The sequence below is a fragment of the Astatotilapia calliptera genome, chromosome 7 (genome assembly GCF_900246225.1).
Source record: "Astatotilapia calliptera chromosome 7, fAstCal1.2, whole genome shotgun sequence".
NCBI classification, from domain to species: Eukaryota; Metazoa; Chordata; class Actinopteri; order Cichliformes; family Cichlidae; genus Astatotilapia; species Astatotilapia calliptera.
The window spans coordinates 52,699,493-52,985,555 of NC_039308.1; the positions used below are offsets into that span (position 1 = coordinate 52,699,493).

Below are 286,063 nucleotides of genomic sequence, written 5' to 3' on the forward strand. Positions count from 1 at the left end.
ATGATGTCACATGAAAAACCTCGATTAAAATGCCCAATTTCAGCTGTGAAAACATGTCTTTTTTGGTGCATAAACACTTTCGTCTGGATCGATGGTTCTCCTTTTATAACATAATATGCGTGACAATTTTTAGAAGTTCATTTGGATACCGTAGAGGTCTGACAGGAAGGGACTCGGCAGCTTTGATTAGCAGATGTCTCGACACTAGCCGCTGTAGCCAGTAGCTGTCTCCAAGGCCTCATCTCCGCTAATTGGTGACACTGAACTGGACCTTTTTACCATGTTGGAGCCTTTTCATGGAATTATCTATTATGTCAAATGTAGTTGAACCCACTGCTTCACTTTTGGTGAATATAATTCTAGTGTTGTTAACAGTCTATTACTGAGCACTGAATAGTGAGAGTTTGTGCTTCTGCCCTGCACCCATACATGTTATGAATGTTGCTTTGTATCAAGGCTTGATAGCATTAGCTGATAACACGTCAACCTCAGGCCACAGTGGCTACATCCATCTTTATAGAATTTCTATGGCCATGCGCCAGTCTCTTTTCTTTGAGTTAGAACTATGGAATCACAACCAGCATGACTGGCCAGTTGCACTGATGGTCCAGGATCAAAGTGCTTATATTGAAGGGACAACACTAACAGTAATTCCTGAAAACAAAGCAAATATACTAATTTTACCACAATGTCAAAGCAATCTGCACATGAAACAGGCTCAGAATGCTGTCATGGGATGCCAGTGGTTCTGTCATGTGAAAAAAATACCACTGGTAATCCAACAGAATCATGAATTATTCATCAGATCTCTTGTGAATAGTTTGTTTCAGTTTCCCATGTGGGTGACAGAAATCTTGTGGCTGCAGAAAAAGGGAAAGGTAAAAAAAAGAGGCTGTTACATCATGCACTGCTAACTGTTTTGTCTCCTGTACCTTCTCCTCCACACTCTTTCTTCTTCCCCTTGTGTTTCTCTTGTCATCCACCTACCTTCAGCTCACAGCAGAGGGTACAATATGTAAAGACTTCAAGGCTTCAATCAGCAGCAAGTTTCAGGGAGTAGAAAAAAGAAAATTTTCTCTATCAATTTATCATTTTCCAAGTCTTCCCGTGACTACTCGTCTCTTACAGAACACATCTAAGATGCTAAGTTAATAAAACCAGACGAGAGCGTGGTGAGCCAGGAGAATAGGCTCAGGATTGCACAATAACACACTCGGCAGTGAGCCCCACATGAATCAAAATGACAAAGCCAATCTGGCGACAAATTCTCTCTTGCTGGCTGTAAACTGCTCAGCTCTCGGGAAGACCGGATACAGGAGTACAAGCTAGGGAAATTTAAAAAGTGAAATTCAGTTAGATGTACCGTCTATATTACCCCCCCACCCCACCAATTCCCTGTGGAGGAGTTAATCAAATCCTGGTTTACTAGACTAGTCTTCTTCCCAGTCCTTTCACTTTATGTGAGGGCACACGTGTATCGTAAAGACCAAGAAACAGAGACGAGGAAGATCTCTAAAACTCAAGTGTGTTCATTTATCGCTGCAGATGCCTGAAGAGTTCAATCTAATGAGAACCTCAAGTGTACACAGCATGCTCTATGCAGAACTATTTCTCAGTTTTACTGTTTGTGCTGCGACTAGAAAAAAACAACAAAATAAAACTATATGCATGTGGTCCATAGGTCATCTGACAAGATGAACTGATTGTGTCTCGCTTCAGATACACCACATAGTTACTGGTGTTTTCTCAGGTTACTTCAGATACGTTAAGGTTCATGCTCTGAGGGGGGAAATCCCAGAGTTTAAAACACATTGTTTTCCACTGTGTGCTATTTCCTCAGTGGCACTGTGTTTGAGATCATTGAGATGCTGTTGTCAATCAGACGCTTTCCAGATGGTGTAGCATGATGTATGAAAATCAGATGGTGCTTTCCTGCATTCATAATCCATCAGTTTTACAAAGATCCCCAACACCACTGACGTATATGCAGCCCCAAAACAGGACTAAGCCTCCATCGTGTTTTAGAGATGGCTGCAGTTGTACCTCTCTCCTAACCAACTCCATATATACAACCAAAAATTTCAAATTAGGATTCATCACACCACAAGACCCACTAACACAGATTTTCAGTGCAGTTCTTGTGTAATGTGGCATAGCTCTGCCTTTTCTACCGTTTCCCTTTGTAAATATGGAGAGTGCGCATGCCGAGCTCTTTATTAATAACCTTGAGATGGAAGCGCACTATCCCCCAGTAACCCTTAAAAGACAGCGTTTCTCCATCCCATTCCCCCCTGTCTGGTAGGGCCTCGTAAAAGAGTTAACTGGTCTCACATGACCCCCCTGTCCACTGGTGCAGTGATTGGCTGAAACCTTAAAAACAAGGGGTGTGATTTGTTGGTTTTTGAAGTGGTTCACAGCCTCACAGATGAGCTCATCCTGTCCTCCTTCCTGGTCATCAGAGATCAAAGAAAAAACATTAGGGAAATATTGTTCACGGTCACAAAAAAATTGTAATGCCACAAGAAAGTTGCAAAAGAGCCAGTCATACCCAATCAAACCGCAGCCAAGTCTTTTTGTAGCATTTTCCATTAGTGTTTAGTTTTCCCTTTTAGCTAGGGTTTTGGTATTCTTGCAGTTTTTATATTTGGAGCATATTTTCCTTGGTGTTTGTATGGGGTTTTTTTTTTTGACATTCTCTTGCATTTCCACTTTGGTCAATTGTGTCTACTTTACAGCTTTTCCTTGACCAAAGAGGGATATTTAGCTTACAGGACAGCAAAACAGGCATATCTAAATAGACATCAGGCACTGGGCACAAATAAATCGATCATAACTTACAGAAAAGTTCACACATAGACTGACCTGATGATAATCTAGGTGTGTGGTTTGCTGAAAAAAGTTGAATTGAGGAGAACTCTAGTGAGAGATCAAAGTGAATCAGCTGTGTATGACCAAGCACCCCCCAGAGCTGAACAGTGTGTCAAAAACTGCAGTTCCTGTTGAGCCAGTGAGGCAGACTCAAGAAGCAAGTCAGTTCCCATGAAGTTCCACGTTAGAGTGCCTAACTTAACTTCGTTTAAAAAGGATGCCAAGGCTTGTGGATGGATTTTGCTGTCATATCCGAAACTGTTATGGCCTCTTGTTTGGTGCAGCTCAGTCAGGTTTGTGCTCCAGATTTGATGAATGAAACTTACACCCTCTTGTGTAAATACGGTCGTTTTTGGCTCCTAAAAAAAGAAAAAAGACAAAATAATGGGGGCCAAAAATGCTAATGCTAAGGGGTCAAAATTCAGAGACCGTAGTCATTGTGACTGTGTCCATCTTTTAAATACAGGCATTGAGGTTGACCACAGACTCTGCAGCAGTACAGTGTGTGTGTGTGTGTGTGTGTGTGTGTGTGTGTGTGTGTGTGTGTGTGTGTGTGTGTGTGTGTGTGTGTGTGGTGGGGGGGTCTTTGGGTGTTTGCTTGTGGTTTAGAGAATTTGTTTTTCCTCAGCTGGGGGAAGGTAAGCGATGCGACCAGAGGGCACTCGCACCCTGCGAGCCATCCCTCCATCTGACCTCTGCTAAATTCTCTCCCTGTTTGTCACAACACTGAGGCTGCAGCTGCTGGGCCAACAGAAAAGGGGAATCGTGAGATGCGAGGAAGGCCATTAACTCCAGCTTGACTTTTTTTGTAGTGAAAGCTGTTAGCCTGCGCACACAGACACGCTTCTGCTTAATAGGGAACACTTTTGTCTGGCACAATCACACTCTCAACTATTTCCTTAAGACCCCGTTTCACCCTCTCTATCGGACTCTCTCACACACAGCCACAGGCATTACCAACGCATTTGTTTCCACATCTGGCTTATTATTTTTGTTTTGAAGTATCATTATGGCAAAATGGCAATTAGATCACAGTTTATTGGACCCAAAGCACCTGAACAATAGTTTCATCTTCAGTGTTCACTGTACACATATGCACACAAAATGTCTGGATTAAGACTTTCTTCGGGGGTCAACAGAGCTGAAAGCCTCAGATGTTCTCCCCATGAACTCATCTTTCAGCTTACTGAGCTAAAACAGCTGGCTCTCCCTCCTCCTCTGCACAGTTTTCCACTGAGCCCTGAGATGGACCTCTTAGCATGTGGCTGCATATGAAGTGTACACAAGCACATACATCTAAAAGACACATACTGGGTTACTCCTTTGAGTGACAGTACCTGAGAGCTGCAGTTTACTGTTTATATATGAGAAAACCAACAGCAATCGCCCGTTTGTCATTACTCCTGCTAATATGACCCAGCTGCCTTCTGCCTGCCTTTCATATGGCTCCACCCGTACCCAAATCCCAAGGTACTTTGTGCGTAAGCGTGCATGTGTGTGTGTGGTGGGCTGCTAAGAACAGTCCTCCTGTCTCTCCTTCCTGAAGAAGACAGGAGGACTGTGAGAATCGTGTGCTGTTAAAAGTAGAACTCCTCAACTGGGATCATTAAAGAACTTGGTGGTAAACAGACGGATCCCCTGCTGTCCCAGTCCAGTGAAAACACGATTCCCTCTGTGAGGACGTGACAAGCAAAGAGGAAGAAACTGAGAAAAAGAGCAAAATACGAGCCGAAGATGGGGAGTGAGAGAAAGGGACGACACAGACAGCCGCAGCAGGGGGCATGCTGTTCTCCGTATTAGTCTGTCAGTGAATCTCATTAACAGGGCTTCTCTAATCAGCAGCCGAGAATATTCCACTGAAGGCCATCCGCTCTGCTCCCAACCTCCTTCCTCTCATTTTGATTACTCTGATGCATAAATTTACCATTACCTTTTTCTTCTTTTTTAAAAAAAAAAAATAAAGGGTTCTAATTTAAACTCCTCGAGAAAGCAGCGTCTGTTCTCAGCTTCAATTATGTCCAGCGTGGACTCCCTCTTTTTTACATGTTAAACACAGCAGGCTGCCATGTTAAAGATATCCACTTTGCTCTCGTCACATTAAGAGAGGCTTGCTTTCCAGTACTTTTTGCTCCACTCGGTAAGCAGTGGAAATAAATGAGCACTTGTGCTGAAAATGTGCATTTTCCAAATGACAGCTTGCTGGGCAAATACAGCCAAATAACTTCAAAAAGGTACTCGCGTCACTGCTGACAATTTGAAACGTGTGAATTCATTTGTAAGTGATTGTGGGTTCTGTTACATCTCGATGATCCGCTTATAGATGAAAAGCAAAAAGACGGCAGGATATTTATGCCAGTTTAACCGCGGGGAGTCAAAGGACAAAAAGAACACACACAAAAAAAAAAACCAAGACAGAGACCACAACGGGAAGCTGAATGGTTGTTAAACAGGAAGGTCCGAGTCAAAGCAGGGGTGTTCCTCTTTTTTTATTATCCCTGTGCTTTTCCTTAATGAGCGCAGCTGGTATCCAACGCAAACAAACTCAGGCTATTGTCCAGAGACATTAACAGTTCAAGCAATGTTTGATTGTCCTTGGAGAAATGAGTGTGGCATAAGATGAAACAGAGGAGATTAGAGGTTGGAAGCAAAGAGTCATGCCAGAGACATTCCCAGCACCACACATGCTCATTCTTTAATCATGATCAAGTCCTGCCAATATTGGGAAATCTGAATTCCAAAGGACGCTCGGCATCAAAAGGTCTCTCTAGCCTATGACTGTGCCTTATGGGAGCCGCTGAAGCTTCTCTTTGCCGAAAAGACCCAAACCTAAACATGCTCAACAAATTCATAGACCGAGAATCTCCATTTATGTCCTTGTGAAACAGCCGTGACTCAACACGCAACGGTTCTGACACACGTCTTTACTGATTTACAGCCTGTCCTCTGAAGTCCTCCCTTTCTCGACACTCCCCAGCAGCTCGAGAGAGTGTGTTCACGCAGCCCTGCGAGCTCTCTGGGCGTGTTCCTGGCTCTAACTAAATGTGCAGATATGATAAATAAATCACACACAGGCCCTCTGGAGAAAAGAGAAACCGAGTGGAACGGGCTACAGGGAATAAAGAAGACATCTGGTGGAGGAACTGGAGCCTGTCTGCTGAGGAGAAAATGACTTATAGAGACACATTATTATAAGACACTGACTACTGGAGATGATTGTGCCAGCTCGCCTTGAGTTCAGATGTAATGGAAGTGCTAATTAAAACAATATTTACACATCACAAAATTAACACAAGCCGCATCGTGGGTAGAGATGTTGTTTACCAAGTGTCAGGTGCACATAGCTAACTTGTGTGTGAAAATGATAATATACGGTAAGCACATCTGACCCAATATAAAACTGTATATGTTTAACATTTTGGCATTTTTATGAATTTTTGAGAATTCTGATGTTCACCCCTCAAAGGAGGCAGGCCTGTGTTGACTTCATGTTGATTGCTACATATGTCTCTGTGCACCCTATCTCCTCCTTAACAGGTGGGACAATCTGAACAAAACTTTGCATGAACATCACACATACAGTGATTCTTAACATTGATGTCTTTGAAGAAGACTTATTATAAATCACAACTCTTTTAATTTTCATACCTATTTTATGTTCATTTCATCATCCCTTTAATGTAACGTTCTCATTTTTCATTTACTTCATGTGTCAAGTTCAGTGTGTCATCCGTATGTGGTTTAGTGGTCACAAAAATCTGTATGTGTGAAGGAACTTTATTCGAGTCTCCACTAAATACAAAATGAAGACTTTAAACAAACCGCGTGTAGAGTGGGTTTTTTGCTAGCCTACGTAAAAGATATACTTCGCCACTGATTCATCACCTTCCAGTTCATCAAGTGCCGTCTTTAGGGCTTTGAATTTTGCCTTATCGCTGTTGCTATCATATTCCAGAGTCTGTCTTTTGATGAGACAGGTGGACCACTATCAGGTAATGGTAGCAAACATAAACGCTAGCAAATGCTTAGCAACTTAGCCACAGATTGTGTGGGTGCATTGCACAGACATCTGCTTATTAGTGTTAATGTAGAAATCAAATGCATGATTTCTCCCCAAAAAACTGAAGTAGCGATTTCACAGATGGGGTGAAATTGAAAGTGACTTGAAATCAAACCATATTATTTATCAGGTTTGTTTCTTAAGTGGTCGCCACACTACATGCTCTTTCTGATGCACCCCTCCTGTTTATCCAGGTTTTGGGCCAGCGCTATGAGTACATTAGCTTGTGACCCTGTTATGCTAGATTTGTGTCTCAGGGTATTTTTGTGTGTAAGCTGAACGTGTTGACCACTGCACCTTAAGCTACTTTTATTTGGCAGGTAATTGCATCAGAAATGCTTAAATAGATCCCAACACCACAGGTGCACTTGATAGGTCCAGTTCAGTGACCTGAATTAGCTGAGGAGGAGCCTAGCTAGGGCAGCTAGCAGCCTAGCTGGGACCTACCTTTTCTTAAAACACCTGATTTTAAACCTTAATAAAATGGAAATAAGTCAGTTATATATACAGTGCTTGACACTTTTATTAAATCACCTGTCATAAAAACTAGTAAACAAAAATATTTTAGAAATTAGAGGTGTGGATCAATCGATAGTATCGATAGCAATCCTGGTATTGGTATCAGCTTAATACTAGCGCGATAGGACTGATAGTTTGATGCTATCTTCCAAGCTCAGTACATAGACTATTGAAATGTGTTAAATGAAATATTATTATTATAATTTTTTTTTTTTAATGAAAAAGTATATCTCAAGCAAAACCTTAACCCTATCATGACACAATAAATTAGGTACAGAGACTTCTTTTTTGTTGTTAGTTTCTTGCCTTTGTAGTCAGAACTGTAGTTATTTGTTACTCCAAACTTACCACTTATTTGTAGACTTTAGATACAAATTTGGATTAAAATGTACATCCCTGGCATAACCAAATGTGTTTGAATTGAAAGAAAAGTTATCTCATTCAGAGTTCAAATTCACCAGAAGGAGAGATCACGTCTCTACCAGCCAGAAAATAAGTCAACTCGGATGGCTTATGTTGTGTGAAAGCACATACTGCTGCACATACTTGCTGCCACATTTGTAGTCCATACACAAAAGCTGGAACGGTTGATCTCGTATCAGCCCCTGTCCCGATAGGTTAGTGAGCACAGATCCTATTAAATACTGTAGCTGCTGCTCTATTCAGTAGAGAAGGGGAGGGTGCTAACCTCCATCTGCTGTGGTCAATTTTGGCAAGGAGTCAACAAGGCTCTCCAAAGGTAGAGCTTACTTTGTGTGTGTGTGTGCGTGTGTGTGTGTGTGTGTGTGTGTGTGTGTGTGTGTGTGTGTGTGTGTGTGTGTCTGTGTGTGTGTGTGTGTGTGTGTGTTAACATGAATGTAGAAGAAAGTGAGAAAGAAAGGACAGGCAGAAGGAGATGGATGAAGCAGGGAGGGAAACCGGGCAAAGAAACAAAAAAAAAAAGGGGGGGGGGGGGGGGTAAAGAAGAAGAAGCGAGAACAGTCATCCGCAGCAAATGTGCTGCAAGGCTTTCGTATCAGGGTGACAGGTGCATTATCATAGGTTAATGAGAAGTCTAGTGCTGCCTGTAGCTGCAATCAGGGGGAGTGCTGCCTCAACTGCAGCCTCCATCAATCAGATCAGACATGAACTCCCACTCAAGCACCAAATACTCACGCACACAGACACACACTCACAAATACATAGATGTTTAAAGTATACCAACACATCAGGCACGTACACAAACACCCTCAAACATTCAATTCAGAGTTATCTCATTACAGCTGGAGGGAAACAGTGATGAAGAATGCAATCTGATGCAGAAGATTGCAGTGTTATTATGAGGTATTTATGGACACAATGAACAATAATTAGTACCTCAAGCACAACTGTCAGGTGTGATCATGAAGATGTGTTAGCTACAGGTGCTACCGCAGTCTGCAGTTTCTTTGTAGATGATAGATTCAATATTCAGATCCTCCAATTACATTTTCTTGCACAATCAAATTTTGATTATGAGTTAGAGTGACTGCATTAATGTAGTGTAATATTCTCTTTCAGTTTTTGCACTGGCCCTCCAGGGTATCGCACAGACGACTATGCAGTCTATTTAGAATCACCATTTAACCTAACATGTGTGTCTTTGGACTGTCGGAGGAAGCCAGAGTCCCCAGAGAGAAACTGGACAGAAAGGCCTGAGGATTTAAACTCTTGCTGAGGATTTGTACCTTCTTGCTGGGAGGTGACAGTGTTAACCACCATACTTCCTAATCCTAAGCGCCAGAGCTGATGTTGCATGAGACATAGCACTCCGAGTGAAAATACATAAACAGTATGTAAAAGATGGTTGTTTCCTCTAGGTCTGAAAAGGGAAACCAACAAGTGGAATGTCTTAAACCTGTGTTCTTTCAAAGGATGAACACCGTTTTGCCTGCACAAACAGTAATCCTGAGTAGGTTTCAGGGCATGGGGAGAGACAAGCGAACACCTCATCTGTGACATCTGGTTTCCAAAACCAAACTCCAGATTTCACAATGGGACATCGCAAACCCAACAAGCGATGTCACTGTGGCTACATCTAGCTTTTATATAAAGTTGCTGTCAACCACATGTGCACGGTTAGCACATTTATACTAGCTTTCAAATAGGAAGATGCAAGCTATCTTGATTATTTCTCTACAACCCTACAAAATCGTGTTTCAAAGCAGTCAAAGCTTTGCATGAAACCTAATTAATAAGGAGTGTGTTGGTGGTCTCAGATGAAAATAAGTCACCATCTGATTCTAAATTATTGCTGACTCAGGTTGGATGAGAGCAGATTTTTTTAAACCTCCATATTGAAAAAAAAAAAAGTATAAAATACTGTATTTATGAGTCCAGCGCCTCTATCTAATGCTGTAGCCATGGTAAAAAAGAAAATGAACTCTATTAGTTCCAAAGTTTGTATTTATTGTACATGTATCATGTGTAATAAATATAACACGGTCATTAATAGGCCTTAAAATCAGGCAAATACAACCTCAAATTAACAACCACACATGACTGAATACACCGTGTAATTATTATTCTTTTTTTAACAAAACTAAGAAAAAATGCAGAGGAAGTGTACAGAAAAACTAAGTACAATGTTACTGCTTCTATAGGAAGAATGAGGGTAGAAAGAGGATAGTGGTGGGGTATCCCCCCAACCACTCCCCCTGCCAGTGGCAGACGCCCTCAGACATGGGTGCATTGGTGGTTCTTGGTGTCCGGGGATGGGCGTTCAGGTACGCACCGGCTCACTCCTGGTGTCTGCTTGTTGAGGCCTGGAGCCTGGGGCTCGCTCAGGCCCCTTCGGGGGGGGGGGTGCCCTCGGCCTCTGGGCCTGGGGCTCGGTCACTCTGGCACAGCTCGCTGCCAGCGGAGCTCACGGGCACATCACTGCTACCCCCCCTGCCTTCTGCTCCGCAGCTGCTGAGTGACCCCTCATCTGGGGCTCTCCTCAGCTCTTTCCGAGACAGTGGCACGGCTGCCCCTCCGTTGGTCTTCCTTGGTCTCTTGTGCTCTGAGGGTCTCTGGATGTCTGGAGTTTTGATCTCCTCCATACCTGCTTCATGCCCTATGGCTCCCCACACCCTCTAGCAGATCATTACATGAAGGAACCTTTTAAATACAAGCGCGCTCATGCTCACAGGTGTACACACGGGTGCTCACACACACAAACTGCACCCTTTTTGGCTCCTACCTCAAAGCACACTGTGCGCTGACGTGCTGCACAATAATATTCAAAGTTTAGTATTTACTGTTATATTCACATAGATCATCGCGATGATGTTGTTTATTAAATTGCTCTCTTTTTTTTGCTTGTTTTCTCTTTTTTCTTTCTCAACAGGTGATCCAGGTGAGTGATATATGTATTTTTTGTCTGTTTGTTTTTGTTTTTTGCCCTTCATCACCGTTCCTCTTCCCCGCTTTTTTTCTTTCCTTACCTCTTTCTTTCTCCCTTTTCTTTCCCCCAGTCATGTCTGTCCCGTGTGTAGCAAGTGAAAATAAAATAAAATAAACAATAAAAACAAAGGTCAATCAAATGGACCAATACGGCAAGGCCGGGATGGTCCATTTGGTAAAGTAAATCCGTTGGGCATCTTTCTTGGCCTTTAGACAATAGTTCTGATTGCAAAAGAACCAAACGGGACAGGCGGGGGGGCGGGGGGAGAGAGAAAGAGGGTAACAAGGAACCAGGAGCTGACGAGTGGGAGAACTTTCAAAGTAGTTTTGCAGTAGTAGTTTCCATCAGTCTGGAAAGGGTTTAAAAGACATTTCTAAACAATTTGAAAACCATCCTTCTACGGTGAGAAGGATGATGAAAACCATCTTTCTACAGGTGAAACACTTTCAAGAGAGTTACCAATCTTCTCAGGAGTGGACGTCCCAGCAAACTGACTCAAGGTCAGACCGTGCAAAAAAACAAACACAGCATATGAGTAAAAACACCTCATACCAGCTGTAAAACACAATGACTGAGGGCCACAGGACCTGGGTATCTTGCAGTCATTGAGTCGATGAATCAGTGACTCTGTATACGAAAGCAGCCTTGAGTCAAATGTGAGGCCATCTGCCTGACGGCTAATGCTTGGCCCAAATTAGGTCATGCAAAAGAACAAATATCCCAAGCACAGCATTAAATCTACATCAGAGTGAAAATAATCAAAGTGTTGCAATGGTCCAAAGTCCAGACCTCAACACCACTGAAGTTCTGTGGTGAAGAGTGGGCCAAAATTCCTCCACAGCGATGTAAAAGACTGATAAAGTCATACAGAAAACAATTACTCCAAGTTATTTCTGATACACGTGGTTCTACAATCTGCTAAATCACAGGGTTTATTTAATGTTTCACACTTTTAGGTAAGATTTAGGTTTTGGGTGAGGTCATTTCACTCCCTGGACAATTTGCCAGTCTATCATAGACTAACACAGAGAGACAGACAGTCACTGACACCTGCTGCCAATTAAGAATCACCACTTAACCTAAAGTCCATTTTCTAGACCGTCAGAGGCAGAGTAATCCAGCCTGTGAGGACGTTCTTGCAGGATTTTGTTGCAGTGAACTGATAATTTTTCAAAAATTGGGGACAAAAACAAAATGCATTCACAGTGGCATAATTCTTAATATATATATAAATTTCACATTTATTATATTATCCACTCATATGCTCAATATATAAAGTAACAGATCTAACATAGCATCAACTCCCAACATCTGTTTAATCTCTTCTTGAACATCTTATCAATAAATGAGGCTAATTGCAAATTCCCGATCTAGCCACAACCCCTCCAACAAAGTTCAGATGAGTTATTATATTTTGAAGTAATAATTGGTACGTCTCATTTTGATTTTGATTTTCCATCTTGGGCTATTTGGGAATTTACGTCCACCTTTAGACGTTTCCTCCCATTTTTCATCTGCTATAATTGGGCTTAAATCAGGTTTCCATTTACCTTTAAACTTTTTTTTTTGTTCACATCAACATGAAATGTTGAAAATAAGATATTTTTTTAAGTACTTATGGACAGGCTGCTGCTTCACAGCTAAACAATTCTGGGTTTGAGCCATCTGGTCAGCTGAGGCCTTTCTCTGTGGTTTTTATATCTGTTTTGTTTCTGCATGGGGGATTTTTCCCCTCCAAAGTCCAAAGAAATGCTTGTTAGGCTCAGTGGTTGTGAGAGTGTGCTGTTATACGTCTCTGGTTGTTTGCCCTGTGATGGGCTGGCAACCTGTCCGCTGTACACCCTCTATCTCACCCTGTGTCAGCTGGTAATCCCCTCAAATGTAGTGGTTTAAAATATAAAGTGTCAGGTAAAAATAAGTGCTTAAGAGTTGTACTTTTTCAAAAATTTCACCAGCGGAAGTAAAGTTTATGTGGTGCTTTTCTGGAAAATATTAGACAGGGCAGCTGACCGCAGAGTCCAGCTGTAGTTTCTTATTTCTCTCTCTTCCTCCACACTTGGTGCCAAGATTTTTCTCTCCGTGCCAGTTTCCCTTTCCTCTATCTCACTGGACTTTAATAAGTTTTCACAGGCTCCCGATGGTTAGCGGAGTGCCAGAGTGATTTCAGCAGTCTTAACTCTCCACAGGCCAAAGAGGCCACATGAAGAGGAGAGCTTGCCCTTATCATGCTGGATTTGCCCGCAGAGGTGGGGGAGAGACAGAGGTATAAAGAGCTGAGGAGAGAGGAAGGAAGGTGGCTCAGAGTGTGAGTCAGAGTATCATTCTTCTGATTCCTGCCAAGCTGCTGGGCAGGAAATGAGGCAGAGGACACCCGCTGACCTGCCGCCACTTGCCGCCTATCAGCCTATCACAGAAACAATTTAAACAGCTAATGGAACTGGGCCGAACCTCTTTCGATCCCATACAGGGGGCACCGTGACTCATGCTCCTCATTTCTGATTAGAGCTCCTCGGGCTTCAAGTGCTCTGCACCAGACAGGGGATGGACCCAGCTAGTTATTTTATTAAACATATCTTTCAGGCGGACGTGTGCAACAGACTGAGTGCACACAGTTTGTTTACGTATGATCGCTTAGAGAGATTAAAAACAGGAAAGACAGTCACGGCCTGTGCAGGAGGAAGGGAGTTGGCGAGGGGGGTCAGTGTGCAGGTGGAGGTGGGGTCCGGCGTCGGGTGACTAAGGGGCGATTAGGGATTTTTGCCTGAGCATGTCCCTGACCCAGTCAGAACAGGATGAGGGGGAAACAGGCAGAGGGGCGGCTGCAGAGAGACCCCAGCAATTGACCGTGTTCCTTTTTCAGACCTTGTGTGTGTTGACTGCAGAGAACACACATTTGATATGACAAATATATTCAATCATCTTTTTATATGTAAACATATTTAACATCCTGTGGGATGAATGAAGTGGCAAGATTTTACAAAAGTAGGTATTCACCAAAATGCCTCCTAATCAAATATTCTCAACAAAGAGATGGATTTAAAGTCCTTCATCAATCATTCTGTCATTTCATGCAGTCTCAGTGGCATCATCATCTTTCCCACTTCCTTTGACCTCCGCTCGCTGATTGACAGCTATGTGGAAAAAAACAGAGGAACGTTTCCTTCCTCGTTGTGTTCGACCAGAACAATGCGAGTGTGGGTGTGTGATCTGATGAACCAGCAGCAGCAGCGCACCACCCTGCTCTACAGGGGTCTGTAGACCTGTTTCTCACAGCCTGTAGCAGAGAAAATGAAATGTATGTAACTGTACATGTGAATAACATGTAGGGCTTCTGTCAGTAGTTGTTTATTTTATAGAATCGTGTGGGAATAGATGAGCCTGGAATAATCAGTTTGTTATTTGGTGTATTAGATAACGTTGAAAAGCACCTTCATGTTAAAGAGTTTAAATGACTCGTGAAATAATTATGAAATAGTTACCAAATATTTGTTGCAGCCCTATAATCAACAACAAAACGATTTAAGAAGGCTGGGATCATCACCTCGTCCGATTGTACCAGCGATCCAGTCTGCTAGGTAAACCCCATTCCTCATAACTTTTATCATTTTATTCCGACATAAAAAAGCAAAATGATGAAATTCCTCAGCCTCTGAAAACTGCAAACATTTAAATAATTGATAAACGTGCTGGATAGATTGCTTTCTGATTTATGATCTTCTGCGATGCAAAACTGTTAATGTTAGGACAAATGTAATTATATGACTTTCAAGCAAAAAAAGTATTTTGTTTCGAGCTGAACGACTCCGTCGGTGTGACTAATTGTCAGCATGGTTATCGTTTTGTTCCTTTGTGATTTCTCTGCCTTTCTTGTAACTACACTCATATCTGAGCACACCTGACGGGCTCATATTATATATGTTTTTTTTACCGTGATTTAATAGTGTTGCCCAAATGATGTAATCAGCTTTACACCTACACCTATTAACCTCTTCAACGGTTACGCCTTGCTTAAACTCCTTTTTTGCCTTCAGAACTCATGTAATTCTTCATAGCACAGCTTCAACAAGGAGCTGGAAACATCCACCACATCACAAAGGATACTGGATTGAGATCTGGTGACTGTGGATGCCATTTGAGTACAGTGAATAGTGTTGAGTACATGTTTAAGAAAGCAGTTTGAAATTATTTGAGCTTTGTAACATGATGTGAAATCCTGCTGGAAGCAGCAATCAGAAGATGGGTACACTGATGGTCATAGATGGATGGACATGGCTGTGGGGTTTCATCAAGCCTAATTACACTTAATTATCGTATTATACCACCAGCAGCAGCATGAAGGATTAATAGAAGGCAGGACAGATCCATGCTTTCTTGCCTCAATCTCAGATCCTACCATCGGGATGCTGAGGCAGATATCAAGACTCAACAGACCAGGCAACATTTTTCCAGTCCTCCGTTTGAATTGTGGTCTCAGATTCCTGTTATCAGCTGACAGGAGTGAAATACTCTGAAATACTCAGACCAACCATGCCACATTCAAAGTCTCTTTTCTTCTCAGTTCTAATGCTCAGTTTGCGCTTCAGCAGGTCATCTTGTCCATGTCTTTATGTCTAAATGCATGGAGTTGTTGCCATGACATTCGCTGATTATATATTTGCAGTTGAACAGGCGTACCTAACAAACTAGGATGAGTGAGTTTTTGCCAGCATGAAAATCTTAGAAAAGTTTTGGAAGTTTTAATTCTCGCTCCTTTTGGTCTGCCCTCTCAGCAGCCACAGTTGTTTAAGTTCAGTGTTGTGCTTTAAATGATAAGGTGATGTTTGCCTCTTGAAGCTCACTGATGAGATGTAAAAGCAGCCTCCTGAGAGGACACTAAGCTGTACTCATTACACTGAGGTTAAGTGCCTTAGACAATAGTGGATTAGAGCAGCAAGGTCTGTGCTGTAATTGTCATGTTTCCTTTAAAAGCAGCAAAGGCAGTGGTGAGGTATTAGCTTGTGGTATGACATTACATCATGGGGCTCGCTTTCCTTGATAAGAGTCACTGCATTTAGATCTCATGAGACAATCTTACAGGGGAAAAATCCTGTTGAAGCAGCGAAATTTCTGCGTGTGGAGCTTTTTGTTGTATTGAGCCACGGGGTAGTGAGACTAAATTAACATAATTTTTTTTTTAAAAAAACGAAGAAAAGAAACGATAAAAAAAAAAGAAATTAATTAGCTTAGAGGTGCAAAACTGGAAAGGTAGTGAAATAACCAATTTCATAAGAATCTGGATGAATCCCATTAATTAAACCTGTAGCTTTTATAAATCAGGGTTTTAGAGCATAATTAATCCAGTGATGAGAAGTCTTTCATTTTACACATAAAAGGCCATAACAGGGAAATTTACTCATTTTAGCCAAGTGCAAATGTTAGGTGTACACTGCCATCTTCTGGTTGCTTTGAGTAAAACACAAAACAAACAAACGTGACATCTGAACACACAAATAACAAGCAGCCTGCGAAAGATTGACTCCAGTCTGTGCGTGAAGTCGTACCAACTTCGAACTGGAGTTTTAAATAAAATGAAATCAGCAGTCAACAGTTTCTAGTGGGTTCATGTTTATTAATAATTCTCAGTAATAAAAAGAAACAATTAATTACTAACATGGCTTAAAAGTTCCACAAAGGAAAAAGTGTACAAAGTATTCTAAACATTAAGGAAACCTTCATTTTTCTTCAACTTAAATTAATGTTTTCAATTTGGCAGCTCACGCAGTAGAAGCTGACTGTAACAGCTTTTAATCCTCTGTAATTACAGCGTGTTGAACACGCTTTCGAAGGCTCATGAAAGTGCTCATTAACCATAAATTGAGCTATAATAGTGTATTGAAGTGAAAAGATGGGATTTTATGGAGAAGACGGCTAAAAAAACAAATGAGGAAGAGAAGAGGTTTTGTAAAAAGTATTTTTAGAGAAGAAAGTATAAGTGGGAGAAGAGTCAGTTTCTGAATATGTAATAACTTACAACTTTTTTTGTCTTTCCTTTTTCTCACGGACTGATACTATAAACTAACTTCTTGGAAAACAGTCACGCTCTGAAAGAAATCCACTGTGGTCACACAGCTGCTAAAAGACACACGAAAAAATGACTTTTCAAAATAAAAGCCAAGAGCTGTGTGTAAGTTCAAAAACAACCATGCCATGTTAAGGAAATGAAAATATAGCTTTAAGACTGATGACAATTTACCAAGGGATCCAATTTCTCCGATTCAGACCAAAATAGTGCTGACAGGCAGCCGTGCTCTGCTCTTCATCAAGAACCGAAGGAACCGAAGAACAATAGGACGTCTTAAAACAGGAACATGTGGGTGAAAGCTTTCCCATATAAAACGCTGACCGAGCACTCAACATGCCACGATCACTATCTAAAGTCATATATACAGCTGTTTAAAAACAACAAAAAAGAACAGATAACATGAAAATACTAAAAAAGAACATAAAGAAATAAAATATTCACTCAACACATCATACGCATACGTACTTCAAACAGAAAAGTTCATTTCGAAGAGCCGCTCATTACGAATCATGCGTACCCGAAAGGAAGACAGACATGAGATGATGGGTAGGCATGAGGTGGAGCCGGTGGTGGGTGTCAACAGAGGGCTACTAGGTACGAGGAGTTGACGACAGAAGCCAAAACCTCCACCGCAGCAGCCATGCCCTGCATCCATCCTCCACCCACTGCACCAAAAATACCTTGAGATAGTAGCATGCGCCCTCCCATTTTCCTCTCATCTCCGTGCCTTGAAGTCAGAATAACTGGCTCTCAGCTAACTCAATATCACTAAAGTGCTCTCTTTCTCTCACCAGTTAACCCTGTAGCGCCAGGTGTACATTTGATACATGAGTTTTTGAGACTTCTACATCATCAATGCATTGCACTTTTTTTTTAAAGCAACAGAACATTTTTAAACATAAAAAATGGCTGTGGCAAAGATGATACCAATTTAAATGCTTACACGCAAATTAATACTTCCTTTTATTTAAAAAAAATGTGTCTGAATTTTCAATTAAGACACAATAAATGAAGAATTTTCTGGCAGTTTTCTTATGACTTTACAGGGTTAAGCGCATCACTGAGGTCAGCCAAGGGGACACAAAAAAAAGAAAAAAGACGACGACATACAAATGAACACTTGCATAGTATCAAACGCCAGAAGCTTCCATCAAAAATAAAAACAAATAAAATGAGGAAAATTAAGTAACTTTTCAACTTACGGTCCACAAATATATCACACTTGAGAAGTGTGTGTGTGTTTGTGTACATGTGGGCGTGAGAAATCTGTACAGCTGTGCAGACATGAGAAGCTCAAATGGTGGAGACAGCGGTCATTTGTCTGTGTGTGTGTGTGTGTGTGTGTGTGTGTGTGTGTGTGTGTGTGTGTGTGTGTGTGTAAGACTGGGCTGTGAGGAGAGAGAGAGGGAGAGTCCGTCCATCTGTGTGTGTGATGTGAAGCTGGCTCCAGCATCAGCTCAGTACTTCGGCACTTTGCTGTAATCTTCCCGGCCAACGTTCTTGCAGAGACACATGGAGAGGATCATCCCGAGGAGCTGGAGGAAAGAGGAGTTGTCGGCTTAGATATTGCATTTGAAACTGATGAGCAGAGTGTGCACTCAAACATGCAGGTGATAAAACCAAAGAATTTCTGTGTATTTACAACAGGCTACAATTATTGAACCACAGGCTTTGTTTTTTTCTCCAAGTCTGTCTTGAAACAATATTCACATACTTTAGTTATGTCCACTGCAGAGCTTCAACCGCACATGTCCATTTACGCTGGCATGAGAAACGTGTTTCCCCAAATTCTGCTTTAATGTAATGTACCCTTAACCCTAGTTTAGCTTCAAAAAAAGGGTATTTTTTAAAAATATTGTACACTGTCTTTTAATTTAAAATTTTTTAATCTGCTGTCCGATTTATTTTCTTTTTAAAATTTTGCATTGTGTCAGCACTTTGTGATTCCTGTCTGTGAGACGTTTTGGAAACACTACATATCCAGTCTTAGTTTGAAAACGACAGCACCGTGTTTTAGTCTAAAACGGCAGAAACTGAGACTACTGGAAACATTATTATATAGAAAAAGCAGGGACAGATACTACATAAATAAACACTGCTTGCTTTCTGTTCTGAGGACCTCAGGCCTCTCGCTTTTGAGCCATGATTCACAACCTCAGATGTCAGGATCGTACTTCAATACCTCCCAGTTTTTTTAACGTAAAGAGCCAGATTCTAATTTCACCTTCAATTTTACTGCAAATTCTAAAGGTTCAAACACTCTCCTCCACCTACATTTATATATTATTCAAAAAAGGTAAGCTATATAAATAAGTTTTTGGTTTTCCTAAAACTTTGGAGGTTTTGTTTTCTAAAGGCTTCTTCACTTTCCTTTTAGTGCCTCTGACATTCAGTTAAAGAGGAAGGAGAAGCTTTTCTTTTTAACCAAACTAGATTCTGCCTACAAGAGTTATGTACACATGCTGGCCAGCTGTTTCACTCTGCTTCCAGCTAAGCTAACTGGCTGAAGCCAGAGGTGTGGTAATGAAGACCAAACTTTTAAAGGAACAGTACATGTGGCACCTGGGTGTAGGATTAAGCTGCTGTTGTCGGTGTAGTTACACATTCACCTAACAAAACAAGCAAAAGATCCATAAAGGAAAGACCTCGAGAGAAGGCACAGATCTTCAACTTGAACTCAAACCCACTTTGGTGACCTTTTGTGAATGAGGAAGGAGTTAAAAGTAGCCTATAGCAGTATATATGGAGGATTATAAAGTCTATCTACTACGATAATCTAAACACATATGTTTGCTTTCTGCCATCGTTGTAATGAACAAATATAATTTAATGCATTTATTTATCTTGTGTCTGCCTGACCTAACTTGAAACTGTATACCAGCTACGATCCAAGCAAACGCAGACATGGTGCAGTTAAAAACAAATATACTGGCAGCCTTAAGGCACTCTTGATAAAAATCAGAACAGGAAGAGGCGGATACTGTACCTCCACGACTGCCACGGCAGCACAGATCCCCAGAATAACTCCCAAGTTATCCTTTAGCCATGTTTCTATGGTGGTTTTACAGCCCTACAGGAGAGAACAAGAGAGGGGGGGGGGACATGCAGAGAGATGAATGATTACAGGATCACAGCCGGACATGAACTGAGCCTTTTGAAAGCACAACTGTTAGCTCTGGGTTGAGCCTGTGAGGGGAAGAATAACAGGTTTAGCTTAGCCGAGGAAGGGAGCGACTGGGGAGTGTAAAGTTTCTCAAACACGCAGACCAAACAACAGAACGGTGGAGTTGTACTGCTGTTTGGATAAATCAGAGCAGTATGAACAATTTGCCTCGGCTGCCACCGATCACGGCGCTGATTGAGTTTAACCACAGTCGCACACTGAGCTGCCAGTCTTAGTCAAACAGTTCTGTAAAGATTAAAGGTGTGACGTCTGTGTCATCTCCCTAACCATGGCCTAGACTTAAAAACAAAACAAAAATCCAAACTGGTGGGTTTTCATTTTGAAACGTGTAACTTTTGCTCTGTTTATGTCTACTGTCCATTCTGCTCCACAGTTTTAGGACCCTTAAAACAGAGTTGTGTTTTAAGATCTCCACCCAGTCTTAGTCTGAAAGCTTCAGTAATCTGTTTGCTAAGACTACTGGAAAATTCAACTCCGACATCTACTTTACCTTAATGCTGATTGGGCCTTATCAGACACAAACATTAAGTGTTAAAAATCGTTAAATTCCCTAAAACAAAGAATCATAAATTAAAAATCATTCCTATGCTTACGTGCAGCTGCAAAGTACTTCAAATAAGTCTATACTTCTTGTAGTACACATCCAATCAGTAAGTAAGATACTTTTTAAATGCAGTGATAATAACTGTAGTAAAACTCTGATGACAGCAGATCATCTGCCTCCATTTCATCCCATCCCCAACATTCGCCTATGTCACAGCAACCGTCTACACGTCCTCCTTCACTACATCCATGAATCTTCTTTGTGTCCTTCCTCTTTTCCTTTGTCCAGTGTATCCACTAACCCTCCTCTGCACATGTCCAAACCATCTCAGCCCTGCCTCTCTAACGTATAAAGGCCGAATCAAACATGCAGATCATCAATTCCTTTTTTTTTTTAAATACTGTGATATTATTAATTTTACTACAGTATTTTGGGGCTGTCCCACTGCCTGGAGAAAACATTAAAGAAAATACCAAAAAAAAAAAAAAAAATAATAATAATAATAATAATAATAATTTGTATAAGCAGCAATATCATGGTATGGAAATAAAACAATTTCAGTCTAGGTTGTATAATTTAACAGTTGCTCGCCTAATTTTCAACTCTTAGCGCACAGACAGGAGGCTGCAGACTTTACATTGTGTTATTTACCGTTTCATAAACAGGTGGATCCGAGGACAAGGTTGAACACAGGCCTGCTAGCGCCTTATCCACTCCAGGCAAGGAATCATTACGACAGGAGCAGGAATACTGCACCTGGGTGCTGTTCTTGACCACAGGGTTCTCAGACCAGTTGCCCGGCCCAGTAAAACCACAGCATTTCATCTGGTAATATGGGAGAAAGTAAGGATGTGAGACAAGTTAGAAACACAAAAACCTCCACAGAGGATGGATTGAAAAGATTTTGCTGCATTTTATTTCTTTAAAAGAGACAAAAATGAATTGGAAATGAAACTGGATCCAAAATTAGCAAATCCCTTGGCTCTGTGAATGAGTACTTGTATTATGATATTTGAGAACAATGTATTCTTGGCTGCTGCTTTCAGAAAGACCAGGAGGAAAGAGGCTTGGCAAGAAAGAGGGAAAGGTGGAAGAAGAGAGGGAAGAAACTGGGTACAGGCTGATTAGTTTAATGAGTTAGTTCATCCAAAGTGCAAAGCATACACATATTTTCACGTATCCCTCAGATCAGTTTTATTTGTATAGTTCTGAAAAGGCTGTCTCCAGAAAACGGTGGATGTGATGGAACTTAGGGAGCCCACCGGATTGGATGAAAGTTAAGTTAGACGAAGGCTGCAGGTTACAGACCTACAACTATTCAGCACAATTAGTCTCTCCTGATGTATGGAAAGCTGCAATCACACCGTTAGCTGCTTGCATGATAATTGTTGATTGAGTTACGCATTAAAAGGGATAGAAAAGCTGCTTATAATGTATTGTAATGTGATTCTTGAAGAATTATTTAGAGTAATCACGCCTGCCACCAAAACAATCCAAACTGAAATCTAAACAAATGTTGTTGTTTTTTTTTTTTGGGGGGGGGGGGGGGTCGACAAGGCGTGGAAACACACTGAAGCGTCAACTCACCGTCCTCTGAATGTAGTCCAAGGGGTGCTCTGTGGTCCTGTTATTGGGGTAGGTGATGATCACAGTCTTAATAATGCTGTCCATCTCATATGCCAACTGGAATTGAATACGAGTATATTATTATCAGTGTCTAAGAATCAGAAAACACACCATGGCTGTACGTAAATAAAAGTGCTTTTTATTTTAGGCATTAAAAAAAAGGTTGAACACCAGCCAGAGAGGGGAAGTGAAACAGTGGTGATGAAGGAAAGCAAATAAACAAGCAACAACCCCCCACAAATCCCACAGATGATCGTTCTTTTCCAAATTTTTAATTTATGCTTCTTCGAGCACCGCCGCAGTCGGTTCTTCTATGTGACGTCTCTTGCTGGGCTCAAACATTGTTCAAATACAGCTTAGCAAGAGAACGACTCCGTGTTTATGTGTGTACGACCACAGAGCGGTGGCAGAGATGCAGCTTCTGAGGCTCTACAGCGAGAGCCTCACCCTATTCTGGGAATGGGCACCACCCTGCCCTGTGGTGAGCCTTAAACACAGGGAGGGTGTCTTGGGCTACAGATACGCAGATACACATGTACGTACACATACATGCATATAAATGCTGGAGGGCTGAAATAGCCACCACCTATCCTGAGCGCAGTGGTGAGGTTTATCAAGGGAAAGGCTTTTTATGTCTTGGAAAAGAAAGGCCATGTTTAGAGAACAAAACCGGTTTTAGATGTTTATGTGCTCCAACTTAACACTCCCTTTAGAACAACACAAAGGTGGTGCTATTACTGGTTTGACCTGTATAAGAAAGGTTTTAAGGGGGGAAAACATTAAAACATCAGGAGTTCAGAAAAACACATTTACAGCTACGCAACAGCTTTTTAAAATTTAATCCAATACGTTTTGAAAATCTTAAGCTGTTTTTTGGTGTTGTTTGTCATGGTTTTTATTTTAGCCAGCTTGTGTTTTAATTCAAGCCCCCCTGCCGAGCTAATAACATCTATCAAAGGATTAAACTTTGCCACAGTTTGGTTGCTGTTGTTTAAAACTTTTTTTTCACCCAGAAATGGGTGACATGATAGTTAATACGATGACAATTTCTGCCTCTGGGGTGAAAAGTACTAACGTATAGAAGATGAAGACAGACTTATTTCATATGATTAAAGCTTTAAAAACATCATTTAATGCGATTCTCCAGCACACTCGCTCCACATCACTAATATGATGACGAAAGCCTTCGATTACAGCAACCTACAAACTACTTCCGGTACTGTTATCACATGTCTCCTGTCCTCCTTCTTTATCTCACTTTTCACAATCCAATCACATGACACAAACTCAAACTGAAACTTTCCATTTGTTGAACTTTGGATTCCTTACAGGTTAATGTACACACAGCCAGCGAAAGCTGTGAAGGGGAAACAAGTACCCAGTGGGCCCAAACTGTACTAGTGGGTGGAGGAGTGGTAGGTGGTAGAATGCACGAGAAGCGGGGGAAACAGGTTAAATTAGGAAATATGGTAAAAATAAAAAAGGAAACAAATATAACACAAAAAGAAAGAAGATGTGAAAAAAAATATAGGGGAAGAGAGTAAAGCAGGATCAACTAAACTAGCTTCTTACCCGATCTCTCTGGAAGTAAATGAGAACTCCAGCAGTGATCTGGGCAACGAGGATGAGGAGGAGGCAGGTGAAGTACTGTGAGGGGACAAAGACGTATGTCAGTTTTACATAACCACTGATAAGAGATGAAAAACACCGATGCAAATCTTAAAGCAGATAAAATAATTATTTTTTTAACAGGAGTGAATGAAGTAAGAAAGCTTGTATTGGTGAACATATATCTGTAGTTCCCATCAGCTTTGCACAGTTTCACAGCAAGTTTCAGGTAATTATAGGCTGCTGGTTTAGTTTAGGTTTTTTAATTAGTAGCAGCAGGAAGACTTTCAACGAACACTAACATATCCAGCCACACGCAGCTGATAGATAGAAAATAGATTATTAAGTCCTGAATATCATGAAACTCGGTTATTTTTGGGCAGCCAAAACACCAAAACAAGTGTTGACACTTTTTCTGAATGAAAAAAAACCCCCCTCTAAAAACAGATTCAGAAGAATTTAATGAGGCCAATCTCACGTTAAAGCTTATCTTCTCAGACATGGCTGCTTTGGTCCCGACAAGTTCCAGCATGAATGCTGTTTTTAGATCTTATTCCGTGCTCTATGATTAAACCACAGACCTCAAACTTGCACAGAGGTCAAACTTTAACTTGTCTTTTCAAATCAACCTGAAGTTTGTGTCAGACTCCACAGTTTCCAAGCCCTAAGGCAAGTGTGTGGGGAGAGGTGCGAGACCGAGGGCATACTAGTCACTTTAGTTTCCAACATGGTGCACAGTGAATTCATTCCCTGCGGTGAAACTGTCAACGTGGAGCTCTATTCGAACTTTCTGGGGCTTCTGAAGAAGAACATTCAGCAGAAGTGATGTGAATTATGGTGCATGTCAGCCAGCCATCTCCTGTCAGCTCAGAGCACACTCAAAACGCAGAAGTTTCTGGACCGCTCACCAGTTTTGCTTCCCTACATTTTCATCCTTTTCACGAAAATGACAATCAAGTTGCAGGTCCACTGTTATGACACACAGGAGGTGATCCAATGAATATTGCAGAGGCATAAATGTAGAGTCATAACAGGACTTCGACTAAGATAGCAGCCGTGCTGAAAACAGTGTAGGAGACGATTGTGAGATCAGCCAACAGTAAAGCTTATAATGTTTATAATCTGGACCTGTTCTCTTAACTTTTTTTATTGCATCTCATCCTCACACAGTTAATGTACTGAATAGATAGAAAGTAAACAAATTATCAACTCTAATAAATGGAAATTTATTCACATGTAACAAATAGAAACAAAACAGAATAAGAGAAAAACACTTTTTGGGCAGACACATCCAGCTTTTCCAGTCTTCCCTCAGTGTGTGTGTGTGTGTGTGTGTGTGTGTGTGTGTGTGTGTGTGTGTGTGTGTGTGTGTGTGTGTGTGTGTGTGAGTGAGAGAGAGAGAGAGAGAGAGGCTCTACTGCCAGCTGGTCACTGTCACTGGAAGAAGTAGGTCACAGCAGTTATTCAGTTAACCCCTTGCAGGTTTAACACTGTAGGTCACGCACCCATCCCCACTCTTGTTGTATCCCCTACATTTTACTGGCTTTATCCCCATCCCCCCCACCCCACCACCTGTAAATCCACACATGCTGTGATAGCCTGGCAGCACACATTTAGCAGAAATGCTGAAGGGTTTTAATGTCAGCAGGAATATACCACATGTTCTTAGCCTTGAGAGCTCAAGCAGGTAGGTGAATGTTTCATTAAATAAAATTAAGCTTCTGTGTGTTTAAAACGATAAGAGAATAAATATAAATAAGTAGGAAACAATACCTCGAACAGTATTTACTGTTTTAATTATGCACTCGATTGCAGATAGAGGCAAAAGAGATTAAAAAGAGTTTAAAGTCAGTGTAGCTTCTCACCAGACCCAGAAGACAACGGACTTCGTAGATGGATCCAATGCAGCCAAAGAAGCCCATGGCCATCGTCAGGGAACCCACTCCGATGAGGATGTATGAGGCCACTTTCACAGTATCTGATGATTCCTCTGGAGAAGATGGAAACAATCAGGGGCACAGAAAGAGATCAACATATAGAATTCCTGAGATCTAAAAGGGTGGCACAAACATGATTTTTATGGTGACAGGCCCCTGACTTCTGTTCTTTTTCTCCACTAACTGTAATACAAATGCAACTGTGTCTAGCAGGCCAAATGAGACAGACTTTTGCACCACATATGTGGGGGCCTTTTTACTTCTGCAAACACATTTTTACACACACAGGTTACGGTTAGCCAAACCTCGTTCACCGAGCAAATTTTCTATGTTGAAATCATGCAAGCTTTTGTGTGAGAACACATTCTTTTCTCACACAAAAGGTTTTTCTCTCAGAGTAGACTGAGACAAGTCAGTGTGTGGCGAGATAAATTGATTTCCCTTTCTGGTATGTAGAGTGGGAGGGATTCTGCAGGAGGAGGGGGCCGGCACTGGGAAGGTTGGAGAGGAGATAAATTGGAGCCATTATGTGACTCTGTGTGTTATCTGCTTTGGAAGAGCTCCAAAGACTCCAAGCTCAATCCACAGATGAGGCTAGATTTTGAGCTCTGTCAAATGGCTCCATCTTATCAAGGATTCCTGGGCCAAGCAAACAAAACAGCAAATCAGATAACTCACTCGCGACAGTTTGGTAAAAGAGCTGACAGACAGAAAGGCTCTGACACCTCACCTCTAATATCTGTGAATATATTTCTGTGTTGCTTTTCTTTATATGTGCTCTGTCAGATGCACAGTCAATATTAATATCTCTGAAGATTGTTAAAATCAAGCTAAACTTTATTACTCTACTTTATGACTGCAAAGAAGGAACATTAGCTCTTCTTGAACTAGCACCATGTTACTTTGAAAACCTCCATGATACACTTTATCATCTGCACTTATCGGAACAGGATGCATCATTAAACAAAAATAAATAGAAAATCTTTATGGCTGCAGCACATTTTCATATCCTGTCTTAACTATAAATAATATTTTATAGCTCACGCAACTTGTCAGAACACTAAATGGAAGCCTTTACAGCATTTACAGTAATTTCTTGTTAGTACTGAAACACCTTTAAATACGTGATATAAACTTACCAAAACTATGAACAAGATGTGACTGAATGCATGTACACTGCTGATTCGACATGGGCTACCATAACAGTGTATGCTGTGGTGGTTTAAGAATACTTTCTGAAAGTGATGAGGTCACCGTGTATCGAGTGTTTATGAGGTAACATTAAAAGGGAGGCAGACAACCATGTTGTATGTTCTATATCCGGTATTCAGCTGGGGCATGTTATTTCTGTCTTTCTCATAACCGCACGCCCAACCCTCCCCTCACACACACACACGCAACCAACTAGTAGCTGCAAAAGCAACAGATGTCCACGGGTTTCAGTAATTAACCTGAGGGATTTAGGGACATGCATAAAAGTATACAGTAGGTACAGTTAGGAGCCGGAGCGAGAACATTTAGCAACACTAAATATATTAATGCAAGTAAGAGATTTCTAAGGCTCTAGTTAGAGGTGCAACAAATCAACATTTACATAGTCAGACGAGAGAGAAAAGCAAAGAAAAAGTTACATGACACAGCAAGATATGTGCCGACATTTTGCTTCCTATATTGTCATCATTACATTTATTAGTGTAATTCAACGCACTGAAGGTTCACTTGAAGAGTATGCAGCTACAGTGGACCGCAAACATGTATTTTCCATGTAGATGGTAAACCGGTGTGCTATGATTATTAACTACAGAGTTTAAATTAGATGTTCTGTGTGTGGTTTTCATGCAGCCCGGTGTTTACGCAAACTAATAACATACACCCAGAAGTTTGAGGAAGTGCAGTGCAACTCTAATGCAATAACATGGGTATTTGTAAGAAGCAACATTTTAGTTCACAAACAGAATTATACAATCATGTAGACATCCAAGCCTCTGTATGAAAAATGTCACCAAACAGAATTAAAGCTGTATATTTTAATTAGCCTGCATAATATAAAATGCAGGCTAATTTCAGTTAACGGAAATGTTTCAACACACTTAGTTTTAGATTGTTAACATAACTCACTACAAAAACCTTGGCAGCAGCTAACTGAAAAACACAATCGGGGTACTGAGTCTGCTTAGTTCTTCTTTCCATCTTTTCATCACACATTTAGAAAAATGAAGCCTTTTTAAATAAAAAACAAAACAACAGTTTCCTTGTACTCCTAAGACCAGTTGCAGGTGTTTCAAAGGTTGCAGCAGCAGAACAGAAACTGTTCTTTACAAGCTTCCTGCATCTGTGTGCTTCTGGAGTAATACCAAAAACATAGCATCCTCCTGCAGTCAGCATGTATTAGCCTGGTTACTGTGCTATTCTGTCATCTACTCTGGCAAGTTTCTATGTAGGTCTCTGTTAGATATTCTAAAATAGTTACTTCAGTGGTTTCCATGGAACTTTCCATTTAAAGAAGGAAAACTCATGGTGCCCTTCAAGACGGCTGGCAAGGGAGAGCAGGAGTTAGGATTGTTTGGTGCTGCAGGTCCTTCTGTAAACATGACCGAAGCCACACACTGAGCTTCCATACAGATGGCGAAAAGTCATACTTGACTATACGCACAGGTTTAAAAATTAAACACAGGCAGATCAAGTTTTTTTTCCTTTACTTTGCTGAATTCTGAGTTGAAAGAGTCCAAAGAAAATCTTTTTCCAGCATGTTCTCTTTTTCTCTCCCTGTGCCTCTGTAAAAGTTTCGGAATTAATATGAAGCACATTTCCAAACAGTGCTTTGGCGCGCTCTCCGTCTCACATACCGCTTCTCCCTGACTCCCAGGCTGACTTGTCTAAATAATATGCACGCTGTATTTTAGCAAACGCCAGCAAGATAAACTGAAGGCATCATGTTACAGTAAACTATTAACATCAGTGCTCTGATATAGGCGAGTATATAGTGAGGGGAAGATGTCTTTTTTAACTTAAAAAGAGGGGGGGCAGGGGCGCCTGAAACCACAACATCCTCATAGTTTCCCTGCCTGAAGTCACTGGGACAGCTGCAAAGGCCTTTGCTAATATAACTCATAAAGAATGGAAACTAAAAACACAAAGATCCTGTTTATAGGCAGACCAAGCTTCTGAGGGGAATGCACAAGAGTCAATAAACAGAGCTGGCTGGAGCTTTTGTTCTTCTGCAGAGTGATACGATATTTTCTGTGAGGTTAGACATCCAAGGCGGAGCAGAGTTTGACCAGTCCATGGTATAGGGAACATAAATACAAGTAGGGGGGGCGGTCATTAGACTCCTCCTAGCACAAATAAGGTATGAATGAATCATGCTATCTCTTGGGGAACAGCTGGATTATCACAACAATAGGCCTGAGGCTGAAAAGGATGATGCACACTCTACTGCCTTTATTTCCTGAAGGCCTAATTTGAGATAACCAAACTCAGCTGAACAACAACCTTGGACTCACTAAGTTTTAGGACAATAAAGGTCAATTCTAGAGATTGTTTTGATCAAACTCTACTCTTTTCACAAACAACCGATCAAGATAGCAAATGAAAAAATAACCCCAAACTTCCAACAAAAATACAGATGACTTCTGCTCTACTTGACCTAGAATTTTCTCATCTCATTATCAAAGAACTCAACTTTTATTTTTGATCATTCAGACTTCTATTTAGTCCATTAATCGTACTTGTTAAAAATCACTGGAAAGTTCAGCCGATGCCGTAAAACCAAACAATGCAAGGCGCCGAAACAATTAACAAAACAGTAATTAATCTAATTTGACTGATTCAAACTGAGTCTGTCTAAGAGCAGTAAATCTCACAGCCCTTCTAGCCTGGCACAGTGAATCAGGTCACAACCACTCATCAGAGGTTGAGTTAAATGGAACATTAGACCCTGCTTTGGCAAACACGACATATGCAGATCTCCTATAGGAAAGAGGTATCAGAGTCACGTAGAAGAAAGTGCTGCATCTGACTTCCAACATGTACCAAGTTGCCAGACAATAAAAAGAAGGAATTTCTCTTTACAAACTGAGAAAAAAACTTGACTGCTGCTCTTGGAAATGCTCCACTTGGGATGAATACACTGAAAGCATTTATAAAAGAGATTTATGGCAACTAAGAGTTTCCATCCGTGGTTCTCTGCTTTTTCAGGCAAATCTGGACATGGGCTTCATTATGCTTTCTCCAGTCTTCTTCACAGTAGTTGAAGACGTTTCTATCTTTAAGAAAGCTGATAACTGCAATAATAACGTATTTCTTACTATGCAGTGTCTACAAGTAGATATGTGAGAACATCTGTACAAGTGGGAAATGTTATCTAGCACCTCTGCCATCTGTAGGACTAAGAAAACGGGCAAGTTCAAAGTGTGGAAAGTGGAGGAGGGGGATACAACTGCCATTTTCCACCCTAAGATGAAACCTTTTAAGATGCCCTAGTAATCAAGAGCCCGTCATCCCCCCTGAGTAACCCACTTCTCACAGATGTGCCTGTCAGTGTGTGTCTGTATCTCTACAGGGTGCACAGGAAGTCATCAACATTCATATGTGAGTCACACTTTTAGTAAGGTGTGAGCAGACCCTCGTGACCTTTTAGGAATGCGCCTCAGGGGATAAAATTTGCATTAGTTGTAGAGAGGAGGTACTTACGTAGGACAGCAATGAAGCTCTTGTTATCAAGCAGAACCCACAGTCCAAAGCCCAGGATAAGGGCTCCAAACACCTGTGGAGGTGACAGAGAAAAATCAGGCACAATATGTGCTCTAATGTCTTACACACGGTTTGTAGTTGGTTTGTTTTTTTCTTTTTTGCTCTCTTGGTCTGTCACATGTGGGATACATCTGATTGCATCTTGTCCCTTGTGTTTCTGTCTGCCTTTCTCTTTCTCTCATAACAACATTTGGAAAGAAACAGGATGTGGAGGCAGTCATTCCACAGGCTTTTCTCACAATTAACATCAGTATTCATAACAGAACTGGAAACTGGAACATAGTGTAATTGGTTCCTTAAAGCCTCCAAAAATTATCAGATTTACTTTATATACCCTTGTAATGAGGCTATGAAGCTGAGACTATCAATGTAATTAAGCGGGGCCTTGTTTGGAAATTGTGGGGCACTGTAGAGGGGGCAAAATTCTCAAATAAGAGGCTCTGTTGATTCCCCAGCTATCCACTTGTATCGTTGCCCCTCCCCAACCTCCCAGCAGTAATTAAAGCCTTCGTTAAGAGCCGTTCATTTAGAGAGACTCTTGTGCTCCCGGCAGCCATCATTAGCCCTCCACTTCCTGGCTTCCCCTAACCTCCCCTAGACTAATCTGTCCACATGGACAAACACTGACACAGACACACACGCTTCCTATTAGACACCAGTGGCGCATTCACATCAAAAGGTCTGCATCAGGTTTACAGCCACAGACCCACTAGAAAGGTCTGGACATCCCCACAGAGTTAGTTTTAGGAGTCTGGGGTTGTATGAACCTCTGGACTTTATGTTGTGACCAGCCCAAGCGACTAGGAAACAAACAGAAACCATCTGTTGTAATTTAGACCTGACCGAACTTCATATCTCCTATCACAGAGAGAGTCACAGCGACATTTCCCTGTGTATCTCTACCATCCCCTGGCAGCATCTGACAGTTATTCAAATATAACCCTGAAAGACATCATGCAACTCTAAGTGCGTCATAAGTGTAGGATGCAGCATACTCGTCTGTCTAGCTTAGCTAAACAAAACTGCTGACAAGGTGAAAGTTGGGTTACTCTAACAGTGTGTGCAATGCATGTGCAGATACTTACAAAGAAGAGGAGGTTGAAGAGAAATAGAAAGTATTTGGTGACTGCAACGCATCCTTTCCCCATGGCTGTGTTTCTGGGAGACAAAAGAGAATTTATTGGCTATTAACGTCAGAGAGTTATATCACAGTAAAGCGTGGGCAAGACATTAAAAAAAAAGAAAAAAAAGAGAGAGAGATCACAAACCGACTCAAGATGAAGAAAAGACAACAAGGAAAGTTAGCTTTGAGTCAAGGACGTCGAGAAATCTGCACAGCTGGATTCCTGATTAAACACAGCTTCAAATCTTCAAAGCAGCGTCAGCCTAGTTCATTTTTAAACAGTCACATTTCTCCAGGCTTAAATAGCTCAACCGACCAACTTATTCCCTCTTTTGTGCGACAACTGCTGCCCTGTTGTTGGAAAATATCGTGTTTTTGCAGTAACACTTGTTAATGAATGCAGTTGCGTTCTTGACAAACAAGAAGAACCACCCTGGTTGGAAAGAGCAGCAGGAGGACCACCACAAAGTGACGAGTGGTGAAGTCACGACGGCTATGTGGAGAGGATGACGGCTCGTGTGGTTACGTGTACTACTATCTCAAATCGAGAGAGACTAGACCAACCTACCAACTGCTATAACACAACACGGAAACAACGAGTTTGGTTAGCAACAGTTTTTTTGCAGTGAATTTTATGAAGGAGCCTATATGGTATAAAACTACAACCAATAAACACACGACCGAACACTGCTGTGATCACATCCTCGAGGAAAGGCCTTCACTGTCTGATATTCTTGGTTTTAGAATAGAATATCATCAGCTGCACTGTTTTACAGTAGTTTACCTCATGCTCACATGCAGCCTGTTTGGGTTTCATACATACACAGAGTGCACTTGGTGACTTTTCTCAAAGTAATTTTTTCCCTTTAAAAAAAAAAAAAGAAAGAAAAGAAAAAAAAAAAGTAGGCCAGGCCAGCACCACACACTCGGTACACTTCATGAAGCCTCCCTGGTAACATGATTCAGCCTGAGCAGAACCAGTCCAACGGCAATATTCACCACAGCTTTCTCATACTAAGGAAAAACAGGAAATATAACCAGCTATTGTGGTTATTCGAGGAGTCTGAGATACAACATGGAGGCACTTGTATATCTCATGACAAGCTCTCTCTTCCTGTGTCACTTATTTCATCTAAACCTTCTTCCAGTATCTGTAACAAGTAATCATGTATTTAGTTCTTTTTTCTTTTGCCTATGTTAACCAACAGTTCAAATTAACAATATGTATCTTGTAAATCCACTCAAATGACTTGCAAATGAAGACTATTTACTTTGCTGACATCTCTTAATCACATCTCGTTTCCTCTTCACTTGATAAGAAGTCTGTCTACAGATTATGCCTAAAGGAAGCTGCCGTGTTTTTCCAGACACTGTGTATGTCAAAGAAGAGAACATGAAAATTAATTATAGCCTAAAGATAATATGAAAAATAGGTTCTGCTCAACAATACTCGTTGTTAGTTAAACTTAGCCGGGTCAGATCTATGATACGTGTCACTGCCTCGCTCTCTCCTCCTCCCCCATTTCCTGTCTATCTCCTTCACTGTACAAATAAAGCCAAAAGCTACAAAACAGACTTAAAAAAAAAAAAAAAAAAAAACCCAGCAAAAAACAACCAAACCCCAAAGCTTTGATGCTGTTCAGTGTAGTTCAAACTGGTTTTACCATCAAATTTCATTTGAACTGCTGGTAACTATCACATGAGTGAGTTACTTAGACTACACAAACATAAACACAGACAAACAAATACTTCAGATTGCTTTCTGAAGAATACTTTCAGATTCAACATGCTTTCGTGGTTTTAAGTTGTTTGTCAGATACACAGTCTGTAGAGCAGCTCTATCAAAAGCCTTTCAATATTATTACTTATTAAATGTAGCATAAAAATACTGATAGAAATACCAACACAATTTCATATTTACAAAGCTACACACAATGCAAAGCCCAAACCACACAGCAGATACCCTTGCAAAGTAGATAATCCTTAAAGGAGATTGTTGGTCTTTATGTCTAGATGGTGAGCAGCAGCGGGGATTAAAAAAAGGCTTAGTTATGACAACCATTGTTTGCTGACTGAGCCCCCAGTCCATCTTAAAACAGTTCCCAACAATGCCTCAATGCTACTTATTATATTTCTGAAACAACAAACATAAATAAGATAACGTGCTAGCTAGGGCTGCCACGATTTGTCGACTAGTCACGATTACGTCGACTATCAAAATCGTCGACGACTGATTTAATAGTCGACGTGTCGTTTGAAGCTTTGTAAGATCGCAAAAGACGCAGGAATAATAGCAGGATTTAAGAGTGTAATAACGGACTGAAACAGAAGATGGCAGCACAGCATGTACAAGGATGCCAGCTGCCGTTAAACCCCGAAGAAGAAGAAGCAGCTGTGTCCCAGAATTCATAGCGCGGCCCAGTTTAGTTTCCAACAATGGCGGTAGCTAGTTAGTTTTAATATTACTCTTATTATTCTTTCTGGGTCACAAAATAAACGTTTAACATATTTTCAGGCGAGAATGTAGCTGTGTAAACCTCAAATATCGGCTCAGTTTATCAGGACACCACATATTTTCAAAAGCGCTCCGACGTTTTCGGAGACGTCTGTTACCCACTAGCTCGATAGCTAGCCGGGGGCTAGGTCACTAGCGCCGTGAGAACACCGGACTCCCGGCAAATTGTTTTCAAACCCACCGCCATCTTTCGAGACTCAGGTTAAATATATATGAGTCACTTAGATAAATTAAAAATGTTGTTGTTTGGCTTTTTTTTTTTTTTTTGTATTTTATTTGTTCCTGAGTAAATCGGTTTGTCTGAGATTAAAGTTATAGTTTTTACACAGCTGAATAAACGTCAAGCAGACAGCTGATTATCAGAAGTGTGAGATGCTGGAGAATATACTCCGGTGTCCTGTTATATTTTAGATAGCAAGGAGTTTATTAAACTTTACCGAAACAATCTGCAAATTTCATTAAAATTGAATTGAATAAACTATCATCTTGTCTTTATTTTTAGTTAGCACCTTAAAAGCTTAAAGCTGTAAGCTAATGATAGTTATATAAGAGCAGATGCTGCTGGTGCAATAAGCTGTAGTTTTACGTCCAGTGGATGATGATCTGATTAGTCGACTAATCGCATATATGATCGGTGACTAGTCGACTATCAAAATAATCGTTTGTGGCAGCCCTAGTGCTAGCCTAATTTATTACGAGGCAGTAACTGAGGTTATACTCTTTTGGGAGTATAGCTTTCATAGAAGCTCGCACACTGACAAGATCAAGTTGAAAATGCATTTAGAGAATTCTTATTGCGTAGCTTACACAGTCAAAGCCAATCACAGTTAACTTCCTGGAAGCATGTGAAAATAAAGGCTCGGCAGTGGAATGGGAAGTGGAGCTAAACAGCCACCCAGGAGTGGGATTTTAACCATTCATTACAAGTAGAAAATATATATATGCTGCTGCTGATGTCAAAAGGCAGTTTACTTGAAAGGTTATTTTTCATCTCTCCAATTTGAACTAGGTGAAGGCTCAGCTTGGTGTAAAAACAATGTGCAGGATAGAAAAAAGAAAAATTCCCCTGAATAAAACCGCGACAGAATTACCTGAACTTCCCGGCCCCGTGATCTCACACATTTTTTCCCCCCTCTTTACATCCTCCATCTCCCTCCCTGTGGTTTGGCGTAAGGTGCGAACACCTACTAACAGTATTTTGGGTGCAATAAAAGGTTAAAAGCATTACGCTGAAATAAGTGTTTGTACAAAGGGTCAGTTCACAAGCATGGGTTACAGAGACGAGACAGCACGAATGGCAGATGGCAGCAACTGTGTCTGAAATGGACCCAGCATTGATCAGCTATGGTCGTGTTGAACACAAAACGTCAGGCAGTGTGCCAAGCTCCCTCTACTACCTCCTCCTAACATGGGTCATATTCCCATTTAATATGACCCACTTACGCATCTGTGAGGCCACAGTGTTGGAACGAATGAACCAGACACCATCCTGGTACTACTAAAGCTCTCAATATCGTGCCAGAATCCTGCTTTAACATTTCAAAAACTGTTGATCACCATGCACGAACAGGTTGTAGGTTGTTTACTGCTGCATTTCAGTGACAAAAGAAAACATCTTCAAAATGCATGCATTCCTAGAAACAGCCCCTGGAGTAAAATCCGCCTCTGCGGTCTGCTGGTCAGAGAATCAGGGCTGCTAGTATTGATAGCTTTCGTCAACATGTTATTTTTTATGTCTATGAAAGTTTTTAATTCGCCTGAGTCATGGGGTGTCGGTAATATAGACGATGTTTTATCAGTTCAGTTGCTTTATTAGTTGATACACCTCAGTGGGTTTTCAGGGATGGAGGGGATTTCCCATTTTGCATCTATGTAATGACAAGCTGTATGGCAAAAGAAATCAGTAAACTCCCCATCTGTGGTTGGGTGCCTGGTACCTACCCACGTAAATGAAAATGATGACACATCTGTGGCAACAAGACTAAACACAGATTTGGTCTACAGTCACTATATCATGTAATTGACAATGTTTTTATCCACCCATCCAACCATATCAAGTCACATCATTGCCAATAAATCAGAGAGATTTGTTCCCATTTCTCGGTTTCTAAGAACAGCCAAGGGGTTGAGGTTATCAGATGTGTGATCACAGAATTACGTCTTTGTTTTCTGGGGTGGGGTTCTACTGTTTCTGGTTTTCTATTCAAAGCTGAGTGTGAAGTGGTGTGGGTGAGATGTGCACCTCTAATTGTGATGTCATGGTTTTTGGCCGGAAAAGTGGTCAAATCCCTGCTCCGGTTTGAAAGTAAGCTCCTCTACTTGAGGTAGCAACTTTTAAGTATTTATACAAGTGGTGAAACAGTGGAGTCCAGCATTGTCAAATAAATGTCGATATACTGGTCAAGATTCCTACAATCTACGGGCTGTGAGCTATGAGAGAAAGGACAAAATCATAGATACAAGCAGTAGAAAGGACTTAAAGTGTCTGAGCTCCCCCTTAGAAATAGCGTGATGACTCCAGTCACTCGGGAGAGGACAGAGTATGACCAACGTTCCTCTACATCAGAAAAGACAAAAGGGGGGAGGGGGGGGGGGGGGGGGGGGGTTCGGACATCTGACTAGGATGCCTCCTTGTCCCATCCTAGTCAAGGTGTTTGAGAGATTTTCTAGGGCAGATACAGGACATTCAGCAGAGATGTCGTCTCTCAGCTGGCTTAGGAACACCAAGAAGAGCTGAAGACAGTGAGGATGGACAGGAAGAGCTATATTTACACTGCTGTCCTCATGACACGGACCCTTACAGGTCATAGAAAATGGATGAATGGAATTTTGTGAGATGACAGATTTCAAATTTCCACTTATGTGACATTTAAACTGTCAGAAACCAAAAAAAAAAAAAAATCCCCCACTATTCAGTAGAAAAGATGAGGCATTTATGGCAACGAGACAATCATTTTGTGTATAAACGAAACAAAACAGAGTAGCAAAAAACCCCACCAAACTCTAAATTCAATGATAAATAACAGCAGCCAAATGAAAAATAATGAATGGGAAGAAAGGAATCTAATTTTAACAGAATTAAATATCAAAGTTTAATACCAGCAGAAATTCTTTTGACATCCTTAGACCAAGAAGAGTCAAAGAAAAAAAAAACAAGAACAAAAACAAAACTGTAATTACTAATCTATTAACACAATGATTTGTGGTGCAACAGCAGTGGGAGAGGGGTTTTTTTTTAGAGAGACTTCTGTCTGGGAGGTATTTTGCCAGAAAGTTCTCTTTTCTAATACATCATTTTTTAGTTTTCATTGGTAGTTTGGTCCACTTTTTAGAAAGCCCTGCTGGCATATATTCTTAGTTGCTGATGACCTTTACAGCAAGTCATCAATACCTGTTATGGTGCTTCCAAAATTAGATTTTATTCTGTATAGGCTCTATAGGTCCAACAAAACCACTGAGTAACTCGATTACGTCAATCTACAACTGTTCTCCAAACCCTGAAGTACAGTTTAACAAATTTAACAATTTGTCCAATCACAAATACTTCCAGAATAAGCAAACACTCAAAATAGTCCCTTACTCTACTCTACATTAAACTTTAGAGAGAGGCGTTTGAGCCCAGGCAGGCACTGAGAATTCATTTGCCTACTCAGACTTCAACTTCTTCTCGTACACCACAAAATTGCTTAAAGGCATACCACAAATGCAGAAAGACTGCAAGACTGTATTAACTGGATGTTACCTAGAATTTCAGTAGCTTACTCATTGCTTCCACTTCAAACTATCTCAGCTTACAATTAGGGCTGTTGCACTGAGAGAAATAAAACAGTTACTAGGCCCCTAACATGTGGAAGGACCACCCAAACCCTGGAATTACAGCACCATTTTTTGGATGTGTTTTTTTTTTTTTTTTCCCCCCAGTGCTCCCACAGAGCCTCCACGGTGAAAAGTGCAAAAGGTTTAGGCCACTCCTGCTGGAGAATGGCCAAAAATGTTTCTGGTTCTTCTTGTTCTTCTTGTTCCATAGACAAGTATCAGAGCACTTAACTAGCTGGATTAATGAAGAGAAATGTATAAAATTCGAAAAACAGCCCCATCTTCTCAGATTACAGACAATATCAGACACAGACTCAATAAGTGGGTAATTAAAAGTTATTTTATATCCACCACGAATACTGGCTACTGTGTAAATAATACGTTTTAGTGTCAGTGCGTCACCTGTTTTGTTTTTTTTACTTTGAATATTCAGACCACAAGTTTATTGGGATTTATTAAGATCAACATGGGAGAAGATTTTGATAGGAATTGTTGGAAACTAATTTACTTTAATTACAATTCATTTTATTTAGGGATTTATTTTCTGTAATCTTTCTGTGTATGTGCCAGATGTAGAAGGCTTCCACCTGTATGTTTTGTGCTCACAGTATAACAAAGACGTGAAAACTTTGAACTCTTTTACCCTGAAGCTTCACACTGTAATTACTGCATTAAGGGGATGAACTGTGCTCAAATTTCATATTTAAAAAGACTTTGATGCTGATAATCTTGATAACTAATAACCACTTCACATCAGTTATTATAATTTTCTGATTAGTATGTGTTTTATGTGCACTTTGCTTTCAATTCAGTTTAGTTTCAGTTTAATTCTTGTTTTTTGGCAATTTGTTTACTTTTCGTTTCAATACTAGCTTTTCTCAATTTTTAAACTGTATTAATGGAAAATGTCAGAGGCAGGATTTAGCCACTACTGATCTATTAATATTTAGGGGTGGCTGTAGTTCAGAATGTAGAGCAGGTCATCTACTAATTGGAAGACTGGTGGTTCGATCTCTGGCTGCTCCAGTCTGCATGCCAAATATCCTTAGGCAAGATACTAACCCAAAGCTGATCCCCTTTTTAAATGCAGTTGAGCCTCAATAAACACATCTATCAATGTCTTTGCCAAATTTAAATAAAAACTAAACTAAAAATATTTTCCCTGTAATTCTATTTTAGTTCATTTTTGTTTTGTGTTATATTTCAGTTAACTAAAACTAGATGTGAAAATATATTTGAGTGAACTATAATAGCTTTACTTCACATGCTTTCACGTGTTTATTATACCGATCTGGCATGTGAGACCACATACGTTTGGGCCCCAGATTTCATAGGTACGTCACTGGTCTTAAACGCTTTAAACTTTGCATTACGTTGCCTCATGTAAAAAAAAAAAAAAGAAAAAAAGGGGGAGTTGTTTTATTAGTTTTTTTTTTCATTTGCTCAAGTGTAAAGTCTAAAAAAATAATCACAAAATACCAATCATAGCAATTATCCACACTCAGCCATTTTTTCAGTGTCCAGGAAGGTCGAAATAATGTAATTACACCATGTCGAAAGCAGAACCTTGAACATCTGTTTTAACGTTTGCCCAACAAACACGTACAGCTCTCACACAACATATTAAAGTCAATACACCAGCATTAAACGTGCACAAACGACAAAAAGCGAGGACTTGAATCTGGCTGAAAAAGTATTTTTACATCTGAATGACTCCTGGGACTGAAACTCTGGCTCTGCCTGACACTGAACACAGCATCTCGTGTCTTTCACGGCTAGCTGACCGTCCACTGACCAGCTCCTCAAATTTCCCCGACAAAATTAACTACTCACTCTATTAACAAGTTTCCAGCAACTTTAACAGAAAATAAACGGCCCATAAAGACCGTTGTAAACTAAACAAAAGGTCTCCAAACAAAGTACAAAAAAAAGGGGGCATTCCAACGGCGTGTTTTCACAAGCTAGCGCGGGTAACTCTGGGGTTATTACTAGCTAGATACACAAAAACATCGCAAACACTTACTTTGCGTCTCTGGAGGTGCTCAGAGCTGACAGAGGAGTCTACCGTTGAAACAGAGTCTGGTCTCGGAGTGTGAGAGAAACAAATGATGGTGTCTGTCTGACTGGTTTGTGTGTGGTTTATGTGCGTGAGGGGGCAAATTCGTTACACCCACATTTTTAACCCTCTCCTGCCTTCCTGGTGCAACACAACTGCAGGTGTGTTTTTTAGTTCTTTTATTACAATTTCACAACCTCAACCTTGTGAGTTTTTCTTTTGTGGGTGTCTCATTTACACAACGGGCACATTGTTTTCTTTTCTTCATCAGGAGAAAACAAAAAAACAACAAAAAAAACCCAAAAACCAAACCGCATTCAACTTCCTGTCAGACATTGCATTTGCGCAGTTTACAACGGCATCTAAGAAAACAGTGTAACACCTGTAACACCTTAGCAATCAGTAAAGGATTTTCGTGGCTTTTTCTGCGGTTGCAACTGCAGTTTCATTCGCAGCGGATGCCAAATGTGGGGCCCAGCATTAGACGAAGCACCGTCTTCTGATTATCATCAATCTTATTACCCTGATAGCGTCAAGACTGTGCGTTTTGCAGACATTTTGCAACTTCTCTTAAACTCTCACGAGAGAAAAAGACTTAAGCCCCAACAGAAAATATCAGTCTAGATATTTTCTCGTTTAGAGAATTGTCTGTATACAAAGACTTTATAAAGTAATGCAGATTATACCAGCACACGTGCTGATGGTTAAACTTGACGAAACATTTCACACAGCTTCTAAATGAGTCATTGTATGTCACCCCCAAGCAGTAAACCAGGGTTCAATAAATGAAATGGGAAAATGTGGGGCGAATGCATACAAAACCGGGGCACATGGGAGCCTTTTGCCTATAAACAACCCTAACTACGCACACGTTTCCACAGCCACACAATCCCTCTTTTCAACCTTTGCACGCTGTGCGTGTGTGTAAAGAGGTAAGAAGAGCCCGGGGAAAAGGTGAGACCTGGAATAGTATGTAGTCGAGCTGGAATTCACCGAATTATATTTGTGCAGATGATCGTGTTGTGACACGCTCGACAGAAAACACCAAACAAAGCGCGGGCTTGCGCAGCTCCTCTTAAGTTTCTTGGTTAAACACGTTAAAACAAACGCGTGGAGCTCGTCTTTTGCTGGGTGATGCGTTTGGCCAAGTTGAACGGGATGTTTTGCTGAAGGGTCTAAAAGGCGGTGTCAGACAAGTGAATGGGATGTGTAGAGACTGCACCCTAGCATTACCTGTGCGCAGAAGTCGCTCCCTATCTGCTGGGCGTTAGGTAGGCAGGTATATTTGAAGTTGATCTGCCATTAGATTTAATAACAGGAAATGTGAGGATACTTTTGTTAAATAACTGCAATAGTCCATTGCTAAGAAAACCCCCCAAACCTTTCCCTTTGTGATTTAAGACATACGGTATATTTACAGCCCTATACATATATTGCAAGGACAGCAAAAAACAAGGTGACTGGATACATTGTCAAGTCTTCAAAATAAACAATGGTGTTCTTTATTTCACACTTTGTAATGCAAAATCAATAGCAATGCATTTTTGAGGTACAATATACCACATAAATACATATAAAACAATGCTACAACTTGAAACAGAGTAAGGAATGCTATTCACAACAGTATAACGCATGATGGGTGAAGGAGGGAATAAATAGCTCAACTTGCCATGTCTTCAAACTCAAAGAACACTGGCTGCTTGTGAATGTTTTGGCTAATTTATGTCAGAGAACCAGAAGATGAAAGAGCCATGTCTTTGCCGTCCTCCTCCTGCCTGCCCATCACTTCAAAAATAACCTGCTTTGTAGAGCTTTGAACATTTTCGTAAGGCTGATGATTTGAGGCCTCGCAGTATTGAGGGAAATGGAATGGCATTTCTCTTACACGCCATAATTATCGTGCTAGCCAGGACAGAGCATTTCAGGTTGAGGAACAGAACGTCACGCGGGAGAGCTACATCTAATTAAACCCTGGCAAAAAGGATAATTACTACTTTTCAGGGGTACAGGAGACCTCACCCGTGTTTCGCGTTCCCTATCTGAACTAAAAGTTCGCCCCAAGTAACGAGCACATGTGCCTTCAGCACTGGACTGCAAACCCACAATCACGGGTCACTCCCTTCTAGGGCAGGACTCAGTGTGGTCTTTTGTAACAATACAGACCACCTTTGAAGACCTACAGTATGCTCCCTTTTTTTAAAATTCGAGCTTACAAATGAGTCGCCTGTATTTGGGAGTGTCTCTATCAGGTTTTAGGTGCTGCTGAGTCAACAAACTGGATTGCTGGCACCGCTTCAAAACCAAGCTGAGTTATGATGTACCTGAGGGCATGCTGAGGATTTGGAAGTAGAAATGTACTCAGCAACGGGTGAAAACTGTCAAATATATGATATATTTGTTTTAAAGCACATACAGTATAACTGTCTTATCAATCAGCTTTTCATTTTTAGGGTTTGTTTTTTTTGCCATTTTGGTTCATTCAGCCATTTACTGCTTTGCTGTCTTCTGTTTGTGGAAACTTGCTACAAAGTTTTATGGATTATAGATCTTTCGGTGGATTACATCGCATGCATGATGTCAAAACACAAATGTCACTTAAATAGGTACAAAATAAGACACGCCATAATTAGGTGGAGGATTAGAATTGAAAATCATTTTACCCAATACTGAAAAAGTTCCCTGTTTGGTTCACAAGAACAGCACAGAATAGTAAATAATTTTATTTACATATGTACAGGGAGCAGGATGCAGTGTAGATGACTGTTCTTTTAAGTAGTTTTAAGGCAAGACTAACGATATGGTGTATATAAAAAAAGAAAACTGTGCTACATCACCAAAGTACAGCCAGCTCAGATTTGTTTACCTGCACACTGATGTGGTTGTCTTGTAACACTAGCTTTAAGGTAGTCTGAATGTTACTTGGGATAAAGAGTCCCATCTTGTAGTGCACACACAGCAAAGAGAGAACTACTCTGCTCCTCTTGTATGAGTAACTTCACGTGTTCATCAACATTGCATGTATTAATGTCAGTAGTGAAAATATAGTCCAAAATAGTCCACTCAAGGAATAATAATAAGTCCCTGAAAAGTATTTAGATCTGAATATTATTAATGGCCATAACTGAGAGTAAACACTGAACTTTAACTGTTTTTTTCAGTGTGAAAGCTATCAGTTTAGAACAGATTTCATCGTCACTCATTTGGCTTTTTCCGAATCTTAAACCTTGGATTGTGTATTTTGAGTGTTCACTGGAAAGCCGTCAGAAAGCATGCACAAGCTCAGTTATTAGAGTACATAGTGTGATTTAACGTCAACAGCATCAAAACAACAAACAAATGACAGCACAAACTTTTGGTCCTCGAGTGTGATTCAGAAACGGCGTCGATGCAACTTCTTATCAGACACAAAATACTGAGTCGGGAAATCATGAGCTGTACATGAACAATAGATTCAGGTGTTTAGAACTACTCTGTAATGTTAATTAATATTACAAATCAAAGGAATACAGGATTGGACCTCACAGCCCCAGTGAAAGTAGTTTACTTTCACTATGAGGTTTCTTGTTCTTGTTGCAGAGTCTGGAATATGAGACTGTACCCATCTGTTAAATACTGGGGGTTACATTAGGCTAGGTCCTGTGGAAGGGGGCAGGGGGCATTGATTGGCAAAGTAATGCTCCGAGCCCCAATCAAATCATAATCCAAACCTTCTGGCCCCGCATTTGTGATCTGTGCTTAACTGTCCCCACCCTGGAAGTTATCACACAGTCAGCTCAGATCTTCTTTGGCTTACGGCCCAGGTGGTAGTAGTAAGCCATGGTGACCAGCAAGAAGAGTACTCGACTGAGGAGAAGCAGCATGGCGGCATTGGGAAGGATGCCGATCTCCACTAAAGTGATGGACGTCACTGAAACCACAAATAGAAATTTACTTAAATTAGATATTAAATGATAATAAACAACAATAGCCTCTGAAAAAAAGCATGATCAGCACAATTATCAGTAAATTTTTGATAAAGACAGTGCGTATATGCAAACTCCCTGCTTGTTTTTCATAAAGTATTAATTACCTGAGCAGCTATGAAAGAGAGCAACATGAAAATTGACACTTATGCCAACTATGAAAAAACACACACACAAAAACAGCACCATTTATACCCATACACACAATGCTTCATTGTACATAAGAGCTTAAAAGTACCGTTTTAAGATTTAAATAAAAATGTGTCTAAATTTGAAATACAAGGATGTGACACCTCACACTGAACACAAGAGGGCACTACCTGCACATTTTTCTTTCTGCAAACACTCCCACATGGACAAAAGTAGCCATCCTTTTTCTGCATGAGGCAGAAAAGGATGAAACAAAACAAGATGAAGATAACTTGTAATCTGTGTTGGAAAACTCACCTAAAAACTGCACAGCAAAGTAGCAAGCCTCACTGAGTAGAGTCCACTGGATGATGACCTTTTCTGCTGTGTAGAGTCCGTTCCACATGATGAGGGACAGGCCTGGAAAAGAATGAAAAAATAGGGAATTTATAGGTTCAGGGGCATGGGAATGAAAACAGAAAATAAGAGCAAGCTCGGGAAGGAAGACTCCTACATGTCCGAGAGAATTTCCACTAATAAAACTACAAGAATCTTGACACCATGTGCACATGTTGCTAACGGGGCCTGTTGATTCAGCTCTGACTCTCTGTCTGTGATGACGGGCTTGCGTGCAATCATTTCAGTGCCTGCTCTTCTTCCTGTTCATTTTCCTGAATTTCACTCCCACCTGCAGAGAACAGTGAGGCTATGGAAACAAGAAGGGGTAGGCTGAAAGGTGGGAGGGCTGATGGACTGTATCCTCTCCCTGCCTGGTTCCATCTGTGCAGCAGATGAGACCCCATCATCCGCCCCCTTACTGCACCTAGTCTGATAGGCCATCACCCTCTTTTGCTAATCCCCACAGTGTGAATGACATTTATAATGAAGAAGCCAGTTCAAGGTCAAGCTGGTTCATTCATGTGTTCTTGTAGTGGTTTAGCTGGGATTTGTTCAGATTTTACATTTTTGATTTATCAAGATATGCATAAAACATAGTATTAAGTCTTTCCCTTAGTATTCATGTTATTGAATGCCTATATGAAGTTTAGGTGCTAGCATTTTGACTGATTTAGTAAACTAAATTAAAATGACAACCTCACAAATTGTACTTAAACATTAAGCCTTCTCACTCTCTCTGTCTGTCCTTTGCATATTCTCCCATCTCCCATTACAAACCCTGTGATCACCCGACTGACAGCTCTGTCTCAAGTCAAAACCCATTAAAATAATTGCTCGCATCTCAGACACGTTGTATGCTATGCGTGAGGTGGGAGCTGAGCAAAAATGGCACTTTGTCTCGTTGATGAAGTGACATTAAAAAAAACAAACATTTTTAAGTCACTGCAAAAGAGAAAACTGCAAAATATGAATGTAGAGTAATACACTGCCTCCTCTTTTAGTTCCAGGGCACCTCATTCGCACACACAAACTTACTGTTCTGCCACCGTGTACCAACTGGATCCAAATCTTATATATAAAGCTGCAAAAAGGAGGTGACTGTGGCCGTTCTGGAGAACTAGCCTTTTACCTCATAGAGAAACAGAACTTGAATTATAGAGCCACCATTTGCAGCCTGAAGGAAGGATTTTGGAGGAAGAAGAGATCCCTTTATACAGTATCTGAATGCAAGAAGAGAGCTCTTTCTACAGTATCTGAATGAGTGCTTGAAGTGTTTGACTCAAAATGAATACATTAGAAGCTGTAAACACAAGAGGCAGTGCAGTGCAGTGAGGCAGTGTATATTTTTAGCATGTAAATAAATAAATATTAAAGCATCGTGTCTGCATCAGTGCTGCACGGTCAATGCACTTGTTCATGCAAGTATATTCACACTCAGTAGCATAAATACCTTTATGAATGAATTAGCTGCACAGCTTTCATAAAACTTTGGACTTACTGAGCAATGCTCCTCCATAAAGGCGAACAGAGATGTTAGTAGTGGAGAGCTCCTCCTCAAAAACGACCTCATATAGTTGGTTGGGAAACACCAGAGCCTGTGTAGGGTAAAAAAAGGAAAAAGCACAACATAGCTTTGTCATATCAGCAAAACAGCACTGTGTGCTTCCCAAAGTCTCCCTATTTTTGAGCTAGTATCACAGGGAATGCCCTGGAGGATAATGTGAATGTAGATGGTGAGGTTAACAAAGGCGGAGCTGTTTCCCCAGATGTCCCTCACTGATATCTTGGAACAGAACCTACAGTAACTCAGCGCTGCGTTTGCATAACGTGGTTTTCACACTTCTAAAAAGATACATTTCTTTCTGCCTTACATTTGAAAATGAAAAGACTTTGAAATTTATCAGTGCAAAACATCTTACCATCAGAGCCATAGCTGTGAAACCCACTGCAGAGATGAGTATCCACACCCTAAAAAGAGAGAAATATGAAATGCTACACCCATCCTGTGAAAATTACAGATTGTAGACTTTGCAAGACTAGCAATGATGCACGGATGACCTTACACAGTCTGCTGTGTTAACTGTGACTGTTGTGATGTTGAGTAACTGAGCAGCTGAAATCTCACCTCAGCCCGAAAGGCTCTCGCACTGCAAACTTCATCTCATTTCCGAGCATCTGACTGATCTATCAGCAAACGAGGCAAGACAAAAGAAACAGGAAATGAGTGATGAGAAGGTAAATGCAATCACAATCATGTCATCATAACAAATACATGTTATGATCACCTTCAGCAAAACCCCACATAACCAGGAAGAAAGAGCACTCTGGAGGTGTATTTAAAGTAGTTAATGGAGAGAAGCACACAAAACAGAGTGTTCAAGAGAAAGGAACAGAGCGGCTGAGTGTTAGAGAAGCATCTCTTAATGTTAATTAGAGACTGTAAATGTTCTCGCCTTTTTAATCGCCTCCTTAAGACTCACTGTATGTCATAATATCTTTTAGGGAATTCTAGACGAATAACTGACTACCATGTCAATGCCACAAGAAAAGCATCATCTGCAACAAATGACTGCTGGCAACAGTAGCAGCACATAATAATCAATTTATAATCCTGGAAGCCTGAAATCGTTAGTGGGAAAAATGTCTGACAAACTGAAAACTAAGTGTGACGTGCCATTTCTTAATGACCAAGTGTTCATTCAAGCCGACTACAAGGACAGATAGCAGTAAATATTTCATGAAATGCCATGCAAACTGATCTTATCACACAGCAATATTCAGAAGATATACAATATCTGATAGGATAAGCATCTCTTATTACAGATGAGAGTAGACCCTGGAATCCTAATAAGCAGCAACTATATTTTCAAACTCAAAGGACCCAAGAGTTATTGGAATTTAAAACTAATTCATTAGCATGCTACACACATCTGACAATCAATTAATCACTTAAAAGGGACCCATTATGCTCATGTCCGACTTCATTTATTTTAAATTGCTGTAGTGCTGTTTTAAGAAGGCCTATTTATCTATACGGCAACATCTCTGTTCACCCACCCCTTCTTCTGATGGGGTGTTGTATGTGCTTCTGCTCGTATGTGCCTCACAAGATCATTTTTATCATAAAGAGATCACAAAAATCTTAGAGCATAAAAAACACATCTGAAAGCATTTACAGCAGGCTGAAGCCTCATCTCATGGCTCAGAGGGATTACTTGCACATATGCTGACCTTATTATCTGAAGGCCTGACCACATTTAATATTAGCATACACCTTTGGAACAGTAACTATATGAAAAAATATGAAAGGAAGCTAATAGTTCAAATTTAATCAAAGAAAAAAGTGAAAACATGTATTTCTTTCAGGATTCATTGTAATTCTATACTGCATTGTTCAGACTGTTGGTTAGATTGAAATAAATAATTTGTGCTTTTACAAACCAAGGTAATTGCTTTTCAATGCACTACATTAGTGTTATGTGTTTACAGAATGTGGATTCGTAGTAATTTTTTTCCTGTAAGAATAAACAGGAGAAACAAGCCCAGAAATGTTGTTAACAGATTCAGGGTCAGGCTCATGAGCAGGAAGGAAAACAAACTGTCCCAGATAACCACAGAGAGTGAAAATAAATTAATAAACAAACCAAGTTTTCTGCCTGAATGGACAGGAACCCACAGAGAAATTACAACTGTTGGCTGGCTGTGAAGTTGAATTCCTTCATCTAAAACCCTTCAGGTTCCATCATATCCTTAACATGAATGATTTCCCTTCATCATAAAACATTCTCTTCCCTCAAAGGGTTCCGGTGCTGGAGCCAGATGTAGCATCACACAGAACTAAAAATACACAGAAGCAAAAGAGCTCTAAAGAAGAGAAGATGAATCATTTTCTGGCTACGAGTGTTTACAAGGAACACGGAATAGCTTTCTGTTTGATAAGCCTGTGAAAACTTAATGTGAACGAAACAATGATCGATGTCATATCAAAAAATGGGTTTTCACTGGCTTTTACCTTCTGCCATCTCCCACAAGGTGCATGGTAATAAGTGCAATATCTGGACCATTTTCAAAAGAAAGTGTATTTCAAAGAGTTGATGCATTACATCATACTTATTATGTAATATAACAATATCAGCAAGACCCAATTTCACTGCAGCTGGAGAGAGCTTTTTCCAGGATATCATTAAACATGACTTTTCCTTTTTGCCCTCGGGGCCGAGATGCAACTATAAACGTGTCTGTTGACTTTCTGTGAAATTCACATCATGACGTGAATTTCAAATGTCACCATTTTGAGCACTTCTGTCAAAAAACTATACCTGTTGTGTTTGTTTGAAGAGTTTCCTAAGTTAAATATGTAATTTGCAACCAGACATTTATTTGTAATACACAGTAATTTGGCATATAAAAATAACCTCATCATGGCAATGACTTTAGATGCAGATAAAAAAAACACACCACGTTTAAACAAAATATATAAGGGTAGTGATTCATGTGTGTGCATTTGCATCAATCTTTGATGTATACACAAACAGAAGGACTGATGGCCCTGAACTTGTTAAGTAGCTTTAGAGAACCCGTGTTCAAAAGCAGCAGAAAGGAAAACAAAGACTTCATGTGCTTGAAGTAAGATGGGGGAAGGGGATTTTTCTTTTTAAGATTCTTAAATTCCCAATGTCTGCTGCAGTCTTTAATTTAGGGGTAGACATGTACATCCCTCATTGCAGTGCAACTGAAGCACCTGTACACGAATCCATCTGTGCCAGCTGTGGTCACATAACCAGGTGAATCACCCTTCCTGTGCCTTTGGTTTTAGGGGCCGTTTTTGACAAGAACACATAAATATTCATGACTGGCATGAGAAATATTCATACTCTGAAAACTGAGCATCAATTGATGGTACCATGGTGGCTTAGGGCAGAATATTGCAGAAGGCAGTTGAGTGGAAAGAGGGAGAAACAGGAAAAGAAATACACAATGTTGTTTGTGCAGAGAGAAGCTATAGTGCAGCTGTTGTGGCCTTGAGTTGTCATCAATCACTCCTTCAGCTATTTAGTAAACAATGAGCAGCTTTTCAGCCATAGAGGATGAAAAATATTCAGCTAATACCAACTAGAGTAGCAGTGCTCTGAAATATCAGTATCTGTCAGTTGCAACATCCCATTACCACTTAAATACAGGATCACTGAATTAAACAAGCTGTCAGTAATGGTGCAGCCAGGTGAGGCATTATCTTTTTGCACAGTAGCACCTAGATAAAGCATTGCAGTAATGCACTACTGTCTTTCTGTCCCTTAAAGAGGAAGAGTATTCTTATCTCTAAGTAGTAGAAGAAGCAGGAAGGCACAGTGAACAGAGTGCAGGAGCACTTCCTTCCATTGTTTACTTAAACCACCGGGATGGAGTCAACTGTTTCCTCTATATATAAAAAAAAAAAAAAAACTATGTATGGCAAGGATAAATGGAACAACAAGAGTAAGCACAATGGAGTAGAATAAGTGAACAATTATACTGTCACAGTAACAATTAAATTCTAATTTAGTTCAATGTCGAAGTTAAACAGGGAAACACATTTTTTCAAAACAGCACGTACAGTAGATTCCATTAACCAAACTGTTGTTTTACTGTGGTTTGTATACCCTGTTGTTGGTTCAGCCATTACAGTGAATATGCAACCCCAAGACTCAAGAGAGAGGAGCAACTGCCACATTCGTTTCTGTCTTTATCATACCGTCCTGGAAAGGTTTCTGAGTGGCAGATGTCAGGGTTAGGCTCCGTGCTAAAACATTGAGAGAGAAAACAAACACTCAGGAGAGCTGAGAAAAAGGGGGCTGACATCACATCACGAACTATCAGCCACCACCGTATGCCTGCTCCCTTCTGTTCTGTCCCTTTTTCACACTTGCATGTTAATGAATATTTCAGTGAGGAACAATCTGCTATGCCTATGCTCACTGTAATGAGGTCTGATAATGACAAAAATGTATAATAATAATCTGAAATCTTGAAATCTGAGCTCAGTGAAATGGAATAAATTATTGTCAGTGTGCAACTGTGGAACTTGATATTCAAATATGATACTCTGTCTCCTAACATATATCTGATTGTGTGCTGTTGTGTTTTGGTATGCACCGTCTATACTGATGTGCTAATGCATGGGAGGCAGAAAGAGAATACATATGAGATGCAAGAGGCAGGAAGTCTCTCAAGGGACCAAGCCACATCTCAGTGGAGCTGCCAGAGCTTGTTGGATTACGTGATCTAGATTTACTGATCCATAAAGAGCAAATGCAGACAATGGGACACGAAGAGAGTGATGAGCCAATTAGCAGCCCACTGTGGCTTTTAAAAAGAATCCATAGCTCTTCTCAGGGCTAGTAAACACATTTGTGGTGGAAAGTCATTTTGCTTTTCCAGTAGTTTAACTGGTGATAGTTAACTAATGCACTCATTTCTAACCAAGCTGCTTGTTGCACTAATGCACAAGCCATTTGACTGTACATTAGCGCTTAGATTGAGTCAAACTCGCTGGAATATGTTTATATGATGTAATCTGACCTTTGAGCGGTGCACTTCGCCATCGTCGTCCTCGCCACCGACTCCAAGGATCTTCCGGCTCTTCAGACGGCTTATCAAGTCCGTCTGACTGTGCTTCTTCATTAGAGGAGCAGGAGGTTTAGATGCCATGGTGCACACCTGACACGAAAATAAAAAAGGAGACACATGGATGGTGTCGTTAGAGGAGATAAAATAATATGAATTACTACTTAATAAGTAGGACTGAAAGAGGAATGAAAGAGGATGGATTTAATTTTGTTTTTCCCTAGACCATTTATATAATAAACATCAGTGGAGTTCTCCCGTCATCATTTTACGCCTCTGTCTGAAGACGACATCGCTATCACATGGGGCAGGAATAGGCATCAACCAATCTACAAATAATTCCCTTGAGGATGTGACTTATGCAACACAATTACGTAATCCGGGTGTAACAAATACAGGCAAGCCATAAAACCTTCCTCTTAAGTCAGACTGGAAGCAGGAGCCAGCTGCCCCCTGTATCTGCTGAGAGCCCAACAGACGCAGGTGGCTGCTTAGAGAATCACAGCATCTAATAGTGACACACATATAGACTCACACGCGCGCACACAGGGGCGTAGCACAGAACTCTGGGCCCTGCACATAAGCAGTCTATGTGAACCCCCTTTCTTTCTCCTTGTTTTATTTTTATTTTTTTTACATTTTAATTAATTAAGCCAACCACTGTATGCAGTAATCTGTAGGGTTCATTAGGGTAGCCCCCAATGAACTGTTCATATACGGTATATGAACAACCTATGATGCGTCCTTAGAATTCAACCTTAATATCTGGATATACTGTAGTCTTTATCACATCGTCACTGCATGTATGCTTCATCACAGAGTAAAGCATACAGGATTGATACAGGTTAATATATTAACCTGCTTTATAGCCCAATACAGTTTTCAATGTTTTTGGCACTAAAGCAAGTCACAGGCCACAGGTCAAGGCAATCGACCTATAATTAATAAATGTGAAAGTTCAATTAAATCTCCAAAAATATATGTTTATGAAGCTATAACAGTAAAATTACAGCTCTTGGTGGGAGTAGGCAGAATAACAGTATTTTAAAAAGCACTGGATTGAATTAGTTTTATAAATAGGACATAAAATGGAGATTTCGTGTTAGTGTTCCTTTGAGCTCATAAAACACAAAAGATGTCATATATGTCGGTCTGATATTCTTGCAGATACTAGATGATTAAGTATTACATAAAATTATGGTATTAAGTTGTGCTGGACCATTTTGAGAACTATATTGTTACATCTGGCAGTGGCTCAATGTTTAACACGTGCTTTTTTTTTTTTTTTTTTTAAATGTTAACAGTCTCCTCTCTTTAGTTTCTTTTTGGACACGGAGCGCATTAGCAGTCACCTAGATAGAATAAATTAGCTATGGTGTAAAGGAGAGTCAAGTGGGGGTCAATCTGTAATTTGTAACAGGTGAAAGTGGAATGAAAGCTTTTTTTTTGTCTCAATTTATTCAGGCAGTTTAGTTATTGCTAATTGTGTAGAAATAACAAAACAAAAAAATCAAACACAATCAAACTCTTCATTGCAACTCCACTTCAGCTGAAATTAACCCTTGGTAGTTAAAGTCACCACTTCCCCCACGACGCCCCTGCACACATACATGTGTTAATTATCTTGCAGACATCACTTACTGTCCACAAGAGTGGATGTAAATGCCAGTGGCAAAAAACAAACAAACATGTAATTCATTTCTTGCCCTTGCTGGCTATGGACTGTGACAGGAGGTTACACTGCAGCAGTCCTATTGATCAGCATTAATGAGAAGTGGCTGCAGACTCGATGGGCAACCAGTAGGCAAATCAAAAGTCATCATCACGGACTCAATAACGTAACCTCCACAGTGATTAAACTGGAAGCAAAGAGATATGCACACATGTACACGATGGAACGGCCCGTCCGAAAATTGATGGCTTCTCTACAGGGCAGCTCTCTGGAGAAGTCCGATGAGAGCAATTACAAAGACAGAATCTTTAACAGAGAGCCTTGTCCACAGGAAAGGAAAACAATTTGTACCAACAGGAGACAGCTCAAAGTATTCAGCTTTCCACCCACTGGGAAGTATATCATCACAGTTAAGCTGACAAGGCAGAATCTGAGTTATAAAACTACTACAGTTGGTTTTTTCAAGGTCACACTGGCAAGCTAAGCTGCACAGAACCACTTACAACGTACAAACACATTGTTAACACTCACACATGCCAAAGCACTTCAACACACCTCAGCAATAAAATATAGAACAACTGTATGACACAAATCAGGAAGCATACCAACCTTTTAATTTATGAAGCTTTGTAGTTTTGTAAACAACTTGTGTCTTAGACAGACACATAATAGCAATAAATGTATCTAATATATATTTTAGGCAAAGGAGAAAACTTTAATTTACCAGTAGCTGCAGTGTGTGACTAAAGAATCAGTTTTTCCACATTTCTACCATGAGAAATTTTTGTTCCGCTTCCCAAATTGTCATCTTAAAAATAATACTTTTTATTCAGTTTTACTTTCCTTTCCATCATCTCAAAAATGAAATAAAATAAAAAAAGCAACACGGCAAATCACACATGTAATCACTTTAACTTGTCTTGATTCATTACATGCAATTCGTATTCCTTTGTATTTTGTCAATTCATATAATTCTGATATTTAGTTTTGTGTGGCATACCCAGAACAGTTATATGCTAAGGTGTTGGTCTAAGTGCATTCCTGTGTCAGATATGTGTAGTAGGGCATGGCAGCAATCCCTTGTATTGGTATGCACACACAGAATAGGATTGCAAAGGTCAGTAAAGGTTACACAGCATGTTTACAGGCTTCTGTTGTCCATTTTATCCCCCACACAGTGAGCGAAGTACAAGACTTTCCCCTTTTTCTGTAACAATCAACAGGAGGCGGCGCAAGAAAGAAAGAACGGGGAATGGAAAGTAATCAGTGCAGGTAAATCTATTTTCACAATGGAGAGGGGTAATCTTTCTGATAAAAGGGCCTCCCCAAACCCTGTATACAATGGCTGGAACTTGAAGCAAAAGAAGTATGCAGGCTTTAATTCCAGCCGTTCCACACACCGATAATTACAACACTTCACGAGAACAGAGGAATATTTTTTCCTCAGTTCTCTTTCAAATCTTTCCTTTTTGCCAGTTGTAAAGTCTGATGCAAAAATCCATTAGTGCTTTCACACATTTGCTTTTTATGCTTAAAGGAACTGGTGCCCACTCAGAATAATTGCAGTGAGACATTTGCCTCAGGCTTAATTATATTTTCTGGGGAAATACACAATTAGATTACTTACACCCCCCCTGAAAAAAACAAAACAACTTTTCTACTTTCCAAGTAGCAAAGTTAAACTGTTGGTGTATGATGATGGTCCCAGTGTGCCAAATTACAGTGCAGCTACTGTAACATGATTACTAGATTACTGCACAGCCACAAGTTGTTAAATTATAGTTTAGTTAATATATTGTTCAGGCTATTCTACCCTTATGCCCTATTCTCATTCAGTACAGAAATACGACCACTTCTGTTGTGTACTTCTCACTCACAGAAAAAGTAACCGGGCAAATCATTTGCTCAACTTTCATGTGGACTCGACTGAGCCACAAAGAGAAAGCAGACCTTGCATCATGTCCCTGTAAATGATGGAAAACCTAAGCAATGGCTCTAAAGCCCCTCGACTGTTGATTTGCTCCACTATCGTGACCCTATCAATATCTGTAATAAAGCAGTAAATGAAGCGCATTTCACTGCATACATTAGTAAATCCCACATTTCTCCCACATGCAATAATGTCCCTGCATGTCTCTCCCTTTGGATCTCCCTACAGGCGCTCCTTGACTTACAAGTGTAATGCCGATGCAGTTGCTTAGCAACTGCCAATGGACCAATTGCTTCTTCATTATTGAAAGCACCTTTCATGACTGAAGACACCTTTGATGACAACGTCTCTGCTGTCATTCTCCTTGATGTAGGAAGTGACATTTTAGGAATTTTTAAAGAGACTTTGATCCGAATCCCATTAACTGCATTGGAGGCATGATGTCCTGATGAGTGGCTTCTTGTGACAACCAAAAACCTTAAAGTGGAAATACTTGCTCTTTAAATCTCAAAAGTTGAAACAAGACTGAATAAATTAGGTACTTTGTAACAGCTAAAATTAAATATAATATTTAACAGTTCACATGTAATCTCAGTTACTCAGCAGGACACCAAGATAAGAGAAGTATGAAAAGTAAAGACGAAGGAAGGGTCATGTAAAAATAATCAATTATTAAGCAAGCTGGGAAGCACAAATAAAGAAAACAGATACAAGTTTATTATTTTGGCACCTAACAGTGAAACAATGGACCCAAACACAAGAAGAGCTCATGAAACTGTGATATTATATTTTTACAATACTTATAGGCATGTGAATTTAATACACAACAGGTGTGTGTCAGGAGAAAGACCAGATTAGTCTACCAGAAGTCAAGAATGAACCAAATCTCCCATAGTTTGGGACTAGCAATATTAGAAACAAACAAAACCCTCTCAGTTCATTTGCAGGCTTTGTGACAGAACATGTGCCGTAGAAACGAAAAGCTGCTAAACACACGGAGGAAGATATTGTGGAAAAGGTGTGAACTCCGGACAAATCTCTGGTTAGCAACTAAAAAGATGCTCTGTAAAATATAATTGTATCATAGGAACAAAGCAATGTGTGGGTGTGAAGGAGCAACTGTGAACAAATGTGCTACTCAAAATAAGAAAGCAGATCTTACAGCCTGCTCTTCTTCTCTTTTTCCACCAATAACAGAAGATACAGTTGCTCAGTAGCCTCCAAATCCCCTCACCACCACATTTTGAATATCGACAGCACCATATAGTGCCAACAGCAGACAGCACACAAATTAAAGCCTCCACTAAACAGACTCTAGAAACAAGAGTGAGTAGTTTTTCCCCTCAATGAAATGTCCATCTCTTATAACCACCAATAATCATTTACAGATCTTCATAAACATATTACTGCATTGATTTCTCATTGCTCTGATGAAAACTGCTGCTTCCACAAAGGTAAGGACAGTCTTTTTCTCGCCAACTAAGATAAAGCTTCCTAGACCCTTATTGGACTTCAAATCTTCTAAGCCTAGAGTTACATGTCTTTTTTTGAATTTGGAGCCGCAAAGTGGTGACTAAAATCAGAAGCGGGGGTTGTAACAGTGGAACGCAAAGATTTGAAAGTAGGATACTGCTTCAGCCCTAATCGGTGTATGTCAGTCGCATGGTTCACACTTTAGGACGACTGCTATTAGTTACCAGAAGATGAACAACAGATATTCAGAAATTTTTTCCAGACTAAGAATGTCACAGTCACAACTTTATTGTGCTATTTTTCTTTTGTTAGTGAAATATCACGATGACTCCTGAATGAACTGGCAGATAATTTGTCAGAGATATTCAAACCTGGAACGTGTTAATTCTGAGACATTTTTGCAAATGAACTCCAGACCATTTATGGAGAATTAGATCCAGAACAAAGCATAGTTCATTTTAGCGCTGTTCGATATCGGATGACAATATAAAAACATCTATCGTTTCATTTTCTGCTAACGTTTGTTTCGTGGTGTCGCAAAATAAACTGTTTACAGCAATATTTTTTCATCATTTTGATGGTCACTGTAGTGGTTACATTAATTTCTTAAAGTTCTCTCTTTCTCTTATATTTAATATAACCACACTACCAACGGACAAGCGCCTGTTTTTATGCGTTGTGTTAGCAACAAAGACGGTAAAACCACCGCGTGTCCGCTTGTTTATGTTCCACATAAACCTTTCACAATAAAGCTCAAGATCCTGTTGAGACTTTTCAAAATAAAATGAATCACGTGAAAGATTATGCAGAATATTTACCGATGAATAGCAAAAAAGAGCCGTCAGGTGCTAAAAAATAAACCTTAGACTCAAAGGTTAGAACAGGCTTTTCCCCGCAGCACCCTGTGTAATAAATACAAAGAAACGGCGGCCTTTACAACGTGTGTCTAAAAATGTTTCGTTTCATGCATCGGTTAAAACACTTGACTCCAGGTACACGACGCCCAGCTGGAAACATTTCACGCAAGTCGAGCTGCCCGAGATTCACAGAATTTACAGAAAATGTAAAATTTTGGTGATTTATATCATTATCGGGACGATAGAAGTCTTATATCGGGATATGAGATTTTGGTCATATCGCACAGCCCTAGTTCATTTTTCATACTTAGTAACAGGTGGAAATCCTCTGGTTTAGGCTATAGGAGTGACATTAGGAAGCAGAAGACATAACTCCCGCTCACTCACTAGACCTTTTACTATAGCACTGACTATTTTATCAGTTGGTTCTCACATACAGCTCTGTCAAGAAAGAGCCGACACTGAAAATAACGGCACCGACTTTCTCTGGTAGCATCGGCAGGTCAAAGTTGTCATGTAATCGGCACCATTACACCATTACAAAACTTTATACAAATTCAGGTATCAGGTATCCCCTAGTGACTTGTCATTCACTGACATTTGTGCAGACGTTAATGTTTTTGAACTTTAGAGCCTGATCCACAGTCCTAGTTTTATTTATTCTACTTCCTTGCAAAAAAGACTCAAAAGGCCAACTTAAAAGCCACAGGCAACACACAATATGCTTGAATATGGGAATAACTCATATTTTGAGACAGATTCAGAATCCATTTATATTACTTACATAAGAAGAGATAGACTGTGTCAGGAATCAAAGAAAGCCTCTCTCTCCTCACTTGTGTACATCACACAGATGGCCCTGAGGGATTCAAAGCTATTCCACTATCTGACCCTCATTTCTGTCAGAGTATAGTGGCTCCTTTCTTCTTACATTTTTTTTTATATTTTACAGTGAGCATTATAACCTCACAGAGCCTCACTCTTCATCTTGCCCACTCATTGATGAAATAGTTTACATCAAAATGACATCTGGCGCTTTCATGTCTTACTATTAACATGCATTATCACCTCTTAGTGACTAAAAAGACAAATTAAAAATGTGCTGATTTGCTTGTTGAAGGACAAAGTAAGTGGAAAATTATTCTGACAACAATTTGTAACTGCATTACCGCATCATGGTATCTCTGATTATGTGTGACCACATCCAATTTCTGGGGAAGACAAAGGGCAAAAAGGTTTTCCTTCATGCAGACTAGTGCTCCAGTCTCTCGTCTTTAAGTGTTCAGTATTTCCCAAACACTCTCAGATAGTTACTTAATGGTAATGAGATAATTCACTCCAGCAAACTCCCAGAAACATTCACAAGATCTGTGGACAGATCTACTTATGGTTTGACTACGAGTTGGATATTCAAGGTTTATTCCAGGGAGACTAGCTCTACTGGCTTTTGTGTTTTGACATAACCCATAGCTGAACTGCAAACTGCCTTCAGAGTACATTAATCCAGGGTTCAGTAAACGCCTGCAGTTTGGTTCCAACTATTCATACAAAGCAGATAAAAGCCTTACTGTTTTCTGATCTGCTCCCTTTTTAGCTGATCTCTATCAGAGAAGCTATTTAGTCAATTTCTCCCTTGTAAAGATTTATTTTTGGGGAAAAAATAACTAAGGAATATAATACACTTACTTTTAAGTACTGGCTTTCTGTGATATAAAACAAAAAAAAAGTGGTGAAAAACTCAGTAATTCTGAGTTTTAACTGCTTTAAAAACACTCCATTTAATTTTGTTGATACATCAACACAATCCTGACACATTCAGAACTAAAATGGATCTAGTTGGATTTACTAATACTATTTACACATTATCAGTACTCTTACCTGTAACCATTTTCTTAGGATGGTAGCTTCCTGTTAGCAGTCACTCAGTTTTATAGCTAGCTCCTTTAGCATTTTTAACTGCTCAATAAAACTATACCTGACTACAATTAATTACAGCACACTAATGATTCCATCATCAGTGGTAGAGCTAAGTGATTTCAAAAAAATTTGCGATTACAATATTTCTGTTGATATTGAGGAAAAAATTACAGACTCACCGTTTCATTGACGCGTGCAGCCAACAGCATTTATAAGTTCAAAGAAAATAAGGGAATTTTCTATCACCTCCCCATCCAATGAGCTATCATCACTGATGACACTACCAGATAAACTCTTAGGTTGATAAGTGGAGGGACATGGATCCCAACTATATGTCTATAATATCCAGCGGTAAGGGTTGGAAAATAAGGACCAGTTCCAGTTAAGAGCCGCCACCAAATTGCCCAATTCCTTGAATCCGTGCTGACATGTTTTCCTGAAAGTTAAGCACTGCTATACAATGACGTCAAACTCATGTGAGTGGAGCCACTGCACACCTGACTCTCTCTCTCACACACACACACACACACACACACACACACACACACACACACACACACCTGTCTGCTCTTTTTCCTACAACATGTTCGCACAGTTGAGTTAAACCAGAAATCTTTGAGGGACTACTCCCCAATATCCACCAAACACAAACCGGTAACCAGAATCTATAATCTATAATGACAAAGGTATGAAGAAAAGCTTCAACATCCAAGTACATTAAAACTCAGACTTCTTCAAAGTAATTATTCCCTTTCTTGACCAATGCTGGCTCTGATGTAGATGAAATTGCAAATGAGATTCAGTTGTGTGGCAAAAGGGCAGAGAAAAGAAGATGGGCAAGGAAGCAACAAAACTGATAGCTGGTGATACACAAAGGACAATCGAGAAGTCCAAAAATTCCTGTCTTGAGTCGAAACAGACCACCAACACAGGCCCTGGATACTTTACTCTTTATAGCACAGGCAAGATCTGTACACAGTTGGTCTGAGAACAGAAAAGCTCCTCGGTTACTATCAATGGATTATTGTGCTGACTCAAACAGATGATTACTGTCAGATCATCTGAGGACAGTTACCATGGAATGAACTTGCCCTAATGATTTCTGGGATTTGGAGTTTCCCTGTCCAATATTCAGTTATTACATAACCTAGCGGAGGGGGGAGTATATTCTTTTATAGGATGACCTACTCCATCCCAATTACATAAGGGAAGCTTATTGTCCCAGTCATCATTGTTATTGTAAGATGTTACCACAAAATCTTTTTTTAAACAGTATAAATCTGTTGTAAAACCTGGTCTCACATATTGTGATATATCAAAGAGTGCATCAATAAATTTTGGCTTCCAGTGGTTATGAAACCAAAATATTTGGGACAAAAATAATTATTGTTCAAACTCTCGCTCTGTTTTCAGTTTGAGCTAATATGACCCCCCTGGTCATAAAAAAAAAGTAAAAGTCTTTGATCAAGAAGATCCATCTAAAGGAAATAAAACTAAAGATTGTAACAATGAACCATTAGAAAGTTCATTAAGAGTTCCCTGTAGCTGCCTTTGTCTCTGGAGCATTCAATCTCTCAGTCCATTTTTGGTGGCACGAAACAGTCGGTTGTGATCTTTGTCTCTTATGTGGCTACTGTGCAGGTCTCCTGAAGTAAACAGGTCTGATGGTGCCTGAGGCTCTCTTCGCTCCCATCTGCATCCATGGATATCCCGCAGTGAAGGCAGGGACTGAACTTGGCCTTGATAGGTTGGTTATATTTTAAGAAACACCCCTTAGCCAAAGCCTAATTTTTTTTTTTTAAACCCCCAAATGTATGTATTTGCATGTCATTCACATGATCTCTAAAGTTAAAGAAAATCCCCTATAAAAATATGTTAATACGTTAATGAATACCTGATTTAAACCAATAACATCTGTTGCTACATTTGCTGTTTGATTCAATTGGTCTTGCTGTTACTCTCCTCACCACTGGCTCATGCCCATGTATACGGCAGATAATGCATGCATATTATTTAATAAATGTGGCAATCAATTTTGAACATTCTGCCTCATCAGCCCTGGACTTGAGAGCACAGGCTGTAAACACAAAGCAATATCAAATGTGATCTCTCAACACCAGCAGCTTCATTACTGGGAGAAGAACATCAGCTATGTTAGAATAAATTTACTTTGCATTAATTCTAATTGCGGCACAGTTTGTCAAGGCCCTTATTTATACTCCAGTACTGAACAGTCTGGAACCAGTACCAAATTAATGCCTGCTCTCAAATGATAGGAGATGCACCGACTACAATTTGTGTTTTGTTTTTTAATAAAGGCTAACCTGCAACTTTCACCATGATTTTCTAAGAACCATTACTGTCAGCGTGCACTCAAAATTTTTAAACTTCTTCTCTAATTTGATTCTCTAATTAGAATAACACATTGCTCAGTTAATATTTTCTGTACAGTGACTTAGAGTAACCTCTACCTCTTTTACTCAAACAAGTTGCAATGTTACATAGTTAAACACTTTTTTAACAAATAAAATCCAACTGAGAATGCACTATTTTACACTTAAGGTTTGTGAAGCAGCTCAGCACCTACAGCCCTAGCATGAAGTGGAGCTTATACTTAGAGACACCATCAGTCCATGCTTCTTTGAAGTTTGATTGAAGTCCAACTAAAGGGTTCATGCATAGCTTGTGTACTATAATGTTTTCTCTCCATGTATGACAAATAAATGCAGACATCACAAAAGTGAGGATTCACATCACTCAGAGCCAAGCAGACTCATCAATCTGTAACATATGCATTTGCATTATGAGTAAAATAGATATATTTATCATATTATGTATTCTATTTAGCCCCCCCCCCCCTTAGACAGGGACACAGGTAAACACAGTTAACCAAAGTTACACTACCATGAAAAATGCCGTGAATAGGGATGGGTATCGAAAACCGGTTCTTGTTGAGAACCGGTTCCCACTGTTTCAATTCCTTGGAATTGTTTGCCATTTTTGCAAACAATTCCCTTATCGATTCCAGTCACCCCGAATGACGTCACCACGTTGCGGAGCGTCAACTTGCAATACTTGCAAAGTAGATATTTCATTTAAGGGAGGAAACACTACGAATATGCAAAAGCATTTGCTCACAAAACACGTGATAACCTTAAATGAATGTCGTGTTTTTAATTCCGCTCCGGACTCGTGAATCTCAACCCAGCAGCAGCGGTAACGTTTGCACGTCCTCTCCCGTTAATGCGGCAGGTAACTAATCAACTAACAGTGCATATTATGTTAGCGCGATCTGCCTTATTACAAAACCTGCCATTGCTGTGCATTTAGGTGACCATGATGAGAGAGACAGAGTCTGGCTGGCTCTGATGCTGGCAGTTCTCGCTGCAGTCTACCGGTAGCGTCTCCTTTCAGGCCAGGATAGACGAATGTCACCGAGCAGTGACTAAGTTTGTGGTAAAAGGCTTGCACCTGTTTGCCACAGCAGATGCCCCGATTTTCGGTAAGTGAATGTGTTTAATTGTAGGCAGGGACATTACTGAATATTCTTGTGTAATTGCTACAGAATAATTTATGTTATACTTTGTTATTGCTACAGAAGAATATTTATTTTATTATTTTACATTTACAATTTCTTTGCCCGGGGACCCTGTGACACCCCATTGAAGAGCCATAGGCTGTGGATCTCTTAAGATCTCACTGCTGGGTTTGTAAGGCCATGTTACTCCGAAATTTCTATCTTGTTCAAAGAGAAGATATAAAACAAAATTCTAAGCTAATCGACCTTAGTGTTCTCTTTTTTAAAAAGAATTGATAAAGAATCGAATCGTTAAACAGAATCAAAAATGGAATCGGAATCGTGAAAATCTTATCAATACCCATCCCTAGCCATGAAGCTATTCTTCCTTTTCTCTCTGTCTTATGACTAGGGCTGCCACAAACGATTATTTTGATAGTCGACTAGTCACCGATTATTTTTGCGAATATTCGACTAATCAGATCATGCGTCCATTGGACGTAAAACGTACAGCTTATTGCACCACCACCCGAGCATCTCACACTTCTGATAATCAGTTGTCTGCTTGACGTTTATTCAGCTGTGTAAAAACTATAACTTTAATCTCAGCCAAACCGATTTACTCAGGAACAAATAAAATACTGAAAAAAGCCAAACAATAACAGTTTTAAGTTATCTAAGTGACTTATACATCACGTTTAACCTGAGTAGCGAAAGATGGCGGTGGGTTTGAAAATGATTTGCCGGGAGTCCGGTGTTCTCGCCGGCTCTAGTGAGCCTTGAACCCCGGCTCACTATCGAGCTGGTGGGTAACAGACGTCTCAGAAAGCGTTGGAGCGCTTTTGAAAATATGTGGTGTCTTGATAAACTGAGCAGATATTTGAGGTTTACACAGCTACATTCTCGCCTGAAAACATGTTAAACGTTTATTTTGTGACCCAGAAAGAATAATAAGAGTAATATTAAACCTAACTAGTTGCCGCCGTTGTTGGAATCTGAGCAGGGCCACGCTATGAATTCTGGGATAGGTTGGGCCACGAAGCGACCCATCCTTCAAATCTGAGGAAATGAAGGGCGCGTTTGTCGGCCGCATTTGTCGGAGTCTTCGAATTTGTCGTGTCGCTGTAAAGTAATCTGCCTGCGGGCACACGAGTTTGCGGTTCCTGAATTTGGACACAGCTACGATACCGGACACAGCTTCTTCTTCTTCGAGGTTTAACGGCCGCTTGCATCCTCGTACATGCAGTGCTGCCATCTTCTGTTTCAGTCCGTTATTACACTCTTAAATCCTACTACTTATTCCTGCGTCTTTTGGGATCTTACAAAGCTTCAAACGACGCTTCGACTATTAAATTAGTCGTCAAAGATTTTAATAGTCGACGTAATCGTGACTAGTCGACGTGGCAGCCCTACTTATGACGCACATGAATCTGTGTTTACATTCACGCACAGAGTTGCTGTAGTTTGCTTTTGCAACATCCATATGCATAAATAGATAGATGTATAATATATGAATGTATCACAGTTGAATATTACACACCCGCTCTTTTTTCAAAAATAATTTCTGCCAGATATTTTCATCTAATCAGCCCAATTTACTAGTTGCATGCCGCAAAAAAAAGAACAGTGAGGGACAGCAGTACAAGTGAAAAAGCTTTGTTATTTATCAAATAATGTGCAACACAGCGGTGTGCAAGTAAGGTAGGTGGCTTATGTTTACCATCTGTTACACTGGGGCAATGTGGGGGATGAAATTGAGAGGGAGAGACTCTTCTAATATGAAGCCACAGAGGGCTGCCAGGCATTGTTGGGGTTTCTATCTCTGGAATCACTCTTTACACAGCAGGCTAACTGTGAAGCTATCGCAGAAGCTGCAGAATAGAGTGCCGACACTTGGCGTACACGCACACCTGGGAGAGGGGGGGGGGGGGGGGGGGGGGGTGTTCAGCACACACGGAAAAAGGATGAAATGAACGAGCTCCCGCCTTTAAATGTACACACGACAAAAATAACACAATGCTCTATGACGCCGTCTCTGCTGTAAGACACCAACCAGTAATTATTACTACTTACACATAATTATTATTTTTGCTGTTTAATTTGCTCATCTGTGCAGCAGCAGCATATTATTACACTGACACTATGATTTTTGGACTGTACTACATTAGTTTTAAACAGGCGTACCAAATAAACAGGCAACTCTGAAATCTGGAGAGTTTACTCAGGAGAACTGAAGGCCCTGGTGGTGTAGCACAACCACAGGTAGCTTGAAATACCAGATGTCAAATGCTTGTTGTCCAGAGTAACTGTTAGCCAACCATAATTAAACGAGCTAATGAGGCAAGCTTTAATGACGCACTACAAATGGTTATTAGTGGCTAAAACTCTGCATGCCCAATTTTCCCCAAGAGACTACTGCCACATTACAGGAGAATTTTGAGTATTTCATGGGAAACTCCAAATGATTCAGCATTAAAGCACTAAAGTAAAAAAAGGGTTGAGTTAAATCACTTCATCCATAATGATAACAGTTTACTAACTACAATCCTGTACGCTTTACTTTTTTTCTTTCGCTTGTTTGAAGACAGCTTAAGATAAGATAGAACTTTATTAATCCCTCGGGTGGGTTCCTCTGGGAAATTCGATTTCCAAAAAAGCACAGCACCGACAGAAGTTACAGTTACAGAATGTTATTTTATTTATTTATATATATATATATATATATATATATATATATATATATATATATATATATATATATATATATACACACACACACACACACATATACATACATACACACACACAGACAAATATAAATAAAATATACAAAGGGGATAAATAGAATAAATAGGAATAAAAAATAAAAATACAAGTGAATTGTACATTTCAAGTATTGAGTCTATTGCACTGTTGACTATTTACAAAAAGTATTGCACAAGGTATTGTACAGTGAGGTGCAGAGGCACTACAGCTTAGTTGTTCCCTCCTTTGTCCTCCTGTTTCCCCTCCCTCTCCCCTCCAGAGAGGAGTTAAACAGTCTGATGGCGTGTGGGACAAAGGAGTTTTTAAGTCTGTTAGTTCTTGTCTTGGGGAGAAGCAACCTGTCACTGAACAGACTCTTCTGGTTGTTTATGGCCGTGTGCAGAGGATGCCCAGCATTGTTCATAATGTCCAGCAGTTTTTTTTAGTGTCCTTTTCTCTGCCACTGTCACCAGAGTGTCCAGCTTCATGCTGACCACAGAGCTAGCCCTCCTGATCAGTTTCTCCAGCCTGGATGAGTCCTCCTTTGCTGTGCTGCTCCCCCAGCACACCACAGCATAGAAAAGTACTCCAGCAACCACCGACTGGTAAAACATCCTCAGGAGCTTCCTGCAGATGTTAAAAGACCTCAGCCTCCTGAGGAAGTACAGTCGGCTTTGGGCTTTTTTATACAGGTGCTCTGTGTTGCATGACCAGTCCAGTTTATTGTCCACCCACAGCCCGAGGTACTTGTACTTGTTGACCACCTCCTCCCCCTCTATCTGAACCGGCAGTGGACCTTCTCTGGACCTCCCGAAGTCCACAACCAGTTCCTTAGTCTTTGAGGTGTTGAGTTGCAGGTGGTTTGTGTGACTCCATGCGACAAAGTTCCTCACCAGACTTCTGCACTCCTCTTCCTGATCATCCCAGATACACCCCATGATGGTCGTGTCATCTGCAAACTTCTGAATATGGCATAATTCAGAGTTGTAGCAGAAGTCAGAGGTGTACAGGGTGAAGAGAAGAGGGGACAGCACAGTTCCCTGTGGTGCTCCTGTGCTGCTGACCACAGTGTCAGACGTGATGTCCTTCAGCCTGACGTACTGTGGTCTGTCGGTGAGGTAGTCGGAGATCCAAGCCACCAGGCAGGGGTCCACCTCCATCCTGTTCAGTTTTTCCTGAAGCATACAGGGCCGGATGGTATTAAAGGCACTGGAAAAGTCAAGAAACAGTATCCTGACCGTGCCTTTTCCCCCATCCAGGTGTGAGTGGGCTCTGTGTAGGAGGTACAGGATGGCATCCTCCACTCCGACACCCGCCTTGTATGCAAACTGTAGTGGGTCCTGGGCATGTTGTACCTGTGGTCGGAGGAGGTTGAGGAAGAGCCGCTCTAGAGTCTTCATAAGATGTGACGTCAGTGCCACCGGTCGGAAGTCATTCAGCTTGGGGAGGGAGCAGGCTAAATAGGGTATTAAAGACTCTCTCCCCCCCCCAAACAACACGTTATAGTTCCTCCTGGAGGATTTTAAAACACTCCCAGGCCAGACAAGATATCTAATCTCTACAGTGAGTTCTGGGTCATCCACTGGGTCTCCTGTGAGCTGGGTGTGGCAGGAAACTGCCAAAGGGTCAAATACCTGAACCAGCTCAGCTGGCTGCTTTCAATGCCGTGTCCTACATTGGTGTCCCTATGGCACAACTGAATATTGCAGCCCCTTCTTTTAGCCACTACTCAGAGTTCATGACCTCCGAGTGGTAAGTGGTGGAGAGTAGGTTGGCTGGTTAAGCAGAAACATCGCCTTCTAGCTCCGTTCTCTCGTCTCCACAGAGTTAAAGGAAGCACCAATCAGATGGCCAATCTCTAGCTCCATCTCCATCACTTGAGAAAAAGATCCTGGGATACTTTATTGAACTCCTTTATTAAAACTTTGTGTTACCAGTGAAACATAAGCAGTAAGTAAACTGGAAGTTCTTTCATTTTATTCTCCACCACTGAGAGAAACAAACTAAAGAAAACAAACCACACAGGTCCAGGGGACACAGCAGATATTTTAGTAGTTTGATGTGGAACAATGTATGATCTACATTGATACTCCAATATTATACTTGCACAGCATATTTAGGAAACCTAAGGAAGACCCACACAGGCTGTCTAACAATTTAATCTTAAATAAAGTCCTGCTAGTCCAACTTTCCTGTTGACATTTTCTGCGTTTCTTTGATCTTGCTTTTGTGCAGAGAAGCTAAAAATGGAGTATGATAATCTGCAGTTTCTAGAAGTGAAGCAGATGTTACCGCCCTCACAGGAAAAACACAGGGTTGAGAACATTTACTTTGTCCAGATGAGAACAAGGTCCAAAATCAACACCTGGTAAATGCCAAATGTGGGTAGAATTTTCATTTGGTATGTAAATGTGCCACACTGGCTATTAAATATTAACAAAATTAATATTCAAGGTTTAAAGCACAACGTACAAAAATCTATCACATTTTGGCATTCTCCTTTTCTCAGTCATCCTCAAGTTCAACAAACAACGAGCAAATACTCACCAATCAGACGCGGAGTAAACTAAGAGGTTGATTTCTATAGACGAAGAGTTTAAGCCGATTAAAACATCAAAAAATTTAAAACCTTACTATTCCCTTTTGTACTGACCACTGATAAATAAACGGTATGTCAAAGTTTTAGTTTTAAAGTATTTCAGTTAATCAATTGTTCTGAGGACAGATCCCTCAGCTGGCACAGTATTTCAAGACTTCGACTTGATCCTTGCTTTCTCAGCACGTCTTGCTTTCTGAAGCGTTACCTGGTTGCTAAGCAGCACTGCTGGATGACGAAGTGTACTCATTTGAGGTTTCAACTTGCGTCACTAAAACCATGTCCACGTGGAATTAATGGCTCAATAAAGATAAAAATAGAAATTCTTTAAGTACCCAACACGTTGGTGTTATTTCAACATCTATTAATATGTATTTTAGTACATCAAAGGTGTGCATTTATGTTCTCTGTGGTCTCATTTAGCATCCTGAGCGAAAGCAGTAGTTCTAGTAATGACTGTAAACACACATAAGCTGGTTTCCACAGAAATGTGTCCACTTTTATCGGCTATAAAGGTAAATCAGGATTTACCAAGCTATTAAGGTTCCCATGATAATTTTGTTATGATGATAGTGATTCTATCACACTTAATACACTGCAAGGCAATTATCAGTGATACCTCACGATATCTGTAAAGTGACTAAGGAAAAATAGGCCTAGAAAAGCCAACAAGCACTGCATTTTATATGCATTACATTCGTGCATCATTATTATTCCATTTTGATAATAGTTTGATAAGAGTTTCCTCTTCACAACAACAAGGTGGATACCTTTCATTTAGTTTAGCTTCACTTAACTGACATGCATGAGTGATGCAGGGCGCCATAAAGCAGCAGCTCTAAGACAAGTGGCTGCAAAATATCTATTCAGTGTACAGCCATACTGAAAGAGGAAGTCAGAATGTATTGCCATATCAATATTTTGTTCCATCTCTAAGTACTACCCTGCAACACATTCGAGTATGTATAGGTGAGTGAAACCAAGCACAACTTCCTTGTTGTGCCATAAACTGGGAAGCAGTCTTTTGAAGCACAAGATGATGTTGACGTTACCATTATTACCTGGCAGCATGACAATCACCATGTTCTGGGGCTCACACTAAACAAGCAATGAAGAAAATGTCAAACAAAACAAGTGAAATGGTCTGCAGTTATACAGCACATTTAAATCTTAGCAGACTCATCTTAGGTGTTATCCAAACTATTCAAGCAAGAAAGCATTACTTTGGCTGGCTCACAAAAAAAAAATAAAAAATAAAAAAATACAAATACATAAATAAAATCACACAGTATTTAAAAATGTCTTTAGAGACATAAGAGTTCAGAACACAGAGAAACAACCCTGAAACTGAAAAGCTGACTACCATTTTGTTCCATATGGGAGAGCAGCGTCACACACTGCTACCTTTCTCACGTTCACATCTTTTGTTAATCCTGGTTCTAACGTCATATACTGGGCTTAAAGGGCACATCAACCAGGTAGGTCCACTAATTGATGGAATGGACTGGGATCCTTGCCAATCTCAGCGAGTGCAACCAGAAAGCAGAGTGACTGGCACTATTGTCACAGATGAGGGACTGTACAGCATGCCCACATGTGCTTAACTAAATCAAGTTAAGCGCATGTGGACAACAATGGTCACGGCTGTAACAAACCATTTCATTATTTTGAGCTGCTTGTCTTATTCTTTTATGTATGCTGACAATCTTCTGCAGCTTTCTTTAGTCTGAAGAACTGCTATGATTATTGCTTCTACAGTGATCATCAAAATTAACCGTTTCACACTATAAACACTATAAACCACTGTGTATTATTAGCAAACCTAAAATGTCGAAAGTAAAGTACGTCCTGCAGAGAAGTGATCCATGGCAGTTTCATAAAGATTAATGTTGCTGATAAAAATCTTAAAGGTTAATTTTAAATACACTGCTGTTTAATCTACAGTAGGGCCAGTGACCGTAACGATGCTCATTAAAACAGGGTTTAATGAGCACAGAAAGAGGCCTACACCCTGATTATTAAAATACACCGACATAAACAACCAGAATGTCATTGATGCAGTGGTTCATCCACCTAAAGATCCATCACATGTCACAAGTTACTTCCCATTAATTAACAAACACGACCTTGGATTAACACAATTTGGATGAATCCCCTGAGGTAATCACTGTGTCCAACTTTCACTCAAATCTGACCATTATTCTAAGACGAGGAGTGATTCTTCTGAAAACGGGGAGAAAAGTGCCCATGAAGCAACACATGACCCTGAGCACAATTTGGATGAAGTAAATAGACTAAATTCCATTCATTATGTGATAATTTTGTATATGTTTGCCTAAATTCTGCACTGCTGAAAACTGCTTGTCCCACAAGCATGGCTAATGTATACTACTGTTCTTTTTGTATGGGCTATATGAATAAATTACTTTTTACTAAACCTGCTTGATAAATCTGACAGAAATAATACTTGTGAAATGTCTGTTTTTACGCTGATAATGAAAATTTTTCCGAACCCAAATTTCACTATTACATGGATGTTTCTTTACTTACAGTGTGCTTTTCAGTACTCTTGTGCTTTCACAAGCAGGTTTTCAGCTACTTTTGTCTTACTGTTCCTGCCCACAGCTCCTCTTCAGCCCTGGCGGCTACTAAAACAGGGAAGGCACAATTAGTAAGGCTTTCCAGCTGTGATGACCAGCCTCCCTCGACTGCTGCTCTTCCCCTCCCTTGCAGCTGAGCCACCAACCACACCTCACCGCATTAATAACAACAACAATAATAATAATTTAAACATTTCATCAAATTATGAATGGTTCTACATAACCAAGCTCTGACTCATTGTCAGAAATACTTGAATCAATTTCCCCTGTCAGTAAGAAAGCCATCTTCCAATGATAGAGCAATACACATTAGCGGTCCATGCCAACAGACTCACACACCATTCTTGTTAATATTCAGACTCTGCGACTGGTTTGTCGATCTTGCTCCCACACAGCAGACTCAGTGCAAATGATAAAGGTTCTCTGTGGCAGAAAATCAATACTTCGAACAATGCATTTTACAAATGGCCTTCAACTTTCCTCTCAATTCTATGCAGAAAGTACAAATCAGTCTTTACAAATGCAGTGATAAGGCGAACATTACTCTAACTTCTTAATTACACAGACAACTATATAAATAAACTTTGTTAGCAGACAGCAATAAATTGGACATAAATGGTAAATGGCCTGTATTTATATAGCGCTTTACTAGTCACTAAGGACCCCAAAGCGCTTTACATATCCAGTCATCCACCCATTCACACACTGGTGATGGCAGCTACATTGTAGCCACAGCCACCCTGGGGCGCACTGACAGAGGCGAGGCTGCCGGACACTGGCGCCACCGGGCCCTCTGACCACCACCAGTAGGCAACAGGTGAAGTGTCTTGCCCAAGGACACAACGACCGAGACTGTCCAAGCCGGGGCTCGAACCGGCAACCTTCCGATTACAAGGCGAACTCCCAACTCTTGAGCCACGATCGCCATAATTATGAGATGACAGATCAGAGATTATAATTTTGAGAAATCTAAAGCAGCCTACAGTCAAAATGACTATATGCTGCCAATTTAACAAATGGCACTAACAGGAATTAACTTTTTTCTCAAAGGCTACTGGTTTCATCTGACTGAAGCTTTGCTCTAAGTCGTCAGAATGTCCCCAAACTCAGTGTGTGTGAGGCCTTTGATGTGTGGATATCACCCTTTTATCCCAGATGCTTTTAAGCTTTATTAAAGTGCCAGAAAAATCAAAGCCACTTACTTAAATCGTGTTCAATAAACTTCACCAGTAGCAGAAATCTGTGTAGACCAACAGCTAATTAAATTGATTTTTACTTTCAGGTTGGGGGGAATATAAACAGTAAAACCAATGGGCAATGAACAATGCTGTCACTGTCTATGCTCAGGTATATGATGTTGGCACTTAATGGCAAGACCATGCAGCCAAATGTTTAGCACATGTGGAAGCAACAAGTGGCTCTATACCCTTTGCCATAGCCTACACTGTAGCTTAAGGTACACTTTCCCAGAGAAGTAAACAATGTATAGTGACTAGCAAGCAATACAAATCAAAAGGGATTTCAGTAAAAGCAACTGTTGTTTAACATTTATAAGCTCCAAGTCCAAGATGAACATTTCACTGCAGAGTAGGTATGTCACTAGAAGAGATGCTTACGATACTTTTCTATACAAAAATTATATTAAAGAAAAAAGTGACTGTACTTGTTTTTTTCCTTCTTCCAGAACTGAGAGGGGCACTGTAAGCCTATGACTTTTGTTTCTTTACATGCTGAAGATGGACAACCACAACAAGAGGAAATACTACACACAGAGATAGCAAGTAGTGCAACTGCCACCCTGACTCACTGATAAAGAAGGCAGTAAGTAGAACATAAAAGTACTTTCTGTTATTATTCCTTACTTGTCAGTGTAATATCAATTACGCTCCATAAGAATTTATATAATGCTTATGTATTATAAATGCTTAAGCTAATGTAATGCAACGTTGTAACTCGTAGTAACATTAGTAGGCTACCTAGCAACAATCCTAATATTTCAGTCTTTATTCCATTAGGCCTAAAACATTACATTTTAACTTTCTTCTCTGTCAGTAAATTCCTACACATAAAACTTCTGATCCAATTTCTGTATAGTAAGCCATTTATACAGTTTTTCCAGAGTTTTTTTGTCCCCATTCCTATCTCTACATTGCAATCTTTGTATACACCAAAACCACTTCCTAATAAATGTAAGCACATCTGAGCAACTCGCTAATCAGGTTTTTACTGAACACCACAAAGACCATGTGGGCTCAGCTGAGTTTACGCAGAAACAAATGAGGGAATCAACCTTAGCCAGTGGCAAATCAATGCTTGCATAAGATGGTTGATGTCCAAGCACAATAAGGTAGACATCTAATCATGAAGAAGGTTGCATTTATCTCCTAGTCCTTACTTCAATTATTCCCCTGGCAAAAGTCTAGTTGTGACTGCACTGCCTTAAACCATTTAGAAGAAAATTAAACCTTTCAATAGAAAGAAGAGTCTTGTCATTTTGCCTCACCAATGTCAGCAAACCACATCAGGTATAGTGCAGACAGAAGTATAACACCATTATAGCTGGACAACATGATTAAGAAATGTTTATGATACCCTTTAGATTTAATCACAGCAGGTCAAATAGTGAAAGAAATTCAAAATGATGAATGTACATTTTGGTAATACAAAAATAATATCTGATGGCCCATACAATCACCAAAAAAAAAAAAAAAAAAAAAAAAAAAAAAAACAACAACTCTTCCCCGTCACATCATGTCACGCTGCACTGATTGCATAATTTGTAATGTAATCAACCAATAACCATCCTGTAGAGCTTAATCACACAAATTGGAGACATATCTCACTCAATTTGGATTCTCATTTTCAACTGTGTTTCTACTTTTTACTTTAACATACAGAAGAATTATTCCTGGTGATTTCATCTCTAAACAAACTTATGAAGTGCTATTCAAAGTAAGCACTTTAAATTGGGTGATTTTATGCAACTTCGTGCACACATCAGGGTTTTAATGGCTGCTATCAAAACGATCGATGATATTTAAACGAAATCAACATGAACTCAAAAATATCTGAGAACAAGTGAAAAAAACCCAAAAACTGTGGTTGTCCTACTGCTTTGCAACGGTGCCTTGCTCTCCTTCTTTCTCTACTGTGCTTCTTGGGTGAGGATTCAGAGGGAAAAGAAATGAGAGGTCTAACTTTCTCTCTGAGCAATCACAAGCAATTTACAAGTAAATACAGCCAAAATCACAGCACAGTCATTGTCTGAACTGTCACACTCAGACCCTAACAGAATGGAGTTATTTGCCTATTTTAGACAAAATAGGGGAATGACATCAATAAGCAGGGTGACAAGCCTGAGCTTTAATATGCAGGATGACAAAGACTACCCTCAGCTTGACATTTTATCAGCAGTCATCTGAGAAGAATTCTTAATAGAGCCACTAGCCAGACCAAATGAGCAATGTCGATCTGAGGAGCGAGACACAACAAGTGTCAGTAGAAAAAGAAACTGGAACAAGGTGGTAAGGATGAATTGGGAACATGGTACTAAAACTAGCCATGCATGCCCTGACATAGAACACCCCCAAGCCATGAGCAGGGCCAGCCATCCAAGAAGCACGTGGTAAAGACACCTTTGGCAGGGATAGCTCAGTAGGTAGAGTGGTTGCCCCATGATCGGAAGGTCGGGGATTTGACTCCACTGTACGGCTACCCTGCAGTACCCCTGAGCAAGGTACCGACCCTACACACTGCTCCCCGGGTGCTGCATTGGTGGCTGCCCACTGCTTCACTGGGCGAATAGGTTAAATGCAGAGTAGCACATGGGGTATGTTAGTCCACTACAGGGACTAACACATTTACATTATTCTTATTATTATTATTTAGCAGACACCAAGAAAATAGATCTTCCTTGGAGCCAGCTAGAGGCAAAGGCACAAAGGCCTCTTGCTGATGGCGCCTACTTCCACAGGCACAAATGGCTAAAGAAGAAGAAAATGAGCCTTCGTCTTTAACCAATTTAAATAGTGACCTGCTGTGACCACTGTGATATGAGCTGCATGTGCATTATGCAGTCGAAAAACAAAGTGGTCAATGCTCACTTGATACTTGTCTTTATGCTTGTGCTCTGATCTAATTAATAAAAATAACAATAATCTAAATATGATATGCTAGCTCATTACACATTTAAAGTTTAAGGCAGAATTAATAATCAAGTAACTAATAAATGTATTTAGACTGGTCAAGAGAGCACTGGCTGTAGCCTGGACAGTTACAGTGGGGCAAAAAAGTATTTAGTCAGCCACCGATTGTGCAAGTTCCCCCACCTAAAATGATGACAGAGGTCAGTAATTTGCACCAGAGGTACACTTCAACTGTGAGAGACAGAATGTGAAAAAAAAAAATCCATGAATCCACATGGTAGGATTTGTAAAGAATTTATTCGTAAATCAGGGTGGAAAATAAGTATTTGGTCAATAACAAAAATACAACTCAATACTTTGTAACATAACCTTTGTTGGCAATAACAGAGGTCAAACGTTTACTATAGGTCTTTACCAGGTTTGCACACACAGTAGCTGGTATTTTGGCCCATTCCTCCATGCAGATCTTCTCGAGAGCAGTGATGTTTTGGGGCTGTCGCCGAGCAACACGGACTTTCAACTCCCGCCACAGATTTTCTATGGGGTTGAGGTCTGGAGACTGGCTAGGCCACTCCAGGACTTTCAAATGCTTCTTACGGAGCCACTCCTTTGTTGCCCGGGCGGTGTGTTTTGGATCATTGTCATGTTGGAAGACCCAGCCTCGTTTCATCTTCAAAGTTCTCACTGATGGAAGGAGGTTTTGGCTCAAAATCTCACGATACATGGCCCCATTCATTCTGTCCTTAACACGGATCAGTCGTCCTGTCCCCTTGGCAGAAAAACAGCCCCATAGCATGATGTTTCCACCCCCATGCTTCACAGTAGGTATGGTGTTCTTGGGATGCAACTCAGTATTCTTCTTCCTCCAAACACGACGAGTTGAGTTTATACCAAAAAGTTCTACTTTGGTTTCATCTGACCACATGACATTCTCCCAATCCTCTGCTGTATCATCCATGTGCTCTCTGGCAAACTTCAGACGGGCCTGGACATGCACTGGCTTCAGCAGCGGAACACGTCTGGCACTGCGGGATTTGATTCCCTGCCGTTGTAGTGTGTTACTGATGGTGACCTTTGTTACTTTGGTCCCAGCTCTCTGCAGGTCATTCACCAGGTCCCCCCGTGTGGTTCTGGGATCTTTGCTCACCGTTCTCATGATCATTTTGACCCCACGGGATGAGATCTTGCGTGGAGCCCCAGATCGAGGGAGATTATCATTGGTCTTGTATGTCTTCCATTTTCTGATGATTGCGCCCACAGTTGATTTTTTCACACCAAGCTGCTTGCCTATTGTAGATTCACTCTTCCCAGTCTGGTGCAGGTCTACAATACTTTTCCTGGTGTCCTTCGAAAGCTCTTTGGTCTTGGCCATGGCGGAGTTTGGAGTCTGACTGTTTGAGGCTGTGGACAGGTGTCTTTTATACAGATGATGAGTTCAAACAGGTGCCATTCATACAGGTAACGAGTGGGGGACAGAAAAGCTTCTTACAGAAGACGTTACAGGTCTGTGAGAGCCAGAGATTTTCCTTGTTTGAGGTGACCAAATACTTATTTTCCACCCTAATTTACGAATAAATTCTTTACAAATCCTACCATGTGGATTCATGGATTTTTTTTCCATATAAACACACAATTTGCGTTTGAAAGAGTCTGTGTGATTACACCAACTTGCAAACTCAAAGTTTGTGAATCACGTCATAGGAAATGAGACTCCCATCCTTATCTAAACCATCACAGCAGGAAAAGTCACTCACTGCTGAACAAAGGTTGGCCAACTTGGACCAGGGACATCTTTTCTGCTGACAAACACAGTCGCTACCAGATGTGTTTGCCTAAAAGTAATAGGCAGCTTAGGAAAACTGGATGATAAACATTTTTATAAGCAATAATTCCAGCCTTTTAGGCTTACTTTGTCCCTTTTAATTAACAACTGCTTAATTATTTGTAACAATTATTTGAAACAATATAAACATAACAACTTTGAAAAAAGGTATAAAGACATGTTTTACTCTTTGGCTACTGTCCAGAAAAATCAAGTAAACAAGAAAAGAAGCAATTGATTAATGAAAACTTTATCTTAAATGTTGCTCAACAATACTTAAATTAATCATCCAAGTTTGCTATTGGAATAGAAATCTAGTGACTTTGGTAGAAGACCTGTTTCAGTGAAAAGACCTTTAGATGAACCTGGAACGTGAAAGTAATGCATAATGAAGTAAAAGAGTAACAGTTGTGAGTTTAGCAGAATCCAAATGTTCAGTGGTGAACTTATGATGAGGAATCTGTGAGTGAATAAAGAAACCAAACCATACCATAGGGATTACTGAACCTCCACAGGGGTGGCATGGATGTGACACTGATCCTACAGGGAGATGAAGCTGCTGCCTTAATTCTCAACATTTAGCAGAGGAGAGCCTTTCTTTTATTTCATCACACTGTAGGTTTGAATCCTAGCAGTAAAAGGGTGCCAGGAAGTCAGCTAACCAGCCATACAGTGGGGCAAAAAAGTATTTAGTCAGCCACCGATTGTGCAAGTTCCCCCACCTAAAATGATGACAGAGGTCAGTAATTTGCACCAGAGGTACACTTCAACTGTGAGAGACAGAATGTGAAAAAAGAAAAATCCATGAATCCACATGGTAGGATTTGTAAAGAATTTATTCGTAAATTAGGGTGGAAAATAAGTATTTGGTCACCTCAAACAAGGAAAATCTCTGGCTCTCACAGACCTGTAACGTCTTCTGTAAGAAGCTTTTCTGTCCCCCACTCGTTACCTGTATGAATGGCACCTGTTTGAACTCATCATCTGTATAAAAGACACCTGTCCACAGCCTCAAACAGTCAGATTCCAAACTCCGCCATGGCCAAGACCAAAGAGCTTTCGAAGGACACCAGGAAAAGTATTGTAGACCTGCACCAGACTGGGAAGAGTGAATCTACAATAGGCAAGCAGCTTGGTGTGAAAAAATCAACTGTGGAAGCAATCATCAGAAAATGGAAGACATACAAGACCAATGATAATCTCCCACGATCTGGGGCTCCACGCAAGATCTCATCCCGTGGGGTCAAAATGATCATGAGAACGGTGAGCAAAGATCCCAGAACCACACGGGGGACCTGGTGAATGACCTGCAGAGAGCTGGGACCAAAGTAACAAAGGTCACCATCAGTAACACACTACAACGGCAGGGAATCAAATCCCGCAGTGCCAGACGTGTTCCGCTGCTGAAGCCAGTGCATGTCCAGGCCCGTCTGAAGTTTGCCAGAGAGCACATGGATGATACAGCAGAGGATTGGGAGAATGTCATGTGGTCAGATGAAACCAAAGTAGAACTTTTTGGTATAAACTCAACTCGTCGTGTTTGGAGGAAGAAGAATACTGAGTTGCATCCCAAGAACACCATACCTACTGTGAAGCATGGGGGTGGAAACATCATGCTATGGGGCTGTTTTTCTGCCAAGGGGACAGGACGACTGATCCGTGTTAAGGACAGAATGAATGGGGCCATGTATCGTGAGATTTTGAGCCAAAACCTCCTTCCATCAGTGAGAACTTTGAAGATGAAACGAGGCTGGGTCTTCCAACATGACAATGATCCAAAACACACCGCCCGGGCAACAAAGGAGTGGCTCCGTAAGAAGCATTTGAAAGTCCTGGAGTGGCCTAGCCAGTCTCCAGACCTCAACCCCATAGAAAATCTGTGGCGGGAGTTGAAAGTCCGTGTTGCTCGGCGACAGCCCCAAAACATCACTGCTCTCGAGAAGATCTGCATGGAGGAATGGGCCAAAATACCAGCTACTGTGTGTGCAAACCTGGTAAAGACCTATAGTAAACGTTTGACCTCTGTTATTGCCAACAAAGGTTATGTTACAAAGTATTGAGTTGTATTTTTGTTATTGGCCAAATACTTATTTTCCACCCTAATTTACGAATAAATTCTTTACAAATCCTACCATGTGGATTCATGGATTTTTTTTTTCACATTCTGTCTCTCACAGTTGAAGTGTACCTCTGGTGCAAATTACTGACCTCTGTCATCATTTTAGGTGGGGGAACTTGCACAATCGGTGGCTGACTAAATACTTTTTTGCCCCACTGTACGAGGGTGTTGAAAACGTCAGACGTAATGTCTGTGTGCTCCTGAGGATAAATGAATGGAGACTTTGTTTAAATGGCAAAGGTGAAACCATGGGGGGGAATGTCTCAATGCAGGAGCACATACGAGCAGCCAAAACAATCACAATGTTCCACTGTGAGCACAAATACGCACAGACTCAATTAACCCAACTCCACAGCATAGCTCTGTGAGCAGCTAACCAGCACAGCATGAATTATTTCTTATTGTGAAAGGCAGCAGGTCTTTTACCAGACATACTCATTTCTGTTTCATTTCACTGCTGACTTCTTTCACTCCTGTGCTATTGTACAGGAGTGAAACAAACCAGCTGTAGTGCTTAACACAGATTTAGATTCTATTGGTTATTTATTCTATGAGCATATGCACACCCATGGGTGCATACTGTTCTGTTACAGCTGTGCATGCTTGCACGTGTACACTTGCTCACTGTTTATCACAGATTCAACCAAGATGACTAAAAGAGAAATCTCAGTCAACAAGCTATTTCAGATAAGATAAGATAAGATAAGATAAGATAAGATAAGATAAGATAAGATAAGATAAGATAAGATAAGATAAGACTTTATTAATCCCTCGGGTGGGTTCCTCTGGGAAATTCGATTTCCAAAAAAAGCACAGCACCGACAGAAGTTACAGAGTTATACACACACACATATATATAAATACAGAGACAATATAAATAAAATATACGAAGGGATAAATAGAATAAATAGGAATAAAAATAAAAATACAGTGAATTGCACATTTCAAGTATTGAGTCTATTGCACCGTTGACTATTTACAAAAGTATTGCACAAAAGGTATTGCACAGTGAGGTGAAGAGGCACTACAGCTTAGTTGTTCCCTCCTTTGTCCTCCTGTTTCCCCTCCCTCTCCCCTCCAGAGAGGAGTTAAACAGTCTGATGGCGTGTGGGACAAAGGAGTTTTTAAGTCTGTTAGTTCTTGTCTTGGGGAGAAGCAACCTGTCACTGAACAGACTCTTCTGGTTGTTAATGGCCGTGTGCAGAGGATGCCCAGCATTGTCCATAATGTCCATCAGTTTCTTTAATGTCCTTTTCTCTGCCACTGTCACCAGAGTGTCCAGCTTCATGCCGACCACAGAGCTAGCCTTCCTGATCAGTTTCTCCAGCCTGGATGAGTCCTTCTTTGCTGTGCTGCTCCCCCAGCACACCACAGCATAGAAAAGTACTCCAGCAACCACCGACTGGTAAAACATCCTCAGGAGCTTCCTGCAAATGTTAAAAGACCTCAGCCTCCTGAGGAAGTACAGTCGGCTTTGGGCTTTTTTATACAGGTACTCTGTGTTGCATGACCAGTCCAGTTTATTGTCCACCCACAGCCCGAGGTACTTGTACTTGTTGACCACCTCCACCTCCTCCCCCTCTATCTGAACCGGCAGTGGACCTGCTCTAGACCTCTTCTAAAGGAAGTAAAACTCACAAGGTTTCCATTATTAACTTGTTGTCCCCAGATCGCTCAGGGTCTCTCACATGGTCTGCTTTCTGTACTCTGTCGCTCACCCCTGCGCTGCTATGCAAGCCAGTCTGCTGCTGCAGGGGGCCCTTTATAACCACATTTGTACCCTAGGGATTCCCACAGTGGAGGCTGTGGACCGACAGGCACCACTGGTTGGGGTGAAGGGGCTTTAGAGTCAGAAGTCCCAGTCAGATAACCCTGTGTCCCCTGGAGCCCACATGTGTTTTGTTTTTTCTGGGGGGTTTTTCACATACGAATTATATTTAAAGTATAAGGAAATCCCCCATATATAGGGATGGGTACCGGTATCCGGTGCCATCATGGCACTGGTTCTGACATAAACGGTAGTAACCAGACCGAAAAGCAGCGCACATTTCGGTGCTTTTTTTTCGGTGCTTTTTTTTCCTGAGCTGTGATACACTTTAGATTCTAGCCAATCATTTTACATTTCCAAGGATAGTAGGCGGGTCCAGGTACGTACGTTCTTTTAGAGCAGAGCTACAGATTAAAAACGCCCAGGGCAAAGTGGTCAAAAGTCTGACTGTACTTCACAGCAAAAGATGCAAACTCAACAGCCTGCAACAAGTGCTTTAAGCTGATACTGTGATACTGTCAAAGGAGGTAACACCTCAAATCTGATGAAACACCTGGCGACGCATAGCGTTTTTTTTTTTAAAAGCCGAGAAATGTGCCGTATTTGATAGCTTGCTGCGAGACATCACACCGAGCACATCTACTGCGGGTGTGGTGCCTGTTATCAGACCCGGAGTTTGCAACATCCCCAAAAACCCGAAAAGGAGAGTCCTGGCCCCTAGCCCTGCCAGTGTAGCAGAAATGATGACGGATGATGATGGCAGCAGCAGCCGTTCTTCTCTGCGTGAGTAGCTTAATGTTGTTCGTGTGTAATTTACGTTGAGTAGGCTAACCACGTTAATAAATTAATGCATGTAAGGTGAACTAGCAAACGTCATCATAGTTACATGTGGCTGTCTTCTTGTTTGATGGCAGATACTCCCTTCACCCTGGCCAAAACAAAAAGGCTAAAATGACCAAAGAAAGAGTGGAAAACAGTTAAACATGAGAGGTTTTTGGACAAAGTTTGTGTTTTTTCCATTGTTTAAGCAGTGCTTCCAGCCAAGAGTGATACCATATATGCCCTATAGCTGCAGAAAAGGCTAACATTGTTATCTTTTTACAAAAAAAATAAACAGCTGAACATGAGAGGTTTTTGGACCAATTTTGTGTTCTCCATTCTTTAAGCACCGGTTTGAGCACCGTTTGAGCACCGGCACCGTTTCAAAAGTACCGGTATCGGATAAAACCTAAACGATACCCATCCCTACCCATATATAGTGCAAAACTTTTAAGTTTATGAATAATCAAGATGACTGACCAAAATAGTTGTGATTATGATTTTTGCTGTAATCAAACAGGCTTAAAGCTTTTAAAAAAACAAAAAAACAAAAACAGAGCAATATAATCAAGGGTCTCTTCTGTAAGCCTCTAATCTTGCTGATGAATTCAATCTTCACCGTCTCTGACTGCAGTTGCCGATGGCAGTCTTTGTTCTGCTCAGCAGTCTTGCTAAGCTTGGCATAGCAGCACACGAACCAGCTCTCCACCTGCTGCCAGTTCTGATTAGAGTGGCCTCCTAGCTCCCTGTGGAGCTCCGAGCAGAACAAGGACTACCATCACCAGCTGCAGTCCAAGATAATAGATAGATGAGATCCTCTCTTAAAACGCCTAAAGGATAACTGCAGGTGTTTGAATCAAACTGTCCAGTAAGCCACTCCGTAGGCATAACAAAGGGCAGAGGAGAGCAGGTTAGCAGCAAAAATGAGACAAGAGTTGTGGACAATTAAACTGATAATGAATGGCATCGCTGTTTCAGAAAAAACAAAAAAACAAACAAACAAACAAACCAAAAAAGAAAAAAAAAAACGTAGCCTGTGTGTAAGAGGCTTTACTCTACTTCCTGATTATAAATACTATTAGCTGTGGTCACACCTTGAGCATAAGGATGCAAGTGAGTCTGACAAAAGATTACAGTAATATTGCAGAAGGAATTACAGTGCTCATCAAGGAAATGGACCCAGGATGAGATTTTGTAGAGTCTGTGTGGAATTCTCAAAATGAAAGGCCTTGCCAAATATTCACTAAAATTGTCCAGTCTTTTGCCAACATTCAACCACAGAACCACTTTTCTGCATTTCCTAGATCAATAAGTCTACAACCTCCATAAAACGACAAAATCTAAAAAGCAACATGGAGTCTTAGCTTCTCTAATCTTGTCCACTAGGAATAAACAGGGACTCATCTGCTGAGTCTGCTAACCCAGAGTCACAGCAGACAGAAGGAAATTAAAAGCAAAGACACCAGGAAGAAAGCCATCTTCACTGGCATGACAATATTGCTGGTGCACAGTAAGCCCTGGAGACAGACCAGAAGTCAGTAGAAAAAGATTAAACTAAATATAGCTTACCACAGTTTCGCTCAAGTAAATCATATTTGTTGCTATTTTGAGGATAGCCTACATCTAAAGAGACGATTATGAAAGGAGCACAGTAGAAGATGCCTTTATTCAGGGATGTGGTTTGAACAAAATTCTTACTCTAACCATTTACATAACACTTAAAAACAAGGCTTAAGGCAAAACTCTGATTTTTCCCCTACAGCAACAACGTGTGCTACATTTTCATTTTTAAAGGATAATGCAATAGAAACAAATGTTCTCTGTGTTAAAAATGGAATAGCTAGTTTGGGTCCATGCTGGTGCACAGTGTTGTGAACTGAAATATTTTTAAAATCACTGAGAGGTTAATACAAAAAAATGTTACCATGTGCTTTTCTTACCCATCAGACAGTAAAACAAGAATGTTTATGTGCCTGTGGGACTGCCCAGAGCTGTACTCTGTGCTGCTGCTTGTCTCAGTGCGCTCTGATATAAGACTACACAGACACATAAACATATCTACATATGCTTCTGCTTAACTCTCACAGGATGATGTTGGCCTCGCAGCCCAACTCCACTGAGACCAGCCCAACTCCCTATCCAGCCTGGTGGAGTGCACAGGGACACAATCAAAACCTGCAGTTCTGCACTGCAGGCACCCCTCTCAGGATTTCATTGGTCAGACAGATAATAAGCACAGTTGCATGACAGTGTGTGCTACTTCTGTGTGACACAGTGAACCGTGATATTGTTCTGCATGAGAGCCATTAGTGAGAAGGGCTTGCAACAAAAGCCAAAACAGTCTTTGAGGGTTAGCTAAGGTGACGGTATCCTGCAGGCAGAAGCGTTCACAGGAAAGGCAAATTGCCCAAAAGGTCAACATCGAGCCACATCTGACCTCTTTACTAGAGCCACTACTTCATTCAGAGTGCTACTATGTTAACAATAAAAATACCTGATGGTTAGATTATCCTCACTTAGCTTAAAAGATTGGCTAATTCTGAGCAAGTACCTCAGCTGGAAAACATGTTTACATCAATACAGCCACAGTATCACAAAAAGGCATCCAGTGCTGCCCACTCAACATCAGGTTTTTGTTGCGGGTTTTTTTGTTTGTTTTTTTAAATTTCACAAAGGTGGGAACTTTGTCGCCATGACCACTAAGAATAAAGATCGAAGCGCAGTTTACCATTTCCCATTTCCTTGACCAATAAGAAACCACTGCCCACACAGAGAGCCTGGATGAGATGTCCAAGTGCAAGATGATTAGGGGGAAAACAGTGCGACTCAAATGCATGCAAAAAGGGATGGGGGGGGGGGAGCTCCATTCATGAGAACAGCAATCCAGTGATGCAATTTTAAAGGCTTCAAGCTGAGAGGAAAAGCCCTCATTTGTCTCCTCGTGTGACATTTTGAAATATTAGATTTTTTGCAAAAGCTTCTGAGGCGCTTTCATCATGCTGCTTTTTGTCTGACTCATACCAGCATCATGAGTTAGGTGTTCAATCGCTTGTTGCCTTGCAAACAAGGGCGTGTCAATAAGCACGCATGAACCGAGTAGCGGTATCACTGAGGGAGGGGAAGGGGGAAAAAAAAAAAAAAAAACAAACAAACAAAAGAAACCCCACCCACACACACACACACACACACACACACACACACACACACACACACACACAACTCTTCACCATCTACCCTTCCAGCTCAACATGTTCAGCAAATTCAGCAGGCAGAAAGTGGAAAACGCACTTTTAGTTTAGATTTCAATCAGCAACTCTCAGGAGAAAAAGAAGCGAGACTTTCCCCTCAGACAACTAAACACTCACAGCATGACTGTTTATTCAGCATCTACTGAGGGATTGCTGAACTCTGCTTGGGACAAGTCTTGACACACCAATTACTAATGTGACCCGCAGGCGTTAAGCAGGCTCCCACACACTGAGGGATTTTTAATTTCCTACAATGAGGGGCAGCTCTTTAAACACACGTCAAATCAGTAGCCATGCTTCATCTTAATTCATCTTAATTACAATTTCAAAAGAAAGCATAAATGTGGACAGTGTACACTTGCAGAAATTCCTTTCATTTTTATATTACAAACACTGCAGCACACTGAGGCATGCATGCATGTGTCCTCTCTTCTCTTTATAATAAACACAGCTGCTTCTGAGGCATTTCTCAAGAAAACACATTTAGATGTCATTCTAATCTGCCAGTATAGGAAGATATTAGTTTGTTGTGGCTTTCAATGCCCAACCACTCTAGTTAAAATGAGTTTCCACCTCTGTCATTAAGCCAATGCCTTAACTTGTTTAAAAATAATAATAAATGTATAACGAAATCCATAAACTTGGAAGACTGCTATTTAAAACCAAGCCAAAAGAAATACAGTATAGACTGTGTCGTGTTGAATAACGACAGTAAAATGCTTTTAAGCCGGATAATCAAACAATTATTAGCTGCTCCCAAACATGTACTGGGTGGGGTGCAGCAGCTCAGACGTTGCCACAGATAGTTAGGAAGCTAATGTATAGCTAAAAATTAAATACTAACACAGCCTTTTATCCTTATAGCTTCAACGCTACGCTAGGAATAGCGTTAAACTTAATGAGGTGGGGTTTGACAGAACTGTTCACCACTTTCAACTTCATTGTCCCCCGGCTGTGGTAGCATACTATTAAAGCTTTTAAGAAAGTTGAAATAAACGACTCATACAACAGGGGGAAAAAAACTAACGGGTGCGAACAAAATTTTAAAAAAAAAATAAAAAAATAAACCTCTTTCAGGAAGGAAAAAAAAGCTTTCCGAGTCATGCAGCGCATAATGACTTCTATTTTATCTGACAGTTAACAATTAACTCTCCGAGACGAAAACAAAGCGTGAAGCATCTTAAAGTAAAACTGTAGTTCGTTAAAAAGGAAGAGGAAAGACGGGAAATGTGCCCAAAACACGAGGACGTGTGTGTAACTTACAGCTGGAAGCGGAGCGGTATCCAAAGTTTGCCTCAGAGGGAGACGTAAGCTGCGGTTACAGCGGGAGAGCAGAGCGGGCTTTGTGGAGGTTCATCGCAGCGCTCGGCGCTTTCACAGACCCCGGAGCAGCAAACAATCGTCAACCGCGCTACCGTAATAACCGGCGCTCACACCAGGGCGCACACGCACATTCTTCTACCGTAATACACAGAGTAGCAAAAGCCCGCCAGAGTGATCCACAGGCCAAAAATTTTAAAAGCAAAATAAAGAATGGTTTAATGAGTGTGCTGATCTGTTATTCGCGGTAAGTAAAAACATAAAAAAACCTTGAAAGTATTTTTACTTCATTTGTTTGTGTTTCTTTCCTAAGTTAGTCTTTAACTTAGAAAAGTTAAGTCTAGTAGATGACCAGTGGCTCCCTGTGACTTTGGGGAAAAAAGAGAAATGTGGCATTAACGTAGTTAAAGTACAAAAAAATCACATAAAACCCACTGCAGGGTAGTCATATGCGATTAAAGATTATAAGTGCCACCTACAAGTAATTCTGTAAGGCTAAATGTGCTTATAAGACATTTAGCAGCCTTAATTCTGTAAGGCTAAGCAGCTTGAAAAGAAAGCTGCTGGACTTCAGTTTTTTGAAGACATTTCCACCTCCCATCAAAGAAACTTCTCAAGTTCAAGGTCATTGAACTACCATGGCGAGTACACAAACACATGCTTAATAGACTGCTTCAACTTCATTATAAGGCTCATATATTTTGAAGCTCCATAAAAATCTTGGGGATGGAGGAAAATCTCCCAAAAGGCCTATTATGTATAGAAATAAAAAATAAAATTAAAGTCATTACAGGCCTTAAATCTTTCACAGTAAGAGGTAAAGTGTCAGGTAAACGCACATCAGAGCTGTTGCCATTTTAATATTACTGTTTTTCAGAATCACAGAGCAATAGCAAATGCTATAAACTAACTATGCAGCCCTTCACTTTCATGCTGTTTACTGGAATTAAGCTAAACTGCCTCATCGCCAAAATAGATACCCAAGTAGAGAAAATAGAGTAAAAATGAATGCATGCTCCAGAATAAATTACGCACAAAAACTAGGCACATAGAGAGAAAGCATATATGGAGATAAACTATTATTATTATTAGCTCGTCTGAATAAACAGTTTGCACAACTATTTGATCAGAGAACCTTCCTCTCAAAGAAAGGCTCACATTGATTAGCCTGCCCAAAGAATATGCTAGATAAATGGGTTTTTTCCAGTTGCTGAAGACTTTGTGTAAACTCCGAATGTTATTTAAGTGAAAAAAAAATCAACACTAAGAAACATAAATAGGCTATACTGTATAGAGCCTATGATACGAAAGAAATCAGAGAGAAAGCGAGTTGCTTCCTTTGCCTCAAAGTTTTCCCCCATATTTATGTTGTGATTCAAAGCTTTTCCCCTAGGTTGGGAAATAAAGTAAACACCCCAATCCCAAAAAACACCCTGCGCACTCACTGATGGCATGCTTCTGCAGAACTATGAACACTTTCATTTTGGTAATAACATTTCTCTGCTCGTACTTTACTCATACTTTACAAGCTATATGTGTACACATATGTACAATTTTGCAACCTCCTATTTCCTCATACTATTTTCACAGCTTACAAGGAAAAGGGCAGGTTTATTTGTTTTTATCTTCTGCCTTTGTAACAGCTTCAACAATACTCATCCAGGTGCTAATAAAACACGCTACGAGCTTTGAGGTGCTGAATTAGTGTTGGAGGAAGTATCTCTGAGGATTTGCCTGATGTAGCTGCCAGAAGTGAAGTAGCACACATTAATCAGAGCGGCTTCACGTTGCAACGTAGCCCACACAGATTTCTCTCACATACAGCACAGGAAACACAGGTTTCTGTACATTTTATTGCAACACCACAGAAAGACGAAATTAACTGGATGTGTTACTTTTGGTGCATATTCCCCCCCTTCATGTTTCCATGAAAAATGCCAAGCATCACATTTCTGATTTGTGACTGCTCGCGTAAACTCCAGTTAAACACTGAAAACAGACTCGAAGCCGACGTGAGACAGATATCGTCTTCCATTAATAGCAAAAAATGTTCGCTTAAACACAGCAGGGTGTTTACGTTAACTAGTAATCGCAGTCATGGAAAACATCTCTGCAGATCAGATTTATTTCTGTGGCATTTTTGCTCGCCTGATTATTGCACACACACACACACACACACACATGCAGTTCCACGGTTCAGCCGGATATTGGTTACTCAAGGGAAACAGTCACATTTGACACTGAGCAGTGACAGGACTGATTGTTACAGGTAAATGGAAGAAGATGGTAGGTGTTGGAGTGAGCAGATTGGTGTGAGAGGACTGAAGATATGGGCACATAATGAGGGAGAAGACACTGATGGAAAGCCACAATGGATTGAAATAGAGATTTTTCTCTTTTATCCTGTCCATTTTTCAGTGCGTGCCTTTTTTAGCCTGCAGACACAGGAATGCAAGCATGTTCTGTGTGCAATTTGAGCAATGAACAAGAGAATATGGGCTCTAAGAAAAGGGGCTGGTATGGGGGAGGCATGTGTGCTTTGTCTTCACCCACACTCAAACCTGTCAAACAAACAACACTCTTCTTACACCCCCAATGTGTAGCGAACCAATCAGGTTCCAGTATCACAAAACTCAATGTTTCTGCCTCCTGCCAACTCTTTTCCATATGGGATTGACTGGAACAAGGTGTTTGATGAATGTGGATAAAGGCACGGGGCTTTAAAACCTATCTTGTTTTCTCTCACTGATTTTAAAAGGTAGGGTTCACGTCAACAAAGCAATTGGGATGGCAACGGGAAGAGAAACAGTTTTCTGTTTTCACTGAAGATAAAAAGATTAAAATAAAACATATATCATGTAATCCTGGAAAATCAGGGTTTGTAGCCAAGACAGCTCGATTTCTTTACTAAACAAGAGGATACAAGGCTAACAAGATTCATTAACAATGATGGGGCACACATGGTCCAGATAACAAATCCTTAAAGACTAGACTTAGGCCATAAGCATCATATACTAAACACCTCAACAGCCCCAGGTAACATTGGGGTCTTGTTATCAGCTCTCTTCCAGGCACCCTACGTCCTCATCTAATCAAGTCTGACAGCCTCTCAGGCATTAGTCCTAAATTCTCCTGCTGTGCTTCATCTCACTTCATGTCCTACGATTCCAGGGTGTTTTAAAAAGCACGATGACTCCTCGCATATGGTAATCCTGTTCCCTTAAAAATGTATGAAGAGATTCCAAAAAAATAAAAAAAATCTTCCTTTTCCCTTAATCCTTCCCTTTTTCTATAGCGAGCAGGATATGCTGTTAAGGAGCAATGCTGTGATGGGCTATTTGCTTTATTTTGAGGCAAGGATCGCAACAGGAAAACTGTGCAAAATCGATGAGAACAGTGACTTCCTGAAAAGGAGCCAATACTGTCCACAGCCAATAATGAAAGCTGAAAGATATGATGAAGAAGACAATGAAAAAAGGAAGAGGTGATTTGATATGTGAACTTTTTGAGCAAATGTACTGGAAGTTATTGATTCTGGTGGATAAACCTCCTTGTTTTTAGAAGCAATACCCGATATTTCTAATTATTAATACAACTGTCCCGGTCTCCTCTTTCTTGTATAACAAATAAGAGGGTTGGAGAGGTTTCTGCTGGTTTGGATGTTTATCAGAGAGACTCGCTCACGAGGCTCGACTTCGGTCCAATAGCTGCTCAAAAGTGAAAAGAGGCAAAGGTCAAGTATTAGTTAAATGCAGTTTTGAGCTACAGTGCCTCTTCCCCACCCATTCTCTCTGCTTACAAGCTTGTTGACCCCTCTCCCACCAGGTTGGACCAGCGCACAGCGAGTTAATCATTTCCTTGGCTCATTCTTTGCTTTCAGATTAATCATTATTTTCTCTATCTGATCCTGGCGTGAATTGGAAGAACCTATAAATTCAATAATAATCAGGTCATAAGCTGAATTACTGCTCCACTGAATAGTGTCCACACAAAAGGTGACAGAGAAGAAAAAGAGAAATGCTGGAGCAGTTATCATTGGAGTACACAGATGAGGTATTCCAAAAAGCCAGAGATCTGCAGCCAATGAGATTACACAACAGAGTTCATTTAAAAAGACTTCAAGCACATGGAAATAATGTTTCGATACAAAAATGAACGCTCGGTGTGCCGTATTGTGCTGCTGCTGGGGGGGAATCCAACTAAATATTTAAGCTTCACTTCTTATGGAAACAATAGGGTTCCCTCTTTCAAGTGTAATTAAATTTCCTCTTTACTCCAGCCAAGAGCTATTTTGAGACTCGTGTGCCTATTTGTTCCAAGAAGGATAAAATATTAGCAAAAACATAGGTCTACTTTAGATTTAATGTGATGATGAATCACATTTTATATGATGTATGAAACGAGCTGAGCAATTTCCCAAGAGCGTTAGGAAAAAAATTGAAAATAACAAACAAACAAGAAAAATGGGTTCTTTCATTTTAGGTGCCTACACATCTCACCGGTAAGAAATGCTAACAACTTAATTAAAAACAGATTAATTCTAATTAATTCCAGTTTGAAATGAAAAGACTGTGCCAGCTGAATGGCTGGACTCAAAGCTTACAAAAACCAACAGTGTTCGAACCTTTTTAAAGCAATGAATGCAGGTATAAAAGATATTTTTAAGTCTTAAAATACCAATATTTGTTCAGTTTAGGGGGAATAAAGCCAGGGCTGTGCAGTGTTTTCTAATGGATCAACACGCTCATCGCCTTCTAGGATGAGTATATGACTTCCTGCACACAGCTACATGCGTTGTTTACTTAATATTTCATCATTAAGGTAGAAAACTGCTTGGTGGATCATTTCACAGGCAATGTCGGTAAATTTCTCCACTCCTTCCAAAAGCACAGAGGATAAATGAACACCAATGCAGCATGCACGGAAACGGAGAGCCGTTTAAATATTTTATTAGGCCACTTTTGTTTTGCTGGTAAGCTACAACACAGTGTTTAACGAGATACCACTTTGTTGAGACTAGACCAAAATACTTTGGAAAATACTGCACGGATAGACAGGCAAGCCACCCCCTTTCTGCTCACTTTGATGACTGCTTCACGTTTCATGTCAGCCCACCACGATAACTCCGCTGTTTAGAAAAATGTCTCCACAGCTCTTAGCCACCTACGTGCTTGTCCTAAAGTTTACACATAGCCAAAGTTGAGCAACATATTTTAGGAATATTTAATTTTTTCTAAAAAAGCATAACAAAAACTAACAATGTTTAGTGTCAAGTAAGATCAGGTATTTAAATATACCTGTTGAAAATGTGCATCTTTCAGCAAAACATTAAAACTGACAGGTCATTCGATAACCTGGGTTATCTCCTCTCAGTGCAATGTTCTGTTGGGAAACCTTGGATCCTGGCACTCATATGGATGTGACCACCCATGGAAGGGAAAACTACACAAAAACAGTTTGAAAACTTCAGTGGTTCATGGATGTAGTGAAGGAAGATGCTACGGATCAGGTGAGATGAAGGCAGAGGATCTGCCTGATGACCCCCCTAAAGAAATCAGCCAAAATAAGAGAAGGGGACCAAGTTGTTGACTTTGCCTCAGAACTACCTGACCTGTCTACAGAGGTCACATCCAGCTCAGAGGATCAGCTACCAATGTCAGGCTATTCCAACAGGGGTTATAAGTGCTTTGAGGACATGTGAGCTACTTGGGTAATATGACAAAATGAATGGTTTTAATGTTATCGCCGATTGGTGCATGGTCACCGCATAATCCATGTATTATTTCACCAATATCACTGGGAGATGGTTAATGGTTCATGTTATTATTTAGTTCAAAGCACCGCGGAGCCACTAATGTAGCCATAGAGTAACTCGCCTGCATGAGCACACACAACATTAATGTGTCATTTCAATATCAAACAGCTGTTAGCAGCTAATAGGTTGAATTGTCAACAAGTGAAAGTGCTTGGATGATAAATGTATGCAGGAAAGAAGGAAATAATGTAGCCCTCCATCAGCAATCAGTGAGCATTTGATTAAGACCAAATAAAAGTATAAAATATGTGTCAGTGAGACACCAGTGAGGCAAGAAGATAAGAGCGAGCAGCAGAATATAGCAGATTTAAAACATTTTTTTTTTTTAAAAAGTCCAGCCTGGCGCCCACGATGAACTTTTAAAGTTGGGGGGATGAATAGGAACAGACCTGCAAGCTTCGATCTGGTGCCGTGAGTGTCTGAACAAGGTTTTCTTTGTCAGAGTTCACACCTCAGCAAACACTTCACAGTTCAGTTCAGTCCTGTTTGCATCAGTAGGAAAGTGGCATTTTGCCTCGGTCCACAAACAAACGTGTAAAGTTGCATTTCATCTTACTTAAGCTCAGAAAGTAAACGCTTTCAAAAAAATCTGCATTTCAGGAACACAATAGTCAGTAGAACCTTTAAGTCTCCACCAGGCCCAAATTGGGCCTTGAAATACAGCTGAGCAGGGTTCAGACAACCTCTACTCATCAAAGATGTTCTCATGTAAAGGCACACATTGATTTGTTCTGTACCCTGCTGACGGGGCGGGCGTTTTATTGATGAGGATACGAAGACTCGGGGAACTGTATCTTTCTTTCCTCTCCAACAGGAGGTGAAATAAGATCCAGGCTGACACTCTGCAGGTCCCTTTGCTTCCTGGTGGAATATATGACAGCTCTACAAGGATAAAGAGGGACAGGAGTCTTATCATATACTTCAGTTCGCTCCCTGCAGTTCTTTATGCGCAGGTCAAGATGCTCCTTTGAAGCAGAGTAAAAACTAAAGGCAAAGTCCATGCAGGCTGCTGCTGCTGGGTCGAACCATATTTGGAAATAGTTCTGAGTCTGTATAAACCTCAACAGAATGGAATATTTTTCATTTTTTTCCCCAGTAAAAGCATGTCAAATCAAATTTCGAGCGCTTTAAAACTACAGAAGCTGGCAGGGAAACAATAACTGTCTTGATATCAAGAAACAATGCTGCATGAATAATAGAAAAATACACAAAAACATGAATGTTTACTCGTGGCTTGGTTCTGTGGGTTGTAGTGTAAATATGTGCTTTGTCCTTCAGAGTGAAATATCTCAGCAAATATTGCACAGACATTTGTGGTGTCTCCCTCTCTAGGTTTAGATCCACACATAAAAAACATCCCACTGTGATCAGCCTGAGCACTTTATGTTTTACTACAACCGTCCAATGTCTTCATGCTAACGTGCTAAACTTAGATGGTGCTTGGAACAAAAAAAGGACTAGCTGCAGAACATCAACACGTTCAGATTATGACCGTGAGCTTTTTAAGCTTAGAATCTTATCCTCCAGGAGCAGCTATTGAGACTTTCTTATATGCAGAAACATTAAATGTGAAAATACTGAGTCAAATCAACAAAATACTTCACTGCTCTACCTTTCTGACAGCATCCATATCTACGTCTGCAACCCGATGCTCCAACACTTGCCTCTTTCACTGCCCTACTTTGTGATTTAGGTTGTTAAGATGAGTGCTGTTTGAGTGCTTTGTTAAGTATATTACTTTTACATAAAATCTGTCGCCTAATGCATTGGTAAGGCACTCAGGGCACTCCAATGTGCCATACTGTGTGGCAAACACCACCTACACATTTGTGATAAAGTCAGTTGAAATAAAAAGATATTTTGTGCAGCTGCTGAAGTGCAATAAAATCTACCCATGCAGTTTGATGCTGCCACGCTGGTCCTGGCCAGCTCGTTCTCCTTTGTAGAGGTGATTTTTATTCATTCTCAGGTATATAAATGACAGGCAGGGATGGAAGAACGTGGGCTAAGAATGTATTCAGCTGTGACCAGCCAGCTGCCCTCGGGGACACAGACATTATTCACATTTCACCAAGAGGCTAAATTTGAGATGTGAATAAATCACTCAAGTCAGCAAAAGCTCGGAGGAGATAAATGAGAGTGTGAAGAGGAAGCAAGAGCGAGCGAACTGTGAGAATTCATAATGGGCCAAAAGATATTTGAAGGGGGAGAAATAGCAGGAGAGGTGAAGATTTCATTCTAATGAGCTTGCTTCATTTTAAGAATTGATTATACATCTGCGTATTACAAAGACAAATACTCCACAGTCCACTGAATGGTAGCTGTTGAAAGGCCGGACTTAACGTGATCTGTTTGCAATATGTGAATTATTGCTTTTCATATAGACAGCCATAATGTCATGATTCATATCGAATATTTCCATCTGCAGGCTCACTAAGCAACATGCCAATTACCTAGAAAACTGGAAGCTGTTCGCCTCCATCAGCAATAGAAAAACATCCCGGCTAGTTGAAAGAAGGCTCCGGAGGCAGGCAGGAGGAAATAAAAATGGTGATTGAGGATGTATTGCTTTTACACCTCCCAAAAAAAAGAGGCCTGATTGCAATGGGCAGAGCTGATGGCTTCATCTCCCAGTCACAATGCTGCTGTGTGTAGAAATGTCAAACATTTTTTCATCCACAGCATCTCTTACCGCTTGTCAATCTGCTTCGAGTGAAGAGGTCTCATCACTGACATTTTGATGGTGTAGGTGTGAGATAAATGTGATAATACTTCTCCCAGATTTCCCATTAAGAGTTATGTTCGTGTAATCAACGAGCGTTTGCGTGTATTGATTGTTTCGTTTACTGTAATTGATTTATCATAGCTGATATAACCCTGCATGTTGGTCCCCAAAGTACTTTAAAACATTATTAGACCAAATGCAAAGCATCCAGCGGGTGAGCGCCAGACTGCAGAAACCAGTACCTAAAATGTCTACAGACACACTGGCCTGTCTGCCTTTTAATAACATGCTTTTGTCCAGCTGTAACATGTTTGGAATATGCTGAATTCCTCGCCAGGAGTTAGAGGGGATTCAGACTGAAATAGCCCTGCAAGGATGGTTTGTTGCTTAAAGATGATTTGTGTGGTAGTAGAGTCAAAGTAATGTGCTTAATAGCTTGAAATGAGCATAATAAGGGATCTTTTATGCTCAGTTCAGCCTTCACATTTTAATTCTTGAACTCTACAGCTGTAACTTTTCTTGTGTCGCAGTTCAACATCATCTGTACCATGTTTCACTGGATCTTGGTGAAAGCGCACAGTTTAATCACTCTCAGAAACACGCAGGATTTTTCTGTTTGTTTGTTTTATTCTTCTCCCTTTAAGTCAATTTTCCCCTAATTGGTTGCCTCTGGGAAATAGGAGGTTTGTACAGAGGGTGGGTGGAGCTTAGCTGTGTGACAGAGATTACTTTTTCTGCTCTGTTTGACATCAAAAAGAACCGAGAGCTACATCTCAAACTCTAAACGCCTCTGTTGGCATATTAAATGTTAAAGTTCAGAACCGTACAATATCTTTTTCTTTAGAAAAATATTGAATAAGTATAGTTTGTTTTGAATGGCTACCAGGAAAAAGCCTCTTCTCTCTATAACAAAAAAAAAAGATGGCAGCATGACTTAGGTTTGCAAAGCTGCGTCTAAACAAACCACTAGACCTCTCACACAATGTCCTTTGGACAGACGAGACAGAGTGGAGATGTTTGGATATAATGCACAGCACCATGTTTGGCAAAAACCAAGCATAGCACAAAGATTTCATACCATCTGTTGAACACTGTGGTAGAGGGGTGATGATTTGGGCTTGTTTTGCAGTGACTGGACTTGGGTACCATGCAGTCTTTGAGCTGACCATGAACTCCTTTGTATGCCAAAGTATCCTAGAGCCAATGTGAGGCCACCTGCCCGGCAGCTAAAGCTTGGTAGAATTTGGATCCTGCAACAAGACAATGATCCTGAGGACGGCAGCAGAATGACTAAAAAAAGAGAAAAGAATCAAACTGTTACAATGGCACAAAATCCAAACATCAACCTGAGCTGTGCATAAAGGAATGCCTGCAAATCTCACGAAACATAATCATCAAAAAATACCTCCACATGTAAGATACTGATAACATTTTCCAGTTTTAAGTCCTGTGAAAACTTTCTGCAATGATCTGAAAGTCTGGCCTATGTCTAATATCAGCATGTACCACTACATAGCTGTACAATACAAAGGCGTAATCAGTCCAGTAGGTTTTTGCAGCTCTGGAAAGTGACTCCTGTTGTATTGTTCATCACAAAAGTTGTCACGTAAAGAATAGAAACACGACATTCCAGGAGGTATGAATGGGCACAGGTATAATCCAAGCACCTGGAAGCACATTGCTGCACAGCCCACATTGCAATTAGCTGCAGCAAAAGTTAGCAAAGTTACACTTGTTGCCTGATGACGCTGCATTATTTCATCAAAGGCTTTCGTACACTGCTGTGTCAACAGACTGGGTCCTATTCTAATGAATAAATGCATTTTTATGCAGGGCTTGAGTCAGTCTGCAAATCAATGCAGTCTCATTTGTTCACTACAGCCAGTGACCAGACTGCTTAGCAAAGCAAATAAACTGGAAGTAGTGGGCTGCAGCTTGCCTCTTCCACAAAATAGCAAAATACACAAATGTATACAATCTCTGAAGTATGAATTTTATAAATTTGTTATAAAGTTCTTTTTAAAGTTGAAAGCAGTCAATGCCAATACCTTCCAGGCCCTCTTCCTTCTAAAGTTATATACTCAAACACATCATTGCCAGATTTTAAATGTTAAAAATCAATCACATGGAAATATCCATAAAGTTAGAATAAGATTAGGTGCCAAAGGTTAGACTCATGAAGTGAAATCTGCCTTTTAAACTCTCTTATATCCAGGGTCTGGTTTTCTGTTTGCTCTGAAGTATGTGGTGCCATCACGCCAAGATCTAAAGAGCTCTCCAAGGATACTTGAGTCTAGCAAAGACTTTTAAAAGATCGCCAAATTATTTCAAATAAATCAATATGGATTTCAGTCATCATGCAAAATTAGCCCAAGACCAGACTGATGGAAAAAGAAGTTTCCAGGAACCTCAAAATTTCACAAGACTAGAGGTAACTCTTACAATGTTTGGTGTCAAAGTGCATTTTTGTTTAACAAGAAAGAAACTGGATGAGTCTAAACTGTTTTGGAGGTGCGCCAGGGCAAAAAATAACTGCTGTCCAAACATGAAGATTAGAAGAAAAAGAAGAAAAATATGTTAAAAACCCAACGTTTTAGAAAACTTCTTTGGACAGACAAATTTTAAAAGTGTTTAGGCACAGTGACAGGAAATAAACTAATATAATTTGAGGCCAGTTTGGTGCTGCTTCTTTGCCTCAGGGACTGGACAGCCTGCAGTCATTTATTCATCTGTGAATTTTGTCATATCAAGTCGTGCTTAAAAATAACGAGGCTGTCTGTCTGAAAGATGAAGCTGAAGCAGAAGTGGAGCTTTCAACAGGATTATAAGCACACTAGAAAATCCACCAAGAAAAGCATCAAAAAGAATAAATGGAGGGTCATGAAATTGTGTTGAAATGTTTTGTTGGGAATTAAAATGCAAGAATACAACACCCTTAAAACATCAAACTTGCAGGTGAGGGGATCTTTAAAGCAGGATTGGTCAAAATGTCCAGTTAACTGATGTCACAGAGCCATTAAAAAGGCACGAAGTACAAGAAGTAAGGATAAAAGGTATAAACCTGCTTCCAATTTCCATGGATGATCTTACTTTTCACATGACTTCATGATGCAGGTCATAGGAGTCCATGTCTGTGATTGAAATAGCAAATTATAAAAGGTCACTCATCTAAGACACTCTGTCTTTGACTGTCATATTAATGAATTAACAGTAGTGGAGACATTTTTATTTGTGAATGTAGTCGTAGACAGTCAACAATTAACCCAATACAGGAAACATAAAACAGTAGAAAGACACAGAAGGTCTGTTTCTCTGTATCTGAGTATGGAACAGCCAGCTTTGGTCAGAACAAGACACACTTCTAGAGGTTAAAGCAGAGACATCAAGAGCCACTCCTGTTTCTGCTGCTGGAAATGAAGTTGATTAAGATTAAGTGCCAAGAACAGCCTCATCTCTGCAAATACTGTTTAATTAAATGCTAATAAGGTCAGTGCAGTGTGCCAAAGGACAACAGATGGACAAAAAGAGCCAAAAAGTTTATAAAGGAGCACAGATGGTTGGAAAGAAAATCTGTCCAACTCTTCGCTGACTGACAGTTCAATGAAGTGTAATTATCATCATGGATTAAACCCAGCACATTTGGCACGCCATATGAAGACAATATTCTTCTTCTTAGCATAATATAGGGATTATCTTTCAATAAAGCCAACGATGAACGGGAGTAAAATGTAACATGAGACACAATGCTGTATCACAACAGAAAGCAATAATAAATAAATATGTATAAGGGACAGCATGTATACACAGTTTTGGGGAGAGTTTTCATACAAGCACTTTGGGATTTGTTTTGTTTTGCTCCAGGACAGTTGGACATGAAAAGTGGAGAAGGCAGAAATACAGGTTGAGGTCAGGCCAGTCAAGTTCTTCCACACCAAACTCACTCATCTATATCTTTATGGACCTTGCTTCATCCACTGGTTAGATCATGTTATATTGGAACAGGAAAGGGCCGTCCCCAAACTGTTCCCACAAAGTTGGGAGCGTGAAATTATCCAAAATGTCTTGGTATGTTGAAGGATTAGGAGTTCCTCTCACTTGAACTAAGGGGTCAAGCCGGAAAAACAAACCCACATCTTAATCCACCCTCCACCAGATTTATACTTATATTTAATGCAGTCAGACAAGGAAACCGCCAAACCCAGACTCATCTGTTAGATTGCAGGAGTAGAGAAGCATGATTGGTCACTCCAGAGAACACGTCTCGACTGCTCTAGAGTCCAGTGTTAGCGTACGTTACAGCACTGCGTTGACTCTTGACATTCTGCTTGGTGATATGAGGCTGCGATGGAGCTGCTTGGCCATGGAAACCCAGTCCACGAAGCTCTCTACGCACTGTTCTTGAGCTAATAAACAAAGTGGAAGCTAATTCCCAATCATTTCCAATTAACAGCTGAAGGGTATGAGAGCAATTGTGTGACTTGCAAATGTGACAAAACAACCAAAAACTAAGAATTTTTAATCTCAGAGTTAGAAACTATAACAGGCAGCAACATGTAACTAAATAAAACATCAAGCATACTGAACGTCAACCTCTCGAGACAGCCTGAATCCCTTCTACTAACACGTCCTTGAACGAGACACTGAATCCCAGTCACTTCCTGAGGCTCAGTCTGAGCCTCTGACCTGTATTCTGACCTTCCTGCTGAGGGGCAAAGTGAAAGAGCAGCAGGACACATATATAAATAAACTATGTGAAAGATACTGCTGATATTCTGAGTGATCATAGACTGGGAGAGTGGGACGGTAGGTCGGATGAGGAGACAAACTGGCACCGCAGCTGACAACAAAAAGAGGGTAACTAATGGTGCTGCTGTTTCTTTGTAATCTGCTACCATGTCAATCGTTGAAGACAGAAATAAATTTACATTATAAAGAATCTTATTGTTTGCCATTCGAGTGTCTGCACTGTGCGTGATTCTTAATTCTCCACAGAATACAGAATAAAAACGTTCTTTGTACATTTCCATCATAGCGACCAGCCATGCAAACAGATGTGAGATTTGGATTTTTATCACTCGCCCAGCCCTGCCTGTCGGACAGATGCAGCGATAGACTTTCTCATGAAAGTCGTAAGGCGTTCATTCTGTAGAAAGTAAATTGATTTGCCTGGGGAAAGGTGAAGGAAGAAAATAGGCACGCCACTCAACAATAGGCTCAGCATTTCTTGTGTCTCAGATTTCCATGAACTGTTCCAAGCCTGGCAGATGACCAAGTCAGACACGTGAGTCTCCCAGCTCACCTGAGCTCACCAAGTGTTGCCATGCCAACAGAAGACATGGCCACATGGGTAATGTACAGACTGCACCAACCACTGGTCATACTTCACATTAAGTTTTTATAGTTCCAAAAATTCTATGGTTAAAATTCACACAGAAAAACACAACACAGAAAAAATGTTTTTGGGGAATGTGTGTAACTCTAACATTAAAGAGTTATGTGACCAGTATTCTGCCTATGATATTTCCTTAGCAGGTACTAAATTTATATCCTGAGATAAAGAGCTCATAACATATCAAACCATGATTTATTTGATAGTCACACCCTGACTTTTTTCATGGGAATTAAAAAGGTAAGTGCATTCATTCATTAACTGATCATTAGCAGGAAAGACATCAGCAATAATCTGAGAAACAATTGTTGCTGCCCACCAATTTGGGAATCCACAAGTGGGGGACATTCAAGACAACTGCCAATCTTTGTAAGAGTTTCAGACTTCCCAGCAAAATCACCCCAAGGTCAGACTGTACAATCCTTCAAAAAACCCAGCAGCTACATCTCAGACTCTATGGGCTCAATTTACCTTGCTGAATGTTGAGGTTCATGGCAGTAAAAGATTGAACAAGCAGTCTTTTTCTAATTGTACTAGAGAAAGACTTGCCTCTCAAAAAAGAAGCTGCATCTGAACAAAGCACTTCTGGAAGAATGTCTTTTGGACATCTCATCTACATCTCATACCAACTGTAAAGCACGGTGGTGAACGGGTGATGATTTGCGCTTGTTTTGCGGCAACAGGGTCTGGCCACCTTGAGATCACTGAGTTGACCATTAACTCCTGTGTTTAGTACTCTAGAGTCAATGTGAGGTCATCTGACTGACAGTTAAAGCTTTGCCTAAAGTAGGTCAAGGAACAGAAGAAAGGACAGAAATGAAGCAGCAAATATACAACAGATTGGCGGAAAAGAAAATAATCAAGGTCTTGCAATGGTCCAGTAAAGGGAGACTCAGAATATAATTACTTCAAGTTATTGCTGCTAAAGGTGGTTACACAAGTTACTGAATTGTGGGGTGCACTTGTATTATGACTGCACATCTAGTTCAAAGTAGTTGGACCATTTTGTTAAAATAAAAATGATTTAAAGGTGACTTATTATAGTCATTTACATTGTGATATTTATTTAGAGTAGCTTTGCATGATGGACAGATCAAAACCTTTAGAGGGGTCACAATAACTACCTCCTGTCTGAAAATTTGGTCACATAATATGAAGTTTTCATTGTAACAGAACAAAAACAGTAGCAGAGCAGAATTAAATACAATTTTAAACACAAGAATGAGTTCTTTAAGGTTAGCTTGATTCTTAGGATAAGACTATTTTTTGTAGTTATGCTCTAGTCTTTTCACATCACTGGCAGGCACTACAGTAGCCAGTAATGCATTCAATTAAAAAGACGTTTATTCAGCCTGTTTGAAGGAAAACATCAGATCAAAGACTTTTTTTAACGAGCACCCCATGACACACGTGTCTTCTTTACACCAAAACTGAAATTTAGTATCTTTGGCTACAGTAGCTAAGTTTTCTTAAATATAAAATAATCAGAGTATTTGATAGATGGATTAGAAAGCACAGCTGCACCATGAGAACGTTTCTGTTGCAGAGAATACTTTTTGCATCCAGATTGTTAGAAAAGTGTTTGATAATTGAGGAAAAACCTTGAGGACAACAGTGAGTGCTGTTTCTCTGTGATTCATACTGAAAGGTTATACATAGGAAGTGTAAAGAAAAACCATAGAGACACCTAATTATGCCATGTTACTGTACCATAGATGTAGATTTTCATATGCTCCAGGGAGCTACAGTATCCCCATCAGTATAATGAGAGTGTTTGACTTATCTTGAGCCAAGAGGTAAAGGTCGACTCAGGCACATTGCCCCATGAAAAATGCAAATTGAAGTGGTTACTGGTCCTAGCTCAGTAAATGAGGCAATTTGTGCTGCACGGTCCTATTATTTCCAGTTCCACAAAGAACAACCTTTGATGTGACCTAGAACAAATTTAAATGTTACCAAATATCAAACTTTGAAAGCGAGCTTGTTTAACTTTTAAGGGGGCTAGCACAAGGTCACCAGCAAATAAAAAACAAAAAAGGAGCGAGAGACACAGCGGAGGAGGAGTGACATTCTGTGGCATTAAGAAGACAGTTTAAGTGGAAGTCTTGCTGCCTTCCATCTGTTTGACCATCTCTGACCCTCAATAATTTCATGCCATTCCACTTTCTTCCCTGATAATGATGATAGATAAAAGCTTGCCATAAAAAGGGAGAGTGTCGAGTCAGAAGTCGGAGGTCTTGCAAATAAGACCTGTTTTGACCCACTTATGGTGCTACTTTACTATGAACGAGCAGAACAGAAGAAGCATGTTCCTACATTTGCACAGGAGATTATTGCAAAAGACTTTTCTTAATACTTCCCCAGGTCTAGAGCTCTTCGAATTAAGTATTGATTTTAAAAGCTGATTTGAAATTGAATGTAAATAGCCATGCGAATGGCTTTCTTTACTTTGTAGGTAATCTGTTTAAGTCAAAAAACTATTGGATACAAACAATGCATTTCCCAAAGTAAGCTCATTACTTTCCAAGTGCTTATAGTCATTTCTGTGCCTTTTCAGTCATATCGACGGAATTAAGTAATTACCGTGCACTGACATGCCACTGACATGGTAATTAAGGGATTTGATTCTATTCCCATAGATACAGCAGCCAGATATAGAAGAGGGGATCTTAATATGAAGACATTTTGACAAGTAGACACTTTGGCTGTTATGTTTTAGATGTGGGAAACAATGGGGATCATTAATGAAGACCCCGTCCCTTTATTTAGCCACACAGAGATTTTTAGGGCTTCACATCACATTCATTTTATTTCTTAAAGAAGATGTGCCACGTTGTTCTACACCAACACACTATGTGCTCTCAGCTTATCTTATTGAGGGATAACAATTCCAGAAAAGCTTGCCGAGCGTGGCTGACAGACCACTAGATGGACAGGGAGAGGAGAATTTAATTATCCCGACTGTTTAAGCCTCCTCCTCCTCTTGATCTCTCACAGAAATGTCTCGCATCCTGCCTCCGTGTGCAGGCTAGAAACGACTGAGAAATAAAGCAAAACCCACGTAGGGTTTGTGATTACCTTTGGATCGTGTGTCTGCAAGTGTGAAATTGCTGTCATGCTTGGCTGGAGCACCTGCTCAGATTCAGGTTTCTTAAATGTTTGAAATTACATCAATAAAAGTCAGAAGAAGCTGTTGACATTGTGGGGAAATGTTTTTGTTCAACTATGTAAAAAGAACTGTAGCAGTTTTCCCCAGGCCCCATTTAGACTTTGATTCGTTTTCAGTTATATTACATTTGCTACTTTAATAAGTTTGAAGAACTTACTTAGAACTTTTTATGCATTTATCATGTAATTTCAAAGATCTGCCCACTTAAGAATCAAAGTGCGGGCTGCATTGTGGTCTATGATGTAAATGAGTTTGACATCCTTAAATTAATAGCATTAGTAGATCCTACCACCCGAGAAAATGTTCAGCCAATCATTGAATATGTTCTAAAAAGCAACACCTTTTGTCTCATCTTAGACTCACCGAGTAGCTAAATGGGCCTCACAAAATGGAAGAATGTTTGGTTCATCATCATTAATTTTGATAATAAAAACAGACGAGTGTTCATCCGGTCCTCTTTGTTGCCCTCTATGTTGAAATTGCCAAAATGTAAAAATAGATTAACACATATTTATTCAGGGCTACCTTCAGGGATGAAGTGCGATCATAAAGTTCCACAACTCTGGCCATAAATATCAAAAACCGTCACTGATTTAAATGCTCCTTAAAGATCATCTCCTTTGGCAACACTCCAATGTTTTCAGTGTGCTGCTATTTTTGAATCAGAGGAACTCCTGTTCTACCCCACTGCCCTTGTGGGTGATGCATGCTTTATCTCCTCCTCATTTCAAAATGATGACCCTTCAAAAGAATGAATGAATTAAAGGCAGGCAAATCTGGTGAGTTGGGTGATAAGCACAGACTGAGTTGTCGAGGCCAAAAAAAATATTCATTTTAATTGTATGTTAAATGTGCTGTCAGTAGGCACATTATGACATGTACAAGTGATGAGCTTGTTTACAGCATAACTGACTCCGGTGACAGTTTAAACTCTGACCTGATGCCCTAAAACTCCTGTGGCTTAAGTGTTTTCGGTGATCCTCCACATAAAAATCAGAACAGTCTGAACCATAAGCTGATGCTTGCTCTTTGCACATATGGTATATGGACTGATAACCTCACCAGAGACACAGAGCTTTGGGAAGCCAGGCCAACAAACAGCGAAGAAGCCAGCTGCTGTTTCTCTTGTTCAGGCTCTGGGGTCGGTGTCTGAGTTGGAGTTTGGCTGTGCAAACTGTCGCCTTCGCCCTGCCGGCCGGAGACTGAATGGGACTGGGAACCTCAACCTGTGCAGCTTCTCTACAGGTTCTCTCTGGGCCAGATAGCCCTCCTTCCCCCACACCCTCTTTATGCCATCCAGCTTCAAAGCTGAAGAGCTGAAACAAAACAGCAAGTCTTCAGTGTGAATTCAACACTAAAACTAGGAACTTGATTACACCAACAAATGCATGCATGTGGTGTCCACATACCCTCCTTTTGTGTGAGAGGTCAGCGCTATCCCCTGACAGACCCGAGCTCATGGACAACAGTGTAGGAGACTGTCTGTCAGTGATGCTGCAGGAGGACATGCTGATAGGCAGAGAAAGGCCATAGGGCTCCAGGCTCAAGGCTGAGATAGACAACAAAGTCAGAACAAATCCAAACAAGATGCCGAATGTGCTGCCAAGATATTTATCTACATTTTACCTTTTGACTGATCTAATTCCTCCTGCCGTTGGTGGGGAGGTTTGTATGGAGCAGCGCCGGCAGCCAACGCCTCTGACACAAATCTGTCAAGAAATGACAGCGAGGAATCCACCTAAAAACAATCAAACAGTCACGCAAAATTGCCGCAGGACTGAAGACGTTGCGCCTGAGTGCTCTGTGTGCTTTGCTCAGCTACACAAAAACATATAATTACTAATTTATGTGTTTAAAATAAAATTCTTGGCCAAAAGAAGAGAGATTGGTTTTCTTGCTCTCTAAATGAATGAAAGTGAGTCCGATACTGAATGAAGTTCTCTGGAGAGCTCCGCCCTTCAGACTTCTCCAGACATGTTACAGGTTTGATTACTCATAAAATGAATAATGTGATTACGGTAAAGGCTGTCATCAATCTAATCAATTTTGCACCCTGAGGGGTGTTTCCATAAAGTGTTTGCAGGTTTTCACAACCGTCAACTAACCTGCTTTTACTGTGAAAAGAGCTACAGAGTTAATATTTAAATGTTATTAATGTGGCCGGGTTCTCTGCTCACTGCAAACAAGTTAAAACACGTTACCTCCAGAGTCTCTGGTTTGGCACCTCGTGGCAACCACCCTGGCTCTTAGTTCAGGGTCTTGGCTGAGGTACTGCAACTCATGCGCCCTTTGTCTCAGCACTGTATCCAAGGAGCTGCTGTATGTCTCAGAAACCTCCTGAGTTACAGAAGCATCAGCACCACCTTTGCAGAGTTTGGTCATGGCCATGAGGACCCAGCTCTTGGTTTCACTGCTGCTGTTTTTCATGTCCAAAAGTTTGGCTAGCAGGCTCAGGACTTCAGCAGGTTTCAAGATCCTCCCTCAAATGAGAGTATTCCCCAAGCACCTGGGAATTACAGAGAGTAAGTAAAGGTTTAGCATATGTAGCCCTGGCTGTATAAGTAGCTCATTATTTAAATTTGTTCATTAATATTGATAGTTAATTGCAAATGTTTAATGTGTTCAAGAATGTATACAAATGCCTGCAAAGTATGTGATGTGTGTCAGTTAAATGCACAACCTTTTTATTTGTATTTTGAGGTTTATGTCATTATTTTTGATATGGTATTGATATGTACTACAGCTCCAGTGAACCCTGAAGTAGTCTCAGGTAGAGGGGTGGGAGTAAGTGGGGAGCCGTGTGCACTCTGCAGGAAGCGAGAGAGACGAGAGCTGAACAGTGTCGAGTGAACGCAGAGTTCATAGAAGGGCGACACGCATTTTCGGGTTGACGGATAGTTAACTGGAGTCGAGAACTGTTGTACCCTACTGTGAGGTAAATGTGAATTTTGTCTGACACTTGAACCCAATGTTATTGTGTAAAACAGGCTAACCGCGACTAGCCGCTAGCGTAGCCTAGCATATTCGCTAAGCTCTTGTTCTGCTCTGTTTTTATTTATTAAGCTAATGCTAAGATTGAATGTTAACGCGTGTGAACTGGCATTTAGCGGGGTTGTGTGATTCAGTAGGAGGAGACGGACGTCTTGCTGGCGTGTCAGAGAGGCCCCTTCTGCTGGTGTGCTGAAGTTATGTGTTCACGTGGGAGCACGTGGAAAGGACGACTGTGAGTGCTGCTGCCATGGCCTGCTGGTAGCCGTGACCCAGTTTCCCCGCTATCCCCTTGAACTGCCTGGAGGTGTGAGTACTGTTGTTTGCACGTGCTTTTATTTTTTACTGCTTGGCAACAAGTGAAGCGACCATATTGTTTTAGGTCCCAACGCACCCGAGCCACGACTCAGGCCTGCAACGAGGGGTTTGCTAGCAGAAAGACTGTAGCACTTGAGGTGTGTGGTGTGTGTGTTGGTGAGAGCGCGTGAGGGCCCACAATATTATTTGATTATTTTGTTTCTGTTGAGGTAGATACCTTACCATTGTTTAACAAACTTTATTGATTTTACTTATTTCCTTTGTGTTGTTAATTCAGCATTCACTAAAGTGGAGTTAACTTTATAATTGACCTGCTTGTGTGTGATTTATTTCCATATAGTGTAGTTTATTGCATATTTAATACCATAAGCACGACACAGGAAATCATTCCTGCCTGTGGCCATCTCCCTGTACAACGCATCCACTTAACACACTGTTTGCTGCTACAGCTACACATGTTTCTTTTCCAAATATTTATTTATAAGTGACTTATGTATGTATGTATATGTATATATTGTACTATTCTTAGTTAGCGTATTGTCTGTCTTGTCTTAATGTTGGTTTAAAATGGAGCACTGTAACAAAAAATAATTCCCCCCAGGGATCAATAAAGTATTCTGATTCTGATTAAAAAGGGAGTATCAATAGGAAAGTAACAACAGGAACCCAGGGCCCCTCTCAATAGAACGTGGGATGGGTGTTACACATAAATATTAATGAAGTTCTGTAGAATGCTTTTAGTTGCAACAAAGGAAAGCTGTAAACTTGTTGTTGTCTCTCTCTTTTAAACTAGTGTCACCTTCTGTAGTGATACCCAAAGCAAGTAGTTTCTCCACCTATTTCTAAAGAACAGTTCCTGGTTATGATCCTATTTTCATACAGCACTGTGCAAAAGTCTTGAGCTGGCTCAAGACTTTTGCAGTCTTGGTTGATTTACCAGTTTTCACTTTCATGCTCAGATGTTTCTCAGATTCAGAGACATTCAAAGCATCTGTGGTGGCTTTCTGAAGAGGATACGCTGTTGGTGATTCTTCAGGAAGAAACACAAGATGTAACTACAATTTCTGCTGCACACATTAGATTTGTATACAAGTAATATATAAAAATTGGTTTCTCACTCCTGGTTAAATCTCACTGTTCATGAGATAAAAAAAAATAAAAAGCCTAAACTATATATTTTCATAATTAATGATGTTTAAGAGATAAAGCTCTTACCACCCCAAAACATTTACTACAGAAACATAAAACAGCACTGAACTTTAAACAGCTTGAATTTACCAGTTTTCAGAGTTGCTTTAATGAAGGTCTCGCTGCCATTAGAGGAGTCACTGTTTAAATCTGCATCAGGTGGAGCTGTGAAAAGAAGACAACAAAGTTCAACACGTCTTCTTTGCATACCAAGCACAACAAGAGGAGGACATGCAGTTAATAACTCAAAGCACAAGGTTTATTACCTGGTAATAATTGTACTGGTCCATTTGTAACATTTTCAGTGTTGGCATCATTAAAGTTGTTCATAAATGGTTTTGTGTCTAGAGGAATTAAAATGTTGTCATTAATCAGTCCTGGTGAATTTTTTGTGTTGGATTTTTGTGTCAGAAGGGTTACAAATGTTCATACCTCCTCTGGTGTTTGCAGCTGGACCATCTGTTGGTGATTCTTCAGTAAGAAAGAGAAGTTGGTCCACACATTAGAAAAATTATATATTCGAATAGTTAATTGCTTCAATTTGGAGCTCAACTTCATACTCTGCTGCAAGTATTTTAAACAGTTTTTCATTCTTAGGAAAAATTTAATTTGCAGTTTATTTTAATCCCAAAATTGGAAAAATCTTTTTGCATAGAAGTTAAAATCAAGTTAAACACTGCAGACATGATTAAGTTGCTTAAATAAATAGAGCTCAATAACATAGAATACAGTATGATCACATTAGGATTAAAAACAAGTGTTAAAAAACAATCTGAAAGCAAATGAAGTAAAATAAGTATGGATTAAAAATATGAAGTGATAATATAATACTATATAACTAAGGTAAGTATTCAAAGACATTTAAAAGATATTAGTGCACAGTCTGTTAGTCAGTTGTAACGTCAGCTTGTGAATGATTGTGAACGAATAAAGTATCTGCAGCCAGTAAAACTAATCAAACCAAGTATGAGCCCGTACACTCACAACAGGAGCATTTTTAAAACACACCAGTTTTTACTGTTGTTCACTGACAGTTCTGCTGCCCTTAAATGCAGCACTGTTTAGATCTGCATCACTGGGGTCTATACAGTGAAAGCACTTCTAAAGTGACAGAAAGAGGATGTTTTAGAGTTTAATACCTGTTAATTTTCCTGCTGCCTCTGTGATGACTTCAGGGTTTCTAAGAATTGCTGTGCTGTAGCTGTAATCTTCATAAAACGGTGAACGGTCTAGAATGGGGTTTTTTTGTTGTTGTTTTTTTTGGGGGGGGGGGGGTTTAAACTGTGTGGTTTAAATACATTTTTCATATATTCAAATTTAGTTTTTTTGATCATTTACCTGATTCTGTCTTATTGTCCAGTTTCTCAGAGTCAGAGACATTCAAAGCATCTATGAGGTTTTCAGATGGATGTGCTGTTGGTGATTCTGCAGAAGGAACGTAGAAGATGTCACTGGATGATTGGACACACAATTTATCATAATTGTAGAAGAAACTTGCTGGTTTATTACAAACAGCAAGCGATCTTTATGTCATATCGTGTGTAATTTAAAATCACATAATTCACCAGTTTTTGTGTCTCCAGTTATTAGGTGATCGTAAATGTATCGTTTGCAGAAATATAAATGAATTTGTTAACGTCAGTTCTAAAACATTCAGCCGTCTCTTAAATATCTTAGCAGAGACACTCTGACACTCAAATGGTTTCTTACCAGCTTTCAAATATGTGTCTAAAGTTTCATCAGAGAGAGCTTTTCCAGCATCATGCGGCTCACCTGGTGTTGGTAACACCGTGGAATCAAAGAGGAAATCCAGTACAATGAGTATAGTGTGAAATAAGATTTGTGTGTACAATGAATGAGTACCAATATTAACCTGCTAATAAATTCATTGGTGCTTCTGTAACATTTTCTGGGTCGATTTCAGTCAGGTTGTCACTTTGGTAATCTGGGTGAGGTGATATCCAGTCTGCAGAAAAGAAACATGATCAGCATAACCATAAATGTTTTTAAATGAATCCAGATACACTATTATACTGTATATGTGGCCAAAGTTTCAAATCCTTTTGAGCCAAAATGGAAATAAGCACAAAAGATCGCATTTAAGGTTTAACTGAGTGGGAAATGCAATTATTCAACCATTTTTATTTGTGTTCTGAAGTGATGTGGCAATACTGATAGCAAGCACAGCAGACATTTTCTTACCACTTTCCACTGTAGTAACAGTAACATTTCTGAAGGAGTCGCTGTTGTTGTCTAAGGCTACACTCAGCAGGCCTGGAGGGAAAAAGAGGACATTTACAATTCTGCAGCATTTTCAGTTGTGACACAAAAAACAAATGATCGTGGCTGCGCTGACTGTTGTTGAAGTTCAGCACTTCTCACCTGCTGATGATTGGGACCTCTCACCTGCTGGGACCTCTGTGACATTTTCTTCTTTGGTATTGTTGAAGGCGTCTTGACTGTGGTTTGGATAAAAAGAACCAAAATCTAGGAAATAAAAGATGTTGAGTTTGATGCTTTTTCTTAGTCAAATATTAGTCTGCCAAACAAGACTTCTTATCGCTCAGAGTGGTAACTAACCTAATTTTATATTTGTGCCACTAACATTCAAAACATTAGTTGTGTTATCAGCTGGACGTGGTGTCGGTGATTCTGTGAAGAAGAAAAAAAGAGACATAAATTGCTACCCTTATCTCAGAGCAGTTACGAAGCACACACCATCCATAACATCCACCCATACAGACATACATATATACTTTGCAACTTGTTGTTTTCTGTGTTGTTTTATTAGCTATTAATTTTAACCCTGTGAGGTCTAAGTCATCATCAGTGATCACCCTGACTCTGACTCTAACTCTAAACAATCAGAAGATGGATGAATGGATGAACAGTTGTCGATCAGGCTAATGGACACCTCTATGACCAGTGTGTTGGGAACTTATCTTTAAGATCAACATGACTGAAACTAAGAGACTAAATAAAATAGAGACAAATCCAGACAATCAAAGAGTTTAAATTAAAATCTAAATAACAGTCTTAAATCTTGTTTCTGTAGGAGAATGGCTTCTGTGCTTTTAAAATCTCGGCATTAATCATGCCTTTGACCAGTCTGATTTGTGAGGAGAGACGTGAAAAGATTTTACTTTGTGGTAAAACAACTAGAACTGTGAATGTTACACTGCTTAATATCATAGTGGATAAACAAGTGATTTTTAACTACTACTGAAATCGAATATAGAGTGAACAAAAGCAACTGAACACTCTTCAGGTCAGCCAACACTGTTTTTTTAATAATCACACAGCTTCTCATATCATGTTTGCGGTCCTTGGTCCACTGGCTCATTGTGGCATTATTCCTACCTCTCCATGCGTAAATTTGACGACTACTTCCTTCAGTAATCTTGTTTTTCATGTCACTGGAACAACAGGTGGAGCAGGGTGGACCAGGTGGACCAGGAAGACCTTTATGTACACAGATTATTAAAAATATGATGTGCAGAACAGACCAAATTAACAATACTGCTAATATAGACTCTTTAATATTAACCCAATTATATTTATATAGTGAAAAGTCAAAACATAAGTCATCTCAGAGTATTTTTACACTGTAAGGCTAAGACTTCACGTGGTGGGTGGGTGGGGGCTCTGATTCTATATTCATTTTGAATGTTACCAGCCAAAGAAGCTGTTATCAGTTATTGCCACTTTCATAAATATCACTGGATGCATAAATATGAGGTGAGTGACTTTAACATGAAGAAAGATCAGCCTGGGCCACACTTATGAAGAGCACACATCAGCCTTGACTGGTTGGGTTAAAGGGAGAGAGGAGAAAATAGGTCAAGGAGACAATTAAAACAAAGAAGGTTGGCTGAGTCAGAAATGTTCAGCTCCAGAGCCAGAGACCTCTGCTGAAAGCACAGGGAGGTAATGGCATGCAATGTTCATGGCCCTTTGAAGTCTGTGGAGTAAAAGAGAGAAGAGTAGAGGAAAGGTGCTCGATGCGTCATGGGAGGTTCCTCTGACGCAGCAGCATAACTAAGTGATGGTTCAGGGTCACCTGATTCAGCCCTAACTACAGGCTTTATCAAAAATGACCGTTTTAAAACTAATCTTAAAAGTAGAGATGGTGTCTGCCTCACAAACCCAAACTGGGAGCTGGTTTCAAATGAGAGCAGCATGATATCTGAAGGCTCTGCCTCCCACTGAAATGCTGAAAATGTGAGGATCAGAAGTAAGTCTGCCCTCTGGTGCTATCTACAGAATATGGTACCATGAGATCTATAACATGTGTCAGAGTGTGATTAAGCAGGACTGCAATTCGGTTCTAGATTTAACAGGAAACAAATGAAAGGGCCTTATTATGACAGAAATATCACCTCTCTCTACTCCCTGTAAGTACTCTTGCTGCAGAGTTTTAGAACAGCTGCATCCTGTTATAAGGTGTAAGGTAAGTACAGAAGTCTGGCACAGAAGTAACAAAAACAATAAAAGAAAAAGGAATGCTGTGATGTGGGCTACCCTATTAACTGTTCATATAAGACTGTTTTAACCTTAGTAATGACTTGTGATGCCTCAAATGTATTCAGTTCAGTTACATTTTATTTTTATCGTATTAAACCACAACAACCAACGACCACAATAAAGGTGCTTTATATTGTAAGGTAAAGATGCTACAATAACAGAGAAAAAGCCACAAAAATCAGGTGATATGAGCAAGCACTTGGGGACAGTGGGAAAGAAAAACTACTACCGGGGAGTGGCAGCCTCTGCCATGACTGGTTTGGGAGTGAGTGAAGGGAAACAGGACACAAGACATATTAAAGGTGTGTTTTTTGATGGAAATTAGAACACTGGGGTTTTCAGGTAGCCCTAGTGAGCTGTATGGGCAGAGATTACCCTCATTAACATTTGATGCACACCCAGTTATTTTGTTCTGGAAGCAGGCCTGAAAAATGACAAAAGCTACTCAGTTTAGAAAAGAGAAGTAAGGATTAGCCCTACTTAGCATAAATTTAACACATCACAAAAAGACTGAAGAGTTGAAGGAAGGAAAAGGAACCAATAACAGTTAACAGTCTTTTAAGGTAATGTCAGGCTCCCTGAGTATTCATCAAGAGCTTCATGTTAGTTCAAAAACCTAAATTTCTTCAGAATCTCAGATTAATCTCAGAGTTTAAGCCATGCAGAGTTGGTAAAAAGATACAGTGAATGAGTGAAAGTTAAAAAAAAACAAAAAAACATTGCCCACACTGCAATTTTCAGTTTCAAAACAACAAAAATACTATAATTTGGGCTAATCAGTGCTAATCAGTGCAGCAAACACTTATCCCACTGCAGTAAACAGCTATGTGGCAGCTAAATACAAGTTTCTTGCAGACAGTGAGTGGGATGCTCGTGTTGTGCAATCACAGCAGGAACAATGAAAGACTGTTTGAAATGCACGAGAAGCTTCTGTTCTGCAAATTTGGTTGTTTTCATACAGCTTTTCGCTGAATGGGAGAGGAGATGGGTTCTCAGATTTCTTAGACATATAAAAGTTCTCACCTTTTCTACCTCGTCTCCCCTCTGGCCCCGGTGGACCTGGGGGTCCAGGTGAACCAGGTTTACCTGACAGAACAAAAACACTTTGTAATGCAGTAGGAATTTAGCATAATTTGAGTAAATTTACTCAGTAAATTTAAATTTCAGTTTTTACCTGGGGGTCCAGGTGGGCCTGGAAAGAAAAAAACAATTCACATATTTAAAAAAAAACAACAACAACAACTATGGGCAGTAAATACGCAAATGAAAACAGTGGAGATGCATGTTTTTATGATGTGCACCTGTTAAACAAATTCCTTTGGAGCTCCTGCACATGTCTGTGAAGGCTTTGACCTGAAATAAAGAAAAAGACAGGCATGAGGAAAGTTTTGATTTAGGTGTAAGTTAACCACATATAGGGCCATTTGAGTTAGGCCCTGTTAACACAGAAAGGACAGGGTGTTTTCTAAAGGTCTATATTTTAATCTTTTGCCATGTTCAGTGTTTATTCCCAAAATCCAGCAAAAGAATCATTCTCGTTAACAGAGCTGAAGCAGTTAGAGTATAACAACAACAACAACTAAAATTCCCTAAAATTTTCTCACTTCTTAAATGTCTGCTGTTCTTTTAATCTTTAGGCTTTAGATGAAACAAACTGAAAGTGAAGATTAATTGTTAATAAAAACAATGATACTGCCCCCGGCTCCCTCACAAAATATACAGTAGCACGGCTTTGAAGAAATGCCAGTTTTGTAGTGGAAGAAAGTGGAGCCGAGGGAGGAGCAGTCACTCTTCACAGCACAAAGTACTTTTCCAGGAAGCACTCAAGACTAGAAATTTGTTAATGGTTACAACAGACTCCTGGATTTCTTAGATTGCAAGGAGATGCCTCACGTGATCGTATTAAAGACACCAAACTGTGGAAAAATAAAAAAATTCAGTTTTTGTCATAATAGAGTAAACAACTTTTAGCATTAGTATTCACAGTCCTACAGAAACATCCAAGCATGCTGATGTCTTACAGGAACCATAGAGTATGTCATGAGCATCAGCATATCCTTCTGATCTTCGCTTTGCATTGGATCTTCTTCCTGGTTTCTCCTGCGGCGGTGGAGCTTCCTGAACTCTCGGGCCTCTCCGGGGTCGATGGGCAGGATTCCCGTCCGCAACCTGCAGCTCTCTGTCAGCTCCTGCATCTGGGACTCCAGCCTAAACAGCTCATCTGCCAACTCTTTCTGCCGAAACAGCAGAAACACTAAACCTGCCGTGCTCAGGAGCAGCAGCACGCACATCCCCACCAGCAACACTTTCCACATGGGAGAAACAACACTTCCCTCTTTCATGTTTGTGCCCCGTTCCTTGGTCCTCGCTGCACAGTGATCCGGGCTGTGTAATTCAGAAGCACATACAGCACATTTCTGAACACCTGCCAGCAGATGACACGTCAGAGAGAAACCACAGTAGAGCAGTTGGAGAGGAATAAACATGTCAAAATCTGCCTGGAACTACAGCGAGAGAGAGAGACACGTGATGCATTGCATAATAACAAACATCTGCAAGACTGCTGAAATCTGTAGGCTTGCATGATTTAAATGCAGCTAATGGACATATTTCCAGAATGACACATCCTCCAGACAGCATAGGGCTTCCCATCATTCTGGTGCCTGTTTTCCTCAGCATTTTCACTAGCTTGTCCTACTCAAAATTACATGGAAGTGGAATAAATAAGCTTCGAACAAGGGACACATTGTTGGGATCTACAAAAGAACTTTCAGAGAGCTTTCAGCAAATGTCTGCGAGTGTGCGGATGTACATGTGTGGGTGTCAGAATATCCTTTTTATGAAAGGGTTTTGTTTTTTTCTATTCATTGCAATATGAATTTCGAAATTGAAAGTTTCGTAAATAGTCAATGTTACATTTTTTTTGATTGATTTTTGATTTGCTGCTTTTTCGGGGGTGGGGGGAAGAGGTCATTGTAGCTTCTGTTGCTAATTTCAGAGCAAGACCAACACATCCACCCCTAGATGTGTGGCCAGTATCTTTAAACAGGGCATACCAGCTATTCACAGGTACCAAGCATGAAAGCCAGCTCATTCACAAAAGCTTTCCATGAACAGTGTTTTTTCCTTTCAACTTTGCAACTATGATTTCTTACACTGGACTAACTAACATGCAATCAATCAATCGCTTTGACAGCACTTTTAGATTAAATTATTAAAACTGAGCTTTTAAGAATATAATTATGACATTTTTTAATTCTTCTTTTCCCTTTCTGAACTCCTGAGTAAGTCCTTGTCTCCTTTGACACAGGTCAGTCTGACCCAGCTAATTAATTTCCCTTTCAAAAGCCTCCCGGGTTGATGAATTGGACAGTGGGGTTTCTCTGGGTGCAACAAAGCTAAATGTGAAGTAAGCCCATCTAAACACTAATGCAGAGCACAACCAGTGAAAGCCTTGCAGGTTCTCCATTCTTATGAATAAAAAGCACCTCCTTTGTTCTGCTGGAAACTGCTTTGTGGTTCAGATATGCACTGCTGTGTCTCAGGTTCACTCCTCTGCCATGGTGCTTGTAACCCTCAAGTGACCACGTCTCCAGGCAACTGTTAAAGTGAAAGCTCAGCCAAAGGATTTATAAACACTTGAAACACTGGATTTATTTGCACAAAGGATGCTGGTCACCTTTAAAACCAGTAGAGGAAGTACTGCACCTCTTCAAATTATACTCTAAGTTGGACTGGAGCAGGAGAGCAAAGAGAAGTAAGTAGAATTATTCAACCTTTTTTGTTACAAAGATTTATGAAGCAAACCTCTCACATAGACTGTTAATTTTTTTAAATTTAGATTTTATATATATATATATATATATATATATATATATATATATATATATATATATATATATATATATATATATATATATATATATATATATTGTATTTGGACCTTGAATTGAGACACTGTGTTTGATATTAGACTTTAATATTAAATCAGTTTCTGCGTCTGGCATCTTGCTTATTTAGTCTATTTATTTATAATGAGCTCACATTTCGCTGCTCATCAGTGTCCTTCTGATGCAGTCTGACAGCAGCAAATTCATGTTGTTCAATTTTCTGCAGCACAGTGATGAAAAACTTAAGATACATGACAAAATACTGTAATTGTAAAATAACTATAAAGGTATAAATAGTTTAGAAAATATCAAAGACAATAAGTAAGATAAGGGCTAATGACCCTCTAATTGTAAGATAACAGAGATCATCATGAAAAAAAATCATAATGATGTCTGTAATTACTGTATATTTGATGCTAACTACTTCAGTAATACAAACAGTTAATGATAAAGGTTGATGTGGGTGTATTTTGATTTGAATGTGGCTCAGTGCTAGAGAAATGCAGAGGATGCTGCCGGTAGAGGAGCTCATCGCTGGCCCCATGGTGGCTGATAGAGCGTCAGAAGTCACTGCTGTCCTGCTACTTCTGCTGCTGTTGCTGTTGCTTTTCACCACCTGGAGACAAAGAAAACAGTCACACATACCAGGTAGGCACTAATATATATATATATATATATATATATATATATATATATATATATATATATATATAAATATATATATATGTATATATATATATATATATATTTATATATATATTTATATATATATATATATATTTATATATATATATATATATATATATATATATATATATATATATATATATATATATATATATATATATAAATGGTAAATGGCCTGTATTTGTATAGCGCTTTACTCAGTCCCTAAGGACCCCAAAGCGCTTTACACTACATTCAGTCATTCACCCATTCACACACACATTCACACACTGGCAATGGCAAGCTACATTGTAGCCACAGCTGCCCTGGGGCGCACTGACAGAGTGCGCCCCAGGGAGCCTTTAATTAATATGGTATATAAATACTTATAGTTAGTACAGTAATTACAGTAATTACACTCTAAATACACTTCAAATTACAATTAAAAAATCTTTACCTTATTTATCAAATCCTATTATTCATCCTAAATATCTCTCTATAAGGAACATATTATTCCATTATATCAACATTATATCAATATGAGTGTGTGTGTATACTATACATATATATATATATATACAGTGGGGCAAAAAAGTATTTAGTCAGCCACCGATTGTGCAAGTTCCCCCACTTAAACTGATGACAGAGGTCAGTAATTTGCACCAGAGGTACACTTCAACTGTGAGAGACAGAATGTGAAAAAAAAATCCATGAATTCACATGGTAGGATTTGTAAAGAATTTATTCGTAAATTAGGGTGGAAAATAAGTATTTGGTCACCTCAAACAAGGAAAATCTCTGGCTCTCACAGACCTGTAACGTCTTCTGTAAGAAGCTTTTCTGTCCCCCACTCGTTACCTGTATGAATGGCACCTGTTTGAACTCATCATCTGTTTAAAAGACACCTGTCCACAGCCTCAAACAGTCAGATTCCAAACTCCGCCATGGCCAAGACCAAAGAGCTTTCGAAGGACACCAGGAAAAGTATTGTAGACCTGCACCAGACTGGGAAGAGTGAATCTACAATAGGCAAGCAGCTTGGTGTGAAAAAATCAACTGTGGGAGCAATCATCAGAAAATGGAAGACATACAAGACCACTGATAATCTCCCTCGATCTGGGGCTCCACGCAAGATCTCATCCCGTGGGGTCAAAATGATCATGAGAACGGTGAGCAAAGATCCCAGAACCACACGGGGGGACCTGGTGAATGACCTGCAGAGAGCTGGGACCAAAGTAACAAAGGTCACCATCAGTAACACACTACAACGGCAGGGAATCAAATCCCGCAGTGCCAGACGTGTTCCGCTGCTGAAGCCAGTGCATGTCCAGGCCCGTCTGAAGTTTGCCAGAGAGCACATGGATGATACAGCAGCTATAAATACTAACTATAAATATGTAACTATAAATATATAAATGTACTAACTATAAATACTTATAGTTAGTACAGTAATTACAGTAATTACACTCTAAATACACTTCAAATTGCAATTAAAAAATCTTTACCTTATTTATCAAATCCTATTATTCATCCTAAATAACTCTATGTATATATATATATATATATATATATATATATATATATATATGTGTATGTATATATATATATATATACATACACATAGAGTTATATATACTATATACTATAAGTATTTATATACCATATTAATTAAAGGCTCCAAAGTGTCTTTTTATATCATTTAGCCATCCACTGCGAAGGAATCAGATACAGAGTAAAGTCAGCAAGCATCTAATGACAAAGAAAGGGAAACCCTCATATACACAGAAGGTCTGCATCAATGACAAAACAAGGTTTACTCAACCATCACAGAACGTGTTCCTTGTCTATTAAAACGATCACAAACAGTCTCTGTTTTGCAGCTCCAGGTGCAAATTCCTGTATACTGATGAAAATGGTTCATGCAGAAGTCAAATAACAGTTACACACAGAACAAAGAGTGCCGTCCTTACTTGCCACTCTCCTATATACTAAGATCAGAGCCTGGCAGCTATCCCAAAAAAATACACTATCTTTCTCAAATTAAACTCAACAGACAAGGTTCTTGCTAATTTGCAGTAGAAGTGGGAGTCTACTATCATAACCTATTTCTCTCTGTCAGGCCCTTCCTTCTTAGCAGGACTCGGTCCCATTCTCTCCTACAGCAGGTTCATCTGGTCTGGGATTGGAACAGCGTGTAACTACTACAACAACAAATATGGGAGCATTGTGCGGGTGTGGATAAACGGAGAGGAGACCCTGATTTTGAGCAGGCAAGTGGGTTGTTTTTTTTGTTTTTGTTTTTTAGAGTAAACCGAACTTGTTTTACAGTAAATTTTCAGATAAAGGTAAAGCCTGGTTTCTTCTGCAGGTCCTCTGAAGTGTACCACGTTTTGAGGAGTGCCCACTACACCTCCAGATTTGGGAGCAAAAAAGGACTCGAGTGCATCGGCATGTACGGAAATGGTATCATTTTCAACAGTGATGTCCTGCTTTGGAAAAAAGTGAGAACATATTTTTCTAAAGGTGAGCGATTACCACACACTGACAGCACATACTGTGGTTAGACTATTGCTTTCTTGAACTGTGGAGCTACTGAATGTTACTGTGCAGCTCTGACTGGACCCAGCCTGCAGAGGACCGTAGGAATCTGTGTGAGCTCCACAGCCAAACACCTGGACAACTTACAGGATATGACTGACCCCTCTGGACATGTGGATACTCTCAGTCTCCTGAGAGCCATCATTTTGGACATCTCCAACAGGCTGTTCCTAGGAGTGCCGTTAAATGGTCAATTGCGTGTTTACTGCACATAGATTCCTAAAACCGCATACTATCTGCAAGAAATTGTGACGCATGAGCTCTGGCGCTGCATCTATTGATTTTTTGTTGTTGTTGTTGTTGTTCTTTTTAATAATTCAGAGAAAGAATTCTTGATGAAAATTCACAACTACTTTGAGACCTGGCAGACAGTTCTAATAAAACCAGATATATTCTTCAAGGTTGGATGGCTGTACAACAAGCATAAGAGAGCAGCGTAAGACACCTCATCTCACAGTAAGTCAGTATTGTGGTTTGCGATTTCTTCAACCTAATGTTTGTGTTGCTTTTTGTGCCAACAGACAGGAGCTGCAAGATGCGATGGAGAGCCTGCTTGAAGTTAAGAAAAAGATGATTCATGAAGCCGAGAAACTGGACGACGAGCTCGACTTTGCAACAGAGCTCATCTTTGCCCAGGTCGGTCTCTTTGGAGGGATTTTTGTCGTCCCCCCAATTGTCTTTTCTTATTCCCGTCTGTTGTGTTTAACAGAACTACGGAGAGCTATCAGCAGATAATGTCAGGCAGTGTGTGCTAGAGATGGTAATCGCAGCCCCCGACACACTTTCCATCAGCCTCTACTTCATGCTGATGCTGCTGAAACAGAGCCCGGACATAGAGCTGCAGCTAGTGGAGGAGATGAACACCGTCTTGAGTTAGTGCAGCTTTACAGTGTTTCCAATATTCCATATTCACAGTTTCACTCTGGTGAGTAGAAGTATTCTGACACATCTTTCATTTTCAGATGAAAAAGACGTGGAAAATATCGATTACCAAAGTCTGAAAGTGATGGAGAGCTTCATCAACGAGTCTTTGAGGTTTCATCCTGTGGTCGATTTCACAATGAGGAAAGCTCTGGAGGACAACGACATCGCAGGTACAAAAATCAAGAAAGGCACCAACATCATTCTCAACATTGGCCTCATGCACAAAACCGAATTCTTCCCCAAGCCTAAAGAGTTCAACCTCACGAACTTTGAAAAAACGGTAAGTGAGCAGAGTGTAGTTCAGCAATAAATGTTTAATGGTTTAAACTAAAAAAAAAAAACATGCACACACACACACACACACACACACACATTTGAGTCTTTGCTTTCTCTCTTTGGCAGGTACCCAGTCGTTACTTCCAGCCCTTTGGCTGCGGGCCTCGTTCCTGTGTGGGCAAACACATCGCCATGGTGATGATGAAGGCCATCCTGGTCACTCTCCTGTCTCGGTACACTGTGTGTCCTCGTCAAGGCTGCACGTTCAACAGCATCAAGCAGACCAACAACCTGTCACAGCAGCCAGTGAAAGACGAGCACATCCTGGCCATGCGCTTCATCCCACGAATGACATAACCCCACAATATCAAGCTGCGAAACATAACGGCGCTTTTTACACTTCAGATGAAAACATCTTGAAATGGGTTTAAAGGCCTTAATGAAGTCCTGTACTAGGAAATACTCACAGTAAATTTGTATTAACAGCACATGTACTCCAAATTAAACTTTACTAATCTTTAACAAAGTACACTTGTTAAGTATAGATTTCTGATTAATGTTTTGACAGTGTACACAGCTCATACATTTAATAAAGATGCATTTACAATGATTGAAATAACTGAAGAAAAAAATCACATGCAGAGGAGCAATGGTTCTGTATTTACATTAGTTTTATTTGTATTATGTTTTCAGTTTGATATCAGTTTCTTCTCATCTCATTTAGCATCTGTTGTTTTGTAAGTGGGTCACCCAAACATTACATTACTACAGGAGCTGCTCAGCTACAGAATCTCACGCTATGAAGCTTTCTCAAAATTTCTCAAACTACAGTAAACTGTTGCAATGGTGGCACAGTGATTGGTCCTGAGTTCAACTCCACCACCTGGCTTGGGCATGATCTCTCCGGGTACTCAGTGTAGTCTCATTTTTGGCTGTGTTGACAAATTTGGTCAAATTAACTTGAGACCTTTTACTCTGTGGTTTTGTAATTACCCAACATTATGCCTGATTTTTAAAAAAGGTTTTTTAGTTTATATAACTAAAAATAAAGCTATAGAAAAAGTACATTATGGCTAAGAACAATAACCCTTTTCATGAATGATTTACCGTAAATAAAATCTGCATTTACTTTGCCTTTGTGGGTATTTCTATGTTATATAATCAGTGTAGAAATATGCTATAATGCTGTATATACTTCAGCTTCATCATGCAAACAACTTCACATAAAAAAGCTCATTTTAAATATTCATTTTCATTATTGTGCAGAATCAGTAGTTCATATAAATTTTCGTATTATTACTTCCTGTTTCACACCCAATACATGTGTTAATAAGCATAAACTCCATGAGAGCCTCAATTTATTAAATAACCAATGAGTCAAAGTCAAAGGGTCATTTTCACATGTTGAATTTATTCATAAGTTAACTGAATGTAATGACAGGCACTCCAAGAAACAAGGATGTTTTTTTTCCTCTGTACCACAGGCACAAATCAAACATGCCGTACTGGCATTAAAACATAAGGCGTAGGGTTAAAACTGAGTATTAGAGACACTGTTAGCATCACACTGTGCTTCAAACCAGCACACAGGCATAGAAGAAACGCAGAAAGCAAACTTTCCCTTCAGGCTGAATTACTTAAAACAAGCCAAAACATGTCAAAGAAACATACAGGTGTAATCTGGCACAGACCAGTCAAACAGCACATGAAGAACAATGGTTCCCTTTCTTTCAGTGAAATGCATGTAAACATTTTGTAAGAATATAAACGCATAAATATGTTCTTTTAATACTGCAGTCATACAAAAATATAACAACCCTTAACATCCACCTAATGAGAAACATGAGTGCTTAAATAATCAGTCCATACCGTCCAAGACAGACCGCTCACTGTACGTGTCAGAAAGAAAAAAGGGGAAGTTCACGTCAGCCGCGAGCAGGCCAACTGGATATTTTACAAATATTTACAACACTTTAAATTTCATGAATATGCCAAACATGACCGATCAAATGCTTCAATTTCTTATTAACCTCCACGTGGAGTCGTTGTCAGTATCGTCCTGTGCTTTTTCAATAAAGGAGCAAAAGAGCTGCAAATAAAATGAACTAGTGCAAATATACTGTGCGCTCATCCATTCAAGAGACTAAATCAAAATCAGAGGACAAGCTGCTGATTCTTGGAAAATAATCAAACACTGCACTTCTGTTTAGCATCTCATGAGACAAGTCTGTAAAAAAGTGAACAAGAGAGCATCTTTCTTCAGTTTTATTTGCATTTCAGCCTGCTGTTATTATGGTGAAAGTCAAAAAAAAATTAAAAGTGTAGCAATTCTGTAAATCCGAGGTTCAGTTGTAAGCAGGAAAAGGTGGTTGGGCTGGTTTTACCATGAGATTTATCGCTAGATCATGATTAGATCAAGTAGAAATAATCTCCATTAAGCGTCTTTAAATATTAAAGCTAGCATGCTTTACATTTACTGGGCATTAGCCATCACAGCTCAATAGGGCTAATATGTTAAAGGTGTAGAATGTATATAGTGGTGCTGCTAATTTTGAAACCGCAACGTTTGCATTTTATCAGCCACCGTGCTGGTCTTTTGGAGAGAGAAGCAATCAATCAGCCTCAAGGGGCCATTTTTGGTTAGTGCTGCATATTTAGCAACCATGCTTGGCTAACGAACTAATAGAAAGTGGCTTAGTGATGACATGATCCTTCAGTTTCTCTGCCGTGGCCGTCATGTAATCCTTCTGATTTGTCTGTGGTTATTCATACACTGAAGTTGCTACACTATCTTTTCTTCAATGCATCTGTTGTAAATGTGAAAGTGGAAGAGGGACAAGTGACTGTGGACTTACTCGCTCCACTGTTATGATTGTTGTAGCCTAGAAAATGTATTTCAGATCACAAAAAATATATATCTTCTCTCTGGTGTACAGGAAAAAGAAACAACTGAGAACTTCATTATTTTACACTTTGAGAATTTTCTGTTATACAAAGCATACCATCAGAATTTAACCAGGAAGAAGGCTTCAATTGTTTAGTGATTATGGAGCTCTTTCACGACTAAAAGGCAATAATGAAACACCCACAGATGATTAAACACCATCATTTGACCCTGAGCTTTTAACCTGCCATGTCTTTCAATGAGTTATAGTTCTGCCAAATAAATAAAACCAAATCTTACTAAATAACTTTGAGTGAAATTCATAAAGACCGCAAAATAAAGATCAAAAGCCACAACAGCAGGTTTCTCCTTTTCTGTTCAGCACTTCTGCTCTGTGTACCTTCCTCTTCAGTGAGGGTCTAGTGGGTTTAGTTCCTCAGTGGTTTCAGTGGTGGTGAGTGGTGCTGCAGCTCTGAGTCTCAGAGGCTCTGTAAAGCTCTCTGGCAGTGGTAGATCAGGCAGTCGGGCAGGTCGGGCACCGGCGACCGCAGCCAGACAGCCAGCCAGCCGGCATTCACCCGGCAATGCATCAGACACGGCAGATCCTGAAGGAGACGGCAAGCTACGATTCCTTCCATGCCTGAGCAGAAAACAATGAAGGTTACTCAGCAAAAAGTATAGGACACATTAATATCTATGTCTCCTTTTCTATATGCAATTTTAAAATCTTCTTCTTCTTCCCCTTTGTAATGCTGTTTATTGGTACCGCCGTGTTATTTAATGATGTTCATGCTGCATACAAGCGAAAGTTAAAGTTGTAAATTTTCTTCATAAACTCCTAAGTACACCTCATTAGAGGCATATTTGACGTATAGTCAAGCTGCATTATCTCATCTTTTTAATTAATGTAGTTTTTTAAAACAGTTATTCCTAATGTTAAGAATAAATAAACAGTAGTTACCACAGATGAGTTGGTGAATATTCTAACACACACATGTTGATGTGAATGCTGCTTTTATATGCATTAAGCATAAAATGATACTCTCAGTTTGAACAGCTTGAATACGAGCAGGAAACAAATGTTCATTCACCTATAACTTCCACAACATGAAGCTGGAGCTTCTTCTTCAGAGCATTCAGAGTGGCTGTGAGAGGTTCTTGGTTGTCATTTATCAACGTCAGATTCTGCTTTGTGTCGTGAGAGAAGGAAAGCCACATCGTCCCATATTCCTCTGTGGACACCACAAAAGGCCTGCAGGAAACTTGGATTAATTTTATGTCACTTAAATGCTGCACTTCAAATACGAGCACTACATATCTCACCTGATGAAGCTGGTTAAAGGGACTTTATATGAAAACTGCAATGACTGAGACGTCCCAGCAGGCAGCTGGTAAGATACCGTCCCGACCACCTCGACGTGAACCGCAGGCCTCTTCACAGTTAGAGAATACTGGCCCACTGCTACACTGTAGCTTGTCACCTCCCCCGCTGGACTATCACATAGGCAGGATACCTAAAAATAAACAATACAACGAAGCAACCTCATTATAAAAGACTAATGGACACCAAACGACTCTATTGATAATTTTCTACTGAATAATTTACCTCAAGTTCTTCAGAGTCGACCTGAAGCAGCATCTGTTGTATGGCAGACTCGGAGGAGTTCATAATAAAAACAACTAATATTAATGAATCTTCCTTCTGCACATGACAGGCTGAGAGATTCAGGCTTTGGTTGGCACACAAGGGAGCGATTTCTGAGTGTGAAAGGCCAGAAAGCTCTGCAGGAAGATAAGAATCCAGACACACTTCTGTTAGTCTGCCTGGGTCGTTATGTGGACCAGGACCAGCAGCTACCACACAGTTATCCCTGCGGAGAGCAGGGTTACATCCCTTTGTGTCAGATTCAGTTAACTCTGCCTCTGCGTGACAGGTGCCATTAGCAGTAGTGAGGCTCTGAGAGAGCTGAGATGTCTGTTCGGCCAGCTCTGAGGCGTTGTTGGAGTCTAGTAGGTTGTTACACAGCAGGTTATCTACAGCACTGGGAGGAGAGATGAGGGAGCTGGATATTTGCTCGTTTGCGATAAAGGACGAGCCCAGACCTTGACCTTTGGCTTTTCTTCGGAATCGCTGTGGCATCGGCTCAGATTTTCCCATCTGTTAGAAGCAAAAACACATATATGTAGGAAAAATGTTCAGAATCAGCAATGCAAATAGCTGCACAAATAGCTCCACGTTAAGCACTTTCACTTATAGCAGGGGTTTTAAATGAGAATTGGCCCTGCAAGGTCTCCAATGGACTTTGAAACGTGTTCAAGACATACCTATGCAAGTTTAAATGAAAGTTTAAATGAAAGAACTACTAGAACTTTTTATGCATTTATCATGTAATTTCAAAGATCTGGCCCACTTAAGATCAAAGTGCGCTGCATGTGGTCTATGATGTAAAATGAGTTTGACATCCTTAAATTAATAGCATTAGTAGATCCTACCACCCGAGAAAATGTTCAGCCAATCATTGAATATGTTCTAAAAAGCAACACCTTTTGTCTCATCTTAGACTCACCGAGTAGCTAAATGGGCCTCACAAAAATGTAAGAAATGTTTGGTTCATCATCATTAATTTTGATAATAAAAACAGACGAGTGTTCATCCGGTCCTCTTTGTTGCCCTCTATGTTGAAATTGCCAAAAATGTAAAAATAGATTAACACATATTTTATTCAGGGCTACCTTCAGGGATGAAGTGCGATCATAAAGTTCCACAACTCTGGCCATAAATATCAAAAACCGTCACTGATTTAAATGCTCCTTAAAGATCATCTCCTTTGGCAACACTCCAATGTTTTCAGTGTGGCTGCTATTTTTGAATCAGAGGAACTCCTGTTCTACCCCACTGCCCTTGTGGGTGATGCATGCTTTATCTCCTCCTCATTTCAAAATGATGACCCTTCAAAAGAATGAATGAATTAAAGGCAGGCAAATCTGGTGAGTTGGGTGATAAGCACAGACTGAGTTGTCGAGGCCAAAAAAAAAAAAAAATTCATTTTAATTGTATGTTAAATGTGCTGTCAGTAGGCACATTATGACATGTACAAGTGATGAGCTTGTTTACAGCATAACTGACTCCGGTGACAGTTTAAACTCTGACCTGATGCCCTAAAACTCCTGTGGCTAAAGTGTTTTCGGTGATCCTCTACATAAAAATCAGAACAGTCTGAACCATAAGCTGATGCTTGCTCTTTGCACATATGGTATATGGACTGATAACCTCACCAGAGACACAGAGCTTTGGGAAGCCAGGCCAACAAACAGCGAAGAAGCCAGCTGCTGTTTCTCTTGTTCAGGCTCTGGGGTCGGTGTCTGAGTTGGAGTTTGGCTGTGCAAACTGTCGCCTTCGCCCTGCCGGCCGGGAGACTGAATGGGACTGGGAACCTCAACCTGTGCAGCTTCCTCTACAGGTTCTCTCTGGGCCAGATAGCCCTCCCTTCCCCACACCCTCTTTATGCCATCCAGCTTCAAAGCTGAAGAGCTGAAACACAAACAGCAAGTCTTCAGTGTGAATTCAACACTAAAACTAGGAACTTGATTACACCAACAAATGCATGCATGTGGTGTCCACATACCCTCCTTTGTGTGAGAGGTCAGCGCTATCCCCTGACAGACCCGAGCTCATGGACAACAGTGTAGGAGACTGTCTGTCAGTGATGCTGCAGGAGGACATGCTGATAGGCAGAGAAAGGCCATAGGGCTCCAGGCTCAAGGCTGAGATAGACAACAAAGTCAGAACAAATCCAAACAAGATGCCGAATGTGCTGCCAAGATATTTATCTACATTTTACCTTTTGACTGATCTAATTCCTCCTGCCGTTGGTGGGGAGGTTTGTATGGAGCAGCGCCGGCAGCCAACGCCTCTGACACAAATCTGTCAAGAAATGACAGCGAGGAATCCACCTAAAAACAATCAAACAGTCACGCAAAATTGCCGCAGGACTGAAGACGTTGCGCCTGAGTGCTCTGTGTGCTTTGCTCAGCTACACAAAAACATATAATTACTAATTTATGTGTTTAAAATAAAATTCTTGGCCAAAAGAAGAGAGATTGGTTTTCTTGCTCTCTAAATGAATGAAAGTGAGTCCGATACTGAATGAAGTTCTCTGGAGAGCTCCGCCCTTCAGACTTCTCCAGACATGTTACAGGTTTGATTACTCATAAAATGAATAATGTGATTACGGTAAAGGCTGTCATCAATCTAATCAATTTTGCACCCTGAGGGGTGTTTCCATAAAGTGTTTGCAGGTTTTCACAACCGTCAACTAACCTGCTTTTACTGTGAAAAGAGCTACAGAGTTAATATTTAAATGTTATTAATGTGGCCGGGTTCTCTGCTCACTGCAAACAAGTTAAACACATTACCTCCAGAGTCTCTGGTTTGGCACCTCGTGGCAACACCCTGGCTCTTAGTTCAGGGTCTTGGCTGAGGTACTGCAACTCATGCGCCCTTTGTCTCAGCACTGTATCCAAGGAGCTGCTGTATGTCTCAGAAACCTCCTGAGTTACAGAAGCATCAGCACCACCTTTGCAGAGTTTGGTCATGGCCATGAGGACCCAGCTCTTGGTTTCACTGCTGCTGTTTTTCATGTCCAAAAGTTTGGCTAGCAGGCTCAGGACTTCAGCAGGTTCAAGATCCTCCCTCAAATGAGAGTATTCCCCAAGCACCTGGGAATTACAGAGAGTAATTAAATTTGTTCATTAATATTGATAGTTAATTGCAAATGTTTAATGTGTTCAAGAATGTATACAAATGCCTGCAAAGTATGTGATGTGTGTCAGTTAAATGCACAACCTTTTTATTTGTATTTTGAGGTTTATGTCATTATTTTTGATATGGTATTGATATGTACTACAGCTCCAGTGAACCCTGAAGTAGTCTCAGGTAGAGGGGTGGGAGTAAGTGGGGAGCCGTGTGCACTCTGCAGGAAGTGAGAGAGACGACAGCTGAACAGTGTCGAGTGAACGCAGAGTTCATAGAAGGGCGACACGCATTTTCGGGTTGACGGATAGTTAACTGGAGTCGAGAACTGTTGTACCCTACTGTGAGGTAAATGTGAATTTTGTCTGACACTTGAACCCAATGTTATTGTGTAAAACAGGCTAACCGCGACTAGCCGCTAGCGTAGCCTAGCATATTCGCTAAGCTCTTGTTCTGCTCTGTTTTTATTTATTAAGCTAATGCTAAGATTGAATGTTAACGCGTGTGAACTGGCATTTAGCGGGGTTGTGTGATTCAGTAGGAGGAGACGGACGTCTTGCTGGCGTGTCAGAGAGGCCCCTTCTGCTGGTGTGCTGAAGTTATGTGTTCACGTGGGAGCACGTGGAAAGGACGACTGTGAGTGCTGCTGCCATGGCCTGCTGGTAGCCGTGACCCAGTTTCCCCGCTATCCCCTTGAACTGCCTGGAGGTGTGAGTACTGTTGTTTGCACGTGCTTTTATTTTTACTGCTTGGCAACAAGTGAAGCGACCATATTGTTTTAGGTCCCAACGCACCCGAGCCACGACTCAGGCCTGCAACGAGGGGTTTGCTAGCAGAAAGACTGTAGCACTTGAGGTGTGTGTGTGTGTGTGTTTGGTGAGAGCGCGTGAGGGCCCACAATATTATTTGATTATTTTGTTTCTGTTGAGGTAGATACCTTACCATTGTTTAACAAACTTTATTGATTTTACTTATTTCCTTTGTGTTGTTAATTCAGCATTCACTAAAGTGGAGTTAACTTTATAATTGACCTGCTTGTGTGTGATTTATTTCCATATAGTGTAGTTTTATTGCATATTTAATACCATAAGCACGACACAGGAAATCATTCCTGCCTGTGGCCATCTCCCTGTACAACGCATCCACTTAACACACTGTTTGCTGCTACAGCTACACATGTTTCTTTTCCAAATATTTATTTATAAGTGACTTATGTATGTATGTATGTATATATATGTATATATTGTACTATTCTTAGTTAGCGTATTGTCTGTCTTGTCTTAATGTTGGTTTAAAATGGAGCACTGTAACAAAAAATAATTCCCCCCAGGGATCAATAAAGTATTCTGATTCTGATTAAAAAGGGAGTATCAATAGGAAAGTAACAACAGGAACCCAGGGCCCCTCTCAATAGAACGTGGGATGGGTGTTACACATAAATATTAATGAAGTTCTGTAGAACGCTTTTAGTTGCAACAAAGGAAAGCTGTAAACTTGTTGTTGTCTCTCTCTTTTAAACTAGTGTCACCTTCTGTAGTGATACCCAAAGCAAGTAGTTTCTCCACCTATTTCTAAAGAACAGTTCCTGGTTATGATCCTGTTTTCATACAGCACTGTGCAAAAGTCTTGAGCCAGCACTCATTTTTTTATATTTTGCTTCCAAGGAGCAACTCTTTTAAAATGGTCTTGAGGAATACTTCTTCAGGCTTTGTGAAGGTTTTCTAAAGTTTTTCTTTGGATATTGGCTGCTTTGTCCCCAATTTCAGTCCAATCTCAGTCCTGAGCCACTTAATATGGACATATGAATTATTCAAGCACTTAATTCAAGGGACGAACTAGTGTTTTACCTACACATACAATAGACAATTTTGCAAAGAACCAGTATCAATCTGTATCTTTAAGTATTTTGTTAGTGGTCACAGTGGAAGGGTGGTTATTAAGCCATTCTTAAGGAAGGGAAACTGCTACCCCTTTTTACAGGTGTGGTGTGATCAGGAGAGAGGAATAATAGTGGGTGTCTAGGCCACCTGTTTAATACACTGGAGGCTGGTTTAGTGTTGCGGTTCAACTAGTTTGGTTATTTTTTGAGTCCTTTTAAAAATGTAATTCTTTATAAATTCAGTAGTCAAAAGATCAAAGTTACCACATAATCCACTTTAATGTGAGGCAACATTTGTGCTCCTTCATTAGCTGATCTCTTTGGGTTTCCCGACTCTTGGGTCAGGAAAAAGCAAACACATCTGCACTTGTTCTTGTTGGTTACTGCCTCTATATTTCAAGCTAACACATTAACCTGGCTGTGTTGTTTTTGTTTTTTGTCACAGGCTTCAGTTCCTGTGAGCTGACTAACATGTTCTCGACCAGACTCAGATATGACTAAGCGTTCAGCTTCTGGATCCTGAAACCTGTGCAGAATTTGTACATTCATATTTTTTCACAGCACTGATTTTATTTTTCGGAACATTAATTTACAAACCGGATTGCAAAAAAGTTGGGACACTAAACAAATTGTGAATAAAAACTGAATGCAATGATGTGGAGATGGCAAATGGCAATATTTTATTCAGAATAGAACGTAGATGACAGATGAAAAGTTTAATCCGAGAAAATGTATCATTTCAAAGGAAAAATATGTTGATTCAAAATTACACTGTGTCAACAAATCCCAAAAAAGTTGGGACAAGTAGCAATAAGTAAAAAGTAAATTTGAGCATAACGAAGAGGTGGAAGACCAATTAACACTAATTAGGTTAATTGGCATGATTGGGTATAAAAAGAGCTTCTCAGAGTGGCAGTGTCTCTCAGAAGCCAAGATGGGTAGAGGATCACCAATTCCCACAATGTTGTGCAGAAAGATAGTGGAGCAATATCAGAAAGGTGTTACCCAGCGAAAAATTGCAAAGACTTTGCAGTTATCATCATCAACTGTGCATAACATCATCCGGAACAATCTCTGTGCGTAAGGGTCAAGGGCATAAACCCATACTGGATGCCCGTGATCTCCGGGCCCTTAAACGACACTGCACCACAAACAGGAATGCTACTGTAAAGGAAATCACAGAATGGGCTCAGGAATGCTTCCAGAAACCATTGTCAGTGAACACAAGCCATCCGCCGTTGCCAGATGAAATGCTACAGTGCAAAGAAGAAGCCATTTCTAAGCAAGATCCACAAGCTCAGGCGTTTTCACTGGGCCAGGAATCATTTAAAATGGAGTGTGGCAAAATGGAAGACTGTTCTGTGGTCAGACGAGTCACGATTCGAAGTTCTTTTTGGAAATGTGGGACGCCATGTCATCCGGACCAGAGGACAAGGACAACCCAAGTTGTTATCAATGCTCAGTTCAGAAGCCTGCATCTCTGATGGTATGGGGTTGCATGAGTGCGTGTGGCATGGGCAGCTTGCATGTCTGGAAAGGCACCATCAATGCAGAAAAATATATTCAGATTCTAGAACAACATATGCTCCCATCCAGACGTCATCTCTTTCAGGGAAGACCCTGCATTTTTCAAGAAGGTTATGCCAGACCACATTCTGCATCAATCACAACATCATGGCTGCGTAGGAGAAGGATCCAGGTACTGAAATGGCACGTCTGCAGTCCAGATCTTTCACCTATAGAGAATATTTGGCGCATCATAAAGAGGAAGGTGCGACAAAGAAGGCCCAAGACGATTGAACAGTTAGAGGCCTGTATTAGACAAGAATGGGAGAGCATTCCTATTTCTAAACTTGAGAAACTGGTCTCCTCGGTCCCCAGACGTCTGTTGAGTGTTGTAAGAAGAAGGGGAGATGCCACACAGTGGTGAAAATGGCCTTGTCCCAACTTTTTTGGGATTTGTTGAAACCATGACATTTTGAATCACCATATTTTTTCCCTTAAAATGATACATTTTCTCAGTTTCAACATTTGTTCCGTGATTTATGTTCTATTCTGAATAAAATATTGACATTTACCATCTCCACATCGTTGCATTCAGTTTTTATTCACAATTTGTTTAGTGTCCCAACTTTTTTGGAATCCGCTTTGTAAAATAATTTTGTATTTCAAGCACTTTAATATTTAACTGTGTGACGTAAACCGAGCAGTAACTGCATGTACTGTTCTTTTGCTTCTCGCTCTTATTACATAATAATATAAAAGTCTATTAATGATCCACATCGTGAGAGCATCACTCACCCAGCTGATGACTTGGAGGAAGCGCTGTGGCAGTTTGCCAGGCTCTCCCCGCAGCAGAGGAATGTACGAATTCACAGCAAAAAGCCTCAACTTCCTGTCTTCCTCCACACTGTCAAAGCCTGCGTATTTAGAGAGAAATTCATCATCCATCGCTCACAATTAAAATTTCAATCAATCAGCATCATATCAGTGAGCAAGAAAATCACAGCAGAATCATTTGAACGTGTGGGTTTCTCACCCTCAGACAGCAGTTTGAGAAAACTGTTAGGGATGTCAGGCTGCATCATGTCTCCACCAAGAGAAAACACAGTGTTCATCGTTTCTATGAACCATTCGTTATCTGGTGCATATGTACAGTGGTTTATAGGAAAATACAAGAAATTTAACAAACAAAGTATAAAAGATACACTTTGGGCAACAGGTTGAGGTAAACCCCAGACAGGTTGAAAATCTATCAAGGAGAAAATTGCAGTGAATTTGTACTAACTCAGCATCATAAATAACATTATATTTAAAAATATTTTGTTAATTTCTGTTTACTTTCTGTCACGTGATCTCAACCTCCAATTGTTGATAGTTATGTTTTAGCGCAATATTAACTCAAAAAAGTATCAAGGGTTTCCAATAAAAAGAAACTTGAATGTTAATGTTTTCTCTAAATTCATCATATTATTGCTAGGAAGTATAAATTTACATCAGGATTTTTCAAAACCTTTTTTGTGCAGTTTCATCATGCATTCACTGTGGGTGAAGAACACTGAGTCCCCACCACATGTCCATTTGTGAAATGTCCTAGCTACTAAATATTCTACAGTGAATTGTTAGAGGTTTTATCACAAAGGGAAGTGATTGGGATCATGAGAAATTCAGCCACAAAGTTGTACACCTCGTAAAATCCACAAAGCAGGGTCAGCGGATGCTGAGGCACATAGTGCACGGAGGTCACCGACTTTCTGCAGGCTCAATCACTACGACCTGATGGAGGAGTCTGGGTTTAACGGTTGGATCATGGGCCCATAGTTCCAGTGAAAGTAAATGGTTCTTATTTATTTATTTTTTCAACTCTAAGTGTGCATTCAACATGCTTTACACAACTTGCCTCATTCACACAAGCTCTCTTTCTCTCTAACATTCACACACACTCATACTTACAGATTCATTAATTATAATACATTGTTATCATAGTTGGCATGCGGACTGGAGCAGACGGGGGATCAAACCACCACCAATTAGTGCTCTACCACCTGAACTACAGTCTCATGCTTTAGCATACCAGGACATTTTAGACAATTTGACTCTCCCAACCTTCTGTGAACAATTTGGCCATGGCAACTCCTTCCAACATGACTGCATACCAGTGCACAAAGTAAGGTCCATAAAGACATGGATGACTGGAAGAACGTGACTGGCCTGCACAGAGTGCTGACTACAATCCAACAGAACGCCTTTAGGACGAATTGGAGGGGAGACTGCGAGCCAGGCCTCTGTCAATGTCTGACTTCACAAATGCAATTCTGGAAGAGTGGTTAAAAATTCCCATAAACAAGTTGTTACAACTGCAAAGGCTGAACTGACATCACATTATTTCCTATGGATTAAACATGGGAAGTCACTGAAGCTCATATGCCCGTGAAGGAAGGTGACCAAATACTACTTGTGGCTAAAGGGTCGTTCTCCCATCTCTTCTTTACTTTTTAAAGTTTGATTTATGTGAAATCTAACCAGAAAAGCTGAAATGACAGCCTGTTGTGACTCAGCACAACAACATAAGTTTACAAAGAGTTACTTTGAATATGAGTTTCTATGACTGTGATTTCTTAGCCGCAGCATTTTACAGCTCCAGAGGGCCTCAGGAGTGATAATGAATGAACATTTAAGAAGATTACACTTTAAAGGATATTTTTCCGCCAGTTCTGCCACCTTCCCCACCAGGTCAATGGTAGTGTGATCATCTTCACTGATACACAGAAACTCCAGCATCTTCTCAACAATGACTGTAACATTCTGGCCATTAGTGATGCGAAAGAGCAACTCCAGCGTCTACAAGACAAAAAAAAAGAAGCCTGGTAATGCTAAAAACCTGCAACCTTACAACCTCACACGTTCAGACTACATCACTGTGAGCCTCACCTCACGCTTAATAATGAGGTCAGGGTGATCAAGACACTCTATGATGGTCATCTGATGCTGCAAGGCCAGTTTAGGATCCTGCTGGACAACGTAGGTGAGGGCCTTCAGGCCTGCAGTATCATAGAGAAAGTGTTTTTGTTAGATTTTCAACAAAGAGACATTATTTATGTACAGTCGTGTTTCTCTTTGTCTCTTACCTAGATATTTTAGATTTATCTTGGGGGACAAAACAAAGTTTCCAATGCACTTTGCAGCTTTTTCCAAAAGGTCGGACTTTGGATGAATTGTGTAAATACATTTTACACACTCGTATAAAATAGCTGGAAATAAAGAGAAACGTATATAAGTGGCTGACAGAAGAACTTAAATGGTTACAAAAAGCATACTGATTAGAAATGCTGCATACCATAAGTGATGTTATGGTTCATCTCTGCTCTTTGTAAAGACTCATCAAGGACTTCATACATGACCTCACTTGTACTATGAAGAGAGAGAACATGCACAAAATCAGTGAAGAATCGGGTGATTTTAGTGAGATGTGAAGATGGGACAAATAATATCTACCTCTGATCATTTTTTCCAAGTAAGGAGAGTATTCTGAGCAGCTGAATTTGAAGCCATGGAGCAGGAACAGTGTGATAATTAAAATCCATGGGCAGCTTTCCTCCCACCACCTGCTTCAATATGGTGACAAAACTTGGCGTCAGGTCCTTGTAAGCTTCTGGGTTCTCCTGTATTAAAGCAAAAAATAAATAAATACATACATATGTACATTTCAACAGAGTACTGCAAATTATGAGGAAACCAGTAACTACCTGGATCATCTGCAGGTAGATGTGTAGTGAGGCTGTCATCACACCAGGATCTTTGTCACAAAGAGCTTTGCGAAACTTGTTGTGGATGTGCTGAACTTGATTTGGTGCTATTAGGTAGAACTTGTACAGCGCCAGGACTGCTTTCCTTCTAATGATTTCTCTGAAAGTTTGTTCCGACAAAAACGTATTAATAAAAATATTCAAGCTCAACGGCACAAAGAAATATTCAACCATGCATGCAGGTGATGAGCAGCGTTCATTACTTTGGGTGATTTAGTTTTTCCTCCACTAGAGGAAGGATTGCAGGGATCATATCTTTGGGGAACATCTGGCTGACAACAGTCAGAGCCATGCACACTTCAATAAGATTTGTACTCTGAAGATCCTGTGAACACAAAACACGACAATCAAATATCCTAAATTCCCTTTTGGGCATCGTATGATGAATGTTGTGTAAGCCCACGCCCACCTTTAACACAGTGTTTACCAGGAGGAGCAGAAGCTCGTGACTTTCATTCAGAAATAAGGACACAGCGAGGTAACCTGAAAAACCACAAATAAACATATTTGTGACCAAAGCAGTCTAGCTTTTTCATATTTAACACTGATGTTGTAAATAAATCCATATTCTGCAACACTCTCAACACTGAAGCTTTTAAAGTACCACCTTGTGTCTTTTTGTTGTATAAATCTTTGTTGTTAAATCCTCAAAAATGACAGTATTATCCTTTAAATTAAGAAAAGAGGAGGGAGTAAGGCCACGTAAGGACGCGCACTGGAACATAAATGTAAAATGATTCATGAGACCAGGTGCGGTGGGGTTTTTTATTCCTTCGTGGTATTCTTTTACATGTCGTTTTGTGTGCCAAGGATTTAGAGGAAGATCAGCAGCTTTCAACAACCAGCTGGAGCCCACCTCCTATCAGTACATTCTGTTCAGCTGACTCTCTCGTCTCATCAACACCCTTCTCTTCTTCCCAAGTAATCAAACATGAGTTATGAAACTAGACATATGTCAGAATTTGCCACAAAGGACGAAGCTTTTATTGTTCCATGCAATATTCTCCTCGTTGTCCTAACAAGTTTATGCAACCTGCCTCATCATCAGCTGCTCCTCCTGGCCTTGTGTGTAGATCATAAGAACAAATGGGCCCTGACACACGAGACTCTGAGGAATGAGTTATTTATTAAACCTACCGACTCTCTTTTCCAGAACAGTGCCTTGCTGAGCCAGTTTAATGGCATGAATATAGCTGAAGGAAGCCTCGTAGCCCAACATTTCACAGTAGATCGATCGCACCATGAGCTCCTTCATCTGCCTCTGAATCAGATTATGACAAAAGGAAGAAGTAAACACATTGGTAACTTCGTGTCTCGGTGGAATTTTAATGTATATGATTTCTTGTGCAAGACAGCAGAGAAAAACCAGGAAAGATTTACCATGGTGGTGTTGGGAGAGGACACTTGTTCTTTGATCGCCAAAAGCTCATGCTGAATAAGTTTTTCTTCCTCCTATAGAACAGGAGACAATGGGAAGTAAGATGAAATACATTGGTGGTTTACCGAGTCATGCTTATTTCAAGGTAATGAGAAGTTTACAGCGAGCCAGTGATGCAAAGAAACACAAAAGTTTAAATGTATTTCAGACTGTGAGACGTCAAGGTTTATTCCTATAGAGTATTCCTACTGAACATGAGAATTATTTGAATTATGTCATAATGTTTTCGGCCTTGGTGATACCTTATAGAGCAGGGGTCTAAACTTAAATGAGCGTGGGCCACTGTTGGCACTGTCATCTCACTGGGGGCCACTTCAGTGTTCATGTAGTACAAAATCCCCCACAAAAAATAGAAAACACCCACAAATATTTCCAAAAATGTAGTGCGGGGGTTTTTTTTGCAAATAAACAAATTGGTACTCTCTTTCCTGCCAGACACGTGGCAACACTTCTGCTAGAATTTTCCTACTAATTTCCTACTAAAATCCTAAGAAGCTCTATTTTCTCAAAAGCTTGATTTTATGAGTAATTCACTTTGAAACAAGAGGAAATACTGGCATCAGTGGGCGAAACAGATGGCACTGTACTGTTAGAGACTTAAGAGTCTTCTGAATATTTCTTCACAGTCAAATGAATTGATAGGACTTTGAAGATATGCAATAATGGGGTGGTGGTCATTGTTACTCATGTAATCAACCCTTCAAGTAGGACGGAAACTCTTTTGGGATATTAAGATATCTTCTTAATTCAGAAAAATGGGGAAATGTTTGCTTGGAATTTCCAAGATGGTGTGAAAAGTTAATTTTGGCTGCTCCCTTTTCATAAGGAGTCTCCACAGCAAGTAGTTTTGCATGCTTAATTTGGCAGAGGTTTTACGGTGGATACTCTTCCTGAAACAACCTCAAAGGGGATTTGTATCTGTGCTCGGAAATGAACCAGCAAGCTTTTGCTTGCCAAAAGGTAACTGGAATATACAGACACACCATTTAACACCAAAGAAATGCAGTAAGAATTTCAGGTATGCAGGTTTAACAATACAAGGTTTATACAAACTGGCCACTTTATTAGTTACACCTAGCTCATACTAGTGACTAGTCACTCTCTTAATTCATGATGTGAAACTCCGATCCTACAAATACCAAAGGTGTTCTTTTGGACTAACATCTGTTGACTGTGGAGGTCATTTGAGTACAGTGACTCATTGTCATGTTCAAGAAACCGGTTTGAGATGATTTGAGTTTTGTGACATGGCGTGTTATTCAGGTTATGGAGTTTAATTGATGCTCAGTTTGCACTGGGGTGCCCAACATGTGCCAAGAAAATATCTCTCACACCATTACACCAGCAGCAGCAGCCTGAACCACTGACACAAAGTAGGATGGCTCCAAGATGTTTATGCCAAGTTCAGACCCAACCATCCAAATGTTCCAATAGAAAATGTGAAACTAGGCAATATTTTTCTAATCTTTTATTGTCCAATATTTGGTGACGCCATCCAAATTGTAGCCTCAGTTTCCTGTTCTTTTTTTCCCCTTTTATTAATCAGTTCCTCCAGTCAGTTTCCTGTTCTTAGCTGACAGGAGTGGCACCTGCTATGGTCTTCTGCAGCTATAGCACATCTGCTTCACAGTTAAGTGTGTTGTGCATTCAGAATTTAAACATTCAGGCTTGCTCTTCTGTGTTTTCTCTTTTTTGGGCAATGTTCTCTATAAACTCTAGAGAAAATCCAAGCAGAGGAGCAATCTGACAGACTGAAATACTCAGACCAGCCTGTCTGACACTAAGAACCATGCCATGATCACCTAAATCACGGATGGTCAAGTTTGAACTTCAGCGGGTTCGCATGTCTAAATGCATGGAACTGCTGCAACGAAATTAGAGATTTGTGTTAAAAAGCAGTTGAACAGGTGTGCCTTATAAAGTGGCAAGTGAGTGAATACTGCTGACTACTTGTCCTGTATGCATTGAGTGCTTTCTGCCACAGAGACTAGACGTGATAAATACCAGGATCCTGTCCAAAAAACATTTACCAAAACCTCGGAAATCCCAGAAGACGAACTTCTCCAATTTGTCTGAGTTTACGAAAATGAACATGAACGCACCAGTGAGGATAAATGCGTGAAGTAGCACTGCTATAATTTGTTCTGCCACATGATATTAACATGGCAAAAACAACACAACGCCTGTAAACCAGCCTCTAACTTAGTACAGTAATGTAAGGCATCCAGTAAGTAGGTTAAACGTAAAGACATGCCTATAATGAGTTAGCACAGGCAGCTTAGCTTAGCAACCTTAGACGGTATCGTCAACTTATCTTGTTTTTAGTTCATTTCAAAGGGCAAACTCACATGTTTAGACGTTAGCTCAGTGATTCCTCTGATGAGGTTTCCTAGCTTTGAAGTAGAGGACAGTTTTGCAGACCCAGGGTGAGAGTCTAAAGAGAGGAGGCTCGGCAGAGCTGTCAGCGTCTTCTCCACAACATCGCTCATTTTGGCAGCTAAAAGCGGGCTAAGCAGCTGGCTTCTCTCTTATAAAACACACTTATTAAATCGCTAAACATCACAATAAGAGTCTCTTACATACACACATTAAATGTTACTAGTTAAACATTTAAAACGACTACAAGAGTTACAACACTGGCTCTTCTGTCGGCCATTGTTTTGAATCGGCAAGGCTTTTTGATGATGTCACTTCCGCTTGATTTGAAATTTTATTGGAAACCCTCAACAGTAACAGTGGGCCCTCACTCTGCTGAGATAATGATAATAATAATAATAATAATAATAATAATAATAATAATAAAGAGACACGTAGGAGCGATATTCAAAACTGATTTTATTATGTTTGTAATAGTTTGATTAACAGTCCCCTGCATATCTGTACACTAAACTACAATAATTACTCTAAATATGAAATTACAACCATTGGACAACTGCATGAAAAGGAGTACATTCAATTATATGTATATATATTTTTTAATTAATTTTTTTTAACTTATTAGTATTTCAACAGTGGGGTAGCACAAGTTCAGGGTGTCTCTAGTGCACATCGAGTAGTGAGTGGCTTCCACATCTGGAAACGCAAAAAGATGTAGTAAACCATATTTTAAATTACAGGTATGAAAAAAAATCATTCATCTCATGTTTACCTATTAATGTGCTTTCTTTGCATTGATATTGATACAGTATTATATTGGCAGGTGAGAAGCAGCTGTTGGGTGCACACGTTGTTTGTTAGATGTACATTTAATATAATTTCCAAAATAAAATATTAATTTGTACCTTTCTCCATAAATCTCATTATTATTTCTCATTACTTTTGCCATTCACAGAAAAGCCCCCCTGCTCTTTGATGTCTCCTCTGAATGAATGTCCTCATTTGTTTAATAAAAAATAATAACAATAAGTAAACATGTATTTTCCTCCATGTGGGCTAATTAACACATCACATTATTGTGTCACTTCTATCCTAGACTGATGCAAGCCACTACCAATAATATTTTCAGTAATATACTTGTTTTAAACTTCATAGTTGTAATCGTAAGAACTTCTGTGCACCTTTTCTTCCCATCACATTGTAATGCGAGCTAGCCATTTGGTTTATTACTCTTTAAAATATGTAAATCTACCCTGGCCAAAACACTGGAGTATATACAATGCTATTGATGTGCCCTATGTACAATCAAAACTGAGTCTCTATCTCTGTGATTGTACTCTAGCAAACAGAAACATCAGTGTGTCTTCAGTAGGTCTGTCTACTATTTAATCGTTTTTGTCTTGATGCTTAGGCCCAGATCTGGAAGGCAAAGAAAATAGACATTACAAGATATAACCAGACAGAAACCTGGAGTAATCACATGTGCCAGATCAGATATCATACCCGAAGAGTGTGGTCCCAGGAACCTGTGCAGAAGGCTGTCCCATCAGGGGAAACCCGCAGGGTGCTGACACGGTTCTCGTGTCCAAACAGAATAGAGACCCGTGTTCCTTTGAGAACATCCCAAACATTAATGGTGTAGTCGTTGTAGCCACCAAACAGTAGCCGGCCTGGGGAAAGAGAGGGCACACCCAAAATGTTTTAGCGGCATTATCCTTAAGCTCAGTACAAACAACGGCGAAGGTAAATATTCTATATATCGTACCACTGAGCGAGAAATCAACACTGGAGACGCCAAATATGATGCTGTCTTTGGAATAGATAGCCACTTCCCTGTCTGCCCTTAGGTCATACAGGCGGCACTGTAACAAAGGGGAGTGTTTTCATTTTTTTCTGTTTTTTTATGGTGCAGTGTAATTATGATTAATTATCTGCAGCACGCTGCACATGAAAACTGGCTTCACCAGTCAAAGGTAACATGAAGAAATCAATTCTTACTGTAGCGTCATCCGATCCAGATGCAAAAGCGTCTCCGCTGGGATAGTATCTGTTAAAATACAGACAGCAGTAATAAGAAATCAATTTTTAAAGCTCTTACATGTAAGATTTGAATACTTCTGACTTATAGCAACTCCTAGTGGTAGCATAAGAAAATGAGACTCCAGATTTTAACATTTTTGTTTGCAAACAAAAATATAGAGGCCATTACAATAACATAAAATATGTTATGATAATGCACACATGATGAGGCCTTTAAAACACTTCCTTTTAATGCGTAATTATAAATAGAAAAGGCACTCATCTTTACACTTACCTTCTCTACACTTATATTCAGGAGCCATTACAAGGGTGTGACTTACCGTACGCTATTTATGTCTGACTCGTGAGTTTCAAAGGACTGAATACACTGCCCTGAACGCATATCCCAGACATTGGCCTTCTTATCACAGCCCTGCCAATGAAAGCAAAGCAGAAAGTGTCAAAAATTTCAGTGTTTAGCCTCTTTAAGTAAGCTGTACCGAAAGCTGTGCAGAAAGTGTCCTCACCCCCGAAACAAACGTGTTTCCGGTTTCAGATGGGGCCAGATCCAGACACAACACGTCTGCAGCGTGTCCATGGAAACTCTGTAACAGCTGCCCACTCTCAACATCCCATAATGCACATGTTCCATCCCCGCTGGACGTCAGGATCTTGAATGCATGCGGCAAGAGAAAAAAAAAAAGAAGTCGTTACAGGCTATCATGTAGTTGTAAATGGACTGCCTTTGCAGTGTGACACCTCATGTGACCAGGAAGTCAAACTTGTAAATTATTAACAAAGTATGGGAGCTCTCACTGGAATATAGAAGGAAGTGATATCTGATTGAGAGAAAAATAAAAAGGTAGCTTGCAGCTACTGTTTCCACAGGCATTTTACCCATGATCCTCAGTGGTTTGTGGATGTTTTTAGAGTGTGGTGACAGTTTTCTCACCTGCATATCCGAGTTGGTGAAGCTACAAGCAGACAGGTAGTTTGTGTGCATGGCCACTGACTTCTTCTTTGCAGCTAAGTTCTCATTCTTGTCCAAAGACAGAGGATAAACTGAGCATTTATTGTCCAGGCCTCTGCAACAGAGAAGCTACACACTTTACCACAAAAACAAAATACAGAAAAGCAACAAAAAATACAGCAAAATACAACCAGATCTGGATCATCATAGAGAGTAACGCACTCACCCACAAGCTACAGCGCAGCCAGAGGGGGCATAGGCACAGGCCATCACCCAGGTGCAAGGCATTGTCACAGCATGTTCCTATAAACATCAGAAGACAAGGCTTTTGTGCTCGAGCCGCACAGGGAGAATTCATTATCCATAATCAAAGCAGAACAACTAGCTTTGGTTTGTCCCATGTAGAAAACTTTAGAAAACACTTTTACACAATTTCAGTTTTTATCATCTAACTCTGATGTCTCCTTCATAAAAACAGGACAGTTGGATTTACCATCAGCACACAATAGATATATTGATGCACAAATCCTATGTGTCACTCCTATCTGATCTAAAAAAAAAAATTCTATCTAAAGCAAACTTATTACCATCATGGAAATTTATATTATTTTTATTGTTATCGATTCAAAAGCAAAAAATACAAATATCTAAGAATACGTGACCCATGAAAAGTAAAAGTTACCTTGTTGGTGGTGAAAGCGTCCCACACAATAACTTTTCCATCCTGTATCAAAAGATAATAAAGGTTTGTACACTTTTAAAACACATGCCACCAACAACAAACTTGCTCTGCAGTCAGCTGGAAACGAGACTAGGGGTTTGTGACCTGTGAGGAGCTGACGATCCTCCTCTTGTCCTTGCACCAGTCCATGCACAGAACTTTATTCCCGTGCCCCTTCAGGGTCCTCCGGGTCTTCATGACAAACTGGCCAAGCCCCTCCACCTTCTCTGCCACCTGATGTACTGCACAAACACACATGTATATTATACATTAAACATGTCCCCACATTAACACTCGTGGCAGCAGCCAGGATTAAACTACAGCAGGCCCATCTAAATGGAGGAATATTGAATTAATCTATTTTTAATCTGCCATGTCTCAGATAGCCCGAATCACATAAAATATGCATCAGAAATGACCTGTGCTTGATTTTCACGTTTTTATTTCACACTCTTGCTTTAATTGTCATATTGTTCAGATATTATGAGTAAAATATGAGTAAAAATAAATCAATAAATAAAAAGAAAGAAAGTAAAGGAAAACAGTCCATGGATGAAACATGGATGAAAGTATTAGGCTATGAAATGGGGAGGCAAACAAAACAGCCTGCCCCCGTCTCTTGACAAATCGGTGACATCGGCGCCGATCGGATCGATAATCTGCTCCGCCAAATCCCCCATCTCCGGTAACACCGGCGATCTTTGACTTCTGGCGGAGAAACGTGAGGCTATGAGGAGACGCTCGCTGTTATCCGTCCCGTCACAGGGTAAACGCAGGAATGAATCAGGGCCTCTCCATTTTTTTAGCACTCACGCTCGACATCGTGCAGCTTCGCTCTTTCCTCCTCCAGCTTCGACTTCAGCGTCTCCGACTCCGTTTTGAGGTGAGCCAGAGTCTCGTTCAGCGGTACCTCCTGTGTCGCCATTTCAGGGGTTGGAGGGGATCTCATATATTTCCTTTGAGCAGGAAGCGATCGGCAGCGAAAAGGCTTAGAGCAGAGCTAACAGCTGATGCTGCTGTCATGACGTCAGAGGGCGAAGATGCTCCTCCAGTTTCCAGGGGAGGAGGATCCTGCATCCCGGTGATGCTGCCGCACACACACACACACACACACACAGGATGCATCCCCTAAGCAACACTACACTCAGCTTAATAATGCATTTTTTTCACGCTGCCCACATGAAGAGAAGGGACAAGCTCGTTTGCCTGAAAGGCATTAATATGGCAGAGGGAGAGGGAGAGAGGGCTTTCTGGCATTTTAATATGCTGAAATGGAGCAAAGATGTTTTCATTTTAACCAAAAAAGAATTACTGAGAAAACAAGTAATATTGTTTGTTAAAGTAATTTTATTCTTCTTCATTTTTTTTAATGAGCTGTTATGAGTTGGTGATTTGGCATGCTATTTTATAAATTCATATTACTTCATTTTCACATCTTACATCCTCTGATTCAACTACAGGACACACATATGAAAAAAATACACAGTGAGCATTTAATTAACTCATATTTTAGCCTTGCTGTATTTTAACCTGAGTATATGATAGTATAAAATAGGTTTGCATTGGTATAGCTTTAATCCAAGATAATGCCTTTATTCATTTATTTAGCATGTTATTGCAATTTAAATAAAAATGTACACACACACACACACACACACACACACACACACACACACACACACACACACACACACACACACACACACACACACACATATTATATACAGTACACAAGAATAAAATATCATTGCTATGTCGTGTTTGGTCAAAATGTTGCAATGTTATTCAGTTGTTCTTTGTTTTAAACATGTGCTGTACAGGGTTTTAATGAAAGTGCTTAAATATTTCTATCTACAATCTAGTGCAACTTTAAACAGACTGACTAAGACTCAGCATAAGGAGTAAAAATGTCAAAGGATCTATGTGTCAGATCCTGTTGAGGAAGTCGAGATGAAGGCTGTTCGGGACCTGCAGCAGCTCCAGAGCCTGTGTGGACGTGCAGAAAGGAAACGTGACCTGGAAACGATAATCTGCATCCAGCATCAGCTGTGCGGAGCCTTCGTGGTCTTGGAGCAAAGACTGGAATGAGAAATATATTGACAGCTTAGTCAACTGTATTTATTTTGGCTAGGAGGGTGTTTATATTTGAAAATGAACAGCTGGGCTCACCTGAACTTTGCGGACAAACGATGATGTCACTCTTTTTTCAAAATCGTCAATGGGCGTGTACGAGTTCAAAATTTTGACAATCTACAAATTTTAATGTTAGGTTGGAGTTTAGTGCGAGATTTAAAAATGAAAAAAAAAGAACCCACCAAAACCACATTTTAGACAACAGATGGAAGTACCTGAACGGGGCTGAGTTCAGAGCATTTTTCAATGATCTCCTTGGCATCATCATCAGTGGATTTGTTGACTTGCAGTAACCACGCAGTTTGAGCCAGTGGCTTCAAAGTATCCATAGCATTCACGTTTTGAAGTTCCTTCTCTTTCAGCCACTCTTCTAGATAACTGATGTTGCATCTGAAAAGAGAAAGCAGCTGTTAAACTAAACTCTCTTTGAGTTGTGTTCAAAGCACATACCTGATCTGCGAGCACAGACCTGATCTGCATCCCCTTCCTGCAGGAGCACATGTCCTTGCGGAGCATGATGTTGTTAAGAGTGATCGCAGCCACGAGGTAGAACAGCTGTTTGATCACTTGTTTGATGAGGCCCTGGTCCAGACTATGGTGGTTCATGGTGGAGTGGAAGACAGTTAGATGCTGGAGGATGGAGGAGATGGTGTAGGTCTCTGATTCCTCATAGAAGCTGTTGGAACGCTTCCTGAAGCCCGTCGGCTTCATGCTAGAAATCCCCTGTAGACTCTCGTGCTCCAGCATGCCGGGTACTAAGAAAGTGTAGAAGTAGGGTTTAGCTTACTCATAAAAGGATTTTTTTGGCAAAATATTACATTTGAAAAAACATTACCAATAGTGGGAGTAAGAGTCTTTTGCATGACTGAGATAAACCGATGATAGATTTGGATGGCCAGATCGCTGAGAATCTGTCTGTGTTCCGACAAATCGAAATTCTGCAAGCAGTTTTTTTTCTGGCGAGGTGTACTTTGCTTCAGGAACTCCTTTTGTTAACAGGATGGAAAACAAGAGCATTTTAATATGTATATGATATTATCAACAGACAGAAATGAAACAGTAACTACTCATTTTTTTAAAAAAAAGTAAATTTGTACTTCCTCCCCGCTGTACTGCTTCAGACAGTTGAGGAGCTGGTGGGTGTTTGAGAGCCAGAAGGACAGGAACTCTAAATCTTTTTGATGACTCTAAAACAGGAAAATGTTGTTTACATTATTAGATATAAACAATACCTCAAAATACATCAATCCATTCACCAGTCTATCCATATATATCCAGGGGAACAGAGAGGTGTTCCCAGGCCAGCCAAGAGATATAATCTCTGCAGCATGTCCTGGGTCTACCCCACCTCCTCCTGCTAGGACTTGTTTCTCAGCTACCTTAACCCCACCTATCTGGGGTGCAAAACCCCAAACGAGAATCTTGAGCTCAAGAGTTTTACTTCCTGGTTAAACAAGGGTTACAAAAATAGTTAACTTTACCACGATGACTTTCTTGACTCCACCAATGATTGCATTCATAAGGGACTTGAGTTTTGCCTCATCGTTCAGGTAGTCCGCATGGCGGATGCACATGAAGAGGATGTAAGCTGGCAGGGTCGGGATCATGTTGACCGCCACGCCTTTGAGTTTCAGATCTGCGAGGAAATCGGGACAAATTTGTCCGAGAATATGGTTTATCCATTCATCCGAGTTTTAATACCCTCACTCCTGCTCACATCCATGGATCAAATAGCTTATATGATTATTAAATAAAAGGCAGGTAACATGGGCATATTGCAGACATAGTGCAGGGGAAGAATACCCAGAATGATGTTTTCAATGAGCCTTGGTTCATCCTCTCTCTTGTACTCCAACATGCCAAGGTAATCTTTGGGAAGGGTGGATGCAGTTTTTTGCCTCGCTGTTTGAGAAACAATAAATGTGATGAAAAAGTTGAGACAGCTTGTATGGACTCGATTTCTTTGTTTACATGTGGCGCAGGAGCTCCAGTGCTACCTCTCTGTGACGTTTCGAGGCTCTTAACTTGAGTCTGAAGTTTCTTTATTAATCTGTCTTTCTGGTCGAGCAGCTCGTCAAAGTCCTGAATTAAAAGTGGAATCAGTTATTGGTTTACTCTCACTGTAACCTTCTACCCTTCGTACGCTCAACGCACCATGTTCTCAGCAGTTAACCGTGAAGTCTCCTCTCTGAGTTTGCTTTTGACCTCATTCTCCATCAGCTGCTGTCTCTTCAAGTGATCATTCTCCTCTTCCAGCTCCTCTACTCTGCCTTGAAGCTCTCTCTTCTCCCCCTCCAGCTCTTCAGCTTTTTCCTCAAAGTACCTAAAAAAAACATCCAAAATCAGGATGAACCAGATATGACCATCACTACTTTAATCAAGAAAGACATCACTACCGCTGAGTAATTTACCTCCGTTGTGAGCTCTCTTCTGTAATCTTCTTTTGAAGATTGTGAGAGATCTCTTTGTTTTTTTCTGTTGAATGACATAAAAATAAAAGAGCAAGTTAAAACAGTAATCTGCTTCACTGCGAGACTCCTGAACAAAAGAGTGTACCTGTTAATTCTCTTTTCTGCTCCTCAACAAGGCCTTCAAGCTCTTGTTTCTGTCTCTGCAGCTCTGAAACCCGCAGCTTCAGCTCCGGGATCACCTGCGAATGAAATTAAAGCAGACGTCACAGTTACATTCTGAAGCTCGCACCTTTAACCCGTGACGTATCGAATAATACGTGCAATGACATACTGAGTTTTCACTGCTGAGTCTGGACACTTCTTGGCAAATATTTTCATTGACATTGCTTTTCTCCTGGAACAGGTTTTGCAGCTTGCTGTTCTCATTCTCAAGGTGGTCCACTTTCAATTTCAAGCCCTCTACTTGAGTCTCATAGCTTTCCTTCTGCTCCCTCTGGTGGTTTTCTAGAATCCTGCCAACAAATGTGAGACATTTAACAAATTCAAGTACAGACACCCAGAAGGAAAGCTGCACGTTTCTGTTAATAAGAAAGTGGTTTGCTATGGTTGAAAAATGAAGACCTGATGGCTTTTTGTAGGCGTTCAAAGGCTGACAGCAAATCTTCAACTTCATAAATCTTCTCTGATTCGTCAGAAGTCATCCTTTGGAGAAACAATGTGTCAGATTAAATGACTAATAGAGATGAAGTGAGGAAACACAGTGCTCAAAATATCTGGATTACCCCAGAAGAACTTCCTCTTCAACAACACCTTCAAGAAGCTGCCTTGCGATCTCACTCACTTTACCTGCAGAAAACATTCAAGGCTCATCAACAAACAACTTCTTTTTCTTTACACAAAGGAGTTTGTTTTTTTTTTACATAAAATTCTATACACACCTCTTGCTTGTTCCGACTGCTGCTTCATCTTTCTCTCCATGTTATTTCTCTGATTTTGCAGGTTGTTCAGATCTCTGCGTAGCTCGGGAATTAGTTTGACATGCTTGGTGAGCTGGATGACCTGCTCCTGCAGGTCTGAGTTCGCCTGCGCCCCCTCTTCTAACTTTCTCTGCAGGATGACTCGTTCTTCTTTCAGCCTTTTTATCTCCTCTTTCAGAGTTGCCACCTCGGCCTCGTGGTCCTGTCTCTGAATTTCAATGTTGTTTTCCGCGATCCTTCAGAGAAGAAAAAGCTATCTGATTAAACCAAAGAAGCTGGGATATATATATAGCTTCTTTGGGAGAAATATTAGCTTAAATATTTGCTCAACCATGCTGTACACCAGCAGTGTTTTTCTTTTTCCCTCACACTGTCCCCAAAGTGCTTGCTCATGAGGGGAGCTATATAAACAAAATTGAATTGAATTGAATTCTGCAATTGTTATACTGGTCCCACCGCTTGAGATCAAACTGGGCTGTGTGTTGCACATAAACTAAAAGGAGTTGGAACCCCAGCTGTAGATGATAAATCTCACTTTTTAAATACTTACTTTCTAAGCCTTGCTTCATTTTCTTTTTCTTCCAGAAGGTTCCTCTTTACTTGATCAAAGGTCTCTGAAAGATTGTGAGGCCGGTCACAAATGTGACGCAAACGCAGTCACTGTGGTGTTTATACAGAAATCTCAACTCTTATTACCTTTGGCGTCTTTGGTAGAAGCTTCAAATGTTTTCTCCAACTTCTCCTTCTCAAGGTTGAGAACTTCTACTTCCTTTTGAAGTTGTGCGATTGTCTAGGCAAGAAAAACAGGTTTTCCTAAAGGATCTCAAACAGAGCGCTTCCTCTGCAAACAAAAATGCAGCAAAGACACAAACAGACTTCAGGCATCAACTTCAATACTAACCAAACTGGCATCTTCTTTAGCTTTCTTCTCTCGTTTCTCTAAAGAAGCCTTCTGGTTGGTTGATTTTTCCAGCTGTGTCTCCAGACCCTGAAGCTTTTCCATAGTTTGGGAGTGTGAGTTTGCTAAGCTTGTCAACCTTTCCAATAATCCACGATTCTCTTTGTTCTGTCAGGGAACACATTAAATTACATTATCTGCAAGAAACAAAAAGAAAATCACAGCTAAAATTTGTCTCGAAGCACCGTTACCTGCTCTTCAATCTTCTTTCTGAGCTGCTGCACCCGGTAGGAGAGCTGGACATTAAGCACGAGCCGACGCATAGTCTGAAATCGCCGTCGTGCCAGCCACGCTCTGGCATACTTCTGGATAACCAGCGCTTTGTGTTCTTCTATCATCTGAGGTTTACATAAATCAGGAGGTTACATTCAATTTGTCAACAATATTTATTTTAGTGATGAAAATGATTCGTAAACTGTCTGTTACAGACCTTCTTGTATCGTTTACGAGCTATCCAACCTCGTGTGAAGGCCTGGATGGTGATGGTTGCCAGACGCACTACCTGGTAGACCTGCCTCAGGCGGTAGCCTCTCCAGTGTCTCTGTATCACCAATGCTGCCCAGCCCTGCTTCAGTGTCGCAGCAGTCACTGTTTTACTGAAGGTTTACAAACAAAATAAGTGTATATTCATTTTATAATCTTAAGAGGAATCTTTACAGGATGCAGGTCAACAAAACTCAAACAAGTGAACGGTTCTAACCGGATTGTCCTCTTTCCACGGACATACTGCTGGAGAATGATGGCGGCCTTTCTTAGGGCCAGGTACTTCCTCCTCTGGCTCCATCCACGAGCATGTTTCTGGATGGTCTCACAGGCTCCTCGAAGTCGGTCCAGACGCAGCTTCTCGAGATAAGCTACCTGACCAGCTCTGAAGAAGATCTTTGTCCGGCCAAACTTATACTGGTTAGAGTCCTGGGGAGCAAGCCATGAGGACAAAGTGATGCACGGCCATGAATGACACTTACATTAGTGAGTGCCATATGATACAACATACGTGAATCAACCTCTGCAGCACATTCTTGCAAGTCTGTTTCTTGTCATTGAGGTCTGCCTCCATGTGTGACATTAGGATACTGTATCTGCTGTAAAACTCAATGTATGTCCACCTACAAACAAAAACCATGCCAATACTCAGCATGATGACATGGAGCTGAACATGCTATAAGTTGTAATTATGCTGCATGAACATATATATATATATATATATATATATATATATATACAGTCACCTGGATGGGTAGCTCTGTGCACTGATACGAATAGTTTCAAGGACTCCGCAGGCTCGCAGCTGCTGCACTACCCTCCTGGAGTCATACCTAAAAACATGAGAAAACACCAAAAACAGAAACATGAGCAAACACTTCAGTGACACAAGAGTGAAACATCTGAATTAAAAATTCATTAGTAATCATACTCAAATGGGAGCTTTTCATCGTTAGGCTTAATGCAGCGCACGTAGTGAGGCGTGGTCGCATTCAGTGTTTCCATGAGTAAGGAGAGGGAGCTGCGAAACTGCATTCAACAACATCGTTCAAGAGACAGAACAGAAATACAAATTCAGCCGGTTGGATAGGAAACAATACAGTATGTGAACTTCAGTGAGAATGTGAGTTCAGCCTAGAGCAAAGCAGAGAAACAGAGCAAACATTAGCACCTTATCTCCCACTGAGGTTCTCAGGTTTTTATTGGCTGGTTTCACTGAAGGCCTGGCGGGCTTCACTTTGACACTCTTACCGATCGCAGCGTTCTTCTCCTCCTCTTGGAAAAAGTTGGCCAGAAAAGGTAACTGATAACATTTGCAAATAAGAGGAATCTGTTAAAATGAGGAAAAGCAAACATAAAGTGAACATACGTGAAAGCTTTTGATTACCTTACTAGACCTCATCATGTCCACGAGTTCTTCATAGAGAGCATCTCTGTTCTTCTCGAGAAAACCTCTGCACTGATATTCCACCTGTAGAAATATGTATATAAGAAAAGAGTTCATAAAGTTTATAACGGCAGGGAATTTTTTGCTATATTGTGCAGATGCCAGGTGATTAGACTCCACCTTGTCTGCAAAGTGCTGAATCACAAAGGCCTCATTTGATAACCTGGGCTTCTCAAACATAGGGCTGGCTTGTAGGTAGTTATAAAGCTTTTGCAACCAGCTTTGATCGGTGCCTTGAGGGAACTGTGAAGCAGAAAGACGTAAAAAAAAAAGATGCTGACAATCAAGTCAAAATGCAATTTGTGACTGATAACACCAAGATCCTATTATTAATCAGATCTTACTAAACATTCTTCATCGAGCAAGTCAAGGATCCCCATCTTTGCTTCAATCAGATCGATGACAGGTTGATTGTCATAGAAATCTATCAGCGTCCATGGGATGTCCTCTTTCATGTACTCCTCTTGCTCCAGCTTGAATACATGCTGAAAAGACCCAAGAGAATAAACGTGTAAGCTGGTAAAGAGGTGCGTGTGGTAATTAGCAGTGAATGTGGAAGAAGGCATTGCTGACCAGGTTAAACTGCTGTTGAAGCTTTTCGTTTGCATAGTTGATGCAAAACTGTTCAAAGCTGTTGATGTCAAATGTTTCAAAACTGAAGGAAAAAAACCAGAATGGACATTTAAAAATGTCAGCAAAAGAAAGCTGCACACATATTGAAAAAAAGAAAAAGAAAAAAGAGTTGCGCTTGCATTACCCATAAATGTCCAGAACACCAATGAAAGCATGTTGCTTTCCTGGCACCTGTAGTGCTGTGTTTATCCTGTTTATAATGCAGTCAAACAGATGGGCATAGATATGCTTAGCTAGAGCGTCTCTGGCATTTACTGCCCGATCTTTGGGGACCGGCTTCACAACCGTTTCGGCTACCAGAACGATCCTCCGATGGCACAGCCAGCGTACGAGCCCCTCTGCGCTCACCCCCAGCAGCTCGCAGAAGACAGCCAGGTGTGGATCACTGGGCTGAAAGATATACAAATCAAGCTTTGTACATAACCTGGTGAATGATTCAAGATCGGTCGCACACACAAGTTATGAACAGCTACTCACGGGAACTAATGATTTGTCATCGCCTATGTTTTTAATCTCCACATTACCCAAATGCAGAATGGCTGCCAGAACTTTAAACACATCTGACTGAAAGTCCTCCTTCAATCCTGGAGAAAAGACGTTAAAGCTAAGATAAAACTTTAAAATCATAAAGGGAGGTTTCAGTCATGTTGAGGCAACCTTTACCCAGAAGTGAGAAGGTCTGTCGAGTCTCTTCCAAGTCCTTCTTGTCATTCACACCTTCAATGGTTATGTCACCACCCATGCAGGTGTAGTTGAACTTGTCTGCACTCTCTGCAGATGAAAGATTATATTACTGATGCTGCTTATAATAAACTACTGCAAGACTTAGTTGTGTTTTCTGGGTGAGTTAGTTTAAATAGTAATAAAACAGCAGCAGTTAAGTGTCACAGATCCACAATAAACCCTCAGTGCAAATACTTACGTAGTCTCAGGTTCTTAAACGCTGGTGAGTCTGCACAGGAACAAATCTGGTAAAATATGTGGTAATTACGCTCATTTTCTGCCTGAAACAAAAACAGAACTTAAGATTAGTATTATGGATTAAACACAGTAACGAAACTTGAAAGAATCCTGATCTCACAATCATGCATACCTGAAAGACCACTCTGGATTTCTCTAACAGGTAGGTCCTCATGTTTGCTCCGATGATCCGGTACTTCCTGTCAAAGCTGATCTCTGTGTATTTCCCAAAACGGCTGCTGTTGTCGTTCCTAGTGGTCTTTGCATTTCCTATTGCCTTAAGAGGAAATGAATTATAAGAACTATTTATAAGATTTTTTTGTGTATGAATAAATATGTGAACATTTTTGCCTGTTCAGTTCAACAGCTGTTTTGTGTAGTCTCGAGATCGTACCTCTGTTATTGGATTGGATGCCAGGACTTTGTCTTCAACTCGTGTCTTATTTGCAGATTTGCTCACAACAGCAAAGTACCTCATAGCGTATCGAGCAGACACCGTTTTACCAGCTCCAGATTCACCGCTGACTATGATAGACTGGTTCTTGTGGTTTCTGAGAAAGAAAAGGGGGATATAAACAAAGTACGCACCACTGTGTCTTGAAGCATTACTTGGGACTTACTTGGGCAGTTATTGACTAGATTTCATTTTAATGATCACCAGGACATAAACGCATGCACGCATAGCACACAACCATACAGTTGTGGTCAGGTGATGTCATGGCAATTTGGGGCCTTTAATTATTTCTTTGGACTTTTCTTTTTCCAGGGTGGAATGATTATGTTTAATGAGTTTAAAAAACAAACAAAAAAAACCCAACAATAATTAGGCGCATTTTGAAGTGAGTTTGGCTTTTCTCTAACCCCCACAGGGTCAAATAGATATACATACACTCACTCAAATCTAATAAGTGGGGCTGAAGGCTGTACATTGTTTATTATCTTAACAAGGCCAAGGTCTATTAACTTCTCATTAGTGATCATGATTGCCTACAACTGTCAGTTTCCCTTTTCCAGCATAAAAAGGATTTGCCTGACAGCACTTATTGGACTGACTAATACAGAACAGTGGGAGACTCCAATGAACTCAGTGATCTGCAGATTCCAAGAGCATCAGTTCAAACAACTGTACATAAGTACAAGTTATTTAGATGTTTTAACACTTTCTTGGTGCTGACCAAGAAAGTTTGCCCCATGCATATGTTAGTAGAGTCCTTTTAAATCTGCAGACTCATGCTCACTGCCTCCAATCTGCATACAGCCATCAGTTCTCGCTGATGTAAAACTACTATAAAACTTAAATGAGGCAATCTCAACTTTTATTTACCTTGCCATCTGTTTGTAAGCCTCCTCTGCCACTGCAAATATATGAGGGTCCATGTCTCCCATGTTCTGTCCTGAGTAGGCATGAATGATTGCATCTCCATAGATAGGAAGCTGCTTATAGGGATTTAGAGCCACCAATATAATACCTGAAATGAGGGAACAACACAGACTAAGCAAGAAACTTAACCTGCTAACACCTCAGTACTCAGTTACACAAATGGGTGACAAATTAACAAAAACGAAAAAACACAACAACAGCATAAAGTGTTTTAGTAAGGTGTTGGTTCACTATGTTGGCCAAAAATCTCTGATGACTCTTAAAGCCATAATATGTGAGTCATTATTTGTATACTTATCATGTTATTCAGTGATTCATCGTGACTGCATCAGCTGCATCAGTATCCTGTTTGTGATCACTTGGAGCAACGTCGTATGAATTTACAGTAAAAATGCATTACAGAGCCACAGGACCACCTCATTGTAAGGGTCAAGTGTGAGAGGTTTTCCTTTAATTTATCACCCATTTGTCAGTTTAAGGCTTCTTGCAGTTGTACCACAGTAGGTATAGATGATTCTGGACTCCACAAATCGCACTTTGAGATTGTGCAGGACTGCAGGTTCATGCAAGTAACTCAGAGCTGTCAGGTCATTCTCTCCCACCAAGATGTCTGGGTTTCGGAGAGGAGGGAGTTGTGGTTTAGATGGGTCAACAGTGTAGCAGTACTCCTGTCCAGTGATAGGTGATGTAGGAGAATCAGGTCAGCTGGTGCTTCTCACCATTATAAATGTAATACAGTCATATATTGAGGGTATTATTAGTCACTTTCCATTTTACTTACAGAGCCATCCTCCAGAAGCAATTCAAGAACTTTATCTCCTGAATGGAAATCTTTTACAATCTCTGCCGATTTCCACACATGTTCTTCATCTGATATCCACACTCTGTTGTACTAAAATGATTAAAAAAGTGACAAATAATTATTTCAGTTATTAATGCCATGGCTTACTGTACAAGTGACTAAAACCAATACATGCAAGAGAAAATCCACCCAATAGGAACCAATACTCCATCATATATGCTACCTCATAATATTATACTATAAAAAGATGTAGCTAAGTGTTTCGCCTTTAAATTCCTGTGGATCTGTTTGCTTTACAACCTTTCAGAGCGCTGACAAAGTTTCCATATGCGTCTGTAAACTTGCAACCTCTAGACTGTATGGAAACATGATCTTACGTGTATTTTAAAAGATTAGGCTTGTTTTCCCTCTTACCTTGGTGTACAGTTCCAGCACAGCCATGTTTGTGCATTATTTTAGTAACTTTTTTTGTCCGTGTGTTTATCACTTGCTGTTTCACCGCTTTCCAGGTTACCAACACATTTCCTCCCCGCCCCTCACAAATATTCCGGAATAACCTGTCAAGTTAGATTACAAACTCCCGATGATCTTTTTCAAAATAAGAGTCACCCTAAGGCGTTTTTTGAAATACACTCTGCATCATTACAGACGTTACGTCATCTATTTGTGTTAATTTATTCGTCTGCACTGTTTTGTATCATTCAAAGCAATTAAATTGTACTTATTATAAATTTACTTTTTTATTGTTGGTAGCCTGTTACTGTCCATTTTGAAAGAATCAAAAGATTAAAAGGGTGAAAAGCAATTCTGCTGTACAGATCAATTTTTACATTTTACTTGAAGCTCTTTCCCTGGACACCTAGATGCTGTAAACTATTAAAACTTCTCTAAATCCTCTCTGGTTAAGTTGATCCAAAATAGATTCAAATCCATGTATAATTTTGTTTACTGTCTGTTGTCTCAATACCACTGCATTCAGTCTGTAACAAATATATAAAAGCATTGAAATACAACAATTAAACATTGACAATATTTTCATAGATTGTTTGAATTATATTGACATTTAATTCTAAGAGACCTCAGTTATTGTCAACACAGTTTTTGTCACTACTTAGAAGTAAATTATCAATAAACCATCTGAAAAGTCTCATGTAGTCATAGCTTTAACTGATCACACGTGAAGGCCGGGGACTGCAGCGGTTGAAAAAGCTTTTGCATTCATTCTGAAAAAACGATCAGTCATCTTCCGGGTTTGTCTCCTCATTTTCTCGGTGCCTTGTCGCTCACCTGCTCCGGACTTTGGATGACTCCGCCCTCCCGTCTTGTGACAGCGGCTTGCCAGAGTGGGTGTGCTCGTTTTTGAACAAGGATTCTCACTCCTAAAGAAACAGGATGCTGACGTCGGCCACCTCACCATATATGAGCAGATGTAAGCACACAAACACTTAACTTCTTTAAAAACCAACTCATCACATTTAAGTCAATCCGACCCAAGACTCACAAAAGACTGAACCAGAAAGGCAAGGAAGCACATTAACACATCCCCAGTGGGCAGCAGGTTAATCATTCATAAATTTTTAGGTCATTTCATCTGTTAAACTTTTGCAAATTCACAGCACTTGTGAACAGGAGATAGCATGCTATTTAGCTGCACAGCAATGTGCAGCTACAAAGGCAATGTTGGGCCAGCACATTTAATTAAATTTTACTCCCAGTTTCTTTAATGGAGGATGTCTACAGTTAGACACAGCTGTATACCTTATTACAAAGAGAAGTGGATGCATTACAGTGTCAAGAGAAATATTGACCATAACTGAAATACTCTTGATTGTTCTGAAAATTCAACAGAACACCAAGCTTGACATACCTCACAAGGTAGTTAAACACTGTGCAGCATTTTAACATCATCATGTTACTGATCAGCCAGCCTTTAATGTGACCGACAACATCAGTTAAATACATATACATATATGTACTTGAAGTCTCTCTTCCTTCCCCTTGCCATGATGTGCATAAATAGAATAACATTACATCAGCAGTTATAAAAATATAAAGAAATACTGGAGTGCTCCCAAATTTCTTACTAAATTAAAAAATATGAACTCCACTTTTATGAATTCATGTAATCATAAATACCATATAAGCAAGTGAATTTGTGAAACTTCCGACCCATGAACGCAAGAATGAACCAGTGTGTTTACAATACAGTCAGCAACACAAGATTTGCAACCATTAAGAGACCTATATTTTATATTCACTGTTCCAAGAGCATTTATGCTTCATACTAAAAGCAAACAGATAACATGTACACGGCCTCTCCTTGGTTTCTGGAGTCCAATAAAAGCCAACTGTGAAGATATTTTTATATGCAAGTATCAGAAGTTACAGGTCTAGATGCGAGTAAGGAAGCCCAGATTGAGGCTACTCGGGATCTGGACGGTGTCCAGAGCAACAGAGGAAGGTGTGAACGGGAGGGTGACGGTGAAGATTTTCTTGGCATCCATCATCAAAGTGGATGACTCAGCTCTGTCTTTCAAAAGGTTCTAAAATGCAAAGCAAACAAACAAAGCCAGATAAAGAAAAGTTACAAACATATTAAACATTAACATAATAGTAAAAGAGGCTTTACTCACTTTAATCGTTGTGATGAATGAAGGTGACACTCTCTCTTCAAACTCAATCACCGGTGTGTACAAGGTCAATACTTTGACAATCTGTCAACAATAAACAACAAAAAACAAAAGGCAATCAGAGCACAAGCAGGATAAACTGTCTACAGATTAACAAAGCTGAGTCTTAACTGATGATCAACCTGCGCTGTGGTGAGGCCAGTGCACATGTTGCAGATGGCTTGGGCATCTGCTTCAGTCTTTTTCTTGATCTGTAGAAGCTGTGCAGCCTGTATGAGAGGCTCCAGAGTTTCTTTTGCACCACAGTCTGTCAGCTCTCTCTCAGCCAGCCACTCCTCCAGCTGCCATACATTGTACCTGAACCCAGAGAAACAATACAGATTAAGCTCCATACTGCCCAGGTAAGTTCTTCCATCATTCTTCTATCCAACCACAGAAATTAAAACAAATATAAAAAAACAGATATGTATTATATTACCTGAAAACTCTGCCACCTTTATGGTTTTGGCAGTGCTATTTGTTAACCTCATATTCAAGGGTAAAGGTCAATTAATATAGTCTTATGTTAGGATCAGTTGATGCCCTCTTCATGTTTTCTCTCTGGTGAATGCCCAACTCAAATCAAAAAGTTGTCTCAAATGGTATTACCTTACATTTTGCTCTTTGAAATAAAGCCCCTAGATTTCTCTCCCGTCGTTCTCCCAGCTAGATCTCATTCAGTGTGCCATCAGTGACCTTGACATTAGTTTGGGTGAACCTGGCTCCCCTCAGACCCCATCTTAACCATCTCTCCTGAGTTACCATTGTGCATTTGAACTTGTTAAACCATATGAACTTTTTTCCAAATGTGTTTGCTTAAGAAGTGGTGAAATGTGTTTAAAAACCTCCTTTGTATTATATCTGGAATATTTATATTTCATGTAATGATGCAGCTATAAAATAATAGCATCTTCTTTACCTGGACAGCCAGGTAAATTATATGCAGTACGTGATCAGTCTGTGTCAAAAGGGGGAAACTTCAGATTAAAATCAAGGTCTAAACATATAAGGCTAATGTAACATAACTCAGTAAGATGGGACTGAGGTCTTGTGTTTGAAATTCATACCTGTAATTCAAATACGACAAGCAGCCGTTTATTTTATGTCTTGACTTTTGAATGCTGATTGATGATAAAGCAGAAATCTTGCCTGATATAAATAATAGACTATCATTTTTATTTTTTATTTTTTATCTTCGCTCTCTTTACCATCTCTTTTTGTTTTTCATGCCCAGTGTGTGTTTGGCTGTACCTGATCTGCAGGCCTTTACCCCAGGAGCACATGTCCTTCCGCAGCAGCAGGTGGTTGAGTGTGACCGCACAGATGATGTAAAACTGCTGCTTGACCACCTGTTTAATGAGGTCTGAGTCCATCCCATGCTGACTCATGGTGGTGTGGAAGAGGCCAAGACGCTGCAGGAGGACCTCCATTGTAACAGCCCCCTCTTCTGAGAAACTGGTGCTCCTCTTCCTCAGGCCTGTTGGTTTGGACCCTAAAACACCCTGGATTGTCTCGTTCTCCAGCATGCTCGAAACTACACATAAGACACAAATTGTAGATGACAGACTTAATAACATATGTTGTTACTTGTTAAGTATCATTAGATTACGTCTCCTCACCTATGAGGTGCTGCAGGATGTCCTCCATACATTTGATGAGTTGACGGTAAATCTGAATGGCCAGATCGCCAAAGACCTGCTGGTACTCTGATAGTTCAAAATTGGTCAAGCAGTGCTCATTCTGCTTAGCCGTGTTGTGCACCATAAACACCTGAAGTCCACAAAAGTCGTACAGATATGTAGGATTAATTAAGTTCTATGTACAGCTACATAAATAACACTGGTATACTGGCAAATTTTCAAGCTTACCTCATCACCACTGTACTGCTTCAGACAGTGCATTAACCGGCAGGTGTTAGCCAGCCAGAAAGACACCACTTCAAAGTCATTTCCTCTCCTCTGCAGAAAGATTATAAAAATTAAATCAAACTAAAAGCGTCACTTACTTTAATAATGCAGATTTAAGTTATATGCTGCACCTTGATGACCCCTTTGATGCTGCTGATGGTTGAATTTAGCAGAGTGCTAACTCTCTGATCGTCATTCACAATGTCTGCATATCGTACGCACATGAAGATGATGTAGGCAGGAAGGCCTGGAGTGAAGCTGACAGCAACGCCGCGAGGCTTCAGATCTTAGCAGATTGAACCATTTCATTACAAAAAACATCAACCACATTTTATTATTTCCTTGAACATATGTTTGTCCCACCTATGACCAGATTCTTAAGCAACCGGCTCTCGTCACCCTGCTTGTACTCCAACATGCCCTGGTACTCCTTCTCCTTGCGGGTGATGTTCACTGCTCTGCCAGGAGGACTCACCACTGAGCGTCTGGTCTCTTGCTCAGTGCTCACTAAACACAGCAATAACATGAGCAATGACAGGATTATTGCTAACATGCTCTTAAAAATAAGTGTAACTATGTACAAACTCAGTTCTTTGTGGTTACCTTCAAAATCTTCAACCTTTTTCATGTAAAGCTTAAGTTGTTTTTTCAGCTTTCTAATGGTTTTGTCTTGTTTCTCTTGCTGTTCCAGAAGTTCCTAAAATTACATAAAAATTAAATGATTACATTATTATTTTAAGGCTAATACATGGCAGAGAGGTGTTTGTTACTGAAACTGTGAAACTAAAAGTATTACTAATATTATTATTACTACCACTTTACTTTAAGGCAGAGTGATAGATGTTGGATAAACCCACCAGGTTCTCTCTGGTCAGCCGTGTAATCTCAAGCTTCAAGCTTGCTTCAATTCGGGCATCTTCAGGCAAAAGGAGGCTCTGAGCCAACATCTGCTGCTGCTGCTCCTTTTCATCCTTCAGCTTGTTCATCTCCTCTACCAGCTTCATGTACCTCTCATTGTGAACCCGTTCCTGCTCGTGCATCTGGTACTCCAGAAGCCTGCAGGATGGAGGGACAGCTTTCAATGGCCTTGAACATGAACTTGCTTTAATAAGTCCTGACTATTATTACTTCATTACCTATTTGTCTCTTTCAAGCCTTCATAAGCCAGCCACAGCTCTCCATCTTCATTCAGTGTGTGGATGTCAGTGGATCTGAGCAATTGGAGCATCACAACATGAATTCATTGCATTCAAATTTTTCAGGAACATTAATATTTCAGCAGAAACCAGGAGGTCTTACTTGTGAACATCTTGATATGAGGGGATTTCACTGAGATCCAATTTCACACCTTCTCCCAGTGCAGAGTCCTGCAGGTCAGATCAATATTATATCCCTCTAATTACTGTTCATTATACATCCATCCATCCATCCATTCGCTTCCGCTTATCCTTTTCAGGGTCGCGGGGGGCGCTGGAGCCTATCCCAGCTGTCATAGGGCGAGAGGCAGGGTACACCCTGGACAGTTCGCCAGTCTGTCGCAGGGCCAACACACAGGGACAGACAACCATTCGCACTCACATTCACACCTAGTGACAATTTGGATTATCCAATTAAGCTATCCCCACATTATACATTTTAATGAAAATACAGTGTTTTTAAATGAATGTATTTCCATTTCTTTTAATGGGAATAACAACAGTATCATTCAATTTTTCACCTTGTGTTTAAGAGCCTCTTGGCGCACCAAATGCGACCGCAGGAGCAGCACCTCCTCTTTCCTCATCTCCAGCTCCTCTGTGGAAGAATTGAGTTGCTCCAGCAGGACTTTGTAGGGCAGAGAACCAGGGGCAGGGGGCACTAAATCACTGTTCTCATTAGTCAGAGACTTTCGCAGCTCATTTAGATCCTGCTTCAATTTCTTGTTCTCAGACTCCAGTTCTTGTCGCTGCATCGAGACATTTAGAAACAAGAAAGACAAAAAAAACAAAAAGAATCAATAAATATATTTTGTTTATAATCATCTTTCAGTATTTCAGTACAAAGAAAGGTTATTATAGACTGTGGTAATATGTTAAAACTATTTGTGGGCACTTTATTTCTGGTATGCTGAAACTGAACCACAGAGCATCACACCTTCAATGTTTCCAAGTCCAGTTCTGCTCTTCCACTTGTTCTCTGTTCCTCGACCACCTTTTATTTAGAAAAATATCAATAAATAATAATAATAAATAAAATCACCAAAACCCTTTAAGAAAAAAAAAGCAGCTATGTATATTTTGCAATTTTACATTTTTGGAGAGAGAAAAATTGCATTCATACTTTTGCTTTTTCTTGCTGGTCTTCCTCTCGTTTATCCAGCTGCTGCCATAGTGACTGTTTCTCCTGCTCCAGCTCTTTCACTCTCCTCTGAAGCTTCAAGAGGACTGGCAGGTCCACTGCAGTCTGGGTCTCATCCTAACAAAACACAGCAAGCCCTGGTTGATCTCTTTAGAATCTAACTAAGAATGCTGCACTAATAGGATTATAACACAGACAATGCCAGAAAGAAATCTTCCCACAGATGATCTGAGGAAGGAGCATCCAGTGCCTAGAGGAAACCCACATAGATAACATGCGAACTCTACCCAGAACCGTCTTCTGAAGTGCCTCATAAAAACGTGTTATCTGTAAAATTCCTCGTAGTACATCCCACAAAATGCTTCACAGCCACCTCAAAGCTGACAGACAGGCGAGTATTTCATACCTCTGTTTGTACAGAGCTGTCTTCACCCTCAGTAGAGCCTAAGCTCTGACTAAACTCAGATGAGTTACTGCTGTAGTTGGAGTCTGTCCTCTTCAGACTAGATTTGCTTGAAGTCTAGGTGAAAATGAAAAAGACAACATGTCATACAGGGAATAAACATGACAAGCATTCCTATGTTTGCAGCACTTAGTCTTTGTCTAGTACTTATAGCTGGTTTTGGTATGCTCTGTAAGTCATTGTGACCATGTAAAAACTGGTCATGGTTTGTAAGTTATGCTTGAAATTCCTAATGTGTGTTTGAATACTAAGTATAGTTCCTCACAGTGTTGAGATCCATCTGTTCCTTCAGGTCTCTGTGCCGCTCCTCCAGATGCAGGTGTTCGCTCAGCAGACTTTGGTATCGAGAACGTTCCTCAGTCAAGTCCTGCTCCAGCTGTTTGGTGTTCTCAGCGTTGGTTTGAATCTCTGGGTCAAAACAGTTTTCTTTATGCATATTTTTTTTCTAAATGTCAGGAATTATTGATGACTAGTAAAGGCCTGACGGTAACCGTTTAGTACCTGTCAGCTGTTGCGCTTGTTCAACGATTTGCTTGTTCAGTTCATCTACGTCATTTTTCAACAAGTTGTTCTTCGTGTTAAGTTCATCTACCACCTGATTGTGAGAGTGGACATAATCATCAGATATTATTTCTGTTCATTCTTTGGAAAATGACACATTTTTAAGGTCCTCTTGCCACCAAATATATGTCATATAACACTCTTTATTCAACATTTACAGTAAGGCAACTTGTTATTCTCTATAGTCTGAGGTGTTATGGAATACAATATTATCTAAATTGCATGTGACATTGTGTCATTAATCTACGATGTCACCTTTTCTTATAATTAACAGGTATGAAAGGAAATCAGGTCAAGGTTTGAGGCAAATCTCGAAGACTGGAATAACGGCTTACCTGCTCTGTCTGCTCCTTGTAGACCTTTGTCTGCTCTTCCAGGTCTTCCTTCTCTCTGCGGGTGTTTTCCAGTTCGTGCTGGAGGAAGGAGAGCTGCTCCAGCAGTGAGGGTAGCCTCTCTGCTTTAGCTCTGGTCTCTTGCTCTGATCTACGCAGGTTTTCTATCTCACTGCTCTGTCTCTCTATCTCCATAGTCTGAGCTTTCTCCGTAACACTCAGCTTCTCACTGAGTTCTCTGTTTTCCTTTTGCTGCGGGAGGGGGGGTACAAACACATGCTGTTCATGTGATATGACAACTCCCAATGAACTTTTTTTCTTGTGACAGAGTAATCAAATACGTACCTCGTACAAATCTAGACCTCCATACTCACACAATACCCACCTGCTCATTTATCTTGTGCTGCAACTGCAAAATCTTGTTCTCCATGCCAATATTGAGCTTCTTGAAGTGCTCCACAGAGCGTGCTTCTACTTTCAGCTTCTTTAGTTCCCTCTTTGCCCTCATGCGACGCACACAACTCTGCAGCAGGATAATGGCTGCCAGGATGCGCTTGTAATGCTGTCTGGCCAGCCAGCCTTTCACCCACTTCTGAATGACTATTGCCTTTTTCTCATACATCAACTGTGAAAACAAAGAAGGGCAAAAGCAAGTTCATAACGTCATATTTAAAAGTGAAGTAAAAGACTTTCACTTAAAAAAAAAATACAGTTACTTGTACATAGTGCTTATCATATATTTTAAAAAATTAAGTCTGTTAGAAGTGCATCTCTGTCTTACACGAATAATCCCAGACCATTTCAGTTTCAAACATCATTAATTACAGATTTTAACTTGAGAATCATATAGAAATAGAGCGAGCAGACATCCTTCTTTATGTGGGTCTGCACTGTGTTTTTCTTTCTCGTAATGAGAGGTTTTCAAAAGTCACTGCTGTAAGGCAGAAGCATTAAAAAAAATAATCTGGCTTTCACTGAATGGAAGTGAGGGCAGGCTTGGGTTTCCGGGGGCTAAAACCCAAGGCGGAAAACAGCTCATCATCACAAGGTCACAAGCCGCACTGAATTCAATGAAAAATACCACAATTAAAAGGAAGTTCAGCTACAACTAAAATCAGGAAACTTCTAATAACTGTCTGTGTTCTCACAAGAAACTTAAAGCTCAAAACATATACCACTTGATGGCTACAGTGATGATTACCAGCAAAAACAGCTATTAAAATAATCATTTTAAATCTTACCCAGGAAAAAAACAGAAGAATACATAAGAATAAAAAGACATAATGCATAAGAATTAAACTTTAGCTTATTTTTATGCTCACTGCATTGACTTAGTGAAGGGGTTGGGAAGACTGCCTTTAAATATAATGTATTCAGATGCTAAATACGTCTCATTTGTAACATATCCCACATTATTAGGCAAAGATGCTCTTTTTCCCATATTTAGTTTGTCGGTATATGGTCAACTTATATTGTTTATTTTTTTGTTTATTGATTAGCATTCAAATCTCTCAATGAATACAGAAGAAAAAAATAGGTAGGATATAGTAAACGTCTAAAGATCAACATGATGTTACCTTATGGTACTGCTTTCTAGCCATGTGAGCCCTCCAGAAGCACTGAACAGTGATAGCTGCAGAACGCTGCTGCTGGTAGAGTTTCCTTTTCGACCACATTCGCACATTGCGCTGAATGATAATAGCTGCTCTGGTTTGCAGCAGAAACTTGGCATAACTGACAGAAAAAAGCATTTCAGAAATACATCTAAAATATCCATAAAGTTTCTAAAATCAAACTTCTGCTCTTGTTTGGCATCCTCACTTACCAGCGTGCCTGGTGACCCCGTACATGTTTCTGAATAGTAATGGCAGACTCCCTCATCCTCAGGTACTTTTTGCGTGCCAGCCAGCAGCGAATAGTCTTCTGGATGGAGACACAAGCCATACGCAATTTGTCCGAGCGCAGCTTCTCCAAGAAAGCCACCTGGCCAGCTCTGAAGAAGATCTTGTTTTTGCCAAACTGGTATTTCCCCTGGTCCTAAAACAAAATAAAAAAAAAACAAAAAAAACAAACACACAGTCTAATATGTATTACATCACATTAAAGTGAGCCTGTGAAAGCTGATTTTATAAAACACACCCATACCTTTATAAGTTTTTCCAGGAGATTTTTGCAGGCCTGTTTTCTATCAGGAAGCAAGTCCTTTTGCTTCATGAGAACCCGATAGCGGCTAAAAAATTCCTGATAGGTCCACCTGCAATAATCAGATCATAAATTATATCTATAATTTATATAGGATTATCTATTGCAAACATTTTTTTAACAGCTTCTCGTGGCTGTTTGCTCTGTATCAGAAGTGCTTTCTGATATGCTACCTTGATGGGAAGCCTGCTGCTGAGATCCGGATAGTTTCGAGGATGCCACATGCTCGAAGCTGTTGTACAGCCCTCACAGGGTCCAATCTTTATTTAAAATAACATAAGCGCACAACCTTTAATCTGTTCTTGTCGAACATAGCTGTATGAAGAAAAAGTGGGAAACAAAAAAAAACAACAACAAAAAACAAAATCTGCCTCACGTGAACGGAGCTTTATGGTCATTTGGTTTGATGCAGCGCACGTAGTGAGGAGTTGTAGCATTCAGTGTTTCCATCAGCAAATGCAGGGACTGTCGAAACTGAATAAAAAGACAAGAATGAATTCTTCCTAAGAGAATAGAAAAATACAATAATTAACATGGTCAGTTACTATAAATTTCCACATTAGTTTTAATTCTCCCCCATCATGCAGTTTCTCTACAAGGATCCTAAACCGACTTGAACCTGAACAGCTGATACAATGTCCACAATCATGCATGCTCTCCAGGCTTTGAGAACAGGGACTTCAGAACTATCAAACATCACATTCACAACGCTTCTTTATAATTTAACAGTTATAAAGAAGGGCAAAATAAACCTTAAATATGAGGACTTTAGTGAACATGGAGTACAAATCAACAGTTAAATCAAAGCATATCGGCTTCTCTGTCTGTTCTGCACAAGCTGGTTATTACAGGTTTAACTAACACTGTGATAAATTCATCTTTACAATGGTTATGCTTACATAATGAGACACTGTATAACTTTACAGAATTCATTAGCACACAGTTACAAGAAAGACCAGCTAAAACCCTGCAATTCTGTCCAATGTCATGGCCGTCTATAGTATGAGAGTTGTATGAGTGGAAATGTCAAAGTTCCTTGGGGTAGTTGCCACTCAACTGGCTGTACATCCAACCTTTATGCTGAGAAGGCCAGAGAAGCCTGGGTTCCACCCCAGACCATATTCTTCATGCCTCCCTCACTTTAACCCTAATTTCCTGTTTGCTCGTTAATGTTCTACCAAAATATAGACTGAAAAAAAAAAGGGGGGGGGGGAACAGTCAAAGAGTTACCTGTGAGTCATTTTCTCACCTGCAGTCCAACAGTCTTCTTAGTATCCTTCTTAGCTGATCCAGCCCTTCCAATGCTGCTTGTAAGTTTGTTAGAAGAATTTGCTGCCTTCTCATCATCCTCAAATAGCTTCAGCAGCAGATCAAACTGAAACAACAGAAGTAATCAGTGAACAGCAGATGGCAGCATTTTCAATGCGGACAAGTGTGTACTTCCTTCAATAGTTATGCCTGAACAATTCAAGGGTGTGTGCCCACAAACATACGACATTTGATCTTGGCTAAGTGATGCTGAAATTTAAACCTTCTGAATACTTTTACACAAAAAAACAAAAACACCCCCTGAATATTAGCAGAAGTGAGAATATAATAAACAACAGAAAGTTTATAAATTCACCTTGCTCTTTTTCAGCACATTAATCTGTTCTTCATTGACTGTGTCCTTATTTTTCTCCAGGAAGCCCACACACTGATACTCCACCTAGGCACAAAGGACCAGGTCAGACTGTGTTCTCTCACTAAAAGAGCAAAGATCATATTCACCCAAAGCCTGAAGCAGACTGAGTGGTATGGCTTCAATAAACAGAATCATATGAATCAAACATTTGTGGGAAAGGTATGGATTTTGACTTTGCAGACAGGTACAACTTCACTGTTTTTAGTTTTGCTTAGTAAATGAGTCACACATCCGTCTGTTTCCACACTGCTTGTTCTGTTCAGGATATGGAGAGCTGGAGCTAATCCCAGCACACACTGGGAAAAAGCATGGGTTTATACCACAGAGTAGTCAGTAACCAATGAAGTCACAAGTACACACATTTGCACACACAAGCAATTCAGTTAAAGTTCATTTGAGACACCTGGAGAAAACCCACGAACACACAACAGAAAGAGATCCTGAACCCTTCAAGCTGAAGCAAGGGCACATTAGCGTAAGCCATACAATTCCTTTTCACCTTGTCAGCAAAGTGGTGGATGATGAAAGCTCTATTTGACAACCTTGGTTTTTCAAAGTGAGCATTCTGCTTCAGGAGGGTGTTGTACAGCTTCTGTGCCCATGTTTCGTCAGATCCTTTGGGCATCTGTGGAAAGAGGAAGAGCTGACACATCAGTTAGTCACGGCATTACTCATAACCTCCAAGCACAGTGTGGCGGAGAGTCTGAAAAGCAGCTGGACACACTTCTGGTGGGAAGAAAATAAACAAAAACAGCATTTTACCTTACACTCCTCATCCAGAAGGTCCAGGACGCCCAGTTTGGCTTCGATGAGATTAATACAAGGCTGATTGTCATAGAAGTCAATCAGTGTCCAAGGGATTTCCTCTTTCATGTACTCCTCTTGTTCCAGTTTGAAGACATGCTGGAAAGAATGGGAGCTAAAAATGATTTACAGGTACTGTATGTTTTGACAAAAAAAACAAAACATTATAAGATAATAAGATCTGTCATTATTGTTCAAAATAAATAAATATGTAAAAACAATTTGAAGAGAAAAAGACACATACCAGGTTGAACTGTTGTTGAAGCTTTTCATTGGCATAGTTGATGCAGAACTGTTCGAAGCTGTTGATGTCAAAAGTTTCAAACCTGAGGAAAAATACAAAGTTAAATTAAAAACAAACATATCTGGTGAACTGCAGAGTATAAACAGAGAAAGCTAGTGTTCAAAAACAGACCCGTAAATGTCGAGCACACCAATGAATGAGTGCTGCTTCACTGTGGATTTTAAGGCACTGTTGATACTGTCCACAATCCAGCTGAAGAGTCTGGCATAAATGTGTTTGGCTAGGGCATCTCGGCCATAGATCGCATTAATTTTGGGAACAGGCTTAACAAAGGTTTCCGTGGTTGTCTTGAGCTTCCTGTGGCATAACCAGTGGGCCATTTCTTCGCAAGGCACTCCCATCAGGTCACAGAAAACCATCAGGTGGACATCATCCTGCTGGAAATACATGAATAACATTGATCTGATAAAGACCTACACATCCTCAAAGCAACATTCATACAATTATATATTTTTTAAAAATTGTATGTTGTGTCCTGTGAAAAATAATGTTTACCTTTATGCTGCATCTGTCTGCTGACTGGTCTTTTACCTCCACATTGCTAAGATGAAGAATAGCTGACAGAATTTGGTAAATTTCCATTTGATCACTTTCCCCAATTCCTACAATCAAGACAATAAATGAGGATTTTTAATGTCACTGAGTCCAAAACCAAGACTGTACAGATGAATGACAAATGAACCCTTGACCCCTATAGTGAGGGGATCCCATGTTTCTATAAGAGGGGGGCTTTAGTTAATTGCCAGCATATAGCCCAATTTAATCTCAACTGGGCTGGACAGAAAACATGTTTACTTAATGTGAAGAAGTGCATGCATGTTCTACAATGTTTGCATTTAAGGAACCACATGAAGTTCATTTCTGTAATGTTTCACATTATTCACACTGGACCTGCAAAGCACAGAGAGTACAGTTTGTGTAACTATTTTACTGTGTATGAAGCAAACAACTTGTGGCCATCCAAAAATACTTTCTGCACAATTTAATATCATTCTTTCACAGTGTTCAGATCACTCCATCAAAATTGAAGATATCATGTTATCCAGAGGCTGAATTAGACCTACTGGCCTGCCAGTTCTAGGCCCTGGGCAACATGTTTGATGCCACTGCCTTAAAGCAAAAGTAACTCCAACTCAATACGAAGTTATTCTAAATTATCATCTTTACAAAGAAACATTTTTCCCCCAAAGGGAATTGTTCTTTCAGCAAGAAAATGGCCAGACTCGTTGGATCTCACAAGTCACTGAAAGTTTTGAAAATGAAAATAATGTGAATTAAATGTTGCATCCTTCCCACTTTGGGCTTATGTGTCAAACAAAACTCTATAACACAATCATCAAACGATCTGCTCTACATGCACATGTAAACCTTACTAAAACACAGCAAACACTCACCTAACAGTGAGAAAGACCTACGGGTATTGCACATCTCTTTGGCATCATCCACTCCATCTATGACTGGGCTCTGACCCTGGTTAGTGCAGTGGAAGTCATCTGCGCAACCTTACCTCATTAGTGAAAGAAAATACTGTATTAATACAGACAACTGTAATTGCAAAATGTTTTATTTTTATTTTTTTAAATGCCTAAAGGAAATTTATATTTTAGAGAATTGCACACCTAACCTGAAGGCTTTGAACTCTGGTAAATGTGAAGAGGCACATAGCTGGTAGAATATATGGTAGTTCCTTTCACTGTGGGCCTAAAGTTGTGAATACAGATGTAACATAGTTACCACAAAAATGTACCACAAAGAAAACTTAGTAAAATTAGGCAGAAATTCAAACTAAATGTTGCCTTAAAAATAGCTGGTGTTCTCCCAGACAAATCAAACAGTGGGTTGTTTATGGTTCATTGTTACTACACTGCGCATTAAACACTGTTACACAAACATTACAGTGCTTTAAAATAGCTCACTTTGGAGGAGAAATGCTTCATATAAAAATATTAAATATTCAAGTAAAATCCAAAGAAATGAAATTTACCTGAAACACAACTCGAGACTTTTCCAGTAAGTAGGTTCTCATGTTAGCCCCAGTTATGCAATACTTTGTGTCAAACCCAATCTCAATGTATTTTCCAAAGCGGCTGCTGTTGTCGTTCCTTGTTGTCTTGGCATTTCCAAGGGCCTACATAAAATATAAAAAGTTTCAGTTCAACAAGTTAAAATAAGATGAAGCTCTGACCATGGACAGGGAATTCTGATGTAGATGATCAGGCATGTGTTTGGCACTCAGAAGTGATAGTTGCAGGGTTTTCTGTAAAGGTCCCAGTCTGCTGTTCTGGATCCTAATCTATTTTTAATTTATTTGTCTTGCTGCAGTTGTCATGCTCAAACAATCTGTTAGTGCTTAGTGGCATAATCAAAAGCCACGTAGGCATCAGGGTAGATCAGATTCAACCCACGCAACGCTGTGTTATTTCTACTGTGACAGGAGTGTTGATCCCAACAGTGAAAGGGTATTTCTAAATTAATTGTTGCAGAGACATATAGACCACAGGCAGAGAAAGTTGCATCATGATTTACACTACAGTTGCAATTAAATGAAATGAAAGGGTAAATAAGTTTTTAAAAACAACAACAAAATTGGACACAAAACTGAAAACAATGACACATGTACAAATTTAGTGTATAACATAAATAACATCAATATACGTACAGATGTTCAGTAACTTTTAATATCTTCTATTTTTGTCCTAAGTCCTTTACCTCCATGATGGGACTGGATGCAAGAACTCGCTCCTCCACATTGGCCTCTCCAGAGGAGCTGACTGTTGCAAAGTAACGCATTGCATACTTGGCAGAGACGGTTTTGCCAGCCCCAGACTCACCACTTACTATAATGGACTGATTTCTTTCATCCCTGGATGAAAGTGTCATACAGACTGAACATTAGTAAGAGGAAATACAAAAGAATTTACTTGCTTTAAAGTTTAACATGATATGTACTTTGAAATGTCAACACCTGGCCATCTGTTTGTATGCCTCCTCTGCAACTGCAAAGATGTGGGGATCCATATCCCCCATGTTTTGTCCGCTGTAGGCATTAATGATGGCAGCGTCATAAATGGGCAGTCTCTCATACGGATTGATGGCAACCAGGACAATTCCTAATAATCAACCACAAGAAAAATGTTCACTCTAAATTACAACATCATGAATTGTCTAAAACTACTTCTTCCCATGTATTTAAACTCTACCACGGCAAACAAGCTGCAAAAGCAGACTGGTTATCAGATTGTTAAACATATTACTCAAATTTGGTAAATGAAAATATATCAAAAGCATTTACAGTGGAACCAAAACAATTTCACTTTCTTTGTATCCAGAAATACATAAATATGACAGAAATTAACAAACATGAATGAACATCCGTCTCTTAATCCGATAAAGCAGATAAAATAGTTTGGTTTTTTTTTGGGGGGGGGGGGGGGGGGGGGGGGGGGGACAGCTTGGGTACGACAAATGATGATAAGCCCTCCACTTGAAAGAAGTCTGTACATATATATAGTATGTGTATATACACATATGTGTATGTATTACTTAAACTTGCATTGTTTCTGACAGCCACCAGAGGGTAAGTAAAGTAAGTAAAATTTTATTTATATAGCACCTTTCAAGATAAAAATCACAAAGTGCTTCACAGAGAAGCTAAAACATAAAAACAAAACAAAAAAAATCAACCAAAAGCAAGTTTAAAAAGATGAGATTTTAGAAGAGACCACTGAGTCCACAGATCTCAAGCTCAAAGGGAGAGAGTTCCACAGTCTGGGGGCCACAGTTACAAAAGCTCTGTTGCCTTTTGTTTTCAGCCTCGTCATACCATTATGGACGAAAAAAGACTTGTGAAAGAGTCTGGGAGAAAATAATCCAGGATATGCTCACAATGACTTCTGACTGGCACGTCTTTTTTCAATGAGTATGTTGTTTCACAGTTAGAGCCACACCTTGCTCATCACATCCACACACAGACAGTGACTCTGGCAACCAGAGACCCTAGAAAGGGACGACATTCGTCATCCATAATTTGTTGCACAATAGCTATATTTGTAATTTTGTCTCTGTATACCACCACCAGGGACTTAAAACAATCAAGATCTGACTGAAGCATAAGCTTCCAGCTTTATTTCAAGGAGTTAAAAAATAAAATGGCAATAACTGTTTTAGAAATTTTATCAACTTTTATTTTCAAGCAGGGCTAGGTGAGGCCTGTACCATCAGTGTTTCAAGACAAATTGAGATGACATATTATCTGAAGTGAATTCAACGTTGAATTTGCATATTATAGCTTTTCACTGTAATTTTAAATATGAGGCTCAGAGAGATGTCAGTGCAAGTAAGAGAGGAACTCTTTAGGCTGGGGGAAAAAACTAAAAATAATGTTATGGTGTGGCCATGCATGGCTGCCAGTGGAACTGGGCCACTAGTGTTTACTGATGATGTGACTGCTGATAGCAGTAACAGGGTGAAGTGTGCAGGGCTGTACTCTCTGCTCAGATTCAGCCAAATGCACCAAAACTGATCAGACAGAGTTTAATATTGTAAATGGATAATGACCCAAAGCATATGGCAAAAGTACCTCAAGAGTTTTGTAAGGCATATTCTTGTCAATGTCTTCAATTCAGTGTCTCCAGTCAGACACCTGATCTCAACCCAAAAAGAGGATGCTTTTATTTACTGAAGACAAAACCAAATCTAGAAAGATCCACAAACAAGCACCAGGATTTTCAACCAGAAATCAAAAACAATCTCTATTGTTAAAATGACTGTTAGTTTTACAATTAACAATTAGCTCTGAAAAACGCCCCTTTGATTAAAGCTGAAAAATTGCACTTCGATCCCATCTTGATTGTTTGAAAATTTGTTATATGAAAATCCACAGGTGTTGTTGGTGTTGAGAGGCAATACTTCAAAAGAAATGTGGTTTTATCCAACTAACTATGGATCTGGAACTATATGACAGGGTGGCAAATATATTAGAGGCTTACCTAAACTCATGCAGAAAACAAAATATTCACAGAACTCAATGCAGTCCTGTAAAAATCTAAATATGCTCTTACTGATGGTATAGGCATTAACAGGGTAAAAAGCAGGTTCAGCTAATCAAATGACCTGTAGTTAACTGATCATCCACAAGTATGACCACCATAGCACCATATAAAAAACAAACAGAGCAGCACAAACACCTGTAATCAACTTTGAACCATGGTGGTGGAGGGGTGATGATTTGGGCTTGTTTGCACACACAGGATCTGGTCATCTTGGAGTCAGAGTTCACGATGAACTTCTCAGTATACCAAAATATTCTAGAGCCAATGTGTGGCCCAGGCTGCCTACAGTCAAAATAAACGTTGTTTTTCACATTATTGTAGGCAACAGGAGCACAGGAATGTCCACTGGGAACCAACCGCCAGCTACAAGGTGGTAAAATCAAGTATCCATTAGCTTTCACTTAATTCACTTATTTGAAGTATCCTGTATTATATGGTGCTGTGTTCCTTTAAAAGCGACCTGCAGCACATACATCAGCATAACGTAGTGCAGATTATGTCAGAGTGTACAGTGAGCAGAGCTCCAAAGTCTACAGTGACAGTGATAGTGCGAGTCAAAGGAAATGTCGCTCATTACCACAGTATGTGTAAATCAACCTGGAGTCGATAAAGCGCACTTTGAGGTTGTGTAGCACTGCTGGCTCATGGAGATAGCTGAGAGCTGTGAGGTCATTCTCCCCCACCAGGATATCTGGGTTTCTTAGTGGTGGCAGGTTGTTGGTACGTGGGTCTATTTTGTGCTCCACTTTCTAGAAAGACACAAAAAGGTAGCAAAACACGAAGAAGAGAAGAGAGTAAGTTGCTTCCACTTTTAGGGAATGGCATCACCAGGTGTGCCTAATGATGAAGCTAAAAAGCAGCCACTGTGCTCCCCCTGTTCATGTTCACTCACGATAAAGCTTTGGCCTCATTTTCATACCTGCTGTGCATGCCCAAACTCGACATCATAGCTGCAGGCAGCAGCATAGCTGAGGATAACTCTTTCACCACATAATTTTTCCTATTTTCCACCTATTTTGAAGGCAGAAAATGAATTTGTTGACTTCTTTAAGTGTTTTTTAAGGATTTTTGTGCGCTCATCAAACAACTCAGCTGTCTCAAATAATCCTTCAGGGCACATAGAAATTTATGAGGCTCTGTTGCCAGCATTCCTGCAGAGAAATGTGCGCATGGCTCTCAGACAGAAGATCAATGTCCATTTCAGTGCCTCTATGTGAAACTCTTGTGTGTCCCGTATGTACAGTAGTTGGTATTTAATTGTCTCACCGTGCCATCCTCCAGCTGCAGAGAGAGCGTCTGGTCGCCAGGAGTGTAGTCTTTGGTAAGCTCTGCTGATTTCCACACTTCTGCTGCATCTGGGAGCCATACACGGGCATACTGAGGGGAAACGGGTCAGAGCCATTCAACCAACCATTCACTTACAGAAACCGTACAAAAAACTACAGCATAAACATCAGTGACAGGAAAATTGAAGAATAGCAATTATGAAGCATTCACTCATATCATCAGCGCTGACACAGTCTAAAGGTCTGATTTAAAGACCTTTACTAAATGAAGAGTTCTTAAACTCTTCATTTAGTAAACTCTTCATTTAAGCAGACACTCCTATGAGAAAAACGCCATACTTGACCCAGCTGAGTTAGTTAAAAGTTAACTAACTCAGCTGGGTGAAGCTGGATACCTGATAGTCAAATTCAAACCTACCTTGGAGTAAAGTTCAGCGGCTGCCATCTCTTTAACGTCCTCAGTGAGCCTGCTCAAACGTTTTCCTACCGCGAAGAGAGGCGCCGAGCATTTTTACTGACTCCCAGAGTAGAATGCCATTAACTTTTCTCCTCTCCTCCTCCGCTCTCTGGGACTCCGAGCGCCTAGCGGAGAGTGGGATTCAACACATGCGCGTGCTCAGGCACGGTTTGCTCTCGTGCGTCTTGCGTGCCTCCCAGCGGCCAGCCTCAGCCCGCGAGGACAACGCCACACTGTAACCGCGGAACTACTAATTATAGTGGAAAATATTACTGTTTCGAAATCATTACTTGTCCACAGGGAGCATCACGGGGCACTGCGCAGAAGATCACATCTTCTTGTATTAACGAACTGTTTTTGCAGGGCAGTGGAAAATGTATTTAGACGGTTTTTTTCTGTGCCCGAGTAAGATGTGCTGTGCATAATGTGACCTTTCACTTACTTCATATCAGTCTGCTTCTTAGATATGAAGAGAACATCACATTATTAAATTACGTTAAAATATGGGAAATGTTGTTAGTCAAAACACATTTGAGTAGGGCTGCTCGATTATGGCAAAAATGATAATCACGATTATTTTCACTGAAATTGAGATCACGATTATTTGACGATATTTATTTAACCCTTTAAGACCTACCATAGAACCAAGTCCACCAGAGCTTATATTATTTTTTTTACATGCTGTAGTGCCATTTGTGGGAGCATTTCAAGTTGCTATACATCAATACAACTGTTATAGCCCATATTTTAATAATATGTATGCATTAAGTCCATAGTAATTACATAAATTGCAAAAAAGTGCAATAAACTACAAAAAAAATTGAAAATCGCTTTTGTTTTGTTTACATATATTTCTACTTGGAGAAATTTAAGAGGTTTATCCCTCAAAACTTTAAATACAATAAAGTTGCAAAAAAAATAGTTTCCCACCACAGGAAATTTATTTTGAGTGTCTTCATAGTTTTATTTTGGAGATACAGCAATTTTTATATACTGCAGGAAAAACAAAAAACAATCCTATGATGCAAATTTGCAAAGAAAACAGCATGTGCATCATTTTACTGTGGGAAGTGTTATGAACAGCTGATAGGAACGTGTTTCTGGAATATTATGTTTTTGTTCCTGCAAGCGCTTTTTATGCAATTTTTGCAAAGCTATATGTGGAACGAAACCGTGACCTAGGACAAGCTGATGGCATCAGATGTAAGTACAACTCCTCCGGTTTCATATGCAAAACAAATTATTGCGCTAGCTTACACGGTTCGGATTCTACAGGGATTTAAAAATAGTTACGCAAAACGGAGCATGCTTCTCTGACCGGCTTTAAAGGGTTAACAATGACTTTAAAAAAAATAATATAAAATAGTGTGCAACACCACTGAAGTTACTCTTTTCAACCAACGGCAGTCACTCTCCAAATAACTTCTGCTTAGCTTTCCGAGCTTCCCTCGGGTCCTCTTAATCAGCGGTCTCCAACCTTTTTTGTATGGAACGCCAGGACTGCCATAATGAATTAATTAAATACACCATTAAATAATTAATTAAATGTGGCAATAATTAATTAAAATTGGAATTAATTAATTAAATAAATAGTTATGATATATGTAATTAATTAATTATTGACACATTTAATTAATTATTTATGTATTTCACATTTTAATTAATTATTGACACATTTAATTAATTAATTATTGACATATTTAATTAATTATTTATGTATTTCACATTTTAATTAATTATTGACACATTTAATTAATTATTGACACATTTAATTAATTATTGACACATTTAATTAATTATTTAATGATATATTTATTTATTTCATTTTGGCAGTCCTGACGCCTGGCTCTCATCATGAAATAATTTTATCTGTCAGCCTCACCCATCAAACTCAGGGGGCGGGGTTAACGCTGATCGAGTCAAAACCATTGCTTTGGCCTGGTGGCCATTGTTTCTAGCACACAACAACCGGCATGTGGAAGCTAACAGAACTGAGCTTTGAAAAACCCTGTTTGTGTGTTACCAAATACCGTTTTAATATTTTTTTAGCCGAGAATGTAGTGGTTTAATCTTCATGTGTCTGGTCGGTTTGTCAAGATACAGCCTCTTTGCAAAAGTGTTTCGATGATTTCGGAGATGTCGTCCCAGTCTCACGGCAAAGCGTGGGATAGACCCGCTCGCCTCGCAAGCAATCCCACCGACAAAGCGCAGGCCCCGGTACACAGCTGTAGTAACCCCCGCTGACTTCTTTTACTGAGGTTATATTTATCGGTGTTTTATTTCCTGATGTTCTTATGTGTCCTACGTGTTTCAGTCGCCAATTCTGAATTATAACTAACATTAAAAACATGTTGTGGTGGGGCGTGGTCTGCGGGGCCGTGCGGACGCACCTGCACGGCATCCGCAATCACGCCCGCCGTGTTAAAACACGGGGACTCAGGGGTTGGTGGTGGTGTGGTGTGATGTGAATCAAATAAAGTTGGCTCTGAACGTCGCTCTGTGGTCCCGCCGTGCCTTATTCATGCCACATTGGTGCCGAAACCCAGGAGGCGGCATGGCGGGTACCTACCAGAGCCAGGAAAGGAAAGAGCTGGCCGAGATGGTGGCCGAAATAGCGGCCACCCAGCGGAAACAGGCGGCGGAGGTGCGTCGCCAACAGGAGGAGCTGCGGCAGGAGAGCGAACGCCACCTGGGGAAGATGGCAGAGCTGGCAGCGCTGCTCTGGGCCTGGGCGCCACCCCCACAAGTGTGTCTCGAGGACAGTGGAGGAGCCGTGTGGGTCACCTCGGCAGCCGGAGGTGGTGGACGAGCCACGCGGGGGTCCGAGCCTGCCGGAGGAGGAGGAGCAGCAGCCGGGTGAAGGGCTGCTCCTGCCGGGAGCGGTGGAGGAGCCGCTCCAATCGGAGGCCGAGGACGAGGCGGGCGAGGGTCTACACCTGCCGGAGGCAGAGGAGTCGCTCCACCCGGAGGGGGGCGAGGGGCGGTGCCTGCTGGGGGCGGAGGCGCAGTGCGGGGAGCCGCTCCAAACGGGAGTGGCGGAGGCGGTGGCGGAGCAGCTGTGCGGGGAGACGGAGGTCCCTGCTCCAGGGCAGCCTGTGCAGCCGGAGTTGGAGGCAGAGGAGCGGGACAGCCCCGCTAGGCCGGGGATCGGCGGGCTGGCTAGTCCAGCCTCGCTGCCACCAGTCGATTCTGCGCGCCTGGCGTCTGCCCAGCCGCCTGTGTGCAGGAGCACACGGCCATGCCGGTGGGGCCGTGTCCGCTTGCTACGCGGCCGACCTCCGGACCAGCTTCGCCGTTGCCGCTGGATGCGCGGGCGGCCACCAGAACGGACGCTTCCCCGTCGCTTGGTCGGGGGCTGGGGCGCCGATGTGTAGGGGCCGAGTCTCGCCCCAGGTCGCGGGGGGGAGTAGGTTTGGCCGGATCACTCCCCGGCCTCAATCGGGCGATGGGGGTATGTGGTGGGGCGTGGTCTGCGGGGCCGTGCGGACGCACCTGCACGGCATCCGCAATCACGCCCGCCGTGTTAAAACACGGGGACTCAGGGGTTGGTGGTGGTGTGGTGTGATGTGAATCAAATAAAGTTGGCTCTGAACGTCGCTCTGTGGTCCCGCCGTGCCTTATTCATGCCACAATGTTTAAGGAGGAGAGAGAGCAAATCTGTTTAACATCTGATCTTTGGGTTTTTGTTCAGTAATCAGCGTGACCTGTGTATAAACACATAAAAGAGATAACGTTGGTGTTTCCGTCATGTAGTAACTGCTGGCTTTAACTGTACAAAGGTTGTTCGACACTATGAAACACATACAGACTTCATGATGTTCGGCTAATATTTTTATTGTGAATATTAATCATGCTGACCTCGCTCTGTACACCACGCAGCGAGGTCAGCATATCCACGATATCCTCAGCTCCATGAGTTTCCCAGCTGACTATCTAACTGCCAACTATTCCAGAGACGTGAAAATATACAGCATAAAGAAAAGTGTAAGAGACTCAGCAGCAGATTAGAATTACAGTTATACATTTAATAAATCACCAAATGAATCCAAGAAACGAGCAAACCTGTTCCGACAATTTGAATTTGTATTCCCTCAGCTGCAGACTCGCTGCTGTTTAAATGTTTGAAAAGGAAGATTAGATATAAACAAACGTCAAACATAGACTCAGTCTGCCTTCACATTTGATATGAGGCCAGCACGTATAGTGGCCTCAGCAGGCTATTACTGAAATACACGTGCTATATCATAAACTATGATATAAACAGGGAGGTCCTATTAACATGTTTAGTTTTAAAGGACACCTTCCTGCCTTTAGTCTCATTCATGAGCAGTATTCGTTTTCTTCTAACATCCAGAAGTCTGCACAATGTGTTTCATAGTTTGTAACAAGCCTTTGACAGGTAAACATAACATGACCGAAAAAGCAAAAAAAAAAAAAAAAAAGAGAGAGAGAGAGAGAGTGTTGATATAAGAAGAGAAAATGCTCTCAATTATGGAGACAGGCAAATGGTTCATTTATGTTTGATGTGTGTTTATTCCTCCCTAAATATCGTCGGTGAAGTTCGCCATGCACGTCAGATTTTCCTGCGCATTTTTATACCTCTGCCAACAGAGAGAGAAAAAAAATCACATTCTAACAGACAGCTGGTGCTTAGAATACAGTTGAATAACTATTAAAAAACAGATGATATTTAGATGATAGTTCAGTCTAACACATGTGCCAGTGAACCATTAAACGTCTGTGAAACTATGCAGTTATGAAACGTAACTTTAACCTCAGCCAAACCGATTTGCTCAGTTGTAAATAAAACAGCGAAGTAAACGTGACCCGACAGACAGAACCTGAGTGAATGAAGTCCAGCGTTTAACCACTGAGAGCTAAAACTCAGCTGAGGTTTGAAAGCTGTGTGCTGGTGATTGGACATCAGCCGCTGATGAAGCTGTTCGCCTATAAAGTGCTCTGTAAGGAAACGAGCTCCAGCAGCTCTGCGCTCGGGGAAAACACTATATTTACTTATCTTGTGCAGAAAAATGCGCTGACATTGCGTTATATCGAGCACCAGCTGCCCAGTTAAACTGTGACTATCACCAGGTAACGTAGGCGTGTTTCTTGAATTAGCAGCAGGTGTTAAACAGCTGACAGATGAGGAGGAGGATGCATGCAGGTAAACTGAGGGTCTGCTGAGCTGATCGCTGGTTTCGTGAGAAAAATGTCAGCTCGTTCTTTATGTTACAGAAGCACAGAGACACAAGACCAGGCGGAAAGAGACGATCGTTCGGTGAAAATGAGAATCTGCGAATGCAACATGTGGAACACGGAGAGTGGAATATGTAAACAAACCGGTTAATGTACCCCCTCGGTGCGCTCTGCATGCTAACTGTTAGCAGAGCTAGTGAAATCTCTGAAAACATCTGAGCACTTTTGCAAGCATGTTCTATGTTGACAACCTGACCAGACATACGGCGCGACATTCGCGGCTAAAACACTGTTAAAAGTGTAGCTGGTGACAGAAAAACGGGGTATTTTAAAACTACACCACCACCATTGCTGCCTGTGATTTGATCTGCATTCTGGGATAACTGGCTGCCCCAAGTCTACACAAGCAATCGATTATCTAGGATCGACCTGTTTTGACTTACTTTGCACGGCAACCAATCAAATGTTAGAGAAGCTGCATGGGCAGCGTTAACCCCGCCCCCTGAGTTTGATGGGTGAGGCTGACAGATAAAATTATTTCATGACGAGAGCCAGGCGCCGGGACTGCCAAAATGAAATAAATAAATATATCATTAAATAATTAATTAAATGTGTCAATAATTAATTAAATGTGTCAATAATTAATTAAAATGTGAAATACATAAATAATTAATTAAATGTGTCAATAATTAATTAATTAAATGTGTCAATAATTAATTAAAATGTGAAATACATAAATAATTAATTAAATGTGTCAATAATTAATTAATTACATGTGTCATAACTATTTATTTAATTAATTAATTCCAATTTTAATTAATTATTGACACATTTAATTAATTATTTAATGGTGTATTTAATTAATTCATTATGGCAGTCCTGGCGTTCCATATTTTTGCGCCACGGACCGGTTTATGCCCGACAATATTTTCACGGACCGGCCTTTAAGGTGTCGCGGATAAATGAGGGAGGGGCTAATAATCGGCTCAGTCATTTTTAATGATCGTTGAAAGCCCAGATCGTAATCGTGATTAAAATTCGATTAATTGAGCAGCCCTACATTTGAGTGAGTTTTTCAAAACCCAACAATGACATAAGATTGCGTCAATGCAGTAGAAATATTATTATTAGAATGAATATTCTTTCATCATAGGTTTGTCTGAACATGAGTGGAGCACCTGGCTGAAATTGAATGAAATAGCAATATGGACTTTTGTTAGTCATTTAAGTCAAACTATTGCCACCATGCCTCCGTTTGTCTGTAGGTTGTTGAGAGGCTGAGGTTGTTTCACTTTAAGGATAGCCAGATTGAGATGCTTCATGGGCCGGTTCCATTTGATTATAGTCTTTACCTGAAGTCAAAGTCCTGTTTAAGTGTTAGTGCAAAAAGTTAAAGTACCCACTACACAGAATCCTACATGCTCACAGAAAAATCCCAATAGATTAGCAGTTTCTGAAATAAAGATAGAGACCAGCCTGTCTGCCTCAAACAACCATGCCACATTCACCTTTCCCCCCATTCTGACAGTTGGTTTGAACTTCAGCAGGTTGTCTTGATCATGTCCACATGCCTAATTGGACTGAGTTTCTGTGGTTCTGCTGAATCTCAAACAAACTGGCTTATTGGCAGTTGAACTGGTCTTCTTAGCAAAGTGGCAAGTGAGTGTACATCATTGGATCATCGGTATTGATTCATTAACATGCATATTATTTGCATACAAAATATTATGGAGCAAATGTAGAAATGGGCATACCATTGAAATACTTGAGAGTACAGGTACATTTCACCACTCTATTCATGCTCTCATCCAATGGTTTTGGGCATTGTAATATAAACAGGTTCCAGCTCAGTGGCATCGGGTAATTTACTTGCACACCTCAGAATGTATCTGTATACTAACTAAAAAATATTCAATATAAAAACACAATATAAAAAGTAAAATCTTTTTTTATAAATATATCAATGCAATAGAAACATTTCAAGCAGTTCTTCTGTAGTTTTGCTTCTTAGTAAAATTGAAGCATAAAAAAAAAAATCATGCAAGGACAAATTCCACTGAAAAAGTCTAAGCTATTATGCAAAACTATTTTTATTTACAAAACAAATGGCACAGTGCGACTGCACAGTAAATGCACATGCACACTCCAGACATGACAGGGGAGTTTGTTTCCATAAAATCATAAATCCCAATCAGACAGTGAAGGACATTTCAGGCAAGATTCACAACTAATATTCTAACAGAGGGAGCAAATATTGCTCAAGAGAAACCATTCATTCATTTTAAGGCCATTTTAGAGGTCAGGATGAGATTGAGACCAGCAGCAAGTCAATGCAAACCAATGTTACTAATTAGACTTAAACACAACTGGATACAAAGCTAGTCTTGAGCACTTCAAAAGCATGGAATCAAGTAGCATGACAGAGAAAGCGAGGGACGTAAACAGAGTAGAAAGAAAAAACACAAATTGAGGATTATTGACTTTTCACCATTGAAATGCCTCTATAAGAGCATGGGATCCCTCAAATTGCTGTAAAATCAATTTTCTGTTCATAGTTCTGTTTCTAGCCTAATGAGCAGGAACAAAGAGGAAAACGGAACCTTTTCACAAGCTTTCAAGCATTTACTTTGGAGGCATATATTCTTAAAAGCGAAATAATTTGTCAACATAAGATAGCCATAACATTTAAATATATAAGTGCGATGACTGTTCAGGAAATATCAATGTATTGAGTCTTTAAGAGCCTGAGAAACACTTTCCCTTAGCTGAATTTGTCTCACTGATGCCCCAGTGCCTCACAGTTGCCAATTCTTCAAGTATTTGGCTTGTTACATGACTTGTTCTTACAGAATACAAACAAAATGTAAACAGTGTGCGAAGTAGATATTAAATGGACATGGGAATAGTAGCAAAACAGTAAACATAAAACCATCAACCAGCCAGTTTACTGGCCACGATGGAAGTTTTTCTTTGAGGTAGGTCCTGAGGTGTTGGGATGTGTCCCCCTGTGATCTCAGTCTTCTCCGTTGGGGCGGATGGCAACTGTTTATTCTTCATTTTTGCCTTGGCCATGTTGTAGTCCCCAGAATCAAAATACTTTTGCTGTAAACAAGAATAAACAGAGTGAGATCTCTATAAGGCTGACATCTTTTAATTGTAGTAGCTAGCCAAAGTTAGGTGAGAAAACTCACCCCCTTCTGGAGTCTTTTCCTGAGAAATTCAGATCCCCCTGGCTTGCCTCCAAGGTTGGGATATCTGGCCTTCAGTTTGGCCTCCTCTGATTTTTCTGGGCTGATTACCTTGTCCTCCATTTCCTGTTGACAGAGTGCAATGTGTAAGGATAGTAAAACTTTCGACTTGCAATTCGGTTTTCCAGCCGTATGCATCAACGTGACAATAACGAAACTTCAATATGTTGTATACTGACAGCAGCACATACTATGGTCACAGATTACTTTGTTTGATTAGATACCGGCGCCGCCATGAGGTAAACTGCTGTTTGCACTAGCATTAAAGTTACTGTTAGCATGATGAGCTACTGTACAATTTTGCATGTACAGTGAAGAAACCTGTTTGCCAGACCCAAAACAGCACAATTTTACTCTACCAACAAACGCTAACAGAATATTAGCCAATTCAGCGACAGCATCGCTAAGGCTCTCAGTCAAGGTTAGCAGCTGGCTAACTAGCTTGGTGCTAGCCGCCAGCTAACCAAGCAGCACTGGCTAACTGGTGTTAATTTGATGTAATTTTCCATTTAGTGGTTACAGTTTACCTGCTGTTCCTCCGAAATTCTCGTTTCTTCAACTTCCTCGGACATGGTTGTGCTGTATTCCCGCTCTGTTCGCAAAACTGTAGTTATGGCCGAATAAGCTCCTCTTCGGGAAGATAAAAGGTAGCACTGTCAAAGCAGCGGGCGAGGACAGCAGCAGCCTGTCATGCAGCCTGTGTAGCAACAGGCCGGTGAATCGATGCTAGAGACGCAGATGAGCGGGACGATAGCGATCATAGAATCTGTAGGCGCTAATAACAAAGTTGTTTTTCTTCAGACTAATTCACGCGTAAAAAATATGATAGCGTTGTTGAAATTTGATTTTGCATTGTATATGGATTTTTTTAACCCGTCACTTTGTTCAGGTACACCTGTTAAATAAGAAACATAATAGTTTATTAACCCCAAAGGAAATTATGCAACGGATCACAAAAAATGGACAACAGATGACTGGAAAAATGTACTTGGTCTTGACTTCTGATGCAATATTCAGATGATAGGGCCAGAATCTGCCATAGTCCGCATGGAAGCATGGAGCCATCCTGCCTTGTGTCAACAGTTCAGGCTGGTGGTTTTGAAAAGTTGAGAACGATATTTTCTCTGCACACTTTGGGCCACTTAGTACAAACTGAGCATCATTTAACCCTTGTGTGGTGTTCGTATTTTTGTTACTCAGCCAGTGTTCATGGGTCTGGTGGACCCGCTAGAGTTTTGGCTTTCCAAATTAACACTATCAAACAATTTTATGTTAAATTACTCAACAGATGTTTACTTCATCCCAATTACAAGCCATATGAACAGCAAACATGGTTAATTTTTTCCCTTTACCTTTGTTAGATCACATTTATGAATTAATGTGCTTCTCGTTTTTCTTTTATATAAAATGTTATAAATAAATCAGTTATAATCAAGTGGAGTGAGTGGAAAGACACAACACATTTACACGTGAAAAAATAATTAATTGTTTAATTTTTCTTTTGAAGAAAACTGAACACGGGTCTCACAGACCCGAACACCATACAAGGGTTAAATACCACAGCCTACTTCACTGCTGTTGCTGGCCATGTCCATCCCTTTACTACAGTGTACTCCCAGTGCACCCATCTTCTTAAGGCTACTTTAAACAAGATAGTGAACTATGTCACAAAGCTCAAATAATCTCAGACTGGTTTCTTGAACATGACAATGAGTTCAAATGGGACATCTCAATCCAATCAAACACATTTGGGGCGTGGTGGATCACATAATGGATATGCAGCCACTATGTGATGCCAATTTTGTCAATGCAGCCCAAAATCTGAGCAATGTTTCCAGCAGCTTGTTGAATCCACCTATGAATAATTGCATTTGTTTTAAAGATGTGAAGAGCTACATGCTCAAAATGACCATGTGAAGGATATCTGCTCTTCCTGGCATCATAAAGAGCCAAAAGTAGGACTTATATGTACTCTGACCTCATTATTTGAAACTTCCAACATGTTTATTAGGCACAGCCACCATTTTAACAGTATAATAATAACTGACCCTCACAATTTCTCTGTACAGACAAGTTGTGATTGAAAGACTGGCACAGGCCTATAGTTTTTTTCCTGCTGTATAACAGTTACTGCAGATAAGGATTAAATGTTTACATTGTACAATATATACAAGGGCAGCTAATCTCTTATGATGCTCATGCCAAATAACCTGCTGAAAAAAGTAACACGGTTTATGGTCTATTAGTCTTCCAAAATCGAATCTATTATTGGCAGCAACTTTAATATTCATTCATGTATTATTTGGTAAATGGTAAATGGCCTGTATTTATATAGCGCTTTACTAGTCCCTAAGGACCCCAAAGCACTTTACATATCCAGTCATCCACCCATTCAAACACACACTCACACACTGGTATTATGATCATCTCACAAAATAAAGAGCAGGAGAAATTCCAGAAAAGATGGTTTTTAATATATCGGCAATCTTAATATTTTCAGAACAACTGTAATACATTAGACTTTGCAACAGGGTTAAATCCATTTCTTCACTGCTCCAAATACCACACAGTGAAAACCAAAACAGAGCAACTGGGAAAACTGCAGTTAATGGCTGCTGCTTTGCACTAAGGCCTTTATGAAGTCAATACCTTCAAATCTTTCACAGCAATTTAAAGCCAAATGCTTTACTCAGCACAACAACTGCTATTTGCAAACTTAAATTTCCAAACAAATATACAATAAAGTTTTAGGAGAAAAAAAAAACGTAAAAAAAAAAAAAAAGGCAACAGAAGATTATTCATCCTCCTCCCGCATATCCACATCTTCTTGCAACTTCTGCACCATTTTGTCTTCCAACTGTTTGGCTTTTCCTGTAACAGATAGTGCAAACCATGCTGAAATTATCTTTATTAAATGGAAAAGTAACCAACAAATATGTATGATCAGTAACTGCATTTACAATGATTCTACTTGAAGAACCTCCATTCTGAAGAAAGGAAAAGCAAGAATAGTAATCTTATTTCTATTTTATGTGCAGACATTGGTTCATCATCTCTTTTATACCTAAAGAGTGCTGCACCATTGACCCTTACCCTGTTTTGTCTGATAAAGTCACACTTGGCTGTAAGACACTTGTACTAAAATCACTGTCACCAAATTCACTATATGCACAGTCATATGGATAACTTCATGAGTCTTTACCTGCATGTGGTGCTTTGATGAGGTGAATGTTTTTCTTGACTTCGCTGATGGCCTCTTCTTTCTCCAACTCTTTGCCCTTCTTTAATCTACAGAACAGAAATGGTTTAGGCAAGGCAAGTGCTTTTATCCCAACCGTTAAACATATTTCCCTAATTTGCAGAGATTTTAAAAGTATCACATTTAATATTCAATATTCAAAAATCTGAACAAAGTCTATTAAAGTATAAAAAAATAAATGCTCACCTGTTCATGATAAATCTTGCCTGTCGTTTATGTTTTATTTCGTTCACTTTCTTCATTGCTTCCACTGCAAAAGTTATCAGAACATAAACACATTGCTTAGAATGAGACAATAACCAGAGGTTTATATGAGTGTGTTCTTTCATGTATGTGACAATCAGAACATCTTATTATAGAGTGATACTTGAAAAAACTAGCCCATGGATTTGTTACTGGTTGTCCTAACACCTCCCTGAAAGCTTTCAGCTGATCAAAGATGCTGCAGTCAGAGAAGGAACAACTAATGAGACAGATCACATTTCTGCTAGATAAAATGTAAAAAAAAAATATATACCTATATACAATTTAAAGCCTTTCTACTCACAAAGCTCGATGATACCTTAAAGACCTTAGAGGATTATAATAATCCAATAAAAACTGTACACAGGCTTCAGCTATCAGGCTCCTCTTCTGCCAGGGTTGGGTTTTGCAGGTAGATGCCCCTCTTCCTCTTCAAACTTTTGTTGTTGATAAAGCTTAAAAGTAAGATTAGATCCTATGATCCTGAATAATTTCTGCCAACTATATTATCTATTTTCATGCATCTTTCATTCGTGTGTTTGTATGCTACCATTACCTTTGTTCCTAGTCTGTCTCACAGTTTGTGGTTTCCCTTCTGTTGCCTCTCTACGTACTTACATGTTATTCCTTTTCTTTCCCCTAACTGGGCCCCCGAGCTGGGTTCTGTATTTGAAACTCTTAACCTTACATTTTTTAAGTGCTCTGAGATTCCTAATGTTGGTATTTAATGGTATACATACAATTAATGTGAACGTTTTCGCCCAAAAAGCTTCTAATAAATAAATATATACATTACCTGTCTTATCCCAAAGCTCCCTGTTATATTTGACAGGAATATTTCTGCGTTTCTCAAACTCCAAAGAGTTATCCTGAAAGACAGCAAGTGTGTTGGTTAAGGTTTAGTCAAACAAATGAACGACGAGGTGGTCCTCATTGATGAACAGCTTACCACTGTCAGCTCCTTTCCTGATGCCTTTCTGAATGCTTTGGTCCATCTTGTTTTTCTTGGGTTGCGCTTCTTCTTGAAGTTCTTGTGGCATTTTGATTTGCAGAATCTGAATGTCTGTTTTATTAAAGAGAGAAAAACAATTTAGGGATCACCCAATAAGAAAATGTGTGGATATAAACAAGCACATGAGTTAATGATAGAAAGTGAGACATTATCAGCAGTAACGATATTACATTTGCTGAAAAATTAATGATTGAAATTTCAAGATTGGAAGTGCACTGGCAAAATCAATAGCTGAAATTGGAGAAATGGTTTAGGACGACCTCCAAAAATAACAGGAAAATTATGAATTTACATATACAAACATACATACATATATATAGGGGATATAGTTGATACTTTACGACTTAAAAATACATTTTCAAAACGTTTACTGCTTGTTATTAGCACTTAAACCTACATTTATTGTACATTATTAAATCCTTTATCTAAACAGTCTTTTTGACTTCCGGATTTCTCTGTGTACGAAATCAGATACACTGAAGAAGAACTACATTATACATTTTTATCTTTAAGAACAAAGTTATGAAACATTGCTGTAACTGTACTACTGAGTATATATTCACAAATAACCGGAAGACAAGAGACATACGTAAACTAAACACAAGCGAGTTTAATGACCTATAGCATATTTTCCCTACAAACTAAGATGTTTATAAATACCATTACCGTGGCACAAAAGTCAGGATTGAGGACCATCAAGTGTTTGTATTAATATTTGTTTACAGCCTACAATTCTAAGCTCCTGGTCTCACACTGAAGCATAAGAGGGCGCACTCACTCCATCAGGAAAAGCCGAGGCCCTCCGATTTACACGTCCAGACTCACACAACAACTTCATGTCCATTAGGTTTGTGAAATAAAGTAATGTGTTTTAAAAAGAACTTTACTGTCTATTTCTTCTCTTTTCCGTCGCAAATACGATTTACGACTGTTATTTACCGTTTTCCAGCCCTAACTCCCTGCTTTGGACCCACGTGAATGAATCCAGCACGTTATGTTAGCATGCTAGTATTAGCCGAACACTAACGAGCCACCACTATCAGTCAAAACAGGAGCTTCGGTTAAAATTAACAGCATTGTTCGGGCAAAAACCTGCGCCATACCTTACAGTCGTTCCGTACAAACATCACCCCATGTCCGGGGTACACTGGTCCCGAGCAAAAATAACACTTTTCGATGCGCATTTTCGCATCAGGAGTGCTGCGTGTGGCAGCTGACAAAAACAAGACCGTTCCCTCTTCTTCTGCTTCTTTTTGTTGCCTGACATCCAGCAGTTTGGTGTCTTTACCGCCACCTAAAGACGAGACTTGAAACTGCAGTTATCCTTCAAGAGATCGGAGGTTTTCCCAAGCATCCTAACTAAACTGTGGAAGAAAATATGTAACAAAAATGTAAATAAATAAATAGATTGATAGAATTCCAAAACTAATTTCTGTGTATTAAAAAGTATAAATAAACAATTTCCAGAAACACATTTAACTTAAATCTTTGTACATTTGGTCAAATTTGTCAACACAGCTAGAATTTGGTGGCATTGGATGGAAATGTTTACTAAGAAATGGGTGCCTGTGTGACTGTTTCAAGTGTTTGTACTGTTGTGTTTTAGTATTTCTATTAGTAGTAGTAGTATCCTGAACTTAATACATCTCACAGTCTAATGCACTCTAAAACTAATTTACTACAGATAAAGCTAACGCAGAGTGCCTTTGCTTCTTTAGTATTTTCTGTAAATTATACAAGATTGTTTTTCATGAAGTCATGCTGTCAGAGAGATAACCTCCCTTCGGTATACAACGGAGTCCATGGGGAACCAAGTGATTCTTAGGTGACATGGGCATCCCTCCACAATTACGCTTGACAGTTGGCATGAGGTGTTTGCACTGATATGCTGTGTTTGATTTTCTCCAAACATAGCCAGACACCCCGACTATGGTCTTGTGCAAAGAATATTGATGAAGAAGTCTTGCATTTTGTTCAGATGAAACTTTACAAGTTACGTTGCCATGTTCTTCTTTTAAAGAGATGAAGCCTTTTCCTTGCAACTCTTCATAACAAGCCACACGTTCAGTATTTTTCATGAACTTTAACATTTAACATGCTAAGTCCTGCAGAGTCTGCTCTTGTGTCTTTTTGCAGTTTCTCAGAGGATTGCACAGTCTGACTTTGAGGTAAATTTGTTAGAACATTGCACTACTGGGAAGACTGCCAACCATCTTGAACATTTTCCAGTTGTGAATAATTTTCCTCACTGAATAATTATGGACTTATAAATTGTTTGATAATGGCCCTATAACCCTTTCTAAATTGATAGGCAGCAGCAGTTTTTTCTTAAAGTTCATTGTTGATTACTTTGCACTTTGTCATTGTTCATACATACCTGAATACTGCTAAAACCTCTACTTTTGTAGAGGCACAAGATCAAAAATGAAAACCTAAGTGGTCCTAGCAAACCTCATATAAGCTTTTAAAAAAAAAAATAAAAAAATGACAAACTGAAACAAGTGCAACACATTATTTTTTCCAAGAATTTTATTATCATCATCATCATCATCATCTACTAGTGTGATCATCTTGAGAGTATCAAAAAAAGGCCTTTTGGAACATTTTAACACATATTCTTTGTTGTGTTGCTCTCTTTGGATCAAACATGTAATTTGGTATTTAAAAGCAGAAATATTTCAAAAAACAAAACATAACTTAAATAATAACAAATACATCTACACCCTAAAATCTACACTCTGAACCCGAATGAAGTCTGCAAAATTATCAGTGGCTTACAACGCAATCTTTCATATTAAAGCATTTCACAGAGAAACTTTAAACTGACCGTAATTTGCAAAATGTCACATTAAAATTAGTAAGTTTTTCTTGACATTATTATAAAATGGGTCATCTAAACTATTTAAACATATTACTCAGGTAAAAACATTTTTTGGTGATAAGCACTGTTTTTTGACATCTCAAGCTTAAAACAAAACAAAACAGAAAAACCCTATGTAAAATGCCTTTTCAGCAACCAAACCCACAGATATTATCACATTTAAATGCAAATAATGTATATAATGTAAATGAAAACCAAAGAAAATTACTAAATAATACACATCAATATTCTTTGGTTAGCATTATTTGTTTTAGAAAGGTATCAAAATTTGATTATGTTGCTCTTCACACATAGGGTTTCCATTATGATAGTCAAAATCCTTCATTGTCGCACCTGGACAGGAAACATTGTGGAGAGAGAAAGAAGTCTTTCCCATACGGCAATATTTGTGAACGGTGACAGATGATTCTCTGAAAAATATAAACCTCATCTGTCACTGGGACGCTGGATCTTTGGTCTTGGCATCAACATTTTCGTACCAAGGATCGACTGAATAAAAGAAAAAAGGCTGTACCCATCTGAGGAAGCAGACAACTCTTTGGATAATAGCATCGGCATCACCGCTGCACTCAGCAATGGTCTAGAAGGCAAATGAAACAAGCCCCGGAGACTCCTGCTAAAGCTTTCACCAGAATAAAGCATTAATAAAATTTACAAAGAGGAAAATCAGCGTTCTAAAGGGAAATTTACATCACTGGCACAAGCAAAATTTGGGCAAGTACACCCTTTATGTAAATCTACTAAGTTTTTGGCTGCCTTAGAATATCTTCTGTAGTATCAAAAACTCTTTGGGTATAACTTTTCCCGTCTTTGGATGTCATCATCTAAAGTACGCAAAGCCCTTTGACGTTAAGGCATTATTAAAGCTTGAAGTTCAGTGCACTGGAAATGCCAAACAATACTGTTTGATAAAGCTCTACAAGGTTTGAAAAAAACTGAATTCACTTTTCATCTTCACAACATACAGGATTCAAAGACAAACAGCATGTAACAAAAGCCCTTTCAACCATGAAAACAAAAACTACGCGATAACTTTCGAATACGGTAACAAGACGTGGCAATGAAGTGTTTTCACTTTGTCCCCTGAGTCAGAGATAATACTGCACAATAGGTGGTTAAAAACAAAAGGAGGTAGTAATGTATATAAAGAATAGAACACTGAGGTAGATAATCAGTCTAAAAAGGCTCAACTACATCCTCCGCTCCAGTGGAAAGTAGTTAAATATAATGAAAATGCACCGCAGTACATTTCTGACATTCTCTTTTTTGACATTCATCGTGGGTGAGTTTTGGTTTAGGACAGACCATGCCAAACACAGAAATACAGGTAGGAAGTTGTTTTAAAAAAATGGAAATAAAAATGTTAGGACAAATGTTCATACAAAATCCTGAGGTAAGTCCAAAGCAAACGCACACATCTTCCTTTGCAGCAGCAGGATTCCTGGTCCCTCGTTTCCCAGGAGATATCTAAAGGGCTTCCACTCGGGAAGCGGATGAGGTAGAAGTGGCATGACTCTGGCTGTTGGGAGAGCAGATGCAGGCCTGATGATGTTAGCAGCTGGCTGCTTGACAAGTACTGGAGACCACATGAGCCTCTGAGATGCCGCGAAGCAAGGAAGCATCAACCTCTTTTTCCACTTTGAACGACTGCTTCAGCTCCAAGACTGCGATTCTGTCGTCTGGCCCTAAAGATTCAGGCCTAGAGCTTCGGCTGCTCGACGGGCTGCTCATCTCTTCGTTGCTTTCTTCGTTGGAGTAGTGTCCAGAGTCACCTGTCTCTTGGCTGCCCTCACTGGTGTGAGAGCTCTCTGAGCGAAGAGGTCCATAGATGATCTCTCGTGATGAAGGCGGCAAGGGCGCTGAGCCGAGATGCTCCTCGTATCTCAGAACAGTTTTGCCAGCTTCGTACAAGCTGGCTCTGGTTTCGATCTGAAGATGAGGACAAAATTAAATTAAGATTCAAAAAGAAAAATCTATTTGGGGAAAAAGCTGAGTAAGCAAAAACAATGCCACATCACTTACATCGCTGTCAGCTGGATTTCTGATTTCTCTGTTGAAAAGCAGCCACTTCTTGCTGCTGACTGGACCCGTACCATTTATGATGATACTAGATCCACCCTGTAAAATGAGAGAACGTATGGAAACTACATGAGAGTGTTTTCTCAACAGACATGTAATCACGAGAACCCTATTTACTGTTCCGTTTCTCACCTTAGCATCTATGAAGTGATCACTCATCATGGGTATAAGGGCCTCAATATTCTCCGAATGCCGTTCACTGGGAAAACCAGAACGTGGACCTTCAGGAGCTCCTACAGCAATGACTTTATGACTGGAAGATTTTCTATTAGTTAAACAAATGACAATAAATATATAAATATCAGAAAGAATGCTTATGCTTTATTATATGATAATATAATAAAGCATATATTATATATGAAAGTATTTTTCCATCATTTGAAATACAGATAATCAGTACCTTTGTTTCCCCTTACTGATCAGAATCAAAGCGCATGTAATTATACAGGTCAAAGCGATGCTCACACCAACGATGATCCCCGTCATAGACCTCTGGTCTATGTGGTAGAGACCATCAGAGAATACTGGAAGATAAATAGAGAACAATTAAAGATCTGCTATATTACAGGATTAACAGGCCCTGCGACAGACTGGCGACCTGTCCAGGGTGTACCCTGCCTCTCGCCCTATGACAGCTGGGATAGGCTCCAGCGCCCCCCGCGACCCTGAAAAGGATAAGCGGAAGCGAATGGATGGATGGATGGAACTTAAAATACATCTAAGAGACGGAAAGCAGCCGTACCCATTTATTATTATTCTATTCAAACTCCTGTTAAACAAACCTGCATGTTTGTGGTTCACCGTCAATACTGCATGCAGTACTTGAAGTGAAGTCCACCAGGCATTTATTAGAAAAACACTTATATTCCCCCCTTAAATATCAAAATACACTGGACTGGATGGTATGGGACAGACCTTTGCCCAGACCTCTGTAAACTCTTTCCTGTCGAATTTATGGGATCAGTCACTTGTTTCGAGTCTTACTGAATAAAACATTATGTGCATTTTGGAAGTTCTTTGGAAGTGAGATACATCCCACAGTTTTTGTTTTTGCTTCTGCGATTCATCTCACTCTTTTAGGAGTTTTTGTCAACAAAAGGAACGTCCATTCAATAAAAATGAACTGAAATTAAACCTAAAGACACAATCCTAACACAATTACCACACGGGATTTTCAGTCCATTTCATTTCAGACATAGAAATGCAATGCCTTAGAAACCAAAGCCAGATAAAAGCATGTCTGACCTGTACTATCTGGAAACCAGTCAGAGTGTCTGGGATTTTTGCTTCGGTGGACGTTTCCTCGCTTTGGTGCCAGCTCCACGATCTCAGAGAAAGGACCTTCACCCACCTCACTGGAGGCAGCTATTTTTACAAGGTAGACATTTCCTGGCTCCAGCTTCTCCAGCAAGGCCATCGTATGACTCCCTATAAATGACAGCACAATCACACAGTAGAGATTAGATCATGGCTGAGAGGTACAGAACTAGAACACCAGAAGATCCAATTTGTCCAACTTTGCTTTGCAAAATATTTCAGTCACAAATGAGGAGATCATAAATTTGGGACTTTTCATTGTATGTTTTAATTAAGTATGGAGGCAAAGACAACATCATCATATGCAATTAAGAGGTAAAGTATACCAGAAGGAGGTGGTAAACTGGGTGTGAAACATTTTTTCACACTCAGTTTTAGTTTAGTTTGATTTAACTACAATAACCTTGGCTGGATCATTCAATCCCCCAAAGAATTATTCTGAAAAACGTATTTAACACATTATAAAAACAAAGTAAACTACTTGCCCTCTCTCTGGACTTTTTGCCAGTGTCCAGCAATCCAGTCTTTTTGTGAAGCATACAGGATGGTATAGCGTGTAATCACCACGTTGGACTCAGTGGGCTCCCTCCAGGACACCAGAGCGGTGTCTTCCTCAATCAGAGTTACTCGCACTCCTGCGGGAGGTTGGCTTGGTGCTAGGCACACAGAACACAGAACAACTCTGAGTACATTGGTGAAAAATATGCAATGAAATGATCAGAAAGAAACAGAAAGAAACACATTTACAGTAAAATGACGTTGCACTGATAGTTTGTTACCTGCTGGGAGGGTTTGATGGTAAACTACAGAACTCCAGGGACTCGACATCTGGTCCACATGAAGGCGCACCACAAACTCATAACGAGTGTTTGGATCCAACTTCTGAACTGTCACACTTTGCTTCGTACTGCAGAGAAACAAGATTCCCACATCATGGCAATTTGGCAGGAAATAGCCCAGAATACATTCTCACAAATTACATGAAATACAAGATGTGAATTATTAAAGGGATGTACTCATCAAACCAAACTAAAAGCAGGCTTCAATTCTCATGCCTTTGGGAGGTTCTTACGTTTGCAGGTAGCGTATTGCAAAGACGTTGTGAGTGCCCACAGGTGTACAGCGGACTGTATAACTGACAGCCTTGCCAGAGGGGAAAGGAGGATGACTCCAGCGCAGGGACACTGCAGATGAATTGCCATCCAAAACAGTGACTTGATTTGGAGGTGGAGGAGCTGCTGCAAGTTGGTCTCTAGCCGCTAAAGGAGGAAAGAACATGAAACTCTTTTTTTTTTTTTTAATTTACAGGCAAAAGAAAAACCCAAGAGTTAAACTTTCCTCATTACAGGCCCCTTATTCAAGGGGAGGACTCAACCTACCAAACTTTAGGAATTATTATCTGGCCTCCCAATACCGATCAATTTTGATCTGGTTATATGCAGAGAGGAGTGAGGTTCGATGGGTTCCAATAGAACAATATGAGGTGAATCCCATATCATTAAAAGACGTCCCATTTCTAGGTACGAAAAAATGTTTATCTAAGCTCACAAATAATTCGATAATATTAAACACCTTCCGTGCCTGGCAGGAATCCCACTCACTTCTAAAAATAAATATTTCTTTTTTTAGAAGGACACCCCTATGGGGCAATCCTGATCTCTCCCATCATATTTCCGACTCCATATTGCGGGGATGGAAGGATAGAAATATTCGAACTGTTGCCGATCTATACAATAATGACACATTTATTGACTTCCAACAACTAAAGGAAAAATTTAAACTTCCAGACCAAATTTTTTTAAATTTCTACAAATAAGAGACTGGATCAAAGAAAAAACCAAAGGAACTTTCCCTGAGATTCCCAAAGAAAGTCCTTTTGAAACGCATCTTTGCACCAAACCATGGAAGTCAATAAAAGGAATAGCATCTTCAATATACACTATTATTAATGAAAAATTACCTGACTACAACAAAACGGCTCTGAAAAGAAAATGGGAGGCAGATCTGGGCTATGTTTATGAAGAGGTAGAATGGTACCATCTAATGGAACAGGCACAGACCATGTTAATTTCCACAAATCATAGACAAATGCAATTTAATATATTCCACAGGACATATTATACACCTTACAGATTACATAAAATTGATATTAATTACTCTCCCAAATGTTTGAGATGTAAGGTGATAGATGGTGATCTCCTTCATATGCTGTGGAATTGCCCAGTAATAGAGGAGTTCTGGAGACGGACTACTGAAATAATTTCAAGGGTGATTGGGATCCAAGTCGAAATGGACCCAAAACTATGGATTTTAGGTGACAGATTCTATAAACGTGGATTACCACAAGAAATATTTTATTTTACTTGCAAGTACTGCAGTTAAAAAATGTATTCTGACACATTGGAAATCTGAAAATTCTCCAACACTGAGATATTGGATTAATGAGTTAGCATCCTACTGTACACCTGAGAAGATATCGCATAGTGTAAAAGGGAAATACGGAACCTTTAAAAAAATTTGGGGACCATTTCTTTCAGTATTACCGTCTTTGGACTTGACAGAATATAGAGATGACGTAAATTCCTCTGGGTTTACCCTGAATTGATCCTTGGTTAGGCCCTTCTGATCAGAGTTCTTGAATGTTGTGCTGATTCTTGTGTATAGACGGGTGTAAATATGGGCTGTTTGGATACACGAATGTGATGAAGTTGAGAGCCATACAGGGGTAAAGGGGTGGGGGGATGGTGGGAGGGGTTCACACGATATGTTTTTCTTTTTTTTCTTTTTTTTTTTTGTTTTGTTTTAAATTTTTGTAATTACCAATACTGTTACTATTATAATTATTATTTATTATTATTAATACGCCCGTATTTTCTGTGTTCGGTCCTCAGATGGTTGAGGCAATGTTAGAAAGATAAAGATACTAGAGTGTGTTCCTGAGAATTTTTTTTTTTTTTTTGGTCATAATGACCAGTCAAGCTTTGGCTAGTTGATGATACTTTGTCCCATAACTGTAAACGTCTTTTATTGTTTGTTTCTGTTTGTTTGTTGTTCATTTTCAATTTAAAAAATGAAAATAAAAAGTAAAAAAATAAAAAAATAAAAAAAATAAAAAAATTTACAGGCAAAGTTTGTATTTCATTTTTAGTGTCAGCCATGAAAGCACTGAAGTCATTTACTATAAATACACTATATTGTACAAGACCATCATCAGAAGACCAAACTGAATGAATGAAAACACGAAGAAATCATTCATCTAAGGCTTGTGTGTTGACAAGATTTTCACATAAAGGTTTGGGTTGGCTACAAAAGAGCAGTCTTTGGGAATGGATGATTTACACCAATACTTACACACACATCCCGGGGTACTGATGGTCTGGTCTCTCTGATGACCATCTGCAACCTTGCTGACAGCCAGAATCTTGACGTGATACTTTTTCCGTGGATCTGGAAAGATAATATTCAGATTTTAGCCATTTTAATGGACATTTTGCTAGAATAAAAACATTTAATAATTAAAAAATATTGTCTAGCAAAGCTGAAGGCTGAGAGATCATGGTGGTTAATAATCTATTTAAAAAAAGAGTGAGAGGGGGACATAAGGACAATTAGCTGCAGGAGGGTAACTGCTGGTCTTAACTGGCCATCCCCCATGTATGGACAATACTTGGCCTCCTGAGTCACCCCAACCTTTCATTTGTCTCGTGGTGTCATGTGTAACGACCATGAGAAAGCTCAACCAGGCCCAAGCCAATGTAAATAAGGTGACGCGCTCAAATCTCCAGCATGAATGTTGTCACTACATGATTCTGCACTTAACTGACTTTACAACTATGAAGCTCTGACACCACAAGCTTGCTTCAATATACAATACAAATTACTGATGTCCACAGAAATAAACAAAGGTGGATGAGGTAAAATATTTGAATAAGACATTCAGGACAGCCACACAAAAAAAAACTGAAGTAAACAAGACCTCTAAGGTCAGAACTTTTCTTTTAAAAATATTCTGTCACATTGCATATTTTAACTTGAGAAACTACCATTTTTCCTCAGCACCTAAATCAGGATGCTTTTAGGGAGCGTTAAAATCTGTAATGCCTCTGGAGTGAAAGGTCATCCTTTGGGTATTGACCAGTGAAGGCAATATGTCCAGGCCTGTTGTGGGGGCTGGGGTAGGGGCAGCGTTCAGCTGCTGGGATTGTGGGCCCATGGGACAGGAGGGGGGTTTGACTGGGGTCCCCGGGTCAGGCCAAGAACAGAAAGAATCCAGGAGCAGGACTGTGGGATAGGAGGTGGGCCTCTTTTGTTATTTTCTATCGCTTTTGTGTTACAGCTTTAAACTTGGAGCAACACAAGAAGTTCAGCGATATTGTAAAATATCAGACTAATAGCCACTTGTGATTTTTTAAACTTAAATAATACTGAAGAGTTTTGAATTTTTAGACAGGTTAGTAACACAAATAGATTTCCAAACAGAAACATGTAAACTTCTCCTGTTTCAGCTTATTTGGGACTTAGAAATCAAACTGTGCTCAAAGACTAATTCATATAAATAATTTATTTATTTATTTATTTATTTTAAATCTGTAGATTATTTAAATGGACATCAGAGACAACTGGTGGGGGTAGGGTACTAATCCAAGTGTGCTGTCCCATGGCTAGAGGTCAGTGGCTTGCTCTGGTCTTTGTTCATGTGCACTAGTGTCCATCTGAAAAAAGGGTAGCGGCCAGGGTCTTACATGCCACGTCTGGCCCTGGACAAAACACAATGGCTAAGCATAATTATGCAATGCCCGAGATGGCTAGTAGTGGTGGGAGGGACATCTGGAACCTGACCTCTAAACCTGGGAGCCTCGTACTCCAGCCTGACTGGAGAGTACTGCTGGTTAGGCAGGAGAGGTCAGCACATATTGATCAGGATAGGGGATGGAAATGCAAATGCAGAAGCCGACTGCCCATCGAATTAAATTTGAGTGATGCAAAAATGGCCCATCACTCTCTGCCGTCTCCTGTCCAAAGCACAGGTGCAGATAAAGGAAATTCACTAATCGTAAACATTTTTTTAATTTACTCCTGGGTTCTAGGCACACTCACCAAGGCCACCAATCGTGTACGTATTGGTTTGAGCCTGCAGCTGGATGTCGGGCTGCTCTGGTTGTCCTTCCTCATGGTAACACAGACGATAGCCCTGAATAGCCACAGATTCAAGGGAGCTTTGCCAGCGTGCCACAATGGAGGTGCAGTTTAAAGCTTCAAGTTGAAGAATAGGGGCTGAAGGCACTAAGAAGGCGGCAGAGAGAGCACTCATGAGAATTATGAGACTACTGACATAACAGAAAACAAAAATAACAACAGGACAGCCAAAGAATGGATTGACGCTGCAGTCAAACCAAGAATTCCCTTTTGGTTTTAGTGTTTTACAACAATGTGTAAATATAAAGCTAAAATTCAGCTCTGGTGGAAAAAAACAAAAACAAAAAAACAACCTCCCCAGCACACCAGGCTATGAAAATAGGATATTCTTTCCCCCACATAGATGCCTGAGGCCCTCTCTTTATGACCCGTGACTGAGGCCAATCTAGCATCACTGACAGCAAAGGGCAAAGGTTTCTGAGTAACCAACACAAAGACTGTGGGACAATGCTAAAACAGCAAACTCCAGTCATACGCTAGCCACTCTGCATGAACTCTAGTGTCCTGGTTTTCAAAGAGCAGCCAAACAGCAATGCGACAAAAGAAAAAAGGTTCTGCTAGTTACACGTTTAAACACCATCTGATTTCACTTTGCTGTAGCATTTACTAATTTGCTTTTTAAACTTAATTTATTTTTATACTGCATGAAAACAGGAATAAACTAGAATCACAATCATGTGATGAGCCTGCAGAGACTTTTTTTTGGTTTTTTTAAAGCAGCTAAATGTACGTTTTTTTTCCTTTATCAGACTTCTGCTGGTTTACCTTTGTTGCTGGAGGTCTTAGGCGTACGGTGTGATGTCCATGCTGAGGGCTCACACCAACCCACTCGGGTGGCTGCGGCCATGCGGAGCAGGTAGATGGTGTCAGGCTGCAGCCCCTCCAGCAGGTATTCAGTGCTGTTCTGCAGTAGCTCTACAGATGTGACGGTGCTGTCTGCAGCTGTGCGATAAGAGAGTCTATATGCAGACACACGACCGCGGCTCACCTTGGCTGGCAGTGGCTGCCAGCTCACCTGGATGTCTGTTGTGCTCTGGCTGGTCAGGCTCAGCTCAGGAGTACGAAGAGGCACTGGAGGAAAAAAATTGGATATAGAAAATGTATTAAAAACTAGAGATTTTTCTACTTATTATTCAAATCACCCAAATTTTCTTAATAAAAATCTGATTCATAACACTACAATCTTGCCAATTTCCTTTCAAAACATGCTTTGCATACAAGCTAGCTTAACTACCAAAATGATTTACTGCGAGGAATGTTGGAAGCGCTTCAAGCTTACCATCCTCCAGGGTATGTTGACTGACTTGGTCTGACATTCGACTGGCTCCCATTGGCATATAAGCTACAATGTAAAAGCTGTAGTTTCGAGCTGGCTCCAGGTCATCGATGATGTAACTGGTAGTGTCGTTGCCAATAACAACTTGGTATTCTTCGTTGTTTAGACCTGGAAAAAAAAAAAATAAATAAATAATCATACAGCAAGTCATTAATTAGGGTAAGATTATCCACACAAGAGTGAAAAAAAATAAAGCGAGTTCAACTTGGTAGTTAAGTGTGCGTCCTATAAACAATCAGTGCTAGGAAAGAAAAGTTTCTGAATTCTCTTTTTTGTGTGTAAACGTGTAATGAAAATGATAAACATACAATTGATTCCAGCCAGCATAAAATAAACCCAGTTTAACATCTAAAAGACATGATTTATTGGAGGAACTCAGCTATTACTTTAATGGTTAAAGTGAATACAATCTTACAACTTTAGTTTGCAAAACTGTGATTTTTTTTAAAGCTCGCCGTCCCTTTAAGTCCGAGCAGAATGAGCTAGGGAGTGGACAAAGGGCTGAATAAGCCTGTTGTTATTTAAGTGAAGTAGCCTTGACCCCTGCGCTGTGCAGCAGCAACAGATGGCCTTCACCAAGGAAAGTTGATCATGTGAGAGTGTGATGCAGCATAAAGATGTAGACCCGTCAGCCTTTTAAGGCCCAAATTATAAGAACAATCAAATAAACCATCTTTTTCCTCTCTGTCTCACCTTCAGCCTTCATATAATGGACAGAGTAGGCAATGACTTTGTCCGTATTGTACAAAGGTCTCTCCCAAGCCAGTAAGATAGCAGAGCTTGAGATGGTCTCAGCATGGATATTTCTCGGAGCACTGGGCCGGTCCTCAGACATGACAACAATAAGGCGAGCCAAGGATAGCACAGATCCCTGTTCATTCTCTGCCACACACTGATAGATGGCATCATCCTCAGGAATGATCTGTGTAATCACCAGTTTACTATGAAACAAAAGAAAAAAGGAAAAAGAAAAATCAGCAAAGCCAAAGAAGCCAGCTTATTTAAGCAGGTTTGTCTTTCATAATGTTTAATTAAATTTAAGCGAGCCCAAATCTCCCGTCTATACTTTACCTGTTGTACATCTTAATCCTCCCATTTAAGTGAACTTGTTCTCCATTCTTCAGCCAGGTGATGCGAGGTGTAGGCACTCCCTCTGCTTGGCACATGAACCGGGCAGTGCCTGCCCTCGGACGGGTCTGGCTCTCAGGTTTCTCAACTATGTTTGGTGGCACTGAAACAACAGCATAACAGAAGAGCTAATGGTTACCTTTTATTAAGCCATGGAGTTCTAACTGTGTGGCATCTTGCACCTAACACGTTTGTTACTTGGACGTATAAACATTTGCAAAACCTTTAGTTATGAGTCTGTATACTGAATATAAGAACCAGGCCAAAGATGTGATCTGAAGACATCTGTGGCGTAATCATCAAAGACTGATCATTACCCAATACTGTGAGGTTGGCTGCAGCAGTGGTGTGGTTGCGGGTTCCGGGGGTGGTGGCCCTGCAAACGTAGACTCCGCTGTGCTTGGTACTGACATCAGTAATAACCAGGTTTCCATTGCCCAACACTTTGGCATTGTACACATCGATGGATTTACTGTCAGCACGGCTCCAGGAGATGATGGGCCGGGGATTGCCTGTGGCCACACACTCCAACACCACCGTTTGGTGAAGAGAAACGGTCACATTTTGAGGTCCAGCAATGATTCTGGGTCTCTGACGTAGTTTAGGGCCTGCATCTTCACAAGAAAATGTAAACAAAAAAAGTCAGGGAATGACAGTGCTTAACATTCATTCGTAAAATGCAGTCAGTGCAATTAATTTACCTAGGTTGACTGTCAGTGTGGCCTCTCGACTCTTCAACACACTACCGATGTTAGTTGCCACACATTGATAGTGTCCGGCATCCTCCAGTTGTACATTGTGAATCTGAAGAACTCCGTTTGGCAAAACAGTTATTCTGAAAACATACAAAACATACAGTCTGGGTCAAGCTAGAACGCTCATGTGAAACCCAACAGAAGATGGAGCTGTAGGCTAAAAAATAAACTGATAAAAATGTGCCTAAATAAAGTTATAATTATGTTTCTGCAGTTACCTGTCTGTCTGCAGTGGCAGTGTCCTTTGGTTTAGCTCCCAGGTTATGGTAGCAGGTGGGCTTGAGATGACTGCACAGGAGAATCGTGCCACAGAGCCCACAGTCACCACAACAGGCACAGGATGCAACACAAACTCTGAGATACCTGTGAAAAAAATTAAACAATCAATTTCAACTAATTAATTTGTTTTAGTACCAGATGAATATAATGCATTTCTTTTGGTAAAATATACATTATGCATACAATGCCCTGACTTTGATGAATGGTAATTGATTAGATGAAAGGTACTGATTTTATTTTTGTGCAGATGAGCTATGAGGTCCTCTTCTGACCAGCTGGCCTAATCAATGGATCAGTCCAACAATGACACTGAATGATGCATTATTATATATGAAAAGTAATCAATTCACTTCACATAAAAAACAAAAACAAAACTGTAAACAAAAGTAGACATGAGAAATGTCGAACAATGCTGAACTATAATGCTGTGGTTATTTTTTGCACACACATGCAACAATTAGCTTTTCTTACACATATTTTAGTCATTTAAATCGACTTTAAAATTACAAAAACAGTGCACTCTTTATTTAGGCACTTCCGAAACGTGTTTTAATAGCCACCACAAATAAACAACCACCAATCTGCATTTAACTGAAGGCTACAAGATATGATCAATGATCTTCATTTATTAAGGTGATAACCATCTCCCTGCCCCCTCACTCACAGGAAGGAAGTCAATATCATGTTAAAGGAAATCAATGCTCTGTTTACCCACTAAAACTTCCACATTCAGATTCTGGGATTTAGAACATCAATAATTGAAGAGCAATGCTTCAATTTAAACTCTCGTCTCATCAGTATCAAACAAATAAAACTTTGATTCTGTATCTGTGAGGCGAATTAAAGACTGCTTTTTGAATGGATTTGGGAATTGTTCCTCTGAACTTGCAATAAGGGGTTGGTTTAAGGTTAATGTACAACGGCAAAATATCACAAAAATAAATACACTTATTTAGTCGCCAATCATTTGTCTCATTGTAAAGTCTGTTACTAGCCACATGAAAACACACACAGCGTCTGGTAGGACGTTAACAATACGATGCTGACCACCTGGTTTTGCTCTTGTAGATAGAGGGTGTGGCCAATCTGCTAATATGGTCACCCCTGTTGTAGACTGCAGATCAATGTCTAGGTCAAACAACAGAAAGGTCTCTCCAAAGAGGTCAAAGTGCACTGCAACCCAGTGTCAATTCCATTTTAGCCCAAACTGGCCGGATCGAAGCCAGTTTACCATTGGTCAACCAAAGAGACCTGGTGATTCAAATGTGGGTTTTTTTTTCCTCCCCCAAATGAGATACTTGTAATGATCTGAACTATTGCGAATAGATTTTATATACATATCAAAGGGCAGGCCAAAATTTAAAGCCACACCTGTGTTCATATTTGCAAAAGAAATAGTTTCTATGGCCAGCTGGAATATATTCAGATCTTCTGATTGTCAGATGAAGGCACAAAAGTGTGAGAAAACCTAGCTGGACCTTGCAGCTGTTTCTCCCAACACTTTTATTCCTTTTACATGATTTGTGTGGTTTTCCCAGCAATTAACTGATGAGTTTTACCAACTTAGAAATGCCATCTTTCTTAAAAAAAAAAAAAAAAAGTAAGCATTTTTGTGTACTAATGTAGTAAATTTCAACTGCATTCATAATTTTTTGTGGCACACCATTTGGAATCAACTGTTGTAAGCAATGTTCAGAAAGACGTGATTTCTGACATCTTTCCAGTTCTTGGATTTGTTAAAATTGGGGACTTGGTGAAAGAAATAACCTTAAAAATGCCTCCTTTTATGTGGATGATCAGGCTCAATCACTCACATGACAAACTGGCCTTTCCTTAACAAAAGCGCTGTGCTTGACAGGGCAACAGAGAGGCTGATCCAGTGAAAGGGGTTGTGGGCTGGGCAGAAGAACAGCAGGCCGACCCAGCTAAAGCAGGCCTGTGACATCACAAAGCCTTTCCCCAGCTGACCCCTGACCTCAGGACCTCTGGACAGAAGGGGAGCACAGAGGAGCCCCATCCTCCACTCCCCTGCCTGCAGCTGACCAAAAACCTTTAACCCTTTCACAGACAATGGCTGAATCCCAAACCAAACTTGACTTTGGAATATTTTTAAGTGGTCAACTGCTAGAAATTCTTATTAAATAGAAAACAACTGCAAACAGTGCATTTTGGTGGAAAGTCAACAGTGGGGATGGATTTATTCAAACATAAAAAACTTTTGTTTTCCTCCATCAAATGTCCAGTGACAGGAACATGCACTAGCTTCTGTTTGCTAACCCATCAGGTTTATGTGTAGATGCCTCTCTAAATGTCCGTACTGGGCAAATAAATTGTAAAACATTTTTTATTGCTTTGAATCTCATCTTCTTGGATTGAAGTTGTAGTGTTTTTTTTCTAATGCTGAGTATTAATGCTAATCTCTATAACCCCAGTGCCCTCTCAGTATATTGCAGAGGCCAGTACTAGTTTCCATGACACCCGTCATGGGATATCCCCTTCTAAGAACTATGAAAAGTGTCCATGGTAGACCAGGCCCATTGTATAGACACAGCTGTCCTGGCCACTGATATGTGGACAAATAAATGCCCCAGGATCAGGCCTTTTCTTCTGGATCAGCCAGGGGCACTCCAAACAAAGGCTTAAAGGCAAATGCTTTTCAGAGATTCCTTGGGGTAGCAGACCATCCGTCAATTACACACCACTATAGTCCACTCATATTTAAAGAAAGGAACTGATAATTCCTTACTTTTGGCACTATTTATAGGATACATACCATAAAATGTGTGAGTGATACTTAGTCAAAATACAGAAAACCTGGTCTGCTTGATTATGGAGTATTTATGAACCTTTAGATTTACCCCCATCTACATTTAGCGGTCTTTTACAGTGATTTTAACACTGGACTAGCAGCTTTTAATTCTGACACAGAAGCTTGTGTTTCAGAGGATCTTCCCAGGAAAATAAAAGCAGAGGGACTGAGGTACATCTGCCTCCCCTTTCCAGGTTTGTTGTCCATGAACTTGCCATTGTGATTTTTGCATGCTGACAACACCACAAAGTCAATACCACCAGCAAGTCTAACCAGTCATCACACTGATCAATGGAAGAAAGTCCAAGTTAGATCCATACTCACTTGCGATAGTCAAACGTGATCTTTGGCTTAAGATAGCTCCAAATTTGTTTTGGGAGAGGCACTGGTAGAATCCTTCATCTGAATCCTCCTTGGTATGCTTTATCTTTGGTATGTACAAGGAGCCATTTGGCAGGAAGTGTATGTGCTCACTTTCTGCCAACTTAACCCCATTCCTCAGCCACTTGATGGTGACTGGAGGCTGTCCATGGGCCTGACAGTCCAATACAGCAGGGTCCTTTGGTAATACAGTAACATCACTGGGTTCTGTGATGAAGGACAACTCGCTAAAACATAAAACACCTACAGGGAAAGAGAGGCTGCATTATTAAGAAGAGAAGAAGACTAAAGCAGGTCATATTTACTCTATAACCTGTCAGAAAAACCTCACTGATTACAGGATTATTTTTATTTTAAAGACCATCCAGCATTATGTAGTTGACATACATGTATTTTCTCAACATAACAAACTCTATAAAAAGCAGATGCAAGTCTTAATGTTAATATTTAACGTGTTAGGACAATTTATAATTGGGAAACAATGATGTGAAAATAGTATCTGACGTGAAAGCTGAAGGTCCCAAGCGACGGAGCTTTATCGCCTTAAAGTTAAACGTTTAGCGACATGCCATCTTATCTCATCTCATTCAACGTGGAACAAAAAACAAAGCTATGTTCAAATAATAGAGCTAAAATAGTTTGTTTCAAAGAAGAACGGCTGTAGGCAATATAAGCGTAATGTACAATCAACGGTAGAGGTGTGTGGACAGAAAAGGTCAAGCACCGCTAAAAGTTAGCTCATTCACAACCATAATATCAATAATTAAAAAAACAAACAAACACTTACTTGATAAAGGAAGACACAAAACAAAAAGCAACCAGTGCCGGAAAAATTTCATCTTAAAATGTGCCATTTATCCAGAGTGCTCTGTCATTTTCCCCCCACCGAGCGAACGCTGCTCCTCTCCGTGATGCTCTCAAATCCCCAATGAGGCTTCTGCCAGCAGAATAGCACCAGCGGCTCTACTGGGGTACCGGGGAGAGGGGGCCCCACCCCGCCCTCTAACGCATGCGCACATAATAAACGAGCGTAAAAGTGAAGTCAGATGACCACGCGCTCCTTGGAAAGTCTCACAAGATGACAATCTCTAATTATTATTATTTTTAACTAAATACTTTTATTTATAACACCTACACAGTGGTCTAGCCCCGAGGTTTCACACATACAGACAGCTCGTCCCACTGGCTGGCTTTGCAAAGTGTGAAAAATCATTAAAAAGAAAAATAACACCTTGCTAGCCCACAGACCACAATTTGTTTGGCATTACAAATCTGATGTAGCTCATTATCACAGCTCTTTAAGGCCCTCACCTGAACAACAGCATATCTCACAGACAGGAATACTTCATGCAGCTAAATGAATGTGACATTGAGTTTCACCCTTTGTGAGTATGTAAATTCCTATTAATGTATTAATAATATCATCTGTAAAAGTAAAGACTGCTTTGTTATGGCATAATGTTGTCCTTTCTTTCTTTTGTTCTAATCTAACTCTGTGTTTAATTACATATTTTTAGCTCAGTGAGACTTTCTGAATATTTAAGGTTTACTTGTTAACGTTTCGTGGGATTTCATGGGGCCTCCAGTTGTTGTCCTTCTCCATTATGTAATTTGCCATTTTTGCTTACTCTGCATGTGACACAGCCTTCCATACCTATTAGTTTGTTCATGGATTTGTAAATACCATAAAGACCTATAGAAAACTGAATTCAATTCCTTTTAGGCTGTTAACATTTCAGCATCAAGCACTGATCAGAGCATTGACTAGATTACCTACACACTGATCAGAAATCAACAACCAGTTTCCCATGTTTCAATAGATCAAATGTTCTGGACAACAAAATAAGATGAACGTTTGAATTATCAGTTACCAGCAGTTAATAAGGTCATATTGAACAGCATCTGCTCCTATAGTAGAGCCTAGTAATTATGATGAGATATTGATGGCTACTAGTCAGCTGCTTAATGAATTCAGATATTGATCCAGCCACTGTGCCTTTTGACAATGGCCCTCCTGTCTCCAGGCTCTCATTCAGTAGCAATACAATGGACTCCAGCGGTGAGCTCAGCCACGCTGTATCAGCAAAACCTCCCTCCACTGGCACAGGTAAATAAAGTCATCAAGCTGGTAACTGTGCTCCCTCACAAAACATATCACACTCTCCTTCTCAGCTACATCTATGAATGGATGTTTACCGATTTCAGAGGATTACTACTTAAAAACATGCATCGCCAAACTCCAATATCCAATCAAATGAGGAGACACGAGTGTAATTATGTATTGATTAGAACTAACTATTGATTTAATCATTTAAAGCCTTCTAGTCATAACCCAAGGCTCAAAATCATTTGTCAGGCAAATAGCATGTGCTAAAGTGTTTACTCAGTACTAATAATTTATGCGAAAAGTACGTTTTGGTCACCTTCTCAAAACCCTCAGTGATAATAGTAATTGTCACTGTGCACACTTTTGCCCCCCCCCCCCCCCCCCATGTTTAACTGTAGATTCTTTATTTTCATGTTCTAGCCTATCAAAAACAAACACTGCATTTTTTTTCCTTGTGAAATCTGTTGACTCATGTTGCTAAATGTTGGCTGAAGTAACCACTGGCCCCATATGGCTAAAGGTCAGGGTGTTTGGCCATGATCAATAGGGTTAAGGTTATTAACATATGATGAATATCATGAGGCCCTGGGAAAGCAGAGCAGAGGGCCAAAGAGCTGGACTCTGGTTGGCTGTAGCTTGTTTCCAGGAGGCGCCAACCCCCCTACAGACCTTAGAGGTCAGTTGAAGAGCTGCTGACCTCTAACCTTGGGTCGAGAAGGTGATGGAGAGGTTTGAAGTCTGCATAAAACAGACTGATAAAGTATTAAATGTGTCGGTGTTTAATCAAAGACAAATAAACATCAGTGTTAGTATATTTGGAAAAATCTTTACTGTACAAGCTTTATTTCTTAGTCTCCTTTCCAAAAATATAGAAACAATAGCAGGAATTGGAAATTTTTTAACTAGTAAAGCAACCAATTCCTTTATTTCTGCTTGGTTTTGGCATGCTGTGGGGCATTTTTTTAAACTGTAAAAAACAATTACAAAAATAAGGCCAAGATGGTTGTTGGGATTTAAATATATAATCTGAAATCTTATCTGCTGATTATATTGTTTTAAACATGTGGCTACACTGGTCAAAGAAGGCTAGGGTAGGTGTGACAAAGCCTATAGCGACCCTTAGATTAATAATAATAATGTAATTATTTGATGCGCGTGTGGAAGCAGTGGCCAAGAAGAGCCATCTACACCTGTACTGAGGAAGTTGCTGTTTTTTCCTGTATATAGAAAACTGCTGACTATTTGTTGTTGAATTGGTTTTAACATTTCTAATTATTATGTGGTTTGGAAATATTAGAACCAAGGAAAGTATAAATGTGAACAAAGATGTGAGGATAGTCACCAAATATGAGCCCACCCCCAGACGTCACTACCTGCTGCAAAAGGTCCCCCCAGTTGTGGAAAGCCAGACCCAACCCTGCACAGAGAATTTAAACTGCTTCCTTCATGCTGTAAGTACAGGACAGCACGAGTTAGGTGTATTAGGACCAAAAAGTCCTTTGTTCATGTAGCAAAAATGATACAAATTAAAACTGAGATGCAAATGTAACATTTAATTTCTTGTTTAAAAAAAGACTTCAGCTTCAAAAAATTTGAATTTTCTGCCAGTTATTTTGTGTGATATCTGTACCTTACCTTACACCAGTGGGGTTTTTCCCCAAGAAATTTTAGTTTATTTTAACTGGAGGATTATTTATTATTATTTACATTTAATGAATTTTGGATGTGGATTTATGTTTTGTGGTTGTGTATCGTTTTTGTTTTTCCTTGTGGAGGATTTCTTGAGAGAATGCCTGTAAACCAAGTTTCCCAGTAAGAACAATAAAATGACTGAACGTGAACTGAAGCGAAAGAAGAAGAATGAGCACTTAAAAGGCGCGCACAAAAAAACCTTCTTTAAAAAAGTTTATTGGCTTTTAAAACCACTTTAAAAATCTCACCAGTGAGTACTTTCCATTGAAAAAAGAAACAACGCGATTGCAATATTAACAAGCTACTGTACATTAAGCGAAACACCAGACAACACCACAGAGGAGGGTTTTTGTTTTTTTTTTCTCTACTGGTAGAAATGGACAAGATAGTCTGACAGAGTTGGGTCTGGGTCAGTCAAAGGTAAAGAATCACTGCTTGATGGAGCTTCGGAACTCATAAAGAGGTGCATTTCCTTCATTCAAATTCAAATATCAGTGCCATATTGTTAAAGAAAAAAATGAAGAGAAAATGTTAAAGTAAAATACTCTTCACAAAATGCATTTTGCAAAAACAAAATACAAACAAACAAACAAAAAATATGTAAAAATTGTCAGAAAACAGTCAACATAACATACAGAAGAACATTAACTTAGTAAACAGCACACAATGAAAATGATGTAACTCATGAAACTAGCACTGCCAGTCTGGTTAACAGAACCTGCCCAAATCACAGAAGACAGTGGTTACCAAGAATACAACGTACAACAGAAGTAATCACACATGCGTGCGTACAATCATTTATCAACATAATGAGCATGTAGGTTTTAAAAGGTTATTTAACTTTTTTCCCCCCTCAATGCTTTATATTCTCATGTAAGAGAATGAGTAAGAAATGTGTATCTCACTGAGATTAATGCACATTTTGCTACAAGACAATTAGTCATTTTCTGACAATTCACTGAAACTTCCTTACTCGTTTTGTTGTAAAAAAATTGTTTTTGTTTTTTTTTCATTTTCTCTTTTTTTTGCGGGCATCCATCATTACATTTGTCCATAAAGATGTGGCAAAGCCATGTGTCATAAAAATTTAGTGCAATAACGTGAACCTCCAAAGTTTGTTGAAACGTGAGTAATCGCTTTTTTTTCATTTGTTTTTTTTCCAGTGTCTGCTGAAAGACTTTGAGCACAATGTCTGTCACAGAGATGTTTGCAACCAGCTAACAGTATCACAACTTTTTTTTTCTCAATATACCATGCTATTGATCCTGCTCAAAGCACACATCACTTCTGCAACTGCAGAGACCTTTGAATAGAACAAAAAAATAAAACTAATGAAAAAAAACATAATCAGCAAGCGAGACCAGACAGCATTACTTTTACGACACACTGAGCCAGAAATGTAACACACAACATACAGTATCTTGCTGACTATAAATCTGCTTTTTTTTTTTCCTCTTTTAAATGGCACATACTTAGCTAGAATAATGGCCATAATATAGTGTCTTGATACATCAAATCTCTATGTATCTATCCTATTTACAGATGGAGCTTAAACATGACTTATACAACATTGACAATAGCCAAAAAACTCAAGCAAGCATCCTACTGTATCACTTAGCCTACCTGGCTAGCAGTGATGGTTTCAACATGCTTTCAGGTCCATGGTTACCTATAAAACATAGGACAGTGACCATTTCACAAATATACATACTGTACATAAGATTTATCTAACTTCATCCTTTTCTGCGAATGCAATAGATCTCTTTTATATCTCTGAGGCTGCCCGCTCCCCGTTGTTGTTAATGTTTACAAGGAGTGTTTCTACGTGTAATAATCTCTTATGATTTTCAAACAGAGCATCTTTGGTATGGACATAAGGCTGGATCTCCACAAACATAATAATGTAATTTCCTCTTGATCTCAAGATGACATCAGAACACACTTCAGCCTCCATCCTCCCTTGTAAATGAGCCTTCTCCATACCATTGATATTCTTATCCAAGCTGGGCGTACAGCATGCCAAAACCCCCCATTAAAATAAAAACAACCTCATGACTGTGAGTGCACCTGCCATGGTATCGTGAAATGACGGCATATCAAATTCCTCTAAATTCTTTAACGATAAGGGCACACACAGTGTAGTCGTTAGCCTATACAATACATATCTATACTGAAACACTGCGGAACAAAAACAATAAGAAGTAGTATTGAAAATATCAGAGTAACAGCTGCCTTGATATGATGAAGCTCTGGATGGTTCTGAAGATATCTTAACATTATACTATATACAGTCTCTCTAAAGATGGCGTAAGGCCTTGGACTTTGGAAATAAGGCAGCCAGTTGTTGATTCCTTTCAATGTATCGTCCACAAAGTGGCCTGAATCCCCATCTTCTCACTACAGATTCATCTACTCCCTTTATAAGATAATAAACAGTACAAGAAGTATAGGCTTAAGAAAATTTCACTCTCGGACAATGCTCAGATGTGAATCAGTTTTTCCACTGATTTGGTATATGATAAAGATCATGTCATAAATTCAGCACCCGGCAGCTTAAGAGGCTACCCTTTTAAATATTCAGATATGGCAGGCAAATGTACTACAACTAACATGTGCATATACTACAATATCGTCTCCATTTGGTTGAATTTGAACTGCAAAAGCATATGTTGTTGTTTTTTTTGGTGAAGTCTCTTGTGCCAAATTTCCTACCCATCACTCTTCCTTAATTGTTCATCAAATACAAATATTGCATTATTGAAGATTGCCCTTCTCCTAACGTTCTTAAGTAAGTGCACGCGGCCACTGAGAGAACTCAGATGAGGGAGAAAAGTGGTTCGACACTGAAACTCTGGGTGACAAATGCCAAAAAAGGGGAAGGGATCAATTAAACATCGCGTGTAGGAGAGATTTTCTGGTACGCCTGGCACTTTGAACAGAACAAATGGCAAAGTCCAGACAAATCCCAACAAACTAGAGTTTAAAAACAGATTTACTACATATGCACAAAACCAAACAACAGAGAACAGAAGTCTTACAGAATAAAAGATAACATTAACCCAGCATCTCTACTGTAGTAGGCTGGTCTTTGCTTTCTAGCCAGTCAAAACCAGAGTTCACAGTATCACTGCATATCTGCTGAAAAAGCGGGTCGTTCTTCAGTTCTTCCAGTGTTGAGTCTTCATATTGTTCCTGCTGTTGATTGGGATCAAACAGTAAGTTGGTGTCCAACGTGTTAAGGTCAGTGATGCTACTGGACAGATCTGAGGTCAGTCTGATGTCGTTTGAGAAGTCGGACGCCACGGCGTTGAGCTCCGAAGCTACCTGACCTACCAACTGGGAACTGGGGTTGAGGCCATCATCCCCCAGCAAGTCCTTGACAGTGTTGTTGAAATCCAGCTGTTGCTGTTCATCCTCCACCTCCTGCTGCTGTGTGCTCTGGAGGAGCAGCTGTGGCTGTGTTTGCACTGGATTCTCCTGCAGCTGCTGCTGTTGCTGGTCTTGTTCACCAGAGCCCACTTGTGCTTGGCTGTCCCCAGTAGAGAAACCTCCCTGTTCTCCACTTCCGGTGGTGAGGTAGCCGTGCTGCTGGAGCTCAAAGGCAGCAGGACTGGAGCTGACGGGCAGCTGAGTCTGATGAGCAGTCCCTGCAGCAAAGCCAGGCGTGGTCTCCAGGATCTGTGTGAGGTTCATACGGGCCGTGTAGTTAGAGGGGAGGTTGTTTATGCCTAGACCGCGGACAGAATCATCCCCGTCCGCTTCCATTTTGCTGAGGAGAACATTCGTGATTTTGGCCGTGTTGCTCTGACCCTGCACGGGCAGCATCTCACTCTGCATCATGATGTTCAGAGGTACAGACTGGCTACGCTGGACCATGCTGTGGACAGAGGTGACGGTCTGGCTGTTCGACAAGATGCTGAGAACCTCGGAGGTGATGGGGGAGTTAAAAGGTGAAACCACAGCGCGCGTTGTCGTGGTGGTACTTGTGGTGGTGGTCGCGGGGCCAGTGTTGCCACTGAAGTTTCTCTGGCGCACTGCTGGGCTAACACTGCGGCAACGGAAAGTACTAGATGCAGACGAGGATGAGGCCTTGCTATCTAACGGTGCCGGCACAGCAAAACTCTCTTGTTTTGTAGGAGTTGTTACAATTTGCTGCTGTTGTTGCTGCTGCGGCTGTTGTTGTTGCTGCTGCTGCAGCTGCGGCTGCTGCTGAACTGGAGAGATCGGGGTCAAACGGCCAAAGTGGGCAGCATCCTGTCTTGACTGAGATTGAAATGACTGGCCAGGAATTGCAAATGCATGTGGCTTACGAAACTGATCGTCCACCAGGTCTTGGTAGCTGGGCAAAATGCCAATGCTATGGTTCGACAAAGGACCTGAAGAGTTGCTGTTGTAGCGGTTGTTGATCCACTCCAGCTTGGCCTTGTCAGGGTGGGTTGCCATGGGCCTTTGCATGGGCTTGACAGGGCTGCTGGAGACAATACTGGCGTCGTGGTAACCTGTAATGCTCGAGTTAATGGGAGTAAAAGCAAAAGGGTTCCTGCACTCCACGGGGCTCGGGGGGACGCTGCTGCTGCAGTTGGACAGTGGTGTGCTGATAGGGGTGTGACGACCCATGGCTCCATCCACAGGGGTTATGGGAGCCATACGGGAGCACGGGCTCTCCCTCGTCAGGCTGTGAGCGAGCGTCATTTCAGAGGTAGGGGTGGGTGTCGGGGTTGGTGTCGGCGTGGGGGTTTGGACTGGAGTGGTACTGCTGTGGGCAGACGGGTAGAAGGTAGTAGTGGCCTGGTGAGTGCTGAGGATAGAGCCTTGACTGCTGGCTGACTGACCTTGCAGGGTAACGTCCACACAGTTACCGAACAGACCCTTCAACTTCATCTGCTCCTCCATTTGGACTAGCTCCTCCACAATGCTGTCTTGGGTCATGTCATCATCATTGAATGGGAAATAGTCCATGTTGGTCTGAGAACCTGCAAAATCAACCATTTCCTGTGTGAGGGTGAGCTGGCCCGAGGCTTCAGAGGGTTGGGCTATAATGGAAAGTTGGTCAGCAGGGGCTTGTTTGTGTTCTGCTGGTATCTGCTGGGCAAACGCCTGCTTGCGAAGCTCATCAAGGTGCCCCTCCTCCCATATTGTGCTCTTTAACTCACTCATCACAGAGGCTTCGTGTGGTCCTGAGTTGGCTTGTATGGCACAAGGATCCCCAGTGATCTGCTGCAGCAGCGCCTGATCGGTCGTGTTATTTCCCGCCGCCCCAGTGCTGGTATCGGGGCTGACAGAAGGGTCTTCGTGTTTCACCACCAGGTCTTGGTGTTTGACAACAGTCTGGGTGCTCTCAGTGTGTGTGATGGGTGAGTCAGAGAGTGCGAGGATCTGTGTGGGCCCTATAGAAGTGTGTTTCACTTTGCAGGGGGCACTCTCTGGTCTAGCAGGGGTTCCTGGTCTGGGGATCCTCTTCACTGCAGCGCTGACTCCGGGTTTGGGATTGTCAACTAGAGCCAGCGGCTGCTGGGATATAAACACCCTTTTCACTGGAATTGCATGGGATTCCCCGCCTGTGCGCTTCCTGGGGCTCTTGGCGTCTGCGCAGGGATCCTTTGATGTTGAGGTAACAGCAGAGGAGCCACTAGATGATGTGTTGACACTGGAGTTCTGATTATCAACAGTCAAGTACAAAGTACTGTCATGGCAGTTACTGTTATTGCTGTCCTGAGTCCCAGCTGCAGCTACAGAAGTAGGAGGAGATGTGGAGTCATTTTTTATCCTCGCCCCTTTGTCTGTTCCTGGAGAACATTTAACAAGGAAACTTGGCTCACTAGCAGCCCTGAACTTTGCCACTCTCTCCTCTTTGGCTCCTACAGCAGTTTTCTCCATGCCAGAGGCAGAGTTATTGTCATTTCCGGCTTCAGACACCACTTTGGCGTCAGCAGAGGGCATGGGAGTAGAGGCAGGAGCACTAAGTCTGACTGCAGGAGACTGGGGGGCAGCAGAACTCCCACTTTGTAACTGCTGGGATTCATCCAAAGCAGCGGTGGTGCTCACGCCAGCTGAGGCTGGTCGCACAGAAGTGCTGCTGCTGTTACTACTACTGCTGCTGCTGGGAGCGAGAGCGATGGCTGTCATCTTCACCACGTTCACTGAGCTGACATGGGGAGTGGGCATCACAGTTTTTATTGGGCTGTTGGTGATGAGCAACGTGGGGGGTGAACGCAGCGTGATGGCACTGGTGGCAGAGGGCTTAGGCAGGATCTGGGCGTACCGTGTACTGTGTCGCGCCAGCCGGTCACCTACAGGACTAGCTGAGATATTCTGAGAAGTTTTGGGGGACTGTTTGAGAGACTGAGTGACCACTTGAAAGTTCACAGGCAACACTTTTCCTTCGGCTGTCCCTACGGGACTGGGTGAGGTCATCAACTGCCTGCTTCTCTGTACCTGGGAAAACAATGAGAACATAACAGCACATTTTAAGCAAAATGATCAACAACTTGTCAGATAATAATTAAATAAAAAACTCAGTCACGTACCGTCACTGGGCTAGGGACAGCTGCTACTACAATGCCTATGGTAGGCTGAGGGGAAAGCAGAGCAGGGCTGCCACAGGGGATCGTGGGGCCCGGGGTACTGGCCTCTGTTCTCTTGACCTGGGTCTCAGTGGGCAAGGGTGAGTGAAGCTTCTGCTCCTGCTGCTTCTTCTGGATCTTGCGTTGCAGTTGCTGCTTTGCATCAACAGAAGGCGAGGGCAGGGTCTTCACCTGGGGCTGGAATGAGTTACACTCCGCTGTCGGCACAAACGCAGAAGCTGGAGTTGGTGTCTTCATTCCTATCAAGACATACGAGAGGAAAAGAGCGGTAGATCGTTGGTGGTGTTCTTGTCTTGTCAAACATCTCTGCTGAGGCATGAGCTGTCTGCAGTTCTGGATAGTTAAAATTCAACAAACATGTACTGTGTGTAGCCTAACAAACATTTTACAGCACACAGACATCATGGGGACGGTTAATTTAGATAATGCTTAAAAAATAACTACCTAAATAAGGCCTTGATAGGTGTCAAGAGGGCTACTGATTGGTGTGAATTACTTCAAGTCGAAGTGCTTTGCATAAACATCAGCTAACATCAGTAAATACACTCTCTTGTGCAGATATGCCAATACTGGTTAACAAGACTGATACTGGCCAATGCTGGCTAAAACCGATTGTTGGACAATAACTTGGTGCACTGCACGAGTATGTGCAATCACGATTTTAAGTGACAGGTTAGTTTCAGAAAGATTTGCATTATGCATGTAGCTTCACTTTAAACATGAAGTCAGTTTTTTCATTTTGGTATTTCTGCTTTGTCGCTTGCAGTTCAAGCATCAGCGTGGCAGAAGCCGCACATTTATTTGCAATTTGTGACTGACGGTCATTTCTGAAACAGGACTTTTGATTTGCATGAAAGGCTGGGCTCAAAAAATTAGGATCACACTTAGAAAACACGCTTGAATCAGTGAGATGGAAATATGTAAAGAAAGAATAACAAACAGCAAATTATATTTTTTGACAGACGGTGATGCCTTCCGAGCTTGTATATCTCAAGTGAAAAAACACAATGTTTAAGATGTACTACAGTGCCCAATGAACTTCAAACTTACATGCACACGAGACAACAATGAAACAAACACGCCAACAGATCAATAGGACACCTTTACCTGTGGGTGTTCCGGTCATAACAGTGAGTGCAGCCATGGACTTAGTACCGATGTAGTGGCTATTAAGCAGAAAACGAGCCAGGTCCTCCACGTTGTCAAACTGACGGCTCAGGACCTTTTGAGCCCACTCACACACTAATCCACAAGCTGCAGACCTCATTTCATCTTCAGCACTCGGAGACTGGCCCGTTGGCTCCATCAGTTCACACTAGTGAGACAGAGCAGAGCAGCAGGGAGGTGAGCGTCGAACAAATTTTTCAAGTCTAACTATATGGATCGGGTTTTTTTGCAGGCAATCTTACCCCATCACCAGACTTCTGAAGGTCCAGGTTGGGTAGGGATGGCATGTGAACAAAAGCTTTCTTCCTTAACCCGCTATAACAGTATGTGCGAAGGAGTTAAGGTTTCTAAAGCATGAAGACTGTGCAAACCTAAATGATTATAACATGCCGATATTTGTACGTTTTTTTGAAATTCTGCCCTAAAAATATGACACCATCTAAGGTCAGTCATCAGCCTTTCATCTGTGAGCCAAGGATTCCCTGCTACTACCTTTCTACTTCTGTAGCCAGACTCTCTTGGAATTTTGACAAAATAGTTCTCCAGGCTTTATGAAGGTATTTCAAAGCTTTTCTCTGGATATTTGCGGTTTTTTCTTTTTTTTACCATTTTCAGGGGAATGTTGTTTAATTTCTTAAGCCACTTCACACTAAACTATGAATCATTCAAGCACTAAAAAGGCACTTAGTTCAATGGATGAGCAAGTGTTAACACAGTTTAACAGGCAAAAAATATTTTTACACTAACAAGCTGATTCCCAAAGAGATTATAGTTGAAAACGTGGCTTCCCAGCGTGGTGTGCAGTGTGTCTTTAAAAATATCTGAGGGCACTGGACTCTTTTTGAGTTCACAAACTTGTATCTTTTCCCTTGGTTTGGTTTCTTTTCACACAGCAAAGACTCCAAGCAAACTCCAAGTGAACCAAAATGCATCACCACAAACCACATGAGAACATTTAGTCTGCTTACTGCTCAGACGCGTCTGGTGTGTGAGCAACACAAGCAAATACAAGAAGAAGGTGCTGTGTTTTGGCCTTATAGAGATAACATGGAGAATTTACATTCACTTTACAGCTAGCTGCTAGCCCATACTGACTACTTATGCACTCTGCACATCTAGGTTACCATGCTGCATCCCAGAATTCAAGAGAAGATGTTCAGCTCAAACTTGTTGCATGCACCTGCTAGTTGGCTCGGATCACGTTCACACCATAAATGAACCGCTCGCTTGGAAGTGGACTGAGACCCCCGACCATGTTCACACGTGCACAAGCAAACCACACCAAGATTGAAAACTATTTTGGCTAAACTAAAAACTGGCTAAACACCGCAGGTGTGAAAGCACACTAGGAGAGTTCAGGTATTTTGAAGAATAAAGGTTTTCACACCAAATATTGACTTAGAAGCTTTTTAGAATTGTACTAACTCTGTGTTGCCTTGTCTACTGTATTGACATTTATGTTTGCATGTTTCAGTAAATCCTTGCGCCTATTTCCCATTTTCCTAGCAAAATATAAAGACAGATGCCTCAAGACTGTTTAACTTTTTTCTTTCTTTTTTTATTTTATTAATAAATAACGGAGCAGCTTTGAAGCTTCCTCTTTTGGGGCAGCATGAGAACATGAAAAAAAAACTCAAACTGGGCGTGACAAACACCCAGTTTGAGTCTTTCTTGGCATATAAAGCCGAGAACTTTACTTTTTTCCCTTGAATTTTTTCCCCCTGAAGCTTTGTAATCCCCTTATGTTGTCTGGCCATAGGGTCTGAGCTCAGGTAAGCCTGTCCATAAAAAAGGGACCGTAGCAAATAAATGGCAAACTAACTTACATGCACTCTGGAACTTAAATTCACAGAAGCCAAGCAATGATAACTAATGGCGCAACTCCTCTCTTGACTCTATCCTCTGTGGAATTTTGAGGTTTTAATATATTTATAAAAAGCTTATTTTAAGCCCAGCTAGTAGTATCATGTTGAGATGAATTGCCTAAGATCTCTGCAAGCAAACATTAATGATCTGCCTGCTCATCATCCATACAAGCCCAACTGCACACAACTGCAATCACCTAAAAGAATCACTCATGTTGAAAAAAAAAAAAACGAAGAAAGAAAAAAAGAAAGAAATACAACCAGGGTAACACTTTGTTTAAGGATATTTGGATTTCCCTCTCATTCCCAGACGACGTGCCTTCATGTTAGGAAAGACATTCTTCATGATCTTTCCAAAGTCTGCTGCACTCAGTGGATTGTAGCCGAGATTGTCACAATAGCTCCTTGTAGGAGAAGAGAACCCACATGAGATTATGACGAAACTATAACTGTCTGAGAGCAGATTGCACGTCTTCTGCAAGGTTATCCACTTACTTGTATTCATCATACACCTCTTGCTTTGGGAGGGAAGTCTCTGGGTGCTCTTCTAGGTGATTGCGTATCCAGTTGAATGCATACATCTGTTGAGTACGGCTTGACGACATGGAACTCTGATCACTGAAAGTGGTGCATAAGAAAAAGACATTTGGTGAGGCAGTACCCTCGACTGCGGTGCATCATTTCTTGTTAATACAGAAACTTTAATACCATAATCCAGGAGTGGAGGACCCCCTCTCATTCTCAGTCCAAATGGGCAGAATTTGGGGGTTGGGGTGATGAATAGATATGGGGAAACAAATGAAACACAGACAGCTAGGTATAGCAAAAGTCTACAGATTTCAGTGGTTCAATCATACAGCTGAAATGTTGAAGAAAAAGAAAAAACCCTCAACAGTGACTTAAATTCAAATTCGATGCCCCTCTAGCGTCTATCAGCCTAACCTGTGTCTGTGTAGCAGCCAGTGGATTTTTGACAAGCAATGAGACAGTGCCGATAATGTAATGAGAGCCACAACAAAGCATGTATTTGTGTGTGCGTCTGTGTGTGTGCGTGTGTGAGAGAGGGAAAAAAAAAAGCCAGAGAGCAAAGTGGAAAACTTAGTTTAAGTGCTCGCCTGTGACATACCTTTTATCATTGCCACTGCTGGGACCAGAAGGCAACTTAAGGTAGAGGTAGAGCTTTTCGATGTCTGTAAACTTCTCAACATCTTGCTGTAAAAATAAAAACATCACAGAGAGGAGAAAAAAATGAATATGTCTGAAGAGTTTAACACACGTGCTGACGAAGGCTGTGGTCAGGCTGATGGTTTAAAATCTGGTTCATAATTCAACTCAAACAAACACGGACTCTGGAATTACAATTGTATGCAAAAAATTTTATTATTGATCCCAACTTAAGTGCTTTTCATCTGGTTTCTAAGAATGGATTCATCTCACCTCTTCCTTTTGTATTTGCCTCTTTGTTGCTAGGGGAACCAATACTTAAATGAACGAGGTGAGAGCTGTCAGCCAATAAGCAGTGAACGAAGACGCTATTTACTACACATCACTGCTGCAAGCCCTGAGTGAATTACATACACAGTCCTGACCTGCTGGCCACTGGCTGGAACCTAACTCTTCCCTTTTTAAACTTCCTGAACTTCTTTTTGGTTTTTAAGTCTGATCTGATGATCAAAATCACACCACGCCTATGTATTTCTTAAAAGACTTGCATCAAAAACAACTGCAAATGCAGATTATACTGGTGGAAATTTCTCTCAGTGCTATTCTCTCTAAAGTTACACAAGGTTTTTACTGCATAGAGAAATTTTTGGCAACCGGCAAAGAGATTTTAGCCAGAGCCAAAGAAAAAACTACAACAAAACAACACTGGAATAAAACTTTGCTTCTACTAAGTGTTATTAATCTGAGCTTCATTTACTCAAGCATAAAATTTGCTAATCAAAGAGGTCAGAAAACAAATGCAAGGCAAAACAGACTGCCACTAATCTTTGAGGTCTGATTGTGCACAGCCCTCCCAAAAAATCTCACTCTGCAGGAAAAAAAACCACTTCAATGTGTCACCTGTTCAATAAATTTTTCTACATAGTTTAAGGCATCTCGTTTTACCATTTTTGCATGACAACAGTGGATGTTAGTGGCAAACATTTGTCACAGACATAAAAAAAACAAACATATACATTTTATCTGATTCTAAAATGACAATATCATATATGTATCTTATTACTATCTTATTAATAACAGAATATACAATTTGGTACCTTTGACATAGAAATTCTGTGCACATAATGATATGCCGATAGTAGCTCTATCAAACAAAGTTATTAATATAACCACATCTCAGTGCGTTTTGAAAAAGCCGCCCTTTTAGATGTTTATTTACTGTTTTATGTGGAAGCATCAGAGGAGTCAAAGAATGGATTTTTTTTTAAATCGAGACAAAAATGGAATAAAGCCCAAAAAACAGCGAAAACAAAAACATCTGCCTAACACCAGACAGAGGTGTTGAAATTAAAATCCAGGCTCTGTCTGCTTTACTGACGACAAAAAATAGACAAAAGCTTTATCACGTCGCTTTGATGTCACTGACACTTCTTTGCAGCTGCATAGGCGGCGAGACAGAGGGAGACGCAGCAGTTTGAGAATAATCTAAAACTGTGCATGAATAACCAGCTGAAACCAAAATACAAAAATCTTCATATATTTATATAAACATTGGAAACACTTTTGTCATTTGCTTCGCACAGTGCAAAAAAAGGCATTCATGAACATAACATTTAATGTGTTTACATGTGTTACTAAAAAAAAAGAAAGAAAAAACACAATATAGCGTTAAGATTTCTGCATGTAAATATTAGTTAATCAAATTGAAGCTTTGTGGGGTTGGCTTTGTCTACTCTGCTTCATCAAGCATGAAACATATTTAATCATTTATATGATTTAATGAAACATTCATTGCACAACTGTTCTCCGAACGCAACAACAAACATTAACACATGACTCTGATAATGAGGGGATTGCAGATTAAGCAGTATTTACTGATACTCACCAATATGCTGTCCACTTTTGATTGTACAGATTTGCTACAATGAGAAAGAGATAAAAATTTAAGAAAGTGAATAAATAAGAAATAAAATGTCATGGATGCATGCAAGATTTTGTCAACATTTCAGCAAATAAAAGAAAAAAATCTCCCTTCCGGGTTACATTATTTTTGTACGTCGTTCAATACGACATATTTTATCATTCGCTGATATACTTTGAGAGCATCTTTGATAAAGTGAGAACATGTTTTAGGAGATTTATGAATATATTAAATCTGTAAAAAAAAAAGACATTTTGAGTCCTCTGTCTGGCAGATTCTCTCTAGGTCGCTCTCTCAAGATGAACTAAGGCAGCGGTCCCCAAGCCCTGGTCCACAGACCGGTACCGGTCCGTGAGTCGTTTGGTACCGGGCCGTGAGAGTTGAGGCTCAGCTGTGAAATGTATGGTTTTCAGAGGCTTTATCAGTTCTTAGCATTATTTTTTTTATCGTTACCCTGGTTTCCCTGGGTCTTTTCCCATGTGTTATGAATAAATCTTCTTCCTCTGGTACCGGTACTGGTTTTATTTTGTTGTATTTATCCGCGACACCTTAAAGGCCGATCCGTGAAAATGTTGTTGGACATAAACCGGTCCGTGGAGCAAAAAAGGTTGGAGACCGCTTAAGTAAGGGACTGAGTTCCAGGTTTTGGTGGTGTTGTCTTCTGTATGCTTCGGGTCACTATCATGCTGAAATATCGTCTGTGTAAGTTTTTTGCATCGTGTCTCCACGCTGCAGAAAGCTGGCATCCAATATATCAGCACCAGTGCCTTACTGTAAGGCTGATGTTAGCCAGACTGTGAGTAACAACTAGTGCCTGTATCTCTTGGTCACTCTCCCGACCAAAGCTCTTCTTAGACCATCACAGAATTTTTCTGAATGACCAAATTTTAGGAAAAATTCTTGTTAATTTCCAACTTGGCTGGAACCCACTAACTTTTTATGCCTCACGGCCAGATTTAAACATCTATGGAGATCGCAATGTGGGTTTTTGAATCACACCCAACCAATGTGAATCTGCCACAGGTGTCTTCATTTACTTGCTACTCTCAGCAAAACGCTTGGTGACATTTTATCATCATTTTAGGGTTATCACAAGCAGATGCCGACTGTTTTTTTGTTTGTTTGTTTTTTTGCAATTAAAAAAAAAAAGCAGCATATTTTGAGTCTGGTGTTACTACACAGTAATGCTTCCATGCCATACCGGACTCATAATAACAGGGAAAATTCCGATGCGATTAACATTGCTGAAGTCTCCGTAGCGTGTGCAACAACGTGTAAAATTAGGCCTTCACTAATCACATTTTATACAGCACGTGCTCGTCCATACCATGATGCCGACGCAAATAACACGGTGGCCGGTTTCAGTTAAAAGAGACTCATCACTAGAAATATCACAAGGCTAATCAAAGCAGGTGTATCAAAGGAAGATGAGCTGAATATTTATGTAAATGAAAAGTTTCACCTTTTCATATGAAACCCCAGAAAACTAAACACACCAGAAAGCACGTTTGCAGCTTGTCACTGCTGGTTATTGTGTGTGTAATGACTACTTCAACTTAACCTTTTATTTTTTTTTAATTAAAGCCTCAGTGTAGTATGACATATCATCTGAGCAGACACGATAATAGCAGCAAACGTGCATCTGGTTAATCTTAATCCCAGTGCTTTTAAATTTGCGACGTGCTTCTTTTTCCTTGTGGTCTTCATGAGTGATCTTTACTTTATCCCTCACGCGCTTCTGACTCTTATCTACGCACAGATGCTGTTTACATCTTTGGCTTCCTTTTTTTTTTTAAATTGCTTTCTGCTGGAAATGAGCCCGTGTGGCCATTGATCTCTTTTTTCCCCTTGTATTTAACATAAACTTAATTTGCTGTAGAGTAATGATGAGGTAAGGGAGGGAGGAGGGACAGAAACTGGTGAGTAATATCCAAAGCCACAGTGCACAAAATAACGTACTGGTTTTTCAGAAGGAGCATTTCTATTTATAAACACACGTTATTCCCCCAAATGATGCAGCCCTCTCATTAGGAGCATTAAATCAGAGCGAGGCTGGACGTGTGGAGCTGCCTGCTTTGACACCTGTCATCCCGAGCATCAGCACCGCCGGTGGAGTCGGTGTCATCTATTATAACATGGCCTCCTATGGCTCGATGCTAATGACCATAGCTACCCCTGTTGTAGGTAACCCGACGTTACCGTGTCGTTAGCGCACAAACAGGAACCAGACGGAGCGGCGCGGTTCGGTGCCGTCGTGTTTCTCTGAAATATTTACGCCTAGCACGGCAGCAGCCGTGTTGTTTTTCGGGCAGCTTTTTGTGCAGCACACTGCCTCCTTGCCACTCCACAGTCAGATACGCTAATTACAAGGCTACGGCTAGCGAAAAGGACATTGTGGCCGCTTGTGGATCGCTTCCATCCTTACCAAATTGAATTCTTTATTTTGAACTGTAACGCGTTAGCCTCGGGCCCCTGGAGTCCTGGCACCAGCGCTGGAAGAGAGCCTAATCCCGAGGCAGGCTTCTGACCAGGTTGTTGTTGATCATCAGCCATCACGATGGAGGGGTGGTGGGGGAGCTTTAACAAGTAGGCCTCATCCCCGGCTGTGCACTGCACCGGACCCACCGCTGCTGGAGCGGCTCAGTCAGCTAGGACAGCCCGCTGAATCCACCACAGAGCATGGCTACAAACACTGTGATCTGACCCTCGTGAAGCACAAAACAAAACCCCCCAAAAAACACCCGGGAATACAAAAGGCATATCGAAGGGTTATCTCCGCTGCCGCAAATTGCACGCCTGCAGCAGCCAGCAGCAGCTACAGACGGAGCTGCCTGCGTCAAGACGCACGCGAGCTGCAGCGCCAGACCGGAAGTAGAGAGGTTTTTTTTAGGGTGAAAATAAAATCCCGATGTTTGCCATGTCGAAAGTTCACTCATGTGTGTGTGTGTGTGTGTGTGTGTGTGTGTGTGTGTGTGTGTGTGTGTGTGTGTGTGTGTGTGTGTGTGTGAACTTATTAAATCGGTGATGAATTCTCTTAAAAGTCATAACACACACCAGGTAGGAAGCATAAACTTGTTTTGGCTGCTAGAATAAGTTTAGGAACTGCTAATACACACCACAGTGTGTAAAATCCACAGTTTCTGCACTTGAAGTACTTGAGAAACCTGCATTTAATTACATTTTAATTGTTAATTGATTTGAATAGTGAATCTAGGACGCCACTGACATTGCCCCGTAGAGCCATCCATTTTACCCTTATGCGTATCCATTATATTATATACATTTAAATTTACTTACCTTTTCTAATCTGCATCTTTGGAGTGACAGATGAGGATGCTAAGGATAGGGTGAGATAGAGGCAGATGATCTGCTGTAGTGATCACTAAAGGGAGCCGTTGAATGAAGAAGAAGAAGAAGAAGAAATATTTTAATGAATGATAGCTGGGCACAGCTGTTATCTAAATGTCTGTGATGTGGTTTTTTAAAATTATTATTATACTTTATTATCTTCCACTGCAGACCAAAGAATTGAACAGGCAGCTGAAAAATGTCCCTGTTGTTAATAAGAAAGACATTATTAATCAAATTATGTTAAACAAAAAAAATAATTCTTGCCTTAAATTTTCTTCAGCCTTATGTATAAACTAAGCAATGAAGCAAATATAGGGTGGGTCTGCTCAATTCTATCTGCCTGATAAACTTAGAAACTTAGTTTCAAGTAACAGTGCACGTAGTAATTGATTTAAACATGACACACCATTATCCCAACATCTGCCTTTGAAATTTGAAAAATTCCAGGAGGCTTTTATTTGAAAAGTCATCAGCGGGACTTCAGGGTCTCATAGCGTCTCACTTGACGCGCTGTAGTTCCCACATGCACCTGCAGGGGGCTGCTGCAGGAAGCTGGTTGATCAGATAGTGACAATGACGGGTAAACAGCCAGGATGATATCACTTTGCCATGTAAACCAAGCATTTATAAACAAATATATTGATCTCAGTATCTACCGACGCACTTGAATAAAACGGTGATCGAAAGAGACGATAGACGAGGAAACGCTGATACACCAAAGAGGTGTCACAGACAGGTCGCTCCAAGATTGTCTTTGCTCATTGAGCAGCTTGCTATTTTTTTCCTACTTCGGCTGAAATCTGAGACACAGTCGGCAGGAAAAAAATAGCCCAAGAGCATGACACTAATCGAGACCATCGGCACCAGATCTAAATATAACGTTTACTTATGCTACATCTGCCATAAATGAGATATTTCCACGTGGCAAATTAATTCAGTGGTAATAACCTGTTTTAACCAACGCGTGATCAGCAGTGGTTTATAGAGCTCCTATAAGGGAAAAATGCATGTGAAAATTCAAAAGAATGAAGTAACCAGAGCAAGAAAAACAAGACCTAAATAAATGCTTATTCATGACTTATTTTATGCTGCCATCTGTTGATGGAAACTGGTAATGTTACTCCAATACTCTACTAACGCCGCAAGAAAGCAACAGACACACATGGGTGGGTGGGCACGTATGAGCAAGTACACAGTGACTGGAGTGACCTCATGGCTCCGAAGACAAGAATAACAGGAAGAAGAGGAAATAGTACCAACGGTGCTGCTCGATTTCTGCTACTTCTGCAGGACTTCATGCTGCTCTGCCCCAGCTGTGTTTGTCCACATGTTTGTTTAATGTCCACAGGACTGTGTGTAACAGCTTCTCTGTTTGCCTTTGCAGTGACTAAGCCTTTATTTTTTCTCAGTGTGAGTGACCTTATGAGTCAGAGGCCCAGGTTAGACATCCAGGTGTGGAGATATTAACGTTACTGACAATCCAGTGCATGGCTTCTTTAGTTGAATGTTACAGAGTTTAGTGTGCCTGCAGTGAATAGCAGAGAACTGGCATAGAAATTAAACTCAGGTTCAGCTAGACGGGTTATTCTCATTTTAGCTTGTGTTGCAAAATGGGACGAAATAGTATTTGTGAGTGAATGATTCCTGCAACTAGTTCCTTGTGAAAAGCACGGCAAGAGCACTCAATTCATTTTCTATTCCTATAATTAAGAAATAGTAAAACTCAAGGGTCTGGTTGATTTTTACACACTGCACAAATTATATATAAAGAAACAAGGACACAAACTGCTTCCTGGGAATATTCTAAAGTGATATTCTGAAAGAGACAGAGGATACAATTTGGGGAGTTAAATTTAAAACATGTATCTGTACATGTCAAAAGGGCTAAAGTCTAAAAAGCACCACTAAAACATGTGTTTTGCACGGTATGGGATGAAATGGGGCTTTGATCAGGTGTTCTCACAGACTATTTAGTCTATATGTGTGTGTGCATGTGTATCTGTGAATATGCAATACTGGGTCTGTTACTGGGATTATAAAACCAAATACATGTAACAAATTATAATAAAGGATTTATGACGTAATAGAACAAGAAGGAAAAGTGATAATTATTTGTTAATAAATAGTGGAAAAAATAAGCTTATGCTTCTTCCTGCTCCTTGTTTGGAACATGTTAAGCTATTTATTATAATTATTATTTTTTCTTGTGTTTTGTTTGTGTTTTTTATTGTTGTTGCGTTATTTTTAACGTGTTCAAAATAAAGCCACACATTACATTACAATAAAAAATGGATTGTATTGTATCACAGGAAATAATGTGTACTGATGCACATTACATGCCGCTCTTATCATAGGAAGGAAGTTGGTGTCAAAGCCTGAGTTGAGACGCCTCTGACGTTGTCTTTTAATTTTTCTTCTAAATGTACAGTAGCTGCATTATATTTGATGATGTGTATAAAATGCACTCTCACAGATATCCCCAGTAATTATAAGAAGCATGCATGTGGTAGGAAAAGCTTCTAAATGCTTTTTCCAGTATGGACTTTCTTCATGATTTTTCCTGAGATTAATTCAGTTTGGTTTGGATATAAAAACATGGGGTTTTACTCCCTAATCTACTATTTCATATTTATTTGTCGCTATATAAACTATTGTTCTATTATAAGTGATAGAAAAAGTATCCAAATACACTTTTATTTGTTGGATGCTTTTATTGTGTTGTTTTCATTTAGGAGCTTTACAAAGACTGTGTTTGGTCAGTGTGCGCTTAAACCTCTGTTACCCTTCAGAGACGGTTGCTTTCATTTTATCACTGAAGAAAAATTGTGTGTAGGTGTTTCTATAACCCTGTGGTAGCCTCATCATGATTATGTTGTGCAGGTGTCAGGAATCCAGGCCAGTTCCTCAATTTAAAAAAAAGTGTTTGTGTTCAGGTAGTTTTGAACATGCAGACATCTACTGTATGTATGTTATTGATGTTTTATTAGAATTCATCTTTTTTAAATCATCATATTTCATGTAATTCACTTTAGTTTTAGGATTATTACATTGTCCCATTAATGCATTTGGGCTCGCGGAGCACCTACTGCAAGTTATATAATACTGTTTTGGTAAATGGCTGTTTCAGTTGCTGTTCATGGAAAGTCCTGCCACCTATTTTGCATCTGAGATTTAGATTACTGCCTATTATTAGATGTCATAAGGTCATATTTGCTGAGATTTACGTAGCCTTGTATTTACAGTGTTACCCGCTGATTAATGAGAAATTATGGAAACATCTTGAGCGGCCAAATGTTACTGAAATAGGGCCAGGTTTGGATAGCGGGCCACTATTGGCTCACTACTGCTGCAGTGGTTTAGAGAGCTCATGAGGCAATATTATGTATAATAAGCTGTCCCATAGAAAGCACACACGTGGCACAAATGTTGAAGTTTTGTGTGTGTGTGAAATGTAAAGAATTTTGTTTGTCATAAGGATAAAACTCGATCCACTGCTGATTCAGTACAAACCAAACTTGAAAAAAAAAAGTCAATATTCCCATGTGTTACTGGAAATAAGATGTTTATAACTTGGTTGTACCCTAAAACCTACAAGAGTATGAACAAAATGTATTACTGGCCTAGATATTCTGGAAAATTTACCCCATCTTTCCATTGCTATCACACACATCCATCAAATGTTGTCATCTCTAACTTGTTAACAACACCGGGGGTGTAGAACGGTGGCTCTTTATCTGAATTTCAAGAAAACGTTGTTTCCTTGTTAGTCAATGTTTTCTCACTCTATTTTTGACCTTTGGTTGCTGGCTACTCTGGACTGATTTATTTTACTGTCAATCTCCTGTCACTTCTGATTTGGGATAGAAGCCCTCATCTCTGCAGTCTTTGCCCTTGCTCATTCCTCCAAATGTTAAGTTTTGCTCAATGATCTCCTCAAAGTGGCATTTTGGTGGCCATTTCACACCACACTAAAAACTTACACGTATCTAACCCTCTTCTTTTTAGGACATAAATTAGACTTCAAATATAAAGCCAATATTAAAACAAAGGATAACACAACAGAAGCCCAAGAATTTTTTTGATAATTTTAAGAGAAATGAACCAATGCTGGTATCCCACACAGTAGCTTATCAATGTTTTGTTTGTTGTACGGATTTAATTTAATGACACACTTCCTGTTGATCTAGTTGGTGACATATAAGACTGGCGGTGACCTACAGCCGCTTCTCCTCATAGGTGCAGATGAATGTGGGACTGCGAGGTCATTGTGGCGGAGAGGACAGTCAGTCTGGATCTCACGTGCAGCCGCGGCCTGTCCAATCCTCTTACAACCCCCACTTCTTTCAGCATTCAGGCCAAGATCAGCTTGCTGTGTGCAGGTCTTATCCTGAGGATACAGAAGATCCTCGGTGCAAAGTCACGCCAGCACGTATCAAACGCCACGGTAACACATCTACCTCGTGATAGCTTTTGAGATGCATTCACTCACACACTTTTTCAGAGAGTTATCTGCACATATCTGCTCTATGGCTTTTAAATTTCATTGCTTCTCCAGATATAACCACATTATAATGAAATCAACAGATAAATTTGCCAAATCAAACCATTTTATTATCTATTTGTATGCTATTGTCAGCAAAACAGTTATATTAGAAAAAAATAATTTATTTCTAATTAAAGAAATCCAAAGCTCATTAAAGAATTAGTTTAAGAGGTTCAAAAGAAGAAACACAACTAGTCAGTGAAAAAACCCGATGATTGCTGATGTTTAAAAAAATCACATGATAAAAAACTCAAATACAAAAAAAGCCAATTATTTAATTGATGAAAATGTTAAAAATCATCAGTGGCACTGTTATTTCTGTGTTCTGTAAAAAGAAGAAAAAGCCACAAGGAAGCACTTTCAGTCATTTAACCTGTTATCAGACCCTCCGCTAAAAAAACAAGGATCTGACCACAATGTGTTAGTACTTTTGCTCACTTTTTCCGTTGGCTTATCAGTTCTGTAACAGGGTGAAATATGGGAGTCCCTGCTTTGACGTCACTTACACAACCTTTCCCAGGCCAGGCTGTTATTACAGATTTTATTCAGTGTTTTTTCCCTTCATTTTCTTGGCATCCTGTGGAAGAGCGGATGGGAAATTCTGATGTCATCAACCTTGGCACAGCGGGACAGAGGAGCATGCAGACCCTCAGGGTGCCACTATTGGTGCCCATGTGTTTGTGCCCCGTAGATGGTGAAATAGATGGTGTGGTGCTGCCCGCCTGTGCTGCACCTGCGTCCCAGCATGCTGATTGATCAGTTTGGTCATGTGGAATGTCACCATCTGCTCCCTAGTCCCACTCACCCCTTCTTGTGTGAATGCCAATCACTGGCAGGAAGATAGTTATTTAAGCCATGTCAAATCAAGCGCATGGCGAAGAGCAATATGCCAACAACACTTGAAATGTGCGTTGCAGGCATAGTAAGCACAACAGCACATCTTACATAAAAAGACTAACCATAAGAGCTGCAGAAGAGGTCTTTACTTCTGGTTCCCTTTTCAGTTTCGAATTATCTTCTCACATCTATGCAAAATTCAAATTTTGATTACTGAGTTTAGCAATCACGCTGTGCAAGTGTTTCTATGTGTTTGCATGTGTAATTCCTCATTTAATTTTGATCACGACTCCTTATTTGTTTTTCCTCCACCCCCCCTTGGGTTTCTCTTTTTTTCTTCTTTTGTTAGCTTCTTAATGGCCAACAACATATCAGGGGGCCATCAGGAGTGACATTCCTCTTTGTGGAGCGTCATAACCAATGACATTTCAACCGTGGCAAAATAAAGATATGCAAATCGGAGCTCATTAACATTTGCATTACCTGTTTGAATAATCGCACTTCTGACAAGGCAGCAATTAGCTAAGATTGATGCAAAGTTCAGGGTCAGGGGACTGTATATATTTGCTCTTGGATCATTTGCCCAAGATATGTGTGAGTGTTGGTGTGTCAGATAGAAGAGCTGATCTCTGTCAGCGGAAAAGGTCAGTCAGTGGCCACTGGTGTACCTGAATACCTGAATTAAAATAAAAACAAAACAGCAACACACAAATATATATCTATATATATCTATATATATCTATATATATCTATATATATCTATATATCTATCTCTCTCTCTCTCTCTCTCTCTCTCTCTCTATATATATATATATATATATATATATATATATATATATATATGGATGTATTCTATAAATTTAGAATATTTACTCAGCATCTTTTTAATAAAGCACAGTCCTGAAGGTCAAGAAATTGTTGTTTTGATGAAGCCGAAGTGACTGACCTCCTAACCCAATTGAGCAGTCAGGATTAGGCTTTACCTTAAGGAACCTGAGTGCACTGCACAGCTCACCTTCAGAACATAACATGTTTTTCTACTCTCAGCTCTATAGTTTGCAGTTTATTCAGTAGAAAACTGTCATTTAAAAAAAATGCATATTTATAAATTGTAATTAAATGATCCCATAATGGGCAGCCACGGCAGACACCGGGTTAAAAGTTTAAATATAAACACAAATTTCAAGATTCTAGGTCGCTGTTATTTTGGCCACTTTGCTCCCACTGCCCTGCGGTGTTACTGTAAACACTGGGGACGATGACTTCAAGATAAAGGCTTTGCTGCTGTCTCGCTTGGAATTATTTGATTGGATTCTAGTGAGGGCTCTTTGAGCCAAAAAGCTGTGCCAGGACAGTGTGCCACACTGTGCATCACGCCAACCACAGTGTACATAAGATCACAAAACATAGATTTGCTGGTACTATTCAGAACTCATTCGCTTTATTAATCTTTTCCCCCCATGAATTTGTGACTCCCAGATGTTGTGCCTTGAGGTGAGTCTAGGTGTGCACATTACTGCTGAAACTGCATAAAAAGCAATTAATTAGACTTAAAATTACTTAGACTTTAAGCGCAGATCAGTGGGTATGCCTGACAACAAAGAGCACAAAACTACAACAAACTACGTCATAGGTGCCTTCACCTATAATATGCAATTAAAGAACATCTCAGATCACATATAGGCCATTTTCCCCACAGGTGTGGCTTGACATTTTTTGGCTTTACCTTTTGTATGCTTTAAGAACCACCGGTGTAAATATCAGTTGTAGGGCATCAGACAGCGGCTTTGGCCTCAAACAGGATGTCTGACTGTTAATGTTACGCATCACCCAGACAGACTGCAGTATTAATAACCTTTAACCCAGCCGCTGGAGGAGCTTCTCACGCTACACGTGCCTACAAATTAAGACTAGTTTCTATTTATAAATGTGGGTCAGACAAGGGTGTGGTAGGCTGTCCTCTGTTTACTGGAAACCTCTACCTGTCTAACGGGAGATTAGTGCTCTCTGGTCCTGAGGAGGGGATTGCTTCCATGAGTATTTTTCATGCAGGACACAATAACATACAAAGAACAAAAAGTCAAGCATAACCTCAGTGTTGTAGTTTTTTCTTCTTCTTTTCTTTACCTTGCCCAGGTGTTTGCTCGGGTTTAGGTGGGATTTCCCTGATTGTTATTTTTTACTTAAAATAAATTCTGTTCATGTCCAGTCTCCATGACAATCAAAACTGTGGACAGTAAAATTAAAACAAGAGCAGAAAAAGAAAACTATCTCATAGCCATGTTTATTTCACAACCATTTTATTTTAACACTAAAAAAACACAACAACAGGTTGCTCATAATATAGATGTCCACTCGGTAACAGCGTCAACTCCCGGCCACCCCTCGCTGCTGCCTGAAATGGTCCTGCCCTCATTTGCATAAGTTGTCTGCGGGTTGCTGCATGACCAGCAGGGGTAGGTTAGGGGAAGGAGTGCATGTGGACTGTACACACATGAGTGGAGACACGAGCAGAGGAGCTGTGCGTGGACTGTATCGTGAGCCTGGACTCTTGCACTGAACCAGCAGAGTTATGTACTGCGCTCACCCCGTCTCTGGCGCAGGGAACAACTCACTGATGCACTGCTACAACATGAAACCAGTGAGTACATATTTATATATGTATATATATTACAGTTATATTTCTGTCATTTCCCCTCCCAAGGTTACGTGGGTGTGTTTGCTGATGATGCATTTGCACTGTCCTCTCAGATGTTTGTTTGCTGTATCTGTGCCCTCATTGATTGAATAACCTTTTCTTTTTAATAGATGAGATTTTAGCAGACTTGCATCAGCAGGAAACCCATTTGCATACACAACTTGTAAAAGTTAAAAGTGTTCTCTTTCCTTCTTTTTGTGAGAAACTTAAGAGTTTGTGAGAATTTTCGTTGCTTTATTGAGATCATTAGATGCACCACGGGTTAATCTGTACATGCTTCTCTATGAAGGGCAACAAAGAGATAGAGCTTTACATTTTAAGGGTGTCTGTGCTTCAATAAGCTGTGTGCGTGATCAGAGCTTATTCTTTAACTTCTGCAGTTGCAGGTTAGAAGAGGACGAAGAGTTTCTGTGTTACTCTTACACTTGGTTTGTTTTGTCATAATCAAAAGGAGAGTTATTGACAACTTACACACATCTTCACGCACACAATGCTAGTAGCATTTATTTACGTATAACTGTAATATCTCAGTGATCTTTCTCTTAAGGTTAACAAGAGAGAAAAATAAAACGACAAGCATCAACTCGTGCTTCCTGTTTGCTGCCAGAGTATCATGTAGTCAAGCCTAGCAGCAGAAAACATCTTGACATGAAGCAGATTGCTGCTATTTCTATTTGATTTAACCCCGCTATGTTAGAGCAGTCCCTCCACCACTGCAGCCATTATCAAAGGCAGCTTTGATCTCTGTGAGACTAACCATATCCAGACATCGTGGATCAGAGAGGCAGAAAATTGGTTGCATGTGGCTGGAGTTGGCCATGATGGAGCAGAGAGTGGGCCCTGAATAGCAAGTTGAGCTTTTACTCATGCAGCATCGTAATGCTGTGTACTTTTGTTGTTTGCCTGTTTTTGTTTTTATTTCCCCAACTTTATCCTTATTTATAGACTAAAAAAACACAGATTGTAAAGAATAGATTGTAAAGAATATTTATGCAAGATGATTTAAAACAAATGTCAACCTCTTGAGTATTTTAATGTCCTCCTTTTTTTCTTGTGGGGCTTAGCTACTTAAAAAAAAAGTCCTTTATCATTTGTGATGCCATGATTGATGGTTAATAAATCAATGCTATGCTAAAAGAGGGTGCTATGGTGACGGCTCTTCTCCAGTGGGGGCCAGAGAGGGCGTGCTGGGGCGGGGGTGTGACCATTATTAACGGGTCGCCTGCTATGCTGATGGTAAGGAGGACAATTGGCTTTATCCTCTGCCATATGCTGCCCATGGCGGCTCAGACGGGCCCAGTGTCGACAGGGGCTCCTCTGTTTGGCCTAGCCCACAATCACCATGGGACTCATGCCAGCCAGGGTCATGGCTTGTGTGTGCGTGTGTGTGTGTGTGTGTGTGCGTGTGTGTGCGTGTGTGTGTGTGTGTGTGTGTGTGTGTGTGTGTGTGTGTGTGCACGCACAAGGATACTCAAGAGAGTCTTTAATAGCCTGCTTTACAGAACTTGTCGTCCGGGTAACTGACACCCCATTGATGCTGCGCAGGGAGGTTTATTTTCATTTCCTGGGGCACATCAAAGCAATGGAGAGAGGTGCAGGTGCAGCCCAGAGCTCTTGGTGTGTTTGAGTAAGTGAGCATGTGTTGGTCTGATTTTTTTTTTTTTTTTTTTTTGTGCATATGTGCAGTTTGCAGCATCAACACTGGTCAAGAAAGAATTAAAAATATAAAAAAGCTGAAGGTAGCTTTAGTTTAGTCTAAATCTACTAGCCGTTAACAATACTTGGTTTCCAACAGGAGAGGATCATTAGGATCAGACTCTTTTATCTGTTCGGTTTCTCTTTGAGAACAATTCACAAGAAGACCTGGATTTCAATTTTATTCGGGAGGGTGTCCTATCCCAGCCTTCTGAAGCCAGCCGAACCTGATCGTGATTAGGGCTGGGATTTCTCATGGTGAATGGTTCCTAAATCCGGATGAGGAGGTGCATGGATCTGCAGCTTATGGATTAGCGCAATAGCTCTAAGTGTGCATCAGCTCTCTGCTTTGTTTTCATAATACTGTTGCCTCATCTCGCACTCACAGTATTCACGAGTTAGTGTCAGTCAGATTGGTTTTTGCGATACTGAGACAAAGAAATTTATGCTCAGAGTTCATTTTATTCTCTTACTTTTCTTTTCAGGCTTATGGGCAGTCTCCTGGTGCAGACATCGCCACCCAGAACTCATCTTCACATCTGTCGCCCAAGGCCCCCAGCAATGTGTTTGCAAGCATGTTCTTTGGTGAGCTCAAACCCTCTTTACAATTCTGCTGCAGTGCAGTCAGTTTTGATAACAAAATATAGGAAATAAATGCAAATTTAAAAAGTTTATTATTTTATTACATATGCTATCTACTTTCCTATACTTTAGTTGCAAGTTTATAGGTCTATATTTCATATTAAAATATACACGCTCTCTTCACCAGCTGTCTTCTCATAAAAATCTATTTTTACTAAAGTTCTCACTGGTTTTGGAAATATTGTTTTAGCAAATGCCTAAATTGGTGTTCAATATGAACTGGCATTCATTATAACACTAATGGTGTACTCGCCGGAAACCCATTAATATTCACCACAAACAGTCAGTGGGACAAGGAGTAAAGTTGATAGCTGGAATCAAGTTACCATAACATATTTTCACAACTTACCCAAAAGTCCTATGATTTCACTCCTTTTTCTGTCTCTGTATTAAAGCAAAGTTAAACCAAAAGATCAAAAAAACGTGTCCTCCATTTCTGATTCTCACCGGAGAGAAGCCAGTCTGTGTGAGAAACACAGTTTTAAAGTGTAGCATGAAGAAAATTTTTCTCCAGAGTTGAAATGCTTTAACTCACATGAACACAGACTTGCCTCGATTCACGTCCCCGGTGGTAAATATTGCATCAGTTACTGTCACTCCTTAAAGTTTAGGTTGTTTTGGTGTGAAGAGGTCAGAACAGTCTACAGCCGTGCTAGCCGTGCTATTAAGTTCATTAAACATAATGTTTGCCATGTTCATCATCTCAGGTTAACTCAAACATTAACTCATTAGCCTGCAATACAGCTGAGCCTTATTGGTTTGGACGTTTGGACTCATCATAATTCATTGCGAGGTAGATAGATGGTATATGTGCACCACAGACAGTATAAAAAATAGATATAGATACAGTGACATCACCCACGGCTTTCTGGAGTCGTGTTTTGAAATGTTGAGATCAGCCACCTTGGTTGCAAAAACACATTTTTTAATGTGTGGACGTGATCATGGCTTGTTGATCTTAACTTGTTAGCCATTAAGTGTGTGGTTTCATGCCACAGTTAATGCTGATTTAAAGAATACTTAATTTTTTTTTATTCAATATGACCCAAAAATGAGCGACTAAATCCATAAACTCAGCAGGAGAGTGAAGAAATGAAGACTGGAGGTCATTTTTCTCATAGAATTCTAGACGACCAAAATATTTCGGCAACCACAGCTATCGCCATCTGGTGGCCTTCAGATAAAATACAGGTTTAAGGCGCTTCAGCTGTGTCTTCATTTTTCCTGGAAGCTACGTCCGATTTTCAAACTGTCTATGGAAGCTCAGAACAATTTTTTTTAAAGTCTGTTATTCTGGTGTTTATTGTAGTTGTCAGATATTTTACTTACCCAAAAATCCAGCGGAGAACGTAAGTTGTATTACATTTTATTGGCAATCCACCCAGTAACTATGATGTCTCAGTCTTGGGGGTAAAAGAATCAAAGAAATGCCTAAAAAGCACCATGAAGATTAGATAAAGTCTGTGTACTTCACTTTATTTAACGATCCGTTTGTATTCTCAGCTAAGCAAATTCAGCTGAGCATCATCATGTCACACGTTAATGAGCATTGCTTTAACTGAATCTGGACTTCACTGATTTCATAGAGTGCCACTGTAGAGCTTCACGACCTGTCTGGCTGTTTGAGATGCTGCTCCAGTGCAGGCTATAACATATTATTACTCATTTTAGAGGGGATGGGCAATTCGCCGGACATCTGGAATGCTGTAAATGGGCTGAACCAGCAGGGCTATGAAGGTGCACTGGGAGCAGCCACAACCCACCAAACACAGCCGGGGAGTTACAGCAGCCTGCAACCGGCACACGGTCACCTGGTGAGATTTACCACTGGGACTTTGGGCGTTGATAGCAACAAACTTTCTGACCCCTGTTGTTTTTTTTAACTGCATGTTTTCCCCCACTCTTCAGGACTTCTCTCCACATTCAGTGTTGGCTGTGGACATGAACAGGGCTCTCCCGCCCATGTCCACTTTTCATCGTAGCAATGCAGTCTCGCGCACTCAGTCAGTCAACACCTCAGAGAGCTCTGCAGGTCAGAAAATGGAAATGGATACATGCTTTCCCTAATTTAACTGCTCTTTATCACGTGCTTATCTTGTATAATAAATATTTTCTTTTTTAAATTCAGTCTCAGGGAGCCAAGGAAATGTGTCAGGACCATCACAGACAGGCGACACCTTGGGCAAAGCTTTGGCCTCTGTAAGTACCACCACCTCAATCCTATTAGATCTAAGTCCTGAGAGCCCCAGTGGTATAATGCAAAACTCCCCCACTGCCAATGACAGGACACTGCACATTAAAAAGAGCTACTCTCATGCTGCACGACATTTTATTGGTTGCTCACAAGTAAAATGACCAGAATTCACGAGTTAAGTTGAGATTACGAGCCTATGAGGTTGCGGCTGCAGCCGTAAAAACCCATCCAGAAATGACAAGTTGTGCTTTTAAAATGATCCACACCCTGGTCACACTCCTCCTGCTCCCCCTCTCTCCTTTTTGTCGCTGTCTGCTGTTAGATTTACTCCCCTGATCACACGAGCAGCAGTTTCCCCTCCAGCTCATCCACACCGGTGAGGTCTCCGTCTCCGCTGCCCAATTCAGCAGAACCTGCAGGTAAACTGGAGCATAGCACACGTCAGCGAAATATAATTTACATCATCTATGTTCTGTTTCCCTGATGTTTTAAATCCGGTTGTTTTCTTCTTCTCAGGTAGCAACATGTGGCCACGGAGTTCAGTTCAGGCACCAGTCTCACCACATTATGAGTCTTCGCTAATATCGTTGGTAAGGAAGTAATCTGATATCACTGAAACTTTGATTATTTATTGAGTTACGTCTAGACATCACAGAGGTGGCCTTATGAAATATCTGGTATATTATAAGAAAGATTAAAGTGGGTGTGCACATGTGCCAACTTCAGCTTATTTCATGCCGATATAACAATTCTGATAATGTTGAAACTATTTGGTGCCATTAAAGGGTTGACTTTTGGTGATGTTTCTTTGAGAAACAACTTAAGCCAAAGATTAATAACACAAAATAGCAGGTAATAAACCCCTAATCAAAATTAAAGCACAAGCTTCTTGTACCTCACAGCGGGCCTTATTATTTCCAAGAAAAGGGCATTGAAACGCCCCAAAAGACACCAACAACACAAACAGAGGTCCAGTTCAGTTTCTCCAGTTAGCAGAGGAGAGGCCTAGCAGGTATCCGTTGGTTCCAGCTGTGCAGGGACACCTGTTGATCCAGGAGAGCACACCCATAATTCTAGTATCGGGCAGATGAGTTATTTAAAAAATTAAAATAAAATCACCCAACTTTGAGTTGTTCTTCAAAAAGACAGAAATTGTCTTTTTAACATTTATAATGTTGTAAACAACATTATAAGGTTTTGGCTTGGTTATAACTTGTGATAACATTTTATAATACAGCCCACGGCTCAGGTGTAATTCCCCTGTAATTAATTAAATCAAATGTAATTTCAGTGTATTTAATTTGAAATTACAATGTAATTATATTTACCTACAAATACTTTAAGGTGGATAACAAGTCAGGTTTTAAAGGAAATAGCGCAATAATTACACTTCAAGTAATTTTAAATAGTGTGTAATTTCCTGGTAATGTTGCAGAAAAACAAACAATATTTTGCCATCTTACATAATAAATATGCAGTATTTATTTGGGCACGGGGCATATGAGGGAGTTAATTAATCTTGCCTTTTTCTTTATTCAGCATTCATTATGTTGATGTGTATGATGGCTGTTCTGTTATTTAATTGTTCTTTTTTTTAATCCAAATGTGATCAAGGACTGTTTTCTGTCTGTAACTTAGAAGAAAAAATACCATCAAAATTTGCAGGATTATGTAAACTTTTGATGACACAATTATAACAATGAACTGTTCTAAATCCCTACTTTATATACCTACTATGAAATAGGTGGATGAAAAGACCATCCATCATGCACATCAGCATAATGACTTTTAAATAAAGATGCAACAAAAAATACAACAAAGATATGAAATGCTAGCTTAATCTGCTCCATAATATGGCCCACGCTCTAAAAAGTACAGGGTACTTACAATGTAAGATGGGGCAGTGTTGCTTGTTTTCTTACAAAATTACAGTGATGTTATGCACCACTTAAAATTACTTTGCAGTATATTTGAATTAATTACGTTGTTTCCTATAAAAAAAAACTTGACTTGTTAGCCCTTTATTCTTGTGTATCTAACTTAATTTTTTGTAATGCATTATAATTATATTGTAATTTCAAATAAAATACATTGAAATGCCATTTAATCACTGAAGGAACTACTACTACTGTCTTGCTGTTTTGGGCAAGAGGGTTTGAAATTTAGAGTCCTTTTTGTAAATTTTGAGGATTGTCCCCCTGGTGTTTTCAGTCTCAGGTGGAGGATCGTCTGGACAGACTGGATGACGTAATCCACGTCCTGAGGAACCATGCCGTTGGCCCCACCGCTGGTCTGCCCAGTGACATCCACGGGTTGCTGAACCAGCCCAACCACGGCCACCCGGGCTCTGCCAGCACCCTGCCGCTCAACTGTCACAGTCCAGCAATGGTTAACAACCCTTACTTTGAAGTATTTAAAGAAGGACAGGGCAGTGTGCATGGAAATTCCCTGTTGTGTGTGTGTGTGTGTATCTGCGCTGGCATTCAATTCCAGGAATTTTTCCACCCACTACGTCTGCATGTTTTCCTAATGTAAAGGTTGCTGTCCTTGAAACTGGAAACTGGGGACAATAGGAGCGCTGTGATGTGCTGTCCTTGTGTGTCCAGTATGTGCAGACTTCTAAATCCACTGTAGGGTGATTGGGGAGGGAGAGGGGGAGGCAGCACGGTGCACTCCCATTCCACCATGTTTCCCTTTGAGCAGACCAGGGGATTTTAGCTCAGCTGGAGTGGAAGTGTATGCAAGGGAAAGGGGTTTTTAGTGTAATCCGCTGCGAGAGGGGGATATTAAATTCTCTCACTTTTATTTTATTTTTTCCAAACGATGTGTCAGTGAATCATTCCTGAAGAGAATTAGGGGTATGTTTAGGGAGTATATAGTAGTTTAAAGGGAAGGATTAAGATTGTCTGAGATTAAATTAATTCTGTAGAGTGAGAGATCCGCACAGGGTTGCTTTGGAAATGAGAGGGCAGATGTTGTTTTGTGGCCGATTTGTCTCTAGCTTGGATACTATATGCCACTGAGTGTCTTAGAAAGATTTATGGAGCCCTGCAGTCACATTTAGAGAATCCCAGTCTACAGAATACTTAACCATTGACTTATGAACACATGAAGAATGGTCTTATGTCATTCTCTGTGTCATAAAGGTTGAAGCTGTCAGTATGAACAACAACCACTCCGCCTTCCAGGGCCGTGCGCAAAATGGTCACCCGTACCCAGCCAGACAGAGGGCCACCCTACAGCCTGTGCAAGGTGGAGGTAGAGGTGAGCTACCCTTCTCCCTCGCAGCTCTTCTCCACCAGACTCGTATATTTCACTTTTTCTCTTTGTGACAAAAAAATGTTGTTTATGTTTTGTGTGATCGCCCACAGGTGGACTTGGGGTTCAGAGTAATCTAGAGCTTAAGATGGAAAGTGGGGAAATGGAAGAGATAATGCACACCAGCCATGGTCACAGTTCAGACAGCCAGAGATCAGATGAGGAGAGCGAACACAAAACACATGGAGAAAACAGTGCAAGAAACAGGTGAACACTCATGCCTTATCGTGTGTGTGTGTGTGTGTGTGTGTGTGTGTGTGTGTGTGTGTGTGTGTGTGTGTGTGTGTGTTTAAAAAAAAAAAAAAAAAGGGAACAGCAAAACAAAGAAAGGAAAAAAACTGTGTTCATTTGTTCAAAAAATAAAATTTTGTGTGTAAAGCCGGTGAAAAAACCCTGCCCAATTATGAAGACAAAGCACTTTTAAAAAAAATTGGTTGGAATAGTTAATAGTAATTTAAATTCCATTTTAAAAAATATGTTTTAATTTAATTTTGTAATTTAAAAAAAAGTTACTATATATATATATATTTTTTTTTAAATAAACTACCTTTTAAAAATCTATTACAATAAAAGCCAAACGCAAGAAGAAGAAGAGCTTTCCTGCCGTTTTGTTTCATTTAAAACACTGCCAGACCCCCTGCAGTCAAGAACAGCTGTGTCTGGACCAGCCTATTTAACTTAGCCTCATATTTCTTCTTCGTGTTGCATTAAGTCACAGTGAATTAAAGAAGGAAGAACAGCTGTCGGGACGTACACATCACAGTTAAGAGTTAACCAAGAAAATCCCCAAACCACAAAGCAGTCTTTGTAAACTGTCTTACAACTGTCCCCTTTAGCTCTGAGTGAACTAAGGTCTGTGTTCAGCTTTGCTGCACTTGCATTATTTATGACGCATGATTATAGATCTTGGGAAACCTTATAAAAAAGAATAAAAAGTATTTGTTATGTGACTGTGGTGATTTTAACTTGTACACCCAACAGTCAAAACCAAAAAGAACTCAATTTAAAATACATAAACCTGAGAGACAAGCGATCACATTTGTTTTGGTCAAAAATGTTTCAAATTAATGATAATTTTTAGCAGTTTTATATTCTGTCAATCCTCTTATCAATTAAAGGACTAACTGTCAGTAAGTGTGCCCGGCGACGACGAAGGATGCTTTTGGTATTACGTGAGTCACAGAAAAATTTATAAGGCCTGCGTCAGAGAAAAATGATAGCGTATGTCTTGAAAATGTCACAGACTGGAGCTCCTGTCCTGGTGTCTCTACGTCCAGAGGTCTTTTCAGGCCAGACCTCTTCAGCTGTGATGTCTTGAGTGCATGTTTTTTTTATTTAGATCTGTAATCTAGTTGAGGGATATCAAAGCTGACATATATGGACATCCTCCAGCATTATTCTTTTTTGTTTGTTTGTTTTCTAAAATATTGAAACCAGATGATAACAAAAAGCAAAGCAAAATAGTTTAAACGTGATTCTAAGAATGGACATATGGGTTCTTTTAAACACACATGTTTAAGGGTTATTCATAAATCTGCGGCTGATTACATTATCTGCTGCCATTGTTCTATGGAAACCCTTTTTTCACTGAACTTTTTAGAGGATTTGAGATGATCCCTGGAGACTGGATCACGTAATCCTGGCACAGCGGCCAGCAGAGGGCAGAAAGACCCGGAATATATTCTGAAAGCAGTCTCGCTCACTTCGCTTTTCTCTGCTTCTTCTGGAGTGTCGGTTTGAATTAGATGAATCTTCATTTTTAAAAGATTCAGCCACACCTTTACCTGTGGGCTTCCTCTGTTCATGTCGTAGCATCCATGAGGATGAGGACCTGAGTCCGGAGCAGAAGGCTGAGCGCGAGCGTGAGAGGAGAATGGCCAACAACGCCCGCGAACGCCTGCGCGTGCGCGACATCAACGAGGCCTTCAAGGAGCTCGGTCACATGTGTCAACTACACCTGAAGAGTGAGAAGCCGCAGACCAAGCTGCTGGTCCTCCACCAGGCTGTGGCGGTGATCCTCAGCTTGGAACAACAAGTCAGAGGTCAGTGCGTGTTTGCTGCAGGGAGGCAGATGATGATGGCACACCCACGATGAAAACTAGGCTTCAGTCAGTTATCCACAGAAAACTCCTTTAGTCTATTTAGACATATTTTTCCTTTACTGCTTCTGGTTAAAATTGAATGAATTTATATATATATATATTTGGCCACATGAGGGCAGCACAGTAAGCTGCAAACACAGCATTATCTGACAGTAAAGATCTGTGAGTGAGAATCTGCAATCAAACAGCCTATTTACACAGTTAGCAGATGGGAAGCAACACTAGCATATATCTTGAGGTGTGCTTGTGTCCTCTTGTTAAAGAGGCCCTGATGCAGCCCCATCGGCCGCTGAAGGGAAAATATGTGGCTGTTTAAATACTAAATGCCATCTCAGTTCGCTTAGTCTGCCTGCTGTGCAAGAAATATCGAGCTTTTATTATTTTTCCCCCTTTTAGCTGCTTTTTATCACTAAATTATAACTGAATAGGTGACAGCATGAAATAAGCAAAAAATAAAAAAGCTGGGAGATGCTACAAGGCTAAGGGAAGCTCCAGAAAAAAATATTTATTTTTATTTTATTAAACCTTTATTTAATCATTAATCATCCAGCAATAAACTATAAACAGTTCTTATTCTCTGGAGACGATGCTTTCTGTGCTGCATGTTGTGATTTGACCTGTTGCTAATAAGAGAAGCTTCATAGTTAACATGAAAACGTCTGTAAGGATGACTTATAAAGTTTCTAGCTTCTATTATTTTTCTAAAGCAGATTCCCAACATCTGTACCACTGTTGCATAAATACAATAACGAGTATGTACTCCCAGTGTTTCCTATTTTAGTCTTATGCTAACGTGTTATTTGTTGGACTCCACAGAGAGGAATCTGAACCCGAAGGCAGCGTGTCTGCGGAGGAGAGAAGAAGAGAAGGCGTCTGCTGTCATGACGGACCCACAGTCCATGCATCTTGCTTTTCATCCCAATCTGACAGACCCGGCGAACCCCATGGGCCACCTCTGAGCACCTGACCACATCGAGTCTACCATCAAGTATTTACCATCACCTTATATCAGCAATAAACTTTATGAACTAAAGGCTAAAACAATTGGATGTTTCTATTTGAGGGAATAATGTAAAGGACTTCCTCAAATTAATTTCCTGTCTTTGATGTCCAGATGCTGAGGGAAGAGCATCCCAGCTGTTTTGGATGTTTCTCATTTCTTCGGACTTTCAGACCGGGACAGTGAGGTCTTCTCTGATTAGAAAGCGTGATGCAGTTGAACAATCATCTCCTAACTTCCCAAACTGACTCTTAACTTTGTGCCTGAACGTTACTTGTAACAGACAAATGCATTGTACGCTGCAGATGTTTTGTACATATTTTGTATATTTATTGATTATCCTTCTGTTGGACTATATCTGAATGGATGGAAACCAGTAGTAGCAAGGTGTCATCTGCAGTTTTTAATTTTGGCTTAGCCAGGTATGTTTCTGACTGACACTTTTTACAGTGTGTCGATATTTACTGCAAACATTTGTGTTTTCCACCGAGCTCAGATCCACATTCCCACATTTGTGTGTTCAGACAGCAGATTTTACTTGTCCTGAAGTGCGTGTGTGTGTGTGTGTCTGTGTGTGCGTGCGCATATTGCTGCAGGGGTTCGACCATTCTGTGAATGAACAGATCTCCAAGAATGTTCTTTAACACGTGGACAACATCCGGCATTTGTAAAGTTGTTTGAATGTTATTTGTGTTCTTGCACTCTTAAAAGATTACACTTACTGAAACACTGGTGGACAGGAGCCCTCTTCTTCTCAGTGTAATCACTGCTCTTCACACGTAGTCAAACAAGATCTTTGCATGTTTGAGTTTTTAATAGAACCTTTCATTTGTTTTCTAAGTTATATAAGTTATCTTTTATACAAATGTTGTGAATTTGATGATGTGTATTTGCTTTTGTCTCCGATTTTACACGAGGCAACACTTTTTTTTCTTTTTTTTTGTGCAGTTTACTAGATGTAGCTACAGTTCAACCTCTGAGCAATACAATGTTACAGGATGATTGATGTCTTGCTTCTCACTCTGCTGAAACTATAATACAAATTTAAAAAAAAATATTAATCCTGAATGATCTGAAATACTCTTATCATAACATGTACAGTATGTGTACAGTTTGAACTAGCCTACAGGCATGTGTCAAAATTATATTGTAGCAATAAATGTCTTTTTCAATGAATTTTTCTCCCAGTTCTGTCTTTTTCACTCATCTTTAGTCTAGTCCTTGTAGTTACCATTTTCAGATTTACTATTATTATTATTTTTATTTAACACTGACCTAAGAGTCATTCGATCATTTAAAAAGCATTTATTCAAGTGATAAACTAGTGTTCTGTCTACACGCGGCATAGCAAGAAACCGACTGTATTTTAGTCACTTTGTTACTGTGAAAAAATCACATATTTTGTTCCCTGTCCTTTCTCGAATTTATGAAAACTACCAAGCAAAATTTGACAGGGATGAAGCTTTTTGCACCAAAGAACTATTTGCTGGTGTATCTTGGCATGGTGTGCTGTGTGTCTTTAAGTAATGCGAGGAAACTGGACAAGTGAAGAAGAATCTGAAAGTCATGCCAGAAATGGTCTCAGTGGAAGGGTGGCTATTAAAAGCAGGAAACAAGGACGGAAAGTCTGCAGCACGCCAAATTACACCAGAACTGGATTTAAAATCAGGCCTCGTAGTGTGATGAATCCAAATTTAAATAATCTTCGGTATGTATGTAGGAGGTCAAGAAACAAGTACAACAGTGAGCGTCTGCGGCCATCTGTGAAACACGGTGGTGGCTCTGTCATGGTTTTGGCTTTCAGCTAGGGATGCTGGGCATCTTTGAATGTCCTTCATGGAAAACTTTTCCTGAAGTCTACTGAAAGGAATAACAAGAAAACTTGTCTAAGAGTTCAGACTGTGTTGAAGAATAAAGGCGGTCATAACAAAACGTGTTGAATTGCACAAACTCAGTTTTTGCTTTGCTTTTTGGTTTTTTGAATAAACTGCTGCACCTACTCCCAATTTTCCAAGTAAATTATAAAGTCACTCAAGACTTTTGCACAGTACTGCATATGCCACGAATTTGCAAATGTTGCCACAAATATAAATTAATACAGTTTTACAAACAATAAGAACTTTAGCCAAATATCAACAAGGCAGCTTCCTTTAAGACCTCTTTGAAATCAAATCTGGATTTTGTGTGAGTTGCCAGGTAAAAAAAAAAAAAAAAAATCACCTGCAATAAAAAAAAACAAAAAACAAAACAAAACCAAAAAACTCCTTTACCCATGCCTTTATTTATTTATTTTTTAGCTCGAATATTTGTAGTTAAAATATTTCGACCCTTTCAAAAACAAATAAATAAATACATGAAAAGAAAGAAAAGAGGAAGTATTATAAGGATATGAATCCTAAATAATCATGAATCAGAAATAACTAAACGTGCTTTAGAACTGCAGAACTACTAATACAATTACATGTAGGGAATTCTTCGTATCATTATTATAGATTTATGTATAAGCCTACCTCAAAGCGAGCACTAGGCAGCAGCAGCAGCAGTCATATGATGTTTCTGTGTGACAGTGAACGCCTCTCTGAGCGGGGCTGATCATGTCTCGGCGGGTGGAGGCTGGACAGTCCGATCGGACAGAGGAGGAGGAGGAGGACAAGTCAGCGCTCACACAATACGGTAAGTTTGAGATTAAGAACAAAACCTGCTCTAAATAACGCGAACGACCTCAATCCTTCAAAGATACCCCATCTGCGGTGATCAGCAGCGCGTTTAAAGATGTTACTCCAACTTTTTACTACACCTTTTCATTAAGTCGCGGTCTTTTTACAACAGAAGCAGGTAGAGTTCTTGTATCCTTTTTAAAGTAGCGAAGTAAAGTTTATCCGGATAAAGTGTGTGAGTGGCAGATACTGTAGTATCCAAGGACAAATGAGTTCATGTTAAGTACCTAGAATGACAAAGTAAGAACGACCCAATGAAACGTTAGAAGCTCTTATTACGCATGAACATGGCAGGTTGTAGAAAACCCACCAATGGGACAATTTGCTGTCTTTTTTTTTTTTAACCAAGTCATTTAACTTTTACTTAACATCAGCTGAGCAGTCGATTTAAGGGGAATTGAAGGGGGCTGGTCAATTTAAACTAACAGGACAAAGCAGCGGAGTGCTGTTTTTTCTACAACCTGGCAACCAAAAGTAGTTTATGACTGATAGGTGATTGGTGAAAGTTACTGTTTAGTTAGTCTAAGTTCAAACATCGCAATGAACTGAGGCTGGACTGGCTGAAAAATGAACATTTTTAATGTGTTTCTCTCTTTTTTCTGATTTTGTGGTGCTTATAAATCCCTTAAAACTATTATTATTATCATGATTATTTTCCATAACATTGATAGTTAACTAAATCAGCACATTTTGGAATAGTTAAAGGAAAAGATATACGCACAATAAAGCCATGTAGAGTGAAATAAAAATATATATATTATTGCCTACAATATATTGGGGTCACAAATGACCTCACCGGGTCACTTCTGTAAAAGTGTTGGTCATTCGAGGGTTATTTGGAGTGGCAGCATGCTAAGGATGGGGCTCGTAGGAAGACACCATACTGTCTTCTATTGTGTTTGTGTGTTACAGCCTCACAGTAGTGTGTTTGTTGACAAACATTTTCCTCAAGTGTCATACGACGGAGCGGATGACGACACCTCTCCACCTCAGCCAGTTGTAGTCGTCATGCAGTTGGCTCAGCTCGGGCTGTACAATAGTACGCTGTCATTAGCACACAGAAAGAGCTGTTTTCATTGCACAGCAATATCAGGCACTCACCAGCATCCATTTATTGTGTCTTTATGTGCAGCTGTGGGAGGAGCTCCTTCGATGTCTGTCCTTACGTTCCCTCTTAAGCTCCAACCCTGCTCCAGTGTTTTGTAAACAGATGATAAGGCCTGACCAACCTGAAGCATCGGTTTTCAATTCACTCTCCCATGCAGTCTCCCTCTTGGTGTCATTTTTAACATACCTGTCTGTGCGTGTTACCACCAGTTTATCTCCAGAGGGGTTGGGATGGAGTCTCACAGGCCGAGCGGTTCTCCAGACATCAGGACACAGAGGGGCTACATGCTGGAGCACAGTCACAGGGGCAGCCAGGACAACTCGTTTGGAGTGAGGATTCAGGTTCAAGGGATTAAAGGTCAACCCTATGTGGTTCTGAACAGTTCAAGCCAGGACAGCAACAGGGACGTTTCTGTCATCACTCACCAGGCAGGGTACAACCCGGGTATGGCGCGAAGGTCCATGGATGACAGACAGCTATCACCTGAACCACAGAAGATGGTTAACTCCCCCGTGTTTAATTATCAGAAACGCCCAGAGATCATGAGATCCTACAGCCCTGAAAATAATAAACTGAGCCCGGGGTTTCCTTCACAAACAGCCTCAAACAAACCGACTACCAACGTGACCAAACCCAGGATCCCTCTGCCTGCTGAGGGCCCAGGAGAAGACCCTGCTGAGTTGACCCAGAACAAGGCGCCTCCATCTGGTGGACAAATTTCTCCAAGGTCCCCAAACTTAGTGGAGACCGACTCCATCATTTCTGTAGGGAAACTAATAAGCCAGTTTAACAGCAACCAACGGAGGGGAAGAGGCCCGAGGAACAGGCTGAACCTCGAGGAGTGTCGTCGGTCACGCAGCGTGGACAGCAGTCGAACCTCTGAATCCTCCTCGCCCTCCCCTTCAGCTAGCAGGAACTCGTCTCTGAAGGGCGGGATGTACCCTCCTGGATCGGCCAGGGCTCGACTCCTCAGTGGAGAAGTCAACTTAAAGCCACCAAGCAACAAAGATACGACCGCCAAAGGGCTTCACAGAGCAGAGAAAGCATCAAGCGGTGACCGGGCTGATGAATCTGATGAAAGAGATGCACAGGTACAGGCTTTTGTTTTAGGGCAAAGTTGTCATTTGAAAGATCAGATTTATTTGCCGTATGTTCCCTAATCAGGTCACTCCCGATCTTCTGAAAGGACAGCAAGAGCTCTCAGTAGATCCAGCCGAAGACACGACGAAACAAATGCTGTTCACTTACCTGAAGGCTGGGTAAGTCCCCCCAAGCTTTCGGCACTTTACTTTAAAGGGGCAAACAGACATTTTAGGAACTATAGAGCATATATTTGATTTCTTGCAAATGGGTTGAATTACGGTGTTTGCCTATACCTTAAATAAGAGACTCCAACAGGAAAGGCAGCTTGATTTGTATTGTTAGCGTTTAAGCACACACTGTAAACTTGGAGGAGCAGCGAGCAAGGCTTTGTGCAAACAGTTACAAAGAACAGTGACCGGCACCTCTAAAGTTCAGCGTTTTCAATTTTGTTTGTTTAAAGTGCACAAAAGCAAAAGTTTAGAAATGTCAGATGACAGTGTTCTGGATTACTTTATAGGCTGTCACATTATTAGCTCTCTGAAGTCTAGCAAACAGGATATGACCTGTTGTGAGATTTAGACCCTTTTTAAAATAAATTATTAGCAATAACAAAGGAATTTTACTGAAATAAAAGTATAATATAGTTTCCCCTTTTTTCTTTTTCCTTAAAAAACAATTTAATTGACTTGGTCTCATTCTATATTCCCCCCCCTGCTCATCCACACCTCACCTGCAATGCCCCACATACTTCCTTACCAGTATATCCGTATATCAGACTCAAAATAGAGGAGTTGTGCACTAATGTGAACACGTGCGGTGGAGATGTTTGTGCTTTACAGACGATCTGGCAACATGGTTAACATTGCACAAACAGTACATACAATACTTATAAATCATAAACTCTGAAGGATGTAGACTTTATCTATACATTTTCCATGAGAAACAGCTTGTTTGAGCTTGAGATCAGATAAGCAAGTGGTCCGGGTGATGGGGGCAGTTGTCTAGGCTCCATCTAAAATATGTAATATCTTCCATAACGGCTCTGCTGTTACTCTAAACTATCTTAATAAACAAGTTTTGTTTCCTGTTTTCAACCTAATTTCCAATAAAAAACCAATCGAACAAAAACAAGTTATATTTGTTGTGTATAACATTGTCTCATTTTTCATAATAGTATATTCAGTACTCCCTGTTGGTCTAGTGGTGAGTGTGTGGTTGAGATCAGGCAGTGCAGTCTGATACGGGGAGCTGCTCCAGATGTGTGTTCTCAAGTCAGGAATGTAGAGCACGACCATGTTTTTACTGATAAAATATCTGCTGCACTTGGAAAGTTTGAAACATCTACCAGTGCCTGTTTGGTGCAATTTATTTACAAAAAAATGCTGAATTATGTGTTGTACCCCTAAGAGAGGTCAAGTGAACAATGTTTTATTTCTGCATACCAAAGCTACTTGACATCACGCTCAGAGGAGGTCCTGCCCTGCCGCAACCAGATCAAGTTTCATCTTTTCATCGGTGTTGTTACTGTGTTTGCTAAATATTTTTTCTTGCTGCCCAGAACGACTGATGACGACTCCACCACCCATAGAAAGGTCCACCTGCTCTTTCGGAGGATCAACAAGCTCAAATGGAGAACTGCTGCCAATGTGGAGCAGGAGGAGAAAGTCAGTGTTGGCATGAGATGTTCGTCAGGGCAGCTCACTCTCCAATGTGATTTATTGTGTTTGTCTGAAACTGCTTATATTATTGCAATGTTTTGCTTTTAGGACTACGAAGAGGCGATAAAGCTCCTGCGGGAGAAACAGGCAGAGCTGGAGAAAGAAGTGTCGGAACTGAGGCAAAGACTAGACGCTGAGATGAAGGTGTAGTGTAGCCCCATCCTGCTGCGTCACCTCCAAACAGCTCACTTCCTCTTCCTGTGACTGACAATGTCCCTGTCTGTTGTTGTTCTTTTCCTGCAGAATGAAATGACTTTAGCCAAAGCCTGTGAGAAGGCGAGGACAGAAAAGAAGAAACTTCAGGAAGAGCTGATAAAAAGCCAAGCTGAGCTCAGCCAACTCAGGGACAAGCTGGGAGAAGTTGAGGCAGAACTTCAGTTTACCAAAGAGGAGTAAGGCTGTGACCTTCAGGTCATTCACCAAAGCTTTAAAGTAAAGCTCTGCCTAGTGATTCAGTTTAATTTGGTTTTAATTATTTAGTGCCAAATCACAACAAATGCCTTAGTGCACTTTATATTGTAAGGTGAAGACACAATAATCAGTCAGCCCCCTAACAGCAAGCACTTGGCAACAGTGGGAAGGAAGAACACCCCTTTAAAAGGAAGAAACCTCCTGCAGAACCAGGCTCAGGGCGGGGCAGCCATCTGACACTAAAGTCAAACTAGACTCGCCAAGCCTGAATGTGTCATGTTTCTGCAGTTTAGGTGAAGCACTCCATATACAAACCGACTGTTGGGATTTAAATGGTCAGGTCCAAGTCCAAGTGCTACTGGTCATGAAAGAGCCCAGCACGTGCATTTTAAAATAAAAATGATACTGCACAGCCTGCTGATCTGGAGGATTTGTTGCTTTTTGACGGAACTAGTACTGCTGCCATATTACAAAGTGCTTTTGATCTTCTAAACTAAGCAAAAAGACAAATTAGTATTTTTCCCACTGGAAAAAAACTCAACAACATTATTTTAATGAAATCCTGAGATACAGAACTTTAACTCAATGCTGTTTTTCAGGGTCTTCGTGTAAGCCTCTGCTCATGCTCTCTGGTCACTTGAGTGCACTCTGATGTATGATTGGATGAAGGGCATTGAACTGAAAGCAGTTAGTTGAATACACTTTTGGTTTAGTGGTAGTTTGTTTCAAAAGTGAAGATTCCTGTTTTTCAGTCTATTCCAGTTAAGCAGCTTTTTGCAGCATTTAAGGAGAATAAGCGAGCTCCTGTCTTTGATATGAAATATGAATCTGTTCTCGTATGTTGCCAGGGTGGCTCAAATGAAGGCTGAGAAAGAGAGAGCTAAAGCAGAGATGCAGGACCTTCAGCAGCAGCTCTCAGAGATGCACGACGAGCTGGACCGAGCAAAGAAAGCAGAGGTGATAAATGAAGAGAAAGAAGTCCTTCTGCAGGTAAATGAAAGCCCGCGAGCCAAAATATAGCAGATGTAAAGCAGCTTTTTCCCTTAAATATATATTTGTGATGGTGAATTTGACAGGATTTATCCCAGCTGCATGCAGAATTTCAGGAGATGCTACAGGTGAAGGAAGAGCAGGAGGACTTGCTGCATCGCAGAGAGAGGGAGCTCAGTGCCCTGAAGGGAGCACTTAAAGAGGAGGTGGAGACTCAGGATATATACACCTCTGCTCTGAAGGAGGAGCACGAACAGGAGCTTCAGAAGCTGCTCGGGCACTTGGAGCTGGTTAAAGAGGTACCAGGAAACATACCTCCATTTGCTCTGATCTATCACACCCCTGTGTCACGTCATATTTCGATGTTGATCTCACACTTTGCTTTCGCCCTGTCTCTCAGAGCAATGCTCTGCTCTGCCAGAAGAAGCTCGAGGCGGAGGAGGAGAGCGGTGCAGCTAAGGTGCAACTGAAGGAGCTGAGCCAGGAGAGAGATCAGCTGAGAGGGAAGGTGCAAGAGCTTAACAACAAGTTGGAGCAGCTGAATCAGGTGATCCAGGAGTACAAAACCACAGAAAGACAGTTGGAGCAGAGATCAAAGCAGCTTGAGGTGAGGAAAGGGGTGCAAATGTAGGGAGATAAATGTCAAATTTTCAGTTTGTTCAGTTTTCTTTTGCTTCATGCCATTTCAGAGGGAAAAGCAACAGGTTGAGGAAATGCTGGACGATGTGAGGAGGAATGAAGAAGAGATGTGTCAGTCTAACAAGTCGCTGCTCACTCGCTTGGAAGACGTGCAGGTATCAAGGAAATAAGGTTGAGCGGGAGAAAAATGGAGCACACTTCATCATGTCTACTATATCATATTATTTCATGAGCATCATAGCTATGCTCTTGAAATGAATTCTTTACTCTGGGTTTTCTTCTGACAGGGTAAACTAGCCAAATTGAACCATGAGCACAGAGACCTGAAAGAGAAGCTCAGGGAGGAGAAGAAGCAAGTGGAGGAGCTGTGGAAGACAAAAACTGAGCTGGAAGATGAGAGAAGGCTGCAGGACAGGGCCATGGAGCAACTGCAGAGGAAGGTGAGAGGGGGACATAAACTATTCTTTTAAGGCCTTCCAAAAAAATTCTATGTGTTCTTGGAGCCAAATGAGGCCTGAAAGTCTGCTATCTTAACCCTGAAGCCATGAGATCACCAGAAACAGCTGTTAAGTCTCGTGCTTGCATAACTTCTTTCATCTCCTATGTCTCGCTTATCTGAGCTCTTTGTTTATCTGCACGGGTAGATGAATGGCATCATAGAGGAGTGTGAGGCGTCCACAGATGTGCTTCAGAACCAGGTCGATGAGGCCAAAGAAAAGAGTCAGAGGGACTTGGCCGAGCTGCGGAGACAGCTGCAGGAAAAGGGAGCAGAGCTGGAGAAATCCAGACAGGCAGCCAAAAAACTGCAGGAAGAGGTGTGGTGCTCACCGTCTCCCTGATTCATCAGCATGAATTAGTCTTAGTCACCAAAAGAAAAATAAGAGTATGAGAACATGCACGTTTTGTATGATTTTGAATAAAAGTGGTCAGACTCTACGGATTATGTGTTGTCTGTAGAAGTGTCTGCTTTACTGCTCAGCACCGGACATTGCATGTTGCTTTGTGTTTAACCTTTGAGCTGTTTTCTTGTTCAGCTGTTTCCTCTGGAGGAGGATCTGCGGAGGTGTCGCAGGGAGCAGCAGGAGGCCCAGCTGAGGGGCCGGCAGCTGGAGCAGAAGGTGGAGGAGCTGGAGGAGAGGAATGTTGCCGCGATGGACGAGCGAGAGCGCCAGGTCAAACTCATGGAGGTAAAAACATCTCTGAACCTCCAGCTTGTCAAACTCAAAATGCAGCGGTGGTTACCACTGTTACCTCACAGCAAGAAGGTTGTGGGTTCAATTGCTCCATCAGGCTTTTCGGTGTGGAGTTTGCATGTTTTCTGGTTTTCCAAAGGCATGCATTTTTAGGGGCCTGGTTAACTGGTGAATTTGAATAGTTTCCTGTCTCTCTGTGTTAGTCCTGTGACAGACTGTTAACGTGTCCAGGGTGTACCCCGCCTCTCACCCCATGGTGGCTGAGATAGGCTCCAGCACCTCCTGTGTCATTTTATTGGATAAGCAAAAACATATGGATGGATTGATGGTTACCTTCTGAAACAATATAATTACATTCGGATGGTAACAGAAACAAAATAACCTGTTCCTACCCCATTTTTTATTTTATTTTACTCCGTCCACACGTACACGGGTATTTTTGAAAACGGAAATTTTCCGTTTTCGTTTTAAAAAATAATCCCGTCCACACGTAAAGGCAGAAATGAAGGAAAACGCTGCTAGGAACATGCCAAAGCAGCAGGTGGCGCTATATTCCTAACCGTGTAGAAATGTTGGCCAATCAGAAGTCTAGAAGCCTCGGTGGGAAAAAGTAAACAAAGCTGGGGCATAGAAGCAGAACCGAGTCGTATGTGTGGAGGGACAGTAACTGTGTGTGTATATGTAAGCATTTAAACACTGCAGAGACTACAATTAACAGTATTGTAGAAATTCATTTCACCGAAACAATAACGTGGCGCACACTGTGACGTCAGAAAAGGCGCACATCTTTGACGCTGCGTTTGTCCACACGTAAATGCAAAAACGGAGTTTTAGAAAATATCCACCCTGGCCGGAGTTTTTTTAAAATCTCCGTTTTCAGTGACAAAAAACGCCGTTTACGTGTGGACGAAAGGTGCAAACGCATAGAAAAATCTGCGTTTTCAAAAATACCCGGGTACGTGTGGACATAGCCCAAGTGAACACAAGACTGTTGGTAACACTTTGGCTACTTCCACACTAATGCGCTTTCATTTGAAAACGCATCGTTTTCTCTCCGTTTTGGCCTCCCGTCTACAAGGCGTTTTCCCCGAAGGAAAACGCAGCGTTTTGAAAATGAATAAATTTGAAGACGGTGCTTTCGCGTCGCAGTGTGGACAGCGAAAAATGAGACCTTGGAAAACAATGACGCATTTTAGTCATGTGACGCAGTCATGTGACCAATTAAACAAAGATAGCGGAGGGCAGCAGTTGTTTTGTTTGCTCTCAATTTCGACAGCCCTATTAAAGATTAATATCAGTTTGTACATGCTTCAGATAGCTTTTCTTCAAATTTGTTAATTCTCACTCGCTTTTGCAACTTTGTACTTTTGTGTTACTCGCAGCAACAAGTCCACCTCATCGGTAATCCATTTAAAAACTTGACCTTTCAAAGAGCCGGAAAGTAAATATGCGGCAGACAGAAATCAGGCAGGCCGAATCGTCTTGCGTTTCACGCATGCGCAGTACTGGAACGTAAGTGTTTTCGGCCGTTTCAATGTGGACGCACAACTCTATCCGGGCTAGTGTGGACGTAGCCTTTATTTCACCTTAGTTAATATACTTATTTGTTAAAAATATTTTACATTAAACATTGTAACAAATTGAGCTTAATTGTATCTCCAAACTAGCCAAGGAGTGGAAGTCCTTTTAGTCAGCTGTTATCATCCGTAATAGAATTTCATATAGTCACAGTATTTAAGTTGTTTTAGTCTGGATACTGTTCTGCTGCCCGTGCAAGCCACTTTGCAACCCACCTATTGCCCACCCCCTCCTTTTCCTGTTATTTCTAACTCATTCAGTGGCCTGCCTGCTGTTATTTATGTCTGCAGTGTTCTTTACTGTTCTTGCTGTTGCTCTTTCCACACCAGAGTTTCCAGATATGAGGGGAAAGGTGCTGAGGTTCCCAGGGCAGAATTAGAGAAAAAAATGACTGCAGATGGAAAAACAATCCTGTAATCACTTAAGTGTCTGTCTTACAGTGTCTGCTCATTTACCTACATCCCTATGGGTGCAGAAAGGGAAAGGTTAAAATGAAGCATTGTTAAACTGTCTTTTCCAGGTGCTTGCCTCTTGTTTATACAGACCTGGAGCGAGACTTTTTACTAAAATTTGTGTGGCTGCATTAATAAAACCAAGTAATACAAAAGTATCTCAGAGTTCACTGTAGATCTAATCCTCCAGTTTAAGCTTAAAGATGAAAATCTACCCACATGGTTAGATGGCAACAGTAATATTCCCAGCTATAACACGTGTAAGAGCGCGCAGTCACACACGTAATGTTTACCTGTTCCTCTGCGTGTATTTGCACTGTCACCTGTACCTGCTCTGGGTGAGGAGAAGTTCACTGGAAACAGCGTCTCGCAGCTCAGCCCTGTTTGTCTTGCCGATGCAAAAACATTACACAGTGATACCAGCGTGCGCACTGTTGACACTTTGTATCAACCGAGGAAGAGCGTATTTACTGTTGAAAGTTATCAGACCTGTCCGACCGTTCTCAGAAACCTTCTTCTACCTACCCCCACCCCCCACACACACACATCCACTGCTAACGCAAGCAGAGTTTAACATAATAGCAAAGCGGGTTTTTTTGTGCATTTTTCCTGAAGGCTTCCTTGTATAATGTTACCCAATACCCTCGTCTAATCTGAGTCAGCTTTCTAACCACATTCTCCAGAGATAAATATCTCATGTCCCCTGTGCTTCCAGCGTGCAATTTAAATGAAGTCGATGATGGTTTGAAGCATCTTTTCATTCATTTCCTCTCCTCTCAGGAGCGCATCAGCCACCTGGAAGAAGACCTTTGTGATGAGCGCGGCAGTGCTGACCGCTTGATGGAGCGATTAGACAAAACCAAGGAGCAGGCAGGTTTACTCCCTTGTTGTCTTTGCTGTTTTTTTGTGTGTGTGTTTTTTTTTCCAGATGAAGCTCACATTTTGCATTTTTCTAATGCTCATGAATTTCCCTCCACAAAAACAACAACCTACCAGTGATAGATTTATTGCCTGTCTCAATTTTGGGCCCTCAGCTCTGTTTTGATCATAAACAGATGTTGAGCTGAGAGCTCAGATTTCTCTGCAAACACCCAAAGCTGCTGATGTTTCTGAGCTGCGCGTAAAACAAGTTTGTTTTGTTGTTTCGTCTGGTCATTAATCATGCTTCTTCACCGCTTCCTCATCTTCAGTGTGCTTTTAATGCTGGCCTACGTTTAGGGGAGCAAAGTAGTACACAGTAGGTGACACAAAATGCTCTTTTGGTTAAACTACTAAGCCCCCCACCCCCACTCCCTGCTCCCCCAAAAAACAGCTAACTATTGTGAGCAAGTATTCACACTCCCTCCTCTGGGCCTCTGGATGTTATTAGTGAGGAGAGCCTTTAGATCTGATGTGTCCGCTCAGACCGGACTGAATTTCCCCTGTTTTTATGGAAACCTTTTATTTAAACTGAAAGTTTGTAATAACACATGGTCTTGTTTGCAGTCAGTATTGAAGAGAATGCATGTGAACGGAAAGCAAGTTGTGAGGTTTAGTGTTAAAGGAGAACCCTTGTGCACATTTCTAGTGCCTTATATTCCTTTTAAATCAATGTTTCTTGCATTATTCAAAGGTTACCCTGCAATTTATACTTTGTCCTCCTCTCTTTAAGCGAACTTTCCTCTGATTGGCTGCCCATCACAAACAAAACGTTTGAACGGTAGGAGGTAGATGCGTCTGTCCTCACAGCCTCCGGGCAACTCTGTGCATCTGAGATGCCTTTGTGTCTCTAAGCAAGAATATCAATTTCTTTGACGTCACATTGAACCAACAGGGAAAAAAACACCTCAAACTGAGTGTTTAGAGAAAATAAGTAAAAGTCTACTTTCAGGGGGAAAACATATGAAGTACAAGCTCAGCAAATAATAAATTAGTAGTTCAGTGTCCATATGTCCCAGCTGTATTTCTTATGTGCGATGTTATGCAGTACATGTATAATGGATAATAAAAACTATGTTTCTCTCTGCATTAACAGATGGATCAGATGCGGAATGAACTGATGCAGGAGAGATCTGCCAGGCAGGATCTGGAGTGCGATAAGATAAGCCTGGAGAGGCAGGTAATTATCCCTAACCCCCCAACACCAGACAGCTAAACAGAGTGAAATCGTTTCTGGAGAAAAAAAAATCTTAAGGTGGAGTCAATGTGATGCAAGAGACTGCTGCTGAAAAATGAGGGTTAAGATCCAAGTTAGATACTCAGCTCTTTTAAGCTTTTGCTTTTAAATAATAACCAAAATCAAGTGAAATACTCATGTAAATGCATGTGGAATAAAATCAGCATGGCGTTCAAATTGTAAGATTCATGTTCAATATCAGCATTGATGTTAATGGTGTTAATGGAAACCTGCTCAAAGGTGCCCTGCAGAGTTTTTTTTTAAAATTTCTTGTAAAGATACAAAAAGGTTCAGCTTACTCTCAGCATTGCTCACCAAACTGTATTGCTTACATGCTTGAGGGTTAACAACTGTGCAAAGTTTTGCAAAGCTTGTTTTTTCCTACTTTGTTTAATATACCATTGCCTCCCCCCTTTGGATCCGTGGAATAACAACCTCAAGCTCTTACATTCTTGTGCAAGAAGCAAACAAAACTGCGACCACCCTGAGAAACTACTGCTTCATGTTGCTATTACAGATTTTTTTTTTTTTTTTAAAAAGCTAAAATTCTTCATCGTATTCTCTCTGGCAGAATAAGGACCTTAAAAGCAGAGTGGCTCATCTGGAAGGTTCACAGAAGAGCAACCAGGACTCACTCGTCTCCAAGCTCAACATCCGCATCCAGGAGCTGGAGGAGAGGTTGCAAGGAGAAGAGAAGTGAGCAAACACACAGCAAAAAGTGACCTTACTTTAACAACTTCTCATCAGTTTTAGACATTAATATGGCTTAAGGCTGTATGGATCAGTGCAACTACAGAAACTCAGATTCTTGGTCCTGGCTCTCAGTGAGTGGTGGACCCATTTATCACTTGGTTGTAAGAAAAATCATCTCTGGTCTGCACACTAGGAGTGTGTTAAGTTACACAAAGCTGGAGGAAAAAACAGGCACATGATCCCTTGTTGCTTTTGCTCTCAGGGACAACAACAACTTACAACAAGTGAACCGCAGGCTGGAGCGCAAGCTGAAGGAGATGAAAATGCAGGGAGACGAGGAGCGCCTCAACCTGCAGAGCCAGACGGACCAGGTCGACACATCTTTAACCACGAATAAAACCTTGTTACGATGTTCTCTTCAGCAGGCGACTCGACTCGTGATTCTTTATCTCGTTTTTCCCCGAACTCTGCAGCTGACTCAGAGGCTAAAGACGGCGAAGAGGCAGATGGACGAGGCGGAGGAGGAGATCGAGCGTCTGGAACACGCTAAAAAGAAGTTGCAGAGAGAGCTGGATGAGCAGATGGAGGCCAACGAGCAGCTTCACAGCCAGCTGAGTGCAGTGCGGAATGAGATGAGGTGATCGATCGCTCTCTGCCTTTAACATGCCGCTGCACTAAATCACGTCATCACCATCATTTAATGTTTTTGCTTCAACAGGCGGAAGAAGAAGGCCACTCCCCTCACTAAGGTCGCAGAGGACGATGTGAACGACTTAGACGACCTGGGATCTGACTGACCCGCGCTTAAAAAGAATTCAATCTGGAATTTAATGTCACTGTGAACATTTCACAATTGAGTAAAATGTCATTAACAACTCAGGTGTGACTTCCACCTTGAGCTGCATGGCACCTTGCCAATGCTGACCTCTTGTGGTGATATTTATAACTGCATTATCAGACCAACTTGATTATTCTTAATCTCTAATTTATTCTGTTGGTGTATTAATGAATATGACGTGGCGTGAACGTTCTTAAGATAATAACTAAATGCACTAAAATGCTTTTTTCAACATTCACCAGTGTATATACGCCTCCAGACACTGAAATAAATACAGCTGTGTGACATTTCTGTCAGTCTGAGACTTTGACTTTGAACAAAAAAATGAGAGAAAGCTTAGTTTAAATGTAAAAACAACACAAAACTCATCTGCTGGTAACCCTCAGCTATGAAACTCTGTCAGAATGGTAGTTGTACGAATGGATCAATGGCCTGCTCTTAATGGCTGAGGCTGTGCAGAGGTGGAGATGTGACTCTAATGAGCTCCAGGGATTCAAAGCGCCTGACAGTTTTGACATCTGTTGGCACGGCGATACATGGAAGTACAAAACAAGAGAAGCATGAGGCAACACTGTGCTCTAAAACATGGAATATTTAAGGAATTTCTGGCAGAATTCCTGGGAACGTTTGTCTTGGTTGTAAGTATTCTTTTCTTTTAGAATGAAACTATTTTTTTTCTCAGAAATCAAACATTGCATCTGCTCGCTTTAGAAGTTCCTGTAATTCCTTCAGCTGATTTGATTGCTTTATTTCAGTTTGATTAATGATATGTTCCTCTCTGTTTGTCAGCTGTTTGGCTGCGGCTCCGTCGCTCAGACCGTCCTCAGTCGAAACACCCTGGGCGAACCCCTCACCGTCCACATCGGCTTCTCTGTAGGCCTGATGATGGCAGCGTATGTGGCCGGTGGAGTTTCAGGTAAATGCCGCTTTTAATGTTGCTCTTATTTAGTTAATTCTTTATTTCTGCTGACATAAAGTTGGCCTCAGATGGGCTGCAAGACCCCGATTAGCTCTGCTTAATTTATGCATGGCCAGCAGAGCTGACACACTTGTGAAGAAAATCAAAAGTAAAAAGTTTTAACATTGTAGTTGTTAAAAGTTTGTTTAGCGTTCTATCTTAACCTCTTAATTTATAGTCAATACAAACCGTCTCTGCCAGAACATATAAAACAATCTGACACGACTCTCTTGTACGTGCTGCTGTAATAAAAACATTGATACTCATGAGGCATGCAGCTTGTAGTATTAAATCTTTATGGCTTCCTGTCCGGCCATGTGCCACCTCCCCCAGCTCCGGCATCAACAGGAAGGTGCCAGCTCTCTGTCCAGATCCACCAAATGTGTACTGACCATTGATTTATTAACACAGCCTCTCTGGGGTCGTACATAACCCTGGGCACTAAATGTCCTGCAAACTGCATTGATCATAGGCTACGTTCATCTGTCTATAGCAGAGACCAGACTCAGTCCCAGTGAGAATGCTTACTTCATGTGAGCAGGGGTTTGAATTGAATTAAATCAAACCCCCACCCATAGTATTTCATGAAGAGATATAACAGGCAGGTTTCTCATATATATATATATATATAAAAACTACCTGGCCTTATTAAAAATAACAACAGAATCTTTTTTGTTTTTTTGAGGTAGTGACCTTTATTCTGCCTCTAAAAAAACAAACCGTGAACCGCCCTGGGGGGCTGCTCCCCTGCTGTTGCCTCTTGTAAATGTGACAGCCTCACTAATGATGGAGAGGATATCATGCCAGCCACCCACACATACACACACACACACACACACTGCACCCCTCTTTTACTCTGTGCTTTGTCCTCTCTCCCAGGGGGCCATGTGAACCCCGCTGTGTCTTTGGCCATGGTAATTTTGGGCAAACTGAAGATCTGGAAGTTTCCTTTCTACGTCATCGCTCAGTTTCTTGGTGCTTTTGCAGGAGCTGCTGCAGTCTTTGGATTATACTATGGTGAAGCCTCCTTTGTATATGTATATAAAGCCATAACAAGTGTTATGTAAAGAAGTGATTAAGTGCACAACACTCAGCTGCCGCTGTGAGAATATTTTAACCCTGGGTTTGACTGCACAAGATAGAAATGGATCCCTGTGACTTGTTGCAGTTATGTCAGATGTCTCTTTGTGCTCCTCACAGATGCCTTCATGGACTTCACCAGTGGGATTCTGTCAGTGACGGGTATCAATGCAACGGGCCACATTTTTGCCTCATACCCCGGCAGACACCTGTCAGTCCTCGGCGGCTTCATTGATCAGGCAAGCTCTAGTCGCGGTGAACCACTGACCTCCGCTCTCTTTCTGCCTCTAAATACTGTAAAGTCTGGCCAATGTGGCTAATGCAGAATCGATCGGCCTATTTAGTCTGAGAACACCCCCTTTTCGGCTCACTTTTGGGCCTAATGTCCATTTCCTGGTACTCTGCAGAAGGTCACATTTACTTAACGCCATTTCCAGTCTGTTTATTTGTTGCAGCAATACAAAATTAACACGTCTGCTTGTGTTTCCAAAGATGGTGGAAACCACAGCAGGTAAAGCGCTGCGATAAGTCTGCTTAGTGCGATTGTGTTTATGCAAATGTTATTTTCATTCTCATGCTCAGAGGTCAAGTACGATTTGAGTCAGAGTGAATCATCTGCACAGGGATCAGAGTTAAGACGTTGCAAATGTGATTTAAATGCACCCAGATCACTATACACATTAACTGGACATGTTTTATTAATTTGTATTCAGATGTTTTCAGTTAGAAAATTATAGTTATAATAGAAGTTTGAAGAAATTCACATGATGGCATATTATATGACTGTGAAGTAAACAAATAGCTTAGTTACTTCAAATTGCACAAAAATCCCTCAAATAAATGACATGAAATGAGTTAATGAATATATTAATATGTGCACTGGTCCGCGTTATAGAACATTAAACAAAGAAACAATATATAAACAATATATATCTAATATATCAAATAAAAACTACAGCTGAGTTGTGCTCAGCGTTTAGACTGTATCCATGGCTTATGTCTTTATTATGATGTGCGTTGTGAATTTAATAGTCTGATGGCAGATGGGTAAAAGCTGTCACTGGGAAACTGCTGCTCCATGTAGTATATTATTGTAATTGGGATGTTACCAGCGTTTATCAAAGCTGCACAGCCAAACTCATCCATTAATCAGAGGTTTGCTGTTCCTCTCTCGAAGGTGGTGGGAACAGGTATGCTGGTTTTGTGCATTCTTGCTATCATCGACGGCGGAAACATCGGAGCTCCTAAAGGCGTCGAGCCGCTGGCCATCGGCCTGATCATCATGGCCATCGGCGTGTCCATGGGGCTGAACTGTGGCTACCCCCTGAACCCAGCCAGAGACCTGGGACCCAGACTGTTCACAGCTGTGGCAGGATGGGGGATGGAGGTCTTCAGGTAGGTGGAGTCGAATCACATATAGATGATTATATGATGATGATGGGTGGGCAGTTTGGCCATTAGGTGAAAAAGTCTAAAAGTGGTATTATTATTAAAATGCGTGGAATATGTAACTTCTGAAGGATAGATCATTAATGTATACAAAGAAACTATGCATCACATACTAAATGTGGACTTATGTAGTAACTTTATTTGATGATCTCTTACTTACAAAATAATTTTGCAGTTATAAACATGTGGACACATTCTGTGAAATGAAAATGTAAATACAGACATATCTCCCTGCCTCTCTTCAAATCTTTCATTGAGCTATTTATCGAAGTGAGCCCGTGCTGGTGACACGTGTTACATAGTGTCACATGCGCTTGACAGATGCAGTCGATGCTTGTGCATGATCCGATGGAGGCACCGGCGATCAACAGCTGCCTCTTTTTTCTCCCACTGGTGTTTTTGACTCTTCCTTCCTGTTTCCCTTTTCTCTGCACGCAGCACCGCAGACAACTGGTGGTGGATCCCAGTGGCGGGACCGATGGTGGGGGGAGTGGTCGCGGCCGTCATATACTACCTGTTCATTGAGCTGCACCACCCCCACGTCGAGCACGAGAAGCCCCAGGAGGAAGAGGAGGAGGACGAGGAAGACGAAGAGGATGATGACAGCAGTCTGAAGGACAAATATGAGATGATCACGATGAGTTAAGAAGACTTTCACCTTCAGGACTGAGCGCTTTTACTGTCAGTTAGATGAACACCAGCGCAGCTTCCATCTGTAAGGACAGGATCCATGTGTCAGTGTCATCTCATTGGTAGCTGTATAGGCTGTAGTTATACTTCAAGCTTTTTTCAGCCCGATACACCACCAAAGACTTCCATGGGTCTAAATAAAAATAAAATATATTTGGAAATGTTCTGAAAACACAGAATAACTTTTGCTCGATTGCCTGTTGTTGCATTTTTCATAAACTCATGGAAATCTCAGTCCTGTGTATTTGAGATCATTACATAAATATTAGCAGCATACGTGTTGTAAATACCATTTTGTATATACAAAAAAATTCTCCTTTTTTGCATATACTAAAAATAGAATATTAGTTCTGCATGCTTGCAAGTTCCCTGTTACATTTCTTTGTGTTTTTCTCAGTGGTTGTCGTGATATTTGCGTATTAACTTCAAACTTTTTGTGCTTGTTTTGACTTTTTGCAAAACTCTCTTACTCACTTTTGTTTGTCGACATTAAAGTTTCTACAAGTTGCAACTTCTCCTAAGATTTTTCTCTTCACCGCTCTGCTGCATTTGTAATAGAAAACTGCACATCAACCTAAAATGAGATGCTCAGTTGATGTAAACATTCTCATACGAGCAGTTTGTAAATTGCTCCACAGACGAAGTATGTCTTGTAGAATGTCATCGCTCCAGCTAATGTCCCCAATGCAGATGAAGGAGCTGAGACTCAGTGGGTTGTCTGATTTTACTTCCACCAGGAACCTCAGGTGGCAACTTCAACGCTGCAGAATTGTTAGAAAAGTCAAATATGATGGGATGATAAGACTTAAAAGTGAGAAGCTTCATCATTGTTTCATCTGGGGGATTCTCACCTTTGAGTTAAAATAAGAATACCAAAAGAATTATTTTAATAATATGGATTGAATTCTAGTTCTGATAATGTTCAAGAAAACCCATGTTAAATAAGAGCTGTGAAGTGGAGAAAAACTTGTTCCAAGTTCTCTAACTTGACGAGTGCTCCTGTATAACATGTGGAAAAGAAGCTATAAAATTTGAGAATAATTTAACATCCAAACAGGATAAATTTAATTCAAAGTCTCCGTTAGCTCAGTTAGCCATGCTTTTTTTTAAGGTTTTCCAAAATAAAAAAGAAAAGTAGTAAGCTAGTAGTAAGCAGCTGTAGCACAAACATGTTGTTGGGCTACCTGCTTCATTCCTTCAGCATTCCAAGAATAGTTAGAAGTGAGTCAGATTTAATGTTAAGTTCCATTATATTGAAAAAATATTTTGGATATTTCCAACAGAAATCGGTGTAAATTTAGGCCCTTATATCTCAGAGTCTCGGTACGTGCCTCTTAAATCTAGCAGAGTAAAAGCACACAGGCATATGAAACAAGTACAAGTAACTCAAAACTCTGTGAGTAAATGGATCATTATTTACAGTCCATATGGCTTCATACAGCAGTTCAACAGTAACACTAGCAGAGAGACAGCAACAATCAGGGGACAAACAAATACTAATACTAAATTAGCTGATATATAATCTTATTCTAAGCTGGGGAGCAGCTACAGAGGACAGAGTGGGCAGTTTGTAGATGGACATGAAGATACATGTGCAGGTACATGTGATTCTTGCTTCTTGTCTTTCATCCCTTTTTCAGGCTTTGAATAATGTGGGGTGACGGTAAAAGAACTGGGTCTGGGGATTTTCCATGTACACAAGTAACCAAGACTAATGACTAAACCCCTCAGACTGACTGAGTGTAGGAGCACTGAAAATCCTCTGGCTGCTGGACAACGAAACAAGCATTCATTCTGCGCAGGTTCTTTGTTTGTGCTGCTGCCTTCATGGTGAGCAGAGCCTTGCTGCCGCTCAGTCCACAAGTGCCCGTTTTACAGTCGTGCTTTTGTCACTGCAAGGAGAAACAAAAGGCACACTGCTTGCTGATCGGCTGTGACATCAGCTCCTTGCAGAGAGCTGGAACTGTAAATGAAGAATATTGATAATATCCTCTGTGTTACGCTGTTTCAGATGTAGAGGGACATAGATGTGGGAGCTGTGGGGGAATTGTATGAGAATGGATCACAAAATCAGTACATATTCAATCACTGGTGTAAACGTACTGGAATATAAATGAGACACAAAATACTAAACCTCATCCCTTGTTCCTGGATTTAATAAAATCGTGTTTACAACCAGCAACTGTAGCCGAAGAAATGCGCAGAGAATCGATAGCGGGCCACATTCCCCTGCATGTGCAAATGCATGCTCCCTGGATTTGACTTACTTTTTTTTATGGGTGTTACATCATTGAATGCACTCATAGAGCAAAGTGATCAATAAGTATAGGCAATAAATAATATAGTGCGTAACACACATGTGGAAGACACGAGCAGGCGTGTGGCGGAGACAGAATAAAAGCTTTTGATCAGCTGCTTTTTCCTTCCAACAAATGTATTCAAATAAATAAAAAAATTTATATCTGAGAGCAGGCAGCAATGAGTGTTGGATTGTGTGTCCTCCTGAAACAAAACATATATAAAGCTGTGCGCGTATCTCTGTGTTGCTGATGCTGGTGACTCACAGGCTGCTAGGAAACCTGCAGCACCATCATGGTCTCTGAAGCAGCTGCGCCCTCTGCTGTGAGCCTCACGCTACTGCATTTATCACAGTAAACAATGTTCACTCCAATGGTACTGTAATTTTTACAACAGGTTCTCATCCCAACCACATCAGGGGCGCCACCAAGGGGTGGGCAGTTGCCCCCCCCTCCCCCAACTGCATTAATTCTGCGCATCCAGTGCAGGTTCTTTGTTTGTGCTGCAGCCTTTATGGTGAGCAGAGCCTTGCTACTGCTTAGTCCACAAGTGCTAAGTTTAACTAAGTTTAACTAATGCTAATTTGTTATTAAGGGGCCCAGAGTATGCCAAGGAAATATCCCCCACAGCATAACACCAGCAGTAGCCTGAACTGTTAATCCAAAGCAGGATCCACACTTTCGTGCTGTTTACATCCCATTTTATTGTCCGAAATTGCGCAGACCAGGCAACATCTTTCCAGTTTTCCACTGTATAATTTTGTTGATCTTGTTTGAATTGTTGACTCAGTTTTCAGCTGGAGTGATCTTCTGCTGCTGTAGCCCATCTACTTCAAGGTTCGATGTGTTGTGCATTCAGAGATGGTCTTCTGCATACCTTGGTTGTAAAGAAATGATACTCCCTTTTTTCTTTTTCATTCTCTGTAAATCCTACAGATGTCTATGTGTCATTGCTCAGGGCTGAAATATCAGCCTGTCTGGCACAAACAACCACGCCACATTCAAAGTCGCTTAAATCATCTTTTTCTAGCCATTCTGATGCCCAGTTTGATCTCTGGCAGGTTGTCTTGACCTTGTCAACATTCCTGCACTGAATTGCAGGCACGTGACTGGCTGATTGCATATTGTGTTGACCACTTGAACAGGTGTACTTAACAACGTGGACAACAATTTTGCAAGTTTAACTTTTAACTGCTGTAAAAGGATTTCTTATTTTATTAGCGGTGTGTAGATGTTCGCTTCACTAACAGAGTATCACACAGATTGGAGTGGGATGGTGCTTTTCCTCAGCAGTGCTCGTATTAGAACATAGAAAAACAGTTTGGTAAAAATAAATAAATAAAAAATCAAAAAAAAAAATCACAAGATCTAATAACTTCACATCGATCTCTTACATTCTCCCCAAACGCAACTTTTTCCACAAACAAAATCAGCATCTTTCAAACACCATGACACCAGTCTGTATTGCAAGCTTTCCATTTATTTCAAGCCCAATGCAAATGACGGTTCATGTGTTAAATCAGGGGGAGTGGCCCTTTAAACATCTGTCTGCACAGTCCTCAGAACAAACTGCCTCACACGGAGAGAAAGAGCCAGAGCACGCACACATTTACAGACAGCAAACAGGGGTCTATTTTATTTTGAATGAGTCTTTTAATTAATGCATTTCAAGTACTCCAAAAAATTACATCTCTTTGCACAATACAATTTGAATTTTTTTTGTTGTTGTTTTTTTTTTAGTAAAAATGTTCAAAGTGAACAAAAATTTCCGATACTGTATAAAACACAGTGAACATTAAAATCAGACAGTAGTATTACTTTTTAATCATGTGTTCTTTCGGCCTACGTCACCTACAACATTTTCAACTCAATTTGGACATTTTTCAGTGCACGTTTATTTAAAAACTTTACCAAGACTACGAAATTAAAAAGAAAGGAAATTTACAGGCATTATTCTTCTGCTCTTCTACCCAAACCATGCCACAGGATAACAAAGACAAAAATGAGAATGTAACATTGACTCCATCACACTGAATTGTTTTTAAGCATTGATGACGGTGGAGAAAAGTATCGTAAGCAAACTCCAGTTCAACTAGCACATATAAGAACAGAAAATAACTTAGAAGAGAGGAAAGTTTGTCACATATGAACATCTTTAAAACAACTTACTCTGGAATTAGGATACAAAAAAGAAATTAAACCGATGTATCAAAAATGTAATTCTCATTTTTCAAATGAAACGCAAATTTTATTCGATTATTTTCCCAAGTACTGTACAAGTTTACAGGTTCAGTTCTCCGGGCCCTGACAGGTGAGACGTGGCTCAGGAGATCAGATTTAAAAAGAGCTCAATTTTTGTACAGAGAAAAGGAAAACAAACAAAAAAAAAAAAAAAAACACCCCGTCGACCCGCTCGATTCATCTGTCGCGTGAACGGAAAACCGTGAGGTGTCATTATGTTTGTCGCGTCCCCTCCAGAGCACATGTGTGGCTGTAATGACCAGATAGATATTAGTTATGATTAGTACCGCATGCATTTAAAGTATAGCCATAATGCCACGATAAAAATGAAGTCAGAGCACAGAAAGTCCTCCCACAGCATTTAATGCAAAAAAAAAATAAAAAATCTGCAACGCGTCGTTGCTGGAGCATCCCGTCGGGCGAAATGTCTGCCTGGTAAATGAAGTGACAGGACTTTAACACACTATGTCATGATTACATGATCAAATCCTTCCAGTGAGTGTTGTGATTAACTTGGTTTTCCAAGATGCCCCTTTGGTGCAGCGAAGAGAGGAAGAAAACACCTGAGGTCGAATCGCACAGCCTTCATTTCATTCTCTTTAAAGTGGAAACCTCGCAGGTGCTTCCTGGATTTTAGGAAAACCTGTGCACTGCTCCGTAAAAGTTCTATGGCACGCTCATGTAAACTCTGAGGCCTGCACTCATGAGCTCTTAAGGGGAATTCAGTCCTTGAGATGAGAGATTGGACCAGAAGCTCGTTTCCCGTGGAAGCAGTGACCCCGCTGAGGGACGTGTTGGTGAATAAATGTGACAACACTGCTGCGTTACACCGCTCGCTCCGGGGGCCCAAAGTAAATCGTGTTGAGTGACATACAAACATTACAAACCTTGGTCAATTAATAGTCACATTTAATAAATGTGTCTGCATGCCCACATTAAAAACTTCTTAGTTTCGCTATCTGAAGAATAATAGAATGATTCCATCTTTTTTTTTTTAAGTCATTTTTAAAATTTATTTCCACACTCATGTAAACTAACTCTGTAACATGATACACTCTCACTTCTACACTACGCCACAGCAGCCTTCACTCTTCACCTCGACTTCATATCTGAACAGGCAGGATCAACATCAGCTTCAGTTAGTGGTTATTCGTTCTTCATTATTATTAAAAACAAATAAAGAAACAAACAAACAGACAGTAAACGGTTGCACCAAACTAGGCGATTTCTCCTTCTGTTTCTGACCTCGTCCAATTTGGTGTACAACAGGGGCAAGACATGATGTTAGCGAGACAATTTAAAAAAAAAAAAAAATGGTGAAATAAAGGGACCTTGAACAGAGAAGGCCTAAAACGTGGGATATGGCGACCTTGTTGTTCAAAGAAAAGCAAATCAAAACCTAGCGAGTTCATGAAAGTGAGAGAGATCCACCTGATTGGACTGCGGAGAGAACTCGATGGCGTCAAATCCTCAACGGCAGCATCCAAGGAACTCACCACAACTGTCATTCTTTCATTTATGTGTTAAAAATCCTGAGAGCACTAACCGAAAAATTAAAGAAAACAAAAAAAAAAATGAAGAATTACACATTTACAGTAGAAGAAATAGTTTGTTTTCACTTATGATACACTAAATATTTACAATCACATGCAGAAGACCGTCTGCACGAGAGACCGGAGCCTGTGTCTTTTGCCGTTTGACATGTGTGAAATCACAAAAGTGCCGCAAATCCCCACTGAGTGTCTCTCATTCCTGGCTAAGATGACAAAAACAAAAGAACGAAAAAAAAAAAAAGAAAAAAGAAAAAAAAAAGAGAGTTCACCAGCAGCTACGAGCCTGTCACTCAAGAAGATGTTGCAGATGAAGAAAAAAGAAAAACAAAACAAACCACAGAATGAACTAAAGCTACAAATGATTCCTTAACTCCTTGGCACTCCTTAAAGAAAAAAAAAAAAGAAAAAACGATGGGGAAAAAAAATTTGCTAGATCGCACTGCAGTGGAAATGGCTGATGGTCAAGTCCCCTCCACAAAGAGCCAATCGAGTTGCTGAATAGCGTTTTCTCTTTTTCGCGTGTCTTGTTTTGTCTGTAGTTGGAGGATATGATGATGACTAACAACCATGTCAGGCGTTTCTTTGGATGGAGTGACGCTTTTGTTTCCCTCTGTAGGCACAAGGAGGAGCCAAGGCATTGGGGGGGGAGCAGGGGGGAGCTGGGTGCAGGGTCTCAGCGTCTCATCTGGCCCATCTGATAGTTCTCTCTGGGCTGACGGTGGTGCCTCTGGGGCTGTGCCTGGCGCTGAGGCTGCCTCTGTGCCTGCCGCTGGCCGCCGTGGCCCCCGTGTCCGCTGTGGCCGTGCGGGTGCTGGGACTGATGCTGCACCTGAGAGCTAGCATGCTGCTGCGCTCGTCGTCTTTTCAAAGTCCCTGTCAGAGGAAAGAGAGTTAACTTAGGCTCAAGAAAGATGAGTATCGTCCTAGCTTTGTTTTGTTCAGCTGCAGCACTTGTTCCTAAGCTGGTGGTCTTGCAGTGTGATGAAGGATGATGTGTTTATCTCACATCTGTCATCTCTCATGTAGGGAAACTCAAAAAAAATCACAAAGTATCAGCAGCTGTTCTTTCACAGCGGACAAAGAGTGACCCCTGCAAGTGAACGGGCCTACCTTGCATCGCATTCATCTTACAGGGTGATGTCATTTATGACCCCGCGGTACTGAAGGAATTTATTAAATCAGACCCCAATGTGAGGTTTATGCCATGGCTGTACTAAATTAGCAGCATTAGTAATTACCTAATTAGTTTTCTCATGTTTCTGTAATGTTAAACTTGACCAATTTCTGACTTCTTAGAAAAGTCCAAGTTCAGATATAAAAACGTTCAGTGAATTCAGTCATTTTTATTTTGAAGGAGATTTCAGATTCAGATTAACTTTATTATTCCCCCAAAAAGGGTAATTTGTTCGCAGCTTACTCACACAACCACTTATCACCAACACTGTTGCATGTCAACGCAGCGATCGACAACAATGAGGTCCAAAAATAAAAATGTATAACAACGTCTTTTGCCTTCTTTATCACCTGATTTTCCCAGAGTGAGCACAAATCTGACCCCAGTGATTTTGGAGGTGTTAACATTATGACTGAGAGAGTTTCCATCCTTAACAGGCAAAATACTGAACCAGCAGATAAAAGAAGATGTTAAAAGACTTTCAATAAACAAACAATAAAAGTTACACAAAAATAAACCTGTTCTCGTACGGCGTCCTGCAGCTGTCGGCGTACGTAATAAAAAGAAGGGGTGACAGAGCACAGCCCCGAGATCAACGGGAGCTTGACACAATCCTACTGGATATTTGTCCATTCACGAGGACCTGTTGGACTCTTTCAGTGAGAAAGTTTAAAATCAGCATCAGGAGCTAATCTAAAAGTTTAAAAAGAGTCTCATTAAAAGCAGAGGAGAAATCAGCAAACACAAATCTTGCGTGAGGTGCTTATAGACTGTGTTTAACATAAAGTTTGACAGATTTTTTTTTGAATATTTGTGCTTTTTTGTATTTATGACAGGTGGTCCAATAAAAGTGTTAAACAATGTTTATTAGAGCCTGACTGAAAATACTATAGAAAGAGTACAAAAATGGCAAAAACCAACATAAACGTCCTATATATGTGTAAGATACAAGCAATCAAAGTGTTTGATGTTTGCATTTTTCCTCTGTAGGCTTCAACCCTGAACCCGCACCTGGTAATCAAAGGTTTGAAAACCCTTGTTCTTAACAATCAAGTAAAGACATTGTCCAAAGTTGGTCTTTCTCACATGTAGGACACAGCAGGAGATACGGAGGCAGAACACCCACACACACTCTCTCTGTTAGCTCATACCGACAGACTTATGATTTATTTTATTTACTGTCAGCGGTTAGCTTTGCTGTCCAAGACTTCAAGAAACCACCTGCCACTAATTGTAGCTGCAGCAGAAAGAAGCTAATTGTAAACAAGCTAGAGGGACCGATCTGTGGTCCTTTGATCTAGAAAAATAAACGGTTGCACGTAGGCTGGAAGATCAGCACTCAAGTGGAGCCGAGCAAAACCCCATTCTGACTGCAGACGTCAACAACTTTAGGAAAGTTGGGCTGCTAATGTTATCAACGTGTAGCGTGTGTGTACAACATGGCAAAAAACAGCAACTTGCAAAAATACTCTTAACAAAGAAAATGTCATTAAACTGCTCTTAAATACATGCAAACATTTTGTACTGATGTTACATCACCTTACCCATTACACTCTGCTTAATTTGAATATGCCTTTTAGAATATTCAACTACACTTTCTTCTTCTCTCACATTTAAACAAGTAGATCAGTTGCCATGACCACCCTTAGGCGCAACAGCACAGGATGCAGTGAGAAAACCAAAGTCATGTAGAGAAACTCTAAGAGTAAGTAATCATAACACTGCTCTCATTCACAGGTATGGCTGCAAGGTTAACAAGGCACACAGTACAGTGGATTTAATGTGATGCTTTTTAGCCTGTGTGAACATTCAAAGCTCAATCTGAGTTTAATCTGGATCAAGTTTAGGAGCTCAGATCAAATCTGTAAGTGTTCTCAGGAAACTGTTCTCACAGCACTGCCCATATAAATTGTTAATAAGCCCGTAAATGATAACATGAACTGCATGATTAATTTTACTTTACAGCCTGATAATAAATAGGTTTTTAAAAATATATCTGTATTTTTATTCATTTGTGTCCCTGTAGTGTAGTGGTTTACACACTCTTTTAGCAAGCAAAAGCTCCCCAGTTTGATCGCGGGAGGAGACACAGCGAGGGCATCCGACGTAAAAATCTGCCAAATCAAACATGCGGAGCTACCCGCTGTGACAACCCGTTGTGAAAAAGGCAGGAGCTAAAAGTAGCTTTCATATTTACTGTAATCAGAGTGTCCTCGTAAAAGAGAGCTTTCTCTCGGTGGTTTGACCTGCCTGAATAAAAATGATATTTAACCCTCTCCCCCACCCCCAAAAAACACTGAATGTCACATTCAAATTTAAAGGAGGTTTGAAAGCAAACTGCAGACATGTGACTTAAAACATCTGGGTGGTCAGGTAAGTTATCTAAAAATATTTCATGAAAATGCGTAACAGCTAAACGCTCTTATTAGACGAGGTCTCTTTTTAGTCTTCTGGACTCACCTGGAAGTGGTTTGGGTGGTGGAAGTTTGGGGTTGCTGCTGGGAGTATGCACACTACAGATCTTAATGAAACCAGCCATAAGCAAGATGAGGGCGATACCCATCAAGAGCACTGCCCACCAGTAAGCCTGGGATGAAAATGAAGCTCAAATCAAGCTCAATCAAATACAGAATAGAAAAAGACCCCCCACATACTAACTAATCATTCACAATCAAGATGTCGACACGTACCACAATCCACTCAGCGATGTTCTCATACAGCTCAGGGTTAAAGATGGCCTTCTTTAGTCTGGCAAGTGGCCCATCTGCGTCCACCAGTCGGCACTTCATGAACACATCGCAGTAGCCCTTAAAGTCATTGCAAGGCGAGCCAGCTGGCAACGTGGTGACTTTTTTATTGAAGAAACGAGCCAGGCGCTCTGATCCTGTGCTGCTGCATGTGCTGGGATTTGCTGTGCAGAGAGACAAATCCAGTTTAAAAAAAAAAGAAAAAAAAAAAGACAAAACTCACCCGTATATTTATAAAAGAAAGAGCCTGCTTGTAAAAGGTGTGAGAAAGGGTAAATGACTCACTTTTCTCCATGCAGCACACGTGGCAAAGCTCGGTCTCATCCTTGCCATCTTGGCTGGCACAGGTACACGCCTCGAGCCCGTACTTCTCACAGATGGAGCCGGAGCAGCCCTGCGGAGGAGGAGCACGAGGACAGGCGAGATCAGACACTTGCTAGTATGAGTACAGTGTTGCTATGACAACCAGTTCTTCAAGGTGTGATTTCTTCAGCCACTCACTCCGTTGAGGCAGACTTGAGTCTCTCCGTGGCAGGCGGTGAAGTTGGCCTTGGGCTCCGACGTGGGGCACTGGGCGCTGTCGCCCTTACATACGCCATGGTGAGCGCACTCCGACTCCTCTCGGCACTTGTCACCGCGAGCCTTGTAAATGCATTCGCTTGTACAACAAGGACCCTGGCTGGGACTTTTTGGGGAAGAGAAAAGCGCCGAGTTAAGACTCAAAACATGAGAACACCCTCTTTAAGAGATATTAAAATAACTGAAAAATAAAAATCGCCCTCTACCTGCAGACTGTATGGTCCTTTAATGTGCACTTCTTGTTGTCAGGCTGGTTGGCATCATGGCAGCACTTGTCCTTGCACTGATCGCTGTAGCCACAATCGCACTGCTCACCAGGCTCCACCATACCATTACCACAGATGGGCTGGCCAGACTCTGTTTTGAGAAAAAGAAAAAAAGTGTTGAGCCCTTTGCGGAGCAAGCTCAAAGTTTAAATTAGACATTTATTAAATAATATCAGGGTTTTTATGAATTACAGACTTTTTGATGCTCTGTAGAAGAAAACCGCCTTCTCCTAGTCAGGTGTGACAATGAAAAATTGTCCCCCAGTTTTTTTCTACATTTACACATTGAGATTTTTGATTGTTTTAAGGTTTTTACACCAGACAAATAATAATCGTACGAACATTTTGTGCTTTAAAAATATTTTTGGACTCGCCCATTCCTAATGCACCCTTACACAGGATTGTGCAACTTGCTGGACAAATTTGCTGGATTTATTTTTCCGGATCAGACCTCTGCATTTGGCAACAAGTGTAATTGCAGCACAAAATGTGCACCGCTACTGAGTATACAATGATAATATAATAGTAAAATAATACTATTTTATCTTAGACACACAACTAGATGCTGCTCCGGGTCGATCGATCAGATGTGGTCCCAACTCTGCCAACAAGAGTTCAAACTGCCCGACTGACGGTATGTAGGAAAATGGTTGTGATGCAGCTTCAACTCGTGGGTCAAACCATGAAATTCTTCCTGCTGCTGTCTTCTCCTGAGAACTGGATAAACTCAGATTCTTCCTTTTCACATTTACAAACATCAGGACCAACTCGTCATTGCTTGATCATCACTTGATGTCGACTCCATGTTTTGACTCCCATAGTGTGTTTTTTGAGGAGACATTTTTTTGTGTGCAAAATTTTAACAAAATAAAAGTTTGCTTCTTAAAAATTTTAAATTTCATGGGGGTTTTTTTTCTGCAAAGTGCTTTTTGTGTAAAGGCCTGAACCATTACAAAAATGCACAAAAATTTCCTTCACTGTGTACACAAATCATGCTGACGGTAGTGGACCCTCATCCCCCAAAGGCTCATTCTGAGCGTGCATGCACACCAAACCCTTGAATGCTGCTCTGGAGAGAATGAGTTGCTGGGGCAAAAAAAGAAAAAGAAAAATAGAAAAGGACCCTTCAAAGAGCCAAAAGCATAAACCCAAAAAAATGTCGGTTTGTGGGTGGGTGTATTAAGGCAGTGTCTGAAAAGCTAAAGCATTTTTCAGTCATATCAGTGCAGCCAAGATGCACATCACTTTGAACAGCTTGTGCAAAACAAGAAGATTTTTTAGACACGCCAATCACATGGTGAATTAATCGAGTGACTTCTGAAGCATCGGTTTGCTGTTCTACTGACTCAAAAGTGTGAAACTGGCAAGAAAAAAAAAAGACAAAGAAAAAAGATGACAAGGTTTACTTCCACAGTCTGCCAAATACTGTACAAAAATACCATGGACTAATGCCAAGCTGGCTTTTCTAAGCTGATACTAGCCAATAACTTCTCAGGATGCCTGAATTCTTTCACTAATTAAGAGTTTGCGGTAAAAATATTCCACACCATCAGAAGAACCCTAACCCGGATCACGAGTTAAGATCGAGGCCCTAGATCCAACAGAAACAGTAAAACGTACCGACGAAGCAGTTGTTCCTCTTTTTTTCCAGCACCTGGCTGATGTTGCGAATGCTGCAGAGGGAGAACTTGTTGTTGTTAAGCTTGTCTCCAGATGTAGCCCTTGCATACATGATATAATTGCCCTTCTCCTTCTTGTCTTGGCTTTTGGATTCCCCTGGTGTGCACTCAGATCCAGAGTCATGCTGGCAGCGAGGAAGAAGAAAGAAAATCAAAGATTAAAAGCAAAAAAAAAGGGACAAAGAGTACAGGCATCATAAATTCCTTCTCACCGTGCATAAATGCGGCACTCACCGGGGAGCCAAAGTTGTGGCCTACTTCGTGTGCAAAAGTGATATGGGAGACTTTCGGAGGTACGTGGGAGGCGTAGTTCTGTACAGTGATTATACCAGTGTTGAGAGACTTCTTTTTTCCGTCTGAGTACAGCTTGCTTTTTTCACAGATGCCTCCAGAGCTCCCTGAGAAGGAAAGGCACAATTTGCAACAAACTAAATACGGAAAGATTTCGCTCAATGAAGAGAGTGAATGTGATTAATTTAACACCAGCTATTCAAATAAGTGACAGGAGGCCTTATTTAAAAACATACTTCATCATCATGTTTACAGTACATGCTGAAGACAAATTTTGTTTGTCATTACTGAGAGAAGATGCCCATTTTACTGCAGCAAATTTGCAATTTAACTGCAGTGCTTTCAATTAAAAACTCAAATCAACCCCAGCGTGGAGTTAAAACAGACTGCAACAAATATCTGCCGACAGTTTTAAAGAAAAATATGTTCCTGCTTGATGAGCTTCAGTCTACATTTGCGAGGACAAATTCCTGCTAAGGAATGTGAAAAAAATGATGTTTTTGTACCTTTCTGTAAAAACAAGACACAGACTGCTTGCTTATCACAAGAATAAGATTTGCATACCTGAGGGCGCTCCCACCCAGGCCAAACCCAGCACCCCATCGTCAAAATCTCTGTCAGTGAAAACATAAGCCAAGCAGTAGTCGTCGTGGTTCTGCTCCGAGTTCAGCTCCAAAAACTTCTCCACACCAATGTTGGCAAAGCGGAATGGGTTGGACTTGTCCCTCTCATCATTGGTGGTGTTGATCTGCGAAGACAGGAGACAACTGGTTCACAGGAAAGACTGAACAGACCTAAAATGCAAAAGCGGCCGATCTGCAAAAGACTCACCCGGATCCGTTTCACCATGAAACTGATGTTACGAATGCCCATGAAGTCTGTGCCTTGATAAATGGCATCAATGGCCTTCACATGACTGGAGATCTGAAGGAAGTACGAGGTATTCATACTTTTAATAGCTGACATTTCACTCAAGTACGCCGTATGTGATGGTACAAGTACTAACAAGAGCTGCTTGTACGTAGCTCTATTGCTAACAACAACAGCTAACAGAATACATTATTCAACTGGCTATATGTGGTTTTCGCATTAAAAAAAAAAAAAAAAAATCAGTGTTTATGCCAGGCGTGGCACTGACCTAGGACATTACCCATGCGGTGGCTTGTCAAATGGCACTGTACGACAACACTGACATTAAACTGACGTCACATCTGCCGTCGCAAGTAGCCATTCCTGCAACTCTTTATTTTTGTAACCTGACGCATTGTTCCACTGCCACCGGGTTGAAGAGGCAAGTTTACGATCGTGTAGGTTTATACCACCGTTTTAATGACATATCAATACAGAATCTCTGACAGTCACAGATCGATGAGAGGGAGATGGTACAAGAATAAACTTTCTGATAATAAACAAACCTAAAAGAACAGCACTATATCAGCACTGATGTGGAGGTATTGTCTGACACCTGCGACACCTATCGTTCAGGAGAATACCGCGCACATAAAAGGATCATGTAATCAAGGTTATACTGGGGGCTTTAAGCTGGTGGAAAAACTGAAGTGGCAACGTGTAAACTATAAAGGGAGTAGACCGAATAATAAGCTACTGCTGGCAATAATATCTTCCTATTGCTGCTAGCCTCCTGTATACTAAGTTAGCTTAGCATACAGATTAGGAAAAATGGAAAACAGCCTCACTCTCATTAGTTGAGCGCAGTAGTTAATGGGTAGTGCTTGAGTGGTGCTAATGTCTTAGTATAACTCTCCCCAGAAAATGATAATAGATTTGCCAAAATATGACAATTCCTACACCGTAACGCAACTCCATAGAAATTGTACTTTGTGGACAATTTCTCTTATCAATATATTCCTAGGCTTTAGAAAGTATTAAGAGTAGTATATACCAAGTCACTTCCTGTGCGTTACCTGCGCTATGACAGCTTCTCTACTCTTGTAATACTTGAAGAAGAGGTGGTCGGTCTGAATAAAAAGCTGACATGTGTTTTTCTCAGCCTGGGCCATCCTCTTCTTCCTCAGCAGCTGGGTGTCCAGATCAGTGTGGACTTCCTGGTGTGAGTGAGACGGAAGAGGCAGAGCAGGAAACACACAGTTAAATAAAACATATTTAAAAGATTTTTCCAACAAAAACGGTAAAAAGAGTAAATAAATAATGTCCGGTATTTTTAGGCTGTGGTTCTTCAGCTGCAGTATGTTCATGAAGCTCTATTCTGCAGAGGAATATGTGCTTTCTATGTCACATACAGGGTGGAGGGAAAAGGCTGACCACTGCCACTGATGGACACCTATCTCAGTTTTAAGGTGTTCAGTACTTTTCGGTCACAGAGTTTTGCAGTGACATGTCACACCAAGTGAGTCAGAAGTAACCGATAAATCAAACTAATGCTTTTTGTTAATGTGGTTTAAATTGAACACAGACATATTTTATTACTGCCTACTATCTCTGATTGGATTGGAGCTAAGAGGCACAGCTTGAGATAAAGTGTTACATTTTATTGTCAGGTACCAAATTGAACATTATGTCGTCCTGTTTGAGTCCATCACTTGAATGTGATAATAATACACGTGAGGCTTAGATGCTGCTTTCCATATTTCTGAATCCAAAAGGATGTCTAAATCTGAAGTTTAGTGTCGCAAACGCGACGCTAAACTTGATCTGTGAAGATATGATGAAATGTCTAACTGTGCCCATCTTGCAGTGATAAAGAATCTTTCCCCAAAATTTCCTGGATTGAGATCTGAACTGACTCCAAGAATGATTCATTTCTGCAATGTGGGCCAAGCCTGAAATCTGGAAAATCTTTCATGCAGTTAAATCTTTAACTTTTTGAGTAATCCTGCTCCCACTCCTCTACAACGGTAACAAATGAACGGGTGAACTTTTATACAGATGATCGTCTGGCCAAACTAAACCGTGTCGTAATACAATTTATGGAAATCTGTGAAATAACAATCATATGCAAAACTATATAAAAAAAAATTACATATTAATAATAAAGTGACAAATCTTAACTGTGACTATACTGGTTTAACACTTACATGGTTATAACTTACAACATAGAACCAGGCACAGAGACTTTAAAAAGACATCTCTAGGTATCTTTGACCCTGACTAAGTAGTACCATAAAATATCCTCAAAGATCTTCACTAAACCCTGTCAGGGTTTATTGTAGTGTGTGGTGAAGTTAACCTTAGGGGGCTGCTCCACGGCAGAGGTTTGGTATTTCTTCATCTTTTCAAACACAGAGCTATCGGCACAGCCTCCCTCTGGGCCATACTTGTGCGGGTAGTCTGTATGAGAGAGACAGACACAACACTGTTAGGATTATGGGAGACAATGTTAGCTACTTAACCCCGTGAGTCACTATTTCAGGCGCTATTCACGATCAGCTAATGGAAGTACTTACACGTCACTTGAGCCTAGCTTTGCTGTGTGAGTTACTTTCCTGTCGCTCTCATTAGTGATTCCTCTCACAATTATGTTTAATTTGCCCCTCAGCCACACGCTATGTGTACACAGATGATGTGAAATTATGATTTGCAAGTGTAGTGAAGTGTACTTGGTGCTCACTATTAGTATCAACATTGCAAAGCCTGCTGAAATGAGCCAGTACCCAAGAGCAAGATTGTGTTACTCAGCTAATGAACACCCCAGGTGTCTGCGCTCCCCAGGGGGGCCTATCACACCAGTCTGCCTCCATCAGCTCGGCAGCACTAACCTCGCACTTTCCAGTCACACACGCACATATCTAAACACACACTCGATGATCACGGGATAATAGCCTGTCAAAGTATTTGCGTGGCTAAAGGTGCAGGGACTCACGTATGTCATCTTCATGGTAGATGACAGAGTGGAAGGGCACGTCTTTGTCCTCAAGGTATCTCTCCGCAGGCTCCACGTAGTAAGTGCCATGGTAGCTCTGAATAAAACCCTCAAATTTACCATCCACAATGGAGCCATGAGTCAATGTGCCTTTCTCGCCTGGGAGTCCAAATCGTACAATTATAAGCATCAGAAGATTGACACAGAAGAGGGTGCATTTGCATTTGAGAAAAACAAAGCCAACAGTTATTTTAAAAATCCCCTAGAGCAGCAGTACTGTAGTGACACATTTAAACAACTGTGAAAAATTTATAGTCTTACCAAAGATTTCTCCAGTGTAGATGTGAGAGGTATCATATGGAATCTCTTCACCTGAAACATCTACCTTCAAATCTGGGGAAAACAAGGTGGTATCTCTCTTCATTCGTAAATTAAAGTGCCTGAAATCAAAGAGATAAAAAAAGAAGGCCTTCAGATTCAGGAGAGGAGCTGCAGTTGGCCTTAAGTAGTGGAAGTAAGCAACATTTACCCAGCCTTCTCTAAAAATGAACCTGCAAATTAAAAGGGGGGGGTGGGGTCGAAGCAAGAGCGTTCACAGAGAAAAACAAAATTAAAAAACCCACCAAATACGCCGTTTTCTGCTGCAGATGCAAAACTGTAGCATTTAAATTTGTAAGAGACCAAACAGAAAATTTGAAATTAGGGCATCTAGCAACAGTGCTGTGTTTTTTTGTAGTTCAAACATATGGAGAGGGAAAAAAAACATGTTACAGTAAACCTCGGATTTCATGGAACACCTACACAGTGCTCTTATTGTACGCTCGCATTGTGTGAAAGTTGCTGTTCTCTAGGTCCGTGAACAGACGAAACACAAAGCCTTTGTAAAATTTAGATCTGAAGCCTAATATAATAGCAAACAATACATCCTGCAATGTGCACAATGCCTAGTGAATCATTAGGCATTTGTAGGAATCTCAGGGGAAAACTCTGCGGTACATTAACATGTTTATTGGCTGTTTCAGATACATAGAGAACTCTGCAAAGGTTTTAGGCTCTCTGGATGTTATCCACTGCTCAATCCTATTAAGGAGGCATGTGAGAGGTCCAAAATCTTTATTCTGTAGGATGGCAATGGGCCCAAAAAACCCCAACAAGAGTCAAAGTCCGCTCTTTGGCGACAAGAACAAGGAGTCTTGCAACAGATGGTAAAGCTCCCACACTGTGATCACAACATCAACGTGGACTCAGTCTGGGATTCCATGAGAAAATAACACAGAGAGCCATAATTTACAGAAAAATAGGGCAATTCTCAAAGTTGTGTGAAGGAAACTACTGCCCCAGCACTTTGAACTAAAAACCTAAGAACTGGTGGCGTTTTAGAGGCAAACCTTATACTGCATATGAATCTAAAAGCATCCTCACTGTACTATTAGTGGCTGTTAGTGTAAAGCACAAGACATTTTGTTCAAATGTCAAAAAGGAAAGCCAGGTGGTGTGCTGCAAATTAAACAGAAGAATCAGGAGTTCTCTCTCTAGCTTTGTCGTAAATTCAAAAGGAAAAGAATATGATGCGGGGTTTTTTTTTTTTTAAAGGAAGAGACATCTTCCTTCGGAGTTCGCCTTGCTCTTATGATACGCTTCCCTATTAAGCTGCATCTGAGTTTAGAAACAGCAGGCCCTGTTACAGGAAGGGCAACAAACTGCCTTTGCCAAGATCCCAGCCAGATGGTCGTGACTTTGTCATGGATGCTTTTTCACAACACCACCTCCTCGAAATATTAGATAAAGAACCATGACAAGGACGATTAGTATCAACCCATATACGATATTTGGAGGGGTTTCCACTCAGGCAGCATGAAACACCACATACATCACAGAGCTAACGAACACAGACAAATACATGCACAGTTTCACTTTAACTGCAGGGAATAAGAACACCTGGACAACAGCAATTATTTTGAGCTCAGGTTTGTGTCTTTAAATAGCCCATTTCTATCCCACCAACACAGTTAGTTTAAGCAATTAAACAAACATTAGAGTAGTTGCCGGTTAATTCAACCAATCAAGGAATACTGAAGCTCCAGGGGAGAGCAGAAAACCCACACAGAAAATAATTGTGATCATTAAAAATCCATCCTGAACACTGACCTAACATGATGCACCAGCGTATGTTTTTGATTTTGTAAAACAACTTTCAATAAAATTGCAAATCCCCCAACACAGAAGACCTCCAACTTTAATCATAAACAGCACAAGTACACGGGACGGTGTTTGCAAATGAATAAACAGACAAATGAATAAAGATACATGAAGAGAAAGGGGAAAAAAAGAAAAACAGATGCAGACAGACTTTACCTTTGGATAATATCTAGGAAAAGAAAGTGCACGAACCTTCCATGGGCATGAAAATCTAAATGCAGGTACTTGTCTTCATGAGAGAGTGCCCTCTTGGCCCTCTGATGCTTGCTGTGCACAAGCTCTGTGTCATAGGACAGGCCTTCATAGTGGCGGATGTACTTGTTCAGGGGATTTCTATAGTGTCCTGTGTGAAAAGAACGAAGGAACATCTGTTAAAGAAAGGTATGCGTGCATGTTTGTTTCCCCCCCCCTCAAATATATACATACAGCAGCAATTGAAAAAAGAAAAAACACGTTCCCTACTCATTAGAAACTGGGATGCGATTCTAGTTGGTAACACAAACTATTCCTAACAGAAAGACTCAAAAGAATATGTACAAAAGCTACATTTGTAAACAACTGACGCACTGCTCATGTTAGGGTGGTTTAGATGCCCGTAAGGCGGATAATCTGGACAATATTTGACAGGCAGGATTACAATACAGGAAACAGACAGCAAATCAGTATGTTCTGGGTTTTAACTAAAATCTATTTAAGCCAAATGAATGGCAGCCTTAGACTAACTCTCAACGACAGCCCACAGCGTCACCGCTTAATTATTTCGTCACCAGAAGGCTGGGTAGTGGGCTTGAAAGAAAGCAATTCTTAACCGTCTCCACACATTTTGCCCACTGTTTCACACTGAAACAAAAATGGGTTTTTCTAGATTGATTTTGTTTATGGCATCTATTCCCCCAATGAATGTTGGCATGTTTTCCACATACATATACACCACTTTCCTCAGTGTAAGGTCAGATCGCTGCTCCATATAAAAAAAAAAGAGAGAGAAGCTTTTTTAGTAAACAGAGTCCATGTAATTAGGCTTCTCTGGCAGGTAATTATGCCTGACTAGTGAGCCATAAATTACAGGATTCTGTGCAACATTATAACAAAGATGGATAAGTAGACCAGGCTTCAGCTACTTCCCTTTTCATGTGCGGTATGAAATATTTAGGTGGTAACATTAAATTTTTCATTGAGGTGACTATGAGAAGTGAAGGCCATGACTATATCTCTGAAATAAATTAATTTCTAAAGACTTACAAAACATAAAGAAAATGTGAGGAGCCAAGATTGATACACTTCAAAAACACTAATCAAAGAGAAACATTAAATATAGGAAACTATGAGACAAGTTGGACTTAATTTATCTTAAAAGTTGGGAAAACTGCTGTGTTACAGTAGCCAAAAACAACATAGGTCAAAAAATAATAATAATGAATCAGAATCAGAAAGTAAAAATTAGAAAAAAGAAATCAAGCGGAAATCCAGGTATGTGAATGAATAGCTTGAGTACATTGTAATAAATAAAAAGAAGTATTGTGGTGTTAGGCATGAAGGATTTCCTGTAGTTTAGACTAGATTAGATTAATAAAAGAAGCATTGCAAGCAAAAACCACTGTGTAATTGTATATGTATCTGTGTATATGACTCCTATATTTAGCTGAGAACATTAGGATTTAAAAGCACAGCATCGGCATATAGCAGATAGTGGTAGGATAGCAGAAGTGCATTACACGTCAATACTGCATTTTACACAGAGCAATTTGGCACCCACACGCACATAGACACACACAAAAACTATTTTTTATTAAAATACTGACTGCAGGTTGATTTGACTTAAAACACCACTGACAGGGAGCAAAACTGCAGACAAAATTATGCCAGCAAAATGCGAAAACTTGTGTCTTTTACACTGAACACAGGTTATTTTCGGGGCTAAACTGTTGTTGTTGTTTTTTTAATAATGACAGAACAATTAGCGGCTAAAGTGGCAGCTAGCTCAGAGCTAACGCTGCTTTAACAGTCGGCATCTCCATCTTCTCATAACAATGGCTGTCGGCGCCGCTCGCACGGTAACAACAAAACCCTCACCCAAAAGCTGGCGATAAAAAACGGTGACAACACACGGACGTAACTCCCCAATGTCCGTTTATTTCAATCGACTGCGCGAATCCGAGTCCGCTTTTAAGCTATGTGTGATTTGTCGCCTTGAAGTAATACGGCAAAAAGGGTGCAGTCCTCTTCATAACAAGCAGGCCCTGCTGATCCCTTCTGTAGCTAGCAGGCTATCGGGATTTCTGCTCCTCTCCGCTCGCTGCTTCATGGATTCAACACAACTCGGTTTGCTCCGACAGAAACCGCCTCACTCACCTTGGGTGTAGTTTAGCAAGTACACGAAGAGGAAAACTTTAAGGAGAAGGGTATGTGACAAATCCATTGTTAGAGCATTGATGCCGTTTTCACTTTATTGTCCTACTTAGATAGGCGCAGACGCCCTGTGTGTTTATTGCAGCTTCCTCACATCGCCTCCTCTCCCTCTCTCCAGCGCCGTGACGTCAGACGCAGGATAGCCTGGCATCCCTTCCCCCAGAAGCGTCCATGATCCACCAGGCCTGCATACATTACAACACTCAGTGTGCCTCGGATCTAGTGTCATACGTATCCCTCTCTGTCTGCATGTGTGTAATATATA

The 286,063-nt window shown here is 40.5% G+C and overlaps 16 protein-coding genes and 1 long non-coding RNA gene across 20 annotated transcripts; 5 read left to right on the forward strand and 12 right to left on the reverse strand.

Annotated features, from left to right (window-relative positions):
• Positions 1–18,297: 18,297 nt before the first annotated feature.
• Positions 18,298–40,219, reverse strand: cd82b (CD82 molecule b). The gene is made up of 9 exons (XM_026175700.1): positions 40,040–40,219; positions 31,648–31,720; positions 30,503–30,575; positions 25,739–25,863; positions 23,838–23,912; positions 22,227–22,322; positions 21,291–21,464; positions 19,898–19,981; positions 18,298–18,446 (listed from the first exon to the last, which is right to left on the reverse strand). Exons 2-9 carry the CDS (start codon positions 31,708–31,710, stop codon positions 18,369–18,371), a joined length of 768 nt encoding a protein of 255 aa, XP_026031485.1. The 5' UTR covers positions 31,711–31,720; positions 40,040–40,219; the 3' UTR covers positions 18,298–18,368.
• A 1,325-nt stretch (positions 40,220–41,544) lies between these two features.
• tp53i11b (tumor protein p53 inducible protein 11b) lies at positions 41,545–85,801 on the reverse strand. The gene is made up of 7 exons (XM_026175705.1): positions 85,657–85,801; positions 51,121–51,258; positions 46,688–46,746; positions 46,482–46,530; positions 46,061–46,157; positions 44,482–44,583; positions 41,545–43,979 (listed from the first exon to the last, which is right to left on the reverse strand). The coding sequence occupies exons 2-7, from the start codon at positions 51,247–51,249 to the stop codon at positions 43,846–43,848; spliced, it is 570 nt and encodes a 189-aa protein (XP_026031490.1). The 5' UTR covers positions 51,250–51,258; positions 85,657–85,801; the 3' UTR covers positions 41,545–43,845.
• Positions 85,802–105,279: 19,478 nt separating this feature from the next.
• Positions 105,280–115,255, reverse strand: LOC113026640 (uncharacterized). Its single transcript, XM_026175657.1, has 16 exons — positions 113,851–115,255; positions 113,131–113,182; positions 113,004–113,021; positions 112,853–112,915; positions 110,666–110,767; positions 109,886–109,957; positions 109,688–109,792; positions 109,508–109,579; positions 109,179–109,271; positions 108,644–108,730; positions 108,445–108,534; positions 107,738–107,776; positions 107,572–107,649; positions 107,396–107,470; positions 107,055–107,147; positions 105,280–105,317 (listed from the first exon to the last, which is right to left on the reverse strand). Exons 1-16 carry the CDS (start codon positions 114,313–114,315, stop codon positions 105,280–105,282), a joined length of 1,542 nt encoding a protein of 513 aa, XP_026031442.1. The 5' UTR covers positions 114,316–115,255.
• A 267-nt stretch (positions 115,256–115,522) lies between these two features.
• Positions 115,523–121,316, forward strand: LOC113026644 (brain aromatase-like). The gene is made up of 10 exons (XM_026175661.1): positions 115,523–115,586; positions 116,210–116,367; positions 118,505–118,655; positions 118,754–118,908; positions 118,996–119,172; positions 119,305–119,419; positions 119,505–119,619; positions 119,693–119,855; positions 119,946–120,187; positions 120,310–121,316. The coding sequence occupies exons 2-10, from the start codon at positions 116,220–116,222 to the stop codon at positions 120,538–120,540; spliced, it is 1,497 nt and encodes a 498-aa protein (XP_026031446.1). The 5' UTR covers positions 115,523–115,586; positions 116,210–116,219; the 3' UTR covers positions 120,541–121,316.
• A 258-nt stretch (positions 121,317–121,574) lies between these two features.
• Positions 121,575–139,133, reverse strand: ap4e1 (adaptor related protein complex 4 subunit epsilon 1). The gene is made up of 21 exons (XM_026175583.1): positions 138,792–139,133; positions 136,386–136,457; positions 136,143–136,266; positions 135,415–135,488; positions 135,209–135,330; positions 134,946–135,105; positions 134,695–134,861; positions 134,537–134,610; positions 134,328–134,450; positions 134,131–134,240; positions 133,901–134,040; positions 132,239–132,351; positions 132,001–132,119; positions 127,484–127,786; positions 126,910–127,021; positions 126,694–126,832; positions 126,344–126,599; positions 124,674–125,225; positions 124,391–124,581; positions 124,159–124,319; positions 121,575–123,707 (listed from the first exon to the last, which is right to left on the reverse strand). Exons 1-21 carry the CDS (start codon positions 138,930–138,932, stop codon positions 123,547–123,549), a joined length of 3,414 nt encoding a protein of 1,137 aa, XP_026031368.1. The 5' UTR covers positions 138,933–139,133; the 3' UTR covers positions 121,575–123,546.
• On the forward strand, positions 127,816–128,843 carry LOC113026677 (uncharacterized). Its single transcript, XR_003272942.1, has 2 exons — positions 127,816–128,168; positions 128,359–128,843. It is a non-coding gene; the product is annotated as an uncharacterized LOC113026677 (long non-coding RNA).
• Positions 139,134–139,261: 128 nt separating the features above from the next.
• LOC113026657 (guanine nucleotide-binding protein subunit beta-5) lies at positions 139,262–143,618 on the reverse strand. The gene is made up of 11 exons (XM_026175680.1): positions 143,343–143,618; positions 142,635–142,771; positions 142,491–142,532; positions 142,035–142,111; positions 141,791–141,923; positions 141,366–141,509; positions 141,180–141,271; positions 140,818–140,866; positions 140,585–140,681; positions 140,323–140,489; positions 139,262–140,238 (listed from the first exon to the last, which is right to left on the reverse strand). Exons 1-11 carry the CDS (start codon positions 143,476–143,478, stop codon positions 140,227–140,229), a joined length of 1,086 nt encoding a protein of 361 aa, XP_026031465.1. The 5' UTR covers positions 143,479–143,618; the 3' UTR covers positions 139,262–140,226.
• Positions 143,619–144,203: 585 nt separating this feature from the next.
• myo5c (myosin VC) lies at positions 144,204–155,244 on the reverse strand. The gene is made up of 40 exons (XM_026175572.1): positions 155,129–155,244; positions 154,694–154,804; positions 154,409–154,580; positions 153,856–154,000; positions 152,926–153,082; positions 152,665–152,808; positions 152,494–152,575; positions 152,235–152,342; positions 152,049–152,155; positions 151,696–151,961; positions 151,512–151,593; positions 151,283–151,423; positions 151,059–151,181; positions 150,879–150,962; positions 150,663–150,794; positions 150,423–150,520; positions 150,238–150,324; positions 150,003–150,114; positions 149,709–149,920; positions 149,439–149,604; positions 149,200–149,346; positions 148,952–149,116; positions 148,747–148,840; positions 148,601–148,664; positions 148,012–148,286; positions 147,856–147,919; positions 147,695–147,775; positions 147,405–147,585; positions 147,219–147,312; positions 147,074–147,137; positions 146,817–146,985; positions 146,660–146,744; positions 146,466–146,564; positions 146,144–146,298; positions 145,760–145,849; positions 145,498–145,648; positions 145,132–145,417; positions 144,878–145,052; positions 144,699–144,779; positions 144,204–144,608 (listed from the first exon to the last, which is right to left on the reverse strand). The coding sequence occupies exons 1-40, from the start codon at positions 155,153–155,155 to the stop codon at positions 144,456–144,458; spliced, it is 5,229 nt and encodes a 1,742-aa protein (XP_026031357.1). The 5' UTR covers positions 155,156–155,244; the 3' UTR covers positions 144,204–144,455.
• A 1,168-nt stretch (positions 155,245–156,412) lies between these two features.
• LOC113026600 (unconventional myosin-Va-like) lies at positions 156,413–174,949 on the reverse strand. 2 transcript variants are annotated; one of them, XM_026175570.1, is made up of 40 exons: positions 174,733–174,946; positions 174,295–174,405; positions 173,606–173,777; positions 170,943–171,087; positions 170,687–170,840; positions 169,962–170,105; positions 169,597–169,678; positions 169,372–169,479; positions 168,473–168,579; positions 168,089–168,354; positions 167,918–167,999; positions 167,632–167,772; positions 167,369–167,494; positions 166,810–166,893; positions 166,435–166,560; positions 165,562–165,659; positions 165,359–165,445; positions 165,129–165,237; positions 164,809–165,020; positions 164,561–164,717; positions 163,369–163,608; positions 162,987–163,235; positions 162,592–162,685; positions 162,356–162,498; positions 162,034–162,147; positions 161,610–161,744; positions 161,424–161,480; positions 161,008–161,235; positions 160,590–160,657; positions 160,427–160,501; positions 160,148–160,346; positions 159,894–159,987; positions 159,654–159,797; positions 159,422–159,576; positions 159,252–159,341; positions 159,003–159,153; positions 158,635–158,917; positions 157,527–157,701; positions 157,348–157,428; positions 156,413–157,257 (listed from the first exon to the last, which is right to left on the reverse strand). In XM_026175570.1, exons 1-40 carry the CDS (start codon positions 174,757–174,759, stop codon positions 157,105–157,107), a joined length of 5,466 nt encoding a protein of 1,821 aa, XP_026031355.1. In that variant the 5' UTR covers positions 174,760–174,946; the 3' UTR covers positions 156,413–157,104. The 2 variants fall into 2 exon arrangements, with proteins under 2 accessions (XP_026031355.1, XP_026031356.1); XM_026175571.1 differs by lacking the exons at positions 156,413–157,257; positions 157,348–157,428; positions 157,527–157,701; ... (1 more) ...; positions 159,003–159,153; positions 159,252–159,341 and having other exon boundaries at positions 159,428–159,548; positions 174,733–174,949.
• Positions 174,950–182,579: 7,630 nt separating this feature from the next.
• arpp19b (cAMP-regulated phosphoprotein 19b) lies at positions 182,580–183,972 on the reverse strand. The gene is made up of 3 exons (XM_026175709.1): positions 183,743–183,972; positions 183,159–183,281; positions 182,580–183,069 (listed from the first exon to the last, which is right to left on the reverse strand). The coding sequence occupies exons 1-3, from the start codon at positions 183,785–183,787 to the stop codon at positions 182,899–182,901; spliced, it is 339 nt and encodes a 112-aa protein (XP_026031494.1). The 5' UTR covers positions 183,788–183,972; the 3' UTR covers positions 182,580–182,898.
• A 1,695-nt stretch (positions 183,973–185,667) lies between these two features.
• On the reverse strand, positions 185,668–188,982 carry rsl24d1 (ribosomal L24 domain containing 1). Its single transcript, XM_026175707.1, has 6 exons — positions 188,833–188,982; positions 187,667–187,780; positions 187,514–187,586; positions 186,661–186,724; positions 186,418–186,503; positions 185,668–186,086 (listed from the first exon to the last, which is right to left on the reverse strand). Exons 1-6 carry the CDS (start codon positions 188,911–188,913, stop codon positions 186,010–186,012), a joined length of 495 nt encoding a protein of 164 aa, XP_026031492.1. The 5' UTR covers positions 188,914–188,982; the 3' UTR covers positions 185,668–186,009.
• Positions 188,983–190,256: 1,274 nt separating this feature from the next.
• LOC113026607 (protogenin B-like) lies at positions 190,257–206,886 on the reverse strand. Its single transcript, XM_026175582.1, has 19 exons — positions 206,678–206,886; positions 205,834–206,133; positions 202,640–202,784; positions 202,368–202,501; positions 201,984–202,280; positions 201,610–201,769; positions 201,232–201,479; positions 200,482–200,646; positions 199,968–200,273; positions 199,104–199,289; positions 197,358–197,453; positions 195,079–195,265; positions 194,786–194,913; positions 194,492–194,662; positions 193,935–194,117; positions 193,090–193,213; positions 192,822–192,954; positions 192,633–192,728; positions 190,257–192,539 (listed from the first exon to the last, which is right to left on the reverse strand). The coding sequence occupies exons 1-19, from the start codon at positions 206,742–206,744 to the stop codon at positions 192,162–192,164; spliced, it is 3,504 nt and encodes a 1,167-aa protein (XP_026031367.1). The 5' UTR covers positions 206,745–206,886; the 3' UTR covers positions 190,257–192,161.
• A 4,258-nt stretch (positions 206,887–211,144) lies between these two features.
• Positions 211,145–225,246, reverse strand: rfx7b (regulatory factor X7b). 3 transcript variants are annotated; one of them, XM_026175577.1, is made up of 10 exons: positions 224,816–225,246; positions 222,355–222,388; positions 220,432–220,517; positions 220,014–220,100; positions 219,801–219,923; positions 219,593–219,709; positions 217,683–217,767; positions 217,381–217,588; positions 216,217–216,512; positions 211,145–216,124 (listed from the first exon to the last, which is right to left on the reverse strand). In XM_026175577.1, exons 1-10 carry the CDS (start codon positions 224,941–224,943, stop codon positions 212,744–212,746), a joined length of 4,545 nt encoding a protein of 1,514 aa, XP_026031362.1. In that variant the 5' UTR covers positions 224,944–225,246; the 3' UTR covers positions 211,145–212,743. The 3 variants fall into 3 exon arrangements, with proteins under 3 accessions (XP_026031362.1, XP_026031363.1, XP_026031364.1); XM_026175578.1 differs by having other exon boundaries at positions 220,014–220,052; positions 224,816–225,245; XM_026175579.1 differs by lacking the exon at positions 220,014–220,100 and having other exon boundaries at positions 224,816–225,245.
• An 8,336-nt stretch (positions 225,247–233,582) lies between these two features.
• On the forward strand, positions 233,583–245,946 carry LOC113026641 (transcription factor 12-like). Its single transcript, XM_026175658.1, has 13 exons — positions 233,583–233,762; positions 236,000–236,099; positions 237,828–237,970; positions 238,065–238,188; positions 238,285–238,355; positions 238,673–238,769; positions 238,867–238,940; positions 240,562–240,738; positions 241,497–241,614; positions 241,722–241,875; positions 243,481–243,710; positions 244,587–244,758; positions 244,885–245,946. The coding sequence occupies exons 1-12, from the start codon at positions 233,694–233,696 to the stop codon at positions 244,727–244,729; spliced, it is 1,500 nt and encodes a 499-aa protein (XP_026031443.1). The 5' UTR covers positions 233,583–233,693; the 3' UTR covers positions 244,730–244,758; positions 244,885–245,946.
• Positions 245,947–247,350: 1,404 nt separating this feature from the next.
• Positions 247,351–260,646, forward strand: LOC113026614 (cingulin-like protein 1). The gene is made up of 19 exons (XM_026175589.1): positions 247,351–247,443; positions 248,805–249,686; positions 249,760–249,854; positions 251,237–251,342; positions 251,445–251,540; positions 251,640–251,788; positions 252,656–252,797; positions 252,884–253,096; positions 253,198–253,404; positions 253,487–253,591; positions 253,724–253,876; positions 254,081–254,251; positions 254,471–254,623; positions 257,440–257,529; positions 258,674–258,757; positions 259,386–259,510; positions 259,770–259,878; positions 259,981–260,144; positions 260,226–260,646. Exons 2-19 carry the CDS (start codon positions 248,826–248,828, stop codon positions 260,302–260,304), a joined length of 3,102 nt encoding a protein of 1,033 aa, XP_026031374.1. The 5' UTR covers positions 247,351–247,443; positions 248,805–248,825; the 3' UTR covers positions 260,305–260,646.
• Positions 260,647–260,804: 158 nt separating this feature from the next.
• Positions 260,805–265,030, forward strand: aqp9a (aquaporin 9a). The gene is made up of 6 exons (XM_026175693.1): positions 260,805–260,983; positions 261,135–261,261; positions 262,183–262,320; positions 262,504–262,622; positions 263,561–263,778; positions 264,271–265,030. The coding sequence occupies exons 1-6, from the start codon at positions 260,882–260,884 to the stop codon at positions 264,476–264,478; spliced, it is 912 nt and encodes a 303-aa protein (XP_026031478.1). The 5' UTR covers positions 260,805–260,881; the 3' UTR covers positions 264,479–265,030.
• A 5,620-nt stretch (positions 265,031–270,650) lies between these two features.
• Positions 270,651–286,041, reverse strand: LOC113026622 (disintegrin and metalloproteinase domain-containing protein 10-like). The gene is made up of 16 exons (XM_026175614.1): positions 285,742–286,041; positions 283,582–283,732; positions 281,512–281,630; positions 281,191–281,349; positions 280,558–280,658; positions 279,275–279,415; positions 278,181–278,273; positions 277,914–278,097; positions 277,293–277,456; positions 277,000–277,183; positions 275,320–275,470; positions 275,036–275,219; positions 274,820–274,928; positions 274,478–274,698; positions 274,248–274,374; positions 270,651–271,486 (listed from the first exon to the last, which is right to left on the reverse strand). Exons 1-16 carry the CDS (start codon positions 285,806–285,808, stop codon positions 271,287–271,289), a joined length of 2,355 nt encoding a protein of 784 aa, XP_026031399.1. The 5' UTR covers positions 285,809–286,041; the 3' UTR covers positions 270,651–271,286.
• Between the last annotated feature and the right edge of the window lie 22 nt (positions 286,042–286,063).

Excerpts from the sequence above, each read along its gene's own strand:
- cd82b (XM_026175700.1), bottom strand. The coding sequence starts at position 31,710 with ATGGGGAAAGGATGCGTTGCAGTCACCAAATACTTTCTATTTCTCTTC. Across the intron at positions 22,323-23,837 it reads TTTACTTCCAGAGAGATCGG|TTGGCATATGAGATGGACAG; the intron begins GTAAGAAGCTAG and ends ATTCAATTCCAG. Across the intron at positions 19,982-21,290 it reads ATCCACCTGTTTATGAAACG|GGCTGTAAAACCACCATAGA; the intron begins GTAAATAACACA and ends TCTCTCCTGTAG.
- tp53i11b (XM_026175705.1), bottom strand. The coding sequence starts at position 51,249 with ATGGCATCTAAACCTCCTGCTCCTCTAATGAAGAAGCACAGTCAGACG. Across the intron at positions 46,531-46,687 it reads CGAGAGCCTTTCGGGCTGAG|GGTGTGGATACTCATCTCTG; the intron begins GTGAGATTTCAG and ends CTCTCTTTTTAG. Across the intron at positions 43,980-44,481 it reads CTTTGCTGTGCAGTTTTTAG|TGACGTCCATCACTTTAGTG; the intron begins GTGAGTTTTCCA and ends TTGTGGTTTCAG.
- LOC113026640 (XM_026175657.1), bottom strand. The coding sequence starts at position 114,315 with ATGTTTATTCCTCTCCAACTGCTCTACTGTGGTTTCTCTCTGACGTGT. Across the intron at positions 109,793-109,885 it reads TGGCACAAATATAAAATTAG|ATTTTGGTTCTTTTTATCCA; the intron begins GTTAGTTACCAC and ends TTTATTTCCTAG. Across the intron at positions 109,580-109,687 it reads GAGGTCCCAATCATCAGCAG|GCCTGCTGAGTGTAGCCTTA; the intron begins GTGAGAAGTGCT and ends TTTTCCCTCCAG.
- LOC113026644 (XM_026175661.1), top strand. The coding sequence starts at position 116,220 with ATGCAGAGGATGCTGCCGGTAGAGGAGCTCATCGCTGGCCCCATGGTG. Across the intron at positions 119,173-119,304 it reads CCTAGGAGTGCCGTTAAATG|AGAAAGAATTCTTGATGAAA; the intron begins GTCAATTGCGTG and ends TTAATAATTCAG. Across the intron at positions 120,188-120,309 it reads TCACGAACTTTGAAAAAACG|GTACCCAGTCGTTACTTCCA; the intron begins GTAAGTGAGCAG and ends TCTCTTTGGCAG.
- ap4e1 (XM_026175583.1), bottom strand. The coding sequence starts at position 138,932 with ATGAGCGATGTTGTGGAGAAGACGCTGACAGCTCTGCCGAGCCTCCTC. Across the intron at positions 135,331-135,414 it reads TGGTAAACACTGTGTTAAAG|GATCTTCAGAGTACAAATCT; the intron begins GTGGGCGTGGGC and ends TTGTGTTCACAG. Across the intron at positions 126,600-126,693 it reads GACCTCTCACACAAAGGAGG|CTCTTCAGCTTTGAAGCTGG; the intron begins GTATGTGGACAC and ends TTTGTGTTTCAG.
- LOC113026657 (XM_026175680.1), bottom strand. The coding sequence starts at position 143,478 with ATGAGATCCCCTCCAACCCCTGAAATGGCGACACAGGAGGTACCGCTG. Across the intron at positions 141,510-141,790 it reads TCACCAACTCGGATATGCAG|ATCCTGACGTCCAGCGGGGA; the intron begins GTGAGAAAACTG and ends CATGCATTCAAG. Across the intron at positions 140,867-141,179 it reads TCAGACATAAATAGCGTACG|ATACTATCCCAGCGGAGACG; the intron begins GTAAGTCACACC and ends GTATTTTAACAG.
- myo5c (XM_026175572.1), bottom strand. The coding sequence starts at position 155,155 with ATGGCTGTGCTGGAACTGTACACCAAG. Across the intron at positions 149,605-149,708 it reads CGTGGAAAGAGGACAATCCG|TAAAACAGTGACTGCTGCGA; the intron begins GTTAGAACCGTT and ends GTAAACCTTCAG. Across the intron at positions 147,776-147,855 it reads GAAGAGGAAGTTCTTCTGGG|GATGACTTCTGACGAATCAG; the intron begins GTAATCCAGATA and ends GTTTCTCCAAAG.
- LOC113026600 (XM_026175570.1), bottom strand. The coding sequence starts at position 174,759 with ATGGCAGCCGCTGAACTTTACTCCAAG. Across the intron at positions 167,495-167,631 it reads TTCTGGATGAGGAGTGTAAG|ATGCCCAAAGGATCTGACGA; the intron begins GTAAAATGCTGT and ends CTCTTTCCACAG. Across the intron at positions 163,609-164,560 it reads CTAGAAAGCAGTACCATAAG|TTGATGTATGAGAAAAAGGC; the intron begins GTAACATCATGT and ends TTGTTTTCACAG.
- arpp19b (XM_026175709.1), bottom strand. The coding sequence starts at position 183,787 with ATGTCCGAGGAAGTTGAAGAAACGAGAATTTCGGAGGAACAGCAG. Across the intron at positions 183,282-183,742 it reads GAATTTCGGAGGAACAGCAG|GAAATGGAGGACAAGGTAAT; the intron begins GTAAACTGTAAC and ends CTCTGTCAACAG. Across the intron at positions 183,070-183,158 it reads GGAAAAGACTCCAGAAGGGG|CAAAAGTATTTTGATTCTGG; the intron begins GTGAGTTTTCTC and ends TCTTGTTTACAG.
- rsl24d1 (XM_026175707.1), bottom strand. The coding sequence starts at position 188,913 with ATGCGCATCGAAAAGTGTTATTTTTGCTCGGGACCAGTGTACCCCGGA. Across the intron at positions 187,587-187,666 it reads CAGGAAAGGAGCTGACAGTG|GATAACTCTTTGGAGTTTGA; the intron begins GTAAGCTGTTCA and ends GCTGTCTTTCAG. Across the intron at positions 186,087-186,417 it reads CATCAAAGCACCACATGCAG|GAAAAGCCAAACAGTTGGAA; the intron begins GTAAAGACTCAT and ends TATCTGTTACAG.
- LOC113026607 (XM_026175582.1), bottom strand. The coding sequence starts at position 206,744 with ATGGCACATTTTAAGATGAAATTTTTCCGGCACTGGTTGCTTTTTGTT. Across the intron at positions 194,118-194,491 it reads GCAAAAAGTCCAGAGAGAGG|GGAGTCATACGATGGCCTTG; the intron begins GCAAGTAGTTTA and ends TGTCATTTATAG. Across the intron at positions 192,729-192,821 it reads ATCACTTCATAGATGCTAAG|GGTGGATCTAGTATCATCAT; the intron begins GTGAGAAACGGA and ends CTCATTTTACAG.
- rfx7b (XM_026175577.1), bottom strand. The coding sequence starts at position 224,943 with ATGGCTGATGATCAACAACAACCTGGTCAGAAGCCTGCCTCGGGATTA. Across the intron at positions 220,101-220,431 it reads AGCAGTGGCAATGATAAAAG|TTTCCCCATATCTATTCATC; the intron begins GTATGTCACAGG and ends GTGTTTCATTTG. Across the intron at positions 216,513-217,380 it reads TATGACCGGAACACCCACAG|GAATGAAGACACCAACTCCA; the intron begins GTAAAGGTGTCC and ends ATGTCTTGATAG.
- LOC113026641 (XM_026175658.1), top strand. The coding sequence starts at position 233,694 with ATGTACTGCGCTCACCCCGTCTCTGGCGCAGGGAACAACTCACTGATG. Across the intron at positions 233,763-235,999 it reads ACTGCTACAACATGAAACCA|GCTTATGGGCAGTCTCCTGG; the intron begins GTGAGTACATAT and ends TTTTCTTTTCAG. Across the intron at positions 241,876-243,480 it reads GAAAACAGTGCAAGAAACAG|CATCCATGAGGATGAGGACC; the intron begins GTGAACACTCAT and ends TTCATGTCGTAG.
- LOC113026614 (XM_026175589.1), top strand. The coding sequence starts at position 248,826 with ATGGAGTCTCACAGGCCGAGCGGTTCTCCAGACATCAGGACACAGAGG. Across the intron at positions 249,855-251,236 it reads TTCACTTACCTGAAGGCTGG|AACGACTGATGACGACTCCA; the intron begins GTAAGTCCCCCC and ends CTTGCTGCCCAG. Across the intron at positions 251,541-251,639 it reads GACTAGACGCTGAGATGAAG|AATGAAATGACTTTAGCCAA; the intron begins GTGTAGTGTAGC and ends CTTTTCCTGCAG.
- aqp9a (XM_026175693.1), top strand. The coding sequence starts at position 260,882 with ATGGAAGTACAAAACAAGAGAAGCATGAGGCAACACTGTGCTCTAAAA. Across the intron at positions 260,984-261,134 it reads TGGGAACGTTTGTCTTGGTT|CTGTTTGGCTGCGGCTCCGT; the intron begins GTAAGTATTCTT and ends TCTGTTTGTCAG. Across the intron at positions 262,321-262,503 it reads AGTCTTTGGATTATACTATG|ATGCCTTCATGGACTTCACC; the intron begins GTGAAGCCTCCT and ends TGCTCCTCACAG.
- LOC113026622 (XM_026175614.1), bottom strand. The coding sequence starts at position 285,808 with ATGGATTTGTCACATACCCTTCTCCTTAAAGTTTTCCTCTTCGTGTAC. Across the intron at positions 281,350-281,511 it reads CTACACTGGAGAAATCTTTG|GCGAGAAAGGCACATTGACT; the intron begins GTAAGACTATAA and ends TTGGACTCCCAG. Across the intron at positions 275,220-275,319 it reads AAGGACCATACAGTCTGCAG|TCCCAGCCAGGGTCCTTGTT; the intron begins GTAGAGGGCGAT and ends TTCCCCAAAAAG.